Source organism: Drosophila elegans, unplaced genomic scaffold (genome assembly GCF_018152505.1).
Source record: "Drosophila elegans isolate 14027-0461.03 unplaced genomic scaffold, ASM1815250v1 contig_149, whole genome shotgun sequence".
NCBI classification, from domain to species: Eukaryota; Metazoa; Arthropoda; class Insecta; order Diptera; family Drosophilidae; genus Drosophila; species Drosophila elegans.
Window position 1 is genome coordinate 23,932,485 of NW_024545513.1, and position 281,401 is coordinate 24,213,885.

General features: G+C 40.5%; 23 protein-coding genes across 32 annotated transcripts; 10 read left to right on the top strand and 13 right to left on the bottom strand.

The window, feature by feature from the left end:
• The first annotated feature begins 4,734 nt into the window (after positions 1-4,734).
• On the top strand, positions 4,735-118,463 carry LOC108134829. Of its 2 annotated transcripts, XM_041707148.1 has the most exons (6): positions 4,735-4,980; positions 11,964-12,099; positions 83,790-83,938; positions 91,409-91,431; positions 109,404-111,401; positions 114,952-118,463. In XM_041707148.1, exons 5-6 carry the CDS (start codon positions 109,865-109,867, stop codon positions 116,226-116,228), a joined length of 2,814 nt encoding a protein of 937 aa, XP_041563082.1. In that variant the 5' UTR covers positions 4,735-4,980; positions 11,964-12,099; positions 83,790-83,938; positions 91,409-91,431; positions 109,404-109,864; the 3' UTR covers positions 116,229-118,463. The 2 variants fall into 2 exon arrangements, with proteins under 2 accessions (XP_041563082.1, XP_041563083.1); XM_041707149.1 differs by lacking the exon at positions 91,409-91,431.
• A 2,208-nt stretch (positions 118,464-120,671) lies between these two features.
• LOC108134870 (probable ATP-dependent RNA helicase DHX34) lies at positions 120,672-125,877 on the bottom strand. Its single transcript, XM_017255360.2, has 7 exons — positions 125,317-125,877; positions 124,722-125,258; positions 124,287-124,657; positions 124,027-124,224; positions 122,999-123,939; positions 122,704-122,936; positions 120,672-121,734 (listed from the first exon to the last, which is right to left on the bottom strand). The coding sequence occupies exons 1-7, from the start codon at positions 125,867-125,869 to the stop codon at positions 121,133-121,135; spliced, it is 3,435 nt and encodes a 1,144-aa protein (XP_017110849.1). The 5' UTR covers positions 125,870-125,877; the 3' UTR covers positions 120,672-121,132.
• A 103-nt stretch (positions 125,878-125,980) lies between these two features.
• On the bottom strand, positions 125,981-126,535 carry LOC108134872 (28S ribosomal protein S14, mitochondrial). The gene is made up of 2 exons (XM_017255363.1): positions 126,415-126,535; positions 125,981-126,354 (listed from the first exon to the last, which is right to left on the bottom strand). Exons 1-2 carry the CDS (start codon positions 126,475-126,477, stop codon positions 126,031-126,033), a joined length of 387 nt encoding a protein of 128 aa, XP_017110852.1. The 5' UTR covers positions 126,478-126,535; the 3' UTR covers positions 125,981-126,030.
• A 340-nt stretch (positions 126,536-126,875) lies between these two features.
• On the top strand, positions 126,876-130,832 carry LOC108134871 (N-alpha-acetyltransferase 16, NatA auxiliary subunit). 2 transcript variants are annotated; one of them, XM_017255362.2, is made up of 7 exons: positions 126,879-126,973; positions 127,040-127,229; positions 127,624-128,112; positions 128,205-128,992; positions 129,067-129,494; positions 129,566-130,218; positions 130,324-130,832. In XM_017255362.2, the coding sequence occupies exons 2-7, from the start codon at positions 127,173-127,175 to the stop codon at positions 130,579-130,581; spliced, it is 2,673 nt and encodes an 890-aa protein (XP_017110851.1). In that variant the 5' UTR covers positions 126,879-126,973; positions 127,040-127,172; the 3' UTR covers positions 130,582-130,832. The 2 variants fall into 2 exon arrangements, with proteins under 2 accessions (XP_017110850.1, XP_017110851.1); XM_017255361.2 differs by having other exon boundaries at positions 126,876-127,229.
• Positions 130,833-132,982: 2,150 nt separating this feature from the next.
• LOC108134877 (5'-3' exoribonuclease 1) lies at positions 132,983-142,922 on the bottom strand. Its single transcript, XM_017255373.2, has 11 exons — positions 142,746-142,922; positions 141,587-142,681; positions 141,222-141,533; positions 139,161-139,625; positions 138,829-139,097; positions 138,417-138,736; positions 137,454-138,347; positions 133,758-134,947; positions 133,571-133,672; positions 133,425-133,502; positions 132,983-133,272 (listed from the first exon to the last, which is right to left on the bottom strand). Exons 1-11 carry the CDS (start codon positions 142,818-142,820, stop codon positions 133,201-133,203), a joined length of 4,872 nt encoding a protein of 1,623 aa, XP_017110862.1. The 5' UTR covers positions 142,821-142,922; the 3' UTR covers positions 132,983-133,200.
• Positions 142,923-143,793: 871 nt separating this feature from the next.
• On the top strand, positions 143,794-144,746 carry LOC108134927 (NADH dehydrogenase [ubiquinone] iron-sulfur protein 4, mitochondrial). The gene is made up of 3 exons (XM_017255447.2): positions 143,794-143,965; positions 144,040-144,369; positions 144,447-144,746. Exons 1-3 carry the CDS (start codon positions 143,916-143,918, stop codon positions 144,625-144,627), a joined length of 561 nt encoding a protein of 186 aa, XP_017110936.1. The 5' UTR covers positions 143,794-143,915; the 3' UTR covers positions 144,628-144,746.
• Positions 144,674-145,703, bottom strand: LOC108134926 (splicing factor U2af large subunit A). Its single transcript, XM_017255446.2, has 2 exons — positions 145,508-145,703; positions 144,674-145,441 (listed from the first exon to the last, which is right to left on the bottom strand). The coding sequence occupies exons 1-2, from the start codon at positions 145,619-145,621 to the stop codon at positions 144,743-144,745; spliced, it is 813 nt and encodes a 270-aa protein (XP_017110935.1). The 5' UTR covers positions 145,622-145,703; the 3' UTR covers positions 144,674-144,742.
• On the bottom strand, positions 145,668-146,270 carry LOC108134928 (protein kish). The gene is made up of 3 exons (XM_017255448.1): positions 146,142-146,270; positions 145,961-146,070; positions 145,668-145,893 (listed from the first exon to the last, which is right to left on the bottom strand). Exons 1-3 carry the CDS (start codon positions 146,142-146,144, stop codon positions 145,788-145,790), a joined length of 219 nt encoding a protein of 72 aa, XP_017110937.1. The 5' UTR covers positions 146,145-146,270; the 3' UTR covers positions 145,668-145,787.
• A 488-nt stretch (positions 146,271-146,758) lies between these two features.
• Positions 146,759-171,327, top strand: LOC108134853 (AF4/FMR2 family member lilli). Of its 2 annotated transcripts, XM_017255329.2 has the most exons (6): positions 146,760-147,391; positions 162,419-162,769; positions 162,852-162,928; positions 163,607-163,902; positions 163,963-168,057; positions 169,228-171,327. In XM_017255329.2, the coding sequence occupies exons 2-6, from the start codon at positions 162,585-162,587 to the stop codon at positions 170,581-170,583; spliced, it is 6,009 nt and encodes a 2,002-aa protein (XP_017110818.1). In that variant the 5' UTR covers positions 146,760-147,391; positions 162,419-162,584; the 3' UTR covers positions 170,584-171,327. The 2 variants fall into 2 exon arrangements, with proteins under 2 accessions (XP_017110817.1, XP_017110818.1); XM_017255328.2 differs by having other exon boundaries at positions 146,759-147,391; positions 163,607-168,057.
• Positions 149,978-161,221, top strand: LOC108134854 (6-phosphofructo-2-kinase/fructose-2,6-bisphosphatase 1). Of its 3 annotated transcripts, none has more exons than XM_017255330.2 (2): positions 149,978-150,484; positions 158,702-161,221. In XM_017255330.2, the coding sequence occupies exons 1-2, from the start codon at positions 150,352-150,354 to the stop codon at positions 160,834-160,836; spliced, it is 2,268 nt and encodes a 755-aa protein (XP_017110819.1). In that variant the 5' UTR covers positions 149,978-150,351; the 3' UTR covers positions 160,837-161,221. The 3 variants fall into 3 exon arrangements, with proteins under 3 accessions (XP_017110819.1, XP_017110820.1, XP_017110821.1); XM_017255331.2 differs by having other exon boundaries at positions 158,705-161,221; XM_017255332.2 differs by lacking the exon at positions 149,978-150,484 and adding an exon at positions 158,272-158,429.
• Positions 171,328-172,632: 1,305 nt separating the features above from the next.
• On the bottom strand, positions 172,633-176,467 carry LOC108134912 (probable isocitrate dehydrogenase [NAD] subunit alpha, mitochondrial). The gene is made up of 4 exons (XM_017255425.2): positions 176,340-176,467; positions 175,248-175,415; positions 173,992-174,386; positions 172,633-173,930 (listed from the first exon to the last, which is right to left on the bottom strand). The coding sequence occupies exons 1-4, from the start codon at positions 176,364-176,366 to the stop codon at positions 173,456-173,458; spliced, it is 1,065 nt and encodes a 354-aa protein (XP_017110914.1). The 5' UTR covers positions 176,367-176,467; the 3' UTR covers positions 172,633-173,455.
• Positions 176,468-176,763: 296 nt separating this feature from the next.
• On the top strand, positions 176,764-185,353 carry LOC108134876 (REST corepressor). 3 transcript variants are annotated; one of them, XM_017255369.2, is made up of 11 exons: positions 176,764-177,326; positions 177,654-177,969; positions 178,052-178,099; positions 178,170-178,304; positions 178,377-178,591; positions 178,662-178,835; positions 181,219-181,745; positions 181,961-182,174; positions 183,087-183,275; positions 183,341-184,174; positions 184,245-185,353. In XM_017255369.2, the coding sequence occupies exons 2-11, from the start codon at positions 177,741-177,743 to the stop codon at positions 184,323-184,325; spliced, it is 2,646 nt and encodes an 881-aa protein (XP_017110858.1). In that variant the 5' UTR covers positions 176,764-177,326; positions 177,654-177,740; the 3' UTR covers positions 184,326-185,353. The 3 variants fall into 3 exon arrangements, with proteins under 3 accessions (XP_017110858.1, XP_017110859.1, XP_017110860.1); XM_017255370.2 differs by lacking the exons at positions 181,219-181,745; positions 181,961-182,174 and having other exon boundaries at positions 176,766-177,326; XM_017255371.2 differs by lacking the exons at positions 181,219-181,745; positions 181,961-182,174; positions 183,087-183,275; positions 183,341-184,174; positions 184,245-185,353 and adding an exon at positions 179,568-179,870 and having other exon boundaries at positions 176,768-177,326.
• A 536-nt stretch (positions 185,354-185,889) lies between these two features.
• Positions 185,890-191,678, bottom strand: LOC108134839 (deubiquitinase DESI2). The gene is made up of 2 exons (XM_017255301.2): positions 191,567-191,678; positions 185,890-186,523 (listed from the first exon to the last, which is right to left on the bottom strand). The coding sequence occupies exons 1-2, from the start codon at positions 191,596-191,598 to the stop codon at positions 186,031-186,033; spliced, it is 525 nt and encodes a 174-aa protein (XP_017110790.1). The 5' UTR covers positions 191,599-191,678; the 3' UTR covers positions 185,890-186,030.
• Positions 191,679-194,972: 3,294 nt separating this feature from the next.
• LOC108134813 (ecdysone-induced protein 74EF) lies at positions 194,973-211,868 on the bottom strand (the record flags this gene model as incomplete). The annotated part of the gene is made up of 6 exons (XM_041709347.1): positions 194,973-196,118; positions 197,357-197,462; positions 197,533-197,709; positions 203,371-203,478; positions 205,329-205,507; positions 210,413-211,868. Coding segments are annotated over 6 exons (2,133 nt in total), but the record flags the coding sequence as incomplete, so codon positions are not given.
• Positions 211,869-233,427: 21,559 nt separating this feature from the next.
• Positions 233,428-238,234, bottom strand: LOC108134901 (gamma-tubulin complex component 2 homolog). 2 transcript variants are annotated; one of them, XM_017255407.2, is made up of 8 exons: positions 237,884-238,234; positions 237,598-237,753; positions 237,143-237,533; positions 236,552-237,073; positions 235,439-236,484; positions 235,024-235,345; positions 234,722-234,832; positions 233,428-233,900 (listed from the first exon to the last, which is right to left on the bottom strand). In XM_017255407.2, exons 1-8 carry the CDS (start codon positions 237,937-237,939, stop codon positions 233,682-233,684), a joined length of 2,823 nt encoding a protein of 940 aa, XP_017110896.1. In that variant the 5' UTR covers positions 237,940-238,234; the 3' UTR covers positions 233,428-233,681. The 2 variants fall into 2 exon arrangements, with proteins under 2 accessions (XP_017110896.1, XP_017110897.1); XM_017255408.2 differs by lacking the exon at positions 234,722-234,832 and having other exon boundaries at positions 237,884-238,231.
• An 891-nt stretch (positions 238,235-239,125) lies between these two features.
• LOC108134920 (vacuolar protein sorting-associated protein 33A) lies at positions 239,126-242,630 on the top strand. The gene is made up of 2 exons (XM_017255435.2): positions 239,126-240,796; positions 241,622-242,630. Exons 1-2 carry the CDS (start codon positions 239,336-239,338, stop codon positions 242,030-242,032), a joined length of 1,872 nt encoding a protein of 623 aa, XP_017110924.1. The 5' UTR covers positions 239,126-239,335; the 3' UTR covers positions 242,033-242,630.
• Positions 242,631-245,284: 2,654 nt separating this feature from the next.
• On the bottom strand, positions 245,285-253,979 carry LOC108134883 (serine/threonine-protein kinase Tao). 2 transcript variants are annotated; one of them, XM_017255378.2, is made up of 13 exons: positions 253,636-253,979; positions 251,631-251,952; positions 251,051-251,555; positions 250,254-250,610; positions 249,666-250,181; positions 247,265-247,438; positions 246,837-247,199; positions 246,643-246,765; positions 246,456-246,572; positions 246,205-246,378; positions 245,813-246,034; positions 245,618-245,736; positions 245,285-245,561 (listed from the first exon to the last, which is right to left on the bottom strand). In XM_017255378.2, the coding sequence occupies exons 2-13, from the start codon at positions 251,858-251,860 to the stop codon at positions 245,438-245,440; spliced, it is 3,024 nt and encodes a 1,007-aa protein (XP_017110867.1). In that variant the 5' UTR covers positions 251,861-251,952; positions 253,636-253,979; the 3' UTR covers positions 245,285-245,437. The 2 variants fall into 2 exon arrangements, with proteins under 2 accessions (XP_017110867.1, XP_017110868.1); XM_017255379.2 differs by lacking the exons at positions 249,666-250,181; positions 250,254-250,610; positions 251,051-251,555; positions 251,631-251,952; positions 253,636-253,979 and adding an exon at positions 247,601-247,837.
• A 1,053-nt stretch (positions 253,980-255,032) lies between these two features.
• Positions 255,033-256,416, bottom strand: LOC108134840 (leucine-rich repeat extensin-like protein 3). The gene is made up of 2 exons (XM_017255302.2): positions 255,598-256,416; positions 255,033-255,536 (listed from the first exon to the last, which is right to left on the bottom strand). Exons 1-2 carry the CDS (start codon positions 256,334-256,336, stop codon positions 255,202-255,204), a joined length of 1,074 nt encoding a protein of 357 aa, XP_017110791.1. The 5' UTR covers positions 256,337-256,416; the 3' UTR covers positions 255,033-255,201.
• A 4,765-nt stretch (positions 256,417-261,181) lies between these two features.
• Positions 261,182-263,899, bottom strand: LOC108134821 (nose resistant to fluoxetine protein 6). The gene is made up of 9 exons (XM_017255275.2): positions 263,572-263,899; positions 263,156-263,510; positions 263,015-263,088; positions 262,756-262,958; positions 262,588-262,700; positions 262,298-262,514; positions 262,065-262,237; positions 261,556-262,009; positions 261,182-261,500 (listed from the first exon to the last, which is right to left on the bottom strand). Exons 1-9 carry the CDS (start codon positions 263,891-263,893, stop codon positions 261,231-261,233), a joined length of 2,181 nt encoding a protein of 726 aa, XP_017110764.1. The 5' UTR covers positions 263,894-263,899; the 3' UTR covers positions 261,182-261,230.
• A 2,670-nt stretch (positions 263,900-266,569) lies between these two features.
• Positions 266,570-270,497, top strand: LOC108134933 (nose resistant to fluoxetine protein 6). The gene is made up of 9 exons (XM_017255453.1): positions 266,570-266,912; positions 267,474-267,828; positions 267,881-267,954; positions 268,022-268,224; positions 268,289-268,401; positions 268,702-268,918; positions 268,985-269,157; positions 269,656-270,121; positions 270,179-270,497. Exons 1-9 carry the CDS (start codon positions 266,597-266,599, stop codon positions 270,410-270,412), a joined length of 2,151 nt encoding a protein of 716 aa, XP_017110942.1. The 5' UTR covers positions 266,570-266,596; the 3' UTR covers positions 270,413-270,497.
• A 361-nt stretch (positions 270,498-270,858) lies between these two features.
• LOC108134893 lies at positions 270,859-272,303 on the top strand. The gene is made up of 3 exons (XM_017255396.2): positions 270,859-271,584; positions 271,641-271,794; positions 271,865-272,303. Exons 1-3 carry the CDS (start codon positions 271,135-271,137, stop codon positions 272,050-272,052), a joined length of 792 nt encoding a protein of 263 aa, XP_017110885.1. The 5' UTR covers positions 270,859-271,134; the 3' UTR covers positions 272,053-272,303.
• Positions 272,304-273,000: 697 nt separating this feature from the next.
• Positions 273,001-274,034, top strand: LOC108134895 (40S ribosomal protein S10b). The gene is made up of 3 exons (XM_017255397.2): positions 273,001-273,020; positions 273,096-273,152; positions 273,397-274,034. The coding sequence occupies exon 3, from the start codon at positions 273,398-273,400 to the stop codon at positions 273,878-273,880; it is 483 nt and encodes a 160-aa protein (XP_017110886.1). The 5' UTR covers positions 273,001-273,020; positions 273,096-273,152; position 273,397; the 3' UTR covers positions 273,881-274,034.
• Positions 274,035-275,201: 1,167 nt separating this feature from the next.
• On the bottom strand, positions 275,202-277,508 carry LOC108134892 (sin3 histone deacetylase corepressor complex component SDS3). The gene is made up of 4 exons (XM_017255395.2): positions 277,301-277,508; positions 277,102-277,216; positions 276,329-277,046; positions 275,202-276,263 (listed from the first exon to the last, which is right to left on the bottom strand). The coding sequence occupies exons 1-4, from the start codon at positions 277,374-277,376 to the stop codon at positions 276,177-276,179; spliced, it is 996 nt and encodes a 331-aa protein (XP_017110884.1). The 5' UTR covers positions 277,377-277,508; the 3' UTR covers positions 275,202-276,176.
• Positions 277,509-281,401: the final 3,893 nt, after the last annotated feature.

Sequence of the window (281,401 nt, forward strand, 5' to 3'; positions counted from 1 at the left end):
GGTACATACCAAAAAAAACTAGAATCATAGAAACCAAAAAAAAATAACATGCACAGTTATGCCGATTTGTAAAAGTCATCCTATTTTTATAAACTTAAAAAAGTATTTTTGAAATCGTAAAATGTATCTATATCTTGGTTATAAGCAGATGTATATGATTAACAACAAGAAAGTGAGTTCCTTTTTCTATTACTTTTTGTACTTCTCATTAAAATAATTACATATTTTTAAAATATATAAGAAAATAATAAATTCGTCTCGGAATAATGATACAAAACAGCTGATTTGCAATGTAAAATAACGTTTCAGTAATACTAAAATAGTTAAAATAAAAACACTTTTGACGCTTACTGCCTATATTAGGAACATTAAATTGATTTATAAGTAAAACTAATACTGCAGTTAAATTATAAAAAAATTTTATTATAATTTTATAAAAATTATTTTTCTCTGTGTGTGCACAAAGAATAACCCCTGAAAGCTGTTATACTCGCTTTTTATTGTTTGCTGGAATCCACAACACAGGTTCCACAAAGAATATTTTCCCCTGAAAGCTTTTATATTTTATTGCGCGCAGGAAATCACAACGAAATGAAAGTTGCTAACAAAGGTACCATAATTATGTACTTCGAGTTATTCACCACTTTTTATTGCTAACTTATAAGTTATAAAATACAATTTGTCCTGATTCTCAGTCTGATTTTTCTATAACGAAAGCTTTTTATAGGATATTAAATAAGTTGTCCCAAAAATATCCTCTTTAGCTTTAAGCTTTTACACTAACACTTTTTTCGCCTTGCTATTTCTAGCATTACATTGTTATTTTTGACTTGTAATAGCTTTATTTTGGAAATGGGAAAAGCTAACTTTATTTTAAATAGACGGTACTTAATAAGTTAGCTTTATATCTAAATCTAAAGCTGGCTAGATTTTAAAATGGTTGTAAACGTTGTCGAGTTAATTTAGAAGTGTACGAATCTGAAGCTTATAGTAAGTTTGCAAAACCCGAAATTTAAACATATATTTATTTAACTTAAGCTTCATTAGCTTTGATTCTGAAACATTCCCCTTAAAGCGCCGGACTTTGTATCTGTACATTTTGTTCCATTTTAGGGTTCGTTTTCTAGTGCTTATGGTAAGCAAAAATATCTGAAAATTTACATACGTTTTATTTTTGTTTAAAATACATGTTTGACATTTGACAAGGAAAATACTTGAAATTTACAGCGTTTGACATACATGCAAATAAATTTGGACATGTAAGGGGATTATATACATTACGTATACGTAACGTACATTCTTGTGCCTGCTTTCTTGCTTTTAAAAACCAATGTTAATTTATCTTAAATGTCTGCTTTGACAGCGTAAAAGTTGTAAAACACCAAAGGAGGCAAGAAGGTAGTAGTCAACGACGAAAGGTGAATCTTGCCGACTAAGTGCATTTAAAAATGTAAAACTAAGGAATTTTTTTAATGTTTTTTATTAGTATTTAACTGGTCCAATAACTGTTCCGTAGTTTTAGTTTACACAAATATTGTCTTATTTTCTTTAGGATAGATCTATGATTAAAATCGCTTCATTTTAAACCATATATATATCCGAGTGTAAGCTTTTTGACTTTCAAAGCCTGGTTCAAAACTAAACATTTTTGAGTCATTACAAAAGTCCTACTTAAATATTTTCTACAAAAAAGTCTAGGTCAGTTTAAATAAATATTTTCCCGCCCTAACTTTCCAGCTTTTGTTGATAATCGAGAATATCGATGTGACCAGAGACATCGAATAAAGCACCTAAAGGCTCTTATAGAACCACTTGTAGGATTTACAGAGAAGTAAGCAATTAACACTTGCAATTTGCGGACGACGTTATTTCTTAATTTGAAAATAGCTATAAATAAACAAAACGTAAAGTGGCTGCTTTCTGTTTATATAGAAATTGTGCACTGCATCTGAAATACATCGGTAAAATAGTAGTTTAAATTTACTTACAAAATGTTGACTTGCCAAAATGTTTCTTCAGTACCACTGCCACTAATTGATAGCTTTATATTTGCATAACTATTTCTTACAAAGGCTTTTGGATTTATTTTATTTGTTGATGCATCATTTAATTTTTTTTCAAGGTTAATTATATTTGTTCATTGTTGCACTTGGTCTAACTGTAGTGCTCGATGGGGTCACTACGGTTGGATACAACTTGGTTCGAAGCGACTTGGCTTAGTTTAAACGGTTTGAGTGGCTTTCATCGAGCCGCTTGATAGTGATGTGCGTTAAAGTATTATTGTTAAAAGTGGCTTAACAGTTGCAAAAATGTGTTCTGCTAGAAATTTCCCCATTAAATAGGAAAGAAAATAGTAACCCCTAGATATATATATATTTTTTGTAGAATATCTTGAAAACTAGGTAAGGTAAGGTACGGCAAATATATAATGTCTGAAAAGATATGTCGATTGTACGTCTTTAATCCCATATGATGAACTACTATATATTTAAAAATTTCCGTTTTGTTAATAATAAATAATAAATAGACAATGAAAAGTTCGAACGGCTTAATAGAGGTGGAGAATCACAGATTCCCACATCGATGTCATCGAAGTTTTCAAAACATCGGTTACGTCGATGTTTGGCGGGGCAATATCGAAGTTTTTAAATATCCAAATGCGGGCAAGAGAGACATGTGAATTGTAATTATGGAAATAATTTTCATTTTATCCGTATAAATATTATATTATATTAAAACTGAATGTTTCTTCGGCTGACGTCTGAAAACTAAGTTGTATTAATATAAGCGTTTATTATTTATGTTCGCTTGAACTTTTGTGCATTTGCGTACATTTGCAGTTTTACAAGAAATCGCAATTTTAAATATAATTTTTTATATAAACATTAAATTCAGAGGAAATTTAAAGGAGCCGGGACCCAAAAAGGAAGCAAGAAGTTTCGATTGTTTAAAAAGAACTGTTGGAAAAAAGCATGGAACATGCAACTACTGTGGGAGATCTATATAGACGACTGGCAATACATCAAACAATTTCGACCATATAAGGCACGTACATCCAGATCGCAGTAAATATGTAAAAGGCCAAAGCTCAACATTCAACAAATTCAAAATGCAATAGATATGTATATTAGTCGGCGTTGCATTGCAGCAATGGCTCTGCTCGCAAAGGTTTGACCTTTGACCCAAAGCTAATAAACAAGATAGCTGTCCGATGTCCAACATTTCAGTTGTATAGAGGATGAAGGGTTTATAAAACTTATTTTGCATCCCTGCACCTTCGTGCGAGTCGGAAAGGCTATTCAGTCAGGCTGACCAAGACTATGTTCGACTTTTGTGGACAATCTCGCGTGCTGCAAATAAGACTCATAATTAAATAATACCCCAATTTAAAATTTCAAATTAGGCCCTTATACAAAAAAGGATGCTGTTTTTTATTTTTGAAATTTAGAAAGTAAATAACATCCCAAGATCGAATTTTTATCTTTTATTTTTTATTTATATTGCACTTTTTAGAAATGTACGAAGTTCCTAATTTATTTTAAATTAAACAATGGCTTTTCAGTTATCAGTTACTACATTTTAATGTATAAAAAAATAGAGTTTTTGCAATATATTAAAAACAAGAAAAGAAGCAATCTTCAGCAAGCCGAAATTTTTATACCTTTGCAGTTATTGCAAAATGCAATATACATGAAATCAATTAAATTTTGATTTATTTGCGTATATTTTAAACTTAATTATTCGATCGTTCCTATGGAAATTAAAAGTGTAATTCTAAACGGGTTCTTATTTTATTTCTCCTTTTTGGTGTGTTGTTCTATTATGAAAATGCTCCCTAATTTTTAATAACATGTTTCGTTTATTGGGACTTATTGATTTGGGGACTTTTTTCGCTGAGCCGATAATCTCCTCTTTTAAGCAAGAACATGCATATAAATAAACATAAATAAAAGTTTTGTAAAAATAAAAGTATATTTTAAACATTGAGAAAACATCGATATTTTTCCGCAATATGCATAAATATGAATAAAAGTTTTGTTAAAACAAAATTATATTTCAAACATCGATGAAACATCGATGTTTTTCCGCCAAAAACATCGAAAACATCAATGTCTGCAAATATCAAGATTTTCATAAAATTCCCATGTTAGTTCAGCATTTATGTTAAAAAACAACGAATTTTGGGCAGCGCTGCGGCAGCGGGAAAGCAGAGTAGAGATGGGAAAACATCGATGACGCCCCGCCAAACATCGACGTGACCGATGTTTGAAAACATCGATGCACATCCATCTCTACAGAGAAACGCAGTGTTGCCAGATGAGGGGTTTTCCGCCAAGATTTAGGGGTTTTTTTGACGGTGTAGGCGGAATTTCAGGAGGTAATATTTTGTAGGGGGGAAGTTTAGTGTTTTTTTTCTAATATGACTATTTTACACTGTCTTCTTCATTAAAAAGTAAATAACCAAACGCAGAAGTTACCTGAGTTGAAAACAAGACCACAAAATATCGAACAGCAACTTTAATTTTTGGTAAATGTCTTATATGTTTCCGTCTCTTACTACAATATATTTCTCGAAAAAATAAAATTTTTTAATATTAACATGTGATAAATTTACTGGGAAAACTGGTTTGCTGATTTGAAATCGGTGTTCTGCGAGATTTTTTAGGGGGAAAGCTGATTTTCCATCTGGCAACACTGAGGCAAACGCCGGTCCAAACGGAGCGAAAGAGCCAAACACAAACCAAACACAAACGAATCGTACGAGAGAGCGTCGCGTCGCGGGTTAACGAAAATTCGAGTGCCGCCGCGAAAAACGCGCGGGTGTTTAACAGCTGGTTTCGAGTGCATTATCCATTCTTTTTTTTCGGTTACTTGCAAGTGAGCGTGTTTCGTGATTCCCCGACTCTAAAAGTCGCCAAAGGCGATCATATTTTGGAGTAAATAAAGGAGATCGGAGAGAGCTGATCAACACAAAGCGCGGTAAAGAGAGGGGCAAATAAGAGTGCATGGAGTGAGTGAGAGGGAACGAGAGAGAGATAGCGAGTGCAATTGTGTGTGTGCATGTGTGTTTATTTGTGCTTGTGTTTGTGTACCCGTTCAACCGGTTCGACACTCATCTTCGACTTACCTGCAACAAAAACAACAACGTGCTTGGAAAAAAAAACATGAAAACTGAAGCAAAATGCAGCATCGCCAACAATAATAACAACAATGTGCAGCTGCAGCAATTGTAATGTCAAATGAATCAAACGGACTGCATCATTTGCATTCGCTTCCGAAAGAAAGAAAAAAAGAAAGAAAAAGAGGCAACAAACAGCGAAAATAAAATAATATGTGAAGTGTATGAAGTGCAGACCGAAGCCATTAACCCCAAAAAGGCATCTGCTTTATTCGTTCGATCCGTAAAGAAATTCAAAAATTCACGATCCAGTTGGAATGTTGTTCACCCCTTACTCATTTGAATTCAAAGCATCCATGTTGAAATATATCATTAAAAGGAACTGCAAAGTAATTTATCATCATAATTGAAGATGAAATACATTGAACCCTAAAAAGTTAAAGCATCGAACTACACGATAGTTCAGTGTTTAATGGATTTTTCGATTGGTGACTAATGCAATAAAGACCGTGAAGTCAAGATAATGAGTGCATTGTTTGAAAAAAAGCTTTGACTGTGTAAAGTTGTAACCCTTAAGAGACGACAAGCAAACCAAGTCTAAAAGTTGTCTTGCAGTTCAGAAAATACAATTTAATGATCGCTTTAATGAATTTCCGTAAAAATTTTGGAAACAGATACGGGTGCATATATGGTAAAACGAAAATTTAAAAAAAAAACATATGATATATTATGAAAAGTATTATACGTATATTTTTGTTGTCATTCACTGATAAAAAAAGATACAAAGTAAACGTATTTTTCTCTAAATTGAGATTATTTGTACCTGTGTAGAGAGTTAACCCTCGCTACCTGCGCCTGCCAAGGGTTAAACGCTAGCGTGTAATTGACGTTGCCAAAAATTAAGAAAGAAAAAACAAACAAACAACAGAGGACAAAGCACGAACAACAGAAATTAGAAGACAGAAAACAAGGGAAAAACTTACCAGAGAGCAGAAAAGCCCTTGTCTTTTTTTTTACTTTTTTTTTGGCCATGCGTTGTGCAGTACAGTTAGTCGCCAGCGGAATCGTCAAAGTGTGCGTGTGCCTGCGGTGCGGGTGCCTTGGTATTGGTGTGTGTGTGTGTGTGCGTGGGGCGTGTGTGTGTTAGTTGGTGTTTTTGGCGCGGCACTTTTTTGTTTTCATGAATTTATCTTTGGGCGAAAGAAAGAAAGAAAGAAAGAGAACTGCAGGAAAAAGGAGAGCAGGAGTCAAGGAAAACTAAAAACAAAGCGATTAGCAGCACTCACGCACTTAGAAAACACCAGGAGATGGGCAACCTGCGGTCTTGGAAACGAGAGATATAAAAAAGCGGTTCCAATAGGTGCACTAAACAATTGTATACCCTTGCAGTGTGGGAACTATTATTATAGGTTTAGTGAAATATGTCAGGCATGGACTTTTTCATACAACACTTTTCTATTTTAAGATGGAATGCAATTTACCCCACAACAAATTTTCATTCTATTTCGGAATATAATTTTGAAGTTAAATTAAAATTCCATTCCCGCATTTTCCATTCGACCTATAAACGGCTCAGATTAGGAGAAACTTTTATAATTTTATTGTATTGAAAAAAAAATTGATTTATGTTGCATTTAATTAAAATTTTACGACTTGGATTATTTCGTTTAATACGGTGTTAGTTTCAATAAATATTTGAAAAGTAAAATCTACAAACTTAGATATCTAAATAAAAATATATTTTTTTGATTTTTGTTGTTGTCTTAAATGAGTGTAATTTCATGAATATTATGTTTAAATCTGTCTAGTTCCCATAGGAACAATCGGGAAAATACATAAATGATTTCATGATAAATGATAATGATAATGATGTCTGCTGTTTTTTGATTTTTTTTTAGTTAGAATTCCGATTTAAATTTCTTCAAAATCGGACGACTATAACATAAAATAAGAACAAAAAAAAATATTTAAAACAATATTGAGCCGCAAATCATCATAGCTTCAATACGCAAGTAAATCATAATTTTAATGTTTTTAAGAATATTTAATTTTTGCAATAGCTTCAATAGTTTGCAGTAGTTGTTTTTTATTTTATATTGATTTCGGATGATCCCTTAACGAGTGATGATGGGCACACCGCAGTTAAATTTTTCATGGTCATTAAACGTGCATTGTGTTTAAGAATAAATATCAAATGTTTCGTCAAAAACAAAAAAAATAACGTTTTTACACGAATCAACTCCTTCCCCCTTAATCTTTAATTTCTAAAGGTTATATAATACTAATAGATGATGTATTTATTTAAATACATAGAAGCTTTCAGTTCCATAATAAGAAACCAGATCTTTCCTCGAATAGTTTTCCACAAAGGGATATGTCTTGCCAGGAATCTTTTCCCGAGAGTTGGCTCATGATCGAGTCACGAGTTTTTATACCATTTACTTGAAGAGCAGGAGGGTATATTGTTTTTGTGGCCCTCTAAGATTTACAATTTGCCAAGTTGTGAAAACCATATTGATAAATGATTTTTCGTAACTGGAAAAAGTAGTGGGTATACGATGGTCGGGACACTTAATAATGGCGTTATTTCTTGTTTTTTACATGCTCGAGTTCGTTGAGTTAGATTTTGGAGCTTGGGTTAGCTGTAGTTAAGTCTAACCGCAGAAACAGCAACGGTCACTTCGTCAGCAACAACAACAAAAATAGCAGCAACAGCAGCAACAGCAGCAGCAGCAACAACAACAACAATAGCAAACAACAACAACCAGAGCAACCACTTCATCGAAAACTCGTTTTGACAACAATTATGGCCCAAGCGGAAAGGCAGAGATGGAGTTTCAAATAAAGTTGGGGCCAAGCGCACAAAGAGACGCTGAGAAAACTGAAGTTTCAACTGAGGCTGCTGTGTTGCAGATGAAGGATTGCTTGTGGTTTCTGTGTTACTGTTTGGTTTTGGCGTTAAGGCAGTACAGCTTGACCATCTTTTCGGCTTCCTGATCGAAACCACGCGATAATAATAGCCCGAAACCAGCTTCTCCCCGAAATATGTACTTGCAAATACTTTGCGCCAGCAAAAAAGATATAAGGTGGTGGTACACAAAGATGGCATTTGAAACTACAAAATGTAGTTACATACACAAATTTATTTATTGAACAGGGTGCGTCATCTTAAATCTTCCAGACACTTATCGACCATTTGACAAGTTTTCGAAAATTCATTTAAGTACCGTTTTAACCATGAATCACATCACATCAAAATAATGCGAAAAACGTGCACATCGTCGAAAAAAATTGTTCCCGCATTATGTCAAACAAAAAATGTGTGAAAAAGATGTTTCGGAAAACGGTGAGCCATGCTACACCGCACGTAAAAAATGAACTTTTTGCCATGAAAATTCGCTGAACGTGGTATATTATTTAAGACTTATTTTTGTCGGGTTAATTGAAAAAAAGTGTACGGCAGCAAACTACAGGCCATTCAAGAAACCCTCGAAAAAGCGATGGAAATCAAAACAAATTGTCAATTTTGTCTTGGCCTGGCCAATAAATCTTAATTGATGTTGCAGTTGAAAGTAAAACAAAACGATGCAATCCTAATGTAAATTAATTTTGTTTTATATTCTCTCACGGACGTAATTTTAAAAGTTTGTTGATTTAGTTTCAATCACTAGAACACACGTAAATACCACGTTTAGCTAACCTGCTGGGCTAAAATTAATTAATTATTTAATAAGTTCGCTAGTTAAAAAACAAAAATTAAAAATAGATTTTGAGTTTCATCTAAAGTGTTAAGAGGTGTTTTGATTTATTAGAATTTCAAATACACATTCCCAAATAGTTTTTTAAATGCCAATAAGAATAACCATTCCACTTTTTTACACCTTAATTAAAAAAAAAAATGTAATAAATACAAACGAAATAACTGTTGCATAAACTTTTTATTACCCAAGGCAGGTCTTTTTTATAAGGTAATATTAATTATGCAGATCGATGCATTCCCTTAATACTTTAATTCTGTTATTTTTCTTCGTTATGAAATTACATGTTTGTATAAAAAGTAACCCTTAAATTCCGAGAAGCTCAGAAGTAAAGTAGGTTCATAAATCTAAAGTAAATACTCACTCAATGAAGGGCGATAAAGACGGAAAAATAAATTGAATTGATAAGGAAATGCGGGAAAATGGGCGTTTTATGACAGCTTTCCATTCACGTTGCTTATTGCTGATGATATTGAGCATTGGAAGGGAGGTTCCCCACTATTTATTTACCTTGAAATGGCATGATTTGTTCTTGTATTCACGCTACCCTTTTGTGTGGTTTTAGCATTATTTCGGCTTCATTATTGGTTTTTTGTACTCGTTTTGCGGTTTGTTTTTCTTTTGCGCCCACGCCATTTACTTCTCAGTGTTCATAAATTTCAGTTTCTTCTTTGTGGCGCTCTTTATTATTGTTTACTCCTTTTATGCCCTCTATTCGCTCTCGACACAACAAATAATTGCTCTCTCTTTTTCTCTCTTCACAACTTCAGTGCTTTTTCATGATCGGTCATACCCGGTTGAAGTTCGATCGGAGTTCGATGGGGAGGTGGAGCTTAGTATGAGGTTCGAGTTCGAGTTCGAATTGGATCTAGCTGATGCGTTTTAAAAGAAGAAGTTAAAAAACGATTTCCCCTGTTTTACAAATGTTCTAACACACTGCGAATTTGTTGACGTTGAATCAACAGGAACATTTATCCACGTATCTGCAGAGCTCACTTGCACTACTCTGGGCTCAGTGCTGTTGCTCCGCACACGTTCGCTATGTTGGAAAATGCCATTTAGCATCAAACATAGCAAACAAACATGAGGTTCGAACACAGTTCAAATCTCATTGCATGTACACTTAAACAAATGTTTGAAATGTCGAAAGTCAAATCGGTAAATTTGTAATCCGCTGCAGAATTTATTATAATTTCTAAGATGCAATCGTTTTTAAAACGACTGAATATATCATATAAAAAGTATTAACATATAAACTTTATATATGATATGAAAATGTTTTTAATCACAAATTGGAGGTTTTTAAAAAGTTGCAAAAATGTTAACAGTTTCAAAGTTTAAATAATATTAATTATTAATTTCGACATTTTATTTTACACTTAATACTTATACTTACATATAGTATTTGTGAAACGTCCAAACCAAAAGGATGAAACTATATTCAAAACCCTTGAAGTTATAAAAATTCGAACATATCATTCTATTGCACCATTTATTTTATGAGACGACTAATCCAAACTATTCCTATTTATAAACACGCAACAATAAAATAAGAACTTTTTTGTTTCTTATAATAAAGTTAGACTTGTAGCTGAAATTAGAACACCCGTTGAACATGGGGTTGAACAATTAAACTAATTTTGAATTTCCTAACCCATATATAAAACACTTGTATCTATAAAAAAAAATTGGCTTAACAACTAAGTTTTCTCACACTTGGCTCGTGGGTATATTTATTATTAATTACCGACAACAGGTAAGCGCGAACATCCTTATTCCCACCCACGCACACATACGCACTGGCGGACACGCATCCACAATATGTGCATGTGTGCATGAATATACGGAAAATCAATTAAAACTTTTAATTGAAAGAAAGATTTAAGTGAAATTAAATTTTTTTGCCCCTGTTCGTCAGCCAATTTAACTCAACTCTCTGCCCATCTCAGCCAAATCTCATCGTTGCAGGTTTAACTCAACTCAACGAAGTTAAAGTCTACAGAAGCGGTTTTTATAGGTGTGGTGTTTGCCAGAGACGTGTATATGAGTTAACTTATAAGTTCACAATGACGGTGGCAAGATAAAAATACTCGTTACGATAAATAGAAAAAAGTTTGTTCTATAATTAGGAAATTATGAAGATCATGCTTTAAATAAAATACAATTTTAAGCAATGTATTTTAGTTTGTGAGAATAATAAACCTTTACATATTTTTTCTTTTCGGGACAAAAATTGGTGTTGCGCTGCTTAAAAATACGGTTGCATTAACCAACACTTTTAAAAAAGATTACGAACACAATTAAAGAATTTAGTGTAGAGCTGAGGAAAGACAAAAACAAATTTAATATGACTTTGCCATTTAATTGTTGTTGCCTTGCCTTGTTCTTATCAGTAACGAATTTGACCGCAAAGAAGAAACGAAAAATTGTTAGTGTAACCTAATGTGCCGGCCCCCACATCTCCATAAGCATGTGAATTTACAAAAACCATTGTGCTCCATGTGCAAAGGCGTGAGCAGTACCCCTTCTTAAAAGCAGTGTATTAAAATTTAATCAATTAAAACCGAAATCGTTATTCTTAAGTGATTAAATCTAGTGAAAATACATTTTTAAAAATAATAATAATAAAATTTTTCTTTACAAATTTAAATAACACGCTGTGTTTGACGAATAACCCAGAGCAACACCTATATAACTTTCTGATATCGTTCCTAACTTGAAACTAATTGAACTCGCAAGTATGTACAAAAAAAATGCACAAAATTACCTTGTGCTCTCTAATTAGGGCTTAGCATCCGGTACATTACCACAAGAAGTGTACCTAACAACTACAAGTGCTCTCATGAGCACTCTCTCTCCGTGAAATGAGGATACGGCTTTTGGAGTTCGAAAGCGTGCTAGAAAAGGGCTTTTTTTCACAGGTTACTCTACTCGTTGACTAAAAATGGTTTATTTGGGCAATGTTGGGGAGAACGTTTTTATACAAAGAAGTGGAAGCTTCAAATTGTGTGTGTAACATTTTTTTAAGTATTATTAAAAACTCATAAAGTACAAAATAAATAAAATTCTCCACGATTTGTTTACAGACTACTGCCAATGTATTGGCATGTGCCCACTCCAAAAACCGTTCACTCGCAGGCAAAAACTAAGTCTTCTTGATGATTGGTGATTTTTGAAACAACTTCCACGATTTTGGAAATGCTGATCTGCTTCATCACTCAGGTAAGTTGAATTTGTATAAGTATTATGTTATAAATCTAAAATATTGAAGATATTTCATTGTGGGAATAGTTTTTCCGGTAAACACACACTTTCCAAATTCCGCATTATGGTGAACTTTCCATGTGTTTGCAGGTGATAAACGGCGCTAATCCAAAGAGCTTATACATATACATATACATAGGCAGAAATACATATGCGACATAGCCTTATCAAACGCATGATACCGGCTGCCAAGCAAGACTTGTAATTTTTAAATTAGAATTACGTGCCTTGCCTGCTAAATCGGCAATACTGAATGGGCGGAGAACTAGGCAAGTGGCTACGAAAATGTTCTTTAATACAAGGCCGTGGAGAGGGGGAGAGGCGGGGAGGCGGGGCGACTTAAAAGCAAGAGCAACAAGCTCTTTGTATTCGGAAAGATTTTGGACTTTCCGTGAGATGGAGGGCTGGGATCAGGTCGTGCGACGACTTCAGCTTCTTAAAAGCAAAAACGTTCCTAAACCCCACGTTTCCTTGGCCGCTGGCTGTGGCCTTGCTGGAAAACTAAAAAGGAAATGCCTGAGGAAAGGGTGCTGGGTCGGTCCCCTGGTGTAAGAGGAAAAGGACACCCGAAATTAAACAAAGACGAAAAATTACAATACGTATTTCTTAAAGTCTGGAACTGAAACACACATTCTTCGAGGGGAAAATCCATGGGTGACAAAAACAATCAACTGTGGTGAACAGATGTCAAATTGGGGGACAGATGGCAGGGCTTAACTCCTAAACACCTTTTATCACACACTCAAACACACTTTCTCACATTAAATGTAACTGGGTTGGTAATCTATATATGCGAAATATTCAAATAAATAAATATACTGCCTAATAGTGGGTTAAAAGATTACGAGTCTGTTAAAAAAAGTGGCCTTTATATACAAATTATTATAGTTCCCCTAAAAATGTGATTATTTGAAGAGACATTATATTTATATTATTATTGTTGAGGTATTTATTTAATAAAAACTAATACAAATGTACTAGTGGTTTGTCTTTAACAACAGTTTCCGAGTTCCCTTCTTTTGGTTTACGAGTACTGTCCACTAAAAAAAACTAACAAAAATACATCGTCAAGATGTCCCCGTAAGGGTGAGTGCCCGATTGGGGTGGATGTTGTTGCACATTCCACAATATTGTTGTATATAAATATATATATATATATATATTATATATATACATATGAAACGATATCGAGAGGGTGGCTCTCGTCTCTCCGAGTTCATAATGCAAACCGCGTCTGGCGATTGGAAATTAATGAAATTTTATATAAGAGTCCAATCCAAATTGGTGTATGAATGAGCGGAATTGATGTGTAAATGAACGTCTGCCTGCTTTTACAGCCACATCCTGCTGGCGCCCAGGGGTTACCCAATATATATATATATATATATATATATATATGTGTGGGCCATTACAAAAAAGGAGCAAAAGGAGATGAAAGCCGAACTCCATTACCCCCGGAGCAGGAGAAATTGTTGCCGGGGCTAATGCGAAATTTGTATGCAGTCCAAACAACGGCAGTCATTTCTTTTGTTTTGCTCCGCTACGCAGAGCACTGCTTTTTGTTTCTCGTTTTCAGTTTTGAATTTCTTCGTCCTTGTTGTGTGGGCCTACTTCGGATTTGGTGTTGAGAAAAAATAACAATCAAATGTAATGTTTGTTTGAAGAGACGGGGTCCAGGAAATTAGAAATGCCCTCGTCCCGCATGTGACCATTAGAACTGCTCTTAAAAAAAGTTACACTTTCAGTGCGTAAATTTAGTTAACATTTAATTGACACGATTCAGACAAAACATAATTAGCTCTAGGGGCGAACACTTCAAAAAAACTGTTAAGCAAAAGTATGTCGGGAGGACTGTGAACTGTGAACTAGAGCGACAAGATTTGGTACTTTCCAGAATACTACGGAGAAAACTTTACACTTTTTTTTAGTAGAGAGGAAAACATATTGTTTTACAAGCTTATTGAGTTGTACAATTTTTTCTTGGTTCGGACTTTTAAATATAGCGTTTTTACTGACGTTTCTCTTTAAAATAAAACCAATCGCCGCTTTGGTGGCCTGTATACATAGCAGTTATTTTACAATATTTTCTCCGGGTATATTAAATTCTTGCAGTTCAGTTCTATTTGACCCTCTGATTCGGTGGCGGCATCAAAAAATCGTTTATACACACATATATTTTTAATTTTGTACCTTTTTCACTGGTGGCGGAAGATTGAGTAAAACAAATGGGCCTGGTGGCAAAACAGAAAAATTTGAGTTTTATGCGCACAAAATTATAATAGGCAGATGCTATGCTAACCCAACTCCCTACAATCTCTTTGTTTTTTTTTTTTTTTTCGCATCCCCTTCTGGGCAAATGTTTGTATGTTCTCGTTGCTGACGATGTGTGTTTGTATGAGCATTTGTATGAGCCTGTTTATATAGTTAGGGGCTCATACAGGGACCATATAGGTGGGTTCAAGGCGTTGCAAGATGGGCAGCTGAAGAATCCAAATATATATCTCATTATTATGGCTTCCGTTTATTTTTGAACACAAAACGTATATAAACGAACTCCGCGCAACAGCATCACCAGCATTAGCATCAGTTTTTCGCCCTCCTGGTTTCACTACACCCAAGCGCCATCAACTTCCACCGGTTTGGGATACCCATCTCCGGCGACAAGTTGCCAGATTCCGGTACGGAATCCAACGACTCATTCTGTCACAAAAGAACCAAGAAAGAGGACTATAGTTGAGCATCCCGACTAAAAAATACCTTCTACTCATTGCCTTTATTAATAAAAAATGTATTTTGCCTCGGTTTAGCTTTAATAGTTATAATAAAAGCGGATATTTGTTATGGTTGCTATCATTTAATGCGATGGGATAAAAAATCGGTTCGATTGTGTGCTTTGAACCATCCATGGTGGACTAATGGATTATAAAAAATGAACTGGCCAAGGCTTAACAAACAAATAGCTTTAAAACTATGATATCAGTTTGCGTTGATGTGTCTGTATATACCACCAAAAATACAGACACTTGTATACTGGTTTTGATACCACGAAAAACAGGGTCCAAATAGTTAAATTGGCTATAATGTGGTTAAGGATTCAACTAAAATAATAATTAAAATAGATTATTAACATGGGTACGAATAACACCTTACTAAATATTTTACCTGAGAAAAGTTTTAAAACCAAGATATGTTACCATCCTAGCTCTGACCGAAATAATCTACAATCTACAATATTTGAATAGTAAAAATTAAAATAAAGCTAAATAATTATTTTGCTTTCGCTCCAAAATTTCAACTTTTATATATTTTGCATTTTGATTTTTGATGTCCATCGAAACCAATGTGCATAGGTAAATCAGCTTTGCTGTTGAATCTGATTAAATTATGTATGGTTTTATGGCGCCAAATGACAAACCATACATATTTATTAGCTTAGTTAAATACAAATCCTTTCTGAAATTTCGCTGACCACAAACGGTTGTACGGTTATAGGGAAACCCTTTCCCAAACGGATTACTAACCATATCAAATCAGGGGACGCGTTCGATGACCTTTTGTGCGGAGGCTGTGGACTTGGTTGTGTTTGGTTACCGCAGAAATTGTGTCGCCAGCAAGAAATTCCATGTCCCGGCACTGGGTGCAAATTTCCATGAATTTAGGATTCCATCATCCTTTTATCGGTTCGGTGACGGTGGCGGTGGCGGTGGCAGAGGCGATGGCGAACATTTGACATTTTTTTTTTTCCAGCTTCTTCTGGGTGCAGACCTACCAACCCACTTACACACCACACCCACTTCTCAAATCAGGGAATACGTTTTTGACATTCACATTTCCATTTACTATTTCCTGTCAATTTTTCTTAGGCACTGGATGGGTCTTGAGCTTGAGCTCTCTTGCACACTACATACGTCCGCATCCCTGCTTTCTCCGAAATATTGTGACAGTTTGCAATAAACGCCCAAGACCCAATCCCTTCCAGCACCAGCACCTGCCCTGCCCCCCCCGCCTACTCGTCCCTCATTTTTATGACCATAAAAAGAAAGCGAATGCATCGAAGAGGATAAATTTATACAGCACATTTCATGCGATCAACACATAAATATTATTATATTTTATGCGAATCTCTCTATATATATAAACCAGAGAATGGTTGGAATTGTTTGAGGAATGTATAAATACCGATGTGTGTGTGTGTGTTGATGGAGAACGAGAACGAGAGACTCTTCCTTTTGCTTTTGCCTTCGCTGCTTGCTTGCTGGTCAAATCAAACAGTTTATTTAAGGTGCAAAAGTAGAGCCTTTGGTCATAAAAATTCTCGACTGTCAGTCGACACCTCGTCACTCCACTCCACTCCACTTCACTCCTCTGCTTTCATTTTTTTTTTCTCTTCGTTTTTTTTTTGTTATTTCGTTGCTTTGTGTCTAATAGTTATAACATTTTTCGCAGCCTGTGATGCTTATCCTAAGTCGCCCTGGGCCATAATCAACGCTGACATGCCGGCTGCCTTTAGGTGTTCAGGGCTTTTTCAGGGGTGGCGAGTGGCATATTGAAGGGCTTTTGGAATTTGGACCACAAAGCACCAAATGCGTATTGCATACATAAATTTGAGTCGAGTACGTTTTGCTCACGTTTGCTGCACAAAATAAATCTTTGACAGACAACCGAGAGGTACTGGTACTGGTACTGGCACTGGCACTGGTTCTGGTACCGAGTGAGTGGGTGAGGAGGTGAGTGGTTGGAGGTGGTGAGGAGATTGAAGTGTTCAAGTAGAAACGGCTGGGTGGCCTTTTGGAGAAACGTACGAAAACGGGAACGTTTGGAGGATGACGAGATTGAGGAGTAGCAGCAACCCAGTTCGTCCGACTTTCAAGCATGTGGTAAACAAAATCTGTACAGAATATCCCATGTACCAGGGATTCCATCCCCAATTCCGCAGGAGGTCATCGAGAGATTCAAGCCACGAATCGTTCGCTCTGAGCTATACAGAATTCTGTTCAACACAACAATGCTTAGAGACCGGTTTTCACATCTTCATGTTACGTTCACGTAACCAGCTTGTAAACTGCTAAATTTCACAAGACTTTGCAGATTGAAAGCTACTTGTGGCTTGTCTTGAAGAGGACAAGACGCTTTTTGGGGTGCAACAATGGTGAAACAATGGTAATTTTTAATTAAATAAGTGTCAATCTATGTCCATGTAAAAAGTCGGCTCAAATGTATCATTTTACTTTGGGATGACGCCCATATTTTGGCATATCAGTCACCACAAGTGCCCATCAAATGTCGTCAAGATCACAAATTATTATTGAGAAATCAAAGTTAAGCCAAATCGATATTTATAATTCATGTGTTGATGACAGCGTTATGCATTCGCCGTCGACTCTTGGAAAATCGGAATGGGTTTGCGAATCAGACAGAATATTGCCAGAAAATGACGGGAGGGTGGAAGGAAAGCGATTAAGATAAGTATTTGACGCTACTGAAAGAACACAGTCAGCGCAGTGCGTCTCAAATGAGCCAAGCAATGTGTCGCGACCTGCTTTCCGAATCGATAAGCGAAAAAAAAAAATGCCATAAAATGTAGCTGAGCCAGAAGAAATACGATAGCATATATAAATTTATTTAAATGAGCGCTACGTGTAATGACAGGCAGCTGGAGGGTCGGTTCGGTTGCCTGGTAGCTGCTAATTTACCAATCGATGTCATTGATACTAACGCCCCGGAATTCAGTCGGAAACTCCGAAAAGCCCAAGAGAAGAGCCATGAATTTCCATCTACCAACTACCATTGCATTGCTTTAATTAAATTTCACATTGATATTTGTTTCCTTGTTTGGCTAGTGGACAGACCCAGTGTCGATGTTTCGGTTCGTTTCGGTTCGGTCCGACTTTTTACCTTTGTTTCCCCCCTTCCCCCCCCGTGCATTTTGGCTTTCGACCGCGGTCCGTGGAGCACGACGGCGTGCAAGACGGCAATGAAGGAGGGAATGGCCGACAGCACGTGCTTAAAATTGCACCAGAGGAGAATTCTTAATTCTACACTGACAAAAAAAAAAAAAGTAGATTGGGACATATTTTATTTCGTTTATTTTTAATATATGAAAAAAACATACAAATAAATTTGCACTTTGTATGCTTGCTTTTAAAACATAGTTTAATTGGAAAATCTTTATTAGCCCTGCGATTATATTATATTAATATTTGTTATTTATAAATTCAGTTTTTTTTATTATATTTTCTGACATTAAGTGCTAGGTTCAAACTCAGTTTTCGTTTCCACATCGAAAAATCAAATTTAAAATGTTGTCTTGAAGGACTAGGTATAAACCCACCTTCAATTGTATACAATTTGTTATACATAGTGCTCTTGAAAAATACTGAATATTATCACAATAAATAAATAATATAAATATTTCAATTTTTTATAAGAAAGGACTAAGTTCAAACCCTGCTTATGTTGTATACATTTTTTTTTACAAACTGTTATTCATTTTGACAGATTAATAATTATATTTTGATATTTAAAAATATGAAATTTTTAATAGGTACCATAAGAAGTATGTTTTGAGAAATACCACAACACATAAATTGTTTTCTGTGCCCCTGGGTAGCTGCTCATGTGGCCGAGTGTGGAGTGTGAAGCGTCTGCAGCGTACATGTTCACACTTACGGGGTGCTTAATTCTTTGCAGTTATTCAACTGTACAGGGAACGGGTTTATTCGTTTCCCTGATTCGTTCATTCATTCACGCCTCACTTTTTGCCTCCTTCGTTGGTGACGCCAGTGATGTAATTAATGATGCTTGCCGCACAATTTTTAAATTGAATTGCACTAGGAGCAGTAGTAGTAGTAGGCGCAATTTTGCCGCCCTTAAAGCTGTTTGAAGTCTGCCTGGCGGCCAAAAGCCTTGAAATTTTACTGTATCTAGGTACTACAATCATAAAGATTCATGGTTTCTTTCTTGCTTTAAACTAATCTATCTTTTATTGTTCTTTTCCTTTGCAGGTAATTAATCTGTCGACTTATTTAAAGCTTATTTCGTTTCAAAAGAGACCGCCACCGAAATTTGTAAACTCTTCCGCATTCTGGATGAGCAGTGTTGTGGTTAACAGTGGTAAATATAAATAGACTATGGTACTCCATAAGTATATCATGCAATGTGTACCGCCTGATCTTTGCTCTTATTTAATTCTTAATTCCAATGTGCCCGGCATTTTCTCCTCTGTTTGCTTACGATTGGAGCCTAATTAAAATTCAAAAATGCTGTTGCCCGGAATCTTACACCATCACCCCACCAACATCGCTTGCGATCTCCGAGTTTTCTCACAGCAGAAAGGAATAATTTATGCATTTCATATATACTTTCCCTGCTCTTGCTTTATTACCGCTCTGATTGTTATTTTTCGTTGGCTGCGCAACGCGCCACTTACTATAAAAAAAAAAATTGGACTTTTGCTTGTGTTCTGACTCAACGTTGCATTGTTTACGGCGTGTTCCGCTTCTTCGCGGCACCACTCGACTCCACTCCACTCCAATCCACTTGATGGTGGGTCAATTGAAGTGAACGGGTGCCGCTGCACTGAAAGAAAATACGGGAGGAGGGGGGTCTAACGGAGGGAATCGGGAACGGAGACTCCGGCACAATTGTGCTCATAATTGTTTATCTAAATTGACTGCAGACCTCACTTTAAGATGTACGAGTACGAGTACGGTTCTATATGTATACATTTCCATGCACAAGTAAGGCAACTCGATACATGTAAATAACAAACACACCCATGTTGACGTTGGGCGGGTATATCGATGCCCCACTGTGACCTATAAGAGTCATCGCCCCGAGGAGTGTAAACAAAGGAATTCCAAAGGTTGCATTTGGGAACTATTCATTAATTGTATTTAGTTTTGAATAAATGATAGGAAATGTGGAAAGTACAGCTCAATTAATTCAGTAACGAATATTATTTGTACGTTATGTATAAAAATTCGGTTTAGCAGGACCAACGCTTTTTAATCTGCATATCATATACGGAATGTGCATTTTTTAATAGAAAAATAAACAAAAAACAATGGTTGTTTTTCAATAATCCTGGGCATTATTAATTGAGTTTGATTTTGGTCAGCCATTTGCCTTGGGTAGATACAAATTTTGCAGTACCTTTTATGTTAGAGAAGTACAAAAATAAATTACTACTTCTTTTTGTTTGCCATGTTAAGTAAGCTAAGTACTTAATTAACTAAGTACATAACTATTTAAAAAAAAAATATATATATGCATTCCTATTATTTATGAATGGCTGAAAAACATTTGTTGTGAAATAGCTGCGTGTTTCTTTATATTATTTATTGATATTTTCAAAGATATCCGTTTTATAGTAAAATAGGAAGTATTTCGATTTCGGAATGTTGACCCCAGAACTCGTTGCTAAACAAAACCACAATCAGTAACTCTTCAATCGATTAGCTAAAGTTTTTAAATTCTATTTTAAAATACAATTTCAATAATTTTACGTTTAGTTTATAATTTTGTCTAAATCGGAAAATTGTGTACATATTATCTCACCTAGGTATTTATTTCTAGGTAAGAGCCTAGGTACAAAAACTAGTACCTTTCACAACACTATACATTTGTAGCCCCAGGAATGCGACTGTAATAACCAGCAATATTTATAAAATATTTAACGTTTGCGTAAGTTGTAATCTTTGCTATAAATGACCAAAGTAAGAGTCGACTCCTTGACCGCAGCTCGTTTGTTTATGTTTCCGCCATCTCAAGTTTTGATAGCCAGAGGCGTGGGCAAAGGGGGTGCGGACGTTTGGGAGGTTGAACCCTCCCGCAGGAAGTGGTAACTCAGCAATTTGTAAACGGAATAGTCGCATGATAAGAGCTTAGATGATTTACAAACCCAAGGCCTTAAATTAAATAAAAGTAGCAATACATAATTTAAAATATGTAGATAAATAATCAAACTTCCCATTTAAAATGAAGACAATCGAAATCAAGATATTTTTTTTTGTTTTTGCATCCCTTTGGATAATTAATAAACAGCCTTATACAAATTTTGTATGATTTTCTTTTAATGAAGTCGCCTGTTTGTTGCGCTTGAACTGCAGAGGCCTATTTAAAAATTCGTGAAATTTATACCATAAGCACTGTACTTCTGGATCGGAGGAATGCACACAAACACCAGCCAAGGGTGCTGAAAATGTTGAACATTGCTTCCTTTGTCGCTGGCCAATGTATTTTCATTTTCATTTGCATTTGGCTCTCTTGTTTTTAGCTTTTTGCTGCTGCGCCCCTTGCTTTTGGGCTGCTGCTGCTGCTGCTGGTGTTACTGGTGTTGCTGCTATTTCTGCTGCTGCTGCTGCTGCTCCTGCTGCTGATGCTGTTGTTGTCATCCGTCGCTCGTTTGGTGCGAGTGAAATGCAAAGCAAACAACAATTTGTAATTTCCGTTGTTTCCCAGCCAGCAGCCAGCTCGACCAGATGAGTCTGGTGGTCTGGAGGTCTGCAGGTCTGGAGGTCTCGAGGAGGGTATAGGTCCCCTCTGATGGAGGGAATCGGTGGCCAGATGAGGAGGGTGGTGGGCGAGTTTGGTAAAACTATTCTACGCTCTTTTAGGTGCAATTTTCTGCTTAAACGGGATGAAAAAAATCTGTGCTGTGCTGTGCTGTGTTGTGCCGCCATCCAGCCCAACGCGTACCAACTTTCCTGGCAAGTCTTGCCATTCCATCCCATCGCCGTGGTCGTAACACGTCCGAGGCATATCGGTCCATCGGTCCAAGTTTTAGCCAAAGTTATTTGGAATGCATTTTCGGTGATTGGAGAAGCATTGCCTTGCCTGCCGACTTTTTGGATATTTGACCCGCTTTTCCCACCGCATCATCATCTCGAAGGACTTTGCTAAAAGCAGTCCCTTTTTGTGCGTAGCAATATCCCTTCACATTTTGAATAGTAAATTTACGTATTATTAATGGTTCACAATGATGGCAGCAATTTAAGTTTAATTTCGAACGCAATTTAAGAACTTTTGATTTGAGAAAAGATTTTGTTATATATTATAAACCATAATAGTGTCGGGTGATTTAACCAACCTTTCTTTAAAAATATAAAATTATTATTGTTTTGCATCGGACCACCAGTTGGCAGAAATTTATGTACATTCCGATACACAAATATATATATGTGGAACAAAATGAACTGCATGGCAATTTTAAACGAACATTATTTACCCTATTATTTCTCAATGAGTAAAGAGCTGAAATAACACGAATGCCATATCAGAATATCAACTAGCGTATTTCTCATTAAACTGGGTTAGTTGGCCCCCAGGTAAGCTTAATGAAATTAAAAATGCCTACGAAAGTCGGAATGCATATTAAAGCCCGGAATGGAATGCATCAAAATTGCAATTAGCAAACGGATCCTGGCACTTAAGTCAAATTAGTAAGACAAACAAAGACCCAGTTCTTGCGGAAGTTTCGACTTTGGGCCGGAGCATTATTCCCAAGACAAACAAGATTCAGTTGCAGATGTAGATAAATTAATATATAGATCATTAAGAGGAGGGGCTGAGAGAGAATAACATGTTTGTTTGCAAATGCTTTTAAGCTGTGTACAATTGGAAATTGGCGCAGAAGGAGCTTTGAACTGCAATGATACTTGGCCTTACTTTAATAATAATAAGTAAAATACATACTTCTTGAAATGAGATCAAAATAATAACTATTAAGATCTATTATGGTGCAATCGTCTTAATGAATTTATTTTTAGTGGTTTTTGAGTAACTTTCATAAATGGTAAAAAGTAAATACCAAATTGGAATTATAAAAATTTAAAGGATCGATCGCAACCTTTTTAATATTATCTAAAGGCTGTAAAATATTGTTTTTTTTTTTTGTTCATTCATTTTCATTTTAAAAATTCATAATTTCTGTCTATCCTTACATAAAAAGGTTTATATTTGTGTTTTTTTTTTTTTGTCAAAAAGAGAAGTGTGATAGTTTCGTTTATTTTGGAACATCTTCGAGGTATAAAGTCCGGATATCTGTATATTTTCTGTTTGTGGTTGTGGTTGTGTTTGTGTTAATGTTTAAGCTTGTGTTTGTATTCGTAAATCGTCTACGTACGTGTGGCGAATGTGTGCGTGGCAGGGAACAACTGAGCCGGCACTAAAAGCCAAACAAAACATGAAAACTGTTCAAAGATACCGACTATTTGTAGTTGCATTTGTATCGGAATCTATATTGGGAGCTCCAGATATGTGCAGTTCTTGGTATCCATCCGACCACTTTCCCGTTCTCCGCCGGCCACGCAACTTCCCCACCGCTTTGCTTTGCTCACTTGGCCGTCGTTGTCGTTATCGCTGTCTGAGCACAGTGAGCACACAATGTAAAACGCAAATATTAACACGGCTAACCGATATGCCATATATACAGATACAGATACAGACCCACTGGCGGAGGTAGAGGCAATGGCAACGGCAAAGGCAAAGGCAAAGGCAAAAGCACGCACTACACTCACAGATATGCTCAGAAAAATAATAAATATCGTTTTCACCTTTCCCAATTTAAGTATTTTTGATCAATAGTACTTAAAACCAACTTAAACACGATATATATTATAAATACAATATAGAAAACGTGCAACTTTCAAAGCGAAGAACAGCTTACTTGTGGCGGAGTCAGATATGTTAGTCACCTTGTGGGTCGAACTCGGACCTTCCGCACTACAGTTAAATGGTCCCTATTGAATCTTGACTTTTCCTAATTTAAAAACAACAAAGACAGTATTCGAAGTACAATGTAATGGAATTATAACTTGATTGGGAATTCAAATCATGGATTTAAGTCAAATTGTGGATGGAGCTTGGTCCTGTCGCGCTTAAGTTACTTAATCTTAACTTTTCTTTATTAAACAACAATAAAAAAAACTTGAGCCACGTTGTGGATTGAACACGTATTCTCTGTTAAAGTCTTTTTTTTTTTAATAAAACTTCCTTTTTGACCTGCAATTTAATTAATTTACAACTTTTTTTAAAACAAACAAAATCAAGAACAGTTGGGCAAAAACTTGTAAATTGGGCTGACAATTTTTCCGTGTGTAGGCTGAAATGCTGTCGTTGCCTGGGAACGGCTAGTTGCATGTTTGATAGCCACACAATTTGATTTAGTGCTACTCGAGCGGACACAACGGGTCGGCCTTCTTCCATTTCTCCGCCTTTGGCCCCTCTTACCCCTCTTGCCCCTTTTGGCCCCTTCGAGTCGAGGTGGTCCGGTAGCCTAGCCCAGTTGAGCAATGAGAGGAAGAGCCTGCAGCAGACATGTGCATAAATAATTATTAAAGGCAAAATGCTGGCACGAGAATGCGAAATGAAACCGCAAAAAAATCCGCAGAGCAAGCAATTGCACTTGGAGATGGCTTGAGTTGAGGTTCGTTGGGTTGGCTTAAATTTGTGCCTTAAGCACCATTATTGAAACTCTTGATGGTTGATTGTTTTAAATGTTATTTCGAATAGCTAGAATAATTCCTTTTTTGTTTCGAGTTTATAGCAATTAATTCCCAGCTGTTTGCATTGGTATTTAGAAATTCTAACAACGTCTGTTTCATTTACTTCTGCTGCCTGTTAATTAGGGAATTTATTTCATCAACATTTGGTAAGCTTATCAATGGGGGCGGGGGTGTAGTGCAAAATTTGAGGTTTGGAAAATGTGCTGAGAGATTTTATAAGAGGGATTAAGAGATTGTGCTTGAAGGATGTCGAAAAGCCAAGATTTGGGAATTAGTCAAATGCATAAGTTAATTAAGATAGAAATTTAGCAGGTGAATTTGGACCCGAACACATTCTGTCGCTCTGCACTTGTTCATGAGCCGCTTTAAGTCAAGTCCCGGACCACGACCCCGCCCATTAATAGGCTTTAAGTGCCATTGAAGACCTTTGTGTCACTTTTGCAAGCAACACGGCCATTGAGCCAATTAAATTTTGCACTCTCGCATGCGAATAAGCATAGCCGCAAGGGACGACAAATAACCGCACTGGAGATCTAGGATAATTGGTGAAGTAAAGGCGAACCGTTTGGTCGATATCCTTGCAAAAGCTAGGCTCTGCCCATAAAGCTACACACACACAAAATTGGTTTGTCTTAAAAAAGACTATAGAATATAGGGATATCAGATGATACAAAAAAATCGTATATATCGCGTTAAAACCAACATTTTAAAGTCACAAATCTTCCAATAAAAATGTATTTGGTCCAGTGTATGTACACATGTGCCTATAAAGCTCTCTCTCATATGCAACGCCGCCCAGACATTAGTTAGTTGTTTATTTGCTTGTCGGGGCCGCTTGGCCACAACTTAAAAGAAAACTTGAATATCCGATGCACACGACTTAACATTCGTCCCGTTAGCATGGCAATTATAAACAAAGGCCTTAACCGACCACCCATCCACACTTTCGCCAAATTAATGATGGCGAATTGAAAGCTTTCCCAACCTCAATTAGCAACAGATGAATGACAATGGGTTAAGACTTAGCAATACTTCTTCTTATTGTTTCTATATACAAAAAGGTATATTGTATTTGGAATTGACTTTAACGTTAATTACCTTCTTTGAGGGTATATTTCGTAAGAGTTTTAAAATGTACGTTAGCTGGGATTTTAATCAACAACAATTTTTAATTGGCACTTCTTCATGGACTCTCATCTGACCTAATTTTTTAAATTCTGGGGTAGGAAAAATAAAAGATTTCGCATTCAGAAGTGAATTTGCTTCAATATGCAATTCGTTGACAGTTTGAAATATGTTATTTAAAAACCCGTCTAATATTGTTTTAGTTTTATCAAGGAAATTGAAAATTATTTTTAATTCCTTTTTTTTTTTTAATTTAAGAAAATAACCAAAAATTGCTGCTTATCTTAACTTTCTATTGGAATACAATTTTTTTTAATATCTGACCTATTTTTTTAATTAAAATTTTTTGTTTTATAAATCTTTTCTAGAAATATTTAAAAATATTATACCTATTATAAGTGAGGATTTTTATATGTGACCCAATTAGTTTATAGTATTAACTCCAAAAACCTAAAACAAAATATATATATAGGTGGCTTGCAAACTACGTTTGATTGATATTTCCATAAACTAAATAACTATTATTATATTGAGCGAAACTTTAAGTAAGTAACGGGTATCTAATAGTCGGGCACTCCACTTTGGCGTGCCTTCTTGTTCTTTTTTGTTGTTTATTTTAAGCCGAACATGTGGTTTTTTCTGAGTGCAGAACTGCAGTTGTGCCAGTGTCAGAGGCTTAAGTAAAGGTTAAACACTCGACATCGGCGTGCTCATCCATATCGACCGCCACAGCGACAATGGAACAGCTGTGACAGGGTGAGAGCATGTACAAGAATCTCGTTAACGAGTTCTGGGATGTGAGCCGCCGTACGCAAGTATTTGCTACGTGCCGGGTCCTCAGATTGGGCAGCGAATTAAGGTGTCGCCGGCTTGTGTCATCCGAGCCCGAAAACTTGAGCTGCGGCCTACGGCCAGTGGCTCAATCAATTGAATTAAAACTATGGTCCGCTGATCCTAATGAAAACGTCTTGCTGGCGTCTTCTCTGTTTTCGTTGGATTGGCTTACGTACCGATGGGGTTTGGTTCTGGCTGTGTCTATCTTTAAGGTTTAGGTTATTAAATGTCCCAGACCAGGGCCAAATGGGTTAACGGCTATAAAATGTCAGTTTTAAAAGGATCTAGTTTAAGTAATTTAAGCATAAAAATCGGCTTTTATTTAATCATAAAATTATGGCTTAGTTAAAACATTAAACTTAGCACTTTTTCGTTATTGGGTTAATTGTTGCCCCAGATTGTATGCTACTAAATTAAATTCATAAACATGTTATAATATACATCCACATATTAAGGCGATAGCCAGTCATAAGAAAATGAAGATAAGTATTTCAGTTACGTAATAAAATCAGTGGCTAAACATTTATTATATCGTAGCAATTTACCTGCGAATTGTGTCCGGTTTTGTAGCTCCCTCCTCGTATATTTGCATTTACACGTACTCGTTGATTGAGATATGCAGTTGAACAAGCAATGCAGAGGTAGTTGCTCCGTGCTCAAGAATTGAGCACCGAGTATCTCATTGTCGAGGCCTTTAACTATTGCGTTCTTACTTGTTATTTGTTCGAGCGTGAAGACCCGACTTCATCGCAAGGAGCTTGCGGCTTTTGCTGGCTTGGTTGAGTGCGTATCTGTGAGCTACGCAGCTCCTGAGTGTGTGTTTTTGCATAAACACAGACCGACATAAACACAGACCAACCGACCGACCGACCGACCGACCGACCGACCGACCGACCGACCGACAAACCTTATGCATATTTAAAATGCTAAGCACAACATTCAATTCGAAAATGATTTCGCCAAGGTTTCAAACAATTTAATTTCCACTCAGGCATCAGATTTTTACTGAGGATATGGAGTAGCTCTGAAAATGGCGTCAATCTCTGACTTTGGCTTAATGTTTGTGTTAATTTATTTTACCTGCTTTTTGGATACGGAATGTTTTTGTTGAAGTAGTGCCTCGAGCCTCTTGATATATTCCCTCTTAACTTCTTTGTACGACAATTAGCCATTCCCCGTAGACAAAAAGATTTACGTTTAGCCTAGTAATTCATGCCCCTCCCCCTGGCATCATTAATATCACATGTATGTGGCTAAGAATTTTTTGGGTAGAATCTTTGAAATAACTAAGAGCAAGACACGTTGTGCTTCCACTTGACGCAAACGAAAATGTACCCTTAATATTGTTATCGTTAGACTATGCCGCTCTCAATCTAAAAATGTGAAACAGAAAACACTTTGCTTTTAGGTGAGCTGACAGCTTGGAAAAAATTGGTTGACAATATTTTTGGAGCTCTTAAACTGAGTAGCGGTGGTGGCACTCAACTGGAGGAGTACTACACTCATGTTTCTTCTTATCTTGTTGCGTTTTCTCGTTTTTGTCGTTCGTTTTTTCTATGCTGTTCAACGACTAATACAGAATTATTATTTCACATCGCTCTGTGTGCTGTGCGCTCGGAATGCATCAATTCTCATTGTTTTTGGTCGATGTTGTGGGCAGAACCGCTGGCCATTGGCAACTAGTGACAGAGATTAAGATGACGAACGGTAGGTCACACAAATGGAGTAACTTTCTCTTGGCCAAAAGCAGCGAAAAAAAAAAGTGGACATCAAAGAAGAAGGAATTTCTCATATACTAACCTCTTGCCCACACTTTTTGTTTCGTGTTTTCTTGGCTTCTGATTCATTATCATCCGCTCTCCAACCTCATCCTCATCTGGGCCGCGTTTTTCTTCTTAGTCAGGCCAACATGCGTCATCATCATCGTCATCATCGTCATCATCGTCATCATCATCATCATACAACGAAACGATGACGGCGACAATTTCGTTGGCGAATGCTGTCAACGGGTTATTAGAAACACACAAAAATAAAAAAGTTAAGTACATGAGTGCACCCTCAATGTTTCCTGTGGCCAAAGTGTTTTATTATTAAGCTTTGTCCAAGTTTCGCCCCCCCGGTCTCTTCATCATTTCTTTTTGTTATTTGTCGTCCCTGTTCCGTCCCCTGATATTTTGGACAAATGACCATAAAGAAACGCCAGTCGGAATGAGTTTATAAGGAGCACCTGATTACAAGATACTTTTCGGGGAAATGTTATGCTTAGAGGTCTCCTATTTTTCTATACCTTCAAGTAATAAGTTGTGAAAATATAAAAATATAATTGGTCCCTGCTGGTACTTGAACAACTCGGGCTTACAGTGAAAAAGTTGTATTATTCTTTGCTGCTATTTAGTGTACAAACTTGACGGTATCGCCAATTCGCTAATTGGTAATTCTATACAATACACCCGCAGTTTCAATTGTTAATGGTTAATGGCAAATAATGAAGGAGGTGGTCGTCGTGGTTGTTAAATCTTCTTCTTATATTGTAATAAAAGTTGACAAATAATAAAATTAAATTGGGAGGAGCAAACAGGGAGTGTAGGCAACAACAACAACATCAACAACAACAACAACAACATCAGCATCGGCAGCATCAGCAGGAGCCAAATTTTATTTTGGCTGGTTTTATGTGACAACTTGACTTTATATAGAGCCACACAATTGGGAAATATATGTACTGGCAGGCGGTGCGTAGTGCTTCCTGTTTTGGCCAGTAGGTCGGATGGTGAAATGGCAAATGTAAATGGCTTTGAAAGCCTATAAATTATAGAAATTCCGGAGCCATTTGTATGTCTACTATTGATGGCGACGGAGAGCTTCCTCTTCGTCATCTAGAAGGGAATTCAAAGTTTCCGCGAAGATGTCGGAGCCGATGACGATGACGATGATGAGCTAGACAGTCGGCTTAGTTTCCTCCCAGTTTTCCAGTTTTACTCCCCCCCACTTTCCCGCTTTCCCGGTTTTCCGCCTTCTCGCTGTCCCTCACTCCTCTTCGTATTGTTTTTCGCATTTCCTATGAAAATCAAGTAGAGTAACAACAAACTGTATCGGAAAGAAGACAAGCACCAATCAACTTGAAATGACATTTGCCAAAATGTTAATGACAAGATTAATCAATATGGGTCTCAGGTCCTGTGTCTTCCGATATCCACCCATCCAGACACCCTCTTTTGTTTTTTGTTTTTTTTCTGCTGACAAACCGAGAAATAGGCACCCGCATAAAAAAGGCTTGGGGGTGAATAAAAATAGAAAAGAAAGCAAACAGGAATGTGAAACACGCATGCATACAAAATATTCCAGCCAGCGAACAGAGGTCGTTTTTAGCAATCACTGTGGACGGCCGTCGTCGTTGAAGGAAGAAGGCCATTATGTGTATAGACTCGCAAAATTGAACGATACTCCGATCGTAAAAGGTGGAATTTTTGAGCGACTTGGATTGGCTTGGAAGAAATGACATTGAGCAGTGAAAAGGGTAAACGGTGGAAGATTTTGAAGTTTGGATCTAAATGCTCTGCAAATATAAACGTCACCTTTGAAGGGTTGTAACTCAGAGAAGATTTACTTCATGTTCAACAGCTACTCATTGGCATTTTAAGCAAATTAAATAGTTATATTGTAATTTTTCTCAAATATTCCTGTTTAAATGTTTTTTGTATTATAATCGATTGTCTACACTAAAAAACTTAAAAAAAAATGAGTGAAGGCATGCTACAACGTCTATGGGCAAAATCTCATCCAAAATATTGAGTAAGCACATACAGGCTTAAATGAACTAATTTAATTTGACACAATTTTCCAAGGCCATCTAGATTGAGTCAAAGGGCATTAGACTCACCTTTGTATTAAGCGTCAACGCTCTTTTTTGGGAGTGAGTTAACGCCTACCAGTAATTACATTGCCTAAAGTATGAGCCTAGATTAAAATGACCCAAATACATGGATCTGGGCATTATACCTAAAATGTAGGTACATTTTTGTAACTTTGTTTCTTTGCGTTTCTCTAAGTGTATCATTTTGGTTGCCTGCGGTTTCTGTCAGCTTCGGCTCTTTCGCAAAATAAGGCAATTAACGTATTTAATACATTTAATACGGTTTTAATGCGTGAAAATATGCGCGCGGCGTACATCCCAATAAATTAAGGAACACATACATGGTTTAAAAGAGCATTTTAAGGGATCTGATGGACTCTAGGAACGCTATAAAAGATATTATAATTGTTAAATTGTTAGGTATTTTAAATTGGCAGTTAGGCATAAAACACTTTACAAGCCAATCGTCAAATGCCTTCAAGTCAAGTAAGTTATCCGACTTGGATCGATGGAACAACGATTGCGATGCCACTCGATCGCACTTCGTCTGAGGTGCGAATCGGATTGCCACCTAAACATAATAAATAACCTAATACATATACGTACATATGTGGTTTGGGCAAGGAAAGGTTGCGGGAAGGGCGTCCTTAATGGCAATGCTCACCTGTAAAAATCCAATAAAAATGCTGGCAACAATAACATATTACAGCATGCCCTTCCATAACAATGAACCCTCCACAAGTCGGTCGCAAAGGGCTTGCGCAAGGTCTGGGAAGGGGGATGAAATGGGATAGGATGGGATGGTCGGTCGCTCGGTCGGTCGCTCGTTCCGCGTCCGCGTCCGTGTCCGTGTCCTTCAGGACATGTAAAAATGTCAATGAAGGTCGCCCAACTCCGGCGGCGGAGACCAGAAAGTGGGAGGTTTGGGAAAAGTTACGCACTCTGCGCCAAAGTTCCAGGCTGGGAGCTACTAGAGGTTTCACCTGTCCTACGTCCTACGTTCTGTGTCCTGCGACACTCCTGCGCTTCTCGCTCCCTGATTGCCTCTTGGAGTGACAACAAGGTTTGAGCCCACGGGCCAGCCGGGAATGGCTTCCTCCTGTTGGAGGTTGGCTGGTTGGCTGGTTGGCTTATTTATTACATTCACCCACTAATTGACAGCAATTTACCGGCTTAAGAAGCGTTGGCAGGACCAGAACCACCAGCACGGCGCAATAGGTCAAATAAAATAGACGTAATGGACACCTAAGTCATTGCGTGCCCGTCCGTTTCCGTCCGCTTTCCCGGAATTCCTCTGCGGTCAGCGACTTACTTCATAATTGACAGCTAATTTCGGTTATAAATATATATAAAAGGGCCTTTGCGGAACAAGCAAAAGCCAATAGACAATGCCCGATGGCTTGTTTATTTATCCAGGGCGAAACAAACAAAATGCTCTCGTTTTTACCCACATTAAGTTTAAGAGGTATAATTTTTGGATTAAGGAAAAAGCTTCCCCTAAAAACAAAAGAAATGACAATTGTACAATTTTTGAGTGCACCAAAGCGACCATTTAAGTACCTTACACATATGTTTTTGACAAGTAATGCAATAACCTTTCTATCTATATAAACATATATAGATAAAAAATCTAAAAAAAAAATTGTTAACATTTTAAAATATTCTTTTATTCAATGGTTAAATTGTATCATTTATTTTTTACTATAAGAAACATCATAATATCTATGTAGGAAAACATTGATCCTTTTTATTCACGCAACTGGAATAAATTTGGTAACATTCTGCTCGATATTCAATATTATTTTTTGGATTTAAGAAGAGCCAAAAATAAAAAAAATGGTTTTTCTTTGTGACCAAAAAGTTATGTTCATATGAGGGAATCAGCAAGCGAGAGATCGTAAGAACTGCAAATAGTTTTCAACGCTGTTCCCGGATTATATTTTTTGGCGTAATGGGTATGTGGTGTGCAATTATGTGTGCTTGAGATGTCCTATCTCCACCAACTATCTCATCCTTGGACTGGTACCAGCTTCTGCACATACTAATGATTACGTAGAAGTATTTTTACGAGCATAATAACAACATCGTGAAACATCAAAGCGTCTCGCCCAGCATACAAAACTGAGACCAAAAAGCTTTTGGAAAGTAGGGGGTGATGTGGGATTAGCGAAGCAGAGGGGAAGTCGTCACGGTATTTTATACACTCAAAAAAGTCCAAAAGTCGCCATCAAAAATAAATAAAAAAATAAAACGACACAACCCGTTTCCTAAACTAAAAAAAAAAAATTATTTTACCTTCAATAAAATCAGAAAAAATTAAGGCAATTATGTTTTAAGCCTTATAACCAACAGCCCTAGGAAGCCCTTCAGAATAATAAACAAATTATGAATTTATGTATATATATGTGTATGCTTTTGTACGAATTTACTTTATTATATGTACAATGCACATGGACAAGCTTCTAGCAGTTTAGTGAATTATTAATATTATTATTGTTGATCCGGTCAGCATATTCAAGGAAATGATATGATGAAATAGAAATGGTACAAGCGCAGTGACCGTATAAAATCATTTTCTCTGATTTCTTTACTTCCACAAAATGTTCGTTGAATACAAAGAAGAATTTTCTTCATTCCGTAGGATAAATAAGTATCCGTGGGGTAAAGGGGTATTCTGAATTCCTGAAAATGTATGTAAACGGAAAGTGTTCATCCATGAGGACCTCGCGTTGTTGAAACTACAAACGGAAGAGTGCCACGCCCTGCCCCAAAAATTGCTGAAAACTCAGCAGGCATAGTCTTAAAGGTTTCTTCAACTATAACATTTTCGCTTTATGTATTTTTTTTTTTTTTACTTTTTTGTTTACCGCCTTTTGTGCCACACTTAACCGCACACACAACAACACAGAAACGCATTTAAGTTTAATATCGAATTGGTTAATTTATATTATCAATTTATCAATTTATGCTTTTGAAATTCGTTTTTATGGCTTCAGAAAAAAAAAAACACTTTTCCTTCGTTGAAACCAGATACACGATATAAATGGGTGGTGTTGAGAGTGCTGGAGCAAAACAAAAAAAAAAAAAATAAATAAATAAATACTTTGCAGGGCTGGAAAATTATTGTCAGTCGAGCCTTGGCACGCTAACGGTTCGGATGTTTAATGTATTCCAGCGCTGTTGGTTGGTGTGCCCACATAAATGCACACAAACATCTACACTCAAAAAATACACCTAACCATTTTAGAACTTTAGACATAGAAAATGATAACATTCCATTAGAATGAACATTGCCTAAAAACAATGCCTATCATTTGTCTTAAATAAAGGTAGATATTCCTAACCCTGGAAAATTGGCTTTATAAATATTTATTAAAAACAAAAAAATACTTTATGACGCAGACTTCATTTACAATCACTTACTAAATAAACACCTCATTATAAAATATATGTGCATATGGTTGGCAATGCAACTTTTAAACCTTTTTTCCCTGATTTTCCCTTAATTTGCTTAAGAACTTTATAACAAAGAACGGAACTGCCGTTAAATAAAACCAATATTAAAATAAGGGCCAATTTTTCGTTTCTTTAACAAAAAACATACGCAAAACTACTAGAAAATTTCGAATAAAAAAAATGTTTAATTTCAAAATAAAAATTTCACATTATAAATATGCAGATGGTGTCAAATATATGTCATTGAATCAATAAGCGCAATCTTTTTTTTTCTTTCTTTTGCAATTAAGATAAGAAAAAGGCGTGGTACCTCAGCCTTTCCACAAAACGGAAATAGCTTCCGCTTTTGCGTAAGCCGAAGCACCCACTTTGCGTTTTGAAAAGCAAACAGAAAATTTACTTGGGAGAGTGGGAACCGTACTCTGTCTGTCCATGTATATGTTTTCTTTTTCACGCCTCGCTTTCCCTGTGAACAAGTACCCAAACCAATTCAAGTCCTTTCAGTATTCTACCCCCCTCCTTTCTCTCAGTGTGCCTGTGAATTTCGTCTGTTGAGTTTCGCCTTTAAAAAAAAAGTACACGCCTCCTGTGGGGGTAGCATGCGTGTCATGTTCGGTGCGATGACGATGGGTATGAGCATGGGGGAAAAATAGGGGGTGACGGTGGGGCCCAAGTGGAGTGCAATGAGTCGGCGGAGGGGGATTTTGAGAAATCACAAATAATGAGACACAACATAGACAGCAGCTGTCCCCTCCACAAATGGAGGAAAAGGGGAGGGGGGGGACGCACAGTAGTGCGGACTTGTATGGGAAAAAAGGCGACAAAAATACCTTTACTTTTAGCTAGAGCATTTTTACCACGACCTTAAAAAAAAATATTAGAATGATATTGCGTATCATGTTCACATGCTTCGTTTTTATATTTATATATATTGCACTGCGTCAAAACTCAATGCATGCTGGTAATGGATATAAATACGAGTTACGAGCATACAAGTTCTAAAAAACCAATTCTTGTTTTTAATACCTTTGCTTATTTATGAGATAATCTTCATACACAAATATTTTGAGTACGATTGTATATATCTTTTTTTTTACCACTGTTGGTCGGTGGCAAAGAAAGGCCTCATCGTCAGTTTGAATCCATGTCCACAGCCACACCCACCATCCTTGGCCCCCTCTCAAAACCTCCATTTCCATTTCCATTCACCCAACCCACCATGCGGGCACAGGGACCTTGGATGGAAGAGCCGTGGATTGGGGTCATGCAATTAAAAAATGTTTTCTAAATGAAATCACAATTTTAAACATTGGATATCAGACAGATGCTTTTGAGTTTCGACCACATTGTAGAAATATGAGAAACCCTTTAAACATAAGAACGAATTGATAATAATAAGCATGGAATAATGCTATAAGCTTTCGGTTGACATACGGAAAAAATTAAGAACGGGAACTAAATCACCAACATATTATTGCATAGTTTCGTTTTATTCTTTAGCTGTTATATTTTTTTAAATTCTGGGAAATCTGGAAACGAAAATAAAGTAAGAAACCACCACAACAGAACCATTTTAAAGGGAGTACTAAAATGTTGCACACAGCTATATGAATTTATTCAATGTCACTAGGAAACAAATAATTGTATGCCATTTTTAATATTCATGTATTCCTCATATGTAATCTCTTTATTTCCAGGTACGTTCTCAACAGACTCATATGTGTGGATGGGGGTTTACATAACGCCTGGCATGTAGGCGTCAAATCATGCAGTTCAACATTTCAACATTTCAACACTCCCACTCGTTTGCTTTTCGCAAGGCCAGCCGCATAAATTGGTGCGATATTTTTGAAACGTAGTAGCACTTTTGCACATCGTATATTACATTTCCAATATTTATCCTAATGTGTGAGAACGAGAAGATAACTAGTTGAACCAATATTAAAACAACGAAGAGTGTCAAATTTCTGGACACTCGAGCGCTAGATCTTCTCTAGTTTTCAAAAGGAAAACGAAACACAAACCAAACACTTTGGAATAAGCCGAAACACATTGGAGGCACCGAAATCTTTCTCAACTGGTGAGTTATGTTCGACACTCGAAATAAATGCGCCCGAAGAGACATAAATTGCTTTCCCTCGTCTTTGCCACATTGCCATGGATAAGTGAACCATGAATAAGCCAAAATATGCACCTTGTAATTGAGTAACAGTACACTTGAGTACACATATGTGTGTCGAGAACTGAAGTTAAGAACCGAGAGTGGTCGGTATTAGAAAGCACTCTCCCCAGCGGCCCATTTGACAGACAATTCGGTCTATTTTTTTTTCGGGTATCCTGGCGATAAAAGAGCTTCCGTGTTTTGCCAATATTGCCGATTGGATTGCGTCCTTCTGGGTCTGAAATAATCAGCTCTTTTCGTGAAAAAAAAACGTTCTCTTCTCACACCTAAAACCTAAAGTTTGACAAATAAAAAAACACAGAACACGTAAATCTTTTGCCACACATGACACCACATTATCCAGCCGTGGTCTAATCAAGAAAACCACTTACAAGTCTGTTTCCCAATTTTCGGTTTTTCGATATACTCGTCCTGCTTTCACACTCCCAGTGCCCTTGTAAAAAAAAACTTAAAATATTGTGGCGCAAATTTTCATTTATGAAAATTCGAAAAAAACGATGTGCCATCCCATTGGGTGGTTTGAAAAAGAAGGGAAAGAAAGGTACAGGAAGAGAAAGGAAAGGAAAGGCAGACGTGTTTGGGTGTGTGTGTGGGTGTGGGTGTGTTGATAAAGTATTGTCTCATGTGCATAAAACTGACGGCAAAAAGCAGAAGTCATATGACCGGCATTAAAGCTCCACCGCAACCAACCGAGTTACCAAGTCACCAAGTCACCACCACCGGCGGGTAAAACAAAGTGTGCTGTGGAGTAGAAAAATGACAAACAGCTGCGACAACAGTGCGACGTCTTCGCCATATCTCTAAAAAGCTAATTTTTCCACCGTAAAATATGGGCGTGGCACACAGTCCACTGAAGCAGGGGGCAGCCAACGTTTTTTTTTCTCTGCTTTTTTTTTTTTTATAAGGGAGAAGCACTGTCGTGATAAAATATAATGCCCACTAATTATGAGTGTCACGCGTTATAACTAATAAGGAAATGTAAACACTCGAACAAATTTAGCTCAACGCAAATGTCGAATATAAAGAGTTTTATGGGGCTACTGGGATTTAAAAAGGCCGATTTGTCAAAAAAAAACTTTGTCGCATTTCATTTGCATTTTCATTTTTAGTAAAATTTTATGTCACACTTTCTTGCCGTGGAATTCTTTTAGGACATTACCTTACACGTTGTTGTTTGCTTTAAAATGTATTACAATTAATACTTTTTTTTCGATCTGTTTACTCTTTGTTGAACTTTGATGGCGTTTGTTTCCATTCCCTGCAGTTCTTTTTAACACATCGCTGACAATTTTCATGCGGAAAGTAATTTTGCGTCGATGTCAGCAAAACTGAATTTTGTTGAAAAAACTCTGTTGATGTCGACAGTAGAAATTCGAATTCGGTCAGCGTCGAATGAGGGCGCCGAAAACTGACGGTTAAAAACAAAAAAAAAAGTAAAAAAGATCTTGGATGCCGATTAACGTTATGCGACAGAGTTTGAGTTGTTCGAGTGCTACGGATATAAACCTATAAAACCGGAATAAAGGAGTTTAAGACACGGAAATAAAGAATGGCCTCATAAAAAGTAACTTTGTTCTTGTACTTTACTGAGACGAAGCGACAATGAGAAGTTTAATGTTGAAATTGTTTATACTGGTTAAATCGGAAAAGGAGACAAATTCGTATCGCTGTAAGTTTTTGTATGGGAAAATAGTTATTTTTATTGTGATCCAAGAAGCGATTTTAGCCCCTAAAATTTGCATCAGAATTGCCTAGATTGTGTTGCACGACAGCAAAAGTTAGCAACTTTCTGTATAATTCGTTAAAACTTTCTTTAGAAATATTGCATTGAGTTCGAATTAGATTCGTTGAAATTGGGAGTTTTGTGTGCAGATGCACTGCTGCGCATGTTATAAAAAGCTTTTAAATCTACTTGCTGGATTATTTATAATTCTTATCAGTTATAAACGTCCTCAAATAAATCCAATGAAGCAAACGTGAATAATTTTATGCGAATTATAAAACAGAAATACACCAATTAATTTTAATTTGATTATAATAACGAACAAAATGTACTCAATTATTAATTTTACAAAAGCAATCATTGCAGAATGAAATCCAGAAAATTTGGTTATGTTTCAAGATGAAAGCGTTCTTTAAAGAAAATATTATCTTAACTGAGAGGTGTTTTGACATTAAGGCGATTTTGTAAAGCGCAGGGTAAATGTTATTCTTCGAAGAAAAATACATCCGGATTGACGGATGCTGCACAACGGGGGATAATCCCCTACTTACTATCAACTGCGACCAGGATACAGGCTGTCACACTCTCCGAAAGGATGGGGCTTCACATACTTAGTATGTATGAACGAGGCCACTCAATCTGTAAGAAATTAGCAAATTTAAATAAAAGCGTGTGAAATAAACATTTGTGGACGAAGCGCTTTGCATGACGGCCGGCGATTCCATCCCATCAGCGTTAAAGGGCGGTTAGGAGGATATGGAAGATGGAACGTGATAGTGGTTCACCGATGTCATTTTAGCATTCATGACAACCAGAGGGCAATAATAAACAGCGGACGCAAAAATTGACACCAATTTGCGGACATAATTGTTTTTTTTTTTTTTTTTTTTCGTCCCAGATCTGCCAGAGTGTGCGGGATGGCTTCGTTGTGTTGTGTGCCCGGCTGCATTAACGATTAAAACGAAAGTGTGCGAATAAATAACCTATTAAAAGGGACGGAGGGCAGAGGAAGTAGTCCCACTTGGGAGAAACGTTTTTTGCATGATAATGAAATCCCCGGGGACCTCTGGCAGAGTTATCGCATATGCACCACAGATCCCTGCCCCTCCCTCTTTTTCCACACACTTAAGCCAGCCCCCCTAACATACTTATATCGCATGTTTTCGCATACGATGACAAATTTCCATAATTTGGGTTTGACTACGTCAACAGTCGTGTCGGCCATTTGCTGAGCCAGGGCAAGTAATGCGCGTGTCTCCACGGTCCACGGTCCACATCCACATCCACTTCCACATCCACTTCCACATCCTTGTACACATCCACGGCCACAAGTCCACACAGAACTTTCCGATTCAACAGTATCGTTCTCAAGGCTAACGCCGTGTCACGTGACTTATTCAAATTAGCAATTTTATGTTTGCGCTTTTTTCCTTCAACAGCTCGCCAGTTTTAGTGCCTCGTTATGTATGGGGCGCCCTGTTGGCCCCAAAAGCCAGCTGAGTGGGATATTTGCGACCCAGACTCTGTTTAATATTACCCTATGTCAGCGGGTCCGTATTCCAATTGTGCATCTTTGGGTCAAAAAACCTCCGCAGTAATTGTTTTTATTGCTCAATTATTGAACTTCAGATACATACATATGTATATGCGCTGCAAGAAATAAGCCTGAATAAATTAAGAAATACTTCGTTTTTGATCTAGTATGAAGGCTAACAAATATATATTTTTGTTAGCTTGAGAACTGGGCCTGTTTTAGTGGAAATTAGTATTTAGTTATTTTTGTAAGTAAATTATCTTATAACCTATGCTTTTTATGTAAGTAATTTCTCCTTTAATAAATAAGCCAGACATATCTTTACAGTCGCTTATTCCCAAATTTGTATAACAATTTTTGTAGGTCACTTTGTTTTTTGGGTGTAAATTGGTACTCTTTTTAATTGTTCACTTTTCATTTCGTTCGTGTTCTGTGTTACTCTGTAACTCATTAATCTTGATCTGACTTAATAGCGTTTCAAACCAATTGTTTTTTTTGCTTTGTTTTTGTATTTTTACCACTGCAAAGCCTTTTAACTGTCAGAACGTGTGGTTTGTTTTTCCTTGAATTCGTTGGATCACCTCCTCTGATTCAGTTGTTCTTGTTGTATATTGCTGAATATACACAAAATGCAATTCGTGCTGACTCAAATGTGAGTCAGTAAAACTGTAATACAAAAACCGCTGTGTTTCAAGTGCACTCACACACAGTCAGACTGGTTTGGTACACAACAATGCAATTCCCAAAACTGATTTCAGTCTATGCTAAATGGGAAAGGGCCTGGACATTACTGTACGTAATGAATCCATCTCCATCAAGCCATCGACCAAGTGACCGCTTGTCACACCCGAGCTAAATATTTGGACGCACCTGTTTCTTAATGTGACACAAAATATTACAAACACCATACATCATGACTGTCACTGTTTCCGTCCGTTTTGTGGACACTGGGCGATGGACATGGGACGTTGGACATTGGACGTTGGACAGTGGACATTGGACAGTGGACAGTAGACATTGGCAGATGGAGGAGTGCCCTGGAGCGACATGTCCAGCAGATTTCAGTCACAGGCCAAAGTGCCGTAACGACGACAAGCGGCATATGCCGTGGGTGCGGGCGAAACCGACCGACCGACTGACCGACCGACCTACCGACCGGTGGGGTTAATCCGATTATATGGCACAGGCTCAACGTTTTCTTAAATAATTTTCAGATCGTGGAGATCAAATCAGAGCAGTTGCACACTTAATCGAAATCCCTGGCAAATGAAATAGCCACTTTGTCTGCAGATATCCTTTTAGGCTCTTGCCTATGTTTCGGGATATTTTTGTGTAAGGATATCAGCATCCCCCTGACTGTCACTAACCACTCCCGAGCGGGTAAGCTGTGACAAAAGCCATCCGATAAAAAGGGTCCAGCGGTCGGGAAGGGGAGGGGGGATGAGAAGAGACTGCAAAAGCTACAGGAAAGAGGCACACAGGATACATGGCCACATCGCATGGACTGGCTCATGGGACCGACGACTATCTGGTCCTTTATTGGCCATCCTTGGTCTGTAAAAGGAGAAAGAGGGAGAGCACTGAGATTTACGAGGCTTGCAATTAGCATTTCTGGGCCTCGTTTGAAAACGCTCTTAATGCTTTCCAAAATATTCTCCATGATAATTAACACACTGGCGTTCTTTTGAACTAAGTGCACAATTGTCCAGAGTCCGATTGAGGCAATTTTGAAAAAGGATTTTAAATGCATTAACTGCTTATACAGTCATGGAAAACCAACCGTTGACTATTTAGCTTTTCCTGATGTGAGCAAGACACTCATTTGTTTGCCAAATCAGGATTGCACGATGGATCCTTTTGTGAGTGCCGGAGTGCTATTATTATCTCGGTCTGATGAATTTGAGCAAACACTTTTGCCAAAGCAAATAATTTTATGCCTACACGGCTATTAATACCAAAATTCCGGTCATTTGCTTCGTCACCGAATGGCTTTTGTTGGATTTGGCTATTCCTGGATCGTTTCGGTTGATTTTATTTTATTTACATTCGGGCTCGTGGGCGTGAATTCCTGCTTTGTCACCTGTCTGTAAATGTAGAAGTTTATTTTTGGAAGGGCTTTAATAATTTCTCCTACGATATTTAAGTCGACCCTCGCAGAATTCTTACTTATTGGACGCATTCTTGATAAACAAAAACAATATTTGTAAAATGTCTTAAATACCGCATACCATTTGCTTGAATCGCCATATTTTAAATATGCTATTAAAGCAGGAAAATTCAGTGGAATTTAAAGCAAACAGAGGTTGAGAGTCCCCCATGCTTTTACACTGGCCACTGGGGCAGATTTCCGATAGGACTCTTTGCATTAGCCAAGTGCAAGCAACGGGACAAAAACTGACAGCGGCCAAGGGTAAGGGCAAAAAATGTGAAATGCGGGGGAAAATATTTCGCTGCCAAATGGCAACGCAGCTAGAAACTGAGACCCGGGGACTGCTGGTCTGCTGGTCTGCAAAGTCTGGACTCCATTATTAGAATATCTGTGCGAATGCGCTGCTATGCGAAAGCACGGCACTCGGCTGTTGGATGGCCCTTTTATTATTCCATCATATTTTAAAAATTTTATATTGTTTAAACTTTTGATTAAGGGTTTCGGCTAAAAGTCATATTTTCTTCTTTTCATTCCCCACCCCTCCTCTTGCTACGTATTCTCTTCCTTCCTCCACATTTATTTATTATGCAAATTTTGGGGCCAGTATTGGGGCTGAATGAAGCTGAGGAGAACGAGAACGATAGAGAAAACAAGAACAAGCGCGAAAACGAGACTGAGAAACAAAAACAAAAAAACACTAGAAGAAAAGCTATAGCTGAGTGCCACGACTTTTAAATACCCTTCACTCAATTCTCCAATTTAAAAATATATATACTTAAAAAGAGAATTTAGGCTGTAAAATGTGTTATCTGCCGAACTGCAGGGTAAACACTAGAAACTTAGAGCGAGCAGCACCCCCGCCCCCGCTCTCTAAAATATATGAACTTCGTATATTAAACATGCAGTGACGTCATAATTAAAACATTGCTAATAACATATAAAATAATGCTTCGATTGGGAAAATTGTTACTGTGTCGATAGATATTGACCGAATAAACATATTTGACAGGGTTTCTCGATTATTGGGAGTTAGAGTCGGTGTGGCCAATCAAGCGCTAGTGGGCCTGCATGCCAAGTAGAACATATCTAGCTCGTATAGCTCACCGTTCATGCAGACGGACATGGCTAGATGGATTCGACTATTGAATCTGATAAAGAATATTTATACACTTTATAGGTTTGGAAACGCTTTCCTCTACCTCTTACATACTTTTTAATAAATACAATATACCCTTGCAATCTACGAGTAATGGGTATAAAAACATTGGAGCAAACAGACCGAAAAAGCAACACACAAACGGCAAAGCTTACAAACAAACAGATAAATGGCAAACATGTCATAAAAGGACTTCATACGCAATGGTCATGAAGGAAAGGGGTACACCCACATCGTGGGTGGTATTTGGCGTGTATATGGGGGGTCTTAGGTTATTATAATTTCCATAATAACCAAAAAAAAAGGGCACACACACACGACGCTCCCCAAGCCATTTTTGGGCTTTTAATTACAACCTTGCTTTTTTTTATTTTAAATAGAAATAAAATATTGTCCTTGTCTCATTGGTGGGTATGAAGGGTATGAAATGTTGATATATTCCGAATCAGAAACTGCTTATGGCTTGCACATTTGGTTCGTTATGAAAAAAGGCAGCAAATAGGGCATAAAAGCTTGATAGAAGCGAGTGTAATGAAATCTGCTGCTTGGTCACGTTTAGCTTTGTTCTGTGTATCAGGATCTGGGTCAGTGTTAGAAAGTACAATGAATGCAATGCTCAAGGTAATCACATTTACTAAAGGTATTTCGCCCCTTGACTAAGGTAAAATAATGTGGGAGGCATTCACAAAATGCGAGGCTAGAAATATGAATTGTAAAGAACTTTTTGACTATGAGATTTCCCTGTTTGCAATTTTTTCGCACTCATTTGTCTTTAACTCTTTCTAAATCCTTGATGTTTGTTGTTACCAAGGAAGTTTTCTTTATTTTGATTATCCCAGTGATTCTTCTTTGTGCTTTGCTTTAATATAGAGTTTCGATTTACATATAGAAAGACAAAATTAAATACATCAAATTACCTTATCTAGTTAACAAAAACTTGATACGTTTCCCATCACACCGCGTCACAATCAGCCAAAAAAAAGTTTGCCCTGGTTTTATTTTCTTTTGATAAATCCGTACTATTTGAAAAATATGTATTTTGGCTGGCTGCTCACTGCTCATGCATTCCCACCTTCATTTTTACCTTTTTAATCTAACCGCAGCGATTACATGAGCGCCAGACAATTGCGCTTGGCCGAATTAAACTGCAAGTCAGGGACGGTTGTAGGTCTATTACATGCCATTATATGCGCCTTATCCATTCCATTCCGAGCCAAACCGAACTGAACCGAACCGAACCTACCCGCAGACCTTCTACCCCGCATTTAAAGAAGGCAATTGCATGGCCAGACATCGCGCCAATAGAGTTTATAATTGCGTTTGATTGATTGGCATTATAAATGCATTTGGACAAGCACACGTCCGACACATTGGACAAACGCTGCCGTCAGAGGAGACGGATCGCGGATCACGGATGAATTGAGAATTGAGAATAGAGAGATAGACGGGATGTCGGTCCGGGGGCGTCAGTTGTGCACAAAGTGGGTTAAAGCTACTGGCCGCCGCGTGATACCCGATGCCATTAGACAGATTAATTAATTGCGATAAACATAAAAAACAAAAAGGAGGTGTGCGCGGAACAGAAACTGATACACGCTCGAATGGGAGCGGATGGATGGCTAGCAAAAGGCCGATACAATTAGCACTCCATTTCAGAGGCAATAAAGTTCGATTCACGGAACCATTCTCGGTTCCTGGCACATTTTTTTTTCCTTTTTTTTTCCCCCCCTCCCCCGCTTGTGCATTAGCTAGCTAAAAGCTTTTTCTAATTCCAAGCTGCTTCAAGCGTCACACGAAGTTATGATAATTGACAGTTGGCACACAACTAATAACATTACTTTATACGAAAAGTATATCTCTTTGAAAGTTGGTTTTTAGTCTAAATTATGGAGGAGAGAATAAATTGAAATATGGTTTTAGTTTCAGTACTCTGTATTATAGCGATTTAAGAATGCATTCTTAAATTTATATGGTTTTATTTAAAGTACTATAAATTTTTTTTTATGGTTTACAGCTCCTATAGGGGCCACACTGCGAACGTTTGAGGTTCTGCTGATAGTCAACCATACGGCATACATATGCACTTTCCACTTTCACAAATGCATAATACCCTTTGTGTTAGTTGGAATGCATTTTTGGTTGGATTTATATTTCGATTCTGGCTTTCTGCGACGTGAACCGACATTGGGTGGGCGTGAGCGAATGACAGTGGGCGGCGACGGAGTGCGTTTTTCAAGCCACAATCAATCTTCTTTGCCGTTCATCGGCAAAGTGAGGGTGCACCGCAAAGTTCGCTTAAATCGGTCGCAACACATTAAAAAAAAATTAATTGTTTCATAAATATAACATTTTTTTTTTGTTTTAAAAATTTTTTTAACTTAACATAAAATTATTGTTTTTTTTTTATTTATAGCTTAAGAGGTACATGTATTTATGAATTTTTAAACAATGATAGTCCTTGTATTTGTGTATTATAAGGTATATTCTAAAGATTCCAAAAACTGCGGTTAGTTGGTGCACCATTAACGTAAGGTCTTTATTCGCTTTACCAATTTAGGAATTTTATTTTAATAAATACAATAAATACAAAAAAAAAACTTGCAAGACTATTAATAGCCTTTAGCTTGTCTTTTATTTTTCTCAGAGTGTGTTGGGTAATTTAAATCAACACAAGTCCCCTCGCCCACAAAACTGAGAAGCGCACGTGTGTGACTAGACTGGGGCCAAAACCAGGGGGCAATCCGAAGCTTTGATTATCCCGGTCAAAGACGGAGGCGTTCTGCGACCGCCTCTTCGAAGCCAAAGTGGGCGGTGTTACTTTCCCCCAACAACGCCATTTGTTTCGGCTCCTTTGTGATTTTTCCTCCATCTCAGTGGCAGCAGTCAAGTTGCTCTATTAGGTATGGCATGAATAAATTTATTTGCCTGGTCGAACAGGAGACCACAGTGCAGAGTCCGCTTTATAGACGCATGCTAAATATTTACCCACATCGAAGCAAAGTGTTAATTATGTGGGCGTATGCTAGTGCTGTGTGAGTGTCCGTTGATGTTTGCCACGCTGAGCTCATCAATTTACCGGGGTGAAGCGACCGGCAACATGAGAACCGGCAGATGTTCGGGTTTCCCCCAGCACCACAATGGTTTGAAACGCCAATTTAACACGGTGTAATTAATAAAACTGGTCATATTAAATATTTGTCTGTGAAATTTCGTACATAAAACTGACAGACAGTAGGTCATGTCATTTTCCCAAAAAATTAACTTTTCAGATTGCCGCCTGATATAAGTATCAGTAATGCAAATTTGCTAGCTTTACATGGGTGTATTTATTCTATTTCGAGTATATTGCTAAAATAAAAAAACAGCTTCAATCGCACATAGTTAATTTAAATCATTAGACTGCAATTTTTTATAACTCAATTCTTCAGTTTCCTTGTTATTTAAAGTATACTTTCGTTCGAATTATCGAAACTTTATAGACGGTAAAGTTAACATTTTAAAAATCTATCCCCTGAAAGGTATGATTCCTATTGACCGGGTAACATGTTCTCAGTAGCAACTGGTTTTGATGGTCACGAATGGTAGGTCGTTAAAAAAAAAAGCAGTTTATTCCTGTGTTATTAGCTGGTCATTTTGTCAGTCTATATTTTCCCTTTATTAATTCTGTATACTTTTTATTGCATAATTGACAGTTGTGATAAAGGTCAGGGGTCGTGGTAGAGCACGAACGTGGCTCTAGTAGCAACCAGCCTACAGATAAACAAGCTAACACTTGTCGAAAACAGTGCGCGACTTTTGAAGTCAATCAAAAGGGGAAAACAAAAATGAAAAAATGACTGAATGTGAAGGGGGCAGAGCAGAGGCTAACCCGTTGAAGGCCCAGGCTTTTGGCTTCGTTAAGGCTCCAGATCCCCGAGTGACAGACTGACGGACGGACCCATAGACGTCAATATGTTGTGGCATGGTGAGTCGACTCCGCGTGAACTTTCCGACACACAGTCATAAGGATACGTTCATCATAGTTGACCTACATTTGAACATGCAATGGCCTCCGCTCGGACGCTTGTCTTTTGATTAAAAATCCAATAAAAAGTGAGTTACAAACAAAAACAAAAAAAAAAAAAATGTAATATAAAAGTTATAAGACAAGGCAGTAGCTTTCAGATTAAATTATATCCAATTAACCCCTTTCCAATTACGATACATTCTAGCATTTACCCCACACATTTGCCCAATTTGTACCTTCCGGAAATATATATACTTGTATGTATGCTGAATATTTTTTACCTCTTTCTCACTTCAGGTAAGCTGACTGCCAGAATCATACTTACAAGAGCGGTTTGGTAAACTCAGCTGTGTTCTGGCTTAGTCCCCGCCCCAGAACATCCCGAATGTGGCTAGCCTTCACCTGAAATGGACGAAAAACGTGTTTAAATAATTGAAATGACTAATGAATGCCGTTCGATGATTCAACGGCACCAGCTGCATGAACACTCGGATTTGATTGAGCGCCCCCCTCTGGCTATCAATTTCTCTATAAGTCGAGAGCCAATAGACGGCGACAATTGATTTCGCCTGGGGATCGGGATCGGTTTGGTGGCCATTTCACGCCCCACTGGACAAGTGCCAACGTGTAAAAACTTTAATTGAAAATTCAACTTGCAATCCCCATTAGGTAAAGATTCCATTCTTTGTGCTAGACTTTAAACGGTCAAAAAATGGCATCGATTTGCTTCGAGAGAAATTTGGTACAGCTTTATAAAAAGGAACCTTTCTCCTAAATTTATTTTTTGATAGAACAGGGTATTTCACTGTCATTTTGAGAGCTGAATTAATAGTGGAAAAATCAAAAAAAAAAATGTGCTTCGTAGGAAAGGGATTTGATGTTAGCTTAGTTTTATTTAATTGTTGTTTGATTTTTGGCACACCAAAAGTTATTTACAATGTATTACCCTAAATGCCTACAAAAAAGGTTATCCTTAATCAATTGCGTTCAATATCAGTTCGTCGACTTTAGTCATGATTAGATCATGATTGTTTCCCGCAATGAAGCCAATAATTGTCCCTCTACTCAATGAGCCTAGTTAAGAGTGTATTTTTTATCCGTTCTTGTTTTGGATTTATTGCTGCACGATTTGGACCCAAACTGCATGATTTTGATTTCAGTCCAGTCCACAAACAATGACACAACAGGCCCGCCCAACACGTGTTTATCGCCGTCGTTAGCTGTTTGCCCTTCGCTGTTTGCTCCACTTCACAGCCGACTGGGGACCGCCACCAAATATATGTAGTTACGTCAATCATTTGCTGCCAGTCTGGTTTACGGGAACAATCAGACGCTACTGTACATCGGGGGTCAAATGTAATCTATGCCATGTGCCGCCGACTTCGCTTTCCGTTCCGATTAACGGCTTCATTCACTACAAATTGGGGAATTTAAACATTTCAATTCGGATTTCGAGTCGTTACGCAGTGAGGCTGTAAACTATTAAGCTGAGAATATTTCGTTTTTATGTTTGTTTGCTGCTAACAACTAAAACAAGTACAATATAATTACACCGCCCCCGTTTTACCAATCACAAATCGCTGCAGGGCTACATTTGCGAACATGGCCCTTAAAAATATTTTAAAAATATTGTGTTAGGAACAAAACAAAAACAAATTTAATTAAACTAATCATATAAATGTAATGAGATAGACAATTTATGCGAGTACATTTTAATGTGCATTTTATATATGTTCATTTGCCAATTACACTGAGAAACAGTGATTTTTTTTTTTGATTATGTAGTTCACTCTAATTGCAATTTTTTCACGCTGATGCGAATTAGTCATTTGTTATGACTTTTATTGTAGTTAAAAATAAATTCAAGGCAATTATACAAATTTGGCTTCTAAGTTTAAATAATACCGACTCTTGAAAATAATTTAAACAAATCGCTTTACCGTAGTGATCTACTTTCACACGCGATATCAATATATTGCACTTTAATGCGAAAACTAAGAGTGCGGTTGTGCTGTGTATAGCCTACATTATCATAATTTTTAACGTGTATGAACATTTTCTCCAACATTTTTGTTGTGTGTATTAGAGCATTTGTGTGTATGGATCAAGGGGTGGTTATTGAGAAGTGGTTGTTCGCTTGGTTGAGGCGTGACTGCATCCAATATTGGTTGCACAGATAGCGCCGGTATCACGACGAACATTTTACGACAGGCGCAGACTACCAAGATTGCCACCAGCCAGGTCGTCGCCAGACGGAGGGAAGTGTGGGAAAAGGTCGTTGGGGATGCTCCGGCCACCATCGCCATTGGGGCCCGAATCAATAAATTGACAGCGGCAGCATCAGCAGGGCAAGATTGGAAAGGATATTTCCAGGGAGTCAACTAAGAGATGGCAATATTAATTCATTTTTATATTGCTGCATCGTTGAAAAATACTGGTCAGTGTAGTTATTTTTCATGAAGGATTCTTGTCAATCTCAATGTCTGTTATGTCGTCGTTTATAAGGACAGACAGGGATGTCTACAAGACGCGCCAATTGCACGATAAAAAATTAGTTGTTATCATGCGTAATCCTTATTCTAAAGAATTCGCGTAGTTTTAAAGAACAAACAAAGTTTTTTTTCAACAAAGCCAACAAATATATTAGTATGATAAATGTTGATCTCATTTGTTCTGAAGAATTCGCGCTCTTGTTTTCTTCATAAATATAGTGTATAGTAATATAGTCATCTTTTGTTGATATAGGCTTTACATAATTAACAGATATGTTATTGTGGACTTTAATAATTCCTTTTTGTTATAAAGGATACACAATCTATTTTGTTGTCAAACATAAAACGATTAAAAATGATTAAAACAATACAAAGCCAACAATTCCAAGGTGCACCTCGCTGTTGATCCTGAACAATAATATGCATTCATACGTCAAATGGTCGGAAACGGAACTTTTGTTCGATAAAAAATATTCCTCTTTTCTCCTCGAGTGCCAGGAATATAAAATATGAATTAAATTACGTTACATTACACCTTGGCTTGTTCGCTCAAAAAAAAAAAAAAATGAAATGGGGGTGGGTTGTGGGTGGTTGAATAGTAGAGTGGTGGGATGGCATAGAAAAATAGAATGGCATCGCCATAGCAACCGCAAGAAAACAAAACGTACCAAGCATAAAGAAATGCAAAGAAAATATCGAATGAAACTCTTCAAGAAACGACCATCACTGGGAGGGCAGCAGCCACAATTGAAGTGCTGGTTACTTGGGGTGGATGCAGGAAGCAACTGTTCAACAAAAAGAAATGAAATATGCGCATAAATTTCATATCGTTTTTATGATTTTCTCCTCTCTCGTCGTCTTTGCTTAGTTTTTCCCGTATAAATTTTTTTTATCTTCATGACGCTTTCGACTTTGTTTTTCTCAACCTTTGTCTCATTTCGTTGCTGCCATATTCGATACTAGCTTTCCCATTTAACTGGTTAAACCCCAATGGGTCTTAACATTTTTTTTAACTCCACATTCACATCTCAAGTTCTCAAAAGTCATCCTGGCGGCTCCTTTCTAAAAGAAAATCGAGGTGCTAATAAAGCTGTAGATACGAGTGTTGTTTTGATGCCCACGCACATCATAAATGCGCACACTACCCACTCAAATCGTAAAAGAAAAAAACAGGGTATCGCCCACAAGTTTAGGGTTAGAGTTTCCCAGCTTGAATATTAAATTTGTTTTCGTATTTGGGATTTAAATGAAAGTTAAATGGATTGCACTGCCATAGTCGGGACTGGACTATATTCCTTCTGTTCTCGTAAAAAGTAATGACAAATTTTCTCAATTACCATACACCATACCTGCTGTTTTGTAATCATGTTGAATATTGTGTGCATTTGCAATATCTAAAAACACGACGGACTTGATATAAGCAAGCTTTTAAATGAATATTACGACATTAATATGTCTTATTTTTCCAGTTTACAGGTGAACTCCAATAATTGAAATAAGCTTAGACCCATTGAGCAAAAGGCCTTTTCATATTCCTACATTATTGATAGCTGATTGTGGCACACTTACTGTCAACTTATGGCAATTCATCAGTTTTGGATGCTCCGCAACCTGACCCTAATGGATTTTGCGGGCATCCAAACATCCGAACATCCAAACCTCTGGAGCTTTGCGGCCTCCTCGACACAAAACAGAGTCGAGCACACAGAAGATGGGAGTTGGGTGAGCAGATGGACAGATGGACAGGAGTGGTGCTTGCAGTTTGTTTTGGTATTTCTATTCATTATGAGAATTGAAAAGGAATATACCTGGCTGTGTACGGCCATGGATTCGGGTTCCGTATTCTGTGTGGCGCATTCGTTACGGCATTATGTAAAAGGAATTTTTCATTTACGCACATTTCAATGATGGCCAAGAATGTGATTTTTGGCCATAGAAACATCTTTCTGCTGCTGCAGGCACAGCAACACAGCAAAAAAAACATATGGAAAATCGACATGGGCGAATATATATATATCAGAGACACTAATTAGAGGACTGCTCGATGGTCCATGGTCCGACACGAAATCGAAATGTGTCCAGAGCACTCAAATGACTCAAATCAATCAAAAGGAAAACTTTTATCCTCATTTATCCTGCTGCTACTGCTGCTGCCGCTGTTGCTGTTGCTGCTGCTGCTGCTGTTGCTCTTTCTACTTTCTCCTTTCACTTCAGCGTGTCCTTTCCAACTCTCGGCAGAACTTCCGGCCAGCATGGGGGAACGCGTGCTAGTCATTTTTGAGTGACAGCTGATGTGGGTACGAGTGTGTGCGGTGTGTGTGGTGTGTGTATGGTGTGTGTGCACGCCACCACGTCTGCAATTTGGAAATAAGTTATTTATGACCTTTCAATTTCTGGTGCTCTTTGGCCAGAGCCGTCACATTCGTTTAGCACGAGTTTATATGACTCGAGGTTTGCACAATGTTTCATGTGTACAAATTGGAATCCAAACTGTATGGGAAAACTGTTCCAAGAACTTACTAATCACACCAAATGACCCCTTAGTTGGGTAAAAACCGGAAGCAAAAACTCAAATAAAAGGACGTCATCTGACTCAAACAAAAATAATTAATATTTCTGGCAAAGATAAATGTTTAATAGGCTGCCTCTGGTAGACTTGACAAAATAAGTGTGCTCCAATTGAGACTTTAATTTTAATGGCTTATTTTAAAAGCCTGTGCAAAGGTATGAGTTGAAAATGGTTACTTATATATATGTTATATTTTAACAACATACACTTGTTTGCAAGTGCTAACATTTATAAACCTTTCTTTATTCTTTGATGTGCGGTCAAACATTAAAATATATTGAAAAATCAGTGTTTGCTTTGTTTAAGGAGAACAATAATGTTACGGATAACAGAAAAAGCTACGATGACTATTATAAGATCGAATTAAATTCATTTCATGGGCGATAAATGTTTATTTGGTTTATATCTATGGACAAATTAAAATCAATTATTAAGAAAATTTAAACCTTTGACTCTATGGTTTTTTTTGAAATCGGTCAACAGACTATGATATATTAATTTATATATATTTTTTTGTTTTTTAATTTGTATTTAAAATTTTCGAAAAATCCACTATGCATTGTGGCAACCTTTAGATTATAAACAAAATTCTTGTCATACAAATTATTTGCTACAGAATTAAAAATCCTAGATATTCAAAAACCTCCATATTAGACAGGCTCCCCAGAAATCTAACGATAAATAAGAGGTTTTTCATAAATAACACACCTGCGTACAGGTAACACTTTTTGTAGCAGGGCAGTGCAGTGAGTGGCGGGTATATGAAAGTCGAGGGAACTCTACTATAGCCTTCTTTCTTATTTTATAACTGCAGTGGGCAACTGCAGCACACCAAAGTTAAGTAAAGACAAAGAGACAAAAGCCAGCACAATTTTCACTTCAAGTGCTTTGTTTGACGCTGCGGCTGATGGCTGATGGCCGGATGGGTAGGTGGGTAGGTGGGTGTATGGGTGTATGGGTGTATGGGTGGAAGGCTGTACTGAACTGGGTTGGGGGTAAAAACTTTGGGCACGCACGGGCAATACTTTTCACTTTGTTCGTACTTAACGCTTACTTTCATCGCAGAGACAGCTCTGTGCTGCGACGCTGCCACCTTCATAAAGGAGCGCTCTTGGCCGGCAATAAAAAAATAATTTAACAGTTTTGGGCCCGAGGCCACATCCACAGGGATGGGCCTTCGACGACCCACAACCCACCATAGGCACTGCTTCCGGAGAACCCATATATGAGGGACAATACACCCAAAAAACTAATAATTAATATCTATATTTTTTAAAAAACCTACAAATTTTACGCAAGTTTTGACCTCAAAGAAAAAAAAAATAGGCAACAACAATTCAAATGGTATGGTACTTTAAAAATAATGCTGAATTTGAATTTCAAAATGAACTGCGGAACAAGATATTTTATAAAAGATGAGATTTATATGAATTCTTCTACGTGTTTTTAAAGTAGACTGAACTTAAGAAAGCAATGACCTTAAAATTTAGCACCATTACAAGTGCTCTTAAAAAACAACCAAAAACCAAAATGGCCTAAAAAGTATTCAAATTACCTATATTTCTGGAATGATGACATAAATTCTGTAAATAAATGGACTTTATTTTAGGTAAATTTCAATTTATCCTTAATTTTACTTTGACACTTACTAGGTCCTTATTTCCAAATTGTAGGCCATTTTGGTACTGTTAAGGTCATTTTGGTTTTTGTTTGTTTTCTGAGTGTAGGTATTATGTGGTTCACATTCTGATGTTTTTGGGCTATCCGTTATAAAAATTATAAAAACAAAAAATGTGTGTCCATTTTGGCTCTGTCGGTCACGGCTATCCTAGGATATATGGGCGTTTCTCTAAGTGTACAGGGTGAGCCTGGGGCATCATTGTCTAGGCACGCGTTCGGCTGTCCGCAAAACAGTTTCTGGACATTTCCGAAATGTGAGCGAGATTTGCTCGCCAGATGCGATATCAGCGATGTAGCCTGCGAAAGTTTTAAGCTAGCTGCTAGCTGGGTTGGGTAAATGTTTTCTGCTCTTTCGCCCGTCCGTGGCCGGTGTACTCTTTGTGTATATCTGTATATCTGCCTTCTTTATCTGCCATCGCTGCGGGTTGTTGCGCCGTAAAAGCCGAAGTTATGGCCACCAGGCCGTAGGCCCAAAAGTTTTCATTTTTATTTGAAGCCCCAACCAACCGGCGCTGCCAAAGTCAAGGCTTGGAGCCATACAACTGAGTCATTTGCTGATTATATAATAAATTAATTAACGCGAGGTTGCGTAAAAATGCCAAGTTAGCATCATGATTTTCTAGATTATCATGGGCAAACCTTAAGCACCATTTACCACATTTAGCTATTCATATTTAAATGAATGAGAACGTTCTTTACCAATTCTATCGAATATTTTTTTGAAATTTAAAAAACAGACATACGAACATTTATGTATGAATGTAAATAGCGCAATAATTATAAATTTGAACATGAAATCAAATTTAAAGTAGAAATTGAAATTCTAAAAATTTCACCATTTTCTTTTTTCTATTTTATTTTGATATATCTATCAGTATCTTGTTTGATATACATCCAATTGCACTACTAGTTTAACTAACTGAAACATTTACAAGTCACAATTTTAAAAGCTTTTAAACAGAGGGAATATCTATTTTTCCCAAAATAGGGTAAAGGAGTGTGAAACAATTGCCTTTTAACTTAACTTTATGCAAATCCGGCCCGATTGTTCCCAATTCAAAATGGCCTTTCGCAAATCGTATATAAGGGGTAGAATGGAATGGGAAAGAACTCTGCCGGCAATTGTAGTTGCTGTGGTACTTACTCAACTTTTTGAAGCGACCGCAAAATCTGTTATTAGTGTCAAGTGGACTTGTGAGACACTTTGCACTCTGACCACCGTTTCCTCCCTTCACCTCCATCTCCATCTCCACCACCACATCCACCCCAGTGGCACTGTCAATCTTCTCTTAGATTCGCCACGTCCATTCCCATGCTGCTGCTCCGGCAACCTCGAACCCATAGTTGGATTAATACGAATTTGCGGCTATGTGGCTGCCACTGCTGGAAAACTTTTGTTAGATGTTGCAAAATATTAAATTGCGGTAATGTGGCGAAGGGATGGAAAGGGTGAAGGCAGGCGGGCTGGTAGTTTTAAAGCAGCACTCTTGTTAAAAGTATATTCGATAGTTCGATTTAGAAGTTTACTAACAGCCACCGAAGCAACATAGTTGTTCAAGTTTTCATCTCACGAAATGGCAGACACAGAGGCGCCCTGCTGCGAAGCTCAGAAGTTTGGCACACATATTGGCGACAAGTGGCGGACAACTCGCTGCGAGGTCAATCAAAATCAATTTGGCTTTCTGCCTTTTTTTACCCACTGGTAGGGGTTTTTTTATGGGCATACAGGACAAAAAAATGTATATGGGCATTTCCGTCAAAAGTTCAACTAGGCCAAAAAACTTGAAAGTAAGTTAACCCAATTTATATTTGATTTTGGCCCTGTTATTTTCTAAAAACATGGAAACTCTAACAGTCTAAGCGATTGATCTGTTATCTTAAAAATTTGTGTAAGCAAACTTGTTTATAAAAGCAGTAAACAGTAAGGTATACTTATGTTTATTTTTGTATTTTAAACATTTTTTTTTTAATTTATGAGAACATTTTCTTAGAACATAATTAAGTTCATTTTTTTTAGAGAGAAATTTTTAATATCAGAATTGGATGTATTTTGAATTTTTGTCGGTATTTTTCATTTCTTTGTTAATTTTTTATTTGGACCTATGAGAACGACACAATATGTTTAAAATTTATGATGAAACACATATTTTGCGTTCAACTAAAATGCTATCAAACTACATGTAAAACGTTGAAATTTTTTTTTATATATATATATTTTTTTTTTTGTTATTTTTTATTTATTTTTTATTACGAACCTATTTTTGTGACCCCTGGAAAATCCCATACATAATGAAGTTTTTTTTTTAAACTTTCCGTATCATGTTTAACCTGAAATAATAGCAAACACATAGTAAGAGATGCGAACAATATGAATATGTTTTATTGAAATTCGAATATCAAATACTGGGTTTCTTATTTTTTTTTTTTATCTGTGCACCTTAAACGGGGATTCTCCCATTAAAAGTCTACGTTCAGAGTAAAGTGCAATTGGGGGCTTTGGCATTCAGCATTTCTCCATTTGATCAATATTTTCACTTCGCACCGGCACTTGAGGAAAGAAAGGGCAATCCGTCGTATCCTTTCAAGGCCACTCAATCAATCAATAAGCCGCGCAACGTCTGAGCAGCAGCGACATTAACAACAACAGAACACTTGATTTCGAGCTGAAAAGGGTTTCTTCAACCGGCAGTTCCCTTCGAAATAAGCTGCATTCATGGGCACAATGCGGAGAGGAGGAGGTCTGGCTGGAGGAGGAGTGGGCCAAGGTAAATCGGGCTTAAGATGCATTGTCGCATTGTCGCATTGGGGCGCACAAACAGAAAACATAACCTGAACTGAACTGAACTGAACTGAACAGAATTGAACTGACACAAGCAGCTCGCCGCGAGTCGTGAGTTGTGAATTGTGAGTTGTGAGTCTTGAAACTCGAACCTCCAACCTCTTGGCAGCTTTAGTCAAAAACAGAAACTGAAACTCTCTGACATTTCTGTGGCTTCAATGACAAAACAGCCAAGGGGAAGGGACAAATAGGCTGGCAGCGAAGACGATGACTCTGCGACGAGGCTTTTGAATTTATGAGCGTATTTAATTAGCCAAGATGGAGGAAAAGAACCTAAACTTAAGTCTACGAATCAGCTCAAGCGGCAGCTGTTGGCTTTGATTGATTGATTGAGGCATCGCCTGAGTGGCAGCTGAAGTGTGGTATATTTAATTTGGCATGGGGAAGTGGCAGGAAGCGCCCATCTACCATCTCAAACCTCCCACCGCCCACCGCCCCCAATCTACACCCACTGTTGGCCACTGTCAAAGTCAAAGTCAATGCCCATGATGCCGAAATGGCCATTCAAAATGTGGCTGATTTATTATGTGTTAAGACAACAGATTTACTTGGATTTGTTGTTGTTGGATGTTTTAAGTAAGAGGTGAGTGTATGCAAGCCAAGCCAAGCCAGGCCATCCATCCATCCATCCATCCGTCAGTCCGTCCGTCTGTCGTTCCATCGTCCCGCTAGACATCTCCAGGATGCGTCGCAGGCTGGCAGATTGAGTGAAAAAAAAGGCCTTGGGCTTTGCCTTTGCTTCCTTGCTGGGTGACTGGATGGCTGGGTGGCTAATGGACGGTGGAAAGGAGCAACTGTCGACAGAAGGATTTGGCAATTGATGCGAGTTCAGAGTGGGGAGCGGAGGGCGGAGGGTGGAGAGTTTCGAGTGGAGAGTGGTGAGAATAGTCCACTCCCCTGAATAAATACGTAAGGAAATGGACATCCAGAGGCGGCACAAATCGGAGGAGCCCAAGGTGAAATTGGAAATAACAGGGAAATAAGCGAGAAAGACGACGACGACGACGACGACGTCGACGACTGGAGTGAAGGAATAAACCCAAATTAAATAAATTATTGCGTCTTCGGCTTAGAATTCAGTTCCCAGTTCCTTTTTATTTCGGCAGTCTACTTATGCGGAATATATCATTGAAGCCAGTTCTTTCCCGGCAGATTTCCCATATTATTGTCTTATTTAAGTTGCATTAGTGTCTTATTTATGGCCACTCGATGTCTGGGTAGTGTGAATTCGTTTTGGCCCGGCTCGAAAAAACTTCTTTGCCACGTACACATGTACACACGAATGTATAAATATTTTTTTTTTGGCAGGCGCCTGCATAAACCATTACTAACTGCTGCTTCTGACCCAGCTCTCGCGCATCTTTTCGAGGGTCGTGGCCCCAATCGCAGATTTCTGGGAGTGGTTGATGGCAGTGGTTGATGGTAGTGGTTGCTTTCGTGGTTGGCTGCGTGGTGTGGAGACAAAAGATGGGTCACGTGTTCGTGACCCGACATGGTCATGTTGAAAACGAACGAGCAAGCAAGTTAACTTTGGCAGGCCGAGATTTATATACCCTTGAAGCCATCAATTTACAACACAAACAATTAGACGAAACAGCAAAGAGGTCATCAAGCCACCACCCACTTTATTTCTCGCTTTTAAACTTTAATATTATATTGGATCTTAATTGAATACATGCATTATGTTCAACACTTTTTGGCAAATCATACATGTAGAACCCAACTGCCAATCAAACAACCTATGTTAAGTGCATTCGGTTTTGTTTTGGCTTTAAAATCGATATTTAACGTTTATTGTTTCCTGTTTGCCTTTTGTTCATGACTTTGTTAAGTGAACTGTGATTAATATAATTGCGTAATTGAATATCTGCCTGAGTATAGAGTGTTTACAAATCAAACAGCACCAAACATGCAAACTCCGTGAAATTCGCATACACTTGAAGTGTTTCACATATTTTGGATTAAGCCATTAGCCATTAAAAAAACAGTACTCAGCCAAAAAAGTATACCTAAGATCAATTTTGTTTGGTAATTTAAATCACTTTGAAACACGGAACCCTAAGCTTACAAATTTAAAGGAATATTTCTCAAATCACCATTTGAATAACATTTTAAATACTTTCATAATTGGATTTCTATTATGTTTATTTATGATTATTGATCAATGGTTGTCCTTTTATTTACAGGTAAGGGCAAGCCACGAATATAATATGCGATAATCAGGTAATTAAAAATAAACTGTACTTTTACCATTAAATACAGTAGATTTTGGTTCACAAAAAAAGTATTCAAAAAACAAAACATTTTATTTTAAGTTTTAGGCGTTGCACAACGGTCTTATAGTTTCCATAAAATTACTCATTCGACACGTAAGCCAGTCCGAATTTTGTACAAACAAATCTCTTTACCATTTCCAACCTCGTCCACTTATTATTCTCGCTTAAATTGAAGTCCAAATTTGGGGAGCAATATAACATATTTTTGTTTTGAGAACTGTACTTAGAATTTTATAGCAAAAATGTTTGATCAAAAGCAACAGGACGTATGAGTGATAAACTTTAAAAGCAATGCGCAGACCCGCTTCAAGGAGGACCTTAAAATTTGCATTAAAATTTCTATCACCATAACGTATATGCCCATAAAAAATCGAAAAATAGACGAAACTCTTTCAAATGAATTTCATTTATAGTCATTGCAATAATGAACAGTAAAAAAATCGATTTCAACAAGCATAAAATGTCAATTTATTTTTAAAAATTAATAATGGAACAATTCAGAAAAGGAATATATTCCTTTATTTTAAATCCGTTTGATTTGTAAAGAAATTAACCCACGTGTACTTTTTCGGTGTGAATTTCCAGCCTGCAGTTATAAAAATTAAACTTAAAAAACATATCGTGCGCTTAATGCGTTCAATGAAACAATCGCGAATAAAATCGAAAACCACACCTACAGAGCCATATAAATTTGCATTGTTTATGGTGCAGATATTCACCCAACTAAACTCGCCCGCACAATAAACACATGAGAAATTTGAAAAGGATTTATTCTGAATATCGGGGTGCCGAACAAAACTCAAACCGTATAAATAATAAGCAGTATACGTTAACAGCATTTAATAACATTGATTTATTTGTGGCAATTGCTCCTCCATGAAATGATAACGACAACTATAGCTGCATAAGCAGCATTGAAGCCAAAACATTGTTGACATATTGATGAAATATTGTAATGATAACAAATAAATCTTATGTGAAGGTACACGAGTATGTAGGGTAATTCAAAAAAAAAATATATATCAATCGCGAATACAGAAATAAAATGCGCTTTAATATTTCATTTGCCCTTTTGCAAGGTAAATTGTAAAAGTGGTATATAAAAAAACAACCCTTAACTATGAGTTCATGAAACTTAAATTTTTGATCGGCTTTTTTAACTTATCATTATCTATAAAAGGATTTCTATTTATAGGATTTAGAATTTTGAGTTACAATAAAAAACCTAAATTGTGAGATATTATCCTTTATATTATCCTTTAATATATTTATTTAATGAATATATTTTTTTTAAGTCTTATTACAAATCAGAACATCCTTAACTAATATCTTAGAGCTGTCATAGTAGCAAGGTTATTCGTAGCACCGAACTTAACCACTTACCTTTTCCTCCAAAAGAGAAAAGTACTTACTTGCGAAAGTTTTTATGCGTATTTATCAACTTTGTGGCGTTATGCTTAGAATTAGACAAAGGTTATGGTGTTAAGGAGCGCCATTGTGTGTGTGTGTGTGTGTGTGGTGTGCTTTCAAACTTCATCTGCACTTGGAGCGGCTTTTAGTGGCTTACCCCCGCACATTTGGTTACTTGCTGGAGCTTTAATTAAATACATTTAACAATGTATATTCATTAATTTCAAGAGTTTTTTTTCTTTCTTTCTTTTTTTTTTTTTTTTGCCCTGCAGCTAGTTGTGGTTACTTATTGTCTGCCAACTTTTCCCGACCCGGCCCGACCCGACCATTTATATTATATACCATTTATATTACCTCCTACGTCGTTCTGTTGTTCGCTGCTCCACACATCGCCAATGCTTACTTCTGCACTAATTTGCACACCCACATCAACCATTACCCCCACCCTCGCAACATGCGTTGTGTTTTTAATTAATATTTTCTGCGCTGCATTATCCGCTTCTGCGGCATGCAAAACAACAATTTATGACCAGTCCCGACGAACTAGAGCTGCTGAAGTTGAACATTTTAATGCGACTGACAAATGATCAGCGCAAATATAGGGCAAACTTCCATAACTGCGATTATTCATTCGCGGAAATTAAACTTTTTCAACTACTAACAGCGCTTAATATGACTGATCTATCAAATTTGATTCGAGATGTAACATAATGTCCAAGAAATTAATTTGAATGCCCATTAAATACATACATTTATTATCACAATTTTATTATTTCTAAACTCGGTTTACTCTGAACTCGGCGACCACAAGGGCATAGTAAGTAGAATCGTTTCAAAGTATTACTTAAGGACAAAATAACTTTGTGAGTCAATTTAAAATGCTAGAGTTCTTTTGTTTATTCGCAGTCTTATTATTTAATCATATGAAACAAATGTTTTCAGATGAAAGCATGTTTGTCAAACGGGATGAAATTGTAAACTCAATACAACAGCAAAGAAGGAAAAAAAGAACATAATTTGTATATTTTATTTTTGTGTTGGCTACAAATCATTTTAAAGTACAATACACGGATAGCTAACAATTATTGTTGATCACTATCATCGTTTTGTTCACATGGCTGTATTTTTTTTGATGGCCTTCAAATATTTGAAATTCTTCTTCAAATTACAAACCAAGTCATGTCCGAATTCGTAAATTGTTGTTTTATTTTGTTTGTCTCTCTCGAAGAAGGATATGCAAGTGCCAGCTGTCGAATGAGTCCCCAACTAGCTTGATCTTTTGTCGGCCTCTCCATCGACGCAGTACCAGCACGGAATGGTCTATATTTTTTTGGTTATGGCTACCGTGGAGCGTAAAATATGACCGGTAATGTGAATGGGGCTCACTGAAGAAGGAGCTCGGTGGGGTGCTGGAGTAGAGAGTAGAGTTTGGCAGAGCAGATCCTTCGAATTTGCGGTGCTGTGCGGTGCGGAGCGGCAGCGACTGTCACGTTTGCAACAAATGGCGCATGGCACGCAAAGGGCTAATGTAATTCGTGTATTTTACTTGATTTCATGTTACGTGCACAATCGGCCAAATTGCAAGGCATCGGAGCAAGCCAAATAGAGCCTTGAGTTTGAGGCTTCACAGGCCCAACCGAAAGCAAAACCAAAAGCAAAACCGAATACTAAAACCGAAACCAAAACCGAACCCAAAACCAAATCCAAAACCAAAACCCCCCCGAGGCACCACTATTTGGGGTGACACTGTCACGGCCAAGGATTGCAATTGGTGCCTTGCTGCAAGTGGCAAGTGGCAAGTGGCAGGTGGAAGGCTGAAAGTGGCAACAGGAATAGGAACAGGAACAGCAAAGTGAGTGGCGAATGCAAGTGGCAACCACCTGGAGTTCCTGATTTTCAGCCTGGCTGCCAGGCAGAGCACAGCGCATCCGCATCCGCATCCACATCCGCATCCCATCGCACCGCATCGCATTTATTAGCATTTTTATGTGAACACTTTTTCGAGTTTCGACAATTTCAGGCGCAGCGAGGCGAGGGTTTTAATTAAGTTTGAGAATAGAGAGTGGCGGAGGTGTGAGTGGTAAGTTGTGAGTTGTGAGTGGTGGGATGAGCTCTTTTTCTCGAATGAAATTGGGTCTGAGCTTTTGGGAGCAAGAGTTTGCCTGGGAAAAACTTGTTCAAATTTTTCTCGGCTCACTCTTTGTGGCCTGACCGAGCGGCTGTCCGTCTGTCCGTCTGTCTGTTTGTTGAGTTGCCACTAGTGCTCTCCTCGTTGTTCACAAAAAGTTGCATTCAAAATTGCAATTTTATATGCACAACGACGGATTTGTGCCGGTCGCATTGCTCACTATCAACTTTGCAAACAATTTGTGACAGCTCTGGGGAATAATCGAGAGTGGCCCAAATAGAGGAAGGAATCAATTTGATTGTCAGAAAAATATTCAGCGAACTGCATTAAGTAATGTCCGCCCCACTTCCACACACCCACTAGATTAATAATTTAGCAAAACAAAAAGTCTACATTGAATGAAATTGTATAATTTTTTAACTAAAGTTTCAAACACCATTTTCATTGTTTTATAATTAATAAGTTTCCTCCCCGCAGTGAAAAAAAAGAGAACATCAACAGAAACATGACACCTTCTCAATGTAAATCCCTCCTATTCAAACTCAACAAATTGCTGCTACCAAATGTAAATGTATTTATTCTTTTTCAAAATGTTGTGTTAAACTGGAATTGTTCATAATAACATATAAATTCTTTTTTATATATTAATAGGCGACACACACTTGCACTCATTTTACTAACAGTAAAAAAAAAAGTACCCGCAATTAGTGTCGAAAGTTATGCAATTTAGGTGAAACGACCTGTTATGCTCGAACCTAGCATGAATATCATATTTCGAGGAGCCAACTTAATCAAGAGAAATGAAATAATTTGATGAAGCAACTATTCTCAGATACACGCATGTTTGTCAAACAGCCAAATGCTCAAAACTCAAGGGAAGAGCATTAGGAGAAAGAACATAATTGTATTCTATACATTTTATGGTTGCTTGGCTAAAAATTAATTTTATTTTGATGGTGTTGATGGCGTCACTGGAATTTTGAAATTAAGCCATGCCAGTAAGGAGCGTGCCCCGCCTCCTTTTCCGTCTCTAATTGTTTTTTAAATACGTCTCAAATGCTCTTTATTTCAAGTCGAGCCATGAACAAAGCGCAGTGCCAGCGAACAACAAATGCAAAGCTCAACTTCAACGCGTAAGCCGAAGCCGAATTGAAAGCGCCCCAGTCTTTGCCTCGAAAATGGGGCGTGACAGAAATGAGCACACAAGTGTCATAATCACACATACAGCAAAAGCTACAGCTATAGCTACAGATACAGATACAGTTATATATACACATGCATTTGCTTACTTGAGCTAGAGATTTACCTTCTAGTGAGCAGCTTTTTAACACTTTTACTTTCAGCAATACTCGGCAGCAGCAACTCATTTAATTTCGACGCCCCATCCCCCCCCCTGTCGACAGTCGACAGTCGTGCCCCAATAGCCCCCACTGCTGTTGCTGTTGTTGTTGCTGTTGCTGTTGCTGCTGTTTGCTGCCTCAGCGCAAAATGTTGCTGCTCTAATTAGAATGAAACAATTTTCATTTCATTCTACATTTTCATGTTGTCGTCGTCGTTGTCGTAGTCGTCGCAGTCGTCGTAGTCGTCGTTTCCATTGCTCTCGTAGTCGTCGCTTGCTCGGCCCAAAATAAATAATTTACGCCAGGGCTGCTACTTTCGCTGAGCCAAGCGAATTTCATAGAAATTATGCCAGGCAAGGAGAATGTTTCTCCTTTCCATTTTAATTCCAATGTACTCTCGCAGCTACACAGTAAAGAATTGCACTGATTTGAATCCTTTGCCATTCGCGAATATGTAACTTGTTGACATGTAACTTTTTATATTCTCTCAACTCAAACTTTTAATTATTATTTTCAATTTAGCTTCGTTTTTTATCTTGTCCCCTTTCCTTCAAATTCACAAATTGTTCAATGTGACTGATGACAGGGTTGGTAAAACTATTTAGAAAACACCGATATTTTGTTCTCGCCATCGTTACTATCGGTATATAGAAAAGAAACTTTTATTGTTGCATATTTAAAGAATTCAGTTGGCCTGCACAACATGGCCAAGCGTTATATGACAATTCCATTTCTAAAGATAATGGTTGTATTCAGCACAACAACATGATCATTGATCACTAATGGATTTCTTACGATAGTTCTGCTGAACGAGTATGACCACTGATCAAGTTGCAAAAATTCTTCCATCATGATCAGCAAAAAAGGAATTGAAATTAATTTTTATTGATATACCTATCATACTTTATTTCTGTGTGAACACCATCGATAACCAAAACTATCGATAGAGCAGTCTAGTGAGAGTAATGTATTATGCGTATATCCAAGTGATTTCGAACTGTTTCGTTTTTTTGTTGGTGTACGGGTATATATGACTCTATCCGTAACCACAATGTATATCAAAGATGTGGTGTCCTGATGCAATTTCGCCTGCGCGCAGTCAACGCTGCTGCAGCATATTGCAGCAGCAACAACCGCATAAAGACATTAAGCGCATTTAATTTGAAGTGGCGAGATGAATGGAAATTTGCTGAGGCAACCCACTGAGCACATGACCTGCATTATATGTACATCGCCGTTAAGGGTAAGTGGGGGGATCAGTGGTTCGGATCCATCCAGGCAATGTCCTCGTGTTGTGGCATTATCTTCACTAATGACTCAAAATGGTTGCTAGTCGAAAGTAACTAGCAGCTGCTGACAGTTTTCGATAATTTCAGAGCTGCTGGGATTGATAGTGATGGTGATGCTGATGCTGATGGTGATGAGGCTGCCTAATTATATCTTGATTGCAAAATGTACAGAATTTGTTGGCAGAGTGTGGGATTATATTAAACTGCGGTCCGGGGCTCAAGTGGGGCGGGACTCTAATGGAAATGAGATGCTTCATGAGTCAGACTCTTGACAGTTTTATGGTCTATTAAGCATTTCGGCGTAGCTAATAAACCTACTGAAGGGTTATAAGCGGTTAAAAACCATGTTAATGCAAAAATCTCCTACACGATTAGCCCAAGTTAAAAAAAAACTGGGTCATTTTGAAACCACAACCTCATGATCAAAAATTAATTAATTTTTTTTCGGCCTCCGTTTACCGCATCAAAATGCCTACCTAAGCTTTTATGCTAAATTCTTTCGTACTTAGTGATCATATTTATACCCTTGCAGAGGGTATTATAATTTCAGTCAGAAGTTTGCAACGCAGTGAAGGAGACGTTTCCGACCCTATAAAGTATATATATTCTTGATCAGCATCACTAGTAGAGTCGATCTAGCCATGTCCGTCTGTCCGTCCGTCTGTCCGTCCGTCTGTCCGTCCGTTTATATGCAAACTAGTCTCTCAGTTTTAAAGCTATCTGCATGAAACTTTCCCAAAAGTTGTCTTTCTATTGCAGGTAGTATATAAGTCGGAACGAGCCGGATCGGACGACTATAGCATATAGCTCCCATAGGAACAATCGGAAAAATAATTGAAAAAAAATTATAACTTTGCTGTTTTTTAATTTTTTGTTTAGTTCTTCGGCATATAGCAATGGTTAAATAATTCAGAATTATGGTTAAAATTTCATCAAAATCGGAAGACTATAGCATATAGCTCCCATAGGAACAATCGGAAAATTAATTGAAAAAAATTATAACTTTGCTGTTTTTTAATTTTTTTGTTTAGTTCTTCGACATATAGCAATGGTTAAATATTTCAGAATTATGGTTAAAATTTCATCAAAATCGGACGACTATAGCATATAGCTCCCATTGGAACAATCGGAAAAATAATTGAAAAAAATTATAACTTTGCTGTTTTTTAATTTTTTTGTTTAGTTCTTCGACATATAGCAATGGTTAAATATTTCAGAATTATGGTTAAAATTTCATCAAAATCGGACGACTATAGCATATAGCTCCCATTGGAACAATCGGAAAAATAATTGAAAAAAATTATAACTTTGCTGTTTTTTAATTTTTTTTTTTAGTTCTTCGACATATAGCAATGGTTAAATATTTCAGAATTATGGTTTAAATACGCAAGTAAATCATAATTTTAATGTTTTCAAAAATATTTAATTCTTGCGATAGCTGCAAGGGTATATGAACTTCGGCTTGCCGAAGTTTGCTTTCTTTCTTGTTTACCTTTAATTTCGACTTGGCTAAGTCAGATATATACAACACTGAGTCAGAATTCATATAGTAATGGGAAAAATTTGTATAAACATTAATTAAAATATTAAAGCAAATTAAAATAAAGTTATTCTTGTTTGAGAATTTCCTACTTTTGTACTTTCCAAAATAGAGACGTTTAGTGAGTATTTCAAAAAAGTTTTGTACTCGTTGTTATAATTATTTCATGGGAAACTTTCTTTTTCGAAAGAATTTCTTAACTCGATTGCTGACTTTTTTTAAGCAATACACTTTTAACACCCTGCAAATGTTGAAATGCGAATTGGGGAAAATATTTTTTTTGAGTGTGGACCTCAATACTCACATTGTTCACTTTTCCGGCTTGTAGGTAGTCACCCTGCCATGGTTTACCAATCAAGCTGATTTATGAATCAAGATAAAGCACGAAAGAATGCTATAGTCAATGAGACACGCGGTGCTCAATTTAGCTGTGTATATATAAGTACGTACGTATGGCTATGTAGGCTATAGGCTTTCTGTTGCTGTAATTGCTGCGATCGGTTGCCGACAGCAATGTCTATATGGCACTGACCGCCCACTTGACCTTTCCTTTGAAAACAGTTTAATATGCAGCAGCAGGCACTGCATCCACTGCATCCTCGGGCCGATTTACACTCGTTGTGGAATGCCAAGAGCACTGCAAAGTCGATTGTTGATTTAGCCCGTGGCAGAGTTTACTTAACTGAGGAGGAGCAGCTACAAGTACAGTTCCCCGATACATTATTAGCAACTCAACTCATCTCAACTCAACTCAACTCGTAGGGTGACGCATGAAATGCATAAAAGTTCAATTGAATGCAATTAGTTGCAATAAACGGATTTCACTTTATTTCGTCGTTATTTATTGACGAATATATCTTGTTTATTCATTCAACTGTGCTGTTCCGTTTGGGTATATCTGTTCCGAGATGGCCTGCAGCAGTTGATTTAGCTGTTCAGCTCTGCTGTTGTTGCAGCCGTTAAATAATCGCAAATAAATTGATTTTGCCTTTGTGTGCCTGTTCAATCATCCAAAGGTTGCTAAAACCCCCAACCCTACCATACTCTACCCTACCCTACCCCATCCCACCCCCTCTGCCCCAGCAATCGCTTTAGAAATCAAGTGAAACTGCAACATCAGCAGCAACAACTGCCAAGGCGAAACGACAGCGCTGCGTTGGTGCATTTCATTTTTCAGGTCAGAGCTCTGAATGTTCATTAATTTTATCAGGCATCAGAGGAGCGCAAAGTCGTTGCCAAAATCGATGAAATTACAAAGAAATCGCTGCAATTGTCAGCGCCAGCAGCACATTTTCACCAACCAGCAGCGACTTTAAAAGCCGTCTGGTGTCCTGTGTCCCTCCAATGCGAAACGCTCGCGGCAAGCTCGTTTATATTTATGTTTGTGTATTCTGCAAGAAAACATAGAAATTGCATTCCGAACAAACACCCCCGCCGCCCCGTTCTGTACCCAGCTGGAAATGCAAATGCGCCACCAACTGCACTGGATCAATATTTTGGCCACCCACCTTCGACGAAATATTTAAATTATAATCCAAAGACGATTTGCCATTTGTAGCAGAAGCAAATCCTTAGGAATTTAGAAATTGATTGGATAAAATATATTGAATATACAAATAACCTTTTTTTGTTTTAACATAGGTCTACAATATTTTAAATTCCAAATTTTAATTTTAACATATACCCAAAAGTATGCACAAAAAAAATGTCCAAACAAATCTAACGGAAGTTTTTATTTTAAATATATTGCTGCATACTTTTATACACCTTTATAATTAGTTTCAAAAACCCTAGTGATTTCTGTTGCACCCCAAATATTTTTAATTTCCAAGCTAAAACCACTAACGCATACTGCTGTCATAGGTCGAATTAGATATTAACTTAGTTTATATTAAAAAAAAGAGGTCCAGCAGCTATAGCTCTAGGCAAATTTCGAACTTTTTCGGGAAATGGCAGCTTTCAGATGACCGGAACAGCTGCTAGTTAAGAGCTGAAGCTGGGGCGCAAATGAGACCCTTCGTTAACGAAGGAGCACCCTTAAAGTTAAATTACTTCTGATAATGAGCCTCAGTCACGGGGCCTCTTCTCTGAACAACATCCGCCGAGTGCCGAGTTTCGAGATCCGAGTTTCTTGGGGGGAAGGAAAGGAATCACCGGTGACATCACTATCCGCTATCTGCTCCAAGATGGGCAAAAATAAATAAACGGTCGAGTCGGGCAATCGATGCGCGCGCGGAACTGACAAAGTTCAAATGACGAACGAAATCAGAAATTGGCCACACCCCCTTCCGCCCCGGTAAACCATAAAATTCTATAGCACCCACACTGTTTTTTTTTTCATTTTTGTAAATTAATGTTTCTGAGAGAAATAAGTTTGCATAGGTATACACAGGTATAAGTAAATTGGCATATACAAAAACTTTTGAAATTATTTGTAAAAAAGTTATGTTGGCTGTTTGTGACATACAAAAATAAAAGAACTTTGAATTCCTGGAACAGTCTACAGCCTTTAGAATCTTAAAGCCATAGAAAGCACCATAAGGAAATGCAATAATTTAAATATGTTTGTGTTAACAACATGGATATGGCCTATAATCGGACCCAATTTAAATATTAAATACAAATTTCTGAAAGTAAGGCTACAAATATGGTAACATAAAACTGGGCAGCAGGGTATCTCCAAGTTGAAACACTCAACTTAATCGTTATTTCTTTATTCGCACTGTTAACGAGAATGTCAGCAAGTCAAGCAAATAATAAGTACGGTTGGGCCAGACGAAATATGAAAAATAGGGCTATTTTTCCATGAGCCAGTGTGGCCAGTTACCAACAATGGACCCAACATCGGCCTATTTCTTTTCCGCTCTGCGACCCCTTTGTTTTGGGCTCCGACTGCCTTTTGTGTTAATAAACAAATAATCTACTTAAGTCCAACAATAAAACGGGCATGGCAAACGAGACGAACGACAAATTCATAAAAAGGCAAAACACAGAGAAATGGCTGCCAGATAATGGCAGAGAGAACATAAAAAAATTATTTCCACTCAATTTATTTCCACGCACAAGACGACGACGGGGAATACTATACTAGCAGTGAAATGATGGGGGTAAAAAAAGGAAACACAGGGCGAAAATATGCTAAGCAATGGTTAAGGGGAAGAGGGAAGCCGGGAAGCCTTTGGTACGACAATCACCTTACCATTGTGCCTTGATTGATCGGATCGCTTTGGGTCCCACTTGGCCGTCGAGCTGCGTTAATGCCACTTTAATTGACGCTCATTAGGCAACAGCAGCAGCAACATGAGCCGAAACGTCAGCAACAGCAACAGTAACAGTAACGGTAGCGGTAACGGCCTAGCCCCTCAAGGCCGCAAAAACCATCTACCAATCCACCCAATCCACCCAACCACCACCCACCACCCCATGACTCAACCATTCGCCGCTACTAATTAGACGGGCCCCAAACGTTGTCCTACATTCACGATTTTTGCTCTTGGCCAACTCGAAATGGCTCCCGAGAGGTCAGCATTTACAAACAATTACCAGCTGGGGTGTCACAACTGTCTCTTTCAACCAGAAATCAAATGTGGCTCCCTTGTGATTGATAAGAGATTTGAGCACGAGCCGAGAAAAACATTTTGGGGGTATTCAGAAGGCCTCGCAAATGGGCGAAAATGTGCCGAGCCAAACAAAAGTGGGCAAGAAATCACCCCTCGGGCCAAAATTTTGGCAGACGTGGCATCCTCTGATAAACTTTAAAAAAAAATATAAAAAAATTCAAAATGCCTGGAGCCAACATCCATAGCTCATCTGCTGGAATGCCTGACTACGGATGAACGACAAGCGGGACGAAATAAATTATTTTACTTGGCACTTATTTAATTAACGAAATGTTCAAGGCATCCATTCATCTGCTTTTATATTTTGTCCACCTTAGGTTCTTAAGAATTAGTATGTAATGATGTACATATTTTGTAAACAATATTAGATCTCACTGTAACATAAGATGCTTATTCTAGTAACAGTAGGTTATAGAAAAACAAACATATATAAACTTCTAATTTTTCTACTCCTTTAATATTGCTTATATTTAAAAAAAAAATCGTCTATATAAAAACAAATCAAGAGCTTCGCCCATCAAAAAAGTGCAGCATGCTTTTCATTAACAATCTCCATATTTTTTTTGTGTTTTATTTCAATTAGTTAAAAATAAAACAAATATTTTGTATGAACTTTAAAAAAGTTTATTAGTACATATGTAACAGCTTGAGAAGGTTGTTATATTACATTATATATATATATATATATATATATGTTAACGGATAGGTAGAATTTGAAATTTCAGAAATAAATAAAGCAAAATGTGTACTTGACTAAAAAAATTCCCTTTGTTTCCCACCATATTTGAAAGCGCAACAGAAACTAATAAAACAAATGTCATTCATTAGCCATATAGTATTTTACACTCAGTAAAAAGTTTAAATAAACTTGATCAGCATGGGGTCCATACAAGTTTATGTGGAGTATACAACTTTTATGGCTATTTATTATGCACAAAATGTGCACACTTTTTAGTGTATGTCATTACATTTATTTGCCTTTGCATTGGGTGTTTTGGGAGAACTTCTACGCAAAATTTGACTAAAAAACTTTTTGTCTATTTTAATTCTGTGTGTTTTTGGTAATGGTGCGTTTGCTATTAATTTTTAATTCCAACTTAAATTAAGCACAAACTAAATATTCCCTGTGTTGAATACTAAAAAGTTTCAAATCATTATACTAGTTTACGGAATGAGTTTTTGGTGAGCACAGTAAATGTTGCATTTTGTTTTATATGCCATGCGCTTGTCGCTTTTGTTTAACGTTCACTTTTGATTTATGCCGTCGAGCGTCATCGACGCAAGCTTCCTACTTATCGAAAGTGTGTGTGCGATAAGCGGCTTTGTCCATTATCAGGCGAATTCAATATTATCAGGGCGGACATGAGAGGCGAAGCGTTCAAAATATGACACCCCCAATTCCTCTGATTTTATTTTTAGACTTGTGACTCCAAGATAAGTTATCTGAGTGAGGGGGAAATGTAGCATTTGTAGCATTTTATGGACTCTGATTTATAGCCCGCGATTGCCTTGCATTGGAGATGCTTAAATGGTTAATGTATCCCAAACAACACATCACATCCCAGTGCTGTTTATCCGCTGTTATAAGCCACATCAACGGCAAATGGCAGGGGGGAACTAAAGTCTAGTTTTGAACTAACTTCTAAACTTGGCGAAATTCGAGTTAAATGGGGGTAAACTAGCATAAAAGTACGCTCTTCTATATCGTGAATACTCTAATGAGAGTCTGCTGGCCTCCCAGTTTTGACGTTCCCATTCGCCTTAAGGTACATTTTCGATTATCTCAACTGACTAATGCTAATGCGCTTGCTCTAAATACAACAAACCAATTTTAAACATGAGCAATCAAACTGGGGTCTGCCAGAGAAAATTAAACATCATGAGCACAAAAGTCACATTATTTATACCCCAGCTATAAATATACCCCCCCTATATGAATATTAATTTAACTTTTTTTCAAGCCATTTTTTTTTGTCTGTTTAAAAAATAACAAATGGATAATAAAGGGTTATATTAAAAATGTCTAAAATTGGTTCTTAAAAAATAATTTTTTTTTCAATATACAACCTACTTCAGTTTTTATATATATGTATCTATATACATTATATTAATATTTATTGGTGTATGTTTTCTTTTGTTTTAGAAAAAGGATAGTAGCATTTTTTATATTTAAGATATTATTGTAGATTTAATTTATTAACAATTGATTTAAAGGTGTATTCCCCTTTTCACTATTTTTCTTGAAGTGTATTTATGGTTCAGGTAGCTTTCGGTGCCCCGGTGAATCTAGCAGATAATGAGTTCCGGGCAAACTCGCATTAGCCCAGGAAGAGTGTGAGAGATGCTTTTAAAACTTTTCCAAAGTCTTGCTCTGGCGGTGCGCTCTATGTGTGCTGTGTGTGTGCACTGTGTGTGGGCTGTGTGTGGGCTGTGTGTGTGCTGTGCGTATTCGTCTTGTTGCTCTAGTCATTTGCTTATTGTCAGTCTGTGCTCCCCTGGCAGCGGGATACAGGGGGATTCCCCCACATTGCCATGTGAGCAATATTGTGCACTTAGAAGCATTTTGTCAGTCAACACAGCAGAAGCATAAGGAGCACTCAAATGGGCGGACGAGCGTCTGGGGGGCGGGGCTTTCGAAAGGCGTGGCTGGGAGGTCGGGCAAGTGCGCTTGACATTTTTGTAGCGGAGAGGGCTAAAATATGAAAGCGAAGAGAGGAAAAAAATATGAAACAAGAAAGACAGCAAACTTCGGCAAGCCGAAGTTCATATACCCTTGCAGCTATCGCAAGAATTAAATATTTTTGAAAACATTAAAATTATGATTTACTTGCGTATATGTTTAAAAACATTGAAGCTATGACGATTTGCAGCTTAATTATTTGATTGTTCTTTTATATATTTTTATTATTTGTATGGGAGCTATATGATATAGTCGTCCGATTTTGATGAAATTTTAACCATAATTTTGAAATATTTAACCATTGCTATATGTCGAAGAACTAAACAAAAAATTAAAAAACAGCAAAGTTATAATTTTTTTCAATTATTTTTCCGATTGTTCCTATGGGAGCTATATGCTATAGTCGTCCGATTTTGATGAAATTTTAACCATAATTCTGAAATATTTAACCATTGCTATATGTCGAAGAACTAAACAAAAAATTAAAAAACAGCAAAGTTATAATTTTTTTCAATTATTTTTCCGATTGTTCCTATGGGAGCTAAATGCTATAGTCGTCCGATTTTGATGAAATTTTAACCATAATTCTGAAATATTTAACCATTGCTTTATGTCGAAGGACAAAACAAAAAATTAAAAAACAGCAAAGTTATAATTTTTTTCAATTGTTTTTCCGATTGTTCCTATGGGAGCTATATGCTATAGTCGTCCGATTTTGATGAAATTTAAACCATAATTCTGAATTATTTAACCATTGCTATATGTCGAAGAACTAAACAAAAAATTAAAAAACAGCAAAGTTATAATTTTTTTTCAATTATTTTTCCGATTGTTCCTATGGGAGCTATATGCTATAGTCGTCCGATTTTGATGTAATTTAAACCATAATTCTGAAATATTAAACCATTGCTATATGTCGAAGAACTAAACAAAAAATTAAAAAACAGCAAAGTTATAATTTTTTTTCAATTATTTTTCCGATTGTTCCTATGGGAGCTATATGCTATAGTCGTCCGATCCGGCTCGTTCCGACTTATATACTACCTGCAATAGAAAGACAACTTTTGGGAAAGTTTCATGCAGATAGCTTTAAAACTGAGAGACTAGTTTGCATATAAACGGACGGACAGACGGACAGACTGACAGACGGACAGACGGACGGACAGACGGACGGACAGACGGACATGGCTAGATCGACTCTACTAGTGATGCTGATCAAGAATATATATACTTTATAGGGTCGGAAACGTCTCCTTCACTGCGTTGCAAACTTCTGACTGAAATTATAATACCCTCTGCAAGGGTATAAAAATACTTAACAAAACAAGGGGGGGAAGTGGAAAGAACATACAAAAACTGAATTTTGTGCTTGGATTCAAGGCAGCAGCAGCAGCAACTGAAATAGCTACAGAAACAGAAACAGAACATAAACATTCGACAACAACAACAATAACAATAGCAATAACAAGTGCAGCGACAAATATACCAACTGCAGCAACAACAACAGTAACAACAACAGCAACAACAACAGCAACAACAACAGCAACAACAACAGCAACAACAACAACAACAACAACAACAACAGCAGCAACAACAACAGCAACAACAAGAACAGGGCAACGAAAAAGAAATACAACAAAAAAAAAGAAAAATACTGACAAGTGTCAACAAAGTTGATTTATTTTCCCTTACATTTATATATATATGATATGCAACATTTTCCAAAATGCAATTTATATGTTGCCCACGACAACGACAACAGCGACAACGACAACGGCAACGACGTTTTCATAATGTCCTGCCCCCTTTGGCTGCTCACCAATTTCCCATCAAAACCACCAACTCACGTAGTCCGTTAACCCTTTCACTTGTCTCCTACTGCCATTTCGGAAAGCTCCTTACAACTTATTTAGGTTTAACTAGCTAAACAATGTTCTCACAATGTATGATATTGATATAGACAATGAAATCGATATTGAGCCATTTTGTTAGTCATCTTATCGTGCAAAGGGTATAAAGTATTCTTGATAAGTATCACCATATAATACAGTATTAGATGGATCGAGATCCGGGATCGGAGATGTCTTCGTTGTTTTTAAAGAAAATATTTTTTTTTATTGAAATAGAACGACAATATTTCTAAATTTTCCAAGTACGAGCTGCTAAATAGGTTATTCACTGATTTATACTTAAAGTGGAGTGGTATTATATAGTATCATAGCTATCATGGTGCTGCAAAACTATCGATGATGGTCGTATCGATTGTATCTGTAAATTTTGGGTGCGTTTATTGATAATATCGACGATTAAGGTTATTAAAATACTAGGAGCAAAAGAAGAATTTATAAGAATTTAACGAAACCTTTTTTCTTAATGAGATCCATCTAAGATCAGTAAATTTTCCTTTAACATTGCATTAGGAATAAACAGAGCAGTCGATAATAAGCAACCTATTCTCATTATCGATATTATTGATAGTTACATCGATGGCTTTGCAACACAAGAACATAAGTATGAGTCGTCCGATCCGACTGTATATATGTCCTGCATAAGAGAGAAGACTGCTGTGTTTCAAGCCGATGACCAAAATTGTAATGCGCTTGGCAAGGGTATAAATAGTGGATTATGTCCTCGGAAAGACCGAACCCATTGTTGTGCCAGTTTCCCTGATTCAGTTTACTGTGGAATGCTGCATGCTATCACAGCTACAGTTCAGCTATCATGTCGGTTTGTGTCGGTCTGCGTCCTGGCGAAAGTTTAGCATAGCCTAATGCGCCATGTTGCAATTGAGTCGGCCAGCAATGTGTATACAGCACCCACACCCAATTATTACCACGCCCTTATATCGGGCATATCGCCTTGACATAGAAACATGTGTTTGTACTGTTTTTTTTTGGTTTTCTTTTTTTTTGTTTTGTTTTGGTTTTTTTTTTCTGTTTTGTAAAGCATTTTGGCAAAATGCCATTATAATTATACATTGGGCTATATATACATATTTGTGGAGTCAGTCTGGCTCGGGTATGTTTCGTGTAACGAGTGCTGGCTGACAAAAACAGAGTCGGGCCAAATCAGCAGCAGCAGCAGCAGGAACCACAGCAACAACCACGACAACAACACGAACAACAACATGAACAACACGAGCAACAACCAACGAATGGCATTGTTCTTGTCGCTGTTTGGCGTTTGCATGGCAAATAAATCAAATTGCTTTTTAAATGGAATGGTGTGTGGTGTATGGTGTATGGTAAATGGTGAGTGGTGAAACGGTATGAAGGAAAAATGGGAAAACGGGAAAAGCCAAAAATAAAACGAAAACGTTACCCAGATTTGTCTGTTTATCCCACCTGATCCAACCACTCTCGCCGTAATCAAAATTTCGTCCAGTGTCCAAACACCGGATGTCTTTGAAATCGCTTCAATCAATTTAAGACCGCACTTGAAGTAGAAGAGTGAGTGGAAGTGGAGGATGCTAGCCAAAGTTAATGACCTATTCATTCCATGGCCTCTGTGGCATCTGCCATGCATTTTTAGAGCATCAGCCATGCGAGACGCTGCACCATCCTGTGTGTTCAACCCATTGCCTTCCGTTCGTGTCGCCTGTTTCTGTTGCCAACTGCAGTGGAAAGTGACAAGTGCTTGTCCGATATTTTGGCCCATAAAGGAGGAGATGGGGGAGGTGGCTAGATGGGCAACTGGAGGAGTGGCGAATGAAGAACGGAGAATGGAGAACGGAGAATGTGTCCCAGCTCCGGCGACGGCCAACAATCCTTCTTGCCCCCTGACGGGAATATGAATACCGATTCAGACAATGGAATGGGAGCACCGGGAGTGAAACAAAGATCTTCAGCATTAGCCAAGGACACAGAGGACTACTCTAGGAGACTACTGGCATTGTGAGGCAACAGACTGGGGATGACTTGGCTGGCCTAGCGACGTGATAAGTCGGAAAAAAAAGTGTCCAACGAGACAACTCACAAAAGAGGGCCCTTCACAACGGATGATGACGCCAAAAAGTCAACTTCGTGTAACTTGGGCAAACATTGTTGGGGAATTTGACAAAGGAATAAAACATATTGGCTATTCTAAGCCAGTCTTCTGTTACCCAAAATTCCGTTGTAATGAAAACGAAAATGAAAATGAGAAAATTAAACTCCATTAAACCCTTGTTTTTCAATTCACCTTGCCATTACAGCTCTATGAGTTATTTCCCCGATCATTTCTCCCCCATCAACTGCTTCCCTTCCCCGTTGAGCTTCCTCAACTCAACTCAACTCAACTCAACGCAACGCAACTCAACTCCTAAACTCAGCTCCTTCGACACCTCTGGTTTTCTCCGCCTGCCGAGACGAAATGTTTAATTGCACGCAAAACCGCAGTAGCTATTAAAATTGTAGTATACGTAAACGGGAAAGTATGGGTACGACGCGATTTACATTAATTTGATTTCGTTTATTATTTGGAACGTTATGTGGCTACCCACCCGAGCACCCGAGCCGCCAAACACTCCACCTCCTGCACCGTTTTTAGATCCTAAGGTTTGCTGTGCTGTGCTGTTCGTTCGTGAGGTTTGCACGTTACTTAAATGGGCGGTTTTCGGCCTGACTCGCTTGATTAAATCGCCCAAATGAAATTTGTGGGCAAAAAAATCCACAGCTGGACGATGGCGCCACTAAAAGTTATATAAAGCACCGAGCTGCTCCATTAAGCTCAAGTCAGATTTTAATCTATCCAAGTATACACATACTGCCAGTAAACACACCCTGAGACTAAGTAATACGCACTAGTTCCTCTGAGATTAATGGAAAAAAACTCCCACTAAGTTTCAATTTGTCTAAGCAAAAGTATTTTTCTTCGTCACTATTCTTCTGTTCGCATACAAATTCTTTGTTTTCTTACCCAAAGTAAAGAAGAGAATACCTTAAGCATGAAGGAATGTTACGACATTTGACTTAAAAGTGACGGCGATTTTTAATGCTACTTTGTCCAACTGCATCGACAGTTTAATATTACTGGCAGTTCGTTTTATCACCCAAAATGCAGCATTTTACTGTCAATTCGAGCATTTTAATGAGGTCCTTGGGAAGGAAATTGTACTCGGAAGATAAGCTTAAGGTGCTGGGAACGCAAATTAATCTGCAAGGGTGTACAAGAAAAAAATAGAGCTTTTTTTAATTTTGTTACGAAAGTAATAATGAATGTTTGAGGAATACTTACTATATTAACAAATTTATTTCGCAATAGTTTTCAATTTAACAAGTCTATCTGATTACTTTTTCCTCTTGAAAGAGTTTTGCATCAGCTTAAGCCATAAAATAGTGGGCAAGGCTTAGACAAAAGGTCCGGCAAAGATTCAATAGCGAAATCCGCTTGGTTTTAACGACTTACGCCGTTTGGCTCAAATAAGATAAGTCGGGTGAAAAGCTCATGGGGATTTCACATCTTGCATCCCCTTCGTTCATCTTCTTTTTTTATAGTTGTAGTCTGAGACTGCAACGCTAGATTTTTAATGTCCCGCACTAACGGAAAGAGGGAGCAAAAGTTAAATTTTATGTTCGAAATTTTTATTGCTTTTTATTTTTGTCATGCTTTTGGCAATCGCAGTTGTCTGACAACTAAAACAAGTTGCCGTTACTGTTACAGCGAAGAATAAGGTTCGCCCCCTTTTTCCACCATTGATTCCTTTACTTATCAGCACTCTTCGTTTTTGGATGACGCTTTACACTAAAAGTAAACGTGTCGAAGGCACTGGTAAAATGTCCATAAAAATGAACCGAGTTAGCACGTGACCTTCTATAAACCCACATACACCAGACGAGTAAGATGTCAATTTACAACATCTACGAAGTTAGCCCATTTCCAATGCTTGTCCACAGAAGTCATCCGATGAACACTAGTAAAAAGCCAAAGTCTGTTGTACCATTTTGTACTCATTTTAATTGGGGTTCTCAACTACTCATTTGTTTAGTCAATTTTAAAAATACATTAGTGCACATTGTTCGTCTTAGGTTTCTCAGCGTAATTCTTGAGAAAATATCGTTAAACTTAAAATTCAAGCATAAAATAAACATTACCATATTAAAACTGACTAAACATTCTTCAGAATAAAAATTATATATCTTAAAATTATTATAAATAAAATGAAATCCTTAATTTGCTATGTATGTTCTGTTTATAACAGTGTTCTGATCTTTAAGTGTAAAATGTGCAGTTTTCTTTACCAACAACGTTTTATTAAATATATCCTTTTATTTTATCAAATATATATGTGTTTTTTTTTCAAAACTAAAAAACAATTATTTGACTACAAAATATCTCTTGGCGATTTGCGTTGCTAGTAAATCCCAACAAAAAAATGCAATTCCCTAAGTTTTCAGATTTTGTTTAGAGTGTAAGAAGTAAATCAGTTGACATCTCCTCCTCTTAAGAAGCATTCATTTAAATTCCGTGGCTGCCCTCACGAAATCAATTTATGCCAGACCAAAGAAATCCTATACAAACCAAAGCAAAACCTCAAAAACCGACCCAGTGTCGAAAAGTCTCCAATGAATACGTTCTTAAATGGCATCATAATTAATAGCACTTAATATCAATAAATAATTTGCAATGCGTGACAGGTGAGCGACCGACCGACAAACCGACCGACCGTCCGATTATTTGCTGGGTTGCCTGGAGGAGGGAGGTCGAATACGAAAACTGGGCATCGACAGCTGGCCCTTCCGCGTAATAAAGCAGGCACCACGCCCCCAGGATGGGCTGACATCCAGCCCTGCCAAGCAGAACACCCTTTAGCGGCACCAGCATAAAAGTGTAATAACAACATCAGACGGGGGCCATTCGAAATTCGCCATCAACAAGGCCGCCAGCTAGGATTGAGGAGGTTTTGACACCAGAAACCAGACGCCAGACGCCAGAAGCCAGAAACCAGACGGCCCACTCGTCGAGTGGCGGCCGAGAGGCACGGACGATAGAAGAGGCCATCAAGTGTTTTAATTAGCCCACCCAGACCCACGACCAGATGCCTTTGTGCCTCCTCCCGTGGCCGTGCCTGTGCCTGTGCCTGAGCCTCTACCTCCTGAGCCTCTAGCTCCTGCCATGGCCAGCAGAGACCAACAACCGCCTGTCGGTAATTTATGTTTTATTTATGCAAAGATATTGCGGCCTCTCCTCGAGTCTGGCAAATGTGGAAGTGGAAGTGGAAAATGGGAAATGGGAAATGGGAAACGGTATATGGGGAGTGGAAAGTGGAAAATGGAAAATGGTGTGGGGGAGGAGTAGGTATTTCGCTGGGTTACGCGTTAATATGCAACATTGTTTAACTGATTGCAGTGGTCGACGTCTAACGAACCCGTTAGCGGTCTGGCCGGTCGTATCTGAATGAGGCATACATTTTGATGGAGAGGGCTAAGACCGACCGGGTGGTGGTAGTTTTGACCACACTGTTTCCTAGGGCTCCGCCCGAGTAATGCAGATATTATGAACTGTCTTCCGCAAACCTGGAAAACTATTTTACTGGCCATAAATATACAGTGGCGAGATTGGTTGATATTAAATCGAAAATTCACAGGTCGCCATATATATACATATGTACTTTTTGTAACACATTAAGACCAATTCACATCAGATGGAAAGTTTCTAAAACAAGTGTATTTGACAAAAAATGTATAAAAAAATATATATAAAACAATGTGAATTAAATATAACACAACAAAAATAAAATTAAATACTTTAACTAACTAACTAACTAACTTAATTATCAGTGTATGTTCTATTTTTTTATCTGTGTATGTTCTAAACTTTAAGTGTAAGATCTGCAGTTTTTTAGTAAATTGAACTTATTTTTTTTTTCATTGTACCATATTAAGCATTTACCATATAATAGCCAAGCTACTTCCCAACTACATTTCTACACACAAAACCGTTTCCCATATATTTTTTAGCTTTAAAAATAGATTTTGCAAGCTTAAAAAATGTACCTTTAAAGAAAAAATACTTTTTATGGGGTTGAAGAAACTTCAATGTGTCGCAAGCTTTAGGAAAAAAATAATAAAACTGTCTGAAGGGGTGAACAAATGCCACGTGGAGGAGCATAGTATTATGCAAAATTGATTGATTGAGATAGCGTCGATGCATTGAATGCAGCTCGGAAACATTGCGCAAGCCATAAATCAAGCTGACTAGCGAAAGGACAAGGGCGTGGCGGCAAATGCTGCTGAATTTCGCTACCTTTGAAGGCTTGCAACAAATAAAATGGCCACTTATAGTAGAGTTTAACGAACAACTTGGAAGAGGAGTTCAGCGTCTTGAAGTTGCAACTTTAATTGTCTGCAACTCCTTCGAAATGGACTCACAAATAAATGTTGTTAGCAGCCGTGAAATTTGCACAGCTCTCAAACTGTCTGTCGATTTCCTCAAAGTTCAGTTAAGGAAGAAGTCCTACAGTATTTTTCCCCCTTTTTTTCGCCGAGCTGCAGTTTATGGTATGAATTTTATGTAGCGCATCTCCCCGGGTTTCACAGCATATTCCCCCCTATGCAAACATTGCAATTTAAGACATTATTTTTAGTGCAACCGCTCAGAGCTCTTATTAGATATGCTTATTAAGTGATAAAATTTCTATATATTTTTTGTCGCATATTTTGTTACTAGATCTTAATAATGGAATCATTATCGGTTGATAGCCTCGTTTTATTTATTTTATTTGCCTTGCTAAACTTGAGAGCTGGATATAATATTTTTACAACACAACCTTATTATCTTTGCAAAACTATTTTATATCAATCTTAAATTTAAAGCTCAGAACAATCGAAGGATCAGAAACGTGAATTTAAAATGACATTAGCAACAACTGAATGCCTGCTCATTAAGAGGGTTCTTTGATCATATTGAAATCCCGACAAGAGGGATCCATAATAAGGCGTACTTGGAATCACTCATTCCGTTTGCTCCTGGCCCAGTAATCGTCCCTGTAACCTCAACTTTCTCCACCTCAGCACACCTTGCGATGCTTAAGTGCAATGTTGCATTTTTGCCGACACTTGTTATTTCTGTTTTGATGCATTACAAATTTCGTGGCAGGCTCTTGGCGACGACTCTCGACGATGTCGTCACCCAAGCCAATTCCAATCTCCATCTCCATCCACCGATTCCCTTCCCATTCTCATTTCCTAGTCAGAATGCCGAGCAGCGACCTGGCGGTAAAATAGACGAATAGACGGATAGACGGATATAGACGACTACGAAACGGCGAACGACGAACGACAATATTTGTGCTGCACTCCCCCTGAATCGCTCAAAAAGCGCCCGTAATTGCTTATGCAAATTTTTGCTGCAGTTTTGAGCGCGCAGCCAAAGCAGACTCCATCATGAAACCTTTAATTCGAATTCCTAACCAGCTAGAAGGCGAAAACTCAATGTGCCCTTCTCGTTCATTTCGTCCTCTTCGTCCTTTTCATGCTGGGCCAACCAGATGAAGTTCTTCTTGCCGGATTTTCTGGCTGCAGAATGATTCTTTGACTCTTGCCAGACGGCACTTTAACGCGGTTTGCAAATTGTGTGGCAGGCAACCACCAACCACCATTTAGAGCACAGATAGAGCAATCTTCATCCCGAGATTGCAACACGCAAACATGATGGTTTTAAAATTAGGCAAGCAGTTTCATATCAATATAAACAATATAAACTTTCGTAAGATTTCTGACTTAAGGATACTTGCTTGGTACTCATTAATTTAAGAGAAGTTATATATGTTTTGGTCTTTGTTAATCTAAACTCAAAGTCTTTTATTTGCCAAGCTTGCTTTGAAATTCATATAATTTTGTATTTTTCCTTATAATGGTTAGATGAAATTCGCTCCAGGGTTGACAAATGTCAATAAGATTAAGAAACTATAACACTCACTTTCGTCTGATTTATGACTTTGGATACTCGCATACCCATTTAAATAAAGGTTTTTGTGACTTTTGTTTTTGTGTCTTTGTAAACTTAAAATTTCTCAATTTTAACAGCTGATATTTGTCTAGTTTCGTTAATAATGAAAAATTTCAAATTTGTCAACAGTGCTAAAAAAAAGAAAAAAAATCAACTAACCTTAAAGAAATTCGAACTGCGACCTTTTGCTAAAAATTCTTTCCAGAAAAACAATGTTAAGCCTGCCTGTCCTTCGGCTTTACCAAACCGATAAAGTATCCAATGCAACCCGCCTTACAATGAACCAAATGTTTATTCGATAACAGAGCGAGCTCCCTATTGAATTAATATCATATCTGAAAATCAAATACTTTATAGTCAGGGTAGGGGATGCAATAAGAAGGGGGTTGGTTTGGCGATTTCATCCGCACTTACCGCAATTCTATTGCTGTTCTTTCTGCTTTCTGTTGTTGTTGTTGTTGTTGGTGTTGTTGCTGTTGATGTTGATGTTGCTGTTGCCAGGGCAGCTGTCGTCGTGACAATGCAGTGGCTGTTGCATTCGCAATTGCAGCTGCAGCTGTCGCAGCACCCTCACATTCACACACACACTCACCGTCACCCTCAGTGGTTCTGTTTCTCCTTTGTGCTCCTATGTTTCCTGTTTGCCATTTTTGTGCTGAAATAAATCCATCGTCAGTCAGTCAGTCCAGCGGCAGATACACTCACATACACACATCGGCAACCGGAAACTGGTAGCTGGTAGTTGGTGGCAACTAGAACATCAGGTAAGGGTATATATACCACCTAATCCGCCTGGAGCCCGATTCCCGACTCCCGATTCGAGATACCTAGTGAGTCCTGGGTTTGCCGGGAACACCACTTAATTGGCTGCGCCTGTCAATCATCGCAACGCTCGTCTACTCACGTGTTTGCGTGCCATGAGACTTGTATGCACCGGATTGGATGTTTGGGCGGATATACGGGATGGGGCATTTGGTATGCGGGATATGATGGGACATGGGGTACGGAGTACGGAATACGGAATACGGAATACGGAATACTGGAGGAGGCACGGTCGATTAGGTGCCTAATAAGCAACCGCTAACAGTTGATCGACGCCAACACATCGCACTGGCAGGCATGAGTTTGCCTTTTTGCAGCGACTCACTACTCACTTTGTGCTCAATTTAGCTGGCGCTGATGCCGTTTGGTTGTTTCCACGTGCAAGTGACAAGTGGTAGCAGTTGCTGGGCTGTGTGTCGTGTGTGCACCAAAAGCCAATCAATATGTTAATCAATTTGCCATCATTACATCGCCAACTGACTTAACCTCTTTTCGTTCCTCTGATCTTGCAGGGTGTCACCGTCAGCCAACCGTCATCGCCATGGTCCTCCAAACCAAACATAAACACTGATAATCCCAACACCGCGCACACGTAAAAAGCACAGAAGGAAGGACGAAGCAAAGTTACGGCGTCCTCGGAACTTATTTTCCAACGAACCTGGTGAGTTTTGAGTGCATTCATCATGCCAGCCATAAAGTTGGCTCAACTAATTGCTCAACTTTGAATTGTTTCAACAACAAAATGCAGATGTTATACTTTTTGATAAGCGAGAAACGGAATAATTATGATTATGATGTGAACTTTTTTACGTTTGGCTGGCTTCCGCACTGACACACATATATGTATCAAATTGTATATATTTAATTTAAACTTTAAATATATAATTATATTTCATTTTAAATATATGGAATTCGAAAGACAAATTAATTGAAAGATGAAATTATTTATTGCATATTACATTTTACCAATCCCTTGAAAAAGAATATCTCATTACTTAATGTTTTTGTAAAAGCCAGGAATCGAAAACCATTATTATTTGATACTTTCAATTTAAAACAAGAAAGAAAGCAAACTTCGGCAAGCCGAAGTTCATATACCCTTGCAGCTATTGCAAGAATTAAACATTTTTGAAGACATTAAAATTATGATTTACTTTCGTATATGTTTAAAAACATTGAAGCTATGATGATTTGCAGCTTAATTATTTGATAGTTATTTTATATATTTTTATTATTTCTAAGGGAGCTATATGATATAGACGTCCGATTTTGATAAAATTTAAACCATAATTCTGAAATATTTAACCATTGCTATATGTCGAAGAACTCAACAAAAAATTAAAAAACAGAAAAGTTATAATTTTTTTCATTTATTTTTCCGATTGTTCCTATGAGAGCTATATGATATAGTCGTCCGACTTTGATGAAATTTAAACCGTAAATCGGAAATATTTAACCATTACTAAATGTCGAAGAACTAAACAAAAAATTAAAAAACAGAAAAGTTATAATTTTTTTTCATTTATTTTTCCGATTGTTCCTATGGGAGCTATATGATATAGTCGTCCGACTTTGATGAAATTTAAACCGTAAATCGGAAATATGTAACCATTACTAAATGTCGAAGAACTAAACAAAAAATTGAAAAACAGCAAAGTTATAATTTTTTTCATTTATTTTTCCGATTGTTCCTATGGGAGCTATATGCTATAGTCGTCCGATTTTGATGAAATTTAAACCGTAAATCGGAAATATTTAACCATTACTAAATGTCGAAGAACTAAATAAAAAATTAAAAAACAGCAAAGTTATAATTTTTTTTTCATTTATTTTTCCGATTGTTCCTATGGGAGCTATATGCTATAGTCGTCCGATCCGGCTCGTTCCGACTTATATACTACCTGCAATAGAAAGACAACTTTTGGGAAAGTTTCATGCAGATAGCTTTAAAACTGAGAGACTAGTTTGCATATAAACGGACGGACAGACGGACAGACGGACAGACGGACAGACGGACGGACAGACGGACAGACGGACATGGCTAGATCGACTCGCCTAGTGATGCTGATCAAGAATATATATACTTTATAGGGTCGGAGATGTCTCCTTCACTGCGTTGCAAACTTCTGACTGAAATTATAATACCCTCTGCAAGGGTATAAAAAAGACTGCTGTGATAATTACTTTGTTATTGAGCTTCTTTATTAAAGTGAGCAAAACTAAACTGAACATTCCAAAATACTTACATCTATGTGCCCCAAATATATAAACAAATTTACAATACCCAAATATATTGCTCAATTTAAATCAAGAATTTCTACGAGATTCAGAAGGAGCAAAGGTTGAGATAATTTTTTTAAACAATTTTCAATTAATTTAATTACAATTTGAGAGTGAACCTTCATGTTGGCCCCATTCACACTGTCGTCAAAGATTTCTCAAATTTATAATACTGGATATTATGGCATATAATTAGAATATTAATTCCACACACTTCCACAAACATCTTGCTTCGGAGAACTCTGGGCACTCGGTTTCGGTTTTGATGTCGTGGTAATCCGCAGCAGAAGAGCCAAAGCAAATAGACACAACAAACGAAAGCTGAACCGTAATTGGAAGGAGTCCTTTGAATGTCCTTTTAATTAACAATTATTCATCTCAGTTATGTCTCAGATACATATATGATATGTTGGGAACTCATATAAATCGCTCTCTATGGATGCAGAATAACAACAATTCAGATGGGAAATCAGGTTGTGCAAAGAGACCTTGGTGGGATAAGACCTAATATTTATTTATTTCGAAAGTATCTTGGCGAGTTTGCAGTGGCCCGCATAAAGTTTCCTCTACCGATTTTCCGATTTTCGCTCTCATTTGGCTTATCACACACAATCGAAAATTTGAACTAGAGCTCATGATAAATTGTTTGGCGATAGTAAATTCATAATTTATTTGATGCCTGCATGTTTAGCTGGGAGCACGTGTGGCACACATATTGGAAAGCGCGGTGGTGTCTGCTGTAATTGAGCATTTTTATGGTCGCTCGACAGATAATTGTGGCCCAAAGGGGCGGACTTTGGGATTGCTTGTTAATTTACTTGTCACGCACGTGCCGCTCCCATTGTCCGAGGGACTTTACTTATCTTAATGGCTACGAATGCATCACGTGTGTGTAAATGCCCCTCGGCCTTGCTGCGTCCAACGAATAAATCTCCATCCCATTTGTTGGATACAAATCCTATGTCTCCTTCAGTTTTCCGCATTTTGTAGTGGTGGTGATGTTAATGGCCAGTGCAACACATGCGCCTTTAAAACTAGAAAAAGAGGATCTGAATTTTAAAGAATGACATTTTAAATGTTGCAAATGCAAACTCTTGCAGGCAAAAAATGTATACAACAAAAAAATATGAAATTCAATTTAATAAGTTATTTTTCTTAAAAATAAACCCTTGATTAAGACACAATAATTCTACTATAACAAAACTATAAAATTTAATAAAACTAAGGAGGTACTGCCATTATTTGACTATTATTATAATTTCGAGAAATGCAAAAAATTAAAAATGTTTAACGAACATACTATTTATAATATACTATAGTATAAAATTATTATGATTATATTATAGATTATATTATAGATTTCCCTTTAAACCTAACGACCACAAAACAAGTCAATTTCAAGAAATTACTTAACTTTGCAACGAAGTGAAAAAGGCAAAATTAAAAAGTATTTTTTACTGCCTTACCAACTTCTGACTAAAAGCTCTGAAAACTTAAAGTCAGAACTGTATTTAAAATTATTTGACAGACCAATTTGTTTCTTCTGTCTGACATAAGCCGACGTCTTATAACCTTATAACATTGTTTCCAAGGCCAAGTACAGATAATGAATACATGCGCAACGAAAAATAAACGAAAAGCTACTGCACGACCTTGGCCATAGTACTCATAATTGGGACCAGAACTGAATAATGAGAGGCAACAACAGGTCCAGCTGGGAAAGCACCAGCCAGATCATCTTTAGCCACTTACTCGCCCCGAAACAAATGCCAAAACAGGTGTAAAAATGTTGCTGAAGAGTAAAAACAAATGGGGAAAATATGTTTTGACAAGGGACGACTGGGTCGGGCCCCAGTGACCCAGGCCAAGCCCAGCGACCTGAAATTATTAAATTCCGAAACGACGATTAAAAACAATGACGAAGGGGTACAAGTAGTCCAGTCCTTATCCACCGCGCTCCTTCTGTGTCCTTCTGCTGCAGGGGCTGGCACATGCAGCCCAGATGAGGCACAGCCGAGGGGTTTCGAGGCAACAGCTCGCCACAAAAATAAAATGGCCTGGGGCATCCAAAATAACAAAAGCTTGAAAAGCCATTGAAAAACGGTTTCCCAGGCCGGTCTTGACCGTTCACAGCCACATCCCCGTCCGTACACCCAAACAAAAAGGAGACTTTTTCCTAGGTTATGCATAAAAAAAAATAAAAAAAATTGCCTACCTTTTTTTTTTTTTTTTTTTATTACTGTTTTTTAAGGCCACTGTGTTAGTCCATTGGAGAAATATCAGTTTTATAGACATTATTTCTACTTCTAAGGTAATGTCTAGACTAAAGTTTAGAGCCATTGTTTCTTTATGTTTGATTCATTATAGAATACTAAAAATAAATAATTTAGAGAAAAATCAAATATTATATCATCAAAATTTACTTATAAGAACTAAATTCAATCATGTAGCGAAGCGAATATACTCCAATTCCAGGAGTTTTATAAGTATTATTCACTTTTTTTAAACCTTAGGTCATAAATGGACTAAAATGTGTAGGTCATATATTCCTAATCTTATAGCGATTAATGGTCTTAGCGCCCTTTTTAGGTAGTTTTTTTTCTGGGTGTAGCCACATACAACGCCACATTCCCATGGGCATGTCCCCAGAGCTCATGTCAGCGTGGGCCTCTTTTTTGCCCGGGTCGCTCTCTCGGGTTGAAGCGATAAGCCTAGAAATGTTACAACTGATTGGGACAGAAGCGGACAGCAGGACGAGATTCGGAGGAAGCGGATGTGGATGTGGAAGTAGATGTAGATGTGGAAATGTGGATGTGGATGTGGATGTGGATGTGGAAGAAAACCAAACCAAACCGGCCAAATGCTTCATTTATACCCAAATCTCTAGAGTCTAGAGTCATAAAGACTCGGCTTTGCTCGACTTTTTAAAGTATTTCTTTATTGACTGGCCATGAGCCCAAAGATCTGCGCGATACAAAGGAGTCAAATTGGTTCTGACATCGCATTGGGCATTCAACAGATATTCCCATTTTGTACACAGAGTGACATAAAGGTTTCGCAAGTCAAATGTCGATTCGCATTACTGTCCCCTCGTTTTGTGCTCCTTATTTTCTTTTTTTTTTTTCAAGCTTGTTCATTGTTTGCAGTTTTTTTGATATTTTTTTTTGGGTGGTTGGGGACTCTGGCAGGAGCCAGAAATATTTTCAATAAAATATTTAATCTAACGGTTTAATGCTTCTTTATAATCATTGAGTAACATAAAACATATCACTACTTTTATTCATTTTTCAGAATAGAATACTTGTTGATCCTACTTATTTGTTTAATGCTCATTTTTGGTGGCCTAAAATATATTAAAAAATATTACAAATTATTGCTCTATTAAAATCAGTAGGGGTTATTTATTAGTTGTTGTTTATAGTTGTTGATGCATTGCATTGTTGGCACAACACTTTTATCAGAATAAAAAAAAGGAAATGGTCCCTCAGCTTGTGCACTAGCAGCCAGCTTAATACCCCTATCGAGGGAAACAAAGTGAATTAAATCGAGTGCATCTTGTTGACGGAACATGCACTTGTACTTACTATATATATATATAGACGTATATATAGAACAAGTCTCGCATTTATCCATGTGGCAGAAAGGCGCAGAACTGGAGACAGGTGCCGTGGTTGAGTGCGCACTCGCTGACGTTGACTTTGCTGCGTGGACGAGAAAAGCGTGCTTCCTGTGGCGCGGAGATGGCAATTGTTGTGCTGTCAGCTAGAAAACTACTTTCAAGCTCGACTCGAGAAACTTTTGTTTTGCTCCTTTGTTCTGGCTGCTAAATTTTCGTGGGTAAACATCCAATCGGATCTGCTCCTCAATCTGGCTTGTCTGGCAAACAAATTTTAGTAAGAGAAACTAAATAGCAATAAAACCATTTCCGACTCTGTACAACCAAAAGTTAATAGATTTTCAACATAATGTTGTGACATAATCATATTTACAAACCAATCAATTTGGCTTAAAACTTTATTAACTTTGTTCAAGCATCGTAATTAAATTATTGTTATTTAATAATGTTTGTACTTAAAATGTTTGAAACCATATTATTTTCTCAAACCACTTAATATTCACTTGGCATTTAACTTTACCAACCATGTTCAAAAATCATATTCACAGCAGCTTTTAAAAATATTTATATTTTTAACCTCTGTAACAATTTAAATCCAGAGTGTTATTGATCAGCATAACCAGGCGAGTTGACATAACCAAATCAATCTGTTCGTTTATTTTCTCCTAACGACTCACTTTACATTTTAAGGACGAAATGAAACTTCTGCCATTGTCCTTTTCTATTTGCCACCAGATCAGGTTCGTTAATAAAATAACAACAATGAAAGCAGTATACGATTACACTCTGACTGCTTTGATACAAATTATGTTGCAGCGGTAAAATTCAAATAAAACATTTATGGTTATTTTCTAGAAAAGTTATATTGATATTGACAATGCAAACTTGGTCCGCCGCGAAAACATTTTTCTACCTTTCAAAAAAAGTGGTGGCGATAGAATTTCACGATTTTCGTGAACGACACTCGGTGGTGGGGGGGGATACTGCCAAAAATTTTTCAACGTTGGCAAATCTAATATCTGGGTACTCGATGTGTACCGACCGCCTAAAAAGTGGGCTTGAAGGTGGGGTTTAGGGGGCGTGGCAAAGCAAAATGCGTAAGCAGAAAAGTTTTGCAGCACACACACACACCGGCACACACACACAAATGGATTTCCCAAAACAGTTTTGGGGTACATAAATCTAAATGAGCTTAGCGTGTGTAACGTCGCTGGAAAAAGAGATTTATTGTTTGATTCTGCAGTTTCCACGCCCCCGAACATTCACGCTTTCACCTCCGCCCAATCATTTTTGCACCTTTACTCGTATTCATTTCTGTCGGACCTCGAGGCATTGGGTGAACCGAATGTTTATGGATTTCGCTATTTAGCTTGGTTGACATCCCCGATTCCGGAGATACAAGTATTGAAGCCCTTCCTCCCTTGCACTGTAAAGAATTCTTACTTTTCACAGTGTAAAAGCAAATTGCTTTATTACTATGAATCCATGATAAGACTTATTGCATGGAGATTTAGTTTTGAACAATTTAATTTTTTAACGTTTTCAATCAAATTAAAAAGTACACTTGATTAACTAACCATATATTTAAAAATCAATGGATGTATGTCACTAAGTCGTGTGGATAATATAGACACCTTACCAATCGGTGAAAAACATTTATACATGGACATATTTACATATTTACTTAAAAAAAAACTTCAAACTGAGGAAAGATTTTTAGGGAGTTTGGCTTTTGCCCCAACCCAACCTTCCCTATTCTATATTTAGATTTCCGTTTAGCCCAAACCAGCAGTTTTTTACGCTCCCTTGGGTGCGGCAGATTTATAAAAAGATATAGAATTTCACTGCAGGCAGTTCCACGTGTATGTGAAAGTCAATGAAGGTTTTTTTTTCTAGGTTCTTTTTGCTAATTTTGTTTTGAAAAGAGTTGTATTTTCTTGAACGAGGGCCCCACGGGAATTTTCACTGCTCGGCTGGCTGCCGGAGGTCCCCTAAAGCCTGTCGAATTTATGAATTTTATTATGGTCTCGAAAGCATAAAACATTTAAATAAGCACCGCGATGCCATCAATATTGATATTTATTGCCGTGCTGTGCAGGTATTGTTTTTTTGAGAGCCTGTGAAATGGACTTTAATCACAATACCCGGAATCCAATTTTATATTTGTTATTGTCAACCTACGCTTCTCACACGTTCAAACTGATTAAATCATACCCTTCTTTGTTTATTTTGCAGATCACCGGGTTCTTGTTAAATGGGTAAGTTATCCAACAAACACAAATTCTGGAGATATTTAAACTTATTTAGACATTGTCAGTCAAGAAGGCCCATAGAAAAAGTTATGCTAATTTATGACAACTTTCCTTAAATCTAACTTGACTTTAACTTAAACTTGCATTTGAAACTTAACTTCAAAGTTAAAATGTTACGTAACTTAAAAAAACTAAGAACTTTACTTGGAATTTTACTTAAAAGTATAAAAAGAACTAATTTTTATGAAATCAAAAGTGTCGTGATGAAATCGCATCAATCAACCACAATTACAGTCATTTGCAATTATCTTCAAAAACAACAAAGTTATAAAACTTTTGCGCATCGTTAGACGCCACTTTACCCATTCGATTTTGTTAATGTTTCTGGGCCAATTTTCTATGGCATTCTGCACTTCTTTTGCTAACCCTTTTGCACTCGCAATTGCCCCACATTGGCACCAACTTTTTTCTTCGTCTTCGCTTTTTTTTTTTTTTTTTTTTTTGTGTTATACACTCATTACCGCCCACTTCCTTTGGCCCCATACATTGCAAGCGTATTATTCGTCTTTGGAGTTCCACGGAAAATAATTAACATGTCAGTTCGGTTTGCTCGTAAAACTTTTGCACACACAAACGCACACACACAAACGCATACACATACAATGGCACGCAAACTTCCGCCCACACACAGGCAAAAACAAAAAAAAAATAAATAAAATAAAAAAAAAATAGAAGTGTTTTGTCGCGTTGTGTTCCGCTTGCCAGAGTTAAAGAACAGAAACGAGAGAAATTCCGGTAAAAATTTCTTTTTCAAGAAAATTTTCTGCATTTTAATGGCTAAAATGTGTAAGAAATCAAAACATGCAATATAAGAAAGCAGGCCGAGCAAAGTAATTTGACCAAAACAACAAGAACAGCAAAAAATATGCTCTGAAACCATTCTTGCATCCACAACAACAAGAAGTGGCTACAAATAGCCATCAAAAGTTGAAAAAAAAAGTACAACCACAAAGTGGGAAAAGAGTGAAACTAATTGCAAAATTAGCTAGCTTTAAGAAAATTTATGCTTTAAAAAGAAAGGTAACAGAGAGGAAAAAGCTTTGTTCAAAGGAACTATTTTTTCACTATGTTAGTGAAAAGATCAATTTAATCGTGGACATCTATTTGCATTGCCTTTTCTTATTTATGATTTGTTTTTGTTTTTTTTTTAAATGAAAATATGTTGATTTGTTTAAAATAACTAAAATAAAACACATACAAATTGTATAAATTTAAACTGATTGTTTTTAAATTTTTAAAACAAGTCTAAGCATTAACCGATTTTTTTATAGCATACTTTTTTTTGCTGCAAAATGTGATTTAACTTTTAAATTGAGTGGGAAGGGGGCTACTTGTTGTGTTTAAGAATTTATATACTTTTTAGGATTGAAAACGCTTCCTGTTACGTATATATATATATTATGCAAATTTGACCAGATTGTTGCTATCGATGGTGGGTTATTTTGTCCTCATGCGGTCGAAACTAGAATTTGTGGCGATAGTATACGACTATTGAGGCACATTCTCCTCTGGTGTATGTAAATATATGTTTATTTTACATGACCCCTTCCAACAATGGCTTTGGAAAGTGTGCGAAAAACAACTTAGAACTTTGTGTGGCCGCGAAGGTTTTCAATCACGGCTTGAATTTCACGTTATGAACATCCCCAACTCACCGGTCTTACCTCCTTTGCCCTTCTTGGCCCTCCTTTTGGCGTGGCTAATAAGATTCACTCGACTTTTGCCGGGGCGCACTCTCTCGCACACTCGCACACTCGCACACCCGCAAACTCACACACTCGCACTCTGTCGCTCTCTTGATGGCACTTTGCATGCAAATTGCGTTCTATTTGCATACTTTTTGCAGCACTGGGATGCATATGCATGTGCGCGTGCAGACGTACGTACACAGATAAAAAACTCAGTTTAATATCAATTTAATATTCGCAAATCAAATAGATATTTACATGTCCCCTAACTTTTTTGATGAGTGAATCGTATCGTTGAGGATACGTGCCTCCGCTCAAGATATCTCGTTCCTTATCCGTCGAAATGTGATCACAGACAAATATCTGACGTAAGAAACACAGTAGGTGGGTCAAAGGACCAAGTTTGATCCCCACTGCTGCCAGATAAGTTTTATTTTTACTTAACTGCTGGATCATATTTTCTGTGCTGGGATCTTTTAATACATTTAAAAGATTATTAGAATTTTTTTAAGAGCAGCACAAAAGCAATTGTTAAGTTAATGAAACATGTTTTTGTTTCATTAATTGTTATTAATTATGTATTTTAAAAGTGACTAAAATAAAAATTCAAAAAAAATAAAAATTACTCTGCGCTTGCCTTCAAGTTTATGTCAAAACCACAGTTTTTTAAGCTGCGATTTTTTAATCGGTTGCTTTTAATCGTTTCTTTTTAACAAATATATTCGGTTATTCTAAAAAAAAAAAAAATTTTTTTTAATTTATGACTAGGCATTTACTAATCAAGTAAAAATTTCAAGAAACTCGACAATTATTTTTGGGCTAATTTTCAATTCTTGTAGATTTTAGCGACCCCTCTGTATATTATATACTTTTGTTTTGTGTGTATGTATGTGGCATATTATGTGTAGCCAGGCACTTATACTGCATTGTCTGAGTGCGACTGGATGAGTGTGACTGTGAGTGTCCCCGATCCCCCGATTTTTTTTGTTGTCATAATGAAGCGCAAGCGTAAAAATCACCATCACCTCAGATGAGCGGTTCAGTTAAATTAAATCCAGTGAGAGTTTTAAAGTTGACATTGGCAGTCAAATTTGTGGGTGCTAATACTGACAAGCGTAAAAAACTTGGCTTATAAAGTTTTTGATCTGCTACAGAGGTTCATAGAAAATGGCACGGATGTCTGACATTAATCCCTGTTCCGAACTTTTTAAGGGTCTGAGGTTCTGAAAGATCAAAAACAGCTTCCTGCTGCTCAAAATAAACCTGTTTCTGAGTACGATTAAGCCCATTTGGTTGCTCCATGAATAACACTTATATAAATAGGCTTTTCGCCCTTCATGCGATGCGTTAAAGGCAGAAAAGCTGAAAAGTTACGCTATGCTGTATGAGTATTCTATGATTCGCACAATACATCAGCCCTCGCGAGTGCCTTCAAACTTTCCATCCTGACGAGGACAACAAACTGCAGTCACTTTGTTTGCCCTGGCCACACTACTGAGTGGAGTAGAAGTACAAGTAGAAGTAGAAGTGCCAGTGCTAGTGAACTTTTGCAAACTGCTCCCATTCAAAACTGGGTGGTGGTGTGGTGGTGTGGTAGTGTGGTGCTTCCTTGACTGGCCTCGCGCTGCTAAGTTTACCCCAAGTTGTTTCCAACATTTGCTCTGCTCCGAGAAATTGAGAAACTGAGAAATGGTCTACCGGAGAAATGGAGAAAGCTGAGAAACTGAAAACTTTTGGCGCCAGCTTAGCGGCGCTCAACTTTTAGCATTTTCCCCATTTTGGCAGGACTCTCAAGCGCTCATTTGTTAAGTTTACTGGCAGCCCGAGTCTAAAATGCGGTGGTGGAATCGTATATAGTAGTGGCCTAAATGTATGCAGGGGAGCAAAGTAGGCGGGAAGACGGAAGGCGGAAGAATGGGGCATGGCAGACAAAGGCTCTGTTCTTCGTTGGGCTTCCTGCCTACAATATGGCATATGGCATATGCCACATGCCACATGCCATATGCCATATGCATATGCACATAAATTTTGTTGCATTTCAAGTATTGCACAGTGGCGGAGCCCAGAACTCGGGGACGACGACGACGATGACGATGATGACGACGACGACTGGCTCAGCTCGAAAGGACTCTCAACCACTCAAAGGATGGCAAACAGAGCCGGCATACACATCACTTGACTGCATGTGCCCTGGAAAGTGAGTTGCATTGGGCTGCTCTCTGCTCAGTTTAGTTCAGTTTTAGTGGGTTTGTCTAGCTTGTCTGCTTGTTCGCCATGTCGCCATGTCTCCCTGACTCCCTGTCTTCCAGTCTCCCAATCTGTTTGTCTACTTGTCGTGCACGTACGTAAGCCAACCGAATTTGTCCATTACAATTGCATCCGAGCCCAATTTCGCATTCCCGCTGCGCGGCAATATGAATCGAACCCGGAGCCGAGGAAAGATAACATTTTCCGCAACTAGAGACTAGAGTTAGTTCAAGAGTTGGCAGATAAAGTTGCTCCAGAAATGATGGGTTCGGCTCTCAGTTTTGGGGGAGGCTCTTGTTGGCACAGTGGGAAATAGCATAATTGAGGCTTCCATGGCACAATCTTTATTGTGTTGTGTCAAGGCTTTGAAACGTGGCCTTTATAAAATATTCAGTCTATTGAGTTGGAAAGAGATAAGTTATCTGTATCATCATTTATTTAAGTAACAACTCTTTGGAACTCTAAAGCTTACGGATAACTCAGATCCTTTATGTCTACACTCTGAGATAGAAATTACAGAAAGGGAAGGCTCACCTCTAAAAGCTTAAAATTGTATTTCCATGGTCTATACAATCGAAAAATCCTATAAAATAAATTTAAAATTCGATAAAGCGACAGGAATTGTTCAGTCAAGTGTGTGAACAAAAAGAGCAGACCGGAATAAATCGCAATCAAACAAGAAAATAATCTATAATTCAGTTTCCCGACTATAAAATACCTGCAACCCACTGGCCTGTTACAAAAAGTGTTGCCTGCACGCAGGCGCAAAATGGTAACTTTGGGGTGGTCAACACCCACAAAATGGATACAAGTTATTCAATTGATTTAGATTTATTTCAAATAAACGCTAAGCTTCAATCTTTAATTTTGTTGGATATTTTCAACGTCTACTCCGCTGCGCTACAAAGCACTAAGCTGAATTATAAAACCCCCTGCGCTAGGGTATAATTATAATACACAGAAGCAGACAACAATGAGCCTGCGACGGCAGCACCTGATACAATCAAACTTTGTTTGGATGAAAATAGATTAAAACTGCAGGAAGCGTCAAAGCGCATGAGAACAAGGACTTCAAAGGAGGCGAGTCGCCGGGATTCTGCAGTTTCCAGGGATGTAAGAGGATGCAGGGGGGGAATGCATGTCCATTCACGTTACTTTGCAACAGGATGTTGCATCGATTGAATGGTCTAGTTGTAGGTTGGCTAGCTTCACTTCTGCTCTTGTTTTTGTAATTGCTCTCGGAATAGGATTGTGCATCTAGTTTCAATTCAAAGAGAGCTCCCCCGAGGAGCATGTGGCCCTATTGCTATCCGTTGCTTTTTGCCACTAATAGCAACACTTTTGCACATGTGCTTTGGTGTTTTCTGTTCAATAAGCAAGTTTTTGGGCACCCCTGGTCTGGTTTTACACTGGAGACCGGATGTGGGTGGTTTGGTTGCTAGCCATCGAACTTGCCCCCGGACGGAAAATGCACGAGATGTTGCTGCGAAGATTAGAAAAAACAGAGATGTCGGCCAGTGTTCTGACATCCCCTTCTGATTTGAACTTGTAGCAAAAAAAAAAACTGTCAGTTTTTCTGACTGTCCATAAATGACGTAAACATCAAGTGGGGAGGGGAACTCAGTGAAAAGATAACTCATGTGGCCCAAATTAATTTTTTTTTTTTGTTTGTAAAATTGATAACTTGATGTTGGGAGCAAATCACCAGGATTAGAATGCTTTCATATAATATTAGTGTTGGGGATGTTGTTTGATATTAAAAACGTTGAAACTGTAATAGTTTTTATCGATATATTGATCGTCAAAATTATATTGATGTTCTGTCGTCAGAAATGATATTTAAAATTTGATAGTTGTAAGGATATTTTTCGATACAAAGTAATTTAGCTCGATTTATCATAACGTGCTTTTCATTTCGTTATGCATCCCTAGACAGCCCCTAAGATATTTAAGCTATTACCCAACACTGTGTCACTTTCCATGGCTCCCTGGACGAACTGGAACATTTCCTGTCCTGTTGCCTTCCGCTTTACGGCGCGCATCTTTGACCGAACGTCTTAATTTTCTTGAAAGTCGTTTTATAGTTGTTAAGTCCGACCCCCCCATCCATTTGTTCCACTTCGCTCTGCGGAACGTGAAAGGCGGAGCGGCAAACCCTTTTGGTCGCTCGACTCCTTCGCCACTTCCTCCACCTTTTGTGTGCTCAAATCTCGAGACAATAATTTTTATGGCATAAAATTTTAGTTCTGCTCTTACTTTTTCCTTCGCTGTGTGTATGTGTGTATGTCTGTATGGCGATGTGGCGGAGATGACGGCAAATGGATGATGAGGGGATATGAGAAGGAAGGGACAATCGTGCCTTGTCGCCATGTAAAACCAAAGTAAATTGCCATTTTTTCTGAGCACTTATTTTTTACTGCTCGGTGAGGCTGGGAAGGCAGGAAAGTGACACAAGTGGCTTGCGTCAGGGGCTTAGAGCTTAGCTTCACAGTTTCGGTCTGTCTAACTGACAAGTACACTGAAAGGAAAGCGATTTACCAAATTAAGAACATGCGCACACTCACCTTGTCGAAAATCAGACATGAAGACTATGGCAGACAGAAAAAAAAATTGTATGATATGATGAGTTTCTTTTATACTTTACATATCATTTTGGACCAGAACTTGGTATCTTTGTTATTTTAGAAATGTAATAAAGATATTTTCAAAATTAGTACTTTTATAATAATAACAAAATTCTTGAGTATTATTTTAATATAAAAATATACATATTTTATGAAAAATATAAAAATATACATATTATATGAAAAATATGTGTAAGTAGTATTATTAGAATCAGCTAAACAAAAAATGTTATAAGAAAGCAGTGGGAATCGAACGTGACCCATTTTTACGGCAGCTTGTTATTTAGTAGCAACATTTCGTATGTAAGATGTGAGAGAGGAAACGCTATTTATTTTAATATTATTAATGTTTCGAAAAGTATGAATATGTAAAATATTATTATCTATCATTTTTTTTCGCAAAATATTTTAAGAAACGTTCTTAAAACAAAGTGAAGATAAATGAGTGATCTATTAGAAAATTTTATTTCAGTTTTTATTTTTCTCTATGTTGGTGTTTGTTTTTTTTGTTAGTGTTGGCAAATAGAAAGAAGTTTCTCAGACCCACAGTTGCTGCCACAGAACTTTGAAGTTCAGAGAGCTTCGAGAGCTGCGACAGCCATTTGTCGCGTCTAGACGGCGCTCCTTTGATATTCGCAATAGAAAAAACTGAAAAAAAACGGAGAAAACTAAAAGAACTTGGAGTGGGCCGAGGAATCGTCGGTGTTACCGCGCTAAGACAAACAACAATGGTCAGAAGCGGCAGGCCAGACACTAAGTAATAAGCCGTGCGTAGTTGGGCTTCTTATTCAGCTTTGTCGACAAAGGCAAAATGGATGCCACGCCCACGCCCACAAGTCCATAAGGACCAACACCTCCACCCTCCTCCCACCGCCAACCGCCTGCAACGGAGCGTTAAATGTTCTCCTAATTTTGCGCAAAAGACTGTAAGAGGGTGGCTCAATTGAATTGAATGGCTCAGTGCTGCGAGCTTTATAAGAAAAAGCCATCATCGTCTGGGTGTAATGGGGACGACACTCTCGTTTAAAAGTGCCACACCTCAAGTTTTAGCCGCAAATCTGTTTTCCGTAGAGTCAACTTGGGTGACTATCTCTTTCCTTGGTCCACTTAACCATCGTTTTGCTAAATTGTCCTTCTTTTATTCGTTTATTTATTATATTTATTTGCCGGAATCAATACCTTTATCAATAATCAATAATAATTTCCGCTTAATATTTTTGAAGCTTAAAAAAAGGTACTTAAAGCGGTTAATATATGACCTATTAGAATATGTATTTTCCTTTTTCAATTAATTTTTTTTTAACGAAATTAATTTTGATTAATATTTTAAAAGCTAAAAAAATGACTTAAAACAATATTATCTAGAAAGATATTTTAAAAGTATTTCTGTTCGTTCTACTTTTTACACACCAGATTCATAGAAGCTATGTATTTAGTATGTGTAAAAAAGTAATAAGTGTAGACTGTTAAATTCATAGATTCTACATTTTAAAAAGTATTAAATGGACTCAATAATACATATACTTTAAAGCGTGTGAACGAAGAAAGTTGATTTGATCAATACAGCCGGTATTTTTGGATCCTTACTTTCAATCTTAAGAGTTAAGTAAAGTGTCTAGCAGATATGTATTTATTTCGAGAGCCATACCATTTTTAAAAGAACCAACGATCCATTCTCATGCATTTTTATCTCTTACCTTTGGTCTTTTTAATTGCAAAATTTGTTGGAAATTATTTTATTATCAGTTGTAATGGAGACTTTCTACGGGACAGCTCTGTGGGCCGGCATTCACCTTCAAATGCCAGCTGCCGCTGGGTTGCCTAATGAATATAAAGGGAGCTTTTTTTTGGGGATTGCAATTGGACTTGGAAGCCGTCTTGCCGTGGCAGACAAACTAAGCCGTTGGGCGGAAATTAGCAGATACACAGATAAATGCTGCAGCTCCTCCTGGCTTGGCCTATTACCAACTGGCCAGAAGCCTGGCCAAAACTGAAACTGCAGCTGCAGCTGCAGCTGCAGAGCACCATTATTTCTATTTGTTGAAAGTAAGATAACTGCCTCTGCAAGTGGCCGAAAAAATGCAAGAGTTTTCGAGGAAGGAACTTTGTTTTCATCGAAATTGAATTGCTTCAAGGTTTTAACATAGGCATCATGGATTATCCAACGACCTGCTTTCATTTACTCGGCCAATCGAACTTTATCCATATTTGTGCGTGTCATTGTCATAATGGATTAACACGTGTCCATCGATTACGATCGCTTCAAATGAAAATTGCGCTGGTAATGAGGCGATTCGACACATTTGTAAGGTAAATGTTCAACAAATGTGGACAGCATAATAAGTTTTGGGTTTGGTCTAGGAGGAGGCGTTGGTAAATGCACTTTTTACACACCCCGCAGCTGTCGACAAAATGAAAATGTATTTTCACGAGTCCACATAATGCCAAGGACTTATCATCGGCCAGACAAGTGGACATCTCAGCGGTTGGTTGGTAATTTGGTGTGGCAGGGGGAGGTTACTAGGAGTGCTGGAGTGCTGGATCTACTGGAATTATCCATTAATAGGCGTTGTGTGCTCCTGACGATGAATTCATAAATAAAGAATATATGTGTCTGCCCCGTCCGGCCTAATGGGCCAAGCTGTGAGAGGGGACGTGGCGGCTTTGTGGAAATTACACTGTCCATATCCAATACGTTATGATTGATGCAAAGTTCGGTTTGGCTCCGTTCAGTTCAGTTCAGTTCAGTTCAGTTCCCGCTCATATATGTATGTCCACGTTTGCATGTACGTGTTTTATCATTATGCACACTGAGCACATGGTATAATGCGTGCTGTTAAGCGCGTGGGTCGGTTATCGGGTGGTTTTTGATGGGGGGCACAGAGCTCATAGCTCGGAGCTCATAGCTCGAAACTCGGAGCTCGCTTCATAGGTCGGAGGTCAAAGTGTGAGGCATCACAGAGAGCTCTCTGTGGTCAGGTCACATGACGTAAGCACCACACTACACAGAGTATATGCCGGGCCAAAACAAATTAAATTGTATTACAAAAATGGCGCACGGTGAATGGAGAATGGCGAATGGAGAATGGCGAATGGAGAATGGCGTTCCCCGTTCGCTATTCGCAAAATGGCAACGCAGTTGCGTGTAATATCTCGTGCGAATGTGGGACCGGTGTTGGCTGACGTGTGAGTGAGTAAGTGCATCGTAAATGAGTGGCACAATATTGAGCACCACGCCCGCCCGTTAACGATTTAAGCATAGAAATTCATAACGTCAGGGCCATTTGCTTACCAAGGCAGGACGAAAGGACGGCAGGATGGCAGGATGGCAGGATATCAGAGTGGCAGAATGGCAGGACCCTCCATCAGTTATTCAATGCGACAATCTGTGGGGGGGATGGGCTGCAGAGCTCACTCGTTGGCTCGGCAGGTAAATTATGCTGATATTATTTAAAATGAACTATAAACCGCTGAAATAATGCGGAAAGTACCCTGCCAATGTGGCTGAAATGCGGAGGAAATTATGCAATCAGTAAACTCTTAAAAAAAAATATATTATCCAAAGGAAGAGAATCGAAAGATAACCCACGGATCACCACACAATTTTTCAGCTTTGGGACTGAATCATAATAATCGCAGCAATCAAGTCCTGCACTTTTCCAGCCTTCGTGTCTGGGCGTCATTCCAATCAAGTTGTACATGGTACACTCATAAAAATATTACTTTAGAACTGCGCACAACATACATATTTTAGGCCACAGCTTTTAAAAAAAGTGAAAAGAGGAGAATTATGAAAACTAAACAATACATAATAATTTTCTAATTTTATTTCCTAAATTTTGTTTTTAGAAAATTCAGTTTTGGACTGCTTTAGGTTTTTGCCAACCATTTCTATTCCTAAAAAACGTTTCTAATTTATAAAATTGGAATTTTGTTTTATAGTTTGAAAATATGAAATAATTACGATGAATATCCAAAATGTATGGTTTATTCTTTTGTTAGTGTATTGTTAGGACATGAGCAAAATCCATAGGGCAATATGCGTCTAGACTAAAATCAACTTAAAGTTAAACTTTCACAACCGAAGGCGGCGTAAAAGTTTAGCCACCTCTAACATTTGCTCTTAGACCCTTCTTCGTCGCCATCTTCTGAGCAGACACTTTAATCAATAAAGTTAAATTTTTTTTTTTTTTTTTTTTGCCGCCTCTTGGCGTTTTCGATAGCGAAAGTTTTGTCGCCTGTTGCCCACAATGCATGTTGTTCGAGAGTGTTGATGAAGGGGAGTATGCCCTCCGTACCAAAGTGGGGCAAATTGAAAAGGGGCGTGGTGGTGTCAAGTAGTGGGACGTAAAAGCAAAAGTCGCCACTGAAATTGAAAAACAAACTGCATCGGCGGGGCAAGCTTTGGGGCCAAGCTAAAGGAACTGGAACCCGGAGCCTGGAGCCTGGAGCCTGCAGCCTGGCAAGAAATTGAATATTTGATTAGACAAGCAACCAGAGGCGGTCGAGTCCATCCTCCATTCTCTCTTCTATCCTACGGCCAATGTCAGCTGGCAAGTTGCCGGCAATACGCGCTGGACTTGAACTCGGACCCGTCCGCCTTCATCGTTCCCCGGATGAAACCGTAAAATGTCGCTGTCCGTGGCAACAGGCGAACGATGATGGTGCAACATGCCCAATGTAATATGGCAATGATTGCACCTGCGAGGGGAAAGTGCCATCAGCTGAGCTCCTCCGGGCCTCGTCCTCGTTTTTCCCAACAGCATGGAATGGAATGGTTGGGCATGGAATGAGATTCCTCTTGTTGTACATTGCCGGTGATTGGCACGCGACATGTTGACAGCCTCGACTCACCGCGACTTATCAAGCCGTCGCGCGCAGCTTGCCAATTTTCGATATGGAAATGCAGTCAAACACCTGCCAGTGTCGCCACTCTGGTAATTGCCCAGCATTATGTCCACAAAATACCTTCCTCCTGTTACTTTGTTTGTTTTTGTCAAAATGTTGTACACTTATGTGGTAAACAGTCGTTTGTTATGCAGTTCAGAAGGGATCCCTATGCCATTGAGTACATAATGTTGTTTAGCATCACAGAAGCGAGCTTATTTAGTCATTTCCCCGTGCTTGATATTTTCTTTTTTTCCTACAATTGGTTTTTGCCTGACCCACGATAATGGTGAATATTTTAATTGGATCTCACAGACGGGACTCGCAAAACCCATCATAAAATTCTTCGTTTTTATTTATATATAAAAAGCAGACATTATAATCCGACCCCATCTTGTAAATATTTCCCGTTTTCTATTCCTTTTATACACTTTTCAGCAAAGCATCCGCATCCAGCTGAAAGGGGGGAACGGGAAGAACCAATTTTTTGTTCGTACCCACTATTTCCATTCAGTTAAATGATTGCAATGACCATTGAAGCGCGGGTAACCGAGCAACACTTGGGGCGCAAATTCGACACAGAGTAATTTGCAAATAGGCTTTAAGTGCACCGTGGGCTAGCGGATGTGAATTTATAGAAAAAGAACAACAAATCATCATTTTTATTTTAAAGGATTAAGTTGGCTTGCTCGGGTAGATAGGTCAGTAATTCGATCAACAAAAAAATTGTAAAGAAGATTAATTCAACTTTTTAAAATGTTTCGACTGACAAAGCTTAAAGATAACTTACCATAATATCTTAAAACCATGGTATTGCGCTATTGACCCTCTTATATATTTTTACATAGGAGAGGGTGGTTAAATTTAATTTCGTATTTGAGGTACTTTTGCATAACTATTAAATCTTTTTCCTACATTTGTCATCTGTCCTACCAAATTCAATAAACTAGTTTTATTCCTCATACTCTTTAGATAAAATTGCTATTAAAATTTTAATTTAATTCAAATGGATTGTCTTTATAACATTTTGGCAACAAAATGTTTATTTAACTATTCAATATTTTTCTCACATTTGTCATCTCTTCTACCAAATTTAATAAATTAGTTTAATTCCTCATACTCTTTAGATAAAATTGCTATTAAAATTTTAATTTAATTCAAATGGATTGTCTTTATAACATTTTGGCAACAAAATGTTTACTTGGGCCCACTGTGAGCAGAATGCGAGCGCGTTTATAAGGGGACAAATAACCATATAGACCAGCGGTTCCCAACTAAGGAAAACAAAAACACATGTGTTCTTGCTTCGTTTATCGTCATCAGTGGCAAAAAAACAACGAAAAGTTAATACATGAAATGTTTTTTTTTTCCGGAAAAGAACCACATGCTCTTATGGGTGGCTCTTTGAATAGGAGCGCTAGATTAACAATCATGTACCGAGAGCAATTACAAAACAAGAGGGCAAAAGCCAACTGCTGCGACCCTTCGAAGTTTATATACTCTTGCAGTTGAGGGCACTTTGTTAATTTGCCAATGTGGAATGAATATTCCCATGACACCTTAACAAGAAATTAAAATATTGTCCTACAGTTTATCATATGTAATTATTCGGTTAATATACAGTTATATAAATAATGAAAGCTGCCCAAAAAAATTGTGTAATATTAAACATAAAATTAAATAAAAATATGAGTCAGTTGTGAAAGAAAATAACAACAGAAAGAACTTATAAAAATAAGCTTTAACTTCATTTAAGCTTTTTTAACCTGATTGACCTTTCGTCGGAAATGTCCATATACTTGTAAAAACGCAAACGAAATCGTCTGCTTAAATGCGTTACAAATTTGTGACCAATATTATTGCAACCTTGATACAAAAGTAAACAAAAGGCCAATGGTTGGGTTGGGTTGGCTGCTATTACTATTTGCTACTGTAACGCAAAACGATCGGAAAAACACAAAAAAAAAAATAATAATGAAAGAAAAAGAAATTCGCTTCATTTAGCAACAAATTGTTGTGACGACAACATACAAACACAAATACAAATAAAAATAAAAACAAAAATGAATTCTTGTCCGCTTTCGACGGTTCAACAACTTTTGCTTCATAGACACACTTAATATGCCATTGCCAATTGGCATACGACAAAAAGAGAACCCCAAAAACGCAGAGCGGAAAACAAAAAACAAAAAACAAGAAAACAGAAAACGTAGAAAAGTGAAGTGGGCGCCATAAAATGAATGAAAACCCGAAACCAAAGCAATTAAATTTGTTTAAATCGATTTAAGCTGACAATAGACAATGCCAGTCCATGGATTTTGCGGACAGGCGCTGGACTGGACTCTTGTTGGAGGGTTCAAGTTGGGTTCATTTCATTTCGAATCGTTTGAAAATGGGGCGTGTGCCGCCGAATAGCAATTACAACCGCAATTGCCAATAGAATGACAGCGCTTAATTCCATGGTAGTTTGCAGCTCAAAACCAAACGCCGTAGCCAACGAATGCGGAAGGCTTTATTATTTATAAAATATTCAATTTGAATGTCTAAGTCATGGAATTGATGAAAAGATGAGTTTAAAATCATATTTATACCCTTGCTGAGGGTACTATAATTTCAGTCAGAAGTTTGTTTTATACAAATTCTAGAGAGAAATCAATGAATTCGATAGAATGGTGTTGAATAGGATTTCACATTTTACACAATAGCCCATTTTTATCTGGAACACGTTTACAAATATTTCTCAAAGCTATATTATCCCTGTAAATTAACAAAAAAAATTGTTTACAATATTTGTGAATACATACAACATATTTATTGATTCGTAAGCCATGGAATAATTTGGTACTTGTCCATAAATAAATTCTATTTCTGAGAGATGTTCAATATCTCAACTCGTTTTCTATTATACATCTAAAACTTTCTGTCCCTACGGTTTGTTCTACTTGTTAAATACTTTTGCACAAACACAATATACCCCTTTTAAACCATAAATAATGGGGTGACAGCAAACTAAAAATGTTAATGTGCGGACAGGGTCTTAGCAATTCATATACATATTACACAAAGCGTAACTCAAAAGTTTTGTGGGTCGTTGTAAATGGTTACGATTTCACAATCAAAAGTTTGAGGTATTAATCCAAGTTTGGCGGTTTTTCGACTGGAACTCACCGCACGAATTTCCATCCTTACAAACTGAGAACACACACCACCCACCCACCCACCCCCGTTCCAAAGAATAAAACAACAGAAAACGAATACGAAAACGAAAACGTCCAACAACGAACGCCATACCCATTGAGAAAATATTTAACAAAGCGAAAAATTGCACCGCTTTTCTTTTATTTGCATATTTAATTTGTTTTGAGGTTTTTTCTATCCAAGCAAAAAACCGCTGACACACAGGCAGCAACAGAAAACAAAAAAAAAAAGCAAAACAAAAAAATTACAAAAATTGTGCACAAACAAAAGGAAAACAAACAACACACACGGGCATACTCAAAGTATAACCATCCAAAGTGGATATATATGTATGTAAGTACGAATGGAACGGCCCTTAAGCCCCCCATTTATCACCACCTCCTGCCATTCGAATGACGGTATGAAATTGAACTTGAAATTAGTGCACAATAAAACCCAAACAGAAAACCAATAGATAATTGTTTTTCTATTGCTTTTTAAATATTCAAGGTGAAAGCTATTAAAATAGATCGACAAAAAGATTAAAAAGATTAATCATAAATGGATTCCCATTTATATTATTACAAAGTATTTATGATTATTTTGATAATTGATTTAATTACTTACATAATAAGTTTGTTGTACTATGTTATTCAAACCAAAAATGATACCTAAATGAGATAAATAAATGTTTTTCTTTTATTTGTTTTATGTTTGTAACAATAACTTACTACGAAAGCAATTAAAGTTAGGTTGCCATATACCTAAAGTCGATTTTTAATATTCCTGGCGAAAGCAATTAAATATGGGTGGGAAAAAAGATTTGAATGATGGATGACATCTGGATTCCTATTAATATGATATTTATAGTACTTCCTATTATTTTGATAATTTATTTAATTACTTTGATAATCAGCTTGTTGCGCTATCTAAATTAAAATTAAATCCAATTAAGATTAATAATTGTATTTCTTTTTATGGTATTGATATTTGTAGTAATAATTCAGGGTGAAAGCAATTGGGCAAAGGTTGCCATATACACATACTGGTGTCTTGTTATTATCATTAGCTTTGTTGATGATAGTGCCTCCGTTTCTTGATAAAAACTTCGGTAATTAGTTGGTTTTACTGTTTAATTACGTTCAAGGTGAATGCAGCTGAAAAAAGCTTGCAATATAATGGATCAAAACTGGAATCCCATTTCTGCTATTACGACAAAAATGAAATAAAATATTGTTTATCTATTTGTCTTGAATATTTATTATAAAAATAAAAAGATAATGCTAATGCAATGGAAAATAGGCTGCAATTGACTAAGAAGATGGATCACAATTGGAATCCTATAATTATTGTTATTGGTTTTTTTGATTACTTTGGTAATTAGGTCGTTTCACTATTTAATTAAGTTCAAGGAGAAAGCAAACTAGAAATTGGTGTCAGTAGACTTAGAATAATCTATCTAACTGGAATCCTCTTATTGTTATAATTATTATTCGCCTTTTTAATGATAGTGCACTTCCTATTGATTTGATTTAAGTTCGCTCCAAAAAACAATTATGGTAATTAACTTGTATCACTATTTAATAATGTTGTCGTCTGTGAAAATGGAGTTTCTTTTTGTGCTTTTAGAAGTGCTGACGTCACGAACAGCGCTTAATTAAAGCGGAACCCAGCTCAATGCTAAAAAGGCGGTCCTTCATCCGCAGAATTTTTGTCTTGTTTGCATTCGCTTAAAAGTGGGTCCGTGTCGTCCACCCATTTCCGAAACCCCATTGCTCCATTACCACCACTACACATCCCATCCGATATGATGGCCTTAACCGGCGCAAAAGTGTGGGCGGGCCAGCTCAGCTTGGCAGCGGTGCCGCAAGTCAGTTAGGAGCCACAAACTGTCACAGTTTAACAACATTTTCATTAATCAAGCCGCTGCGACTCGACTCGACTCGACAACCACCTGAAGAGTGAAGAGCCGAGTCGAGCCAAACCAAGCCAAACCAAGCCAAACCGAGCCAAAGAGGACGAAATGGATTAAGGGGACTCCAGATTCTTGTTTCCTTCTGCCTTTGTCGTCCCGTTGTCAATCTCTTTTTTTTTTTTTTTTTTTTTGGTGGAGAGCCAGCAGATTCCGATTCATGTTGCTCGGGATCTTCCTTTGTGGTTCCGCGTGACGTCCCCAGGATTCTTTTTTATTTGATTTATTAATTTAAAATGTTGAGTACAATACACTGGCATTGACACAAAGGATTAAATATGAATAGCAGAGTATCAAAGCTGTCATGTAAGACCTTCGAATATTAAGGGTATATAAAGGGTATGTTTGAATATTCAGATCTTAAAACCTATAAAATAAATCTATGAGATCATAAAGGAACAAATTGAAATTGGAATATTTCTGGCATCAACTTAGTGTTTAATAAGAGTATATTCTAATATCTAGATCGTAAAACCTATACAATAAGTAAATTTGATCATAAAGGAACAAATTGAAATTGGAATTTTTCTGGCCTTAGCTTGGGGTTAAATAAAGGGAATATTGAAGTAAATATAATGGATCATAAAGAAACAAATTGAAATATCTTTTGTGTGACAAATATAATCCTCTTATACATACATTCAGCAATCCAATTTTTGTTTTATCAATTTAATTTGATTTTTTATTTTAAAAGTTTGGAATATCATGTCACATATATAGGAATATAATGTTAAAGAAAACTGTCATTTAAGATATATAAGTATTTGGGATTTAGTTTAGGTCTTTATGAAGATAAGCGCAAAGGGGTTAATTTTCAAATATACAGATCCTTAAAACATCCATAAAATATATCGCTTGATCAGAATATCATTCGGCTTAAGCATAGTTTTTTTTTTATAAAGGTTATAATGCACCCTTTTGAAAATCCCGAAACTATATTTGTTGATTAGAAGCGATCGATGAAATTGGAATATAATTTGGGTGCCATGACAAACATAATCCTCTGATATATGCAGCAAACCCATATGTGCGAGCACATGATCCGAATTCCGCGCTAATTACCCAATCCCATTGATGACACACAACAAACTTTGGCCAATAAGGCAAATCCCTTTGGCCTTGCGCTAAGGTCTCACCTTTCGCCTCGTTAGCAACCCTTAGGTGTCCCTGAGTCCCTGTGTCCCTGTCTCCCTGTGTCCATGGTCAGGAGCAACCTGTCCAACCAAAACCCAACCCAACACACCACACACTTTGCGGAACACTTTATTAATTGACAAACTCTCTCTCTCTCTCTCGCTCTGCATTTCTGCGCATTTCTTTCAGGTGGAAACGGAGCACGGCTATTTGCGAGCTTAGAGCCCACCGTCGTCCGCCGGGACATTAATTAATCACGGCCTTGTCATTTGCACGGATCAAGGAGTGGCAAAACAAGCTGGCAAGCAGAAAAGGACGAGGGACGAAGGGCGAAGGAATCAAATTAACAGTGCGTCAAAAGGATTAGACCAAGCAGAAGGACAGGAGGAGTTTTTAGAGCACGTCGTAGCACGCGGCGAGGCGAGTAAAGACGGCCCCAGGGAATCGGCCTGAGCGCTTGGATTCAGGGTCGGGGGTCAGAGTTCACAGCCACTTGGTGGACCGTGTCGGCACGTGCTCGTCGGCTCGTCGTCGCGTCTTAGTTGGCAATACCAAAACAGCCAAACAGCCAAACAGCCACCGATACCAGCAACCGCAAAGGCAAACGGAAACGCAACCAGAACCAGCGCCCACAAATAAGGTAAATTGAGATGGCCAGACAAGCGGTGCTCCTGGTGACCCTGGCAGTGGCGGTCCTGTTGCCCCTGGCCACCGGCACCTCCGATTGGATGCAGAGCTGCGGCAGCTGCCACTGCCATTGGAACTCGGGCAAGAAGAGTGCCGACTGCAAGAACAAGGCCCTGACAAAGATCCCGCTGGACATGAGCAACGAGATGCAGGTGCTGGACTTTGCCCACAACCAGATACCCGAGCTGCGACGCGAGGAGTTTCTGCTGGCCGGGCTGCCCAATGTGCACAAGGTGTATCTGCGCAACTGCACCATACAGGAGGTGCATCGCGAGGCCTTCAAGGGGCTGCACATCCTCATCGAGCTGGACATGTCCGGCAATCGGATAAGGGAGCTGCATCCGGGCACATTCGCCGGCCTGGAGAAGCTGCGCAATGTGATCATCAACAACAACGAGATCGAAGTGCTGCCCAATCACCTGTTCGTCAACCTGAGCTACCTGTCGCGCATCGAGTTCCGGAACAATCGTCTGCGCCAGGTGCAGCTCCATGTCTTTGCCGGCACAGTGGCGCTGAGCGCCATCTCGCTGGAGCAGAATCGTCTGTCCCATTTGCACAAGGAGACGTTCAAGGATCTGCAGAAGCTGATGCATCTGTCGCTGCAGGGCAATGCGTGGAACTGCAGCTGCGAGCTGCAGGATTTCCGTGACTTTGCCATCAATAAGCGACTGTACACGCCGCCCACCGACTGCCAGGAGCCGCCCCAGCTGCGCGGCAAGCTGTGGAGCGAGGTGCCCTCGGAGAACTTCGCCTGCCGTCCGCGCATCCTTGGCTCCGTGCGATCCTTTGTGGAGGCCAATCACGACAACATTTCGCTGCCCTGCCGCATTGTCGGCAGTCCGCGTCCGAACGTGACCTGGGTGTACAATAAGCGACCGCTGCAGACGTACGATCCGCGGGTGCGCGTCCTCAACTCCATTGAGCAGCTGCCGCCGTCGCAGCAGCCCGCCCAAGTGCTCACCTCCGAGCTGCGCATCGTGGGCGTACGGCCCTCGGACAAGGGCGCCTACACCTGTGTGGCGGACAACCGCGGCGGTCGGGCAGAGGCCGAGTTCCAGCTGATCGTGAGCGGCGACTATGCCGGCGCCGTCTCCACCTCCAATGGCATGGGTGGCCTGGGCGGCCTGGGCATGGGCGCCATCGGAGCGCCGGCCATCGATCCGCAGACGAATGTGTTTTTGATCATTTGCCTGATCACCACCACGCTCCTGCTGCTGCTCATCGTGGTGGTGCTGACGCTGTTCTGGTACTGTCGACGCATTAAGACCTACCAGAAGGACACCACCATGATGAGCGGCGACGGGCTGATCTCCTCCAAGATGGACAAGACGCACAACGGCTCCATGCTCGAGGGCTCCGTCATCATGGAGATGCAGAAGAGCCTGCTCAACGAGGTCAATCCCGTGGAGAAGCCGCCGCGACGCACGGACATCGAGAGTGTGGATGGTGGCGACGACGTGCTCGAGATCAAGAAGACGCTGCTCGATGATACGGTTTATGGTGAGTACTGCATCCCTTTGATTTGGATCCATTGCGGTTTTTAGTTATTTTAAATATAAAAATATTCAACAAAAGTTTAATTTTTCATTTGACTATGTTCGAATTTGATTTAAATATCTACAAATTTTTATTAATCAGATATTTATTTTTACTATTCCATTTTTTTGTCAGTGTAGTTTCTTTTTCCATTTTGAGTTCGTTCAGGGGCGCAGAAATAGTTCTGCAAACAAATTTGATTCCAACTATCGAAAACTATTGTTTAAGGGGTTATATACAGTTAGAAGGTCGAAAAAAGCGAAGTTTTGAAATTTTTTTCTAATATTTTGTACACATATTAGGTTATATTTTATCTGTTTTTTAAGACTAACTATTGGGAAAAATATTAATTTGGAAAGAAGCTAAAGTTATTCTCCGGGAGCTTTTCTCAAAAAAGTCGTTTTGCAATGACCACTAGGTATATTTTTGGACTGGAGCCTCCGAAATTAAAAAAAACCAAAGATATGTCGTTAAAGAATTGTCAAATCTAGTAATTAAACGAAGGAATAAAAGAAATAAAGGTTTTTGACAAAATGGCGGTTTCTCAAACCAAAAAAATTTCGGTCTTAAATTGCTTATATAAAAAAAATATCAGAAAAATTAATTAAAATTAAATTTGCTTATATAAAAAAAATATCAGAACAAAAAATCGATTATTTACTCAAAAATATATTTAAGCAGCTAGTGTTAAAATTTGAGACTAATCGGCTTAGCCGTTTTCGAGTAATGTTGGTCACCGACTTTAAAAACACCGTTTTGAATAAAACGCGTTTAGAGTTTGAAGTTTGAAGTACTTGCAAGCACTCTGGAACGCCTCTGAAAATCCAATCTTGGGAAAAACATAGAAGTATTCGGAATATTCATTTGAAATGTTTCTAAGCGTAATTATTTAATTGGAATAAGAGATAGTTTTCTAATGCAGCTAGAACTTAAACATTCTGCTCTGATAAAATACTGTGATTTCTGGTCCGAATGAAAATAAGTTCATGGGAATCAGTTTTGTTTAATTATAAATTAATGTATTTGCAAAGCTTTAAATGCTCTCCTTGCAAACAAAAAGTTTAACAACCCATTTTAGCAATTGCTGCATATTTTATCTTGTCATTAACGATTATTATTTGAGATAAAATTACGTTTTAAATAGTCGGAAATTCAATGATGGGCTTGAATTATTTTGTCTGCTTGTAATGTGTTTTGTAAGAGTGTCGAGAACCGACAGCATTTTTTTTTAAAGCACAAAATGGGCAATAAATTCTAGGATAAATTTAGTTTGCCAGTAGTGCTAATCAACAATAATGATTATTGCCTTGCATTTTGTAATAGAAATAAAATATAATCAGTATTTGATTAAAAATAACGAAAATAAATAATACTGATTGCCGTGCGATTTCTATAAGTAAAAATCAAAACATAAAATTTAATGTGAATATCTTTATGGCTTTTTAGTCGACAGCCATAAAGATAGTGACATTAAATAATTGTTCTAATTTATACAAATATTCCCTAAACAAAACATTCTCCTCTCTCGCTAACGTACTTTTGCAAAATATCTTTATTTGTTTACGGTTGTCGAGTATCTTATCGTTGTTAACCGAAAGAGGTCTGTATATTGAGTAAACACACAAACTGAAATTTAAACGAAAAGCCATATTGCAAACCAATCAATGCTTTTATTGGCGTGTCTGAAAGACGCGGTGAATGTTTTGGCATTTAATAACGAGGAACTCGACTTACTTTATGTGACATCATGGCGGTTGGGCACCAAATGATGCGAGGCGAGGCACTGTCTGTCAACACAGGCTCTACTCGACTCGACTCGACTCGATTCTGTTTACCCAATGTTTCCATCCGAATGATGTGCCCCGGACCCTATGTCAATGCCAATTCTAACGCCAATGTCAACACACTTGTTATTTCCGCGGAGCAGCCTTTACCCAGGGATCCTAACTGGTCATCCTCAATTCGATCTCATCAGGAAATGTTTGTTTAAAATATCCAATAGCCAGCCAATCAACTTTTATCGAGAGCACACTCAATATCAAACGCTTCACAAATCAATTGAAGTTCGACACAAACAAACACTTATGTATATATGAAAAGCGACAAACTTTTTGCGATTACCATTGAAAAATAATATTGTATGCTGCCAAAAATTAAAATGTAATTAAATTAAATTGCCAAATTTGAGTCTAATAGGGTACAAATGAAATCGCAAAATTTTTGAAATCACTTTTAAAGGATAAACATAACATAGAATATATTTTTAATTTGGAAGTCCGACGTATCTACTTTTCATTGCATACTTTTTGAGCAGCTTTATAATTAATTAAAAAAAGTGATGCCTTGAGTCACAATTTCCCTAATCTTAGAGTGTTTATTTATTTTTAGTTAAACTAAAATTCTTTTTATATTAAAACAAAATTAAATCTGGGCATCCTCTTAAAAACAAACAATTTTATTGCAACATTTCAAGTTATAAAATTCGTCTTGTAGCGACAGGATATATAAATAAATAACTAGCCAATTGGTTTTGTCAATTGAATTGCACTGACAATTGAAAAGACAATTGCACTCGTGTCATCTATTGAGTGATTGGGAAAACAAGCGTTGACATGTGCCAAAGCGATGCTGCCTCGTACAGGGATTAACCAAGAATTATTATTTTTTGAAAAGAAATGACAGTTAAAACTGTTTTCCCCAGTTTCCGATGAAACAACAGAGGGCTCAACGATGCTCGCAAGTACCTTAAAAAAAGTTATGAGAATAAAGTCCTTAAACAGCGGAAACTTTTAGTCTCTGATTTATTTTAATTTGTTAAAAAATCTTAATTTTGAAATAATAAAATACAAATTAAGGGGTATATACAGTTAGAAGAATTTTTGAATATTTTTTTAAGAAAACTATTAAATTTAATTATCTGATATTTTGTACACATATTAGGTTATATTTTACCTGTAATACTAAGTATTGGGAAAAATATTAATTTGGAAAAAAGCTAAAGTTTATCTCCGGGACCACTATATTTTTGGACTGGATCCTCCGAAATTTAATAATCAAAGAGATGTAGTTTATGTATTGTCTAATCTAGTAATTAATCGAAGGAATATGCAAAAGAAAGTTTTTTGATAAAATGGAGGTTTCTAAACGAGTTTAAAGTTTGAAGTTGTACTTGCAAGCACTCTGTAACGCCTCTGAAAATTTGTAACTTCGAATATATTCACCGGAAAGATATGAAATTTTCAGTGTGTATTCCCAAATATATGTACATTAACAAAATAAAATAAAAAAAATAAATGTTTTAAAAATTGTAACCGTATATACCCGTAACTTTTTTAAAAGTATCAACTGCTGTAGTAAATTACTTAATTAAATTTGTTTGTTTATTCGTAAATTACTTGTTATTAATAAAATTTATGGATTACCACTTATGTTTACAAATTAAATAAGATATATTTTACAATTTATTTTTTTACAATTATTAAAAGCTGGTAAACTCACCTCCATTTTCTTGCAGTGCCCAACCACTCGCGCGATGAAGAGGCCCACTCGGTGGCTCTGTCAGACACGACAACCACGCCCCGCTCGCGCCACACGTACGTGGACGACGCCTACGCCAACAGCTTGCCACCGGACCTGCTGGCCTTCCCCGCCCGCGTGCCGCCCACCTCGCCATCGATGCAGTCCTCGCAGTCGAACATCCCCGACCAGGTGATCTACGGCATCCGTTCGCCGCCGTCGCTGACGAGTCCGGTGTACACGCACATGACGCCCCACGGCATCTACGGCACCAAGACGCTGGCCGCTCCCCACAACGGCTTCATGACGCTGCAGCACCCGAAGTCGCGCAACCTGGCCCTGATCGCCACGGCCAACAGCAGTCGGCAGCACCAGCACCAGCACCATCATCTCCAGCAGCAGCAGCAGCAGCAGCACCACCAACAGCAGCATCCGCTGGGCGCCACTTCGCCGTTTCTGCCCGCCCCCGTTGTCTACTCACCGGCCACGGCCGTGGTCATGAAACAGGGCTACATGACCATTCCGCGCAAGCCGCGCACCCCCAGCTGGGCGCCCAGCACGTCGGGCGGAGCGTCCGGCGGCGGTGGCCACGGAGCCATCCAGTTGAGCGAATTCCAGAGCCCCACCTCGCCGAATCCCAGCGAGACGGGCACCGCCACCACCGCCGAGATGCAGGCGGAGCCGGTCTACGATAACTTGGGTCTGCGCACCACAGCCGGTGGCAATTCCACCCTCAATCTGACCAAGATCGCCGGCGGAGCCTCCCAAAGCGGCGGTCAGCAGCAACAGTACTCGATGCGGGACAGGCCGCTTCCGGCCACGCCCAGTCTCACATCGGTGTCGTCGGCGACGAATGCCAGCAAGATCTACGAGCCCATACACGAGTTGATCCAGCAGCAGCAGCAGCAGCAACAGCAGCAGCAACTACAACAGCAGCAACTACAACAGCAGCAACAGCAACAGCAACGACTGGGCTCCATGGACACGGAGCCGCTGTACGGCGTGAGGCACCAGGGGATCACGATACTGCCCGGATCCAGCATCAGTGGTGCCGGATTGGGCCATGCCGCCTATATCTCCCCAGTGCCATCGACCGTTTCGCCCAGCCATGCCCATGCCGGCAGCGGCAGCGGCGAATCACCCAAGACCGCCAAGATCCCACCGCGGCCACCGCCGAAGCCCAAGAAGAAGATGTCGGTGACGACGACGCGCAGTGGCCAGGGCAGCACCAGCCAGCTGTTCGACGACGAGGGCGAGGATGGCACCGAGGTCTAGTTTGGCACCCTGGCGAACGATGCAGAAGCCCAAAGCAGCAGCCAATGAAGATGGATGCGGATCCCTGGTTAAGTTCTATGGCTCGATCAGATGGCAATGGATATGGTAATGGAGATGGAGATGGAGATGGCCAGAGGACAACTACATCAACATCCGCTGTTGCGGCTTGTAAAAATAGCCGCCAGAAGGATTCACGGCACTGCGTGCGTGACTTGTGTGCCAAACGACTGATGTAGGTTTTAGTAATTAAATCGATGAACACATGCAACAAACAACAAACAAAAAAAAACAACAATATACAAAAGCGAGTAAATATTATATATACTCTTCTCTTCAATGAGTATGAAAAACAAAAAACCGATAGACAGATAGACAGATCGACAGATAGACAGAGAAAACTCCACTCCGTTAGGGCGATTCATCGCTTTTAGAACCATCTTATAATCCCAAAATTCGTATATGCGGAAATACGTAAATACGTAAATACCCAATTTTAATACCACCTTTTTTTTGTGTAGACTAGTTAGTTTGGTACAAAACGCGCATTATTCGTATATAAAGAGACATATATATACACACAATTTTAAAATTATATATACCTTAACAACAACAAAAAGATCCTATAATGAAAACAAATATATTATACAAAAGGGGAAACTTTCAAATCAACGACAGTTTATTTAAACGCAAAAAAATAATAAACAAAAAAGAAGAAAAAAAAAAAAAACAAAACACACACTTAAAATTTTCAAAATTTTGCAAATTTTATAAAATTGTAAATGTAAAATGCATACAGTTAATCATATTAAGCTATAAATTAATGAATACATATACTTAGTGTAAGCAAAGAATTCGCATCCTTAACTCTTTTTTTTTTTTTTTGTTTTACGGAAGCCACCACGAATCGGGAATTAAACTACATAAAAGTATATTGATAGCGGGTAAGTTTGTTAAGTGCATTAGCGGTAGGATAAAGGGTTTGCAGTCGCAATTAAAACAATGAATTGAAACTTCTATGTATACATATAGTCTAGAAAGAAGGCGCGTCGGCATAAGGTCAGCTATAGTAACGATTGTACTAGCTATACAAATATATATAAAATAAATTTCTATGTACATGGACCTATGTGTGTAATTCTAGGCATTAAACAAACAACCAATTACGACAGCAACACAGAAGAACAGAAAAGTTATAAGCATGTATGTATATCTATGTCTGACCGTACACCTTGGAAATTAAATTCACGCGACGCATTTAATATCCAAACTATTCACGAACTAAATGAAAACATATACAAGGCATTTAGCAGCAATCGTTATACATACATGAATACGAATATAGACAGTAACAGATGAAAACAACAAGATATCGTTCAAGTCGAATGAGAAACTTGGATGATTTAGCGAGCTAGCTGCCCTTTAGTAGTTATAGAGGTACAGTTGAGACCAGATCCCGCAAGCATACCTTATCATACCATACCTTACCATACTGTACGATATTTCCCAATCGAACTAAATTTTTTTTTTATTATTTATATTAAATATACTTTTAATTTCGTGCACCATATAGGCGATATGCATCTAGATGCATTTTTATTTAATAAAAATGTTATCTTAGGCACTGCCAAACTACTTTATTTTGTACGTGTGAAACTAAATACGGAAAATAGGCATTTTAAGCAGGGCCTAGAAATGATCTGGAAACTTAAGGCCAGTGCTTTAAGGTTACAGTGTGTGTAAACTAAAGCCCCATACTTGCCCCTAGAAAAAGGGTTATTTGGTTATTTGACTTAGGGAGCACTGATTACATAGGAAAATCGACAAAGTTAAATTACCCAACCCAATTACTTGGTTTAAGCAAAAGTATTACATATACAATAAGTTACCTTACGTTTTTTATCGTGCTCGTTTTTTTGTCTCTAGATTTATTTACAGAATAATTATTTGTAGAATTATCTATAAACTTTGGACAAGCGCAACATAAGTGAACAAAATATCTCGGAAATGCAAAATACTTTACACACATTTGCAAAACTTATAAAAACAAAAAAAAAAAAAAAAAAAAAAAAAAGTTGCGATGAATTTGTTCAAATTAGCTCAAAATCAAAACAATTATAATTATAAATTGTAATCTAACTGTAATTGATAGAAGGGTTCTTATATATACGTTTTTTTATAATTTTGCATAATTTACCTAACATATAAAATATTGAAATAAAATATAAATAAAAGGAATCCAACGAATCATGCGTTTTACTTACCAAAAATAGTGTAAAGCATATCTCGAATATTTAATTGCAAAAATCTCATGAGGCAAAACAATTGCAATTGATGTTAAAATTTCCAAATTGTAGTTAACTATTTATAGAAGTGTATACTGACAGCTATCCGCTTAATCGATGTGCTTAATAATGATGGAAAATTTTAAAGTTAATGCCCGTCAGGGCATGTCGCCCTTTCAATATAACGCAACATAAAACTTATATTGAAATCAACTTTCGAACAAGTCAACGTATACGTGTGTGTGTGTGTTTGTGTGTGTGTACATGCCCAGAAGCAGGCAACACTTTGTTGCCGAAAGTTTTTATTATACCCATTATTTGTAGCGGAAAAGTATATCATTTATCTGCATTAACAGCAAACTCGATGTAAGCCACGTCATATTAAAAATCTGGACCTGCGGTACTATAAAAGCTACTTTCACTTTATTTGCTAAAGATGTTTTACGATGTCCATAAGAAAAACTTATTTAAATTGTTGCCCCCGCTGCTGTCATTAATGTCGCCAGATCGGAAACCTCAATGGGCCCCCCACACATTTTAGGAATATTACTCGCCTGTTTTTCATAAATCACATCTTTTTCAACTAGGCAGTGAGTAGCGGGTATCCTTTAGTCGGAATATCCGACCATAACGTTCTATCTTAAGGAAAATGGAGCAATGGAAACCAAGAAGAGCAAAGTACAAAACTCGACAGTAACAACAGCGCTGGGTTGAGGAAGCAAACATAAAGGAAGAGGGGGGATGCCGAGCGTACAACTATATCTAAAAATTGGACAACTTGACAGCCAAAGACTTTCTCATAAGCTTGTGTAACTTTTGGCAGTGGGTTGTGTCCTGAGATTAAAGCAAAAACCACAATGAGAGCGAAAGGAGCACAACAAAATCCGGAACAAATCTCTAAGGCCCGTTTTCTATTCTTAATGTAACGCCTTAGACCAGACCAGTTTGTAAATTGAAAAATTTGAAAACTTGTGCCCGACTTTTTGTTACGACAAATTTATGCGATTTATTGTTATCATAACAGTTTAAAAGATGACAATGAAAAAGCAAGTATAAGTGTTTAAATAATATTAAATGATTGTTGGAAATACTTGTTATTATTTTAGGCTCGGCTTAAGTCTTAGTTATTTTTTCATTTTTTTGTGCTGCTGATGCTTTTAATTTCTGTCAATCGAAATCGTAATCTATAGGTAGCCAGACTTTTGACATTTATTAATTTAAAATAAGTCATCCAGCTTAATAAATTACTCTCCCTTAACATTTTTTTCTCCAATTTTCTATTTTCTAAGCAAATATGGGCCGAAAATAAAAATTACCCGCTTTTGATGTCAGTTGGTTGGGAACTTTATTACGGAAAAAATCTAGGCGCTAGACGCTGCAATAAATACTCACTCTCATGGCTATAAGTTTTATTTTGGCCAAGTAACAACAATAAAACTTTTTAGAAATGTTTTTTTGTTTCGCAAAACCCCAAAACCTAAAAAATCTTTTTATGTACATATCAAAACTGTGGGCAGAAATGGTCAAAGGTTTGAAGGCCATACAACGTTGAGTTCGTCATTAAATTTCCAATCAAATGCCATTCACAGTTAAAAATGTTGAAATTCAAACAATTTTCGCAAAAAATGATGATGTAACCCCTTACAAAAATTTAGAAAATTGGACATAAAATTAATTTTTCAATAAATTTCAAAATTCGGTTTTTGCATCTAAACAAAATTAATTGTTTTCAATCGACTAGGTGTGGATGGTATAGGTAGCCAGCTTCTTAAAACAGCAACTCTTATGATTATGGGTCTTATTTTGCCAAAGTTACAACAAGAAAACTTTTAGAATTATTTTTGTTTAATTCTCCAAAAACCCAAAAAAACAAATTAAAAACTTGGTTTTTGTGTCAAGGCCCTGGGAAATAATAGAAAGAGTTGGAATGACTTAGTGACTAACGCACTAACTTATAAGTTCCTAACTTAGAATGAAATTTTATAATAAAATACAAATACATATACAGATACAAATACAAGAATGTCATACACCGTTGAATTCGTTATAAAATTTACAATCGAATGGCATTCACAGTTAAACATTTTTAAATTTTTCAAATTTTCGAAAACAAAAATAATTGATGCTTCCCCTTTTACAAAAAACGGGACGTAAATAAAAATTACCCGGTTTGCATGGCATTTATTCATGACTTAATACTTTATTATGAGTAAAACAAGGTTACACATTTCATTATCTGACCTTTATTTACATTGCTATGGTAAATATACAAATTTTTTGGATGGGTTTTTATAAAAGTTTAGAATCACGCTTTTTTTTTGGAAATATGGGAAAAAATAAAGATGTCCCGGCTTGATTGCCAATTGATTGGGAACTTAATGACGAGTAAAACGAGTCTTGGATTTTGCAATTGCGTGCCACAATACTGAGTTTTGGCTAAAAAAAATCAATAAGTTTGGGTGGAGAATCAAGAAAATTCTAATGTCACGTACAATTAGTGCAATAACAGAGACATTAAAAACATATAAAGGCGTTGTAATCATGTCAGATTACGAGTTTTCAAAGTGTTGGCAACTTTTACTTTTAACAACCCATTTCGGCGCTTTATTTTATTACGGCGCTTTACTTATTATTTCGGCACTGCTGCTGGTGGCGCAGCATGTCGATCTTTGTCAACCGCAACTTGCGCTTGCAGGTGTCACAGTAATAGCCGTCGGATGAGTGGGAGCTTGAGCTTCTGGATGCACTGGAAGTTTCAGCATCCGCTGTGTTCGCCGGGCTATCCGGTCTAGGTTTACGACCGTGCGCCTTGCGACCCGGGCACTGGGGTCGGTGCACCAGCTGTTCCAGCACATCGAACTCATGCAACTCGAAATCGCAGTGCGGGCAGTGCCATGGCTCTGTGCGGAGGGCCGCGTCCATGGCCAATGTCCACGGCTGCTCCGCCAAGCAGTTGTACACCACGTGCTCGGATACATTGAGCCCGCCCTTCTCTTCGTTGGCGGTCATGGCATAGTCGACGGCAAATGGATTCTGCTTGAGCTCCATAAGGCGCGCCGAAGGGGCCTGGTGTGAGTAGAGACGCTTGATATCTGCGGGAAGCAATCGCCGAATCGCGTACGCCACATCCAGCGCCATGAAGTCAACCAGCTCGTGCCAAAGCGTGCTGCTCACATTGCTCACATTGCTCACACCTGAGGATACTTCCAGCTTGCTGTTCAGATCTGCAAATAAGATAGTTAGAGTAAGGAATTAAATCAATTTACTAAAAATGCCAATTACCGGCAGCATAATGTGCCACTGGGCAGTCTTATAAATACAATTCCTATGTTTGATACGTTGCTTCAAATACAAATAAAAATACAGAATTTTATACATTTTTTTTTAATACAAAGCTTTGGCGAAATGCTAACTTTAAGGCATAGAAGGTTAGCTAAAAGTAGGTTTTAGGCTGCAAATTTGCAGGGTTTTCTTCAGAAACTGGCCTTAACTGTTCAAATTAGCGAAGTAACAAACAAATGAATAACATTTTTTAAATAAATGAATATTAAATAATGGAAAACAAACTTTATCTGGTTAAATTTAGCATGAAGACGTGAAACGCCGCAAAGTCCTGTTTTTTTTTTTTAAATTTAGTTTAAAATTTAGCCTACCATTAAAGCAAGTAAACTGGATAAAATAGCCAAGTAATCACAGATATTGCAAGAATTTAAATTAAAAAATATATGAAATTATTGAAATAAACGAATGAAAAATTGCCTTATTTCTGTCAGTTATTTTAGCTTTCCATGAATAAGTGAGAACGGGCCTAAGTCCTGTTTTTTTAATTTAAGCCTACTTCTAGCCGATTCAAATAGCCAAGCAATAACAGAGATTTAAAATAACTTAAATTAATAAATATTAAGCTATTGAAAACTAACCGAATAAAAAATGACTATTTTAAGTTTACCAAATAACGTTAAATCGGGCCTAAGTCCAGTTTTTCAAATATAATTTTTACTTTAGCCTACCATGAAGCCGAGCAAATTAGCTGATTAAATTAGCCAAGTAAAAACATAGATTTATAAGAATTTAAATAAATTAAATTTAATATTAAATGATTGGAAATAAAATGAATAAAAACATTGTCCCAAAATTTAATTTTAAACCTACTTTTTGCCTCACAAGAAGTATGGCTGAAACTAAACACTAACCTTCTAGTTTGGCATAAAGCAGACTACTCCACCGTCGGCGCAGCGCGACGGCGCGGCTAAGGAGCTCCATGCCGCTGCCGGGCATGGGTAGATCCAAGCCCAGCCAGCCGTCGCAGACGATCTGGGTGATGCCGGCGTTCGTGTCGATGGAGAAGCCGAAGAGCAGCAGAGTCTGGGCTGCCGGCAGGCGGATACAGTTGATCAAGTAGGGCTTGGCGGTTTCCAGCAGCGACCTGCGGATCGGTGGGATTAGCACTGGTAGCACCATTGGATTGGATATTGATTTGATACTCACTGGTAGCACAGCAACTGGTGGCGCTCGCTGAGCGGGTGCTTGGGCGTGTAAAAGTCCGGCTTGGGCAGCAGATCGCTGTCGGCCAGCTTGAGCAGCTCGTAGTGCTTGGCGAAGTGGGAGTTGGGGTGTTGCAGCAGGAAGGGCTTGAGCCGCGTGTGGAAGAACTGCTGACCGCCGCCCTTGCAGTAGTTGAACTCGTCGGCGACGGCCAGTTGCGGGTAAAAGCCGCTTCCGAGCAGCAGCTTCAGCAGCACCACGTCGCGATGGCGATCGAGACGCGCCGAGCGCTCCAGCAGTGCTAGCTGCCGGTGGTCGTAGCGCAGCCGGAAGTCCACGTCCCGCATGTCGTCGCCCTGCTTCTCACTCCGCTCCTCCTCCTCCTCCTCCTGCTCCTCATGCGGCGCGCCCTGCTGCTGCTTGAGCAACTTGCGCTGACGAGGCTGCTCGAAGCGTTGGCGGCGCTTGAGAGCCTTCAGCTGACGCAGCTCGCCGTGTCGCGTGGCCCGCTCGGCGCCTGTCAGCTGGGAACCGGAGCTGCTGGGCACCACCATGCCGCAGCTCTCGAGGATGCGCTGGAACTGCTGGCGCAGCTTGGTCACCTCGTAGAAACGCTGCTCCTCGATGCCCAGGCGTCGGCACCACTGGCGAGTGCTGTCGCGCCGGATCTTCAGCTGCAGCCACTCGCGGTAGAGGCGGACCAGGGTGAAGAGATCGCCCTGGTCGGACTCCAACGACTCGCGCTCCCGCACGCAACGCTGATCCGTGTGGGCACGATTCGTCAGCGGGTTCTGCACGCTGAGCATGGCGGCCAGGGTCAGCAGCTGCTCCACCTCCGGGAAGACACAGCCCATGAGCAGCATCTTGCCGATGGACAGCTCCACGGGCAGGTTGGCCAGCGAGCTGCCCAGCGGTGTGATCTTCTCCTCCACGCTAAGGGCGCACTACCATCGAGGATTAGGATTTGGGTTTGGGTTTGGGCTTGGGATTAGGATCACCTTTTGGTCACATATTTTGGTCAAAATTCTTACGTGCTGCTTGAGGGCCAGAATGGTCTGCTCGATGCGCTCCGTTTCCGGGGCCTCGATGAAGGGAAAGGCTCTGACATCGGGCAATCCCATGGACACCATCTGGAGCAGCATCGTGTCGAGCGGGACGCGGTAGATTTCCGGTGTGGGATAGGCCTCGAAGGCGTTGAACTGATCCGCGGTGTACAGGCGAAAGCAAACCTGTCGATGGCAAAGTGGGATTGAGTTGAGAAGAGAGTCCCCAAAATGACGACAAGGCTTACGCCTGGTCCTGTGCGTCCAGCGCGACCCTTGCGCTGCTCCGCCGATGACTTGGACACCCAGAACTCCTTCAGGCGCTGGCCCTTGCAGGTGGCGTCGTAGCTCATTTCCTTGACCTTGCCGGAGTCGACCACGAACCGCACTCCGTCCACGGTTAGCGATGTTTCGGCGATGTTGGTGGACACGATGCACTTGCGCCAGCCCTCGGGCGCATAGTCGAACACCTTGGCCTGCTCGGCGATTGCCTGGCCACTGTGCAGTGGCAGCACGAGCCAGTGCGTCTGCTCGGTGGCATATTCCTGGACGGCCTCCACCACCGATTCGATTTCATTTACGCCGCTCACGAATATCAGTACATCGCCGCGTTCGCTGGCTGGGGATTATATGGTTATGGTTATCGTTGTAGTGTTTCGAACACCCAAGATGGCCGGACTCACTCGGATACTGCTGGTCGATCAGGCTCAGGACCTGGACGAACGGTGCTGGGTCGAGGCGGTTGCCGTGGGAACGCTTGGACGAGGCGGTCGCCTGGCCCGCCTTCAGCTCCAGAGCCGGCGGCGGCAGGTAGCGCAGCTTGATGGGGAACAGGCGTCCCGGCACCTGCACCAGACGCGCCCCCTCCTCGCGGAAGTAGCCGTGGAAGAGCTCCACGTTGATGGTGGCCGACATGAGGATGAGCTTCAGCTGCGGCCGTGCTCGCAGCAGGCACTTGGTCACGCCCAGCAGAAAGTCACCGAACAGGTTGCGCTCGTGAATCTCGTCCAGGATGAGTGCATCGTACTGGTCGAGATTGGCGGCCACGGCCAGCTGGCGCAGCAGCAGGCCCTCCGTGATGAACAGGATGTTGGTGCTCTGCGTCCGGCTGCGCTCGAAGCGGATCTGGAAGGCCACCCGGCTGCCGTAGTCGTCCAGGAGCTCGTGGGCCACGCGCTTGCACAGGGACACACAGGCCAAGCGGCGTGGCTGGGTGCAGGCTAGGGCACGAAAGGATGGATTAGGCCAGATTGGAGCACACTCAATGGCACCACTCACCTATGCTGCGGTAGCCGAACTCGTAAAGGAACTGGGGCACCTGCGTGGACTTGCCACAGCCCGTGTCGCCGGCCACGATGACCACACGGGACGTGTCCAGGGCCTCGCGCAAATCCTGGCGGAAGCGGGCAATCGGTAGGTTGCGCTGCGCCTGCCGCAGCTTCCGTATGCGCTGGAACTTCTCCGCCTGGCGAAAGTCCAGGTAGACCAGCAGGAGCTGGCGGAACTGCAAGTGCATCTCGGCGTGTGCCTCCTCCAGCAGGGCATCCCCGTCCAGCCGCAAAGCGAGATGCTTGCTGCGGTGATACGGCTGCGTGGTGACCAGTTCCTCCTCGGAGAGCAGCGATGGCAGTACGGGCTGGCCCGTGGAGCGCATCATGGCCTCGTATTTGCCCACGAACTTCCAGAAGTCCGCTTCGTTCTCCACCAGACTTCTGCCCACTTGGCGGCTCTTGGCCTGCAGGAGCCCAGATAGCTCCGCCTTGCGGTCTAGGAAACTAAAGTCGACCAGGTTGAGCCTGGTCCCGTCGCCTTTCTTCGCTTTTCGGGACATTCTCGCTCAAAATGTTTATTTATTTATACCGGCAGCGCCCGATAGCACGCCTATCGATAGACGACGGGTCAGCTGTGAGGGCACCAAAACCGATAACAAAGATCTGGCAAGTTGACAACTAAAATGGTTTATTTTCCTAGTTTGCTAACAGAAAGGAGCCGCTACCACATGGCGCGCTGCACCCCGGACAACTTGTTGTAGTCGGCCAAGTGCCGCCAGACGATGCGACTCAGCCGGTACTTGTGGACAACTCCCCGCGGGCGTGACGTAAGCGCACAGCGTTCCCGTACTCGGACCAAAGATGAGTCGCGCGGAAAGGCTGCGATCTCGGCGTCGGCCACCTCTCTCAGCTCCACGGGCAGGATGTCGTTCTTGCGCAGCGAGTTGACCCGCAGCCGCTCCACGGCGTGCTCCTTGACGCACTTTCGCCGCTTTACGTCGCGGATCATCTTCCAATCGGCGTACTTGGTGCGCACTTGCTGCAGCTGGAATTGTCAATAGGTTTAGTTTCCACGCTAACTTGTTTGGATTACTCCTCCACTTACTCCGCAGCCGGCTATCTGCACCGATTGACAAACGAAGCCCCCGATCCTGGCCAGAGAATTCATGTTGCTGCTCCTGCCGGTGCTCTTCCTCTTGCCTCCAATGTATGGAGCCCGAACTATCGAGTTGACTTATCGATAGGTCTGATTGCCAGGCAGCTGATTCCCTTTGCAGGTGACTGGCACTTTTCGGGGAAAATTTTTTAAATGCAGTTGTATGGTAATTAGCAGTCATGTGCGAGAGCGTAGCATGCCGTGTGGAATTTGTTGTGGAAATACGTAGACCGTCTGCATGGCTACGAAGACCCCAAAAACAGTTTTAATTAAAGACCAGCCGCCCTTTACATAACCACCACCACCGCAACGCGCGATTCAAATCGAGCGCGTTCACTGTCATTCGCCATTCAGACCATTCACCGCGAAACGCGGTCACGTGTGCCTGTGTGGGTATGTGCGCGAATGCGTGCATGTGTATAGTTGTGGTTCCTGGTGTGCGTGTGGCTGTCTCACGTCGAGTTAGAAATTTGCTCGTGCCCGCAGTTCGCTGTTTTCGCCTTGTGCGGTGTGTGTCTTCAACTCAACCAACTGAATTCAGCTCCCCAAACAGCCGAAGCATCCGTTTCCGCAGATTCCGCAGATCCCGCAGTCCGGTGCAATTCACGGCGATCCAGGCGATACCCAGTCAGCAGAGCAGCTGAGGAAGAACAAGAGCCGAACCGACCCGACGTCGAGAAGAGGAAGAGAGGAGCAGCCTTGCAGAGATGCCTTCCAGCGATCCCCTGCCGCCCAAGGAGGGTGCGCTCTTCCGCAAGCTACTTGTAAGCGACGAGGGCTCTGCCTTCTGTTCTGCCCACTGCCCACTTTCGGCAGTTGCTCCTCCAACACTTCAACACTCCAACAAAACACCCCCACCCTCAGCGGCCGGCTTCGGCATCCATGTGCTTTTTCGGCAAAGTGCAGTGGAGTGGCTATTTTTGGCAGGCGGCGGCGGCAGCAGCAGCCGAGCAGAACGCTGGCCAGGATGCGGGGCTCCGGCACGGTGCTCCCGCTGCTACCGCTGCTGCCTACGCTGTGAGCCGCCCGAGAGTGGCATAACCTCAAAATGTGTCGCTGGGCGGGACGATGCGTATTGGAACCACTGACCTAATCCCAATCCTTTCGTTTCCCTCTCTCTCTCTCTCTCTCTCTCTCTCTCTCTCTATCGCCCACCAGAAAAGCTACGAACTGAAGCAGTACAAAAATGGCCTCAAGCTGGCCAAGCAGATCCTCTCGAACTCCAAGTACACGGAGCACGGCGAGACGCTGGCCATGAAGGGGCTCACCCTGAACGGACTGGGTCGCCGCGAGGAGGCCTACAAGTACGTCCGGCTGGGGCTGCGCAACGACCTGCGCTCCCATGTCTGCTGGCACGTCTACGGACTGCTGCAGCGCAGCGACAAAAAGTACGACGAGGCCATCAAGTGCTATCGCAATGCGCTCAAGTGGGAGAAGGACAACCTGCAGATCCTCAAGGACCTGTCGTTGCTGCAGATCCAGATGCGCGATCTGGAGGGCTACAAGGAGACGCGCCACCACCTGTTCACGCTGCGACCCTCGCAGCAAGCCTCCTGGATCGGGTACGCCATGAGTTACCATCTGTTGCGGGACTACGACATGGCCAACAACATCCTGGAGACGTTCAGCGCGTCGCAGACCTCGATTGTATGTATTGTATGCCGGGGGCTACCCGCCGCCCCATTGCCACATTGCCCCATTGTATCCGTCGCCTAATTATTTATCCCTCTACTCCGCAGGAGGCGCACGACTACCGCCATTCGGAGCTGCTGCTCTACCAGAACCAGATACTCATCGAGTCGGAGCGCCTGCAGCAGGCCGTGGATCATCTGATCGAGTACCAGGCCCAGATCGTTGACAAGCTGGCCGTGCGCGAGACCATGGGCGACCTGTACATCAAGCTGCAGCAGCAGGAGAAGGCGGTGCCCATCTTCGAGTCGCTGATCCGCCGCAACCCGGAGAACGTGCTCTACTACGAGCAGTACATTGCCGCCCGCCAGGTGACCGAGCCCAGTGCCGTGGTCTCCATCTATCGCGTGTTCCAGGAGCAGTATCCGCGTGCCCTCTGTCCCCGCCGCCTGCCTCTGAACATCGCCATCGGCGCCGAGTTCCGTGTCGTGGCCGACGAGTACCTGCGGCGCGGCCTGCGCAAGGGCATTCCGCCGCTCTTTGTCAACGTGCGCACCCTGCACCAGATTCCGGAGAAGGCGGCCATCATCGAGGAGCTGACGCTGCAGTATTTCGAGAATCTAACTCGCTCCGGTCACTTCTCTCGCGAGGACGCCGACGCCGGGGTGCCCGTCGAGCCGGCCTCGGCGCTGGTGTGGACGGCTCTGTTTCTGGCGCAGCACTACGACTACATGCGCGACACGGACCGTGCCCTCGAGTACATTAACGTGGCGATCGACCATACGCCCACACTGATCGAGTTGCTCATCACCAAGGGTCGCATCTTCAAGCATGCCGGCGATCCCGTGGAGGCGTACGTCTGGCTGGAGGAAGCGCAGAGCATGGACACGGCGGATCGGTGAGCATCGCCTACTATTGACTGGGCCTGGGCTTTCTAAGTAGCATAACCCTTTGGTGTTCCTCTACCCGTAGTTACATCAACTCCAAGTGCGCCAAGTACATGCTGCGCGGCAACATGGTGCAGGAGGCCGAGGAGATCTGCGCGAAGTTCACCCGCGAGGGCGTCTCCGCCATGGACAACTTGAACGAGATGCAGTGCATGTGGTTCCAGACGGAATGTGCGCTGGCCTATCAGCGCATGGGTCGCTGGGGCGAGTCGCTGAAGAAGTGCCACGAGGTGGAGCGCCACTTTGCCGAGATTGTCGAGGACCAGTTCGATTTCCATACCTATTGCATGCGTAAAATGACGCTGCGCGCCTACGTGGGCCTGCTGCGGCTGGAGGACGTGCTGCGCCAGCATCCCTTCTACTTCAAGGCGGCCAAGTGCGCCATCGAGGTGTATCTGCGTCTGTACGACAAGCCGCTCAAGTCGGAGACGACCATTGAGGAGATTGACATTGGTATGTAAACTTGTGACTAGTTTCGCCCATGCCTGCCCACTGCTACAATTCCATTCTTCGTTTCGCCACAGAGAACCTGCCCCCGTCGGAGCTGAAGAAGCTGCGCAGCAAACAGCGCAAGGCCAAGAAGAAAGCCGAGCTGGAGAGTGCGCAGGCCGCACAGGCGCAGGTGAAGCGCGAACAGCATCAGAAGTCGAAGCAGCAGGCGAACCAGGAGACCGATCCCGATGCTCCACAGCTGGACGAGCTGGTGGCCGAGAAGTTGGAGCGCACGGACGATCCGCTGGAGAAGGCCATCGACTTCCTTAAGCCGCTGCAGCAGCTGGCCAAGGAGCGGATCGAAACGCATCTGCTGGCCTTCGAGGTGTACTATCGCAAGAACAAGCTGCTCCTCATGCTGCAGTCCATCCTGCGCGCTCGCGCCGTCAATCCCGCGCACCCCGAACTCCACAGCTGCATTATTCGATTCATGAAGTCGCTGGCCAGCACCGCCAAGCAGCAGCCGTTCAATGATCACGTACAGCAGGTGCTGGACAAGGCCACCAAAGAACTGATAGGCAGCAAGACGCCCCAGCAGCTGAACGACGAGTTCATTGCCAAACACAACGCTTCCATACTGCATTTATACGAGGGCGCCCGCAGTCTGTACGAGCTGGACAATAGTAAAAAGGCCGCCGCCATCAAGCTGGTCACTAGCTTCAATCTGACCAAGATCCGTTTAGAGGTGAGCACCCGTTACCCCAATGTCTACCCTTGTCCAATCCTTGTCCACCCTTGTTTACCCTTTTCTATCGTTGTTTACCCTTGCAATTGAATTTCTGCTCTGCAGGAGGCCACCAAAATCTACACAGCGTTGCGGGACGGCGATGTGTTTGGGGAGTGCGAGGCCGAGGCCGCTCTCTATCAGCAGGCGTGCCATGAACGCTTCCAGTTCGCCCGCATCTTTCGCAATGTCGAGGAGCTGGAGGCCCAGCTGCAGGAGAAGGAGGCCGCCAAGCTGCGCGCCGAGGAGGAGCAGCAGCAGTTGATTCATGTTGAGTCTAGTGAAGCGGTGTCGGTTTTGGCCACCGCAGCGGCAGCGTCTTAGGACCAATCCAACACTGCTACACAATACACACGGCCGCAAAAAACATAACACCCAATGGCAAGAACGGCAAGAGCAGTAAGAACGGCGAGAACAGCAACCACAGATCTGCGGCAACAATAATGAGATGAAGCGAACCTAACAAACAACAACAACAGCGACAGCAACAAACAACAACAACAATATGAACAGGAATAAGCTTAGCTCTATAAACAACGGCAACCACAATAAAATTCACTATTAACAACAACAAACGAATTGACGATGCTATGATGAAGAGGCTGAGCTGATCGCTGATCTGAGCAAAGCAGAGTTTAACTGATCAATAGTGATCCATAGTTGTTTCGCCAGAAGACAAGTCGATGTAGAAACATGGGCATGGGAGTCGCATGTCGTTTCCGACTCCGCAAAAATATATGAACGCAAGTTGACACTGTTGTAGGATTTTAAAAGTTGAAAATTGAATCGAATGGAGAGAACAACCTATGTCTATGACAACACTTGCTGGCTTTTTTTCAATAACCTTTTATTTTTTATTATTTTTAACGAATGCATTGTATGTACATATAAAGTCGTAACTAATTATACGCAAATCAAAATCTTAATTCGTAAAAGAAGACAAGTCTTATAATTCTAGATAGCAATTTTTGCACGATTACAACTTTAAACGAAGCACAGCGAGCACTTGATGATAATGATCAAAACTGGATAAATTGAGTACCCATGTGCTTGGTGTCTTGTCTCCTAGCTATTTGAAGTCGATGTTTTTGATTCGTCTTATAATTTGCATTGATTAAGTAACCAAATTATACCACAAGTCGCAATACAATTAATGCTAAACATTCAAATATGTTGTACGACAATCTTATGTTTTTAGCAACAATCAATACATTTTTTTATTAAAAATATTCATGTCGTTGTAGAGGATAGTACACAAATCCCAGGGGCGAAGGACAAAGGAATATAAATATACAGTTTTTATTGAATCATTTGAGACACAAATATTTTTAATAACATTTTGGTCAGAAGTTTATGCAACAGTCCTACTCACCCTGCATCGTTGCTCATTTATGAAAATTGTCGCTTTATACGATTTATGAGGACATGACTAAAATCTGACGACTATATGCTGCATTTGACTTGGGCACAATCACGACAAAAATAGATTTTAGAATCCATTTTGAGTTTTAACAAAATCGAAAGACTATGTCGTGTAGCTGCAAAAGAAACTGTTGAATACATTTGCATATAATTTGGGGGATTCTAAGAGTTTTTATAAATCCGATACAATAAAATCAGAATCGATTTTGATTATAAACTTTGGCTTGTGGAAGTTGGTTTTTTCTTTTTTATAATTATTATACCCTTGCAGAGGGTATTATAAGTTCAGTCAGAAGTTTTCAACGCAGTAAAGGAGACATCTCCGACCCTATAACGTATATATATTCTTGATCAGCATCACTAGCAGAGTCGATCTAGCCATGTCCGTCTGTCCGTCCGTCTGTCCGTCCGTTTATATGCAAACTAGTCTCTCAGTTTTAAAGCTATCTGCATGAAACTTTCCCAAAAGTTGTCTTTCTATTGCAGGTAGTATATAAGTCGGAACGAGCCGGATCGGACAACTATATAGTATAGCTCCCATAGGAACAATTATAAAAATAAATTTTAAAAAATTATAACTTTGGTGTTTTTTAATTTTTTTTTAGTTTTTCGAGATATAGTAATGGTTAAATATTTCAGAATTATGTTTTAAGTTTCATCAAAATCGGACGACTATAGCATATAGCTCCCATAGGAACAATCGTATAGCTGCCATAGGAACTATCGAATAATTAAGCTGCAAATCATCATAGCTTCAATGTTTCTAAACATACACGCAAGTAAATCATAATTTTAACGTTTTAAAGAGTATTTAGTTTTTGAAATATCTGCAAGGGTATATGAACTTCGGCTTGCCGATGTTTGCTTCCTTTCTTGTTTTTTATATAATCTTCGGCTTTCTGAAGTTAGCTTCCTTTCTTGTTATTGTATAAAAATGACATAATTAACAGAAATGTCAAAATTTATTAACACATTCTAAAAGTTTTCTCAAGTAAAGCAAAGATTAGGTCAAAATTTGAAGTACGAGATTAAATGGCTGAAGTAAAGTCTCCAAAACATTGAAAGCTTTTTATAACACAGGAAACAGTTTAACGAACATTTGCAAAACAGGGTGTAAAATAGTGCTACACAGCTTGCTAGTATGTAGTATATTTTCATAAATGTCCACTGGTAAATGTTATAATACTTGTGTCCCAGTACATCCAGTAAAAAACTCATATAGAAGGGTGTTCATTGTCAGACCTTGGGACTCAGGATCTTTTGTAGTAAATAGGATATCGTTGAATTAAACGCACGAAGTGTATAAGGGAAAAATTGAGTTTATTACAAGGAAATAAGAAGATGAGTCAGTCTCATTTCAGGATTCAGACTAGGTAAGGAAATCAAAAAGTTTATATTTAAATCAATTTTAGCGTAATATCTAGGTGGGTTTAAACTTAATCTCTAAATTTCATGTGTTTGGGCTGTAGAATAGATCATACTTAGATTCATTCGGAACATCATTTGTGTGGCATTATCGTCTCAATGCATTATATAATCCAAATCAAACTTGGCCCCAATTCGAGGGGTTCGCTGTTTCCTTGGCTTGTTTACCTGCCAATGATACAAATACTTTAACATATAATAGTTTTTTACAGGATTGACGAATTTATGCACCTGTGTGCAAAAAAAAAAAAGAGAATATCGGAAACGGCATCCTTTCATTTTATTTCAATACAATTGCATTTAAATCAAGATAGATTCACCTGGCTTGAAGATGATCCTACGGATACATCCGTGGTGGCTATTGTGTCGAATCCAGTTTCGGACTGTGAAGTGGATGGCTGCTTGTGTTCAGAAAATATATATTATTTCGATGTCGACTACACAGACAGGCGTCCGTATTGCTCACCTGAATCTTAAGCGTTTGGATCAGCTCAGCAGTCTGTTCAATGGTCGATTTCTCCGGCTGACTAGAACGCGACTTTGTCCCAATGGTTTCCGTCAATGATTTCTGCATTGGAAAAAAAGGGGGAGAGGAAACGAATGGCATTCAAATTCAAAGCTCTGACCCCTGAAGTGTAAAGACATTCCCTCACCGGTTCGGAATCCTGGCGACCCGTGCGCTTTGTATTCTTCGGCCGATACGCCTGTATGGGTACAAAATCCTGTATGGACGAGTAACGCGGTGCCACATTGTTGATCTCCTTCAGCTGCTGGCCAGGCGGTTGATATTGTTGTTGATGGTACTGTTGGTATTGCTGTTGCTGCTGTTGCTGTTGCTGCTGCTGTTTCATGCGCACGTTGTTGTTGAAGGCACTTTGTGCAGCTATGTTGTTGCTGGGACGTGACTGATTTCCATTGTTAAACGGAGTGGAGTGGGGTTGATTCGAGAGCTGCACATGCACCTGGAACTTAGGCTGGCGCTGGAACTGCGGCTGTTGCTGCCTCATTTGGGGACCTTTTAGGGATCGCTGGTCCATCTCCGCTCCCGGATGGACATTTCTGTACCACTGCTGACTCTTGATGCGATCAGCATCATGCTGTTTTTTCTGCTGCTGCTGCTGCTGTTGCTGTTGCTGCTGCTTCTGGGCCTGCTGTTCCTTTTGGGCCTCTTGCTGCCAGAAAAGCGGTGGCTTCGGAAGATTCTCCAGTGAGAAATGGGCAGAAGTCACGGGCAATTGTCCGCTAGCTGGAGCTTGATGCAGCGGTGCGGCTAGAGGTGGCGGAGAGTCCTGATCCTGGACCTGGTTTGGGTCCTTCTTCAAGCCCAGCAACGACATGAGTGCCAGGGTCTGAGCCTGTGGCGTAGCTGTTGGTGCCAATGGCGCTGCCGTGGGAGCAGCTTGAGCCGGAGCAACGGACGAACTGCCGCCTTGCTGCCGCGATGACGATGACGATGACGATGTGTTTCGCCAATTTTCTGGCGGGGGCTGCTGCGACTTGGTCGGTGGAGCAGTAGCACGTTGCTGGCGCCAGTTGGCAGTTGGTTCCGGTGTGGCCTGCACCTGCGATTGCGACTGCGATTGCGACTGCGATTGCGGCTGTGTGTGTGCCGACTTGAAGCGGTCCGATTTGGCCTTTGGGGAATCAGCACGCGTCTTGAGAAAGTCGTCGGCTATCTGTGTCTTCATCGTGATCGGCATCCAGTCGGAGCCAGCGGCGGTCATGTAGCGACTGCTGGTCGCCTGTTGGGACTCCCGCAAGTTCGCACGCTCATTTTCGGCCTGGTTCCTGATCTGCTGAGGAGCCTGCGACGGCTGTGCAGCTCTGTCCTTCTGTCCTTGCTCTGAAATAGAAATTTGCTCCATTATTTGTAGTCGAACGATGTATCTGGGCTGAGGCCGGGAAGTCAACTGAGACTTTGTGAGATTTAAGTTTGCAGGTTAGACCCCCGCCTACTAAGAATACGTTTTAAAACCCTTGCAGTGTCAAGGAACTGATCCGATAAAACCATCATATCAGGCAAAAAAAAAAGCAGAGAGATATTAACATTATTCTTAGAAAACAATACAATTTGTGGGAGCTAACGAACGGGACGATTTTTAGCCCGATCAGTTTATACATAAAACAACACAGGTGACAAACTTCGGCAAGCCAAAATAGTTGTAGTTATAAACGAAAGTGGTTAAATACACAAGACTCCTGTTTCTTAATTTGTCCGATAAACAAAATCATGTTTAAAAAAACCTTTGACATTTTTATAGCTTTTCAAAGGAAATAATAATTTATAATTACTTAAAATGCGCTTTTCAATTTACTGCAATTAATATCAATATTTTACAATTAAAGAAAATAAATTCAATAGAAATCAAAGCAGTTAATGAATATTTTACAATTATTATAAGTCAAAGTAGTAAATAAATATTTTACAATTATTATTATTTATTTTACAAAATTAAATTCAATCAAAATCAAATACTTTTACAATGTCAATATTTAGTGAACTTTATCAATTGATTTTTTTAATTAATCGGGAATATTTCCATTAATGTAAAAGTATTGAACTTGTATCGTCATGATAAAAAACAAAAATAAATAACCATAAAACCGCGTTTATCTACACTTTGTATTGGAATACTAATGTTTTACTATTTTGTTTTTTAAATTAAAAGTTAAAAGTAAAAAATATTGTTTTTTTCCAAAATATTTCAAATTTTTCTAGGTATAAACTATGATAAATGTGCTTTTTTAGATTTGCCACATTTAGTTTGTAATAACCCATTTGTAGCTTTACAAAAATATGAAAATATGTTTTAAATGTGGCTTTCAAAGTATTTTTGATTTCCATTTACACAAGCTGAAGACTACAATTATTTTAATTATTTACCCTTGCAGCTAATATTCTATAAAACGACAATTTTTGGATTTGTATGCGTAACATAATTGCTTGAAAACAATAAAGCTGTGACGATTTTCGGATGCAATTTTGGATCGTTTCTATGGCAACTATACGTTATTATCCGATTTATATAAAAGTAACAAAGCTATTCTAAAACGATAATGGAGTATATTCGTATAAATTTAAAAATATCGAAGCTATATTTTTATACCCTTGCAGAGGGTATTATAATTTCAGTCAGAAGTTTGCAACGCAGTGAAGGAGACATCTCCGACACTATAAAGTATATATATTCTTGATCAGCATCACTAGGCGAGTCGATCTAGCCATGTCCGTCTGTCCGTCCGTCTGTCCGTCCGTTTATATGCAAACTAGTCTCTCAGTTTTAAAGCTATCTGCATGAAACTTTCCCAAAAGTTGTCTTTCTATTGCAGGTAGTATATAAGTCGGAACGAGCCGGATCGGACGACTATAGCATATAGCTCCCATAGGAACAATCGGAAAAATAATTGAAAAAAATTATAACTTTGCTGTTTTTTAATTTTTTGTTTAGTTCTTAGACATATAGCAATGGTTAAATAATTCAGAATTATGGTTTAAATTTCATCAAAATCGGACGACTATAGCATATAGCTCCCATAGGAACAATCGGAAAAATAATTGAAAAAAATTATAACTTTGCTGTTTTTTAATTTTTTGTTTTGTTCTTCGACATAAAGCAATGGTTAAATAATTCAGAATTATGGTTTAAATTTCATCAAAATCGGACGACTATAGCATATAGCTCCCATAGGAACAATCGGAAAAATAATTGAAAAAAATTATAACTTTGCTGTTTTTTAATTTTTTGTTTAGTTCTTCGACATATAGCAATGGTTAAATATTTCAGAATTATGGTTTAAATACGCAAGTAAATCATAATTTTAATGTTTTCAAAAATATTTAATTCTTGCGATAGCTGCATGGGTATATGAACTTCGGCTTGCCGAAGTTTGCTTTCTTTCTTGTTTTCATTTATATATAGACTCGGTTGTAGTCTTGGGATCCGCCCCTTTGAAATTGCAATCGACCTGCAACAGAAAGATGACTTTTAAGAAGAGTCTGGCTAGATCGACTCTTGTAGCAATGCTGATCGAAAATATATACTCTACGTTGCTTTGCAAACTTGTGACTAAAATATAATACACTCTAAAAGAGTATAAGAGCTCTGAGATTAAACATTTTTGACATTGTCGTTCCGATCAAACTTAATCTGCGTACATATAAAAAAGGACGATTGCGTTTAATCTGGACTCGGTTATGGCTATATCAACTCGTATAGTTATGCTGATCATTACTATAAACACTTTACACACACAACACTCTGCAGGGGTATTAAACAGTACAATACAAGTTCCAATGAAAATATGGTAATGCTCCCTTCGCAAATGCGAATTCCGAGTAAAGCACCCACCGTTCGTAAAGATGACCACCAGGGCGTTCTCGGGCACCTTGTACACCCGGTCCGGGGCGATGCCGTGGATGTCGTTGCAGTTGGGCACGGCCCGGTCGAACAGCACCTCACAGAAGGTGTCGACGGCGTGCACGCACTCCAATCTGACCGGATTGGGATCGGTGACCGGGTGGATGCCGATCACGGTGCCCTTGATGCCCACGGGCACCATGTAAATGGTGCGCACGATGATGACGCGGTCGAAGAGACGCACTGGACGACGGGATCGGTAGGCCTCGGGCAGCGTGACATTTGGCTTGATGAGCAGGTGCGGCTTCACCTGCAGCTTGACATCCTTCACGGGCAGTGAGCGCAGCTCGTCGACGGCGGCCATCAGAAGCTCGACAGTCTCGCGGCAGACAGTCTTGGAGCCGCACGAGATGCGCTCCACCTTCATGTGTGGCTGCTGGCGCACCCAATTGGACAGATCCTCGACCTTGTGCTGGCCCACTGAGTGCGGGAAGACGTCCTGCTCGAAGACATACTCGCCGCGGTCGCTGCTGACGCCGAAGAAGGCCACCACGTCTGGGAAACGCTGGCAGTAGTCGCGCATCAGTTCCAGGGCCAAGCTGGAGTAGAACCACTGGTTGCCCGAGCGGCAGCAGTAGCCGGCTCGCTCCTCGTTCTGCCGCGGGTATTTCAGCTGCAGCCCAATGTTGTGCTTGGCCACGTTCTCCATTTTCTCGCGCCGCGGACCGAGCACCACCCAAACGGTGCCGGTGAGCCTTCCCAGCGCCCGCCCGTTGATGTTCAGGATGTGGCAGACCTCGTACGTGTTCAGCAGATCCTTGTCGCGCTCCTCCTGGAACATGCGTGCTGCCTTCACGTCCGGTTCCGGACGCACCCGTATGTTGACTGCAAGCAAACGGATGAGGATTACACACGTGGTCCGGATGAGACAATGGGACTACTCAGCGGTCTTACCCTGTATACGACCGCAGGTGTAGGCGAGCATTGGGTCCTGGACAGTGCCCTCGCTGCCGAAATACGGATTGCCGATGAAGAAGACCGGACTGCCGACGGGAAAGAAGTCCTCCACCTTGCGGAACTGCTTGCGCATGTTCTCCTGGACGGCCAGTTCGGCCACCACGCCCTGGGCGGGATAGCCGGTGACGGCGCTGCTCCACGCATCTCGCATTTTCAGCGACCCCTTGGCGCCGAACTCCATGGAGCTGCCGGCAAAGGTGCGCACGTAGACGAGCACGTCGTAGTTGGCGAACTTGATGCCCATGCGCGTGGTGAAGCTAAAGAGAGAGGCGGATGGAAAGACGGACGGAGAAGTGGGGCGAATTAGGAGCATTAGGCGCCAGGCGCTGGCAGCGGTTTCACACTCAACTGTTCCTGCAGCGACTTGCACTCCGAGTCGAAGCGACGCGGATCGTTCGGTGAGATGCCCTCCTCGTCCACGCGCTGCTCCCGCGTGGCCACGCGCACCACCTTCGCCTTGATGAGATGCGGCCAACCGATGTGCACCACCTGCTCCAGATACTGCCCGGCCACCGCCTCCAGGGTGTCCTCCAGCTGGCGTCTGCGCGGCATCAGCACCATGTTCTGATTGCGGCTCACCTGTTCGAACACCTTGACGCGATCGTGGCGCAGCTCGAACTGCAAGCGGTATCAAGTGGCATTAGGAGCTGCTGACTGATGACTGGGGCAGCGTCTACTCACGTCGAAGGGCAGGTGCTGCATGGTGGGGAAGCCCGGAAAGAAGACATGCCTGGCCGCATGGGGCAGCTCAACGCACACGCTGTGCGGCAGGTTGAGTGCGATTTCGTGCGACCACTTGGCCACCTCCGTGCAGTAGAGATGTGGCAGCGACCGCAGCGGCGGATGCCCGGCCATTGGGCCCTGCGACTCGGCACTGTGGTTGTACACGTACATCGGTCCGTGGCGGTTGCGCTCCCGCTCCGAGTTGGTCAGCAGCGCCTCGCACGGCACCATGGCGCTGAGGAGACGCCGCTCGTCGATGAACGGTATCAGCACCACCGCCTCCCAGTCGTGCTTCTTGCCGTTGAGGTCGCTCTCGAACTCCAGCGGATAGAACTCGGCCAGCGGGCTGCTCGGCAGCAGCATGAGGTCGTGGTAGGCGGACGGCAGCAGTTTGCAACTGGCCGCCGGTAGAACGGCCAAGAGCTGCGCAAAGAATCGAGAGGCGGGTACTTCAAATATATATCTTGTAAGTTTTTTATGTTATATTGCAAATTACCACTGCGCATATTGAATCAGCGAACCAGCGAAACTAACATACAATAATTATCTCATTTCGCAAATATGACTGCCATATTTAATTAAGGATAACAGATAACAAATCTTAATAGTTTCAGATTTAAAATTCATATAAGAAGCAAGGAAATAGAAAACTAACATACGATATTGTGATATCCCAGGCGAGCTTAAAGCCTCCAGCTACTTGAGCTCCTTGAAAACTCACTGTAAGCAAATAATTATAATTAATTTGATTGACAAAAAAATAATCACAATTTAATGATTATTATTCAAGTATTATTTGATCACTCATTAAATAATTGTTATTGTTTTGGGCAAAAATATATTACTCTAAAAATAATCATTCTTTTTTAGCAATCATTTTTCGATCCAAAATTTCGCTGAAAGTCGAATAACATTTTTTGTGTAGCATTCTTGAAATATATTGATTCTTAAGCTTATTAGGTGAATTTTTTTTTATCAAGGAAATAACAAGTTTAGAAAAACGGTCGAAAAAATGCAGCTGAAAATCGCAACAGCCTCATTGTTTTTATACATAACGCATAAAAATGAAATTTTAGTCGCTGTAAAAATATTTAGTTTTTGTAAAAACTTGCAGGATATTTCAACTTATTTTATTCTTTAAGCTTAAAAATAACCATAATAATACATCTTGAAGAAGACTTTCTTGGGCTACCGAATCTTTAAAATTAGTGGTCTGATTTGCAGCACTATTTTAAACATAACCTTTGACACCTGGTTTAGAGCGAGATAGGTATATAATCTTTAGTATTTTCAGTGCTATACTGTAGATTAAAACCTCATTGCTAAAACTTAAAATTTTAACTAAAAACATCAATCGTTTCAGTTCATAAGGCCAAAGTTCTTTTCAAAATTCGTTCGATTTTATTAACATGAAAATTGTAAATCACAAAATCTCTCAACATTTTCGGTTTTGAAAACCGATAATGGTAAAACTTTTATAAGTCCAAACTTTTTAATTTGAGCTTAATTAACTCGAACCAATATCGTTTAGCAACTAGATTTTGTACTATATTTTCTAGATATTTTGAATTTACCTTAAACGTGGCCCAAATATTTATTCCGTGCGAACATTCACTCCAGCTAAAGTCGAATTTTCCGAACAAAACTTAAATTGCATTTCTTTAAAGTCAATGCTCAAAATTTTTCACTTAATACGTTGAACAAATTCTTGATAATCTGCCAGTTTGTGGAATGCATTCTAAAGACGATTTATGTTTAATTCGGTGAGTTTTAAATATGTTACTTTTTATTGAGAAAGAGGCAATGGTCCTGTGCTAAATTAAGCACAGAAACAAGTTTAAAAGCTTAAAAGTATCAATTATATTAAAGCATAACATGAAGATCTCTAACTTCAAGTTGCTTTAATTGTGTTGTTTTCAGACCTAGTATTTGAATTGAACTATTCGAAAACCAATTTATAAATGAGAAGGGGAGTCAAGCTATGAGACTGCCCTCGGAGAGTAGAAAAGAGCAACTCACCTGCTGGAATGGTAGAAAGGGCGTCCCCAGCTGGAAGTTGATCTGCACCTGCTCGATGTTCTTGAGGTCACTGATGAAGGGGGCATAGTGGAAGGGGTAGTACCAGTCCCAGGACTGGACGCCGCGGTAATAGTAGTCGAGGACCCACTGCAGCGCGTTCACGTAGTGGTGGCCCAGCTCCTCGATCAGTTGGCTCTGCTGCATGTCGCTCTTGAACTTGTTGCGATAGAAGTTGCGTTTGTAGTTCTGGAACTCGTGCATCAGGCCCGCCGCCTCGTCGCTCCAGTCCTCCTCGCTGTCGTCCTCGTAGAGCTGTAAAAAGAAGGGGTTGGCAATGAGTGGAATCGAGGGATATGTAGGCCCACCTTCGTGCTTTGGTCAATGAGCGCGGCTAGGTCCGAGTCGTGGCTCTCGTTGGCGGTGATCTCGGCCACGTCGATGTCGAAGGCCTCCGTCTTGGCGTTCATGTACTTGAGGTCGTCGGCATGCTCCTTAAACTGGTCGAGCTCCACCTCTGTGAGGGCCGACATGAAGATCTGCAGGCGCCGCAGGTTGAGCTTGCCGTTCTCGTTGATGTTGCCGCCGAGGGTGGGGTAAATGCGAATGTAGGTGCGGTAGAGCAGGGGCAGGGCGTTGGAGGAGATGTGGAGGCAGGGCAGATGGGGCACAAAGTCGTTGCCGACCATGAAGCCCATCAGCACCCAGTCATCGATGAGCTGCGCCACATCCAGCCTCCGCTCCGGAGTGCTGAGGGCGTCGAACTCCAACTCCAGGTACTCCCGCAGCAGGCCCAAATGCAGCAGAAAGAAGCGCGTCTCCTCCACGGAGGCACGCTTCACGTTCCGCCCGAACTTGACCTCCTCGCGCAGCACCACGAAGTGCAGTTCGTGGGTGCACAGGCCCAGGATGATCAGGTCGGCGTCCAGGCCGTACAGGCAGTGTCGCGTGTTGGGATCGAAGTCCGGCTGCGCCTTCATATAGCGTATGTAGTCCATGATCTTGTGCTCGCCCTCGCCGGGCGTCTCCTGGCCACTGAGGATCACGGTGCAGCGCTGCCACAGCGGGTCCGTGGAGATCTTGGTCTTGAGGAAGGCGCGCAGCCCGTCCTGCAGCCGCACCATGAACTCGGTGCCCGGCGTGATGCAGTTGCTGTCGAAGCGCTCGTGCTCCCGCCGCTCGCCGCGCTGCGCCGCCTTCACCTCCAGCTGCTCGGCCTCGCGCGCCGACCGGAAGCGCCGGCTGCGCTGCTGGTTCATCTTGGCCCGCGGGGCCACACCGTCGACGGCCAGAAAGAAAAGGCGCTGCGGCTTGATCAGGTAGAACAGCTTGTCCACGTAGTTGAAGATCTCCTGGAATATCTGGTGCTCCTCGAGGTGGAAGTGGATGTTGTTGTCGTCCGGATGCGAGCAGTTGTGCACGATGCCGTTCATGTCCAGATACAGGTTGTCGAACTCGGGAATCTGCAAACAAAGGTAGCTTGTCGGTGCTTCACATGGCCTCCGCGTCGTCTCCACTTGCACTTACGCTATGCTCCCGCGCCAACTCGCTGAGGCACGGATACCGCTCGCTGATGTAGCGAAAGAACTTAGGAACACCCATCTTGCTGCTGTGGGATCTGCTGTGGGATGTGCTGTGGGATGGCTCCTCGCAACGCGTCCTTGGTCAACGAAAATTTTGGTTTTACTTGCGAATTTGATCTGTCGTGCTAGCGACGGCACTATCGTACGGTCAGTTCGTGTCGGTGGTGTCCTTCACTATCGCCAAAGTATCGAATTGTCTTTGTACCTAGGCTAGGTACAAAGTGGTTTGAAAAACAGGTAAACAGATTGCATATGAGTAACGTTACCATTAGTAACTTAAAAAACGATATGCGCCATCAATTCGAGAACTTGGAATTAAAACTTTTTTATTGATTCTGTAAAAAAAAAAAGAAAATAAAATTTAAGGAAAGAGCGACACGTAAGATATACATTTAGATTCAACTATTTGAGAGCTTCGTTTCAATTAGAGCCCTGCATAAGATGTGTCATAGATCCCTCATATTCTAAAAAATAGGTCCGAATAAATCAGGTCGAAAATTGATTTTTGATTTGAATACTTTATCTGATCTCATCGCTCGAAAACAGATCAGCATTACAAAAATACCGAAGGGCAATGGACACGATTCTCCCAGAAGTAACACTGTTAGTGTCCAATATGTCCGGTTAGGATTAATGTACTCTCCGTCTACTAAGCCAAAAAAAAGAAGCAAATTGATTGTTTTTGAAAACCCGAGATTTGCCGACTGGTAATTGAGCACAAAATCTTAAAACTTTTTTAAGTGTCCTATTTATTTAAAAAAAAAATGCATTTTAAAGGAACGGGCAAAAATTATAAAAAATGTAAATTCAATTGTTTTAAAGCTCCGTATCAATGTACAAATTAAAACCAAATTAATGTTCATCAAGTATACCATAACCAAGTAAATTAAAAATCTAACTGATCGTTTTTTGTACCTACGTCAACTTTAGCACGGACTCAACCCCAAGCCAATATGACCTGGCCACACGTTGACGTTCCCAAATCAAAACAAATCACACATCTGGTCACACTGACGAACAGCTGTTTTCTCAACTGCCAAACGCTTGTGTTCCAAATTTTACGTAATTCGTATTTGGAAGCCGATATTGTGATCACTCCAGACCGCTTAGCGAAATGTCGGCCCTCCGCCAAGTGATGTGCAGAGGCACCGCCTCCCTGCAGCTGTAAGTGGCTTCTGTTTCCCCTAAAACGACTTGCTAATCCATCTACATTTCCTCCGACCTTCGGCTTGCGGCAGGTATCAGGCCAATAAGTTGGCCGCCGCCCGCTGGGCATCTGCATCCTCAGCCCCGCAGGACAGCGGTCCACTGGACCCCAAAACGGCCCTGGCTAGGCCCGAGGAGCTGGACCAGCGCAACAAGCTGAGCGGCAAGATCACCGTGCCCACGGCCGTCAATCTGGGCCCCATTTCTGGCGTGCCCGAGGAGCATCTGAAGGAGCGGCGCGTACGCATCCATATTCCGCCCAAGAACGCCATGCAGAGCGGCACGGACAACATTAACACCTGGCAGATCGAGTTCGACAACCGCGAGCGCTGGGAGAACCCGCTCATGGGCTGGGCCTCCAGGTGAGTTATCAATGAGACAATGAGTTATCATCCATACAGAGCACTAACCACCAACCACCACCCACTACTGCCTACAGCGGCGATCCACTGTCCAACATGAACGTGCAGTTCGGATCCCCGGAGGAGGCCATCACCTACTGCGAGCGCAACGGCTGGCGCTGGTACGTCGACGGCGCCGAGAAGCCCAAAAAGGAGCGCGTCAAGAACTACGGCATCAACTTTGCCTGGAATAAGCGCACGCGCGTCTCCACCAAGTAGGAGGCTCCATTCGAGAGCTAGCCAGGATCATAGACAACAATTCAACTATTTTTTTTTTTTGCTTTGTTCATTATCTGAATACCTAAATAAACAGTCGGCTGGACTAGGAATTACTCTAATGGTCAGAAGTGTGGTATTTATGTTTCCCGTAGTGCTGCCTGCGGTGCTCTTGCTGCTCCCGATGTCTGTGTCCATGGCGGTGCCTATCTGGGCTGCGACTTCTGCTCCGGCTTCGTTTCCGGCTGCGGTGTTGCTCCCTGTGCCGCTCCATGTGCTCCTGATGATGCTCCCTAAGCTGCTGGTGCCTTTCCCTATGCTCCTTGTGCTTCTGATGGCTCTCCTTATGCTTCTGATGGTGCTCCTTGTGCCGCTCCCTATGATCCTTGTGCTCCCGATGCCTATCCCTGTGATCCTGCTCGCGTTGCCTTTGTCTCTGCAGCGCCTGCATCTGCAGATCGACCAACTGCTGCAGCTCCTCGTTGAGCGTGGGTTTGCTCTTGCGGTGGCGACGCTGCTTCTTCCGCTCCCTCCTAGTTTCGCCCACAAGCTCGGCAAAGGCGGCATTGTCCTGGAACTCTGGGTGCTTGGCGGTGTGCTGCAGGACGTGCTCATAGATCAGGAGTCTTTGGCTGGCATTGAGCCCTGCCTGCAGATCATCGAAGGAGGAGGGATGGACTGGACTGCCCTTTCCCACAATGCGCTGGATATCCGTGCTATCTAGCTGGAGGCTAAAAGCGGAATTGGTGCAGCAGGAGGCGGGCAGTTGCTCCAAAGTCTCAGATGCGAGTCCCTCATCGGTTGGCGACTGGTGTTCCTGCGGAAGCCCAAAGGACACTATTAGACCAGCTTCCGCCTGCCAACTTCGGCTGTTGTGACTTGCCCCGAGCACCCCCTCCTCGCTCCAGTGCAGGCGTTTCAGGAGGTCATGCAGACGCCTTCTGCTGGCGGCCACAAAGAGACGCAGCTGCTCTCGATCCCGATCTCCGCCAGACATAACTATTAATAGCCACAACAAAAAGAGCACAGACAACTGGGCAGTGTTGGGAAAGCCGAAAATGCCTGGCCAGTGCTGCAGAACGCAGTGTGTATTTACAAGACTTCAAAAGTCTGGAATCAGGATGATTTAATTATAAATAAATAGTGCAGCACGCAGTGGACACTCAGCTCCAAAAGAGGACGGTGAAGGCCATGATCAGGCAGGCGGCTCCCACCCAGGGCGACTTGCGCTCCCCTATCCTCGCCAGCTTCCAGAAAGTGCCCAGGAACCTGCGGTCAGAGATTGGAGGTTTGAGTGGGCAAACAGGATGGGGGATTCGGATGGAGAACTACTCACCCGGTTTTGTTGCGGTCGATGATGCTGGGGAAGAGGGAGCGCAGGTAGGCACAGGTGCAGATCAGCAGCAGGATGACCGAGAGCAGGCTCTGGAAGTTGAACAGGGCACTCTGTGGAATGGGCGGAAAGACGAAGGATTAGTCAACGGCACTGAGTCTTGGCCATGAGGTGCGTTTCATACCATGATTTTGCAAATCGGCTGGGGATTTCGGCGCTTGCAATAAAAACAAACTTCAAACTAGTGACGTGCCATCTGTTCGGCGACAGCGAACTGGTTCTAAGATCCGATGAACGACTGGTTCGATAGCATGTCAATAACATACCGCTGACCGTTTTTGAAATAACTGGACGGTTTATTGTGAATTTAATATTGTACAAATTACAACAAAAGTCCTTTGAACTACATATATATTTTTTGTTTTATAAATTTTTTAATATCGTTGCCAGTAAAATCCGACTTTTAAATTTCGAGCTGTTTCCATAAAGTCTTTTCTGAGATTATTTAGTGTCATGTTTCCAGCTACTCCCGAATATCAAATTTTAATTTTTCTTTGACAATTGGATAGTCCAAAAATGTTTTAAATATTTTCAATTCTATAAAAGTATTAATTTTTCTCTTTGCAGACTTTTAAATTATTTGACAAACAAAGTTTTAATTCATTGGTGCTTTTTCTACTGTTTCGATACCTTTCAAGTGAGATTTATCGATGGTTGCAGGAACAAAATCGGTGCCTGCTAGCATCGATAGTATCGGATAGTCATCGATTTTTGTTCCAGCTCTACAATTTGTCTGCAACTTCTAATTCGCTGCGGGTATTTTTTTATTGTGTTTGTTGTTACATATAATCTGATCAATTTCGATCGTCCGTTGACAAAGCAGTGTGTTTTTGCTCTGTTCGTTAGAGCTTTGTTTTGGCCAAGTTCCGTGAAACTGCGCCAATTAAACGTTTCGTTTGCGCCACTCTGTGCTTTCGGTTTTCGGCCCATTTTCTTCCGTTTTCGTTTCGTTTTTGCTTCCACTTGGAATTGCGTTCGCGAGGGGATGAAGGAAAAGGGGAGGAGAGGAGACTCCCGACAAAGTGCATCCCTCGTCCCGTGCGTGTTTGTGCGTGTGTGCTGGTACTAGTGCTAGTACTAGTGCCAATGCAATTGTAGCTGAGCGCGCTCATAAAAATCAAAAGTATATTTAGATATACATGTATATATAATAATCGGATAAGTTTTCTCGTTTCGCTCGCCCGTGCTCATGTGTGTGAGTATTTAAATCAGTAATATCACAACAGAGGGGGCCTGTTTGCCTGTGTGTGCGGAGCGCGCTGCGTTTTGTTGTTGAGTGCGAGCGGGAGGGACAGCGTACGGAGAGAGAGAAACAGAGCTGCAACAACAGCATTAGCAGCAGCGATGACTACCAGTCGCTGCACTGGCATAGCGGTAAGTTTTAGCGAATGCGATTTCAAATAAAAATACTAAGCTTAGTTCCGCGATTCCTTGAATGTGTATTTATGTAAGTACACACACACACACTTGTATGTATAGCTGACGTCGACGCTTACAGCGCTGTTAGCTGCTAACAGCACAGTAACGACCATTCGCTTAGGTTCGGATCCAAGTTATCGGGAAGCTTAGTGCAAGTGAAACGTGTGTGAAAAGTGTGAGATACAGACAAGTGCCCACCATTAATCGAGTCCCTACCCCCGAACCCCCGAAACGGATCCGATTAATTGTGCAAAGGCACCAGGACACATCGCACTGAAACGAAGGTGAGTTGCATTTTTATTGGTTCTTTCAGTGCTTTTCATGACACATTCACCCACGGACGTACATCCGCAGAAACCCAGGCACATGCGCAGAGAGGAATACTAACACTAGTAACTAGTACCAGTGAGTCGCTCTAGTGTGCGCTCTTTATTTTTGTTTTTAGTTTTGCTCCACTCCGCCTTCTGTATTCATCGGGTGCATTTATTGTTATCGGTTTCTCTTGTACCCGAGTTGGAAGTCGCAGCGTGTGCTTTGATTTTGTATAAACGGTAAACTATGTGGTTATAGTGGCATGTTATTGATTTCGGTGTTTCTGAATGGAGGAGCATTTACGCAATTGTTTTGTGATTTTTCTGGTGTACACGGAAAGATTCTCTTTGTGGTTTTGCCACTACTCTCTCTCCCTCTCGCACACGCTGGCCGGTGGCACACATGCACAGACAAACGCACACTTCGAAAGAGGCCGCCATTTCTTTTCTGCGCAGCTTTTACAGTGTTGCATTCTGCCGCGCAATGTTGCTACTGCCGGGGGAGCTTTTTTGGCCCTTGTTTTGTGCACCTCATTCTTTCAGATGTTTCTGTTATTCCGTTATTGCTTATGTTTCATGCGATACTTAGAAGCTATCGGTTTTAGGGTTTCGTGTTAAATAGTCGTCTGCAGATTCCAACGAATTTATTACTTGTCCAGAAAAAAAATCTACGCTTTATAAACAGATAAACGGGACTTGACATCTTGGAAGCTTTATTTTGGGTTTAACATTCATGTTTATATTTTTGTTAAATTATGAAAAAAACATATGAATCCAGGGAGGGGATATTCATATCTAAATAAATAAGCATGTGTAACAATTTTGTAGTTTACTAGCTGGTTTTTAAATTAGATGAAGATAAAACAAGACAGAAAAGATTCTTCGGCAGACAAAAGTTTATGGACTGATAAGAAGCGAAATTACAGTCTTAACGGCTTAGAATTTTTTAAGCCTTTGAAACGCCGTTTAAACAAGTCTTGCCTATTGAAGTAGCATTGTACATATTTTTTTAACCAGCTAATTTTGTCATATCGCATAAACCTATGTCAGGTTTCCATATGTTCAGCAGAGGTTATAATTAATAATCCTTAGTGATTTCCATTTTAATGCATTAAAAATAAAACCAAGAAAAATAATAAAAAAAAATACATTTGTGTGCCTCTGAAAAAATAACTTGTAGTTGGCTTATTGACAAAGTTTGACACGAACCCATCTCTATTAGAAATTATTGTCAAGAGTTTCCAAAGGTGGTGTAAGGGACGAAAATGCAATAAAAGTTTATCGTGTAATGACACGCAAATTGAGATTAAGACAATATTACAAATCGTTTTACATATGTATTTATCAAGCGAGCTATGCCGTTGAAGTCTTGGTATTTGAACAAATTATAAATAAATACGTAGATTTTAAAGTAAACTGCGTATTTAATATTACCAAATTTTTATCGTTATACTTTTTTAAAACAAAAATCTTTGGGTTTTAAGTTAAAAGTTAATTCTTTAAACGTATTCTTATTGAACAGCTTTAGAGAACCTCTATAAATATGTATGTACATATATTGAAGTTATTATTTTGAGCATTAATAAATTTAACGAAACAAAGGTACAATTATATTGGCCAAAACAGGAATTTACTTTCGTTTTCATGAATGTACAAAAAATATGTTAAAAATTTATGTATAATATATTGTCTAAAACCAGCAATTTTAATATTATCCATTTTTTTTATTTACGCCTTGAACCTTAACATTTTCGTTTTTTAGTTTAGACTGAATTTTTTTTATTTCTTTGTAAAACCGCCTAAATTACCCATCCGCTATTCACGTATGCAAAAAAAAGAACATTGTTAGGAAATATATTAAAAAAAAATAGTTGCTTAAAAACATTTATTTAGGCACTCGCTATTTTATTTAACTGTGCAACTTATTTGAATCTTCGGATAAATCCAGTGATGGAAATAATTATATATTGTGTTGTGTTTAGGTGGTTTTGAGGTGCTGTTGTTTTGGCCGCAGCTGTTGCGCTATTTACCGCTGCCTTTCGTAATCCCTGCATAGACAAACGATTCGGATTCGGATTCCGATTGTGATTACCGCCGACAATCGGCGACGTCGGTCGCATCGGTACCAGCTTTTTGCTTTTTTCTTTTTGCTTGTTGCTCTTCGCTCGGCGATCGCTCGCGTGCCGTTTTCGCAAGTCTGGGGGCTCCGCACTTGACTCGCTCTGCTTTTTGCTTTTTGCTCATTCCGATTTTGTCAAGCGACGTGTGCGGAACTGAAGTGAAAGAGGCGGTTCGGCGAAATCGCATTGTACTTTCGTTTCTTGTGGTGTTGTTTGTGCCGTGTGCCCCGAGTCAAATCGAATCAAAATAAAAAATTCGTGTTCTTCCTTTTTTGTGTACCAAGAAATTAGCGGCGTTCTACCAACGAACAACCACCCGTTCTTTTTTTTTTTTTTATTTTTTAATTTGTTTTTTTTTGTTTTGTAACACAACAAATCGCGTGATCTTGTCGAGTGTCGGCAGAAATCGAGTTTTCCAGGAGATCAGGCGCGCGCACTGCTTGCCTTTTGTGCGCACCACAACTACTGCTTGCATTCCGGGGCGATGGCTCAGTCGACTGCGACTTCGCCGCGCTACACCGGCTTTAACCCCCTGAGCCAGACCCAGACTCAGACCCAGACCCAGACCCAGAACCTCAGCAACCCGGCCACGGATCCGGATTTGGTGGCCCCCTTGTGTACGTATAGTGCAGATACACCCCTGCCCCCCAGCCCCCCCAGTCCCCTTGCCCACCATTTCACCACCATTTGTGCTGACTACTCGATTGTCTGGACGCCCTCCCGTGCAAACGCTTGACCAGCAGTTATGTGGTTTAATGACACTCGTTGGCTTATTAACACAGTTATGAAGAACGCGGGTTAGGGTTCTCCCACACCTCGTCTTTTGATAATCCGCCACTCTCTTTCGCACTTGTTTCGAGTGTGTAACACAGCATTGCCATTTACGTCGTTTGTTTATGCATCGCTGTCGCTTCTCTCCGCGTACCATCCCGTCATCTCATCATCCCGACATATCATCATCGTCTCAACTCAACTCAACTCAACATCGCATCGCATAGCATCGGCAAACCCAACAAGTCTCTGACTAAAACGCTTTGTTTTCATTTTCAAATGCCCCAACAAATATTCTGCTTGCTATTTTGGTATTTTTGTGAATTTCTTTCCGCCTTCGGCGCATTGTTGTTACGACGACGACTGGCTTGCTAGTTTTCTAATTTTGCTTTAATGTGTACAATATAGTCTAGTCGCCTTCATTTTCTATAATTTTTCTTGTCGGAACCGGAAAAATAGCTGAAAACACAACGCAGAGGAAGTGAAAATGGCAAAAGATTTGGTCATTTTTTCATTGGTATCCGTATCACCTGACTATTTTTCACAATCCACCCCAATTCACCCCTTGGCATGGCCTTGAGGGTCCGTTATTTATAATTCCATTTGCTTGGGCCTAGCGAATAGCACTTCGTAGATCGGAACTGCATGCGTCTGAAGCCGTCTACAGTTTCAGTCGCTTGTCGAAGATTTTTGGCCACCTTAGCTTTGGATTTCGGGTACCGCTTGCACGACAAGTACTGTGGGCACTTCCGTAAAATCAAAAATCTGATTTTCAACTATAGCTCCCGTTTAGTTGGCAGGGCATAAAGCAAAAGCCTGGGGGCTTAAAGCTTAATCCCTTTTAAGCACAGCACAGCACATGGCATTGAAACCGAAAGTTGGCTTATCTGCACCACCGACGATGAAAGGTCTACCTACCCTATAGGGTGTATACACTAACAACACCAAATCAGTGTGTCTCACTTTAACAGGGGCTTATCGTATTCAAGTATTAAGAAATTCAAGAAATTCTTATTATTCTACATATTTCATATTCTACATATTTTATATTCTACATATTTCTGACTCCAGATTATATCCTTTTTTCTAACCCAAACGATTTAATGCAAAATTTTAGGTGCAAACAAAACTGATAAGACTAGAGTTTATGCCAGGAACTGCGAATGTATGTTATAATATTAAGCATAAAAGGGGTCTTGAATTATTTATTATTGAGGTTTATTATTATTGACTAATTTAATTATTGAGGTTTCGATTATTTACATTTTTTAAAATTAAAGATTTTTTAATAAAACAAACCTCAGCTATGCGTATCTCTGATTATAAGTTGTCGAAGCACTTTGTTTGTTAATAATAGTAATATCTATGAACTACAGGAAAATATTTGCATATAATTGGCCTAACGTTTAAAATAAAAAAGATTTAAAGGGTGTTTGCTAAAACTTTCATAAGATTTCACCTGATGTTTCTTGTTTACTCTGACAAGCAATGGAAACGAATGCAAGGTGGTCACGAGCGTCATGGGAGCGATTTGCGAGTCGCAATTAGAATGAGCGGGGCTCCGCCCCCAGGTCAGGTGGTCTGGTAGGGCATTAAGGGGTGGCGCCCATTATGCCCTTTCGCGATCAAGTCATAAAAAGCTCCAACAAGTGCCGTTTTGCGATGCACTGCTTGCAGGCTGTACAGTATGAGTCATCAAAGTTACTCTTCTAGCATTTCCGCCTAGCAATCAATGTCAATTAGTGCCAAATAAAAGTATTTAAAGACAAAATATTGCGTTAACCTTTTCTTACTTTGTAAATTACACAGTGTGAAGGAGCGTTTTTGCAATTCACTGAAATGTAAATGTTCCTTATCAGCAGAAGAGTCGATCTTGCTATGGGAGAGTATTTGTAATAACAATGCGCACTCAAGCACTATGATTCTTATACAAACATTTAGAAAATATTTCAATTGTTCAGCACATTTTGCAACTTAGCAGATTATGGTATGCAGTTAAACAGAGCACATTTTGCAACTTAGCAGATTATGGTATGCAGTTAAACAGAGATGATTTAAGGTTTTTATCTCGGACTTGTTTGTTTTAAAAATGTTAACACTCAAATACGAAAAAGAGAAACACGTACGGTTTTTTAGGTAAATTGATTAATGGCTACTTTAATAATAATAGCAAATATTTTTGTTGAAAACCCTATTTGTAAAAATACAAAATTGCAACTACTAGAAAATATTTAAACGAAAAATATTCAAATATAATTGATATTTTGTTGTGCATCCAAACGAATATTGACTGTTAAGCTCTGCCAAAAGAGAGATAATGTTAAAAATTGTTTGCAGGTATTTACATTAAAGCCTCATAATAAAACGCCACAAATGAAAATGAAACGAGTCAGACAGACACTCTGGCAAAACCAAAATAATGAGCTGTTAAACAACTTGGATGCCACAAATAATGAAATTGTGCCATAAAAGGGTCTGGAATGACTCAATATGACTCACTGCTAGAAACTGAGTGGCAACAGTGATTTCCTTTTGCCTCCAACCCCAACCGAATACCAGTGAGGTGGAAAGTTTTGCAGTTCCCGTTTAGCGCACCAAATTTAGCATCCACCCACGCAGCATCATATCACTCGCACCTCACATGAACACATGAACACACACCATGCACCGTATATTATCACCTGAAGTAACAATAAATAGTTGAGGTTGAGGTTGAGGTTGAGTGGTGTTTATTGGCTCTGCTGTTTGGATACTGGCTGTGATCTACGGCTGCAGTAGTGATATAAGTGATAAGGCGCAGCAATAATCGCCAATAACATTGCCATTATTGGCTAGCCGATGGACTATGCGCTCTTCTATTTTACTTAGTCGCTGCTTTCTGCAGCTGTTGTTGTTCTGTTTATTTATTTTGTATTTATTTTTTTTTGCAATGTGCCATTGTCTTATCAGTTTCTGTCCGGCCGGACTTTCATGTCACAACGATAATTACACTCGTTGCTTTTGTAGCCACTGCCGCAAACAATGTTTCTTATTGGTATTATTTTCGGTTATTCTGATAGTACGACAGCTGAATATTATCAGCAAGTCGGCGTGAGATTGTACCACATGCGTCCGCATGGTGGGCATTTGCCAACTTTTGCAGCGCTCAATTACGTCGTCGATTATAGCGATGAGTCAAGCTCGTGACGATCCAACTTATTTGACAGACTGAGGATCTGGAAACCTATCTTATTAAACATCCATCTCCCAGAGATAAAAACAACACCTAAAAAATGAGTTTTACATAATTTGTATATCTTTATAAAATTATCATTTGTTTTGCAATTTATAACACATCTTGTCCATTTTTGTTCTGTGATTCTTTTTCTTTTCAAACGTTTCATTTTACATCAATTTTTCCCAAAGATAAAAATTATAACACCTCAACATGAATTTAATATTTTAACGTTTAACGTTTTACATACTTTTAAATACCATTTTTTTTTGCCATTTTTGACATGTGTGGTCAAATATTAACAATGCAGTAGAGTTACTAATTTCGATTGAGATTAGATGTGTTTAAAAATACGTAAATAATATAGATTAATCGACTCTTAGCTTTCACGGTACTTCACATACTTTATTCTCTATGAATAAACTTATCTCAAAAAAAAAATGATTTTTCCCCGCGAGTAAGTTATTGATTTCATTCTGCCGAAGTTAGCTTGTTTGTTTGGTAAACTGTAGAATTGAACTAAACAAATTGTACCTTTATTAACTGGAATCAGTAAGGGTATCCGTTTTATAATTATTTTTTATTTATCATCAACACCAGGCAACTCGATATAGACGTGACGGGTCTGCCTGCTGACAAGCTAACTTTTTCTAGTATTAAAATTGTAATACATTGTAATCGGCATTAGAAAAAAGTTTGAAAAACCTTATAATACATATGAACATATTTATATGTAAACACATGTCTACATTGCCGAAATAACTGAAAATGCAACACATTTAGAAAGGAGCAACCTAGTTAAAAAATAGCACCTCAATTATTCGATAACTTCTATGGCAGCTATATGATATCGTTTTCCGATTTAAATAAAATTAAAATCGTAATTCTGAACTTTTAAATTATTAATAAATCAAAAAGAATTAAAAAAAATTACAAAATAGAAAAGTTACATTTAAAAAATATTTTTTTTAATATGTTTATTGTTTTCATGGCAGCTTTATGTTATAGTCGTTCAAGTTTGATGAAATTTAAACCGGAACGGACGGACAGACAGACGGACATGGCTAGATCGACTCTCCCAGTAATGCTGATAAAGAATATACATATATACCTTATAGGGTTGGAAATATCTCCTTCACTGCGTTGCAAATTTCTGACTGAAATTACAATACCCTTTGCAAGGGTATATAAACTTCTGTTTGGCTAAAGTTTTGCCAATGATGAACACTTTTTCACCAGAGGAACAAAACATTTAAAACAAAATTGGTCTAGCTCATCTAAAAATAAAGACAAAGCTAATATCGTTGAAGAAAATCTTCTTTAAATTCCCTTCCAAATTATTCACTTTTTTCATTCGAGTTTTTAAATATCAACCAAAATGCATCAGAATTATAAACGGGAACAGGTCTTGAGTTTCGGTTTTCCGGCGCTGATAAGAAAGTGCAGTTCAGATGGCAGATTACCGATCCCCGATCGAATTGCACCTAGCGAGATGCACGTCCCAAATGCGTGATCAATTAACCCAACCGTATTTGTTTATGCCGCTCTTGACCTTGGTCAGTCCATATGGACCAGTTTTAGGAAGCGGCTAGCTCTCCGATGAGTTCTCGGTGCTGTCCGATCGATTGCCTCCATAAGCTAATGACGCACATCTGAGCGATCGGTACATCTTACCCAATCGGAGGACCGGGAGTCTACAGAGTATAGAACAAGCACAATTGCACTTGGAAGCCTTGTGCGGGTAAACAAAACACGTGAGGTTCGAATTAAGTGGTAAGACTTATGAGGTGAACTTTGAATTCACAAGCCCGGCAATGACAATTCCGTCAGGAACCGCAACAACTGTGTGCAAATAATTTAACGTTCGTCTTTTGTTGTTGCAGCTGCAGCAGCGCATATTCACTGTCAATTCTCAGATACAGTCAAGCATCCCTAACACACGACACAAAACCAATTTGATTTTGAGAAGTCTTGACTTTAATAATAAAGTGTGTTTAAGTTTTCCAAATTTGCATAGCCACTTGTCTTTATAGTTTTAAGAGTTGTCTAGTTTTATCGAATTTTTTATGCAATTTTGGTTTACCTTTCTTACATTCTTACATGGTATGTAATTAATAAGGTTGACAAAAACTGGTTCGACTTAGGAGGATGTCGAGCTGGAGAAGTTTGACTGTAGTTGCGCAGTTAGGCAAATCATCGACTCACTTCTTTTTTCTGAATTGAAAACCAAGTCGTCGTCGGCGTTACAGTTACATTTCGTATTTCGTGCCCATTAGCGCCGGCGTCGACGACGCTTGGTTCTGCCCGCCGCCGACGCTCGGTGCTCGTTCTCAGAAAGCGGCACTAGTTTTTCAGATTTTCAGTGTTTGAGCGTTCAGCGCAGTGTCTGCTTCACCTTTTTAACTCGCTCTGTTCTGTTCCGTGGTAGCTGCTCCTCGACGGCTTCAGGTTTCCTCCGTCGCTTGGCTATCCAGGTAACAATTCCCACCAATGCCCGGTCGAACGCAACTCATAGACTCACTAATTATTGCTGTGACCATAAAGGCTTATCATTCCCTCTTGGATCTGTCCCGCTCGCACTCACAAACCATAACATCCATTGCCCGTGGGGTTCCAGTGGAACTCGTTTATTTGTTTATGTCCCCTCGGTTTGGGCCAATTCCGCGCTATCAAACATTGAACCAGCACCGTCTTTCGTCCATTGGTCAAATAAAATTGGTGAGGTGTGAAAACAAACATGGAATGTTGGCATGCCAAAATAGATTAACGCTCTTTCTAAAAACAAATGCTTTTAAAAAAGAAACCACCAACATCCTATAGCAATATTTAAAAGCTCAACCATAAAATCCCTAAAAAAAAAAACATTTCAAAACATATTTTAATATGATTTTTTCTGGATAATGTCTTTAAAATCATTTTAACAAAACTAATCTAAACAACTTGCGTATATTTTTATTAATTATTTTTAAAAACCCTAAAGCTAACGTTTTCGATTTTGTAAGCACCATTGTTAATATGTTTTCCTCCGCTATTAGTTTATATAGGATAAATCTGACTATTTTTAAATACCAAAATTTAATGTCAATACCTTTTAAAAAAAGGCTGCAATTAGAGAACTTTAAGGAAATATTTTTTAAAATCAATTATTGTATAGTTTCTCAAATTTTCGATTATTTTTATTTTAGAGTTTTCGAACATATTTGAATATAGATAAAATGGTTTGACTTTATTTTTCTTAATTATTCGCGCTTAACACTTTAAAGCCTTGTATTAACTAACTTTTAAGTATGTGATGAATATTTAAATTCGATTAAATTTAAGTGTTTTTATAAGTCATATTCCGGACTCTTTAGTAACCGTGTAACCGAAAGTATTTGAGGCTTTTAGTGTTTTTTCCTCCTAGCTGAAATAGTTGATAGCCACCACAAAGGCTTGTAATTTGTTTACACCTACAGAAATGTAAAATATTTTGTTTCAGTCGAATTTACAGTAACATGCTTTTAGGACAGTCGTTGAAAAAGCCTTTAAGAATTAACAAGTCATTGCTAATATTTTGTCCATAAGTGTGGGAATTGGGAATGTTTGCGTGTTGTCTTGTCGAGAGTGTTTAAAGACTGCCGGCTGTGAGATTGTTGGGCGATATAGACGCAGATCATCCTCTTTTTGTTTTCCTTTCCATACAGTGATTGTCTGTGGGGTTTCGAGACGGGATTGTCTGGTTTTCTGGAAAGGCGATAAAGACGGTGGCTGGCGCTTGTAATTTTTGCACTGTCTTTATCAATTTCACTGGTGTGGTGGTAATTTTCCATCGTTGATCCCTTGGTACTCGAATCGTTTTGGCTTGAAAGTTCCGACCTTAAGGCCCTAGTGTTTGGGGTTTAGTATAGTTGATAGTCTGGGGCAATAATCAGCAGCGGATCCCATATATAAATACTCGATACGACAAGTAGAGCCATAAATATTCCACTCGCTAATGAACATTTGAATTCCTTGTGCATGTGTGCCTGTGTATCTGTGTGTTTGTCTTATTCAAGAGACTTCTGTTTTGCTTTGTTTTCTGTTCCCCTTTTTTTTTTTTTGCAGATCATCAGATCGCAGATACTAAGTAACCGGGAATTTCGACAATTCCAGGTTGTGCCGCCACATCCACATTCAGCTGAGCTGACAACCCTGGTCATCAGCAAAAAAAAACTATCGATAACACAGAGAGTGTGGAGAAGTCGGTTTGATTCGTCAGCTGTTTTCACTAGTTTCATTTTGTTCCGTTTCGTTTCGTTTTGTTTTTAGTGTGTGCTTCGTTTTCGTTTATTATTTGTGCTAATTCCGCTCTCCATTTGCTCTCTCTCTGCTCTCTTTCGTTTCGCCCACGCAGCACGCACGTTTTGTGTCTCTGTTTTAGTCTCAGTCTCAGTCTCAGTTTCACTTTCATTTGTCGTTCGATCGCCAAGTGCAAAGAAGTCAAATATTAGCCATCCCCAGTTCGCATACATACGTATATACAAAACACATATTTGTATCTACCCACATATGTACCACATATATTTGCGCGTATAGAGATGATTGGCGTTATTTCGTAGGTAATTCTCGATATCTCCTTGGCCTTGACTTGGTTCTACTACCCCCATCCCCCCATCACCCCATCCCCCTCATCAGTCCACACAAATATACAATATCAAGTTGATTAACAGATTGTTGGATTGCATCCCCCGGCAGCGACACATATTTCATCCGCATCTCCATAATCATCCCATTTGACAATTAAACCCAGTACAACAGCACATTTATGTTAAAAATACTCGACTAATTTCATGTCTCGCGACGCCACAACAACAACTACAACAACAAACAGCAGCAGCATCATCATCAGCAGCTACAGCTACAGCAGCAACAGCTACAGCTACAGCTACAACAACAGCAGCAGCAGCACCGACAACAGCAGATCAACCCGAAAAACCTGAGGAAGAAGGAAAAGGAGCTCATCCACATCCAGAACTGACGGAAACAAACTCCAACCAAAAGATACTTTTAGCTAGCAAAAGTAGTAGTTCAAACGACCAGAATCACAACCAAATCGACGACGACGAGGATAAAGTAGGAACATTGCCATTACCACCCCTGCCCTCCATCAACAAAAGGACACCCAACGCCCAACTGCTCCACCCTCGTCCAATAATCCGCTCCATCCCGTCCTACACAGACGACCTGTGCACCTGCTGCAATTGTGCATACTCCAGTAACTCCAGTAACAGTTCCTCATCCGACTCGTCCACATCCTCATCCTCATCAGCGACTGCACTTGCAGCCGCAGCCGCAGTCGCATCCGCATCCGCCGTTGCCAAGCAGCTCGCCCGCTCCGTGACCGCCACCAGCATCATGGACATGCCGTACAACACCTCGCCGTCACTGCGGGTGCGCACCACCTCGCTGAATCAGCTGAAGAAGACCGCCGACCTGGCCATTGAGAACGAGTTGCACGTGTGCCCGTCGGTGATGTCCGAGGAGCTGCGCAAGCTGCTGCCCCCCACCTCGGAGACGGTGATGACCAAGCCGTTCCCCATCCGCGGCGAACGGACCATTGCCGACTGCACCACGCCCCATGTGATAGCCATGGTGGGTCTGCCGGCTCGCGGCAAGACCTTCATTTCCAAGAAGCTGGCGCGCTATCTCAATTGGATTGGGATCTCCACACGAGTATTCAATCTGGGCGAGTACCGGCGACATGCGACCACCGCCTACAAGTCGCACGAGTTCTTTCGCGCCGACAATGAGGAGGCGATGGCCATCCGCAATCGGTGTGCCAACCAGGCGCTGCACGACTCCTGCGACTGGCTGCTGAGCGGCCAGGGGAGCATCGCCGTTTTCGATGCCACCAACTCGACGCGCGATCGTCGCCAGCTGATCCATGACATTGTGGTGAAGCAGCACGGCTTTCGGCTGTTCTTCGTGGAGTCGATCTGCGATGATCCGCAGATCATTGAGCAGAACATCCTGGAGGTCAAGGTCAGCTCACCCGATTACCTCAACATGAACACGGAGCTGGTGGTGCGGGATTTCTTGCAGCGCATCGAGCACTACGAGGAGCGCTACCAGCCCATCGACGAGGTCACCGAGGCCCACCTCAGCTTCATGAAGGTCTACAATGCCGGCAAGAAGGTGGTCGTCTACAACAACGAGGGCCACGTGGAGTCGCGCATCGTCTACTACCTGATGAACATTCACATAACGCCGCGCACCATCTACCTGACGCGTCACGGCGAGAGCGAGTACAACCTGACCGGGCTGATCGGTGGCGACTCGAATTTGAGTGCCCGCGGTCATCAGTACGCCAACGCCCTGTCCACGTTCATTGCCCATCAGCAGATCGACGGACTGCGGGTGTGGACGTCGTGGATGAAGCGCGCCATTCAGACGGTGGCCGATGTCAAGGCGCCGCAGGAGCGCTGGAAGGCTCTCAACGAGATCGATGCCGGCCACTGCGAGGAGATGACCTACGAGCAGATCAAGGAGCGCTTCCCCGAGGAGTTCAAGGCGCGCGACGTGAACAAGTTCGCCTATCGCTATCCGCGCGGCGAGAGCTACGAGGATCTGGTGGCCAGACTGGAGCCGGTCATCATGGAGCTGGAGCGACAGGGCAACGTGCTGGTCGTGTCGCACCAGGCGGTGCTGCGCTGCCTCTTTGCCTACTTCCTGGACAAGTCCGCCGACGAGCTGCCCTACCTGTATGTGCCGCTGCACACGGTCATCAAGCTGACGCCGGTGGCCTACGGCTGCAAGGTGGAGCACATCAAGCTGGCCATCGATGCGGTGGACACGCACCGGCCCAAGCCCAAGATCCCCGGCGACGTCAGCCAGCCGGGAATGGATGGCCTCAGCGGCGAGCTGGTGGCACCCGATGGCGTCGGCAAGGTGCTCATTGTGGGCGACGATGTGGCGACGGCCACGAACGGCAATGGCGGTCGCGTCGATATCAAGGCGCATCAATGACGGCGTCGCCTGAACCACCACCACCAACACCACCACCTCCACCACCCCGCCCATCCACAACCTCCTTCGATATCAAAATCAAAATCCAAGACAATCTAAGCACGGCTGCTGGATCGGCTGCCCCCAAAAAATACAACACAATCCAACCCAACCCAACCCAATCCAACCCCAGCTCCAGCACCAATTCTTTCCCCTGTCGCATCCCGAACAGCCCAACGGATACGGACAAAGATACGGACTTGCGTCGAGGATGTGGTGGCGCTCCTACTTAATGTGGCAATCGGAGGCCTGCGAGTTCCACTTTGGACTGCGTATGAAATTGTGATTGATCCATTGTGCTGTTTTATTATGTACTTTAACGAACAATTAAATATTTTAAAATTTTTCTAGAACATCTATATTGATACAAAACAAAAACAAAAATCGAAACAAAAAAAAAAAACAAAATACGGACTTAAACACCTAGAATTACATATTAAATGTATGCTTCAGCAAAGGGAGAGTACTTACTTAGTTGGGTCTGACAACTTACTTGTTGAGTGTTTCCGGCCACTACCAGGAGAATAATGCTATCATTGTATACCCAAACGTGTTTTTATCCGCATCGTTGTCTATTTTTATACCAGTTTTGCGCAAATTATGTTTTAAAACGAAGGATAAACCCACGGATTCCATTTGTCGACTTTGTTTATTAGAAACCGCTGGCCCGATACACTTTTTAAAAGCCTATCTGTTTTCTCGTAAATGTATGTGTGGAACAAAACATTGTAATTACATGAATACTTTAAATACTTAATCAACAATAAATAAATAACATATAATTGAAATAACCCATCCAAAAACACAAATTGTTTCATTTTCGTTCAGATTGATATTATACTTAAATGAACGAAAGTAATGCGAAGGTACTTAAATTTACATACACATATCGTGGGACAATTGTCTTGCTCAAAAATCTCTTGAGTTGGTCCTTAACGATGCATCAATAGCCTAGGATAATGTATACAGATATCAAAAGAATTTTAGGAGAACGTTTTAGATTCTTTTTTTTCACATCTTTACAACTATACCATAAAGATACATTAAGACTTGCATTCCTTTTTTGTTTTTGAATACAAGATATAACATATTTTATTTTGAAGCTATTAAGCAAACAGTCCAATTTCTCAAGGTCATGTTATACAGTTCTAGTTTGTAAGAAAAAGATAACCATTATCGTTTTGTAGAATGACATATTTTAACCAGTACACTTTCTCTAATTTTCACTGAAGCAGCAATTTAACATAATGTCATAAACTTAACATGGCATTGAGATTGTATTGTTAATATATTTAAACCAAGTTTGAAGATTGATATAAACTAAAAATTGAATTTTGAAATTTTTGTATTAGGTGGCAATAAATTTTGAATTGGACGCTGTCAAAATATAGGAGGAGTATTGACTGTAATAGATTCATTAATGATGCATCGGTGACGAAGATAATTGTGCACTAGCTTAAATAAAATAAGATTGGAGATGAGATTGCGCCAAGCAAACAATTTTCTCGATAAATTATTCATTTTGTTTTCGATTGGCTTTCAGCTGCCGGGAAGTGTTTTGGGATGCGTCCTCGTCCATGTCTGCTAGGACCACACTTGTCACCGAGCGGCCGAACAAAAGGTGCTCCACGGCCAAAGGGTCACGCGAGTGACCACAAAGAACCATCCAAGAGACATCGAAGGTCCGGGACGCCTCCAATATAGTCATAATGCTGCGTCTTCGCAACCAGGAGCCTAGCCCGTCGCATTACAGTGATGGCGACGTGGTCTGGGTGAAATTACACAACACAGAGATCTGGTGGCCCGGCGAGGTGACCTTGTCACAGGACTTCCGGTTCGTCGACTGCAGCCGTCCACCGTTCGCAGTTGTGGCGTTTTTCAACGAGAAAACCTTGTAAGTATCTATACTCCTAAATTGCAATTGAAAGCAGAATTCGTGTTTGTAACATAATTTAACGACATTTGTTCATTCACAGCGAGCAAGTCAAATCACCGAAACAGATTTACCCCTTTCAATGTGCTCAAAAAGAGGAGTTAATCAAACGCGGCACCAGTAAGTACAGGCTGCATAATATACCTACAGATGCGGTCAAAATAATAGTAGTTTTTTTTTCTAGCTTATAGAAATATTAATTATAAACAGTACAACATTATTATATTTTCGTGAAGCTTATAAACTAATGGGGAAAATATAAACATCTATATTTATTCAAAATAAATATTAAAACATTTTTTTCCAATACTAAGTGCAGATAAACGACGATTTTGGTTATAAAATCATTCAATACAGTATACCGAAAATTGAAATTAAAACTAAAACATCGAAGATTTTACATTTTCCCATTACTATTATTTTGACCGCAGCCAATATCATATAAAAGCGATATTTTAGCACAAGTTTACATTTAATAGTTGATTGGGGTATACAAATTTAAAAAACAAAAAAAGAAAGGTTTACTTTTTTATAAATTCCATGGTTTAAAACCAGTTTATATTGTTTAACTAAATCTATTTAAATTGTTTGATTTAATGATAAAGCTAACAATGTTGGTTACATTTACTTTTTTAACATAATTATTTTTTTTTTTTTTTTGACATTTCTGCTATCATACCATGTTGTGTTTCAACCTATTATAACGAAATATAAGCACCTTGGAATGGGTATTTTAAGTACATCATTACGTATTGATCAAGAATGCCATCCATCATCCATCCACTTCTTCCATTCCAGAAAAGGCTGATGGAATGCACATGGGCGACAAGTTCAGAGATGATGTGGCGATCGCCGAGTCGCGCTACCACCGGCAGCAGCTCTCCTCCGGATTGCACGCGACGCCTTTGTCCATGCTGGAGGGCAGCAGTAACTGCAACATCATCAGCAACAGCATCAGCAACAGCATCAGCAACAGTAACAACAATAGCAACCGGCCGGATAGCCTCATCAAGGCCCTCCTCTCGAGCGGCAGCAGCAGCAGTCTGCACAACAGCAGTGCGTCAAGCAGTGCAGTGCCTTCGCCGGCGGGTCGAGTAAGTAGCTCGTCGATGGCATCGCCCCAAGCCGTTGATGATAATGCCGTATTCCGACAGAAGGAGCCCACGATTCGCATCATGGACATTGGAGGCGGTGGCGCAGCGATCGCACCGCGTGGCCGTGGCCTCAACGAGGCCAGCTACGAGTGCAACATGTGCAGCTTTCGCACCAACAGCATGAGTGTGCTGCTCATCCACCGCCGCGCCCACTTGGAGCCCAGCAGCAGCTTCAGCAGCTTTAGCAGCAACAGCAACAGTACCATCGACACCAACACCAACACCAATATTGTTCGAAAGACGCGGGCAGCGCGACGAGCTCACACCACCAACATGCTGGATCTGCGGCATCTGGCGGGTCGCCGGAGTCGCGACAGCACGCACTTCGACAAGAACTCGGTGCGCTGTCACTCGCGTCACGTGTCCATCGTGGTGGACGCCTCGCTGACGGACGAGGAGCAGCAGAGGGTGGCTAGCATTGCCAAGCTGACGATGGAGACCATTGAGCGCGTGGTGCATCCCGGTGACACCAGTCCCTCCTCCGCCTCCGCCTCTGCCTCTGCCTCGGCGTCCTCGTCGCCGGAGATCATCGCCGTGTCGGAGAGTTCACGACGCAGCCTTGTACATCCACGGGATCCGCGCAGCCAGCGCTCCAATCAACTGCGAGCCACCATGCCCGCCCCAGAGTCGCCGCCGGCCAAACAGCGCCGCCTAACGCGCTCCATGAGTCGCCGTCAGAGGGGCGCCTCGCCTGAAGGCAGCTCGCCGGAGCTGCTGCCGCCCCCGACTCCACGCCGCCGTGCAGCTAGACGGTGCACACTGGCTGCCGCCACCGCCACCACCAGCAGCGAGCAGGTCACACCGCCAAGGCGTGGCAATCCCTTAAGGAAAACGCTGACGACACCGCCCACCAGTGTGGAGAAATCATCTCGAAGCGCAGGATGGCGAAAGCGAGCGCTCTCTAGGAACAGGGCGCCGATCGCTGGTGGTGATCTGCATCCTTCGCTGCCTTCGCCTTCGCCATCGCCACCGCCACCGCCTTCGCCGCCAGTGCGGCCACTTCCACCCAAAGTGATTGCCGAGCCAGAGCTACCAGCCAGAGCTGGATCCGGTCCATCGCACGAGCCGCTGCCACCGCCGCCTGCTGTCGACCCACAATCGAAAGTGAATCTCCCGCATCCGCAGAACAGTTCGGCCGCCTCCTTGCAGCTGCATCTCAGTCTGCTGGCCGAGTGGTGCGACGACGAGATGGACGAATCGCTGGATGAGCCACCACAGTCGCAGCCACAGTCGCAGTCACAGTCGCAGTCACAGACACAGACGGTGGATAAAGCTGGCAAGGCAGTGGTCGAACAGCCAGCGACGACAGCAACACCAGGGCAGCAAGTGGAGGTGGAGGAGGAGGAGAATCGCGAACGGGAACAGGAACAGGAGAAGACTGACGGCGTGGCTGCCAAGAAGCGCATACGCAACATACCAAAGAAGGATCGGCGCGACGTGGTTCTGCAGGAGTTCGACGTGGACAGCCAGCTGGAGGAGGTTGACGAGCCGATTGTCATCCAGGACAGCGATGCCAGCTCGAACGAGAGCGTTGTGTTCGTGGAGGACGAGCCAAGGCAGCGTGCAAAAGGTGCCACCACTCATTCGCAGCCCAATGGCAATGGTAAAGGTAATGGCAATGGCAATGGCAATGAGAAGGCCAAAACCGCGGCCAAGGTGGCCATACCTTCTTGCTTTGATTTCGAAGAGGACGAGGATCTGCAGCAACAGCAGCAGCTGGAGGGCCAAAATGGACTAAGCTATAGGCGTCGCACCAATACCAATCGCACCGATGCCAATGATGCCAATGGCAAGGGCCATTCGGAGGAGGAGGAGGAGGAGGTGCAGCAGCAAGAAGAGGAGACGGAAGAGGAGGCGGAAGAGGAGACGGAAGAGGAGACGGAAGACGAGACGGAGGAGGAGACGGAAGAGGAGACGGAAGAGGAAGAGCCTGCGCAGGGCAACATTTCCTTCGACGAACTGTTCTTTGGCTTCGAAGACGTCCCGGAGTCGTCGCCAAATGCGGTCGTGGCGGTGGAAACGGAGCCCCAAGCAGAGGCAGAGCCTCAGCCACCTGTAGACCAGGTGGAGCACGAGATGGTGGATGCCGTAGAGCCCGCAGCAGCAACAGCAACAGCAGCAGCAACAACAGCAGCAGCAACAACAGCAGCAGCAGAGACCGAAGCCGAGCCGGGTGATCATTTGAGTCTGCCCATCAAAGAGCGACAAAAGCGCATATTTAAGTCGCGGAACAAGTCGACGATGGCAGCAGGTGGACAGGAAGAGGACATAATGCCAGCCGTGTTGACCAGCGACGACGAGGTGGTGGAGGTGCCGGAGGCTGCGGCCACAGCTCCTCTCCAGCAGGACACTGTAAACTGTGCCAGCCTGCATCTTATCAATGGGCAGAAGAGCGCGATGAACAGCCATACGAACAGCAGCGAGGGCGTCATGGAAAGCAAGGAGAGCAGCCGGAGCAGCAAGCGGCGCACCACATCAAAGACTGAATCCTCCCGTCGACCGCAGCGACGCTCGATGGCGCGTCCACCGAGTCACTCGCCTGCCCACGATGAGCTGAGCGACAACAGCAGCAACAGCAGCGGCAGCGGCAGCAGTAACAGCAACACCAGCAGCCAAAGCAATGGCAACCACATGTCCAGCGGCAGCTCTAGCTCGGATTCGCACGGCATTGGAACGCTGTCACCGGAGCCCAGCTCCAGCAACAGCTGCTCCATAGCCTCCAACATTGCGGTGATCTCGGCAGAGGAGGCGCGCGAGCTGCAGCGATCCGCCTCGGGCGCCGGCCTCATCCACGCGGCCATCGTGGATGCCACCCAGCCGGTGCAGCGTGGAGGTGTGCTCATTCTGGAGGACATTCGGCTGCCCAACTTGTACGAGCCCTTCGGCGGCAGCCTGCACTCGTCGGACAGCAATGGCAGTCGCAGTCGCAGTCGCCAGCCGAACTCCTCGCGGCCGCACGACGAGGACGACGAACAGTCGCAGGATACGGAGCAGGATACGGAGCAGCAGGCAACGAATCAAGTTCAGGTGGCGCAGGAGGAGGAGGAGGAGGAGATGGAGGAGGCAGAAGCTGGAGCGGAATGTCGGGATGAAGAGAAGCATCTGCTCGATGATAAGCAAGTAGCTGAGCAGTTACAGGAACAACAGAAGGAACAGGAGCAACCGGAGCAACCGGAAAAGGAAGAGGAACAGAATCAGGACAAGAAGACGGAGCCCACCGCATATATGGACTTGACCAACTGTTCCCCGGCTCGGCACTCGCCGGAGGCGGTTCGCTCCCTGCCGCAGCCCCGTGAGGTGCTCCTCAAGAAGCGCGAGCAGGAGCTGCTGCGCCAGTACGAAGCCGACCTGGTCAGCGGGCGGACTGCGGAGAAGTGTCGCCTGGTCCGAGCGCGCTGGAGCCGGCCAATGCCATCCGTCGAGGAAGAGGACCATCCAGAGGAGCTCGGCCAGGGCGAGAAGACGACTGCGGCAAACGACGACGAGGATCTCCAGCTGGATATCCAACCAATGGAGACCGATTCCCCGGTGGACCAGGAGCTGGCAGCCGTTGAGTTGGCCCTACCAGGTGCCACGTTGGCTCCGTCAGCGCGCCGCGCCAACAGCTACCCGCCGCTCAGTTCCATGGTCATGAGCACGAACACGTACAAGCCCAGGCACTTCAGCTGCGCACCCGCTCTCAACTATGTGGACGTGGCCAAGGCCCACCGGCAGCTGGTGGATCTGCGCGGGCACCAGCGTCTGCGCTGCACCCCAATCCCAGTCCCAAACCCAGTCTCAAACCCAGCACCAAACACAATCCCAAGTGCCACAACGCCACCCACATCCACAGTCAGCAATCCGCCGACCACGCTGCTGCAGGCCGCCAACGTTGGTGGCCAACGGAGACAGCGTCGCCGCTCGAGGAACGCCGCCAGTGGAAGTGACCATTTGGACAGAGAACGGGAAAGGGAAAGGGACAGAGAGAGGGATAGGGACAGGGAGAGGGAGAGGGAGAAAGAGAGGGAGATGGAGATGGAGTGCGGCTCCCGCAGCGACGTCGCCGAGGAATCGTCGTGCGAGACCACCAAGGATGGCCAGGAGAGCCCCGATAACGTAAGTTGACCAAGAAAGGAAAAGGCAGATGTGTTTAATATACCTATGTACAGCTGAGGTCAAAATAATAGTAGTGGGACAAGGTGAAATGCCCAAAAAATAGAACAATTTCTTTTTTGTCAATAAACAAAGTTTTGATGGTTTAGTTTTTAAAGGAAATAAAATAATTCCTTTAAATGCACATTTAAATATACTATAGCAAATGATTTTATTATTATTATTTTTGAACTAATATATCTTATATATCTTTTTTATATCTTAGATACTTTTTAAATTAAAAATGTGCAAACATTAATTTTATTATACAAAATTTTAAAAATATCTAATTTTTTTTATTAGTTTCATGTGGTATTAACTTCACGACAAGATAAAAAAAGACAATCTTTTTTAAAAGCTATGTCCATTAGCTAAAAAAATAATATTATTTTTACGGCTACTGCATGTTCTTTATTTAATTAAGTGTTTACTTTTTCTATAAACTCAATTTCAATTTCATTATCAACTGAATATAATTGGTTGCGCCTTCCCAGCCCCATTTTCTTTTCTTAATGCCAATTTAACCCTTTGGGTATGTTTTTAAATACTGATTTGATATTTCTGTATACCACATAATTATTAGAACAGGCTTTTGCCTGTTTGGCAGCATAACAAATCATATACAGCTGCGGTCAAAATAATATTATTTTTTAGCTTATGGAAAGGGAAAATGGAAATAGTTTTTTTTTTTTTTCAAGAGGTTAATACTATTAATATAACCGCATTTCATATATTAATCTTTATTTTATTTATTTATTTATTTTATTATTATTAAACAATAATACATTTTGTTTTATGTTGTCATTTGCTATGAATTAAATGAAATGTTGTTCCACTTCTATTATGTTGACCAGAACTGTATGTATTTTTTATAAAAGTCTAAATCGTGAATAACAATACAAATTCGTTTGAAAACTCACAGCAGTAAAATTTTCTGCAACCAAAATATTCAAAATTTTATTTCGATATGATAGTTTTTACTTTTTAATTATATGAACATTGCAATATTGCTTTTAATGTAAAAGTCAACAAAACTTGAGAACTTAATTTGTATTAGCTGTTTACTTTTAATTATAATGCACAAAACCCTTTTAACGTTAAACACCATTTCCACTGCCCGCTCTTGTGTTTCAGCCGCCTCAACTGTGCGCTGGCCGCATCTGCGCCGTGACGACTCGCCCGATCCCGGGCTACAGCCACACGTTCATGCTCTGTTCGCTGAACAACAACAACTTCACGCCGCTGAACAACGTGGCCCTGTACCTGGACAACGAGAAGAACCACCTGGTGCCGGTGCCGCGGGAGGCACTGCTGGAGCCGCCGCGCCTGGCCGACGGCCATCCACTGTCGGCCGTCTTCGCGGACATTGACTTTCTGGGCGGAGAGGCGGTTGCCCAGGTGATGGAGCCATCGGAAACGGATATGGAGGTGGATGGCGATGGCGTTGGGGAGGATCTCAACCAGGATCCGGATCAGGATCAGGATCATGATCAGGTCGGGCGGCATTTGTCTCCCCAAATTCCGCTTAGCGAGGCAGAGAACGACGACGGCGACGCGGTGCCAATGGACACGATGGACACGATGGGCATTATGACGCCACTCAGCCAGGTGGCCGAGGGAAGCGCCCTGGCTGCCGGCAGCTATGTGAACGAGGAGGAGGAACTGTCCCTGCACGAGGAGCAGCTGCAGGCCAATGTGCTGCAGCTGAACGTGAACGGGCACCGCTTGGAGCTGGATCCCTCGGTGCTGTTCAGCATTGCCGAGCAGCCGGACTCGTGCATCGAACTGAATGTCACCGACGCGGGCGGAGGATCCAGTGGCTCCGGTCTCGCCGGCAGCATGCGGGCCGTGCTCCACGCTCGCGACATTCTGCAGGCGGCGCAGGTTTACTTGCAGGAGCGCGACCTGCAGCTGGTCAACGTGGAGGATATGACGCTCGACGATGAGGACACGGATGCGCCGGCTGGCTCTCACGTTCACGGCCACGCCACTGATCTGCTCTCGCAGGCGCTGGCCGGTGCTGCCGACTCCGACGACTATGTGACCGCAGCAGCCAACGCTGGCGTTGGTCTGCTCCACATCGACACCCGCACGGGTGCCAGCCTGCTGCATGTCGGCGACGATGACGATGACGATGACGACGTCGACGGACCCGGCAGTGTGGTGTTCATCTCGAACTCACTGCCACCACCGCCGCAGACCGTCCACCTTACGCCTCCGATCACGGCGCGCACCAACGAGACGAACGCGCTGCTCGACCAGACGCCCATCATGTCGACGCTGGAGAATCCGAGCGGCATGCTGTTCCGCCGCGTTTCACCGGACGTCGATGGCAACCTGGAGGACAGCCTGGCCTCCGTCATTGGCGTGACGAACGGCAGCGGCGTGCCCACCTCGCTGGAGCTGCCCATCACGGTCACCAATCCGGCGATCGCCTCGCGGATGGCGGCCCCTGTCGCCGACATCCTGCAGTTCGCTCCCTTCCAGTAGATGTGTGGGTGTGGATGTCGGTTTGGGTGTGCGTAGAGGGACACAAGGCACAGTCCATCCAGGCGAACGTTTTTGATTTGCCTTTGTAGATGCAGATGCAGATGCAGATGCATTTGAAATTTCACATTTGTGTGTATTTTTTTTTTTTTTGTGCGCCGAAGAGAGTGTACCTCTTGTTAGTTAAATTAACACGAAATTAGAATTTAGAAGAGACGACGACATTGCGCCAATGAATGCCAATGCAGATATGTAGTTGCCTAATCGACTAGCACCTAAGTGTGGGATTCACATTGACTTACATTGCAAATGTAGGATCGGGAAAGGAAAGGAGTCCCATTAGCACGTAAGAGATTTAAACAACTATTGGATAGATATAGAACAGATCAGACCACACCAGACAAAGCTGAACAAAAAGTCAACGACGAGGATGTAGCGTGTGATCGTGTGATCGATGCCCGGCACCCGGCACCAAAGCAAAAACATACGACACGTAACAGAACATAGAAAACAGAACATGCAACACTGCATATAGGACTATATAGGAGTAGGACTTAAAGTACACGCATGTGAACAGGATGCACATTTATATTTAACGACACTAAATGACTATACCAATGTGTGTAAGATATGTCAGTCTCTAAGCTAACAAACAACTTCTGTAAAGTGTGCCCTGAATAAAGGGCAGATCGAAGCTGCCCAGCTTGGGCAACTATTAAAATAAAGGCAACCCCACGTGCTACAAAAGTCTGTTTTTTTATTGCGACATGGATCAAGCGAACAGAATGAAAAATTTGTGCCTTAATCTATTAAAGGGACTTAAGGATCTTCTGGTTTAGAAGCCTGAATTTTGGGGCATTTTTCAAATGAGATTAAAAAAATGAAAAACATTTTTAATATACCATTTTGAATGTTTTTTATTGACATTTTGAGAATATAAAAAAAGAAACTAGAAAAAAAAACAAAATTCGACGATACAGGCCGGTGGAGTGGGGTGTTCAAAAAAACTCTGCGTCCTGTTTGGCATGATTTAACACTTGTAAAGATCGGAAAAAAAATTTAAAAAAATCGTCACTAGTAAAGATGCCGCTATCGCGTTGACCACCTTCCAAAAAAAAAATAAAAAAAAGTGGCGTCGACTTGAAAACAGAAAATGTTTTTCAGCTAATTTTGTCGAGCTTTCCGAATAACACTAATGTCAAAAATTTTTAAATCCAAGACAAACGCAAACAAGATATATACAAAATTATTTACCATGTTTACCATGTTCCAATGTTGAGTTGCGAATTTTAATAGGTGTTCAAATGTGTTCTGGTTTTCCACTTAAAAAGAGGAATTTAATATATGTACTATAAAAAGACTATAGTTTTGGAGCTTACTTCATATTGACCATAGGTTTGTAACACATCTGTTTCTCCACAGGCAGCAAGTGCCACGCTATACATATAAGTCGGAACAAGCCGGATCGGACTACCATAACATATTGCTCCCATAGGAACAATCGAACAAAAATATAAATTTGCTGTTTTTTAATTTTTTTTGTGTTCTTCGAGACGGTAATGGTTTATTATTTCAAAATTACGGTTTAAATTTGGTTTAAATTGTGCAACTATATCATATAGCTCCCATGGGATTAATCGGAATATTACAAAAAATAGATGTAAACAAAATTTTGTAAGATCTTTTTCACTTATTGCTTTATTCGATAATTCAGAATTACGCCATAAGAACGATCGAAACATTTAACTGAAAATCATTTAAACACTTACGCATATAAATCGAAATTTATATGCTTTACGGAAAATTTAATTTTTGCAAAAATTTTCTTGTTAAAAATGAGAAAGATGAGAGCTGGAGTAGTTTTGATATTAAAATGGAAAAATTGTTTCTACTTTTCGTTTTACGATTTCAAAAATTGTTTACTTATTAGCACATTACGATTGTTATCAGAGATATTCCACAAGTGAACAAAAACATTAAAATTATTTTAATTTTGTGGTTAGCTAACAAACTAAATTGGAATCCCAGTAAAGTAAATAATTGGTATCGGCGTTTAGTTTGGTTTCCTTTATTGAGTTTTAACAATTGCATGATGATTTTGCATTACATTTCGCTTAATTATTAATAACAATTGCTTTTAATTTCATAGCATTTGTGTATTTCTCTCTTGGTTTGAATAAGTTTACTTTATGTTTTGTTTAGAATAAAATTATTGTAACCGTTTACACTCAACTTTCAACTAGTCTGGCTTCTATTTCACACGTTTTGCCTCCAATTTGACAAAATGTTTGCCTTTTATAAGTGGGTCGTCGGCTGCACGCTGCACACGGAGCTCACTTAACTCAAAAGACTAAACAAATTAGAAAATTAATAATCAATAAATAATTAAGATTATCTCTTTGCATACGAATTATATAAACAATAATAACTCAAGGGTTTTGGCTGGATGGCGACAAAAATACTCTACTACCGCAAGTAAAATTGGCAATTTAACAAATTTTAACGCTTGCAAGAGTGTCCTAAGCAAATTAAATAATATACCTAGGTATTCGAACATAAAAATACTTTAGGTAGTGCTCTCTTTATAACATTTTTGTTTTTCTTTCGGGCGGGTTAAAATTTTAAATGGTTAAACGTAAGAAACTTTCGGCAAAGTTTAGTGAGTGTGTGGTGTGGTTGTTTTGCTGCTATATATTTTTTGGTTTGGGGCGAGTGTTTAATTGCTGTCCTTCATACTGCATCTGCATCATCTTCGCTCTGCACAATATTCCTGGCTGTTTTCTCTGCTCTCTGTGTTTATCGGTTCTTGGTTGTTGTTGTTGCTGGCGTTCCTTGCCACAGCTTGATCTTGATGCGGTTGATTCGTGAAAGTCGTCTACAGCTTGGCGCAGATCTCGTTTGTGAACTCGGAGCACTTGGCACGGCCGCCGAGATCGCCGGTGAGGTACTTGCTCTCCTTGATGGTTTCGAAGGCGGCCCGCTCGATTTTGTCGGCGTGAGTGTTAAGCTTCATGTGGCGCAGCATCATGACTGCCGACAGCAGCAGGGCAGTGGGATTGGCCAGGTCCTTGCCGGCAATGTCGGGTGCGGTTCCGTGCACGGACTCGAACAGGGCACCGTTCAAACCCATGTTGCCGGAGGGCGTCAGACCCAAGCCGCCCACCAGACCGGCACACATGTCGGACAGAATATCACCGTACAGATTGGGCATGACCAGCACATCGTACTTGCCGGGGTTCTGCACCATGTTCAGGCACACCGTGTCCAGGTACTTCTCCTCAAACTGGATTTCCGGGAACTTCTGGGCCATGTCGCGTACGCAGCGCAGGAAGAGACCGTCGGACATGCGCCTGAAAAGCGGGTAAGTAAGTGGGTTGAAGGTGAGTGACCAGTGACCATTGACCAACTTACATAATGTTCGCCTTGTGGACCACGGTAACCTTCTTGCGGTTGTTGTTCTTCGCATACTGGAAGGCGTACTCGGCCACACGCTTGGAGGCCTCCTCGGTGATCAGCTTGATGCTCTGGACGACGCCATCGACGATCTCGTGCTCGATGCCGGAGTACTCACCCTCGGTGTTCTCGCGGATGGTGACCACGTCGACGTCGTCGTACAGCGTCTTGTAGCCCTCGAGGCTGCGGCAGGGACGCACGTTGGCGTACAGGTTGAACTCCTTGCGCAGGGCCAAGTTCAGCGAGCGATGGCCCTTGCCCACGGGCGTCATCAGGGGTCCCTTCAAGCCGATCTTATTCGTGTTCACCGAGTCGATGGCGGCCTGCGGGATGCCGAACTTTCCATCGGCTCCCTGATTTTGATTTCGTACCACACAAATGGGAAAGATAGGTACAATTAATGAGGGATTATAATCAGGTGTGGTATCGAAAACTTCCAATTATGATTAATTTTCCCTATTTTTTTATTTTACATAAATCTTGGTGTTGTTTTCCATATCCTATCCTATCCTCTATATTAATGTACCTTAATTTTAAAATTAATTTTAAAATTCTATATCCTAGCCTTTCCTACATTCATTTACAGAAATATTAGGCCAGTGAATAACCTATGCTTTGTATTTTCTTTGTTCATAAGGAAGTAGTCGCATTAGTCGGTTTAAAATGTTTCATTGTATTATTTTTAATTAATAAAAAAATATATTTTAAGTACGACGAGATTTTGAAGTCTTTAACATAGCAAAAGGTATAAACAAATAATAATAATAATATCTTAACGATATCATTAACGGATCATTTTCAATACACCTATTGTAGGAACTAACAAAAATACAAATATACATTTTTAAAAATGCTGAGATGCAAGCTTGTGGCATTTCAAATTTTAATCTCTATATGTATTATATACAATACACAGGTAAAATGGAATGTTAGTCATTGTTATCGCAAAAAGAATAAACAAACAAAAAGTTGTGTGACCTGGTTTCGAGATAAGTGTTTCAAAAAAACAATTTAGAACTAGTAATATAAATTATACACTTATTGTGCTCGCGTTGCACAAATTTAAAAATGATTGAATGCAAGACATTTCAAATTTTGCGCCCTTGAGCAGTAGCAGTTGCCACCTGTTGCCAAAAGGCCATTCACATGGAAACTTCTTTGGACGTTTCGATTTGAACTTTGCGGGACTCCCGAGGTTACGACACCACACTCACCCGAACGGGGGTCACATCCACGGCCTCCCACTCGATGGGCACGTTGGCAGCGGTGAAGATCTTCTGGACGGCAGCGGAGATCTCGGGTCCGATGCCATCGCCGGGGATCAGGGTGACCTTCTGGATTCCGGAGGAGTAGGATCGGCTGGCGGCGGGAGCCGCGTTGACCTGCAAGCAGTGCAAAACAGAGAGCGATGTCAGTAGGTCAGGTCATGTGGGTGGTGAGGGTGCGATTCCGCCAATCGGGATGGAAATGAAACACAAACTAACAGTAGCAGGCCCACACAGATAGGCAGCATCTAGATGGGTTACATAAGTGGCCATGCCAAAACAACAATCTCAGCGGTCGCTGCAGCCCCCCCGCGCCAAACATCTTGTCATGTTGAGGTTAGAGTGCATAAATAATTCCCACGGCGTTCATAAGTTGATAAGGCCAAGAACAGAAATCTGAATTCAATCTCGGTAACTGCCATTTTCCAAGGGGGTGGGGTGTTCCGTTACACCCCGCTCCCATCACCAGCGTTTATCGATAACGGCCACGCAACGAGGAAGCGAGAGGGAGAGTGTTATGTAAAGGGAATGCTGCGCTGTGCTGTGCCATTCTGTTATGTCCTCGTTTTCGCCGGACCGGACGGACAGCTGATGTGCTGGACGGACGGAGGCTGCTCCTTCACCAGGAGCCCAACATCGGGATGAGTCCGCTGAGCTGCCAATGGGGGAACCAATCTGGACAGCCGCCGCTGCTGGCGTCGCAGTCGCCGACGGAGCATCACGCGCAGCAATCAAACCCAGTTGATTAAGCTGCAAGTGTTTTGCGTAATGTGTTGTTGTCGGTGGATTGTAGATTTGTAGATTGGTTGATTGATTATCGATGGAGCAGGAGCAGGGTAGAGTAGGGTGTCGTTGCAAAGGACCGAGTTCGGACGAGAAACAAAATCGCAATGTTAGTTGTAGTTGGCCAGTACTTTTCAGCCAGCACGTAATCAATTGCTGTCCTGCGGATTGGGGATTCGAACGTGGGCGAAAAGGGTTGACGCGGCGCGGGGGAAGACGGATTCGGGTTAGAGGCGCTTAAGTCTACACGGGTCTTACAATTTTCTGTATGAATCTAGCAGCCATTGTGTTGCCTGGGTCTTTTGCACTGGTTTCCTGGCGTATATAGAAAAAAGTCTTTTTAGTCTGCGCCCGCCGTAGTCGCCACCTTGCGGAAAACTGGCGAATCTGCGGTTTATCGGTCGATAGGCGGCGGGGGCAGCAGGATTGCCACCCCGCCGGCGCATTTGTGGGGGTGGAATTGCAAAAAACTACTCCACTTTGCAGTCGAGCACATCTGGGCGTTCACACTGGCCGCAGTTGGGCCCAGACACTTGGAAAAGTGTGAAAATCGCATTAAAATCAGCTCCTAGCGACTGTTATCGATGGGCGATAGCGGCGAGAGGTCCGATTCCAGTACAGCCTGCGGGCTGGCATCACTGGCGTCGGGCAATCGATATATCGAAGCGGCACAATCGATAGCTTCAGTTGTATCCCTTGCAACCGTGGCTGCTACAGCCAGTTTAAATTAACTTTGAGCATTCGCTCAATTTTCAGTAGTATCTTTTCGTAAAACTACTTCTGTTGTGCATTTATTAGGGGCCAACGGAGTGTTTTCGGTCGCGAATTGAGGGGTTAAACGCGGTAATTAAAAGGATCGGCGCCGAGACGCCAGGGACACATAGAAAAATCTGATCAACCGACAGACAAAGCTGCACTGCGGTCGTCGGCGACAAAGTGCGCTGTGCTCGGACGACCAGAGAATCGGTACGCGAGCGAGTTTTTTTTTCGCGTTTCATTTTGGGTTTCAGTTACCTGCGCGCAACAACCCCGTGTTTCTGCCCTTCGGCGCGGTCCTTGGTTAGAGTTTCGGGCTAATATATCCAACGACTACTGGCGCGCTGCCCACCGTTTGGTTTCCAGTTTACCGTGTCCCCTGTCCCCTGTCCGGCAGGCCAAACTACGTAAGCGGGCGAAAGCAGCCCAGTGGTGAACTCCGTGTGGCAGCGTTTTCGGTTGTGTCCTTCTGGGGCACCGGAGTACCAGGTGAGCAGCGTCCTTTTCCCTCCGATTCCATTGGAGATTCCAAATCCTGGAGTCCATTTCCAAACTCAGCTGGCTTGGCCCTTACCTACACACGCGTCGCACACACAGACTCACGCACACGCCCACACAATGTCTGTAGGCATATGTGTATGTGTATCTGTTTGACAGCGCACGGCTGCGGTCGTTATGGGAAAAGTGGCACTCGCCAGGCGCACACTCTCGTCGAACGCGCTAAAGAGTTTCTATTTGCTGGATTTTTCAGCCGAAGATTGAAAGAAATCCAGATCAGATTCAGATAAGTCGTAACCTACCGATATCTCATTTTAGCTCGGCAGTGCTCGCGTTCGCAACTGTTTGGCCACAGCTAGCACCCTGGAGAAGCAAAACAAGCGCGCCCAGCTCATCCGGGACAAGATGGTGTTGGCGGAGCGCAACACCACGGACGTGGTGCGGAACGGGCGTCGGTCTCGCGGTCCCAGTCCCAACACCCACACCCACACCCCCGGCGGCTTGGGCACCAACAGCACCAGCCTGGTGGGCAGTGGCGGCGGCGGCAACTCCGGCAACTCTGGAAACGCTAACGAGAAGACCACCACAGCTGTCCCGGGTGCGGGCACGCCGGAGAGCTCTGATGACGACAACTGTAAGTGGCCCTATCACTTTGATGCCCAAGCCAAACCAAGCCAAGCCCTTTTACAATTATCCACCCCCTCCTTTTTTTGCAGCCACCAAGCGGAACGGCAAGAGCAAGGCCAAACAGTCTGAGTACGAAGGTGAGTTCCGGGATTGGGATTGCCCTTCCAATTGCATCAAGAATCTCTATAACGAACGTCAATCCTACAGAGAAAATCCGCGTGGGACGCGACTACCAGGCGGTGTGCCCCCCACTCGTGCCGGAGGTGGAGCGACGCCCGGAACAGATGAACGAACGCGCCCTTCTTGTCTGGTCGCCCACCAAGGAGATCCCGGATCTGAAACGTATGTTTCCCCTCCATGGGTCAGGCCAATCCAGGTGCAGCTACCACTAACGCCCTTCTTGTGTCCTTGCAGTCGAGGAGTACATCTCGGTGGCCAAGGAGAAGTACGGCTACAACGGTGAGCAGGCCTTGGGCATGCTCTTCTGGCACAAACACGACCTGGAGCGGGCCGTAATGGACCTGGCCAACTTCACGCCCTTCCCGGACGAGTGGACCATCGAGGACAAGGTGCTGTTCGAGCAGGCCTTCCAGTTTCACGGGAAGAGCTTCCACCGGATACGCCAGATGGTGAGTGGTCAAACACACCCGAACTCTCCTCGGCACCAACTAACTCTGTCTCTGCTCTGTCCACTCACAGCTGCCAGACAAATCCATTGCCAGTTTGGTCAAGTATTACTACTCGTGGAAGAAGACACGCCATCGCAGCAGCGCCATGGATCGGCAGGAAAAGACAATCAAGGCGGTGGTCAAGGATGGATCCGAGAACGGCAGCGAGGTGGGCAGCAATGAGGAGTCTGATAACGATGACAAGGTAATTATCAGTTAGAACTAGCTAAGCGAAAAGCCAACAGATCCTTCCCTGTTCCCCGCACACATACACTCACACACAAAACACTTCACTCATCAACATACAATCGCTTCGAAAACATGAACCATAAACCCTACATCCAAATGGTGGTCTAGGTGCCTCCAGGCACCGACTAAGTAGAGTAGAAGCATCATGTGTGCCAGGCAGTTTTTAGCTCATAGAATTGCTTTACAAAGAAATTGTTCACCGCTGAAAAGCTAGTTTGTTAAGAGGCAGGTCTAGAATACGGATGTAAATCTAGGCCAAAACAACTTAACTTTGTTTTTTTTTTTTGTTGTCGCAAGCTAATAGCATTTTTGTAAAATATTTCAATTAAAACATATTTTCATTTGAATTTTCATTAACTGTTAACTTTTAGTTTTTGAGTGTTTCCAAGCGCGGAAAATTGAAATCAGTGCAAAGTGCAACTGATAATCCTTACTGCAAGCAGCCTTTCCATGATATTCAAATGTTTCGAACTTAGATAAATATCTTAATTAGTGACCGTGCGCTTTTATATCCAATACGCCTAAAGAAAGCCGATCTATAAGAACGCAGGTCCAGCTCTCAATTTTGTATCCTTTCCCCCCGACTTGCCAACAAGTTTGTTGCTTGGACTGACTGTACCCTTAGGGATCCTATCCATTTTCAGCCAGCGATGTATGTCGTTTCAAAGTCTGGTTCGTTATTTTTCAGATAATCGCCGTGCCTGCATACATCTCATAAAATTTTAAATCAATACCCACACAAAAACGAATACCAAAAACAATAATTGACCAGCATCTATAAGACTTACACACTGTAATGATACATTTTCGTTCGTACCCAGAGATTGCACCACACACACTTGAGATTTTGTATTCCGCGAAGTTAACGTGATTTGATTGATTTGCTTAAGATGTTTTTTTTACCGCGCCAAATCAGCAAATCAGGTTGACACTAGACTAAGGCAAAGCAACAAAACGATTTGTTCTTTGTTCATATACTTTACAGTTTACACCTATATAAATAGTATATACATCTAAATATATTTTTTTTAAATAATTATAAATATAGCATGGTAAATTATTATACGTAAAATAGTAATTTATATAAAGAGATTGATTTAAATATTAAAGTAAACAAAGCGAAAAGCAAAAAATGATGTAGAATTATTGATGTTTGTATACAGTGAGCGAATAAGAGAAAAGAAGAAATTCGTTTCTTTTCCCAACTCACCCAACCACTGACGATAATCCTGATGGATCACCACACCTAATGCTAATCCCAATAAATGCATATCTTGTTTGCCAAAAGATTAAACAAAAAAAAAAAAAAAAAAACAATTTACATGTGTTTCTTATTCATTAGAGATTCGTTTCGCTTCTCCGTTTTCAACTGAGTTTTTATTCGACAAATCCCCAATCGCTATCGATATCCATATGCAAGCACATACACAGTTCCACACAATCATGCCCCGCATCCTCATCCAAAAACACGAACCCACACAATTCCCAACTCCTATCTCTCACACAATACGTCTCTATATCTATCATAATATATACACATGTATGGCACCTCTTTATCAGATCTCTGATCTCTTTGCACGCCGTACTCCCTACTCGAACTTAGCTACAAGATCCACTTATCCACTTCGGTCGTCTTTCGATAATGAATTTAATCGTATTTGTCCAGTGTGGATTATTTATGTTACTATTAAGTATCAAATAGCTCTCAACCAAAAATAAAACATCCATAAGTGAAGGAGAGTTTTATATGCTGATGCTTGTTTAGGAGCAAGAGCCTTGGTCGCACTTCCAAACAATTTTTTTTTTTATATTGGCATTTCGGGAAGGATCGGGTTTGGTTGGGCAGGGATTGAGATTTGGGACTTGGGTCCGGGTGTTGGGAGAGTGGCAATATCGTAACGTACTAGCGAAAACATCGTTTTTAAAATTCAGTTGACAAGAAAGCAACCAGGAGAGCAACAACCAACAAACAACCCAAATACAATCTTGTACTTGTTAAGTGTTACCAACTGAACTAAAGCAACAACCAAATACGTTTTTTCTCTTCTCTTTGCATTTACTGTACAAAAATCCAATCCAACAATCAAAAAACACACCATTAAACAAATAACCAACCCGACCTGAAACTGTCCGAATACAAAACCAAACGAAACCAAACCAATAATAACCAATCAAACCCAAACAAAATGTAAAAAAAAACCTGAACCGAATTGAATCGAATCGAAAAAATCAAATACGTTGGTCGGTGCTCATTCGCAAAAATTGAATTGAATTCGTTACGATTGTTGCTGCAACTTGCCACTTCGAATCCATTTGCGGATGATATCCTGGCTTGGCAGAAGGGGCATAGCAACAATAGCACCACATCTATTACCGACGCCACCACCACAACCTCGACAACCAACAACACCACCTCTTCCGTAAACACAGCAACTGCCAACACCATCAACAGCAACAACAACAACAACAACAATCATAGTAGCAACATCAACAACAACAACAACAACCATAGTATCAACAACAACAACAACAACAACGGGGATGAAAACAACCAAGGGAGCAACCAAGGCGGAAGCAACAGCAGCAACACCAGCAACAACGATCTGGATCCCGAGCAATTAGGCATCTTTGCGGCAAATAATAATGGCCAGGGTGACGAGGTGCTAGGATTTGGCCTCTCGTCTTCTGATGGTGCCACCAATGGTGGCAGCAACAACAACAACAACAACGGCGAGATCGGTGGCGATCCCAGCCTGCTGCGACGAGTGGTTGTGGGCGGTTTTTGCAAGATTTGCAACGTGGTGTGCCACGTGCTGCACGACTCACCGCTCGGGCGCATGTGCAAGAGTTGTCACACTCACTGGAGGTACTACTACTATTACTACTTGCTTCCGGAAATTCTCCAAGACATCAAGCTAATGCCAAGTTTTCTATCTCTCTTTCCTACCTCCCTCCCTCCCTCTCTCGCCTTGCCCCCCGAAAAATACTCGAAAATGTTGCATTCAATTGACTTTTGTCGTTCCGATCCGTTCCGATCCGTACCGTCCCCGTTTCCAATCACACACACGCAAAAAAAAAAAGGCGCACGGGCAATCGGCGACCCATTTCCGGGCCGGAGAGCAATGCTCCCCGACGATCCACCCATAACTGCGCCGCGAATGCCGATCGCTCCAAACGCAAACCGCCCAAGGGCATGTACATCAACCATGACGATCTGACAGCCCTCGCGAGCTGCAAGAATCCCAGTGTCTATCTGGCGGAACGGGATCGGAAGATAACAGCACTCATGGCCGAAGTAAGACACACGTTACCGGTCCGGAATCCCTTGAATCTCTTGCCCTTGTGCGATAATTGGTGCCTTAGGTTGTTAGTTGTTTGGGTAGTTGCTTTCCAACCCAGGGAGCTTAATCGACTTCTTAGGGACAATAGTTCAATGCAATGCTAGCGTTCTAGTCAAAAAGTCAAAGTCACAAAGACAGTTTTTATGCAAAAACGTCTACTCTCCTTGGGAAACAGCATATAAACACAGCATAGTATCATTATAATCGTTAATGTGGCTAAAACTTGATAATCCGGTTTGTTCGATTTAGGAAAGTTTGATCAGTTCTTAAAGAAATATTAAAATTGTTGAAAATCATGTAGGTCTATTGTCGATTCAAAAAATCATTAAAATGTTCAAGTATTCATACGATGAAAGATCCTTCTGAGTTCTTGAATAGCGAAACTCTGGGGCACCCACATGTTTATGTGTGTTTGAAGTGCTATGATGGTACTTTCCAGACTTGTTCTTTACTGTTACGGACCCTGGAAATCTGATTATTGCAATCAGATATTGCTTTGGATTAGGACCACAGTTAGCCAAAATTAAAGATCTGATAAAATCCTAATTTATTCAAATAATACGTTAAAAATGCCTTGAACCCTTTAGAAACTATTCTGACCTTTTGAGTTGTGGAAGTTTAACTGAGTAGAAACAAGACCAAACGAAATAATTTAGTTTAGGGCCCATTCAATAACGATAGTTTAGTGTTGAACTTCAATTCTGGCGAGCAAGGGCATCACAGAACTCATTCCCTGCACGATATCACCCACCACACGCACACGCACACACTCACTCACACCCACAACACATAAGACCCGATGGTACGAGCTGGAACCCACTGACAACTTTCAATTGAATGCCCCCCTGCACCCTGACCCATTTCAGATACAGAAGAATAGGCAGATGATGGAGCAGCTGGACAAGGAGTGCGACTCCATCAACTTGGAGGAAGTGGTAACCAAACCGGCGACAGCCAACACCGAAACTGCCCAGCCACGCATTTCCGCCCGATGGTCACCGGACGAGATTCAAGTGGCCCTTCTGGCGCTTCGCGAATACGGAAAGAACTTTCCTGTAAGTATTGCCATTTGCCCCAAAATCACACGCAGAATACATACTAATTTCCACTCTGTTCGCAGATGATTGCCAAGCTGGTGACCACCAAGACGGAGGCGCATGTGCGTACCTTCTACTTGAACAATCGGCGACGCTACAATCTCGACCAGATCGTAAAGGAGTACGAGGCTGGCAAGTCCGAGGAGTCGGGAGCGGAGGACCAAAACGAGCCAGTCGTTGATGCAGCAGCATCAGCATCGGCAGCATCCGCAGCAACAGCAGTAGCAGCAACAGCATCAGCAACAACAGCAGCAACCGCAGCAACGGCAGCTCCATCAGCAGCACCCGGTGCTGTCGATTCGGCATCCGCGACGATTGCGACGGCAGCCAGGAAGCAGTCCACCGAGACCAGCAACAACGGCGTAGAGCCCAACCAGGAGTCGCCGTCCAAAAAGGAGGACTCGTCCAACCCCAAAAAGCCAGAGCTGGCGGCGGCTGGTGCTGGCGAGGCAACAGATGTCACGCCCGTCGTGCCATCCAGCGTGAGCTCCAGCACAGGCACAGGTACAGCACCCAGCAATGTGTCTCTTGGCACCGCTGGCAGCAACAAGCCCACCGGTGGCAGTGCTACAATCACCATTACCGACGAGTCCGACACAGCCACTAACTCCAGCAGCGATGTGGTCACCAGTGGACCGGCCGGAGCCACCGGCTCATCCGCACTGTCCAGCGCAAGTTCTGCTTCTGCTTCTGCTTCGGCTTCGGCTGCGGCTACTGCGCCCGCACCCAAATCTCAAGCCAGCAGCGAAGAGCTTAAGTCCAATCCGGCGATCAGCGGGGTCGTCGCATCCGGAACTGTGGCTGCGGGTGCCGGCACGGCTGTCAATCCCACAAGAAAGCGGGACAGCTCCGTATTGGTGGGTGCACTCTACCTTCTATCTTATAGTCCCATTAACTCCATTAACTTCCATTACGCACCATTTACAGGCCATCGCCGAGCAGCCAGCAGCCAAGAAAGTCGCAGTGAGCGGCACCGGCGGCGTCGGCGTAGAGTTCCTGGGCAAGTGAGGAGACCTTGCCGCGCTGGGGGACGTGTTCACTCGCGATATATATACACGCATAAATATATATACCACCATACCATACCTACCGGTACATAACATAGCTTGATGTAGGGCGGCGATCAGGAGATGTGTACGCCACGTCCAGAGGTTTTGCAACCTGCCGCCAGGTTGTTAGCCGTATTCCTTTTTTTTTATTTGTCTATAAAATTTGGGACGCATTTAACTATTAAAAAAGCATCACGGCTTTACCTAGGCTTGTAGTAATTAGTTTGTTTGTATTTTGAGTAACACTAAATCGATTTGACATGCGAGGATCGTACATGCATAGTTTCTTCAACGCATGCACGTAATCTTTGAGTATGATGCTCGGTAAATGAGAAGGAGAGGAAAGAAATATGTATCTTTTACAACAAAATGTATATGTATCAGAGATGATTTTAAATGGGTTTAACGGGTAAGATACTTTCCTAAGACCACACAAAACTAATGAGTAGTGCACACAGCAGTAGAAAAAGAAGAGCGTTGGTGCAGATCATCTATGTAATATTACGTTAATTTTAAGAAAAATGAGTTATACGCGTGTAAATTATTAACTTAAATGTCTTTTTTTTTCATCGTGAAATAATTTAGCATTTAAAACAAAGTACTTGGGCTAGGCTTGTAGGCAAAGTCGTCGTCGTAAATTTGATCGGAGCTGATGCACAGGAAAAGTTGGTGGAACGCAACAGAAAGTTCATATTTTGTTAGGCTAATGTTTATGTAACTGAGTACACTTGGCAACAATTGTATACAAGCAGTGCTATTCGTTTAAGTGAAACCATTAAATATATAATACTACGAAAAATGTGTCAGGTTACGTCTATCTTACTAAATCCTAGGATCTTAAGTATCTACTGGCCTACGAAACTCGATTTCCCTGTTCTTAGTAAAAGTGGTCTGAATAAGAAGTTTGAACATCTCGGATCGGATTCAGCTTGGCAAAAGCCTGTTTCTAATGAGTTGTTAACAATAAACATAAATATAATTCACAAATCACTAGTTTTCATTCAGTCTTGGGTGATTATCTTTGTTTTCGGATAATATGTATCATATTTTTTGGGGCGTTTGGTAAATCAATTTATTAAATAAAAAAATAATAACGATAAGACTTGTCTTGATATTCTTTTACCCTTGAAATCTACTAGTCTCCAATCCAGGCTTATAAAACTATTGACAACTAATTAGCAACAACAGTGTAATGATTATTCTAAAAATTAAAAACAAATGTATTTTATTTTTTCACAGAGTTATCTCTTCTTATTTTGCTATTTAAAGATGTCATCGAGACGCAAATTGATAAAACCTTTTGTACGAAATTTAAGTGGGAACCAGTTAACAAAAAACCTTTGTAATTATTGCTCTCAATTGAAATAGTCTAGTCTTAAGACTTTGTTCTGCCGTAATCGTAAAGTTCAGTATTTCAGTGCAAGTTCTTTTCGATTTAGGCTTGTTTTCTCGACCTCTCGCCAAGTTAAAAGTAGGTTTAACTCGGAAAATTGATGGAAATTTGCAGATTAAAACACATTTAATTGAAAACGATTTGTTCTTGAGTTTTTCGTCTCAAAGAAAGCAAAATATGAAATACTAACAAAATAAAATGCTGCCAACAGGTATAATATATTAGATTATTGCTGCTGCTGCGATTGTTGGTGGTGATGAGGGCGATGCTGCTACTGCCTGGGAAACAGGCAGCGCTCGAGGAACGGCACACAGGTGACCAAGTGGGCCAGTCGATTCACCCAGCCGGGTATTTTCCTGCCGCAGACGATGTGCACCAGGCTGTTGGAGAAGTGGTTGCAGTTCCTGCTGGTCAGGTGGTAGCTGTCCCCTGGGAACTGGACGCCCAGCTGGTCGACGATGCGCTCCACATCCCGGCGACTGAAGTGGGTGTAGCCCAGCAGAATGCTCTCGCGGAAGCGGAACTGCTCGCCCAGCTCCGCCTGGCCGTTGCGGGGCTCGATCTCGAAGATGCCGGTCATCGGGAACTCGTGGCCGCCGAATGCGTACTCCCTGCCGTAGATCTGGACGCCCGAGTGGAAGAAGCCCAGACCCAGGGTCATGGTGTAGGCGTTGATGTGGAAGAGGTCATAGACATTGAGCACCACCGGCTCGCAGGGCAGCACCATCTCGTCGCAGCGGCTCTCCCTGGCGCCTCCGCACAGCCACGAGAAACTCCTCAGTCGTTTGAAGGACATCCTTATATCACTGGAATGGAGTGATCACTTCACCCCATCAACTAAACAGAAATTTATTTACTGTAACTGTAGACACTCAAAATGTTGGCATGTCACCAGGTAAGAGGATACTTGTTTTTTCCAAAAATTACTGTTTTTGAATTAGTTAAATGGGAATACTACTTTGGAAGTTCCTCCACGAATTGCGTTTATTTAAGGTGTTATATACAGTTAAAATTAAAAAAAAAAGATTTTTTTTTTATTTTATTTTCTTAATGTACATATATTTAAAAATACACACTAAAAATTTCATATCGTTCCGGTGAATATTTTCCAAGTTACACACAAATTTTAAAAGGCGTTTTAGAGTTCTTGCAAGTACAAGTACAAACTTTAAAGGCGATTACTCAAAATTGTGTTTTCAAAGTCGGTGACCAACAATACTCGAAAACGGCTAAGTCGATTAGTCTACAATTTTAACACGAGCTTCTAAGATCTATTCTTTAGTAATTAATCGAAAATTTTTTTATTATGATAAATAGTTTTTTTATAAGCAATTTAAAGCCTGAAATGTTGCTCAAAAATCAATTTTTTTAATTTGAGAAATCGCCATTCCTTCGATTAATTACTGGATATGACAATACTTTCACCACAACTCTTTGATTTTTTAATTTCAGAGGATCCAGTCCAAGATATAGTGGTCACTGCAAAACGCCAAATAAATATTTTTTCCAATAGTTAATCTTAAAATACAGTTAAAAAATAATATAATATGTGCACAAAATATCAGATAATTAAATTTAATAGTTTTCTCAGAACAAATTGTCAATAAATCGCTTTTTCGGCCTTCTAACTGTATATAACGCCTTAAGCTTTTTATCTAACTGTTAATGGAACAAAACATTTTAAAAATTGAAAAACAATAAAAATGTGTTTCAATTTTAAGTTCCGCCAAAACCTATATATAATTTTATAGCCTTGCAGAGGGTATTATAATTTTAGTCAGATGTATGCAACGCAGTGAAGGAGACATTTCCGACCCTATAAAGTATATATATTCTTGAACAACATCACTAGGCGAGTCGATCTAGCGATGTCCGTCTGTCCGTCCGTTTTCACACAAACTAGTCTTTCAGTTTTAAAGCTATCTGCATGAATCTTTCCCAAAAGTTGTCTTTCTATTACAGGAAGTAGATAAGTCGGAACGAGCCGGCTATAGCATATAGCTCACATAGGAACAATCGAAAAAAAAAATAAAAAAAAAAATAATACTTTGCTGTTTTTTAATTTTTTTTTTTAGTTCTTCGACATATAGTAATGGTTAAATATTTCAGAATTACGGTTTACGTTTCATCAAAATCGGACGACTATATCATATAGGTCCCATAGGAGCAATCGAAAAAAAATACAAAAAAAATTATATCTTTGCTGTTTTTTAATTTTTTTTTAGTTCTTCGACATATAGTAATGGTTAAATATTTTAGAATTACGGTTTAAATTTTATCAAAATCGGACGACTATATCATATAGCTTCCATAGAAATAATAAAAATATATAAAAAACTATTTAATAATTGAGTTGCGAATCATCATAGCTTCAATGTTTTTAAACACATAAACAAGTAAATCATAATTTTAATGTTTTAAAAAATATATAGTTCTTGCAATAGCTGCAAGGGTATTTAAGCTTCGGCTTGCCGAAGTTTACTTTCTTTCTTGTTTAAATATTTATTTGTTTTATGATGTCCACCGGATGCGTTTCATTTTTTTGGGACCTAAATTGTCCTAGTTCAAGAGTTTTCAAAAATTATTGAAGAAGAAACTTTAAATTAAATTTTTTAATGCAATCATGTACTTAGACATAACAAAACACCAAAATAATATTTTTTACACAACACAAAAAGGCTATATGAACCCTTAACATAGATTATCGATAATAGATTAGAGATAAATAGTTATCTAAAAACAAAATATCCATTACACATTGGGCCAGAAATCTAATTTTTAGGCCAAAAGTCTGACACTTTTTCCCTGTACAGCTAGAAAGCTAAACTAAAGCAGATTATCTTCTTAAAAGATTGTACTTTTCAACAAACTAAAAATAAAACGTTAAGGATTCTTAGAAGATATAGTTATTCCAAACCAAAGTCGGAAAATTTTTATAATTTTAGTATATTTAATTTTTAGAAGAAAAAAGTAGGAAACGGCTTCAATTCGTTTTGACACACATTTAACAACAAATCAAAAATTTCTCAAACCACTAAAAAGTATTAAGTGGCTAAAGGCTTATCAAATTTAAAAACTGCCATTTTTTGGTGTCTATTAGTAAAGAAATCGATCCCAATAAAATGTATATATTTTTTGTTTCATCTGAGCGTCTGCATCATGTTTAAAAAAAAGTATCTATTTTTTAAATATTTCAAATGATTTATGATGTCGTCATAAGTGCCCTTCAGTGTATGGATCAATGTTTTAAGAAGATATAAGAAATGCAGCATACTTTTGGGCTGCAGTGAGTTGCACTAGACTTCTCAAACTTCTCAATGCTTCTAAAACTTCTTAAAACTAAAGCAAAACCGCGCAATATCTGCGGGTGATTTTCGTAGGTAATCTTAGAATTTATTTTTCAAGGAATCTTTTCAATTCCAAAAGGTTCCCGAAACTAATTCTAAAGCAAAGTATCCCATAACGAATAAATGCATGATTCTTTAAAGATTTTGTCGATGTTTTATAAACAAGTAAGAAAGCAGGCTTAATTATATTTTTTGCTTGATATTTTAATCATTTTGGTCATTGAAATGACTTCACTTGATTTTTTTACTTTTTATTTAATTTTGCATGCAATTTTATCTTTAAGAATATGCAAAAAAAGATCAAGCAATGAAATTCTTTGAAATTTTGGCATACATTAGCTATATGTTTATTAAAAAGGGCCCCAAAATTATTTTATTAATTTTCTCAACTAATTAAACAGACTTTTGGGCAAAGCTCGGGCCCGTTGGCCAAGTGTGTCATTGTAAGCATGATGACACATAAATATTTTTATTTGATTTGAGGAGAAAATTTGGTAGTTTATTAAGTTCGGACGACTCTATGTATTGAGATTTCAAAAATATAAGAATTTTTTTTGCTTTCCACTTAGAGAACACACAAAAAGCTGAAGAGCCCTTGTTATTTTTCAATAATAAAATGCTTGTCAACCTTGTTTTTAATATTTTTATTATTTCCATTCTTGCTGTGTCTGGCATAATTTGTTAAACATGCGTCTTGTAGTTTTCATTTGGCTTGTTGTTTTTTTTTTCGTATTTAAATATATATAGGTGATGTATTTTATTGGTTTCAGTTTGGTTTTTTTGTTTTTGTTTTTTTTTTTTGTTTTGTTTTGTTTTGTTTTGTTTAGTATTATTATTAAATATAACTCGTTAATGCATTGCTTAGCTAAAAAAAATCATCTTATAATTAGTTCGACACACCTTGAATTAGTTAGAAAGTTTTGTAGTTTTAGTCGTTTGGGTTTGGCTTGCGGATGATGCTTGCTCTGGATTTCTGTGCATTCCGATTTTTTATGAACGGTCAGATGGGTGGAGGAGTTTATGTACTTCGTATGTTTGAGTAAGCTATATTTAATGAGTAGTGAGCAGGCAATGAAAAGTCGGTCAAAGCAACCAAAGAGTTGCATTGGGTCGGGATTTTGGAATTAGGAGCTGGGAGCTAGGGGCTAGAAGAATATCTGATCGGATCAGATTGGGGGCGGGTCTAAGCAACCTGACTTATGCTATTGCTAGTACATACTTTAGTATATATGTATTTATTTAGATTTATATATATATATATATATATATATATATATGCACGATTTATGCTCTTTTATTTTACTTTTTATAATGCCACGATAAAATCTCAATACACAATTTGCTTAGATACTATGACTAGTTGCCTATTACAATATTTTTCTCCTCTATTTGTTTACCTCTGACTCTTGCCCCTCTTATTCGATTTGGATCTTGTTTGTCCAAAAAAAATATATATATTGAAAAAAACCACATAATAATATCAACAAGTCTTATGAGTAAATCCCGCCCAGAGCTGAAAGCGACCATGAACGATTTCAAACTCGGTTCCGCAACTCAAAACGAATCGGACAAGTCCGAATCATCACGGGATGATGATACCACCCGCGTCCTGGGGCTGACGACTGGCGACTGGAGACTGGAGACCGGAGACTAATGACTGACTGACACACACTCGTATATATACTATGTACATATATACAGCGATATATGCATAGATATAGACAGAGAAGCTTGTGGATGTTACAGGATAAGGTTTGACTTTGACGCACTCTCCCTTAAAACAGCGCACATCAACGGCCCGCGATTAAGGCGGTTGAGGTGCGATCTTTTAAAAGAAGTCGTCAAAGGTTTTTGATTATGTCTGGTATTGCAGCATTGGGGCTGACAGGTTGGGATGATGCGACGAGTTCATCCGCAGGGCGGACAAACTCTTGTTGTACCACTCGTCCTCCGGCGACATGCCTGCAAAGAAAAAAAAAACAAGAAACAACGGTATAGTCGAATGCCTCGTTAATGAAATATAATAATTATGATTTTCCAATTAAGGTGTTTAGTTTTCAAGCCATTAAAGAGTACCCTTTACCCAGCTCATCAATTTTAAAATAAATATGTTCCTAGAAAAGAATCGTGTGGCGCCATCTGCCGAACTGCATGCACAACACTAACAGATATTTCGCTCTCTCAAATGTTTATTTTATGTGCTCCGTTTTCAAATATGCAGTGACGTCATAATTGAAACTTTCCTAATAAATTTCTAAATAATAGTTCGAATTGGAAGATTTTTGAAGTGTGGGTAGATTTTGGCCAAATACACATATACCGCCTTATAAATTGACAAATTATGTGTATGTATATTTTCTAGAGTTCTGCAGACTTATCAAACAAAAAAAACCCAACTTACTCTTCGAGTAACGGACTTAATAAAAAATATGTATATTTCATTTAAGCAATTACCATTACCACGAGAAACTCCTCAGTCGTTTGAAGGACATCCTTATATCACTGGAATGGAGTGATCACTTCACCCCATCAACTAAACAGAAATTTATTTACTGTAACTGTAGACACTCAAAATGTTGGCATGTCACCAGGTAAGAGGATACTTGTTTTTTCCAAAAATTACTGTTTTTGATTTAGTTAAATGGGAATACTACTTTGGAAGTTCCTCCACGAATTGCGTTTATTTAAGGTGTTATATACAGTTAAAATTAAAAAAAAAAGATTTTTTTTTTTATTTTATTTTCTTAATGTACATATATTTAAAAATACACACTAAAAATTTCATATCGTTCCGGTGAATATTTTCCAAGTTACACACAAATTTTAAAAGGCGTTTTAGAGTTCTTGCAAGTACAAGTACAAACTTTAAAGGCGATTACTCAAAATTGTGTTTTCAAAGTCGGTGACCAACAATACTCGAAAACGGCTAAGTCGATTAGTCTACAATTTTAACACGAGCTTCTAAGATCTATTCTTTAGTAATTAATCGAAAATTTTTTTATTATGATAAATAGTTTTTTTATAAGCAATTTAAAGCCTGAAATGTTGCTCAAAAATCAATTTTTTTAATTTGAGAAATCGCCATTCCTTCGATTAATTACTGGATATGACAATACTTTCACCACAACTCTTTGATTTTTTAATTTCAGAGGATCCAGTCCAAGATATAGTGGTCACTGCAAAACGCCAAATAAATATTTTTTCCAATAGTTAATCTTAAAATACAGTTAAAAAATAATATAATATGTGCACAAAATATCAGATAATTAAATTTAATAGTTTTCTCAGAACAAATTGTCAATAAATCGCTTTTTCGGCCTTCTAACTGTATATAACGCCTTAAGCTTTTTATCTAACTGTTAATGGAACAAAACATTTTAAAAATTGAAAAACAATAAAAATGTGTTTCAATTTTAAGTTCCGCCAAAACCTATATATAATTTTATAGCCTTGCAGAGGGTATTATAATTTTAGTCAGATGTATGCAACGCAGTGAAGGAGACATTTCCGACCCTATAAAGTATATATATTCTTGAACAACATCACTAGGCGAGTCGATCTAGCGATGTCCGTCTGTCCGTCCGTTTTCACACAAACTAGTCTTTCAGTTTTAAAGCTATCTGCATGAATCTTTCCCAAAAGTTGTCTTTCTATTACAGGAAGTAGATAAGTCGGAACGAGCCGGCTATAGCATATAGCTCACATAGGAACAATCGAAAAAAAAAATAAAAAAAAAAATAATACTTTGCTGTTTTTTAATTTTTTTTTTAGTTCTTCGACATATAGTAATGGTTAAATATTTCAGAATTACGGTTTACGTTTCATCAAAATCGGACGACTATATCATATAGGTCCCATAGGAGCAATCGGAAAAAAAATACAAAAAAAATTATATCTTTGCTGTTTTTTAATTTTTTTTTAGTTCTTCGACATATAGTAATGGTTAAATATTTTAGAATTACGGTTTAAATTTTATCAAAATCGGACGACTATATCATATAGCTTCCATAGAAATAATAAAAATATATAAAAAACTATTTAATAATTGAGTTGCGAATCATCATAGCTTCAATGTTTTTAAACACATAAACAAGTAAATCATAATTTTAATGTTTTAAAAAATATATAGTTCTTGCAATAGCTGCAAGGGTATTTAAGCTTCGGCTTGCCGAAGTTTACTTTCTTTCTTGTTTAAATATTTATTTGTTTTATGATGTCCACCGGATGCGTTTCATTTTTTTGGGACCTAAATTGTCCTAGTTCAAGAGTTTTCAAAAATTATTGAAGAAGAAACTTTAAATTAAATTTTTTAATGCAATCATGTACTTAGACATAACAAAACACCAAAATAATATTTTTTACACAACACAAAAAGGCTATATGAACCCTTAACATAGATTATCGATAATAGATTAGAGATAAATAGTTATCTAAAAACAAAATATCCATTACACATTGGGCCAGAAATCTAATTTTTAGGCCAAAAGTCTGACACTTTTTCCCTGTACAGCTAGAAAGCTAAACTAAAGCAGATTATCTTCTTAAAAGATTGTACTTTTCAACAAACTAAAAATAAAACGTTAAGGATTCTTAGAAGATATAGTTATTCCAAACCAAAGTCGGAAAATTTTTATAATTTTAGTATATTTAATTTTTAGAAGAAAAAAGTAGGAAACGGCTTCAATTCGTTTTGACACACATTTAACAACAAATCAAAAATTTCTCAAACCACTAAAAAGTATTAAGTGGCTAAAGGCTTATCAAATTTAAAAACTGCCATTTTTTGGTGTCTATTAGTAAAGAAATCGATCCCAATAAAATGTATATATATTTTTTGTTTCATCTGAGCGTCTGCATCATGTTTAAAAAAAAGTATCTATTTTTTAAATATTTCAAATGATTTATGATGTCGTCATAAGTGCCCTTCAGTGTATGGATCAATGTTTTAAGAAGATATAAGAAATGCAGCATACTTTTGGGCTGCAGTGAGTTGCACTAGACTTCTCAAACTTCTCAATGCTTCTAAAACTTCTTAAAACTAAAGCAAAACCGCGCAATATCTGCGGGTGATTTTCGTAGGTAATCTTAGAATTTATTTTTCAAGGAATCTTTTCAATTCCAAAAGGTTCCCGAAACTAATTCTAAAGCAAAGTATCCCATAACGAATAAATGCATGATTCTTTAAAGATTTTGTCGATATTTTATAAACAAGTAAGAAAGCAGGCTTAATTATATTTTTTGCTTGATATTTTAATCATTTTGGTCATTGAAATGACTTCACTTGATTTTTTTACTTTTTATTTAATTTTGCATGCAATTTTATCTTTAAGAATATGCAAAAAAAAGATCAAGCAATGAAATTCTTTGAAATTTTGGCATACATTAGCTATATGTTTATTAAAAAGGGCCCCAAAATTATTTTATTAATTTTCTCAACTAATTAAACAGACTTTTGGGCAAAGCTCGGGCCCGTTGGCCAAGTGTGTCATTGTAAGCATGATGACACATAAATATTTTTATTTGATTTGAGGAGAAAATTTGGCAGTTTATTAAGTTCGGACGACTCTATGTATTGAGATTTCAAAAATATAAGAATTTTTTTTGCTTTCCACTTAGAGAACACACAAAAAGCTGAAGAGCCCTTGTTATTTTTCAATAATAAAATGCTTGTCAACCTTGTTTTTAATATTTTTATTATTTCCATTCTTGCTGTGTCTGGCATAATTTGTTAAACATGCGTCTTGTAGTTTTCATTTGGCTTGTTGTTTTTTTTTTCGTATTTAAATATATATAGGTGATGTATTTTATTGGTTTCAGTTTGGTTTTTTTGTTTTTGTTTTTTTTTTTTTTGTTTTGTTTTGTTTTGTTTTGTTTAGTATTATTATTAAATATAACTCGTTAATGCATTGCTTAGCTAAAAAAAATCATCTTATAATTAGTTCGACACACCTTGAATTAGTTAGAAAGTTTTGTAGTTTTAGTCGTTTGGGTTTGGCTTGCGGATGATGCTTGCTCTGGATTTCTGTGCATTCCGATTTTTTATGAACGGTCAGATGGGTGGAGGAGTTTATGTACTTCGTATGTTTGAGTAAGCTATATTTAATGAGTAGTGAGCAGGCAATGAAAAGTCGGTCAAAGCAACCAAAGAGTTGCATTGGGTCGGGATTTTGGAATTAGGAGCTGGGAGCTAGGGGCTAGAAGTATATCTGATCGGATCAGATTGGGGGCGGGTCTAAGCAACCTGACTTATGCTATTGCTAGTACATACTTTAGTATATATGTATTTATTTAGATTTATATATATATATATATATATATATATATATGCACGATTTATGCTCTTTTATTTTACTTTTTATAATGCCACGATAAAATCTCAATACACAATTTGCTTAGATACTATGACTAGTTGCCTATTACAATATTTTTCTCCTCTATTTGTTTACCTCTGACTCTTGCCCCTCTTATTCGATTTGGATCTTGTTTGTCCAAAAAAAAATATATATATTGAAAAAAACCACATAATAATATCAACAAGTCTTATGAGTAAATCCCGCCCAGAGCTGAAAGCGACCATGAACGATTTCAAACTCGGTTCCGCAACTCAAAACGAATCGGACAAGTCCGAATCATCACGGGATGATGATACCACCCGCGTCCTGGGGCTGACGACTGGCGACTGGAGACTGGAGACCGGAGACTAATGACTGACTGACACACACTCGTATATATACTATGTACATATATACAGCGATATATGCATAGATATAGACAGAGAAGCTTGTGGATGTTACAGGATAAGGTTTGACTTTGACGCACTCTCCCTTAAAACAGCGCACATCAACGGCCCGCGATTAAGGCGGTTGAGGTGCGATCTTTTAAAAGAAGTCGTCAAAGGTTTTTGATTATGTCTGGTATTGCAGCATTGGGGCTGACAGGTTGGGATGATGCGACGAGTTCATCCGCAGGGCGGACAAACTCTTGTTGTACCACTCGTCCTCCGGCGACATGCCTGCAAAGAAAAAAAAAAACAAGAAACAACGGTATAGTCGAATGCCTCGTTAATGAAATATAATAATTATGATTTTCCAATTAAGGTGTTTAGTTTTCAAGCCATTAAAGAGTACCCTTTACCCAGCTCATCAATTTTAAAATAAATATGTTCCTAGAAAAGAATCGTGTGGCGCCATCTGCCGAACTGCATGCACAACACTAACAGATATTTCGCTCTCTCAAATGTTTATTTTATGTGCTCCGTTTTCAAATATGCAGTGACGTCATAATTGAAACTTTCCTAATAAATTTCTAAATAATAGTTCGAATTGGAAGATTTTTGAAGTGTGGGTAGATTTTGGCCAAATACACATATACCGCCTTATAAATTGACAAATTATGTGTATGTATATTTTCTAGAGTTCTGCAGACTTATCAAACAAAAAAAACCCAACTTACTCTTCGAGTAACGGACTTAATAAAAAATATGTATATTTCATTTAAGCAATTACCATTTATAAACTTAGCCCAGTTCTTCTAGACACCTTGCATTTCCCGTCTGCGGAAATTCCGTCCCACTTGAAGAGCACACACATGACAACGAATTGGTGAGGAATGTTTTCTTGGACTTGGCCGGAAATTCATTTCACTGCCGCATCTTTGCCTTTTGATGGCCGGCTGCTCCTTCACATCCGGCAGGTCACCTCTAAGGGTCCCACCCTCTCGATTTGTTTACGCCTGATTACGAGAATCACTTGGCTCTTCCCGCTTAGTAACCCAATATGGGCGTCGAAGCTCCTGCCCAGGCGCCAGGCTTTGGCGACCGATGATAAACAACCTCGAATTTTTGCACCCGAGTTGACACTTAAGTCGGAAATTTACTTAGGGACCAGGGACTGGGGATTGGGGATTGGGTATTGGACTTGGGGATTAGGGCTTGGAGATTGGGGGGTGACACTGCCCATACCCATACCCATACATATACGCGTACCCATACTCTTAGGGTTAACGATCGGAAAAAGCTCGTGTGGCGCCTTCGGCCGAGCTCGGAAAATCAGAAGCTCTGGCCACGATCGCCAAGTGTTCGATCTGCAGACCACGCTGCCATTCGAAGTCGAGAAGTGGCCGTGATGTGGTCAAGTTTTCAGTAAGAGTGCAATTGCGAGTGCGAGTGAGAGTTGAAAATACGCGGGTGCTGGACTGGACTGGACACCAGTCCTTTGAGGAGGGTAAGTGAATCTCTAAAGTATAACTCACCCATCGAGTCCTGGCGCACTCCAACGGAGCCCATGTTCGTGCTGTGCGCCATGGAGAACGGTTGCGTCATGCCCGGATACGAGGAGGCGCCCATTTGGAACAGGTCCTGTTGCCAAGAAAAGTTCTATATGGTTAGATGGAATGTTATGTGAAGAAGTGGATGCGAGGAGTCTTACCTGGGGATAGCGGTTCATGGTGTTATGGTGCGGATACGGTTGATAGCCGCGCGATACGCTGTAGCCCTGGATGTTCCGCATCATCCCGTTGCAGGATGGGATCACAGACGGTGCCAGCGCCTTCTGCAGCTGCTTCTCCTGCTTTCGGTACTTGGCGCGTCGGTTCTGAAACCAAACCTGCACAACGGGGGGGGTGAAACGGGAAGAAAAGGAAAAACGGATTGCATGAATTTATGTGTGGGGAAAGAACTTACTTACGGGGACCCACTTTAAGTTTCCCCGTTAAGATTCGCTTTGAAAAAAAAAAGAAAAAAAAATAAAACACTCGACGACGGGCGGAGACGCTTAATGAAGAAATAAGAAGGCAAAGCTAAATGGAAAAACCCCCATCCTTCCAGTACCCTTCGCTCTATCCATCCCTGTCCTTGCCTCTGGCCTGTGGGCTCTGAGCTCCGGGCTCCGGGCTCCGGCTCCGGACGATGCCAACGTCTTATGAGTGAAAAAATCTACTAAATTGAAATTGAAAATAAGTTGACGACGCTGTTTGCTGCGAGGGTCTGGCTGGTCTGTCCTGCCCTTTTCCCCACTCTAAGTGACTGGGAGTATGGGTGGGTGGTCGTTGCCTGCTCTGTTTAGATATTATTAAAGGCAGTCCTCCTCGTCCTGCTGCTGCTGATGCTGATGATGATGATGGAGCTCCTTGGCTCTTGGCTCTTGGGCCCCCTCCTGCCCCCGTTGGCCAACGATGGCGAAAAGAAATTGCCAAGATGAAAGCAGCTCACAGCACTAGACAACAGGCCAGGATGAAAAGGAAGATTGTGCGAGGAGGATTGATGGCAAGATGGCAGGATGGCAGGCTGGCAGGATGGCAGGATGGCAGGATGGGTGTGTAGAAATTTCCGACATTTTGGAAAGCTGCTCAGCTTGCTTTGAGTTCTGAGGGAATGGCAGAGCAGGGGTGGAGCAGCGGGTGGAAAATGGGGCAGACTGAGGATGCTGAGGGTGCTGTTGCAGCTGTAATGGCGGCCTGGCACCCAGACTTTGGGACCCCTCGTCTTTCGATTTTTTCTCCTTTCATTTTCTTATTTATTTTATCATTATTATTATCTTTGTCCATGACTATGTACACGTTCATACATACATATATCTGTTGGGTTCGCCAGAGTGGGTGTTGTTGTTGCTTTTTTTTTGTTGGAACTGGGCACAGGAATGGGGGCGGGGCGGGGGGAGGGGGGCTGGGCCGCCTTTAAACGAAAAGTTCTGCCATTCGAGGGTTGTTTTCAGAGCCCACTTTATGGCTCGTTCGGTTTCGTTTGGTTGGCTGCCGCTGCCGCTGCCACAGCCACTGCCACTGCCAGCATAAAAATGCCAGCAAGGACACCCCCACACAAACACACACACACACACCCACACCCACACAGACACTCACACGCTTACACTGCTAAATAATGCTCTTAACCATCAGCCATATATGTATGTATGTATGGATGGCCGGGCAGGATCCAACTCCAGTTTGAGGGTGGAAAATGAAAATGCGTTGTCTGAATGATTCGATAGACGATAGAGCTCTGTCTATCTGTCGTTCAATTTCCAGCTGAATGTGTGTGTGTGTGTGTGTGTGTGTGCGGAATGGGCGGAGAAACTCAATTAAGGATACATTTGATGGCACACTCTCATACGTACATACATACATACGTACATACGTACTATGCACGAGAATAGTACGTTTCCATGGGCCAAACAAGAACAAACCAAATCGAGGGGAAATTCGATTTTAGCCAACATTCTCGCTAACCCCCTCCGAATCTCCGAGGTCGCAATCCCAAAATCCGCCTTTAAGTTTGTAATATTTAATTAATATTTGATACGGCTAGACCTATGCCTAAACAGCCTCTAAACTTTAATGATATGAAAGCGAATTATAAACACAAATAACCATGGTCGCTCACACACAAAGCACACACACACATGGCCACTCGGCCACGACGGAAATATGAAAATTAAACGTATTCAAATTGAATTTACTTTCAGCATTTAATCAAATTTAGCCGCTGCCAACGTTTGTTTTTGCTCGGTTTTGGTTTTTTCACTTCACAGCGCTTAGAGTTTTTGTCACGATTTCCCATTTTTTTTTTTACACGTCCCCCCCTCCCCCTCCCCATTTTCTCGGCCTTTTTGGCCTTTGTTTCATTCACATCTGAGTTTTTCCGCCGAGCGGTGTGGCGAGTGTGTGGGCGGATAAGTTAGATGAACTTTCAGCGGGGAAAGCTGGAGATTGGAGGTGGCAGGTGGGAGGTGGCAGGTGGGAGGTGGCAGGACTGCAGGTGGATTCCCATGCCAGGCCAACCCATGACCTATAAATGCGAAAGGTGACTAATTGCCAACTGGCCTCCTTATTACACACTTTCAAGCGCACTTGACTTCGGTGTTTTTCATCCATCGAGCTCATTTCGATGTCATAAGATATCATCTCATATTCTCAATATCGAATGTTGTCTGCACCAAATGTTTACAAAAACGTTCACATAACAAGTGCCGCCGTTAAGTAAACAGGATTGGCGCCCCATCCGCCTTGGCACCTTCAATTGCAAATAAACAAACACACAGAAATAATCAATAGAGTCGCAGGAAAATTGCGAGCTTTCAACTTGTCTCTCACGACCCTTTGTTTACGCGTCCAGAATTATCGGTCTCAGCAAATTAATTCGATTATCATATTCGTTCTTCCTTTAAACAAGTTACGATTATATGCAGTCATCTAAATATGATATAGTCATATTCTCGCCATCAGTATTATGCGTGTGTGTTCTGTTTTCTTTGGAAACTAAATAAAGGGGGCCAGTTTTAAGCCTATACTGCCTCGCTTTCAGTGTTTTTTTGTTTTGCTAAATTAGTTAAAAGTCATTTAACTCGTAAATATTGGGAAAGCGGAAGCTATTAATTTGTCAATATACTTTTTTTTTCTGATTTGTTCGCTTACAGCTTTGGGATTTTCAAAAACCTTTCTGAATTACATCAAGATGAGTTTGCATTGGGTAAAAGTCAAAAATATTAAAAAAAAAACTGAATATAAAAACAACAATTTGGGCAAATTTCCAAAGACTAGTTCTAATTACATTTTAAAATTCAATTTATTTCGACTTAAGTATATATAAACTTCAAAGTTATGCTTTATCACATCTTTCCTCTGGCAGTTATGGGATAAAGTACCCGATTCACTTATAATCTCAATGTTATTTAATAGATATATTAACTTTTTCAACTTTCCGGGCCATATTTTATTTTTTTTTCTTCCAAGACTTGGCCCTCAAAATCGTAAACAAAAATTGGTGTCCAAATTTTGTATAAAAAAGTTCTAATGTTCTTAATCTAAAAAGCTTTAATTTTCTAAAAAGGTTTTTATTTAAGTATAAAAGTTAACTTTTTATCAAAAAGCCATATTTTTTATTATATATATGATATATATACATATATAGTTTTTTGGTTTGTCAAAGCATGGCGCCCCAAACTGCAAAAATTAAATTAATTTAATTATAAGTCTCTAGTTTGTATTGGAAATATTAAGGCAGACTGCAAATCGGATAACTTTTCAGCACTTTATTTGCATATATTTCAAGTTTTTTCGCTAGAATACAGGCTAGTTGTATCAATCCAAATCTCGCTTAGTGAAAAAACGAGATATTGAATAGTTAAGCAAGACAAGTTGAATTCTAACGTGGCTGTGCTCCCTCTGCCGCAGCCGAAAATTTGCACATGAGACATTTACTTTGCTGATGGATTTTCCAACCAGATGTGCCCAGAAACGCCCACGCCCACCTCATCATCATCATCATCATCATCCTCATCATCATCATCATCATCATCATAATAACCATCTCGAATACGGGCGTCAATTTTCCCGTAAAATGTATACACGACAAATTTGTCAACACCAACACGATACTCTGGATGCTTTCGAGTGGCAGAGTCAAGTTGCGACGAGCAATCGTCGGATTACCAGGGGGTAATGCTATGGCTATGGCTATGGCTATGGCTATGGATGGAAATGGAAATGGAAAACTGGGTAGGGGAGGTGGTGGACGATTCCCCGGAAGGGGGTTGCACTGGCCATAGTAAATATTTGAACATTTGCACAAAAATATGGTTTATGCGGCGATAATAGACCGACCGACAAGGCTTTCTGTTCTTCTGTTCTGCTCTCTAGTTCGCAGTGTCTAATTTGACCGAGAACAGTTGTTCCAAACAAATGGCAGGGGAGCAAATGAATACCAAATTATACCCTTGCAATGATTCTAAATAATTTGTAATCATTTTGATCAGAAGTTTGCAGTGCTGTGAGCATTATTGGGCTATTAGATAATATCTAGTCGATATGTCCTTCTGTTCTAATTCCATTTAAAATCTATAAACGTGAAACTTTCTCCATCGCATTAAAGAAAAACAAAAACTTTATGGTCTAAACACTTAAATTTTATTCATTCAGATTTTGCAGTTCTTTAATAATCATTTGATTGATTGGATTACGAAAATCTTTTCTAAATTAAGATACTAAAGATTACTACATCTCTCTCCCAAATATTTCGTCTTCTATTTATTTAGTTAACATGGTTATACTTTTTAAAATACTTAAAACTTTATATTTTCGGCATTGTAAATTAATAATATTCTATTTAATAAAACAAACAAATATTTCTTAACAGAAACACTTATTGGCTCAAAGTTAAAACTTTAACTTTATGATTTTTCAATAACACAAAGTAATTAACTGGCTTACAGGTGGAAAATCATTAATAGTTATGAGGAATCCTTGAAAGTCATATTTTTATAAGTGCATTTCTGACACTAGCTGAAAGAGTTTTCTTCATGTTTTTCGTGTCTGTATTGACTTTTAGTTAACACTGCTAATAACCAGTCGTTCATACATTTTTAAAAATATTTAAGTAAAATCTTGGTTTTAGCTTAAAATAATTAAGATGGTAAATGAAAAATGCAATATTTTTAGTAAAAAAGCCTGTTAATAAAAAACATGTTGGCTTATAGTGAAAAAAATTGCTGTTTTACCAACTATTTATTTAAAAATCTTGAATACCCATGAGAAATTGTATAATCGCATTTCAAAATGTCACTTTAAGTGAATCCCTGGCACTTGCCGAAAAAGCCGTCTTAAAGGGCCAAAAAGTGTCTGTGTAATTCGACACCACGTTTTTGGTGTTGGACGAGGAACGGTATGCGTTGCACCAAAGTTGAGAATCCTCCCCTTTTTTGGCCCTCCCCCTGTTGAGGCAACCTAATGCCAATGCCAATACCAATACCAATACCAATACCAAATCCAACCAACGAACCAACCAACCAACCACCCGCCGCACCCACTTGTCTAGCAGTCATGATAAAACTATAAATTAATTATTACCGCGGCGCACTTGAAAGCGCAACAGCGGAGTGCCATCGAACGAATGATTCCGACCAGGGGGCTTGTGCTTGGGTTTGGGTTTGGGTTTGGGATTGGGCTTACTTTTCCCTTGCCGGATTTCCAGCCAGCACTTGAGTGCAACACCACTGTGGGCCAGTCAGCCGGAATAATCGCAGGCTAATGCTAATCGGTGACCAAGATCACCACCAAATCATCAGCGGGATATGGCCAAACCAATGCCCAATCGATTCTGTTCAGATTGTGACTCTGCCACGAACAACTGTTGAAATTGCACTAATTGGCTACGTTCGAGCCACATTTGGAATAGAAACAGAAATAGCAATAGGAATTGGAATTGGTGTTGGAGTTGGAGATGCAGTGGGTCATCGTGGAGCTGAAAGCTTGGTGGCTAAAATGGCAGTACTCACTTGAATCCGCGCCTCATTCAGCTTTGTTGTTCGCGCCAGCTCCTCGCGGCAGTAAATATCCGGATAATGCGATTTGGCGAACGCTGCTTCCAGTTCCGCTAATTGTTCCTGAAATTAAGCGGATTTTAATTAGGCGAATTCGGTGTGTGGTGTTTTTTTCTCTCCTAGCTTTTCCTTATTAAATGCCAGATTTTTAGTGGATTTCCACGAGCATCCTCTTTAGTTTCGTTCAGAAGGCTAGCTAAGTCTTAACTGCGAACTATTTTTAATAACTTTTCGTTACCTTTAATGGTAATTAAAGGACTAATTAGGATTATTCCGGAAAACCTATATTTGAGTGTTTAATGATCGGACAACAATATCCCAAAGCTCACAATAAGATAAATTCATTAAGCTTTAAGTATGTTGCTCAGTCTCTGATGTTAGTTTTAGTTTAATTTATATTGTAAATCTGTGTTCATACGAATATTTTCCTGCCAAATACCTTTCTTGTCATCTTAATTTTGTATTTTAATTAGAAAGTTATTAAAACTTTGACCATGGCTCATTCAAAGTCGGTTCAGCATCTTTAGTTTTGCACCTATGGCATATTAACACTGAGTGTAAAATTAATATAAAATGAGTTGGGTTAATCCTTTGTAATTTAAAAACAATTTTATGCATATAAATCTAGTATGCTAGGCAGAGATAGACAACACAAAGATAGTTTGTATTTAAACAAAAGCAAACGAAAGCTTTAAAAAGACTAAATAGAATTGTTTCCCTTATGCTTTGCAAATTTTTTACCAAAACTATAATATTAAGGGTATAATGATTCGATTAGATATCAGATTATGTGCAAGACCGCATTTTAAGCTTTATTGAAATGACCATTTTTTCCAGAAACTCATAATTAGCTTAGGCTTAAATATAGTAAAATTTGTGTTTTATCAAAGATTGCTTGGAATAAGATATCTAATGAACATCATACATTCAGAAAACGCTTGCTAAAAAGTCTTTAGGTTGTGAAGCCTCGCTTTTGCGATATAAAATTTTCAGAATGTTTTTACAAAAAACAAAATGTTTAAAAAAATAAATATTGAAGCTGCTTCCTTATATATATAAAACTAAAACTTTATAAATTTAAAACTGAAATTTAAAATAAATTATCTGATCTCGCTCCCAAAAAATTTTGTAAAAGAGAAGAAATAAAAACCTAATTTCGATTTTGCTCACAGAGTATTTTTTTCAAAGTTGGTTTAACTTTAAATATAGTACAACTAAAAGCTTAAAGTGCTTTTTCATAAATAAAAAAAAAATACATTTAATAAAATAAGTAGAAATTTGTAGACTGGTAAGATTAAGACTTTGGTCGCAGAGTATTTGCTATGAAACTTTAAATTAAGTTTTTACATAAAAGTAACAAACAAGTGCTTCGTTAAAAATATAAAACATTAAATAATTCAATAAAAAGAGACATCCTAAATTTAAATCCTTTGGTCACCGAGTATTTGCTCCGGAGTTGGCTTAACTTAAAGTACATTTTTTACAAAAAAGTAACAAAATGCTGAAGAAATAAAAGTTTGGGAAAGTTTTTTAAGAAAAGTATAAAAACTACATTAAAGCAAAAAATTTGGAGTTTGGACACAGGCTATCGTTGGCTTAACTTTGCTCCTTCTCAGTCCTCAACAATCCTGGCTGCAACCTTCTTTCGCATTCTTTTTTTTTTTTTGTTTTCTCTCCAAGTCTGGACATGATTGAAGAGCTTGAACAAGGAGCACTTGGTTGCCGTTGCCCCTTTGTTGTTGTCCCTGGTGCTCTTGTGGCAGCAAAGTTTTTAATTACGAGTAACCTTCACGAAATCCAATTAAGATTTCGCCAGCCCCAACCCTCCCCTGTGGACTCCCCTCCCCTGTGGACTAATGTGGAGAGGGTGGAGGATGGGGCAGTAGCCTAGAGCTGGGAGCCTCGCAACTGACCTGTGTGAATGTGGTCCGATGTCTCCGCCTGGCGGGCGTCGGACAGGACGCTGTGGTTGGGGTGTGGCCGGCGTGTTGACTCAGCGATGATAGTCCACTTCCGGGCGAGGTGATGCCGGCGGAAACCGTCGACAAGCCGCTGTTGGGTTCCGGCTTCAACTTCTTGAATGCACCTTCCGCTGCAAAGATTCGTACATGTTATGCTATGGCATGTGCTGGTTGGCTGGCTGTATTCAAAGTAATTCGCTCTAAGAACAGCCGGCCGGTTGGCCCCAAAAACACTGTTTAATATGCGTGGGCCGTTTAAACGCATAGTGGCCTGACCCCGCAAAATGGTGCATAATTGCCAGGACAACAGGACATGGGGGACTACAGGATACGGGGATTACAGGACACGGGGACTACAGGACACCAGGACACCATTATACTCCAGTCACCGCACTGCGGCCACAAGACGTTGCCAGCCATTGTAAAAAGGTGCAAAGTTAGGACTTGCGACAGACTGTAGCGTAGCGGCACGTTGCCGACGATGGCGGTCGCATGAATATGCAATATGGGATAATTTATGCAAATTTCTGGCACATTAATCGAGGTAGCCTGGCCAGAACGAAGAGTCGGCCAGAACCAGGATGTCACTTACCTGACGCGTGCCACAAAAGCAAGCGCAAGAGCGCAAAAGCGCAAAAGGCGGCAAATAACGGGCAAAGGTCAAAGTAGGCCACTCTGGGATATGGTACTTTTGGAATTTTGAATTTTGAATTTGGAATTTTGAACTTCGGCTTTTTGAGGCGCTTAATTGAGGCGCTTAGCTCGTTAACAAAATGCAAACTATGTTGAAAATTGCTGAATGCCGTCGCACTAATTGAATCGCCAACGCAAAGGCAAACACAAACAAAATTAGGTGAATGCGAATGCGAAAGCGAATGGGAATGCGAATGCGAATGGGAATGGGAATATCGTTATTTATGTTAAATAAGGACCTTCCATCGCCCAGTCCTTCGAAAGCCGCCCGCCGTCTAATGGTCTAATGCAATTGACCTTGCTGGGTGTGGCTTTGTGCGGCTTTGTGCGGCTTTGTGCGGCCTTGTGCGGAGCAAGCTGCTCAATTCTCGCCTCCTGGCGGATGTTCTGTTGCATAAGCAAATCAGGTCAAGCAATCTGGCACGCGTCCGGCTGCACGGAAAATAAAAAGAGGGTGGTGAGGATGCTCAAGTGCAAGGGAAAAAAACATTTTAAGAGATCATTTGATATCACAGAAAGAAATTTTTGAGTTAATAAATTCTTCAGAAGTCATTTTAAAAAATATATGTTTCCAACGTGCAACGCTTTGTCTTGACAATATGAAATAATGCGATTGCTCAGGATATTATAATTTTGAATGCAAGTTTATCTTGATCAGCGACATGAACTTGTCTTTCTGCTTGCGTATTATTTATTCGCTCAGCCTTCAAGCCAAAAGTGTGGAAATAACAAATAGCAATAGATAAAGTATTTAAATCTGGTGAGATCGGCTTTACTTTGATGTACTTAAATCAGGGAAAATAAAGTGGTGTAGATGCTTTCGAGCAAGACAAGTAACAGCTAATACCACAGTAAAACCATTTTTTATTTTAAGTGATCAATCGATCATCAAAGTCAGAGAGTGAATGACTCATGTGGGGATTAGGGAGAATTGCATTTATTCTGAATATTACACATTTCTAAGGCACTGTTAAATAAAAGTTTATTCCAGATCAGTTACATAGACGTTTTTTTGTGTCGTTTCCGTTCTATATTATTTATACGCTCAGCCTTAAAGCCTACAATAAGGATATAAAAAATGGCCAATAGATCAAGTTTTAAAACTTGAGGGACAATCTAGGGAAATCGGCTTTACGTCAATGTATTTAAATAAGCAACCGAAGAAGAATATTATTAAAAAAATTTATTCCAAAAATATATCTGTGATTTTCCTTTATAAACACTACACATAAATCCTTTTTATTATTGTCCACATAGTTGATTAGCTTGATCAGACAAATATGAAAACAAATAGAACTTTTTTCTCTCTTGCCAGTAAAATTCCAAGGAACTATAATAGATAAATAGGAACACTCTAGTCAAATTTGTATTATCTCTTTAGTTTCGAATCAAATTATATTTGATTCCATTGGGATATTCGTAAATTTGTTGTTTTACTATCAACTATAACTTTCAAGTTGCATAAGTGGTTTTTGAATATAACATAATTGAATCAAATCGATAAGTTCTCATTTTTACGGTAAACGATATAGACAACTATTTATATATGTTTGATCTATGTCTGATGTATAGTACATATAGCATCCACAAAAAGGGTTTTTGAATTAACATTGTTTTTTTGTTTAAATTGATTTTATTTTATTTTATAATCCCTTTAGATACGACCTTTATTTATATTTTTTTCGTACCTACACTCATAAATTAAGTTTACAAAAAAATTGCAAGTATTTTTCAACTTAAAAACAAAATTTCCCCTTCCTGAATAAGCCGGGGAAATTAACGAATCCAAAATATCCAGTTGGCAAAATTTGAGTCAATAATGAATTTGATTTAGAAATTTAGAAACCGATTTATAATGCACCTGATATAAACTAAACACCTCTAAACTAGGTCAGCTTACACTTATTTGTACTTCTTGCCCAGTTATAATGTTTAATTTGTCTCATACAAGACATAAATATTGTTCAAAAGTTTATGTAAGTTTTTCAACTTCAATTTTAGGGAAATAAAGCATATATACAAAGTTTACTGTGAAAACAAAAAAAATTTTAAATTGATCGGCAGAAGATTAAGAAACGAAAAACAAATCAAGTAAGAAAACTAGCTTTGGCAAATTAATGTTTCAATGCCAGCAATTTGATATTGCCGTCTGATTTTGTTACAAATGAAAGTCTGCTAAAACCGTTTAGAACAAATACAAGCCGACATATGCATATATGCGAACGTGGAACTATTGATCAAGTTGTTTAAAAACGCATTACATGACGTATACCCTTTAAATATGTTCAGATCGTTAGTACCACAATTTCAATACAATTTATAACGTATTGCTTTAAGGGGTTAGATACAGTTAGAAGGTCGAAAAAGCGAATTTTTTGTTGATAAAATGGCGGTTTCTCGAACAAAAAAATTGATTTTTAAAATGCTTAAATGTTAAAAAACAAAATAAAATTGTCGCTGCTGAAAAAGCCTTCGAATAATAACTACCAAATACATTTAAGAAGCTCGTGTTAAAATTTGACACTATCGGCATAGCCGTTTTCGAGAAAAATTGAGAAAAACGCGTTTCAAGTTTGTACTTTTACTTTTAAGCACTCCGAATATTGTTTCTACTTTCATATGTTTTGTAAGAAAGGTAATTACAAAATCATACCAAAGTATTTAATTTACTTTTCCGGCCATGCAACAAAATGCACGAGAATTTCCAGGTTCTGATATATGGATCCTTGCATTCGATTTTTGAAACATAATTATATATTGCCAGTACATTCCAATTAAATCAGTATTAAGAGAATTGGTCTTACTTTATTTTCAAATACAAAGTTTACATTTCACAAAAAGAAAGAATTGAAATTTTGAACAGTTCTTTTTAGGTTAAATATATTTGCTCAAACTGAACCTAAAATGTCCTTAGCCAAACCTATTCTCTGCTGATATTATGGCATATTGAAACTTGAGTTTCTTCATAAAATTCTACTACATATCAAATGAATTCTTTAAAAGCGATAAAGAAGGTATCAAAGCTTATATATTTCGAGCTATGGAGCGAGGCTTAAAAAAGTATTACTTCGTTAACTATCAGTTAAAAAACTATTGGCCGATCGAAAATCTTTGGGGAAAAGTACACATTAAGATTTTTGTACAAGTATATTGTTACTTAATATTGTTATTTAGTTGTTACATTGATTTCTCTCAAGAGTGAAAATATGGAAAGTAATCTTTAATTTTTTAAAAAAATCTTTTGAAAGTTTTCACTTGGCACTTAAAACGATGCAAATTCTTAGTACAAACATTAGTACTTTTGATTAAATCTAGCCAAATTTATTTGAATGGCTTACTTAAAAACAGAGCAAAGGAATTAAAGAAAGACCTTTTATTTTTGTTGTTTAATTTGGAGATCTAGTTTTTTTTAATACAATTAGTTCATTTTATCAAAATGTATTTTTGCATATATGTTTGATTTAATCTAAATAAAGAAAAAATGTTGAACTACGAAGATATAGAAGTACTAATTCGTACAATGCTGCATAAGCTTCAAACCACCAAAAATAATTTTTATTGCTATTTTGTTTTACTTTGCTAATTGGGACCTTTTCATTTAACTGGATAAACAAATGATGGTGTTTCAGGCTATGATAAACAAAATGTTGTAATCTTTAAAACAAAGCCAAAGCTCTTTTAAAATTCCTTAATTAAAGCACTGCAAAAGTGCTTAAAAGAACAAAAGAGCTGTTTTTGAAAATGAGATGACTTGCCTCCTTTAAAACAAATAATTTTTGTATCTGAGAAAATGCTGAGAAAATCATTTAAAATTTTCGCCTAGCTGTGATTGAATACCAATAGAAATGGTACCATCATAAAGAACACATAGATTAACGCTAAGCCATCCACATTTGCCGAGACATTCGCTTTCTTACAGCTCATTAATTTGATTGAGACTTAAGTGGGCTGTGTTCAATGGAAAATCTCCGGGATTTGGCATGCACTGGGGCCTCCAGCTGTCGTCAAATCTGTAATCTGCACTGGATTGGCCGCAAGTGGCTGCCGCAGGAAGACAGGACATGGGACATGGGACACAGGACCCAGGACACAGGACACTGGCGATAAGCCGGTGACAAAGGGACATCGTGGTAATAGGAAGCTACAAACGAGCATCAACAAACAGACGGCTGACAAAGGAAAAGGACAAAGGACAAAGGGCAGAAGGCAGAAGGCAGAAGGCAACGAAGGCAAAAAAGGGGTGATGGGGTGCCAAAGGATAATTTCCTGCTAATGGCTAGGGCTATTGGCCATTGTGGCCGGATTAGGGGCAGGATCAGCCGGATCCCGGGCAGGACACTCACCCGAGATGGTGTGATCGGAGAGGCGCGACGGCGGCGTGTGGGCCGGCGTGTGGTGGTGCGAGGATGAGTCCATGCCCGGCGTGGGCAGGCCGGAGTAGAGGGCACTGAAGTCCTCCGGCGTGCTGCTGCACTTGCGCTGGTGGTTCAGCGAGGAGGAGGACGACTTCTCCAGCGTGGTGATCGGGGAGCGCGTGTCCTGCACGGAGCTGGCCAGGCTGAGCAGACGGTTCTCGTGCGAGCCGCCGATGCCCATCAGCCGCTGGTCCTGGAAGGACATGAACTTGGTGTCCTGCGCCACGCCGCCGTGCTGCATGCTGGCATGGTCCTCCAGCAGGCCCTGCTGCAGTCCCAGCAGACCGCCGACCAGATTCGGACGCAGCTCGTCCATGCTCAGCTTGCCCGCCTGTCCGCCGGCCGAGAAGTTCAGCTGCCGACTGAAGATCGCCGGGAATATGTTGAACTGCTGCGAATCGGCGCTGGACTGCGGACTGAGGCCCAGACTGTGCCCGGGCGCCACGTGCGGAATGGAGGAGGAGATTGACGAGATGGAGGAGGAGGAGGCGGCGGCGGCTGCTGCTGCTGCTGCTGCTGCCGCTGCTGCGGCGGACACCGATCCTGATCCCGCTCCCGCGGAGCTGGGTCCGTTGCCGATGAGCAGCGTGGGTGTGCCGGCGGAGACGCCTCCGTTGTTGATCAGCTGCTGTTGCTGCTGCTGTTGCTGCTGTTGCTGTTGCTGTTGCTGCTGTTGCTGCTGCTGTTGCTGCTGCTGCTGTTGCAGCGGACTGGCAATTCCCACGCCCGGCGGCAACTGTTGCGCCTGTTGCTGCTGTTGCTGCTGCTGCTGCTGCTGTTGCTGCGACACCGACGGCAGCAATCCGTGATGGCCGTGTGATACCGCTAGGGCGTGGACGTGACTGCTGTGGGCGTGGCTGCTGAGGGCGTGACTGCTGTGGGCGTGCGGATGGGCTAGGGACAAGGCCGCCGAGGTGGATGTGCCGCCGCCGTTGCTGGCGGATTGCTGCTGTTGTTGCTGCTGCTGCTGTTGCTGTTGCTGTTGCTGTTGTTGCTGCTGTGTCGAGCTGTTGTTGTTGGGATTGCTGTTGCTGTTGTTGTTGTTGGTGCCGCCGACGACGACTCCTCCGGAGGCGCCGCCAACTCCACTGACACCACCACCGGAACCAGGGCCGCCGGCACAACTCTGATGTTTGAAATCCAACTTGTGGCCGGCGTAGAAACGCTGCGTATCGATATACGTCTTGAAGAAGTCGATTGAGTAATCCAACTGGAAGCTGTCTCGCGGCGAACGCGCTCCCGTTTCGATTGAATGGAGTGGGAACTGGAGCAGCCTGCTCCTGTTTGGCGAAGGATGTGTTTTGACAGGATATGTGTTCAACCCAATAGGTTCGCAGGTTGTTTTCCCTTTTTTTTTTTTTCTGCGAAGACCGATTTCGAGATTTCACTTTTTAGTTTAGCACTTAACTTTTAACTCGCTTTGGACTGCCCGTCGGCCTTTGATTTTATTTCTTAAGTGGGCACTGGCAAAAAAATGTGATGTTGCTGCATGAACTTTGACACGACACAACCAAAAAAAAAAGCAAAATGAGCAGAGTTATATGGGTTTTGGGTTGTTATTCAGTTGTTGTACACTCTATATATTTATCTATGTATATGCATATGTATAATTTTATGTCTGTGGACGAGCACGTGAACCGCGGATGTTTGTACCGCGAACCATGGAGATCGTGGTGACCGTTGTGCCAGGAGCCGCTGCAGCAACTATATCCTGCTGACTGTTTGTTTTTTCGTCCTTTGCTCCTTCGAGGAGGAGGAAGAACAAGAGCAAGGCGAAGTCGATGTGTGTCCGTGTATTTTCGGTATTTTCGTATTTTCGTATTTTCGTACTTTCGTATTTTGGTATTTGTGTGCGTGTCCGTTTTCGTCCTTTTTTATTTATGTCCTTTGTTATGGTGTTTGTTGTTGCTGTTGCTGGATGGTTAACGCAGGCACGGCGATACGTATTCTCGGCCGATCAAACTTAAAATGATATACAATTTCAGGCAACATACAAAATTATAACGAAATTAAGGATCATGTGCTCGACAACAGAGACGCCGCCGTCGCCGTCGCTGCTTCGTCCTTTTGATGCTCGTCCTTTTGCTTCGTCCTCCTTTGCTTTTAGCTAGTAGAATCCTGGCGGTGGTGGATGTGGATGTGGATGTGGATGTTGCTCTTGCTGTTGCTCTGGCTGTAAATGTGAATGTGAATGTGGATGTGCATGTCCTGCTGCGGGGACATTTGCGGGCTGCGCGCGAACGATTGGTGGTTAGCGGCGGCTCTCAGTTGCCTCGGTGTGCGTGAGACCACGAATCGTTAGTCGTACTAATAATTTTCAAAAAATAATGAAGCTCGTCTGCCAAAACGAGAGACAGCATGTTGGGCAGTCGCCATCCCGCTCGCACGGCGCGCCACAGCCGTGCCGTCTCGCTTTAACTTGCTTGGTTAATTTCGTTAGTTGTGTGCCGTCCCGTCGCCATTGCTCAAAACGCATCTGTAGTGGTGGTGGGTGTCCTGCGGCCAGTCCGAATCTGAATCCGAATCTGAATTCGAATCTGAATTCGAATCTGAATCCGAATTCGTATTCGAATCCGTATCGAAATCGGACCAAGGAGTCGCATTCCGTTATCCTTGCGAGGACTACTTGCATGGATCCTTAGCGACGGCATGTCAAGACGCGAATTTCCAAAAGGAACCAACATAGAAAAAGGGGAAAGGGGAAAGGGGAAGAAAGAGAGAGGTGGGAATCCTTCTGCCGTCGCACGGACATCCTGTGATCGGGCCGGTCCTGGCCGATGCTCCTGGTCGAGCATCCGAGAGGCTGCTCCAGCTGGCGACTCGACTCGATTCGAATGCGCCGCCGGAATTGTCTAGGAGTTGCTCATCACCGGAGAGAGGGACGGCACCAGCGCTGGCGACAGAGATGGCAACAGAGACACGGCGACGCCGGCAGCAGCAGTGGTGTCCTTTGCCGCCGGCACACACTAGTTGTCTCGCTCAAACGCACAAACGACTTACCAAACAAGGACATTCCGCCAATCAGCGGGCAGCAAAATGGAGTTCGAACCCCCACCGCCCCCGTTTATGTTGCTGTTGCTGTTGTTGTTGCTGTTGTTGCTGTTGTTGCCGCTGCTGCGCAATGAATTAATCCTTGTTAAATGTGTCGATGACACAGGACGACCAGGACGAACAGGACGAACAGGACGACGACTGCTGCTGCAGCAGCGACGGCAGCAGCAAAAGCTAGGCACTGTTGCCGCTTTTCTTGCCACTTTCTTTCGGCGCCGAATTGCGATTCCGACTCGCCTGCAGTTGCGCAGCGCCAGAACCTCGTCGTCCTGTAATCGTCCTGTATCTCAGCGACTCCTTAAAACAATACATTCAGCTGAAAGTCCCCAAATGCCTGTCTGCTGCTCCGTAGCTCCTTTTTGCCTTCGTTTCGTTTCGTTTCGTTTTGTTTCGTTTCGTTTCGTTTGGTGGCACTAAGCTCCTCGTATTTGCTCATTTTCAGCGGGGGTGTCCTTCGTCGAATGGGACAGAATACAAAATGAAAATGGGAACGGAAAAGGAAAAGGAAAATGAAGAGCTCGACTTTAAGGCGGCCTGCTAGGGCTCCTAATGGGCCACTCATCGGATCCGTTGTCGCTGCCTCCTCCTCGATTTTGGCTTTTTTTTCGGCCTGGGTCGAAATGATTAAAACTTTATCTTGAGGAGAACGAAAATAAGTTTGAAAAATGCCTAACTGGCTGCCAACACACATATGTATCCGCCCAACTTCGCAGTAGTCGAGTGATTTGTGTTTTAAAGAGCGAAAATACACGCTGAAAGGGGGGCCAAAATTACCGATGGAGCTGTAGCATTCAGAAGAACGATATTAAGGACTAAAAAAATAGTCAATATAAGATGGACAAAAATTATATCAAAAATTAAAATTTATGGCCCATAGAACAATATTGCCACATACAAGAAATTTTTCTAAAAAGTACCACCAAATTAACTTTAAGAAATTGTATTATATTGTCTTAAACTAATGGTTTAGCTTTGCAAATATATTTCAACTTAAAGATTACTTAATCTGCTACCAAATTATATATATTTTTTTTTTCTTATTTTTTTAACGAAAAAATTTGGTTTTACTTTGTGTCATCTTAAAAAGTTTAATTTATTTGCCAATTAAAAAACATTCATATAATTTCGATGAGTTTGCAGATTGTATTTATTGAATTTATTGTTTATATTGAATAATTCTTAAGTAATTCTCATAATTAAAATAATTTCCATACGTTTTTTTACGCCAGTCATGCGTTACTTGATTTTGTTTTGCAGTTTCAAAAAATATTCACTAAATAAAAAATATGTAAATGGTCGCCTTGCTTCGTTACCATATTTAATTGATTTTGATGGAATTGTAGCAAACGTGGTTTTTACCAGGGTTGTAAACCACTCCGGAGTGGGATTACCTCAAACCGGAGTGGTTCAGATTTTTGAAACTTTATTTCTTTGTCAAAGCGGAACGAAAGACAACATTTTAAAAGGTCTTTTTACTCTTTTCGTATCCATGTTTGATTTCGTAACCATGAGTTTAAAAAACCTCTTATCTCACTTGACTTATTAACGCATTATTATTTAATTAAACAATAAATGTTTTTGTAACCCTGCGTCGAACCTGAACCCTGTTTCAGCATATCGTTTAGGTTCGAACCCTGAACCGAACCAAGACCAAATTGAAATGTGTTCACAGCCCTGGTTTTTACCGCATTTGATAAAGAATAACTTTAAGGCTGCGCTTAAATGCACTACGTCAGGTCAAAGGGCACCCGTACCCAGTACAAACACAACTAAGTGTTCTCTGTGTGCGAGTGTACGTGGGCAAGTACTTTCCCAAAGTTACACACAGGCACACACAGCTGCAGACAAGCGTACGAGGAGTGGGGGAACGAGGCTGTGAAGCAGGCTATTAAGCATCCATTTAGGATACTAATTTGTGTATCATTACAAATTGTATCTGCACGCACACACACAGGCAAACTGTTGGCCACAGCCACTGCACACCAGGCATCCATTCAGCTCCAGAGCCACCCATTGCCACCCATTGCCACCCATTGCAACCCAACAACACCCAAAGCAACCCACTGGCCGCAGGCAAGCTTGCCTTTGCTCTGCTCGCATGTTACTCATACGCAGCGTTGGCCACAAAGAACATATCACTGTGAACACAGGGAATGCAATGGCAAACCATCATGCGGGGATAGGGGGTAGGGGGGGTGGTTTGGATGTTGATGGTGATCATCATAACATCAATTAAGGCTCCTATCCATCTATTCCATTTCATTTAACCAACAAAGCCAGCAAAAAGCCAAGCAAAAACCCCAAAAAACAAGAAACCAAAGCAATAACAACAGAGCCCCAAAGTTTTCTAGTTTGTTTTTCCCTTATTTATTGATGTTGTTGTTTTTGTTGTTGTCTGGGTCGACATCTTTCAATTTTTGCGAAACGAAAAACCAAAGAAAAAGAGCTCTCTTTTCTCTTTCCCGAAAAAAAGTGATTGCTGCTGTTGTTTTCACTGATGATGGCTTACACACAGGACATCCAGGACTCTTTTCCGCACACACACACACTTTTGGAGCAGGCATATGGGGTAGAAAAAAAAAACCACCTCGCCATCACTTTGCCAGTAAAGTAAGAAAAATGTATCTCATTGATGTGGCTTTTTAACTTTTCATTATTTACCGCTAAAAGCATCTTTTAAAAATTTTCAAATAGCTGCCGCAACAGAAAAAAGCGCCCGACAACAACAGCAACGAGAAAAACGAAAAAAAGGGAAAAGTTTAAGGAACAGAAAAGAGCAGCAGAGGGCTAAAAAATGCGAAAGACAAAAAAATAGAAATAAAACGAAAATTAATGGCATTTTTGAGTGTCGCGACTACGTTAATACCCATTATACATAACCCGCTTAAAAATATCAATGTTGCATGCATAAAAAAAATGTTTCCTTTATTTATAATCTGGTAATGGGTTAATTTGCTCATTTTTAGTTTACATTTATACAATATTTAAATCAGTTTGAATAAATTAATCGCTCTTGGTAAATTCATAAGACTGATTTTAAAATCTTAAGGTATCGAAGGTATCTTAAGTATCTTAAGGTATCTTAAGGTAAATATCGATAGTTCGATTAGCTATAATTCATTATGTTTTGCTATTCCGCAAAAAAAAAAATATTTTTTAATCATTACAAAAATATATTTCATAGCTCTATCTTTTGTAGAGATCCTCCCGAGTTACTTTATCAAGAGTATATATATATTTTCGTTAAAACTTCCGCCTGCCAAAAACCAAATATACCCTCTTGTTTCTATGCGACTAATGGGTATGAAAAGGAAAGCAAAATGAAAATGGTTTGGTGCTCGGAAAGTGCTTGTCCCCTCCCCCCCACAAACCGGCATTCCCCCCACGCCCTCAACCTGCTGACGCCATTTTGCCAGGACTTTGATATCACCCCCATTCGCCTGTTTCGTCCTTCAACTCATTTAGCTGATGCTGCTGTCATTTTTTGCTCGTTCCTTGCGGCTGCACCACGCCCACTACTTGGAGCACTAGCTGCCGCCCCCTCTTTGCCATCCGCCCCCTTTTATATTTTTCTTTTGTGATGTCTGTGTGCGCTGTTAAACATTTCTGAAATACCAAGCCCCCTCCCGCCCCTTTCCAACCTACCCACCCTTTCCTGTTTTTTCGACGTTTTTACTTTGATTGCAGAACGCATTTTTATTCCTTGTCGCGCTTAAACGCGCTTAATTTAGCCTATTAGTTTCTTGAATGCCCCCCATACACAAGCGCATGCACACAGGAGGAGGAAGTTCAATTACGCTTGTCAAGCTGAAACTCGAGCTTTGCTAATAGTGCGAGCCTTTAACAACCAAATAAAACAAAAACCGCCTTTGAACTAAACTCTTGTTACAAGAATTTTAAACTATTGAGTATTGAGTATTAAACTAACACCACGAAACTATCAAAATTAAACTTATGTGGCTTAAAAATAAGGCTTTAGACTACAGTGTTGCTCTCTTCGGTATATAAATAAAACTAAAAAGTATAATGATTATAATATTTAGTATTGAATTAATACTCGGTGTCTTCAAGACATACTTATTAAAACAAAACTTTCGGTTTTTTCGGGTACTTAGTAACTTTCCACTGAACGAGAAAGGAAGCAAACTTAAAAATTCTAAGACTTTTGGAAGGGTTTCTTCCAAAAAAATGTAAAAAAGTCAGGAATGTCTGCTTTATGGCGTTGCAAACATTTAACTGAAACTAAATTACTCCCTGGAAGTACCTTAAAAATAGGTCATAAAACATTTCTGGTAAATTTATAACATAAAATTCGGAAATATTGCGATTGCGCCCGAAACAACACAGAAACAAGGTAGGAGGAAGTAATCCATTACTTAATTCAATTGCTTTCATGGAATAAGGAATTAACATTTACAAATTTGTTAAAAGATGCTGATGAGAAATTACACTGCGTTACAAATTAATTAAACCTCACACCGAGAAACGGCTCATAAAACATTTATGTTTCATTTTAGAGTAAAGTAACAAGATAGGAAACTCATGAAACCTTGAAGTTGTGACAAAAATTTTTCCTGTTCTAAAGCATTTCAAATTTATTTAAAATGCTTACTAAAGAATATAATTTATAAATAATATAAAACTAACATAATAAAAGAGACAAAATCCATTTTTACAGAAAAGGCCTTTTTTAAGGTTACCTAATAAAGCTTATACATTTGGATTTGGATTTTATTGAAAAGTGTTGTGCAGTTCGGTGTTTTCCAAACTAACTGCCAGTTTGCCTCTATCATCTTAAAACGGTTATACAACTTAGAATTATTTAATAGTATGACATCGACTTTTTGTGTTTGGCGGATGAACTTAGATTTTTCTTATTTGTAAAAACAAATCTGTTCATTCCTCGACGCAAAAAGTTGATTGTTAAAAACCAGCACACTCAAATGGAGCAAAAAAAAATACGGGCTGACTCGGAAAAGGTCATTTCCTCCAAGCGAGCAAAGAAGTAGTATTTGTTTGTTCTGAAAAGTCAAATATAACTTTTTTGAAAGCTACGAGGATTTGTCCCAAATCACGTGCATTGTTTTTGAGCGAAAGACCAGGACGGATGGAAAATCAGGAGCAAAACCGTGAGAAACAAGTTAGTTTTTTAATTGATTTTATACCCTTGCAGAGGGTATTATAATTTCAGTCAGAAGTTTGCAACGCAGTGAAGGAGACTTCTCCGAGCCTATAAATGGTATATATTCTTGATAAATATCACTAGAAGAGTCGATTTAGCCATGCCCGTCTGTCAGTCTGTCAGTCTGTCCGTCCGTTTCTACGCAAACTAGTCTCTCAGTTTTAAAGCTATGTGCATAAAACTTTCCCAAAAGTTGTCTTTCTATTGCAGGTAGTATATAAGTCGGAACAAGCTTACGGTTTACATTTTATTAAGATCGGACGTCTATATTATAACCCACATGGGAACAATCGGATTATTAAAAAAAATGATTGTTAAAAAGTAAATGTAAAATATTTCTGTATTAGTTTGACATTTAAGACTTACGCATTTAATTTTATTCTAATCGGAAAACAATCACATATAGCAGCCATGGGAAAGATCTTTCTGTTTTTTTTTTAACAATCTGCATTACTCTTTGAAATATTAATTTTTGTCCATTTTTCGATAAAAGAAACGAAAATAAAAATGTCCAGGTTTGAATGCCAATTGATGGAATATCTAATTTTATTATTGGACCTTTAGTTTCATTGCTATGCTTAGAATACTGTTTTTTGAAAGCGTTTTTTTGCTGTCACTCCGTCAAAACTAGGCGCACAGATAAAAGAATAGTTGTTTTGTGCTGTTAATGACCCAATCTAACGATTCCCATTATCTTTTGAAAATTAAATTAAATAATTTTCGCATTTCCACCATTTATTTGGGAAAAAGGGACGAAAATAAATATGTTTAGGTTTGAATGTCAATCGATTGAAAACATTGTTATACCCTTGCAGAGGGTATTATAAATTTCATCAAAATCGGACGACTATAACGTTAAGCTGCCATAGGAACAATACAAATATTAAAAAAATTTTGTTTGAAAAAATTTAACTTTTTTTTTGTAATTTTTTGTAAAAATACTTTTTGACTAACTAATAATTTCACAGTTCAGAATTACGATTTTGATATTATTAAAATCGGAAAACGATATCATATAGCTGCTATAGGAACTATCAAATAATTGAGCTACAAATCATCATACCTTCAATGTTTTTAGACATATACGCAAGTCAATCATAATTTTAATGTTTTCAAGAATATTAAATTTTTTTGCAGTAGCTGCAAGAGTATATGAACTTCGGTTTGCCGATGTTTGCTTCCTTTCTTGTTACGAGTACAATAAGGCAATGAATTGCATATTTGGGACTTTATCTGCCTTCTTATGGCTTAATTACTAATTTTTTGTGAAAAAAGACACACGTGAAAAGTTTATTTATTTATTCGAATGTTTATTCATTTATCGTCATAATATTGATATCAGATATTTTGTATTTTAAAGGTGCGATCGTCACGACTTTTTTACCTCGTTAAGAGGTGTTTTTGTTTGATATCTTTCCAGCCTTAAAAATTCCACACAAACAGCCTACAACCGAAGTGTAAATCGATCAAATTAACGTTGCCCAACTTCAATAGCTAAAGTCTACAAATAAAACATTTACATGATTTGAATCTTTCGATTTAATTGGAATCATTTTAAGAAATTCAATTTTACTTTGCATTTTCCTGTATTTATTATGAAAACACTCGTACACACGGACTTTGTCCGTTTGACTCTGTATCTGCGATAATAAAAAGGATGGAATGTAAATGGGTGGGTGGGTGTTGGGAGGTATATATTCTATACATAGCTGGGGCGACTAGTTTGTGTGGCTCCGCCTTCCCAGGACATCAATTTTTAAGTCATACAATTTTCGGGGCCAACGAGATGAGATACATCAAAAAACTACAAGGCCAACAACAACGCGATTATCATGGACTCTCAACTGAAATCAAGTGAATGTCCCTTGATGCTCAAGATATACTCCAAAACTCATTGCAAATATAAAAAAAATAAAACTGAAAATAAAAGTACAAGTACAAAATAAAGATACACATATAGAAGGAAGGGAGTAGGAAGGTAGAAATGGAAAAAATGTCGCCCTGCTGTTTCCGGAAAAGTGCTCGGGGCGCACATATGTCAACTTTTTGGCATTGCCATTGCCATTGCCTTTGCAGTTCCGCGCCCGCACTCGCATCCGCACTCCGCACTCCGCACTCCGCATCCGCATCTGGATCCGCATCTTGCTGTGCTGTGCTGTGCTGTGTTGTGATGTGTTCTTTCATCCTGCTCCTGCACACGCACACAGTTTGTGACAAGTTAAGCGGGAACTTTTTGACGGGGAAAAGGACGAAACAGGACGAAACGAAGGGCAATGCGGCGCACTTGAAGAGCGGCACAACTTGAAATTGGAAACTTTTGAATGTCCCTCTTATCAAAATCGTATAATTTGAATGTAATTTGCAACTGTAAAGGGGCGAAAGCATGCGGCCGCTCCGCATTTCCGGCTCATGATCCCGTTCCCGTTCCTGCTCCTGCTCCTGCTGCTGTTCCTGTTACCGTTCCCGTCCCGTTTTCGTCCAGTTCCTGCGATGACACCCATCTAATCCCCCTTCCAAAGGCTGACCATGCGTGAACGCAGGCGAGGCAGGACGAATAGACAAGGATTCAAGGATTCAACGATAGAAGGACTCAAGGAGAGCCCTCATTCCCAGTTTGTGCTGTTTGCAGCATTGCGGTGAAGTCAATGAAACGACAGGTTGCTAAATCTTTAATGGCCATCGGATGCGGAGACAAAAGCTTTTTAGAAGCATGATAAGCCCCTTCCAAAATGACAAATTTAAAGTTGCTATTTATTTCGATACAACTCCTAAACTTGACAACTTGTTTCGGTTTTCATAAAAAGTAAAATATTATCAGTAGGTTAAATTGATATCAATTTGTTAAGGAAAACCGTCTTTTCAAACCTCTCTGTAATATACCAATATAAAATAATATAATTCGTTTATGAGAAGTCGATTTTTATACCCTTGCAGAAAGTATTATAATTTCGGTTAGATGTTTACAACGCCGTGAAGGAGACATTTCCGACCCTTTAAATTATATATATTCTTGATCAGCATCACTGGGAGAGTCTATCTAGCCATGTCCGTCTGTCTGTCCATCCGTCTGTCCATCCGTCTGTCCATCCGTCTGTCCGTCCGTTTCTAAGCAAACTTTTCTCTCAGTTTTAAATCTATCTGCATGAAACTTTTTTAAAAGTTGTCTTTATATTGCAGGTAGTATTTAAGTCGGAACGAGCCGAATCGGACAACTATAGCATATAGCTCCAATAGAAACAATCGGGGAAAAAATGAAATCTTAACGTTGCTGGTTTTTTAATTTTTTTGTAGTTCTTCAAGTTTCATTAAAATCGGACGACGGTTATCATATAGCTAAAAAAAAAAAAAACAATTTAAAAAAAATGTAAACTTCTCTATTTTTGAAATATTTTTCAAAAATTATTTTGTATTTATATAATTTATTTATATTTCATAGTTCAGATTTACTATTTTAATTTAATTCAAATCGGCAAACAATATCATATAGCTGCCAGACGAACAATCGAATAATTGAGCTGAAAATCATCAAAGCTTTAATGTTTTTAAACATATACTCATTTAAATCGAAATTTAAATGTTTTCAAGAATATTTAATTTTTGCAATAGCTTTAGGGAAATATAAACTTCGACTTGCCGCAGTTTGCTTCCTTTCTTGTTTTAAATAAATTTAATTTCAGTTTCAAAACTAACTAAATACTCTCAACAAAAAACTTGTCATATAGCCAAAACCATTGTTACATGAATTTTAAACCTTATATCCTATAGGATATACAAAATTTCTCAATAAGATGAGTATTTAATTAATAACCCGAAAGCATCAAAATAAAACATATGTGTCTTAAAAAAAAGCCTTCGACTACAGTTTTGGAATCTTCGGAATGGAAATAAAAACAAATAGTATAGGAGTTATATTATTTAGTATTGAATTAATACTTATTCTTTAACACTGTCTGTAGTTTATTTTCAAGACACACTTATTAAAACTAAACTCTTAATTTTGCAAATAATTTATAATGCATTTGTCGTTTCAAAACAATAATAACATAATAAACTTTAATTCTCAAAACATTAACTTTGAATACATCTTTTAATGTTTACTAATTACAAACAATTTTCGTTATGCCTGCCACTTTTATTTTTTAACTAACTTTTATTATTTGAGAAGTTGTTCAATATGTGCCCTTGAACAAATATTATTATTTACCCTTATGACCATTTTTTGTTAAGTGCATTTCTCAGATGTTAACTGAGAAAAGAGAATATTAATATACAATACAATAAGCCTTTTTTAAGCCTTTTATTAAAATAATAATTTGTACAAACTAACTGGTCGGCAGATAATTCTTTGTTTAATTATTTACTAACTTAATCCAATCCCGTCTTACAGATAAGTTTGTGTTTATTCAATTGCATTGTTATTATGAAATAGTTGACTTCATTCAGAGTATTTTTACTCAGATGGGATCACTTTTAAAATTTCACACTGTTTTCTTACGTAATTGTAAATATATACGAATTTATAGAGTATATGATATCTTAATGTTTTTACGGTTTTAAAAAAAATCTGAATTAAATTCGCACGATTATATCTCTTAGCTGCCATAGAACAAACCGAAAAACTATTTGGAAAATTATATAAGCTACGATTTTATAACTTAAGACGCAAATATATTATTGGGATAAAATAAAAGTTCCCATTTCTATAAAATTTAAGTGATAATCAAAAATCAAGCATAAGAAAACGACGTATAGTCGGTTTGTAGAGGGCTTTTTTTATAGCTGCTAGTTAGTTAACTTTCTTGTTTTTATCACATTTGTCTATTGATGTCCCCGAATTCTTGACACATTTGACGTGGCTTGACTTTATTTGAGTGGAGAGGAATGATTAGCCCGCTCGGAACAGTAATCGCCCGATGAGCAATCGACAATGGACAGAGATAAAGCTGCGGATAAGACGCTTTGAGCGTGAAAAGCCTGACCCAGACAAAGAAATGCATCCGTATCCGCTTAGCAGGGCCTGCGACCGCAATCCTACTACCAGGATTCAGGATTAGCCCAGCCAGGCAGGATGCCTTTTACCCACCCGATCGAGTCCCAGTTCCCTTCTCGTCCTCATCCTCGTCCCCTGTGACTGCTCACCCCTCGAGCACCAGCAGCACCAGCATCAGCACCAGCCTCAAACAAATAGCGATGATGACAACAATTTAAAATCCATCAAGAGCACAAAAAGGCCTCATTAAGTCAAGAGGGTGACGACGGCAATGGGTTGGGCGTAAAGCCCACTGCAAATGGGCGTGGAGGGGGTGGACCACCACATCTGCCCCCCTCCCTTTTGAGCAGGCTCAAAATGTAAGCATAAGACACAATAGTAATTATTGCCTAAATAATTTCAAATGAAGCAGAGCACACGGGCAGTTGAACCTCAGCATCAATGTTGCAACATAAGCTAGATTCTGGATAAAAATAAGCTAAATAGGCTAATACCTAAAAGTAAATTATGAAAAACAAGCTGCATCCAAATGGACGAAAACATACAAAAAAAAGATTTTTCAAGTATGTTCCCAATATAATGAACATTTTAAGCAAAAACATAATTCTGCTTGCAGACAATGCATATATAATTGTTGGTTTTTAACAAATTTAATTAAGTACTACAAGGTATATAAAATATAAAATATACAAATCCTTCAAAAAAAAAAACGAGTAGATACGTATGTACTACATAAAGAAACGTATACAAGTGCGGTTCATTAATATCAAGCATAAGAGCCAAGACGTGGTAGAACTTACAGGGCTGTCGTTGCTTTTATTAATGTACTTATTTATATAAATGGACTATAAGGGCTTAAAAATATGTTCAATTTATAGGCTATTTACAATTTGCATTAGCTGTTCCATATTAATATTCTAGCCTGAAAAAGGCTAAGCTGGCAACACTGATCAGCATACCCATCTCAATGGGGTGGCAAATTTCGAAGGGTGGCAGCACCGACACTCACGGTGGTCCTGCACAAGTGCACTACACGTCCGATTTCAATTGAGACATTCCCATCCAGCTTTTCAAGTCGCTTGTCATCACAAGCGACCCGAGGACTTTACTGATGGCAAATATTTTACTCACCATCGGTTGGTCGAGCCCTGGGAAATTCGAACTATAATTATGTCATTGGGCTAAAGGTTTTTTTGTGGTATGGCAAAATAAAAAGAAAACCCGGTATAGTTTTAGCCCTTTTACTAAGTAAAACTAGATCACAATATTATCACAACCAAAAAAGTATTAAAAGTTTGAGATCATAGCTAGACAGATACTTTTGTACACTCGAAAAAAATTCCAAAATTGAATATATATATATATATATATGTATGTAATTTCGGGTTTTTTTTTTAACACAAAGTTTTCTTTTGAAAGTATGTGCGGTAAATATTTGAAAATGGAAACTTTTAATAGACGAATTGAATTTGATTATTTTCTGGATTGGATTTCATGATTTATTCATGAGTATTATTTAATAGCTCTTAGAATATGTTTTGAGCCAAAAAAATATCAAAATAAATATTGTTGTTGTGAGCCAAGAATTATCGCCCAAAATATAATGTTTATTTTTTGTTTTAATTCGAGATTACATTTTTTTGTTCGTCTTGATGTGCCTTATAAGCTAACAAAACAATCTCTGGCATGAATGTTGTATAGCTTGTAGCTTTGTAGCTTCAAAGCTGAGAGGCTAGCTTGCGTACACCCAGAGAAAAACCCCATAGTAAAATTAGATATTAAAATATTTGAATGTGACATTGTTTTTCAAAATATAAAATTACTTAAAATCAACTTAAAACATGATAATGGTATTGTTAACATTGGTTTATCCAATGGAAAAATTGTAGTTTCATTTTTTTTTAATTTAAAATTAAATTATTCCATACTAAAATATAAAAAAGAAAGTGTAACGCACTTTGATTTAAACAAAGCACCATTTGGGGCTAAAACCGTTCCGAAAATATTTAATTCAAGGTGAAAACATTTGGATTTACAATGACTTTTCTCTGGGTGTAGATTGGAGCAGACGGACGGACATGGCTAGATTGACTATCCTAGATGCTGATCAAAGATATATACTTTATACTTTTCTGCATTGTAAAGTTTTGACTAAAAGTTTACCCTAGGATAATAATTATATTAATTAATAAATATTTTAATGTAGGGTACAACCATGATTTTAGATAGAAAAAAAAATACAGTGTATAAATATCAGGGACCGTAATCATTTAAGTGATGTAATACAAATTACAATTAAATGATTATTTTTTTAGCGAAAAATTTTCGCTCAACGTCGGATAACTTTTTTGTGCAGCATTCATGCCAGAGATTGTTTTGTTAGCTTACAAAGCACATCAAGACGAACAAAAATATGTAATTTCGAATTAAAACAAAAAATAAACATTATATGTTGGGCGATAATACTTGGCTCACAACAACAATAGTTATTTTGATATTTTTTTGGCTCAAAACATATTCTAAGAGCTATTAAATAATACTCATGAATAATCATTAAAATGCGATAAACAGTAAACAAATTACAGGATTTGATTTATTTATTTTGTAAACTTGGGCTGTTAAGGACAAGTCTTTGGTTGAGAAGCTCTGCCCTGAAATTAAACGTGTTTATAAGTCACTAATTCGTGTTCTCTTAAATGGGAGCTCAAGATCATTTGCAACTGGACACGTCAAATCCCGAAATAGGCACTCATTCCGGCCTAATCCAAGTGCGCATATGCTCGATTTGCCAGGAAGGAAGGAAGGAAGGCGTAATTCGGATGGGGATGGGAATGGGAATGGGAATGGGGATGGGGATGGAACGCATGGACAGGACCTGCCAGGAGTCGTCCTCTCAAGTGACTGCGATAGCCAACACCTCGGGGTGTCGCTCTAAAGCGCTCATTTGCCGCTCACAACAGAAGGGAAGTATGCCGCGAATGAATGGATGGTTGGATGGATGGCCAGCAGGACGACTGATGGACAACTGCGTGAATCAGAGCCAGCGACTGAAATCTCCAATGCCTCGCTCAGCTTTTTGTTTCACTGGTTCACCGGGGGTGGTACGTCCTTCGTCCCTCATCCCTCATCCTTCATCCTTCGTTCTCTATACTCCCTGTCCTGTATCCCTCCCTTCAATTGCGAATGCACTTGCCCTAATGTGTCGATGTCAATGTGCTGGTAATTCGAGTAGGCAAAAGGACTCGTCGTCGTCCTGGGATGTGCCTCTTTAGCGTCGAATGGCAATGGCAATGGCATGGGCAATGGCAAACAATTGTGAAACTGTAACAACAGCAGCGCTGGCGACAGAGGAACAACAAAGAGTCACTGCGATAACAGCCAAATGAAGATCAAATGAATTGTGGAATTATGCCACAAAAATTCGAAATCAATTTGCACATGTGTTCCTCTTCCTCCGCCCGTCAACTGCCATGGTTTTTGTTATTGTACCCTTGCAGAGGGTATTCTAATTTCACTCAGAAGTTGGCAGCGCAGTGAAGGAGACATTTCCGACCCTCTAAAGTATATATATTCTTGATCAGCATCGCGAGGAGAGTCGATCTAGCCCCGTCTGTTTCTTCGCAAGCTATTCTCTCATTTTAAAAGCTATCTGCATGAAACTTTCTCACAGCTTGTCTTCCTGTTGCAGGTATTACATAAGTCAGAACGAGCCGAATCGGACGACTATATCATAAAGCTCCGATAATATCAATCGGAATATTAAAATAATAAGCTTTTAAAAAATATAACTTCTCTATTTTTGAAATTTAAAAAATATATGTTTTGGAAATAGTAACAACTTGATATTTAATTTAAATCGGGAACTATTTCATATAATAAAATATAACATAAAAACGTTTCAACGTTTTTATATGTTTTCAAGAAAATTTAAATTTTGCAAAGGCTGCAAGGGTATATAAAATTTAAAAAATGTAACTTTTCTATTTTGTCTATTTTTTTAAAATTCTTTTTGACTTGTTAATAATTTTAAAGCTCGGAAAACGATATCATATAGCTGTCATAGGAACTATCGAATAATTGAGCTGCAAATCATCATAGCTTCAATGTTTTTGAACAAAAACGCAAGTAAATCATAATTTTAATGTTTTCAAGAATATTTAGTTTTTGCAATAGCTGCAAGGGTATATGAGCTTCGGCTTGCCGAAGATTGCTTCTTACTTGTTGAGAATAGGTTTAAATTCAATAATTGCAGTTTAGTTTTTATAAACAGTAAATTATATTTTTGGGTATTACCAATTAAAATTAAACTATTGATCTATATTACTAAAACAAAACTATTCATAAATATTTTTTTCGTAATTCATCTATTTAAGTTTAGTTTGGTGTTTTTGGTTATGGCATCCCAGCATCCAAATCAAGATTACGAAGAATGGTGAGATGGCTGTCCCGATGCCATTGAAAAGCTTGTTTTGGAGACATTGTTTGGCCGCTCATGGTTGGACTAGCACCCAGAGGATTGGTCGATTGGGTGCCTCCTGCAATCTGGAGGTCCTTCACGCCGGATTTTTGTGTGTGTGATGGGGTTGGAGTCAGCGCAATGCCATTGTTTGCCGTCATGCGGCTGGCTCGCAGATAGACATCCACATCCACATCCGCATCCGCATTACAAGTGCAGCAAACTTCGCCACCCCTGACCCCTGACCCCTCCCCTGCCTGCGGCCTTGCCCCCGGCCATGCCCATTTCCATGCCCGTTCCCATTCACAGTTGCCACCTCCGCCACATCTACCAAATTGGTGAGACACGTGCCTCCACTTGGCAGTCCTCCACAGACAACAACAGCAACAGCAACAGGAGCAGTCAAAGGATGGCGGCGGGAGTCAAGGAGTCAAAAGAAGTCAAAAACCGTGTCACGTGTGTGCGGCTGGGTGTGTTTATGTCGTCACCTCCTGTTTCCAGGAGCTTCCTAATTTCGCACAGAATGACAATGCCATCTGCCTGCCTGCTGGCCACCCCACCTAGCACCGCTGTACTGTGCCAATGCCACGCCCACAACAGGCGAATAAAGTTCGCCAATTTTCATTGCGATTGTTCCGTGTTCTGGGTACCGAGCGTGCGTCTGTCTGATTCGCTCTGTTCATATGTATATGGGTCACGCTTTGAGTGCCAAAATCTATTAAACTTATTGAATGCAATCATTCCATTTGTTTCCGATTCCCATTTTAGAGAAATTCGTGCTAATAAATACTTTAGGGTTCCCAAGGACTATGACAGTCAAAAAAGCAGAACTGTATTTTTTAAAATTTCAATGTAAATATTCAAATCAATTTATCAATTAGCTACAGGGATATAACATCAAAGATTCCTTTTTCGCTTTGAGTTTTTACGCTTGCACCATTTAAGAAATTGCCAAATAAACAGACCTCGATATATAACATAAACATTTGTATAAATTTCGGGGTAAATATATAAACAAATTTAAATTGTTTACATTACAGGGATGTTAAAAATAAGCTTCATTCTTGTTTTGATTTTTTCCATTTAAAAAACAAAAATTAGCATAGAAACAAGAAAAGAGTTCTTAAAAGACTTTTAATATATTTTTTTATCACACAACAATTGAGATATACATGTTTATGGTAGTATAATACTGAAATATACATTACAAACTTGGATAGAATACTAGCGTTTTTTTACAGCCTACAATGATTTTTACCCATATTTATATTATGTTAATTAATTTATCTATAATATTATAAATTACGTTTTACTTCTTCTATTTTTTTATTTTAAAGACAAAATTTATTTTTTAGACAACTAGCGACGATTTCCAATGCTGTTTTATGTATTATTATGCCTAATTAAGTGTTATTTCGAGATTTTTCTGTTCTTAAAGTGAGATATGTTTTGGTTTAACACTAAAATAGCTGTCGAGAATCGAGCTAGACTATAAACTGTATTTTAGAGACTTGTATCCCAGAATTTGAACTCTATTTAATATTGCTGTATTGCCCAATTAAGTGTTACCTGGCGGGCGTTTCGGGGCGGATTTCCTTCTAAGTGGGCCGCTTGTAGTGCGGTCCATTGTCCAAGGACACGTGCCATGTGGAAGCTGCTGAAATGGCGAATGGGCGATGTCCTGGTGTCCTGATGTCCTGAAGTCCCGTGTCCGTCGTGCTGTATGGCCTTCTAATTGAATAAATTCAAGCCATCCCGTCCGTTCCTTTCGCTTCAAATTTAGACCATTGCGCTGCCATTGTGTGGCTATAGAAATACTATTTCCGAATGTATCGTATATAGTGCTCGAACACAACAACTCCTTGGTATTATCGCAGCAAGTTTCCGGGATTTCGTACTGTATGACAAATTCTATATACAATACGAAACCTTAGAAATTTTCTGAAGTTAGCTACCATACACTACCAATAAACCATGACTACAAGCATTTGGCAGTTGAATTCTTGATTTTAAGCACTGCCTACACCCAGTATGTGATCTAGTTGCGATACGGATGTGGTGGTGGCTTACACTCAGAGATTCCGGAGCCTCCAAATTGCATCACCATCACCTCACCATCACCATCAATACCTGCACAAAGCATCGCCTCGCCATTGGTGAGGGCACCTCCAATGGCGAGCCGGCTGCATTGGATTAGTTTTCATCAATGGCGGAGCCCTGCACTGACCAGCAGACCGACAGATCGTGATCCATCCATTCCCCTCCAAGGTATGGACTCGATCACGCGAGTATCGCACCTTCCTGCAATCGATAATCGGTGAGATATTCACGTCGTCGAATCCATGTCTTGGGCAAATCATCATTTCATTTAAAAGTGCGCGTAATATGTATAATCAATAATTTGCATCATTATTATAAACACGTTCATATAACGAAGATAACATATACCAGTAAAAAGTGTTCAATTGTACAATTAGTGAATCAGAACTAAACAATAATAAAAGTTTACAGATCCTTTTTGAATAGCCATAGACTATTTGTCGATCCATTTTTAATTAATTTAAACGACGTATCTCTTGAGTTTTAAGCAGTTTATTGTGCGTCGGCTTTGATCTTTTTCAATTTTCGTTAAAAAGTTATTTCTAATTTTTTTTTACTCTTGCCTTACACCAAAAACCCAATGCAAATTTCGATGCAGTAAAATATTGGACGTTTGAATTAGAAATCTGTTTACAACCCCCACGAATTTAAAGCGAAATAATTTCCTTACGCTAAGGAAAGATGAATGCTTGAGAATTTAATGCCTTCATTTATTTTTTTTTTAACAAATTTTGACATGATTTTCTTTAAATTGGTTTACAGATATTAAAAATGTCATAGGATTTTGAATTATTTATTATTTTCATTACTAAAGTGTGTTCTAGGTTTAATAAATCGTTAAAACAAAATGTATTATTTGAAACAATACAAAGATTATAGAAAACCTCTTGCACAAATTATTTTTTTATTTTAAAATTCCTTCGGAAAAGAAAAAATTTCGAAATTCTTAAATGAAGAAGAAACAGATTGCAGTTACTGCTAAGCTTATTTTCCAATTTATTAACCCACAATTAAAAAAAATTCATCCAGCAACAATAAAGGTTGGTCAAGAGTATAGTATAGTAAACACTTGAAGATCTTCTCAATTATTATAATGGGGTAAAGTAATGTGGTGCTCTTGCGAATCCAAGGAGCCTTTTGGTATGACCATTTCTGTGAGTTAAAACGAATGGGAAAACGTAATTGAAGTGAAATCTCAGTTTTTAAAGCGATATGTATGTTGTTTTCTTTTGATATCGGATGTCGCTATAGTTGTTGCTATCAGCGCATTTGTTATTGGCGCTTTTCTGCGCGCATTAATGAGCTGCTTGTACGCTTTTAATTTGCATATGTCTGTAAATGCCGAATCGATAGATAGATGGGCTTTTGATTAATTAACATATACAGGCGCGCACAGTCGCACACTGGCACTCCCCGGTTGTCCAGCTGTCCAGCTGTCCGGTTGTCCAGCTGTCCGTTTGTCCGGTTGTCCGACTGTTCGAGACCAGAACACAGGATGGAGGATGGAGGTTGGAGACTGGAGAATGAAGCCCGGAGAGCGACATGGCCAAAAACCATAATTGATTGTCGATAATTCATGCGAGCTTAAATTGCCAATTGCTTGTGGAGCGGAGGGTTGGATACCGGAGGGGGGGGCAGGTGGCAACTGCCGGGTGGGGAGATGCGGGAGATGTTATAGAGATGACGGTTGGACATTGATGACGGCTAATGGCGAACATACAGACGCACCCATGTGCCCCAGCGACTGCATATTTATATACTCCAATATCTGCAGCACATATATGTATGTATGCACATTCAAACATACATATGGATATGTATATGTATTTGTATATGTATATGTATGTGGCCAACAGACTTTGCACTACATATGCAACTTGCCTGGAAATTGGCTTTTGTGGGTGTGTATCGGGGCGTATGTGCGATGTGTGTGCCTCTCAGCCTGTCCGTCCACTCGGACAGTCTGTCCCTCAAAAGCGGAGAAAACATTGAGTACCGGACACAAATAATACATGAAATTTAAATTGGCATATTTTTTATCGAGAATTGGAACCGTATCAAAGCGTACAACTTCCTGCTCAATATATAATTATACTTACATATATATGTCTCATTCAATATATTCAACTACCCACTAAGATGAAATTTTAATTGACTTCCTTTTACCCACAAAGCAAGGAATTGTTTCTTAACCCAATAAATTTGTATACCCGTAAAAGCAAACTCTATGGAATAGACTATATATTATATATATCTGTATTATAGATTTTTTGGTAAAAGGGAATGTTGTATTCGTGGAAAAATAGTAGCAGGTAGAAAGAAGCGATTTTAACCCTATAACCCTATATATATATTCTTGATCAGGAGCTAGCCATGTCCGTCTGTATGAACGTCGAGATCTCGGAAACTATAAGAGCTATTTATTTAAAAACGGAACCACGCCCACAAATCGTGAAAGTATGTACTGCCACTCTAAGACATGTTAGTTTGGACTCTGTGTGTGTGTTTCGATCTTATCTATGGGTAGACTCCAACATTTTCAAAATAGAGTTATTATTTTAGAAATTATAGAGCTATTAAGTTCACTGCCCTCGGCCGCTGCTCTGCCGGCGATCGCCATCGAACTGTTAGCGGGGGGTGGGGGTGCTGCACGCTCTTAGCTTCTAGTGTTCGCCATGCAGTGCGGCAGACGGCGCCACCTAAACTTCGATTGATTTGTGGGGGAATATTTAGTTTTAAGTTTGTTGGCTGAGTAATGGGTATCTAATATTCGGGACACTTGACCAAAGCGTCTTTTTTTTAATGTTTTTTTTTTTAATTTTGTTTTTTTTAATATTTATAAGTGAGTTCAATTTCAGTTTGGTGATTTCTATGGCACCCCCGTATGTATATATATTTACTGCAGGAGCAAAGGTATCCCGGGAGATGCAACCACCTGACCCCAGGAGAAGAAGCAGGCCACCAGGATACCACAACACTAGGATAAACAAATTGTTGCAGCTCTCAAACACATGCGATAGGTATGACAGTGTGAATGGGGTCGAGTCGATCGCGACAAAAAGAATGGAACGGAAGTGAATCCCCAAAGTCGGCGGCACAGCCAGCATTCTACGCCTCTGGCTTACGTTGCCCTTGGAACCCGTGTCCAGTGACGTTGAATGCAATTGTGTAGACGCAAACGGCAGCGAGTCCAATTTCGATTGGGTTTATTTAAATATAAATATTCGAGTTTTTTTTTTGTTACAACTAAACGAAAAACAATTTATGTGGTTAGTTGGATGGCAAATTAGAAGACATGCGGGAATGATGGCTAAACATTCTAGGTAAATGTGTAATTTATGATTGTTATATTCATTTATCTAATACTTTTTTTTGTCTTTTCTGCTTTCCACATCCATGTTTTGTTCGAAGACTTGGCTTAGCCCATGGCATCCTTCACACAAAGCTTATCCATTTGATCGGAGTAGAAAGCATTGAAGTTGATGCGGTGCACGAGATTCATGAATCGATCGGCGGTGTTCTTTCTTGCCATATGTGTGATTTGCTTAAGGAACGATATAAGCAGGCCGGTGAACTCCAGATCAAAACGCCTCACCCGCTCGGAAAACGTATCCGCCGGATCCAAAGAGCTTTCCAACTGTCAGAGTACACCAAAAACACAAGTTATTTATTTTGACAAAATAGGTTGCATAGGTTAATGAATAAAAAATTGTATACATAATTAGAATCCGCTTAACCGGGTACAAAAGATATGAAACGAATCTAATAAACTTATAATATATAATCTATATAAAATACGACACATATTAAGGTATATATGGTAAAGGCGCTCTGAACTATTAACACTACCTAAAAATATATAGTTAAAAAATATTCAAACTATAGGATATGTTACCAACTTCGAGTATATTTTTAATTTTATTTGGTTTCAGATCAATAAAGCTGAACAAATAATTGCCTCCTAAGCATATTTACCCTGACATTTATGACAAAATGTAATTATTAAATTTGATTAACTGATGATGCCATGTTGGTTTAAACTTAAAACGATAGGATATGATGTTTCTTACGGAGAAATCTTCGTAATAAGAACTGCAGGATTGAGGGCATAAATCAAACGACAATCTAATGTTGTTGTACTTGGTGTGGGTGAAACTACGAAATAAATTGCTTCTATTTGTAAAAAGAAACTTATTACGATTTGATTTAATTTCATGCACTTATGAACGGGAGTAACCAATTATAAATGTTAAGAAATCAAATATCACTAAACAAAATAGAAGGACATGCAATCATGGAAATAAGAAGGTTATTTTGAATAGGGGTCAGGCTGACATGCGATCCATCTAGACTCCCCTGGGAGCAAAGTGGAACCGGGGGCCACCGCCAACAGAAGTACAACCAAAAACAAATCGCAGAAACTGAAACGAATAAGGTGAGCACAAGCCTACACAATACCTGGGGCCGGTGCGAGCTCTCCGGTTCGGAATCGGAGCTGTCCGCGCTGTCGTAGGTGCTATCACATACCATCGACTTGAGCTCGGCGTCCAGGAAGAAACGCTGCGAGCGCTGAGAAGGCGGATTCGGATTTGGATTCGGCATTGGAATGGGAATTGGGGCATTGGTAGACGGAAAAGACAGAGTGTTTAAAAGCAGAGCAAAGAACAAGACAAGAAAGTTGTACAGGAGAAGCAGCGGGATAACGCCGGGTACGGCGGGATAACTTAGCCATTTGGATAGCGCCTCGATGGCGGACTCACCTGGATAAACTCGCAGAACTTGAGACAGATCTTGCACAGCTTGAAAATGCCGCGATTAAGGTGCGAGGACTCCGTCAGCATGCAGTTCTTGAGGCACGAGTCGAGGAAGTCCTGGTGCAAGCGCAGCACGTTGTCCACATTCTCCACGTTCTTCATCTTCTCGATGAAGATGTGCCAGTTGGGCTCGATAATCTCGATCATCATGTAGTACTCCAGGTTCTGGATGGCGTTCATCATGCGCTGGCGCAGCGTGAAAGCCGACCGATAAAGCTCAGCCGCTTGCGGCGAGAACTTTTTGGCAATAGCGTTTTCCTTCCAAATCCTGCAGACAAAAGAAGAGCGGAAATGCATATAATCAGCGGGTACTTGGGATGATCGGATGAAGGGGGAACAAGAACAAGAACAAGAAACCCACTTGCAAAGCTGACGCTCCACGTGCTTGCAGTAGAAGAGCTGGCGAAAGAGCATCTGGTACTTGGAGATGGCGATGTGGTTGAGCACCAGCGAGACGGGCCACTTAACCTCGTAGTTGAAGGCGAAGCACTCCAGGCCGCTGAGGTCGAGACGTTGCTGTGCCTGCCAGTACTCCTCCTTCTGGTTCATGATCTTGGACATCTGCGTGACCAGGTCGTAGGGCAGCAGCTCGCAGTGCAGGTCGTCCTTGTAGGGATCGTTGCGGGCGGAGGAGAGGCGTAGGGTGAGCCCCAGCAGGTTCTCCAGCGTCATGGGCAGCACCTGATCGACGTTCTTGGACAGCTCGTCCTCGCAGGCGTCCATGAACTGCATGGAAAAGTCGCCCTGGTTGAGCAGAAGGTAGCGCTTCACCGACTGCAGGTGGCCCATCAGGTCGTTCTCCGTCAGCAGCACGTCGAGCAGCATTCGCGCGGCAAAGTAGTAGGCATCATTGATCACGGTTACGTGGCGCTCGCTGGTCGGATCGAACTCAAGGTGCATCTGCTGTGTGGGCATCACCCGCTTGCCGCACTGCCGGATCACATTGAGGTACTTGCCGGTGCGCAGGATCTTGTCCGAGTACTTTTCCAGGAACGCTGGTATCTGGTCGCGGCGAACGGTGTAGCGCTTCTCCCAGTAGTCGTCCGAATAGTGCTCGGGCAGCTCATCGCGGTGGATCACCTCGTTGTCCTCCACGAGGAACTCCTGGTTGCGGTCCACGATTACGCCCTTCTGAATCCAGAGTTTTAGCATTTGCATATACGGCTCGGCCGCCTTGCGCATCAAACCGATGATCAGTTTCTGGGCTGACCGGTCGCCTTCCAGCCGCTTGATCCGCTCGTGCAGGAGTGTCAGCACTGCGGCACCCCGATGCCCGTTTAGCTGGATGTCCACCAACGTCTTCCAGATCTCCTCCATTACCCAGAGCGTCGGCTGCATGTAGTAGAGCAGCTTCTGTATGGTCAGCTGCTGTTGGCGCAGCTCCTGTTCGGCCTGAACCATCAACAACTAGATTCGGGACGAGAGTGATCAGTTAGTTGGGCACTTGCTGGAGACAGGGATGCAGAACTCTTACGTAGAAGTCGTAGGTAAGCTCCTGCAGTGCCTCATTCAGCGAATCGATGACCTGACCCTGGCCGTCGGTGGCTGTGACGATCTTCTGGATGCCCATGAAGTGGGAGGCCAGTGGCAGGACTTCCTGCACCAGCTCCGCCAGCGAGCGGTCCAGATGCGCGTGTACGGTGAAGACCGTCTCGTATCTGGCCAGGCCCACGCGATTAGGATCGGGCACAGCGGGCACCACAAAGTTCTCGCGCACGCCGGTGAGGCAGTGCAGCAGCTCATCGAGAATCACCTGCTGTTGGCTGACCAACGGCATGGCTGCAAGCTCTGGCTTGGGGAGCTGGTTCGCGTCCACCTTGTAGTAGTCCCACAGCAAATTGGTGCGGTACTCGTCGGGCACGCCTGTTGGCGTTACTACAGGAATCGCCGCTGTGTTGAGAGTGCTGGCCGTTTTGCAGCTGGCTGCTTCACTGGTCAGCGAACGGTAGGTGCTCAGCGATGGGCTGGACACGGCATTCAGCACTCGCTCCTTGATCTGATTGTGATTGGATTGGTAGAGGTTGGATTGGTTGACTGACAAGCTCTTATGATCTCAAGATCTTACCAAACTCAAATCGTCGCGCTCCTCCTTGCTTGACCCCTGGTGCCGTGGCGGCTGCAAGGTGCGCCGCCTGGCGAAGACTCCGCCGCTGGAGCTGGTCTCGGTGTCGCCGGACCTTCTGCTGTTCACCGGTGTCGAAGTGGGAATGCCCTGAGACTCTGTATCGGCCAGATTTCCTCGGGAAGTGCAGGCAGTGGAAACGGAGACCACGGAGGCCAAGGAGGCCATGGAGGCCATGGAGGTCATAGAAGCGTGCACATCCGGCAAGGCCTTGCCCCGAAGCGGCGAGTTGGTCACTGACGTCATATCGTTGCTCTGCGTACTGGAACGGAAGCTTAGACCGTCCTCACTGTATCGTTCGGCGAAGACGAGCAGTGCGTACATGGGGTCCCTCCTGGAGGGGATGCGCGGATGGAGGAGATACAGATTGCAACAGCCAGGAGCCCCACCAGACTCACCTCTTCAGAATCTGCCTTATCTCGGCGGTCACCTCCTCGAAGTTGGGCCTCTTCACGCTGATGGTTATCAGCAGCTTGAGCAGCTCGTTCACGGACAGACGCTTATCGTGGATGGCCAGGAACTCTCGAAGGATGCCGTCCGGCGTATATGGCGCCCTGCCGATGTCGTTCCCAAAATGGAGGATGCAAAAAAAGGAAATTGAAGAAGAAGAAGAAGAAGAAGAAGAGGGGAGAAGCGATTTAGCGCCGTCTAACAAACTGGCCACCTGTGCAGACAATCACTCACTCCGTCTCGAGAATCAAATTGGCGAGCACTTGGCGCACCGGATCGGTTTTACTCATCGCTGCAGTTGCGATTTACAGTTTTGGGCTATTCCTTCGCTGTTTACAGTTAATTGCCAGCCGAATCGCCAAAAATCGAGTGAAATTTTGAGTGGCTCTCCTTTTTTGTTTCGGTTGAGTGCGAGAACAGGGTTGTCAGCTGCCGGTTGTCTCCTTCCTAATTTGATCCTTTGTAGCAGTGCAAACACTCATTTTAGTTGGTCGCCATGTCGGGGCAAGCAAATAAAATCAAATAAAAGCGGCGTAAACAACTGGCAGCAAATTTGCATCACAACACGGCAGTTGATATTTAATTTTTTAGGATGTGGTAACACTGGTCACGGTAGAAAAGTGGGCGCGTTCAGCAGAGTTCGTTTGTTAGACATGAATGTCCTTCTGACGGAATATTGACACCAAAAAGTAAATTATTTATTTAAGCAATTAATGATATAAACCTCATTATTTGACAAAGCTTTTTTTAAATTCAAAAAGAAAAACTAACTAGACTGTAAGAGCATCAGCACCTATATTCTTCCGCTCAACTAGGATAAGTATTGTTATATTATTGAAATATTTATTATATTATTGTAATCTACAACTGTTTAAAACATTTCTAAGAACAATTATATTAATGTGTATATTTACTAAGTAATATTCACTTACTTTTGTGAACAAGTTCAGTTGCTCCCTTTTTATTGAGTGAACAGACGACGCTGTCTTATTTGGCCTATGCTATTGTAAGCATTCTATCGAAGATTATAAAATCAGTACAGTATCAATTGGGGCATTATTTGAGATCATGGATATATTTATATAAGTACTAGTAGGAATATTAAAAAAAAATGTAAAGTCTTGATCAGCATTGCTAGCCATGTTCGTCTGTCCAATAGGAACAGTAAGACAAATAAATGCTGTTATTCCGGGATATACATACAATGGATTTTTATAAATCGGACAACAGTATACGTAGGAACTGCTTTGAAACATAAACGCATAAAAATCGAAATATAGTGGTTTTTAAAAAAAATCCATTTTTGCCATAACTGCAAGGGGTACACATGTATTCTTCGACTTACCGAAGTTTGCTTCCCTGTTGGTTTTGATTTGAATAGCGGACGTGCGTCAGTGGAAATGCTGCATAAAACTGGAGCAGAGTGTGGTCGTAAAAAAGGGATTTTCGTGTCCGATGGCTACGGTCCCACTGATGGGCGCAGGCGCAGCCCGCAATCAGCTGCTATTGAACGCCCGCCCACACTCGCGGTCCTGATCGTCAGCAGCCGAAATTCGTGGGCGTTGCAGCAGCAGCAGCCCGCCAACGCACCGAGTCGAGTCACCAAGGATTAGGATACGGGCATCGCCGCCAACCGGTAGCCACCAGTGAAGTAAAGTGAAGCACTCGTTTTGCAAGGCCAGGAGCATGTTCCCCCACTTAAAGGGTCACGGACAGCGGGTCAACCTGCAGCTGCTGCAGGAGGCCGCCTGCCGCGAACTGGTGCAGCTGTTGGAGCGCATCGAGGGCTCCAAGGTCATTGTGCTGGACGAGGAAATGATCGGTCCGCTGGACCTCGTCACTCGGCCGAAACTCTTTGCCGATCGGGGCATCCGACTGCTGGCCCTCAAGCCGGAGCTCCACCTGCCGCGGGAGGTGGCCAACGTGGTGTATGTGGTGCGCCCTCGAGTGGCGCTCATGGAGCAGCTGGCCGCCCACGTGAAGGCCGGCGGACGCTCGGCGACCGGACGCCAGTACCACATTCTGTTCGCGCCCCGTCGCTCCTGCCTGTGCATTAGCCAACTGGAGGTAAGCGGCGTGCTGGGCAGCTTCGGGCGCATCGAGGAGCTGGCCTGGAACTACCTGCCGCTCGATGCCGACGTGGTGTCCATGGAGCTGCCCAACGCATTCCGCGACGTCAGCGTGGACGGCGACACCAGTTCGCTGTACCAGGCAGCTGTGGGTCTGGTGCAGCTGCAGCGGCTCTACGGACGCATTCCCAAGATCTACGGCAAGGGCGAGTTCGCGCACAGGGTCTGGGAGCATGCCAAGCAGCTGGGCCGGGACGAACGGACGCTGTACAATGGCGACAAGGGCGTCGTCGACCAGTTGATCCTGCTCGACAGGGGCATCGACCTGCTCAGCCCGCTGGCCACACAGCTCACATACGAGGGGCTCGTCGATGAATTCTACGGCATCCGGCAGAACAAGCTGAAGCTGTCTGCCGAGAACTTTCCCTCCGACGGCTCCATTGGCGGAGTCGGAGTTGGAGGGGGAGGCAATGGCAGTGGCCCGAGGATCGAGGAATCGCAATCCCTGCTGGGCGACTCTGAGAAGAAGACCATACTCCTTCACTCCGGGGAACAGTTGTACGCGGAGCTGCGAAACAAGCACTTCAACGAGGTCACCAAGCTGCTCGCCCGCAAGGCACGCGAAATCCACAACCAGATGCACGCCACCTCGCAGGACAAGAGTGTGCAGGAGATCAAGAGCTTCGTGGAGAACCTGCTGCCGCAGTTGATGGTCCAGAAGAAGGCCACCTCGGAGCACACAGCCATCGCCGGACTGCTGCACGAGCAGGTGAACGCGGTGAGCTTCGCCGACGACTTGGCCGCCGAGCAGGAGTTCATGGTCTGCGCGGACCTTGACAAGCCAAGCGCCTACATTGAGGACCTGATCGCCAGCAAGGTGGAGCTGCGTCGTGTGCTGCGGCTCATCTGCCTCCAGTGCACCGCCGCCTCCGGGTTCAAGGAGAAGCTGCTCAACCACTACAAGCGCGAGTTGGTCCATGTCTACGGCCTCGAAGTGCTGCTCACCATCAGCAACTTGGAAAAGTCCGGCCTCCTCCATCTGCAGACGGAGTCACGGGCCTACAGCGTGCTGCGAAAGGTAAGCCGTCGCATCCAGAACTCTATTAAACATCCCGTAATCTTATGACATTTTTTGTTTTAAGAAAACCGTCTATACAAAGTTAACTACGCAAGTAGCTTGTCAAAAAGTTTTAGTATACGTCTTTACCAAAAACCATATATTGGAGAAACCATTTTCGCTTAATCTTAATTTTGTATAACCTTAATGATTTCAACTCCAAACATTTCTTATAATTTAAACATTTTCATATTTTAATAGTGTCGAAATCAAAAACAAAATAACTAAACGTTTCATTAAACCTATATAAACCAATTCTTCGTCGTTCGATGCTTAAAACCAGAACAGGAGTTTATGTGATGGTGATAAAGAAGAAATGGTTGAAACGAAATTTATAAAACGAAAGGGCTATAACCAAACGAATCAGGGTGTATTAAAAATTATTATTACTTTGTTAGTGTTTTCAAAAAAGTACATTTTAAATCAAAATAATGCAAAGTTGTGATCAAGTGATTTTTGTTGAAAACCTTTCTTCCACTTTTGAGTTATTGCACTCTGATAATTGTTTATAATCTTCTAATTAAAGCTATTATTATATTATTAAAGCCGAATCGAAATAAAAAACAATAAAAGTAAAGGCTTCATCAAACTTTCCGTAAACAAAAGCCTAAAGAAAAATAGGGGATTATGTATTCAGAATCAGGAAGAATTTGTTTAACAGCTCGGTATAGTTATTCCCGATTCAGGATTATTCTGTTAATGCGTACATTTGAAATTGAAATCCGATAGGGTTGTCAAAGGGAGTCTTCTTTGCTGATTTACTAAAGAACCCTTTCTCTCTCACAGACCCTGCATCTCACCGTGGACGACAATGTGGAGGTGGAGCCGAAGGACATCAGCTACGTGCACAGTTTCTACGCTCCGCTGACCGCTCGCCTCGTGGAGCACTCGCTCAAGCCATTGGGCTGGCAGTCGCTTAAGAGCCAGATCACCAACCTGCCCGGTCCGACGTTCGAGGACTTCCAGGCGCAGCTGGTGGGGATCGGCGGACGCCACACGGGCACCACGGTCACGGAGGGATCGCTGCTAAACGTGCCACGTGTGGTGCTGGTCTGCTTCGTGGGCGGATGCACCTTCGCCGAGATCGCCGCACTGCGCTTTCTGGCCGCCCAGGAGGACAACAACGTGGAGTTCCTCATTGCCACCACGAAGGTCGTGAACAAGCACTCCTTCCTGGACAGCCTGATGAGCTCGTGAGGGCGGCGGCTGAGCCGATTGGAGGCCCATCGCCTGTCCAACGACCACGGGCTGGCACGTGGATGAAACGCGTCGATACCGCTGAAGCCAAGGCTCAAAAGGAAGGGCAAGCGGCGCAGCGCGGCGATTTGGAATGCGGATTAACGTCCAGTGTGCAAGGACATGGCCATTGCGAATACCCTGGCACATGCGAAACCATAATACATATATTTTTCGATTGCGGCATTTATTTCGTATTCTATATGTACCGTATATAAAATGTGTATATATTCCTAAATTGTAGTCTTAAGTGAAAATGATTCCAAATTAACTTAATTCAAGTTTGTGCAAGGAAAATATTGTCAAAATAAAGTATTTAGTCAATGTTATATTGTATTATCTAACCAGTTACAAAAATTACAAAGTTATTTAACCGCATAATCGATATATAAGTCGGTGGTCCCATATTCCAAGCGATGCGTGTGTTTTTGGATGTTCATCTATTCCATTGATTGTAAGATGTCTATGTTTGGGCAACATATTAATTAAATAATTCGGTGTACTCAAGTTTATTGTAATTAAAAGCAAAGACATTGAAGATTTCCTCAATGACAAGTAACTTAATATTATTTTTGTATTTTAAATTTACTCACCTTTGCAATGGACTGGCTGAATTGGATGGCTCTTACACAATATTCATTCACAAAACAACATTTTTGAACTGAAACTAGACTGGCAGGGGTGTTAAAAATAATAAATAAAATTAATTTAAAGGAATTAAAAATCTTAGCTAAAGAAGTTTATTTTCTTTTCAGACACCAAAGTAAATAGAGATTATTTTCGTTGAATATTCTCATCTAGATGTATAATCAATCAAAAAGGAAAGGGTATTTATTTATAAGGCGACTATAATTGTAGTGGGTAATGACATTATGACGGCTTGAAATATAATTCTTAGAAGTAATTCAACACGATATAAAATGTAATCATTGATTCAAATTTGAAATAAATGAAAAAACATTGCAATTTGCTAGTTATATATTTCAAATCCCATAAAATCAAGAAGTTCTTCGTGATCGAAACCAATGGTTTTTCCTACCTGTTGTTTAATATGTTCCTACCAGTCTGTGTAATAGTAGCAAATCTTATATGAATCATAAATACTTAAAACTTTGATTGGATTCACAAATTTCTCATGGGGACTATAATCTTGGGTATTTGAAAAACAATTCCTTCTCAATTGAAAACCTGGAACATAACCACATTTGCGCTAAAACTAAGCAGCTCATTTGGGCTACAGATAGGAAGTCTTTTAAATAACAAAACGAAATTAGTCATTATATACATATAATGAATAAATTCATCAATCCAGATTGAATTTTAATAAAAAAGGACTTCTTTCCTAAAGGGATTTTAATAAAAAATGTATTTGTCATTTCTCGACGAGTGGAACAAAGATGGTTTATTAAATACAATAAAAATAGATCAGAGTTATACATAAACATGCTGCAGAAACGTTTGTATTCATTGTCCTTAATGAATACGTGATCCTACCCAAAACTTCAGTTGGCAAGTGTATGTCCCACAAAGCAGAACACGAACTAAGGGATGGTGTATTTTGAAATAAGTTTTATTTTTATTTTATTGACATTGACGTGCATCAATTTAATTGTTATTCGTTTTCCATCTTCATTTACCATAATTGCAAAAATACAATTTATATTCATATAATTATAATAATAAAAAAAAAACAATTTTATAAACATAAAAATTATTACATATATTGTGTTCCCCGTGCTTCTGTTTAGCTATCTCTATCTCTCTCGTTATCGTGTTTACCTTCATTTCGCTCATGTTTTCTATATAGGTTAATATATATACCAAAATAATACGCCTCCATAATAGTAATAATGATCATCGTGGTTATCGCATACATCATTGGTACCTCGAACTTCCAATATATCAACCAAATTACCGAAAATTTATTCCCATTCCTTCCATCTTTCCCTCCACTGTAATTATAGAAATTTTTATTAAATTTAATTTAATTAATGACTAACGGAAATATATGGTTGGTTTTTTTTTTCTTCATTCAATGTGGTTTAGTAAAATTTTTTTGCTACATTTCTTAGCATTTGCCGAGCATTTTATTTTTTTATGGATTTCCTTCATAAATGTAGATGTTTGTTTGTTTGTCTGTAGGTGTGTGTTGTGTGTTTCCGTTATTTTGAATCAACATGCGACTGAAGGAAAATAATATTTCCACGTAAACATAAATCATTAAATAATTAAACGTTTGTATACTTTAATTTTCTATACAATTTTTATTGTTTTGACTAAGCATTTTGCAATTTGCATTAATTAACTCTAAAATAGGCTTATTTTAGTTATATATATATATTATATCCTTTTTGTTATAACAAACAAAACTAAATTAATTGTAAACAAAGTTACTCTTTTTGCGTTTAAATATTTGCTGGGTTTATAATAATTTTGGCCATAAAACTTATTGTACAGCAAATAAAATAATAAATGTAATATTTTTTTCTTTTTAAAAAAATACTTTTTATTTGAATCGAGTCAAAATAAGAAAAACATAACGTAAATCGAAAATGTTGAACCTAACAACATGCAAAGATGGCAATCTATGTGTGCCTGGAACTGCGATCGCAGATCACGTCGACTATCAATTGAAAATAACATTTAAAAATCATACAAACTCGAATGCGATCTGAATGAACGATCTATTTTCCGCGAGTTTTAACAAATAATACACACCTAATTTTTTTAGTGACATTTTTGCATTGCGAGAGCGCAAATATAAATGGTTAACGAATCAAAATGGTGATTGATTGATTTAGTTATTCGGTAATAATATCAAGTAAGAATTTAAACGTAAATTTAAACACTTTGCATATCAAAGTTTGATGTTCTTTGTTTGCTTGTTTGTTTGTTTTGTTGTGTTATGGTTTGTGTATGACATTTTGCTTACATATATAATTATTTATTTATGTTTGTTTTTTCTTTGTTTTTGATTGATCTTGTATTAAATGATTTCAAATGTTAGTATCTTGTTGCCTTCTTCAATCGAATTTCCTTTAATACAAAACTATTGCAGCTTTTGCTTGTTGTAACTTTTAGAAAATACTTGGGGTTTCATTTTTCATGTTTCATGTTCTTTATGCAACCAATATGTTAATTGATTTCTGTTCATGATCCTACAAAAACATTGCTAGCCAGGACTGTCTGTTTCTGCTATTGTTGATGTTTAAGCTGCGATCTTTGTTGCTTTTGTCGAGTTCTAGTTGTTGTTGTTGTTGTTGATGTTGGTGTCGTACTATTGGCTTTATAATTTCCATTAAAATTGAAGTAGTTTATATTACTAAACACTTGTTGTTGTGGCTGGCCGTGTTGTTGTTGTCTATGCTATAGCGAGCCAGCCGGAAAACTTGTTGAACTATTGCTATGGGCTAAACTAATCATTGAACCAGATAGACTTCCCTCCTCATCTGCATAGGCTTCACGGGAGACCTCAACTAGTGATAAAGTGCTGCAAGGACACTGCAATTAGTTTGAAAACTCTTTTCGAAAGTCAGTGGCAATTACCTGAAACCTAAGGCAATTGATTCGTTATCAAATGCTTCCAATTCTTTAGTATGCTTCTCGCGTTTCATGTGCAAGCGCTCTAGCCGTTCCTGGTTGAATTGCTGCAACTCGGCGTCCATCTGTGAAGAGATCCCCATATCGATATCGATGTCAGTTTGGTCATGTGCAAGCAGTTTAATTCTGGCATTGGCTCACCTTGTTCTCGAGCAGACCTCGCCGCACGCTGACGCGGTTCTCCAGCTCCCGGCGCTCGCGATCGCGCTGCTCCTGCGCCTGCTTCTTGTTCTTGTTCTGGTAGGCAGTGAGCATCTCCAGCTCGTACTCCAGCTGCTCGTGGGTACGTTGGCACTCGATCACTTGGCTTTCGTCTAGTTTGTAGCTCTGACTTTGGAACATATCCGCAATGCTTTGCTCGTACTGCAATGAAATTGATTTGGTTAGGTTAAGCTAATTGCAATTCATAACTACGCCCTAGTTTTATTAGTTCCTAAGCCAAGTAACTTGAGCTGAGGAGTTGTAACCTTTATAATCGATTTGGCTGCTAATTAAACACAATTTGTTATACACCTGCAGTTGACTTAACGCACCTGTTCGCCCAACAGCGTCAGCTTGCGATGCTTTTCTTCTTTCAGCTGCTTGATGACCTCCTTTTGTTGATCCTTTGGTGTCGTCTGCAGCACTTGCGCCTTGTAGCGCTTGTATTGCTTCGTCTGCGTCTTGCAAGTTTCCCGGAACTGCTTGCGTATCTGGAGCTCCTTTTGCTGCTCAGGGCGAGGCAACAATTCAATTAGTAATTAAATTGCAATCTGCTCCTCTGCGCGGAGCACACAATACATACCTTCAAGCTCTTGGGCTGTTGCCTTAGCTCGACCGCATGCTTGCGCACCAGCTCCTTCTTGATGCGGTCCATGTAGTCTTTTTGATTGTGCAACTCTGTGTCGTGTTGCTTGTTTATCTGCGGTTGGAAAGGATGATGGATGATTCGCATTCTGGGATTCTCAAAGCTGTGGCCGCAGGAAACTCACCTGCTCCTCGCGCAGCTGGTGCACGCTCTTCTGCTGGCGGTACTCCAGCTCCTGTGTCTTTTCGTGGTGCCTAACGAGCATTTCGTGCGCCTGCTGCAGCTGCTGCTCCTTCTTTCCGAGCTCCTGCAAAAGGCAAAGCATTGGGTTAGAGGACTAGTTTTGGTGCCAACTGGTGTCATCATCCGGGTCCTTACATCGCGGAGCTGCTGGTCCTCGTGCTCGTGCTGCATGATCATGCGCTTGCGCTTGAACTTTCGCATCTCCAACTCGATGTACTGCTTCTGCGCCTGCAGCATCCGCTGCTCCTCCTGAGCTTCGTGCTGCTTCAGGTTGTCCTTCTGCGACTGCAGGGTCAGATCGCGCTGCCGCTTGGGCGTGGACTCGTCCATGGAGAGCTCCCGCTTCCAGCGCTCCTTGTTCGCCTTGTACTCCTTCTTGCGATTGAGGTCATACACCTTTCGGTCGCCCTCCTGCTTCAGCGTAATCTCTTTGTGTAGTTTCTTCTCGGCGGCGCTCGTCTGTTTCGATCGCCGTTCCACGTCCTGCTGGTGCTTGGTCTGCAATGGATCAAATGGTTGGTTAATGAACCCACGACCACTTCCAATCCCAAACCCAAACTCACCTCAAGCCGCTCGAGGTCCCTGGTGAAGTTATGCAGCAGTGTATCGTACTCTTTGTCCAGGGCCGTCTTGTGCGCCTCCATATCCACCTTGCACTTCTCCTCCAGTTTGACCAGGTGCGCCTGGTGCTCGCGCCGCATCCGCTTGTAGCCGGACATCTGCTCGTGCATCTCCTCCTGTATCGCGGATCGCGAGTGATGGTGCACAGGGGGGCAGAGAATGCACACATGGTTAGAGGCGTGGAAATGTGAAATGGAGCAGCATCTTCTTTTTTTCTTTTCTTGACCACTACTACGGCCACTTTAACACTACTTCTGCGACAACTAACTGTAACTTACAAAACCGCTGACGAACTGCATCTCAACCATAACCTCAACGGGCGCAAACCTCGGCCAAATCATGGCTCCTCCGGGCTTTGGGCTTCCGTTTACGGACTCTAAGCACACTAGCTACGTTTTGTTTCGTTTAGGCAAAAAGGCAAACGAGTTGCTGCAGCGGGAAATGCAATAGTTCTACTATTTTTCCAACAGGCAAGCCAAGCTTAAGCAACTCCCGTTTTTAATGTCGAATGTGGTTTGAAGCTTGGTTTAGTCTAGTGTGACCTTATCGGGGGCTGCGAGGATCGTGTGGATCGTGTGAGGATCGTGTGGATCGTCTCCTAACAGTGTTACCTCATAACAGTTGTAAACAATGTAAGACATTTCCAACTGGAATATCCGATGGTTAATTGGTATTGTAATGGAAAGTCGCTATTCGAATAGAATGAGTAAACACAATCAAAATTCATGTTCACGTAAAATACCTTATTTCCTAATTCAATGTTTATAATTATTCAATTTTACCAAAGAAAATAGTATTTTTCTCAATATAAAGGACATATGAATAAATAACAGTCTTAGGAGTTGTCAGATTCTGAAAAATCATATGGTAAGCATCCTTAAAACGACGTGCGTTTGGCAATCAAGTTGTTTCATCAAGGCAAGGCACAAGTCCATCAAAATAATGGCAAAACTATACACACTCTGATTATATAGCTATTTGCACGATCTACCATGATCTTTAGATTATTAAGTGAGGACTATTTTGCGAAAAATTTTAAATCGTGTTACAAAAATAGTATTGAAATGTTCAATTAAATTGATTTTTTTTTTTTCATATTAACATCTATAAAACAGGCAATCAATATGAATGTGTAGAGCGCTTTTTTTTTTGTTTTTAATAAAGCAGAGACAAAGTTCAAAGTTGAGTAAACATTTAGCTAAAACTTATTGCAGGCTAAAAAAAATGATTTCAATTTGAATAGTGAACAGTGAGGACCAACAAAAAGATAAACGGTAAGGAATTGATGATTCTCAGATATATCATATTTAAAAATTATTGATGTGACAAATACACGTTTTTGACGGAATAGATATTCTGCCAAGACAGCACCTGAATAAAAGCCCCCAAAAAGGCGTCAGCCAAGTGACAAAGCTACTAGAGTATGGCAAATGCATCTGACCTCCAATGGTGAAGTGTGCTCTATGGACTGGCCTAGATACCTTTCTTAAAATGAAACAATTAACGACAAATAGTATATGCTTACAGTCGAAAGACACGGAAAACAGATGCGTGTTATGCCATGAGGGTTGTGTGTCAATGGCCAGGATTTGTGGGGTGTTTGGGAACGAGAACAGGAGACGATTGGCGATTGGAATGTAATGGCGGAGGAGGATGCAATTGCAACAGATTAACGGCTAACTACAGTAAGAACAGCAAGTAGATGGTGAGGTAACGGCACCGACTGCTATTAAATCGTTTATTTCACAATTGATTGGCGCCTGATCCGAAGCACTTGCTAGGAAATTACACAAGGACAGTGGCGTTTCGGGTCTTTCTTGGTGGCTTGGCCGATCTTTTGCTTGCTCTCCCTCCGCCGGCTGCCGTCGCGGCATTCGCTGTTGATGTGGTCGCCACCACACAGCTGCGAACAGAAGTTATAGCGCGCCTGTTCGAGGATGCGGGAGGAAAACAATAAACACAACAAAGAGAGCTTGTAGTAGAGGGCAAAAGTTAGAAGACATGGGGGTAGCAGAAGCGTAGCAGCGAGCGAGGAGGGGGAATGGTTGTTTGGCTAGCCTAAGGATGATTCCCGACCATTGATGCGTTGTCTTTTGAGGACGGATTACACACACAGGCTGCGCAGGATGGGGGGATGGGGATGGAAATGGGAATGCAATCGGTGCCTATCGAATGTCCATATGGAGGTGGATTGTCTATGCTGCAGCCAGGCGACTCCCCTCCTGGACTCAACCCAACAAAAGAGCACGCACACAGAAATCTACGGCCAAGGCGGGAGTGGAGTATCAAGAAAACGAAACGAAACGAAACAAACGAAACAAACGAAACGAAGCGACAACGCACCTGCATGTGCTCCTTCTGCTGCTTGGTCACAATACTGGTGGTGCGTATGGTGGCGAAGTTGTTGGGCCCGTGATCGTTGACTGCATTGGAGATGGCCTGTTGCGAGGATGCCGAACTGGCCGCGTAAACGGCCGCCTGGGCTGCGGGCGTCGTCAGATAGCGCGGCTGGATGGGCTGTATGCGATCCACCAGCGGGGGCACCGGAGCAGGCGCTGGTGCCGGCACCACCGACGCCGAGTTGGTTGGCGTCACATTGTTGTTCATGCTGTGCATTATGTTGGGCAGCGGCGGCCGGTTACGATGGCGAGACGAGTTGCGGGACACGGCTCCGGGCGGAACCGGCTGCCCCTGCTGTTGGCCGCTGGGCCAGCTGGGCGGTGGCTGCTGCTGGTGTGGATGGTGATGGTGGTGCTGCATTGCTGCCGCCACAGCAGCGTTGGCCGCCTGTTGGTGGTGGTGCGCAGCGATATGGTGATGATTCTGGGCCGCAGCCGGTATGGAATTGGATGAGGAGCTCTGCAAAGGACGAAAATCGAAGAACGTAAGGCTCTGCACAAACAAAGGGAGAGAATTGATGTGGATCCTCACCTGACTACTGGCCGCCGATACACCCACCGAGTGTATGGAGTGTTCCGAAGTAATACTATTGCTCTTGCTGCTATCGCCGCCGGCATGGTCATCCTGTTGGTCGTCGGCATCGCCCACGGCGCTCTCCGTCTCGCAGGTGTCCACCATGAGTATCTTCTTCATCTTGCGGTAGTTGAGGTTGTCCAGCTCGCGCACGGCTGACTTGGTGCGTGCGATCAGCTCCAGCAGCACGGTGTCGGAGCGCGGTCGGGTCACGTAGGCGTGGGTCAGCAGCTTGGCCGACGAGGGTCGCTCCGCTGGCATCTTCTTGAGGCACAGTTCGACAAAGCTGCAGAACGCGTCCGACCAGTCGTTCTTCTGCAGGCGTTAAATAAAATAGTTGGGTTTAGATTTTGTACAGTTGTTGAAATTCATATAACCCCAGTAACTTCATAAAAATAAAAACTCATTTGTGAGCTGAAAAATGGATTGATAAGTAAAGACTCATTCCATTTCAGTCGATGAGTAATTAGTTAGACCGTGATACAATTTGAGAAAGTGAAATTTCATCAAGTTTTCGGATTAAAGCCTTGTTGACAATATAGCATATTAGATTTGGATACTAAATACTGAATTATTTGAATGTATAATGTATGTTATATTGAGTAGGGATTACATACTTTGCAGATAACTATAAGCTTTGAAAACTAATCTTTGTCATTTTTCCATCATCAAGTTAAGCTTAACAATTAATTTAAATAAAGGCAGTCCCCAAATAACACATTAATATATGGATATATATTGCGGTACCCACTCACCGGAAGGGTCGGCGATTCGTTCTGGGCAATGTGGTAGAGCGCCGACATGGCGTTCATGTTAAAGTACGGCGGCTTGCGCTCCGCCAGCTCGATGCAGGTGATGCCCAGCGACCACACGTCCACCTTGCCGTCGTACTGGCCCTCGTCCATGGCCAGAATCACCTCGGGGGCCATCCAGTAGGGCGTGCCGACGAAGCTGTTGGCCGGACACTTAATGGCGGCGCTGCCAAAGTCGGCCAGCTTGACGACGCCGTTGTCCGTGAGCAGAATGTTGCCCGCCTTGATGTCGCGATGGATGCGCCCCAGCGAGTGCAGATAGCTCAGGCCACTGAGCACGCCCAGGCAAATGGCGGCGATCTCGTCCTCGTGCAGCGGCTTCTTGTGCACCTCGATGATGTCCGATGCGGAGCCCACACAGTACTCCATCACCAGCCAGGCGGTCGACTCGCGCAGATAGCATCCCTTGTATTCGATGGTGTTTGGGTGATTCAATTGGCGAAGAAAGCTGTCAACGACAATGGTCGATTAGTTCGGCTTATATCTGTGTTTGCAGTTCAAGGATCCAAGTGTCAGCACTCACCGTATCTCTTTGAGAATGTCCTGCCACTTCTCCTGGCTCTGCTTGCCGGTGTAGGACATCTTCTTAATGGCCACGATCTCCTTGGTGAGGTTGCAGCGGGCATAATAGACCGCTCCGAACGACCCATGGCCGATTTCGCGCAGGTCCTCGAATATCTTCTCCGGGTCATGCTTGTTGAACAGGTCGGCTATTTCCGGATCCTTGAGACTACCAGGTCGTGCCGAAGGCATGGCTGTCTCTCATGCTCTAGCCCAGCTCACTCAGTGGTCCCGCCTGCTCTTCGTCTGCAGTTCCAGTGGTCGACTCGGCTGGGTTGGAAGGTCTGTGTGCAATCGAGGAGACGGGGCGAAAAGAAGGCAATTCCAGTTAGTCAGTCTCAGTCCCAGGCACAGTCTGCGCCAGTCACTTAGTCATTTTCAAAAAGGGCTCGAGATTTTGGGGATTTCGGTCTGAAGCACTGGTAACGGTAGTGGTAAGTGGGGGGTGCAAGCGGCCTGATCGGTGTGTTTTGGACAGCGACTGGACGGGAAAAGCCAAAAGCCGACTATCACCAAATCGATCAAGTGATTCACGCTCACACATACTGTACAAATCATTCACAATTCAGCATTCCACACGCAGCACGGGCCTTATCGCAAATATTTTACCTGCTGGCCTCTTTTATGGCTATTTTCCTTAGCTTGTTACCAACTTAAAGATGAGGTGGCTCTCGTCTGTCAGCTGTTTTTTTGACCGGCTTTGCTGGATATTCCAGACTATTATAGGGATTTGTAGGTAAGGGATTTGTAAAAGTCGCCATGGCTGGTCCCCGAAAAATGTGGGGGCTTTGTAGGTTGTTGGAGGGATGCGCAAGTGATGTGGGGGTGTTATCGGTTGCCAAGTTGACCATTATAGGGTATTCACACGTGCTGTAGGGTATGTATAGGCGCCATGGCCGAGCCCTTAGACGCACACACAGGCACACACGCTGACAAGGAGTAACGGCACTAAAGGGGTGCATTTGTCGCCGTTGCGAATCCACACACACACACACACACACATGTGCATGCGGAGGCGTTTTGCGGGCGTCTGCGGATATCCGCCGGCTTTCAACGCGGATCTCGGCGACTTTGCGCTCCGGCTTCTAACTCGCAGCTGTGCAAAATACTTGATAATTAGCCCGCCGTTGTGCGACTGCAATTATTTACTTGCGACGCGAAACAGAAACACGCCTATTTTTCATAGCCACACTATTGCACAAAGAGCAGCCATGTCGCTCTCACACACATTGTATCTGTATGTGCATGTGTATGTGTGTGCGGTTGGCTGCTTGTTGTTTTGCATTTGAGGCGACACAAATTCAATTGAATTCGTGCTTTTTCTGGGGCTTTGGCTTTTGTTTTGCCCTTTTTTATGGCGATTGTTGCCGAAAACGGGAGTTCTTCAATTTGGTTTTGATTTGTGTTGCCTTTTTTTTGGGTGCGGACGCAGCACACACAGAAAGGCGTAAAAAAAAAAGACCGACGATGCTGCTCTGCCTGGTTTTTATTCCTGCCCCAATAAGTTTATTGACTGATTTTCGTAGCCAATTTGTGCAGCACGATTGAAAAATTCGTATTTAACATTTTGCAACTGTTTTGAATCGCCTAATTTTGTTTTGCTTGCACACCGCACACTCACACACACTGACACTCGTCGGGGGAGCAGACAAATACACACACAAAATCCAAACGCATTCGTATGGGTCGACTCGTGCTTGCTCTTTCTCGCACATTGAGGGGGAGTGGAACATAAAATCTGCAAGATCCAATTGTTTATTTGACACTTTGGAAAAACTATAGTCCGATATTGTCTATTGGCGAAATAATCAATTTATCGGTCCAAACGCAAACGCGAAAAAGAACAGTATCCACACACACACACTTACACTCTATAACTCACACACACGCACACACAGGGATGGAGAGACAGTGGAAAATGCATAAATCTGGCGAAAAAATTAAACTTGCAGTGTTGGAGGGCTTACATTTGGCAATTAATTAGTGCTTGCTTGTTTATCAGCGCGACTGGCTCTTGGTTTTCGCATCTGTATGCATTTTTCCCTCATGCGTCGCTTTCTTCACGCCTGCTGCTGCTGTTATTTGCCTTGCTGCGATTTGCCCTGCACTGCACACGCGTTGCGTTTGCGTTCACTTTTCCGCACTTGCTACGCATCTCGAGGTGCCGAAAATTAGAGGAATGTCGATCCCATCTACGGAAACCCCACTCCGCAACGCTTTTCCAACTTTTCTTCACTCGTTTTCGTTTGCTTAATTAAATTCCGTAAAGTTGAGTTCAGTTCACACACACAGCAAGCGGTAGAGGTGGAGAAACATCGATTGCACCATCGATGCATCGATGAGTTTTGTTCGATCATCGATTGCTTAGAAAAACTATCGATGAGTCCTGGTATATTTTATAAAACGCTTGACCTTAATAACATATCTAGGCTCTCTTTTTAGTCGATTGTAGATAATACAAATACTTTATTGTATTCTCTCTTTTCAAGTGAAAGTTTTCCACTGGTGTTTACTTATTTTCAACCTCTGCCAATTGAAGTTTCAGTATTTAGTATATTTTAGTATAAGAACCATAGCGTATCGATATTTTATCAGATTTGAAGTACCTTTTTCTGAATTTTGGCGTTTCTTTTATTTTTTTTTTTTTTTAGATGGTATTATAATTTCAGTCAGAAGTTTGCAATACAGTAAAGCAGATATTTCCGACCCTGTAAAGTATATATATACTTGATCAGCATCACTAGAAGAGTCGATATAGCCATGTCCGTTTCTCTGTCCGTCTGTCTGTCCGTTACTACGCAAGCTAGTCTCTCAGTTTAAAATCTATTAACATGAAAATTTCCCAAAAGTTGTAGTAGTAGTAGTTAAAGGTCGGAACGAGAATTAGAGGCTGCATCGTATAGCTCCCATAGGAAAAATAGCGAAAAAAAATTAACCAAAACAATATAACTTTGCTGTTTTTCAATTGTTTTGTTAGTTCTTCGTAATGGTTTATTTTTTTTAGTATTACGGTTTAGTTCCCATGGGAACCATAGAAATTTGAATTCTAATTTTTTTAATTTTATCTAATTTTCAACTGTTTATAAATTCTTTTGGATGTAGTAATTTTATTCAAATCGGAAATCGATATCATATAGCTGCCATGTAAACGAACGAATAATTGAGCTAAAAATCATCATAACATTTACGCATATAATTCGAAATTTAAATGTTTTAAAGAATATTTCATTTTCGCCTTACATTTTTATTGGCTTGCCGCCAATAATAATAAGATTGTATTGGATCTGGAAAACAAATTAGTCAGACCTTTTAACATTACTTTATTTCAATTATAACTTACCGTCTATGTTACGTCGACAATGCAAACTGGGTATAAAAAAATTGTAAAAGTATGTTTACTTATATTTATTTAAAGTTAACGGCCAATGTTAAGCACACGCTGCAATGCAATTGCTAAAATATTTGGGAACTTTGACATTTCAACCGATTGCCACAAAGATAAAAGTAAAAGGTGTAATAAGAAACTATACCGCTTACTTAAAGTAGTACTGCTGCTGATTCTGGTGATTCGGGAAGCGATTCAGGCTGCCAAGGTCAAAGGATGAGAAGTAGTCGCCCGGATATGCAGGATTCCCAGGTGGAGCAGGAGCCGAAGGTGGTTGATCCTGTTGATCCTGTTGATCCAAATCGCCATCGCTCTCGTAGTTGACCAAAAATCGGGGAGGTGGTGCTGGTGCAGGGGGATCGGATGCGGCTTCATCAGCACCAAAAGCATCCGCATTCGTATCCGTATCCGTATCTGAATCTCCTTGGGAACCATTTGGGTCTCCCGCCACCTCCGCCTCAGCCTGCGACCTAGAGAAGGTATCTGCAAAGTGTCGGAGAGAACCCAATTGTACGGCAGTTAGTTAAAAGGTTTCGTATTTTACCAGTAGGTTGTGCGTACTGATAGATAAGGCGATCCCCCAGTTGCGCAGGACGCCGCTGTTGAGGATTGGGTTGCTGCTGCTCTGGTTGCTGCTGCGGACGAGGGCGTGGCCGTGGCCTTGGGCGTGGCGGAGCTGTGGGAGGCGGTGGTGCTTCAGTGGGGGCTGGAGGCGGAGCAGGGGCATCATAGTCGTAGTCGTAGTCATAGTTAGGCGGAGGTGGGGGCGGCGGACGTGCCACTGGCCGCTGGGCGTAGAAGGCGCTCAGGGGGCGTAACGGCGGTCGGACGCGTTTGGGCGCCTGTGGAGCGGGTGGCGCGGGTGGCGCGGGCGGAGGCGGCGGAGGGGGAGGCGCCGAAGGTCGAGGAGCCGGAGGATCGGCGTAGTCGTAATCAAAAGGCAAAAAGCCGGAACTGAAGAAGGAATGCCAAAGGGGTTTCCGGATGCGTGGTGGCGGCGGCGGTGGCGGTGGAGGGGGCGGGGCTGCCGTGGTTGTGGTCGTCGTCGCGGGACGTCGAGTGGTCTTCACAAAATTCGCCTTGGCCGAGGATAACTGGGCGCTTTTCAGCAGCACATTTCGCAGGAGCAGCCCAAAGTCCAGGGTGACAGTGCCACGTTTCTCCCGCAGCGCCGAGTCCTGGCCACCGGCCGTGTCCTGCGGAACAGGATCTGCCGACAGGGAGCCCAGGAACACGGCCAACAGCAAGGCCATTAACAACAAAAGGCGGGAATGGCTTGACATCCTGGCGCAGATCCCAGTCCGGAGTGTTGGCTATTGCTATTGCTATTGCTATTGGTGAGCGGGCCGTACCGCTCGTAAGGCCGTTCCAATCAGAACTGGCACTGGCCAGCGGGCGAGCCGCATGACTTTACCCGACCGGAGTGTCCGAGCCTGGGCGTCGTGGATTAAGTGCCCCAAAATCAACTAGTTAGACGGGTTAGCTGGCAGTATGGCAGTCTGGCAGTCTGGATCTCGTAATCGCAGACCCCGACTGCCGACGGTTGGTTATCAACGAGCTCGGTGCGTGGCAACAATTACTTTTGCACTACTTTTGCGGCAGTTTATAGATCGTAAGTGCAACACAAACTATGCATAATGCTTAGCGGCCAGTGCATTTTAAGAGCTGAGCTCACAGACGCACCGTGGTATAACCAAGATACATTTAATTTTCGAAAATGTACCTAAATCAGGATCCCCCTCCAGTTTATATCAACACAAAAAATCAAAATCATTGAAAGAATTTCAGAATTCAGATTATAAGTATGTTGCCTGTTAAATATTGTTGTTGTTATAACTTTCAACAAAATACACCCAGCACTTTAGATACAATACATTTTCGAAAATTTGAGCAGTTCTGGTTCTCCCAAAAAAATGTATTATCCAAAAATCATTTAACAATTTTAAGTATGTACGTCTGTAGCCTGCTCAAAATTGTATTTCAATAAAATGAAATGAAATATGCCCCTTAAACCACAAAACAACACATTTAAAAATTGAAACAATATGAGATGTGGAATCATATAGTTTTAAGAAGATACTTCATAATAATTAATACTTTAGAAGTATTAACGTTTTTATTTTTAGGTCATTATTTCAAAATTGTGGGCCATTTTGGCACTCTTAAGGTCATTTTGGTTTTGGGGGTACTTAGAGGGCATTCAATTATGGAAAAGTTTGTTTTTAAGTTTTCAAATACTGATTGAAAAACAAATTTTAGAAAGAACAGCGTGAATAAGCTTGATAAAAGCAGAGATTTTAATTTTTAGTTTTATTGAATCGACTGTTGGTAGGTAAAAAACGATGTATGATTGCCAAAACGATATAATCCCTACAAGGGTACACAACAATTATAACAAGAACAATTTGACGACCAAATTAATTAATTATGTTTTTCTTTGTACTCAATTTTAAGATTTTCCAGTCAATTCGCAAATTTTTAAGGACATTGCTTTTTAAATGAACTAATACCACTATGCCAACAAGGGGCTGTCACGATTTGCTCTCATAATAATATGAATTTTCCATTTCAGTCTGGCTGCGGCTGTTGAATTTGATTTTCAAGATATATAGTAGTATGTTTAATCATTTCCACAGTAATTAACAGCGTTGGCTTTTTTATAATTATTGGCGCAACTGAATTTTCTCTGTTAAATCTGACTGGGCTTGGGGGCCTGGACAATTGAAACCTCTCGCTTTCAATTCGCATTCGCATTGACTCGCGGAAACCAGTTTTGGGGCATGAGTTTCAAAAAGATTTGACGAAAATTTTGAAGGCTTTGGATTGTATAGTGGCAGTTCTGTATGCAGATAAGACATTGGCTTTACTGGTTGGTCAACATGTTTTGCTTTGGCCCAAGATTGCTCCGAACCCGCGTCTAAAATATGCGTTCTGTTATGTTCTGATTTCCAATTGAAAGTAAAAACTAACATAATTTTTTTTTGCGGGTAAATCTAATCTAATGGTAGATTTTTGCAGAGGACAGCATCTTTTAGTCAGGCAGTCTGAATGCACAAAATAGTCCTTAAATATTATGTTTAATTGATAGGTCTATAAGGTTCTAAAACATCGACAAGAGAGTGCCGGCTTTCTCATATACTTGCATAAGGTATTATCGAGGGTGACATAGAACTCTTATTCAAACAAAAAGGGTTGAAATACACCTAAGATGTACATTAGGGTGGTCCAAATTAAATGGAAATGTTAAGGCATTCCTCTTACCAGCGTGCGCTTTGATGCGTTTAAGGCATACCAGAACAAATTAGTTGGAAAAAAAGCGTTTTAGGATCCGCGATATTAAGGCCATTGCGTAAGGCCTAAAACTTTGGTTTTCGACTACATTTTTATACCCTTGCAGAGGGTATTATAATTTCAGTCAGAAGTTTGCAACGCAGTGAAGGAGACATCTCCGACCCTATAAAGTATATATATTCTTGATCAGCATCACTAGAAGAGTCGATCTGGCAAAGTCCGTCTGTCCGTCCGTCTGTCTGCCCGTCTGTCCGTCCGTTTCTACGCAAACTAGTCTCTCAGTTTTAAAGCTATCTGCATGAAACCTTCCCAAAAGTTGTCTTTCTATTGCAGGTAGTATATAAGTCGGATCGAGCCGGATGGAACGACTATTGCATATAGCTCCCATAGGAACAATCGGAAAAATAAATAACAAAAATTATAACTTTGGTGTTCTTTAATTTTCATTTTAGTTCTTCGACTTATAGTAATGGTTAATTATTTCAAAATTTCATGAAAATCGGACGACTATAACATAAAGCTCCCATGGGAACAATCGTATAGCTGCCATAGGAACTATCGAATATTTAAGCTGCAAATCATCATAGCTTCAATGTTTTTAAGCATACACGCAAGTAAATCATAAGTTTAACGTTTTCAAGAGTATTTAGTTGTTGAAATAGCTGTAAGGGTATATGAACTTCGGCTTGCCGAAGTTTGCTTCCTTTCTTGTTTTTTATGGATTACCCTAATGAACATGCTAAATGCAACCGAATTTCGGTTTGGAAAGATATCTGCGCTGGAAACTTGGAACTAAGTTATGGGATGGTGACACCGAAACCACTTAAACCTATTTTTTGTTACAATGTACCTAGGATGTATATACATACATGCAGTCGGTTGGCATCGAACTGGATAAAAGAGATTTTTGTGTATAAATTAGTGCCAATATTAAATTTGCTTCGACTGAATAAACGCAAGTAAGTATTGATAATTGTAGGGAATGTTACCTTATTTGGTTGGTTTAGGTAGGCCGCATAGTAGGTGCACTTGACTGTAGTATTACTTCTTGTTTTAACCTTGACGTACCGGAGCATTCGAAATAGTTGCATAACCCAGAAAAGTGAATAATGCGTCTTAAAAACCTGTCCATGGTCTGTACCACTCCCATCGAACATTGGCTGGGAACCTAGACGAAAGAGAAAACTCGTTTAAATTTCCATTTCCCACAAAACGTAACCAAGTCTGAAAAAAAACCAGGATGTCCAACAAAACCAATCCGATGCCCCAGACACTGGGAAAACTTTTCTCCAAAAGACTTTCGGTCTTCGTTTGTCGGAAACGCACAAAGAAACCGACAGACAACTGACAAACAATTTGCTAAAAACTTTTTGTTGTACACCACAAAAGTTGTATGGAAAACTATATCGATTATAAAAAAACAAGAAAAGCAGCTGCAGTTGCTGGAGGGGTTCGGCCTAGTTCAAATTATAGGGAAAATAAATGAAACAATAATTGGAAGTAGCCAGTAAATGAAAATTAAACGGGTTTCCACCAAAACTACATATACTATATATATATATATATATATCACAACACTACCAGGCTAAATTTCTTACAAATAAACAGTTGACACAGTTTTTAGGGTAAAATCTATCAACAAAAAATCCCACAAAAATGCACAATCAATAAATAACATTAAGTTGCACTCAAGTGATTAATGAGTGTTTGTGAAAGAATGCCGGAGTGCAAATCAGATAACACTATCACTATCACTATCACTATTCATAATTCCATGAAATCAAAAGTAATTAAACCTGCTTTCAAATATCCTTAAAGATAATTGCACTGATTTAAACAATTCAAAGTTAATTCAAAATTTATTTATACCAATGGATTAGAAACCTTCTAACCAAAGAGCTTATCTCGTCTTGTATTTCCTCAACTTAATATTGTCACCAAAGTTCACACCGATATTAGCCTTGTAACCGAGCCCTCTTTTACACACTGACCCGTACTGGTTGGCCATTAGCCCTCTGATGGGTGGTCTTGCCTGCATTCAGAACTACGGAGGTTTGGCCAACAGCTTCCTGTCCTCACCTTTGTGGCAGCCCCTCTCGAAGCTGTCCTACTCCGCGTACATCTGGCACATCTTCATCATGGAGGTGAGCTACAGACGCGTTCGATCGAACAAGTACTTCTCAGACTTGACCTACACATTACCCATTTCCCAAGATGCTCAACTTTGGACCTGCTTTGACTTCACCCTCCTCATGTCCTAGAATAATGTTACCCAATCGAAGAAGCTCGCCAGCACCAACGGCTGTTAAGGATCAGGCAAAACAGAGATTCCAACCTGAGATCGAGGATGAACCTCAGTTCGAGTCCAATCAGTCTAATCCGGAATGTGGATTCCGAAGTCCTAACTTTAGACTTGGTTGGAGAATACGCATCTTAACAGTACCTATTTAGTCTTTAATAAATAAAAGTCTACAGTTATCTAGACATAGTGAGATTACGATGTGTTTCCATGAGTAAGTTCTTGAGTCTAAAAGTCATCCAATCAATACGATTATAATCGTTCAACGACTCATTACGCTAATCGCCACAAAGTGCATGCTTCGGTGATTTATTATGAGTAATAGGGATGACTTCCTTACTGTATCAATAAGGTCATGCTAACCAATGTTTTTGTAGAATATTATTTTAAGTACCACGTTTAGTATTACTTTTTCGCACCGTATATAATATAATATATTTCGTTAAAGAACGAGAGAAGGAGGCTTGGTTTGGTTTTGGTATTGTACCTATTTGCAAATAACAATAAAAAGCTTCTGATTTTTGTATTTACTTGTTTTTATAGCTACAAAAACATTTTTGGTTTTCAAAAGAACTTAAGACTAATGTTTAAACTGAATTATTTTCGGGGAGAGTCTTAGTCACTTCCTCAGTTGTGGCTGGTTCCGTTTCCACAGACTTCTCCACTGGAGATTCGTCAGGTGATGTTTCAATTTCTGCAACCTTGGGCTCAATCTTGGACTCCATTGCTGGCGGAGGATTAGGTTTGTTTGTTGGCAACAGAAGACCCTCCAGACTGGCAAAAGGTGCTTCGATCAGAATGTGCATGAGGTAGGAAAAGAGCAGCGTAAAGCCAAAATCCGACCAGAATCGAAGCATCTGAGGATACAGAGGTTAGCAGAACCGTCAACCTGGTAATATCGTCCCAACTTACCATTTGATAGTCACTGAAGTAGGTGCTGGTGCGTGTCATCCCGCCGTTGAGGCTCTCGATGAACATGTGGAATATGTAGGCGGAGTAGGAGAGCTTGGACAGGGGCTGCCACAACGGCGAGGAAAGGAAGCCGTTGGCCAGACCACCATACCCGTGCATGCAGGCAAACACCACCCAGCAGAGACCCAGGGGCCAGGCAATCCGGGAAAAGGTCACATAGGAGGCCTCCTCCACAATGGGCAGCGAACTCTGGCCGTAGACCGCAAACAAGCAGGTGAAGAGCAGGGCCAGGCCAACCAGCCAGCCCACGAGGACTGTCAGACGGTTCAGCTTGAAGTCCTTGCCCCGGTTGACGTGCAGGAAGTATCCAAACAGGATGCCAATGAGGTATGGCGAGGCCCGAGTGTTTGTTGCATAGTAGAGTCTTCTCATCGATCCATTGCCGCCAGCACCACTGATAAAGAACCGATTTTAGCCACGATAGATCGACATTACGCCCAATCACTTACAGGGAAAGATTGTTAATGACCATTATGCTAAAGAGGCAGCTGGCCAGGAGCAGCATAAGGATAAAGATTCCGGCGGCCGCTTTCTTGCCCCACTTGTACAGGCAGATTAGGAGGAAAGGTGCGAAGATGAAGAATTGCATGTCGACGGCTAAGTACCATGAATGACTGATACACTGCAAGAACGAATTCATTAGTGTTATCAGTCAAAGAGATTAAAGGCCTCAAGTGCCCACCAGGTTATCAGTGGCATAGTTCTGCACATAGAGTAGCGTCCAGTACCAGGTTTCCTCGCACGATGCGTAATCGTCGAAGCTCACTGATCCCCGCAGCGGACCATTTCCCATGAGTGGCAGAATCTTCATGTAGATGAGAATGGCAAAAGCAAGAAGAGGGGTGAGCCGCAGGTAACGATGCAGGTACATCATTGGAATGTTTAGCCGCCCCTTGGTTCTGTAAAAAAAAAAACGTCCAAAAAACGTCCAAAGGAAATATTCAGAAGATTAAGAGAGAACATATATCTTACCTATCCATCAATCGTAGGGCAATCATAACGAGCAATAGACCGCTCAAAAAGAAAAATGTGTCTACGGCATAAATCCCATGCACCACAAACATACTGAAGAAGGAGTCTATCCACTAAACGACATTGGTATCTTATAAGAGGTCACGACCCCAAGTTGGATCAGCTTACCGTCAAAACATCGGCCATGTTAATACTGGGCGACCTGGCAAATGTGAGGTAGTCATGAGCGAAGACCACCCAGATGAACGAAAGACAGCGGATTCCGTGAAGACAGTCGATGACATGGGGGTTCGACCTGGTGTCCACAATTTTGAACAAAGCCCGCGAATTAGCACGGGCCGAGAAAGCTTTGACCACTGGATGAATGGTTTCTACCAGTGAAACTTGAATAAGTCGTTGTAACTTGGTACACCTGGCAAACACTTACTCTCATCCTGGCTCAAGAAGTAGTCATAAAGCGTGGAAAGGCCCACCAGAGCACCCAATAGTGATAGGACAACTCTGCCAGTACATATACAAGTAGGTATCGATAACAAACAGGGAAATCTTCAATGCTGGCTGTACTTACATGGTGAAAATGGTGAGGCCATCGTAGGGCTTCGTCTCTGAGGTCTGACACGTAGCCTCGTCCACTATCTGCACCTCTGTGCCGATCTCGATGTTGAGCAGCGTCTGGAGGAGTCTACGTAGCAAAGTGTCCATATTGGCGGCGGAACAGGAGGCGGGAAAGCAGACGGCCGTCTTGATGGCCACCCTGGTCGATACACTCGGAGTTGGCGTAAACTTGGCGAAGCAATACTTGCCCTTGACCCTGTGACTGGTGGTCACAGCGTGGTCTATGCCGATGCACTCGTCGAAGTTGCCCAGGTCCCACCAGTTTCCCACCAGCACTCCCGCAGGCAGCAAGCCCCACGAATCGATCACTGCAAAGGGATCAATGGAATAGGTTTAAGAATTTCTTGGCTCCCCCAGTCCGACACTTACTCTTCAACGTCCAGACTTTGAGAGACGACAGGTCATTGGTTAGCAGCGCCATGTCGGCTAGGCATTTCATGTCCTGAACTGAAGGCAGCCTCGAGCGCTGATCGCCGACATAGAGATCCGCCAGCGTTACATTGGAATAGTGGTCGAAGAACTCCACTGCCAAGCGTCTCAGCTTGGAGACAGCCAGGTAACTATCCACATTCACTTCCAACTCATGGGAGAGAAGTTGCTTATTGGTTAAGGCGAATATGTTGGTAATTTCGGCCTTAACGCTCGCCAATGCCAGGACACTCAGCCACAGAACTATTGCCAGCCTGACCATGTTGCTCGGACTACTGACCAAGTGTTATTGATTGGCTGGCGACCACTATATAGGTGTTAATATTTCGGAGGGATCCCGCTTCCATTGCGATAATAAAATGTCGATGCTATCATTACAAAACCTAATATTCTGCCATGTCACAACGCAAAATCGCCACATTTTACTGCTTATCTGTGGCGATTTGCTGCAATCACTAAAGCCAAGTCGAAAAATTTTAACTTGACAGGTACTAGACAAGTTTTCTTAATATTGATACGGGGATATTCCTAAGAATAGTCATTTAAGTTTACTTATCTTCTCTTTTATTCGCTTTAGGTGTGGAATTTGGTCAAGCCTCTCGGGAATCCTAATATTTTGTATATTTATGTATGCGTAAATGTGAATTCCAAAAAATTTGACGCTCAACTGACCTCTGAACTTTAATATCAACCTTTATCTTAATGGCTATAAATAATTTATAAAGAAGGGCATTAAGGCTTAAAGAGTGTTCTTTTTATTATAAATAAGTTGTTATATTTTTAAGGAGCCAGAGACAATTCAACGTGAGTTTTGCTCTTACAACTTATCAGTATATACTGCAGATCCTTTGAAGAGGAAAAAAACTGATGATACTTATGGCATGGACAGTAATCAACGTAATAACGGGGGTGAACGATTTTAGGTAGCACTATCGACACACTTTTTGATAACGGGGCACTTGAAGGCTCCAGCTGTATTCTGAGTAACATTGGTGTCACCCCAACGAATCTCTATACTATAGCGCTATTAGGTGACTCAAACCAATACTAAAAGATTACTTAAAGTAACTGTCTACTCCTATTCAATGACTAATTTCGAGGCAGGCTGCTTGACTTGTTTGGCATCGCTATAATAAATCGAATTGGTCTGTAATACTCTTATCAGCAACAAAACAATTCCGGTTAAGCAATTCAGGTTTGTTATTCGGGAAAGTGATTTCCTTGATTTGTAGAATAAAAATGCAAACGTATCAATAGCATTTTAATATCCAGATAATCAACATTGCACCTTAACTTTGCTATGCTTTTTGTTCTTAAGAAAAACAAACGGAATAAGTTAAGATTAGACGAGAGTATTAAGCCTTTGAAAAACCAGAAAAAATATGGCGAATTATATTGAAAGCCATCTAACATAACATCAAAAGTTATATAGTTTATGCGATTTTAACACGTCCTGGTGTTGTACTGCCGTTTATCAAATAAATATGCTACGATTTAGTGTATATTTACTTCTTAGAAAGGGATATTTTAAGATAATGTTTTTTTTTAAGATCTATGTCTTATTCTTTGACTTCATAAATAATACAGTAATGTGGTCTAAGGTTCCATTGATCCATATGTGCCATTCTCAGATCATTGGGTTTCCTGCCAAATCACACCCAGTGAAGAGATGGTGTCCTGTTCTTAATGTAAAGATCATATGATCATAATTTTAATCAGAAGTTTGTAGTGAAGGAGACATTTCCGACCCTATAAAGTATTTATATTCTTGATCAGCATCACTAGGAGAGTCGATCTAGCCCTGCCCGTCTGTCCGTCCGCTTCTACGCTAACTAGTCTCTTAGTTTTCAAGATGAAGTTTTCAAGCATGAAACTTTCCTAAAAATTGCAGGTAGTACATAAGTCGGAATGAGCCGAATCGGACGACTATAGCATATGACTCCTATAGGAAAAATCGGAAAAAAATGAAAAAATTATAACTTACTAACTCGGCAGTGATCTTGATCAAGAAAATATATTTCTACTTTATAGTACATATGCAAATTCTCTCCAACGGTTTTAAGTTTTATAAATTAGTTAGTTGTCACATTTCGCTTTAATCCTTTCTGAGTTACAAATATAGGTTTATAAAAAACGAATAAAATGTATTATAATATTTTAGTTTTAATCTGTTTAAGAAAATGAATGAAATTAGATTAATAATAAAAAAACCGGAACCGCAGAACATAAGAACGATTTCAAAGCGGTCCAAAACTCGGAACTCACAAGCTAGAAGCCTAGCTTTGTCATGATTGTGGGTGCTGATGGGAAAAATATATAAGTACTAGATGGTATATATATAATATATAAGATAACCTGTATTAAATCACTTAGATAAAATACCCAGGCATCAAAACATAAATCAAGAGCATAACTACTTTTCCCTTACTTTTCTATCGGCGTCTATAGAGTTTTAATCATCGCATCTAATGTTCTTTATAAAAATACCGTTAAACTAATCTTATCCGTTTGTAATCTAGGCAAATAGTCTACTAACCCTTTTCCAAATTTTCACTGTACCACAAAGACGAATAGGTGTCTTGTACAATTTTTGTACAAAACATTTCCACAAAGGGTCTCGTTTCGTCTAGACTAAATTTATGGTGTTATGGTATGTTGTTATGGTATCACTATTTGGAGATAATTTTCGGGGGGCAGACTTTGACCGTAGTAGAGAATATCCCAGTGCACAGTTGACCGTGACATTGATTGGAGCAATTGCTCAAAGACCACTTTAAGCCTGAACGTAAAAAGATTATCAACCGATAACTAAGATTCCCAGTATTCAATTGGCTAGGTCTACATACGGCGATGTGATAACACTTGTAAAAGCAAACCTTTCCTTATCGCAGTTACAGCCTTCGATATATAAGCTAGTCGGAACGACTACCCCGACCAATCTGTTCTTTACCATAGACCAATCGACATGGTCAACATTAGATTAACCACTCAGCTCCTACTGATGTCCTTGGCACTAGCTAGTGCTAGTTTCGGTCTGAAACCCCCAAAAGCTTCTTTACTGGAGCTCGTTAGCCCTCAAACCTTCCACACGATTTCGGGGCTAAGACGCCTACCGGTGGAGTTCTTCAACCACTACCAGAACCTAACTATTTTAAATCTGGCACAGGACCTGTATCGGGATCAGGACACGCGACTACCGTCTACGGATGATCTGCAATGCCTCGCAGATCTACAAACACTGGCGAAAGATGTGTCGACAGCAAAGGTCTGGGCCCTGAAAAGTAAGTCTTCACTCGTCCCAGGAACTGAAGTCTAGAGTTCTCCATTCAGAAAAAGAAACACTGAATTTGTGTATTACATTTTATATTTTTTAAGAAGTGTGGAACTATTTGCGTTTATTTAAAAGGTATATTATATAGATTGGTTAAAAAATACGTAGTGAAGCCAAGTATTTTATAGTTAATTTAAATATTATTCGCTTTGACTTTGGTCCATGGAAATAGTTAATATGGAAATTGTTTTTAATATTTTTTTTTAACTTAATATTTAACTGAAAATTTCATATTTGATTTGGATTTAAAAGCCAGACATTTATTTTCACTATTCCAAATTTTTAACCAATGTTTGAAAATAAGTTTTGTATAAATAGCAATTCATGCATTAACTAAGAAAATGTATAAATCGTGTTATACATTTTGCCTTTTTCTTTCTCCATTGAATTCAATGGAATTGACCAGTGAATTTAACAAATACCCACAGTTTCTTGTCTTTTATTATTTTATCATCAAAACTTAACTTAGACACCTCCCATAATGTTTTCATAAATCTTTCATTCGTTGCAGTGATCGACTCGTGGGGCACACTGCCTTCGGGAATCCTCTACGGCAACCTGATCGATCTGGGGAACTTTGACGAGTGCCTAGGCATAGAGCACTCTGTGACCACCAGTCACAGTGTCCAGGGCAAGTACTGCCTCGCGAGGATTGCCCTTGCCCCTAGCATTTCGCCCCTTTTGTCACTTAAGACGGCGGTCTGTTTTCCCGCCTCCTGTTCCGCCGCCCACATGGACACGATGCTACGGAAACTCTTCCAGAATCTTCTCAACTTAGAGCTCAACCCGGAGGTTCCTCTGGTAAGGGATGACACATGCAAGACTGCCGATCGTGAGCCCTACGATGGACTGACCATATTTACCATGTATGTAAGCCCAGAAGGTTTCAAAGAAAAGTCTTAACTGTGATACTTACAGAGTCGTATTGTCGATATTGGCTACCCTTATGGTCCTGGCCACTCTATATGACTACCTATTGTGCCAGGACAAGAGTAAGTAAATGCAAAGGTGAGTCCTACAACTCAAACCCATTGGCTAATGTGAAAATTCTTTTGGCAGAAAGCCTAAATGTGTGGATCAAGGCGTTCTCGGCAAGGGCCAACTGCCGAGTTCTCTTCCGACTGGTGGACACCAGGAGCAATCCCAATGTCATAGACTGCATCCATGGCATTCGGTGTCTGTCCTTCATCTGGGTGGTATATGGGCATGTGTATCTCGTTTATGTCTTCGGTCCCAATATGAACTATGTCGACCTGGACAAGGTAAGCTAGCACAAAAACTGAAATCGGTTAAATGTATTTTAAATTATATGTTTTCTTTGGAAAGTGGCGCAAATCGGCGTACAGCATGCTATTGCAACATGCTGCTTATTCGGTGGACACCTTCTTTTTCCTGAGCGGCCTCTTGATGGTAGTGATTGCCCTGCGTGCAATGGAGAGGTATGTTTGGTCTTATGTGGTGTACTCACAAAAAAACCTAATAAATCCAAATATATTACACTCAATTCCAATATGTTTATTTTAGTTCTTTTAAGTTCTGAAATATTTTCGAAAAAGATTTTAATATCTGAAATATTTAACTTAAATTGCAACCATATTTAACTAATGCAATTAAATAATATGCATTGTATCTTATATATTGATTTTATATTTATACAATTTTGAATAGATAGATAGATATCTATTTTTGTATTATTTTAATTATGCTGATGCTACCGATACTTATGACTGTACTTGCAGGACCAAGGGAAAGCTCAATGTGCCCCTGATGTATCTGCATCGCTATCTGCGTCTTACTCCCGTCCTGGCCTTGGCCATCATTGTGTACATGAAGATCCTGCCCCTGATGGGCGATGGCCCGCTCTTCGGAAAGGTCAACTTCGACGATTACTCAAAGTGCGAGCGCACCTGGTACTGGACGCTCCTATATGTCCAGAACTATGCCACCCATGAAATTGTAGGTTCCCTGGCTCTATTCTTGGAAAAATCGATCTAACTTCATGGCAATCCTAATTTTGTACAGTGCATAGGTCATTCCTGGTATCTGGCCGTCGACATGCAGCTGTATATCATTGCGCCCTTGCTCCTCATCGCCCTCTTCAAATGGAAAAGGAAGGCCGCCGCGGCGATCTTTGTCATCATGCTGATCCTGGCCGCCTGTCTCTTCAGCATGATGGTCATCAAGAACATTTCCTCGTGAGTAATATAGCCTTTACTGTTTAATTTAAGAAACGTTCATCGGGCTTTTAACTTCAGGTTAATGCAATATATAGGAAAATAAAATGTATTTGCTAGAAAAGTTGCTCCGGTTTTCACTTCCAAACGTTTCACACGAATTCGATTTAAGTTTGGATCAGTTTATTAAGCAATTTATAAAAAATAGTAAGTTTGAGTAAATCATTCAAAGGTGAAAAGTCTTTTCGCCACATAATTACTGAGCAACTATTTACTATGAACTTAATAGCTGTTATTGAATAATTATAACTTAAATAACTCGTGTGTGACACATCTTACACTTACTTTTATTGCTTAAATTCGTAATCCATTTATAAGTGAAAAAAGTCATTAATTGTTAAACCAGCAGCCTACATTTGCTTTCTATTCTATCTATGAAGCACAATTGTATAAACTTTTGCTCGATTCAAATTCGAACCCGAAATATGAGCTAATTACTTTAACTACATATTTCTGTAGTATTGCGCAGACCCACGATGCAATGAAGAAGATATATTTCTCCGCACACACACGGGCTTCTCCGTATCTAATTGGCATCCTGTTTGGATACTTCCTGCACGTCAACCGGGGCAAGTCCTTCAAGCTGAACCCCCTCGCAGTCCTGTTGGGCTGGCTGATTAGCCTGGCCCTGCTCTTCACCTGCTTGTTTTCGGTGTTCGGGTATGCGAAGACTTCGGACACACCACCAATTTTGGAGGAGGCATTCTACCTGACATTCACGCGGATTGCTTGGCCCCTGGCTCTCTGCTGGGTGGTGTTTGCCTGCATGCAAGGATACGGCGGGCTGGCCAACAGCTTCCTTTCCTCGCCGTTGTGGCAGCCTTTGTCCAAGCTCTCCTACTCCGCCTACATATTCCACATGTTCATCGAGAGCCTCACCGGTGGCTTGACGCGTACGAACACCTGGTTCAGTGACTACCAAGTGGTAAGATGAGAAATTAATGATAATGTACAACAGGGACTAACTTGGGAACCATTACAGATGCTTCGATTCTGGGGCGACTTTGGATTTACCCTGCTCCTTGCCTTCGTCGTGTACATCCTGGTTGAGGCGCCTCTCGGAAATTTGGAGAGCCTCTGGCTGCCCACCAAAAAGCCCCATCTCCCAGCTGCCGAGCAGTTAAAATCAAAATCAGTGGAACGTACACCGCCTGTACCACCGCTGAAAAATAAACTGCCCCTTCCGGAAGACGAATCTCGAAGCTCCTTTAAATAAGTACTTATGTACACTGAGAGAATAGTCTAAGATATTTATAATAGGATAAGATTCTTTTTTTTTCAAATAAATTTTAATAAGTCAAGTTTATTGTATTTTTATTTCATTTATTTACCAGCCAAAAATTGATAAATTTAAACTTTTTATTTGTCACCCATTTTATTATTTTTTGAAATTGTTCACATATGAAAGATTCTTAGCGAGACAGACCAACAGCTATGTGTTAACTTATTGGGCGCATCTCACTTGAAAAACCAGAACTGGTTGTAAAAAAGCCAAATTAGCAGCACTGCTGATGACGCTCTCTCGTTTTTTCGGAAAGCAGAATGTCAGCACACATGCAAACTTTGCATCCGGCAGAAGGCAAAAGGAACGCGGCATGCTGAAAGAGAGAGAAAAGAGAGAGCAAAAGGAAACACATGATAAAAACACATTTTTTTCTCGGGCATTTCATTTGTGTTTTGCAACTAGTATCCGTCGGTCGTGCGAGTACGAAGTGAATCCGAGTTCAAATAAAAGCTTTTGTATTTACATTTATGTGCATTTATTTCTTAATAACGAACAACACACCCCCGCTAATAAAAAAACACAGTAAAATTGGTAATTCTGTAATTCCTTTTCTTGTGCGCGAACAGCGACCAAAACATATGGGTGGACCTTAGTCGCAGTCTTTTGGGGTGCTCGTTTTCAAACAATATTCGCGAACCAAATTATAAATCATAATGAATGTTAAGTCGAGATCCAGCCTTTGGAGATTAGCTAAAGAAGATAAAGCGAATAGATCGTTAGCTTTGGATGATATAGAACATGAATCTGATTTCACAAATAAATCAAATATTTCTGCTCCAGAATTACCTGGTGACTCGAAGCAGAATGAGCCCAATAAATCGATAAGATCTAATCAAAATAATTGTCTGACTCAAAACCAATTTGATCAACTCGTTCAAGTTCTAAGCTCCGAAAATATAAATGTTACCCGACTAGAGCGGAGAATTGATAAAATTGAGTCCCAGCTTTCGATGCTGGCAGGCCAAAATATCAAAATTCTTGCAACATTAAAAAAAATTGCGGACAAATTTCAAACCTCTCTGCCGAAAGCAGAGTTTCCAATAAAAGCAATTGAAGAACTTGATGAAATAGAAGCTAAAGTAGCGGCAAACCCGGACAAATATGTGAGCAAGCAGATTGTAAACGCAAAAGTCGTTCCTAAACTATTTATACTTTATAGGCTGAACTGTTCCGAACCATCCTCTCCCCTGAGGGCGTGAGAAAGCACTTGAATAGAATTTTGGATCAATCAATTCTCATGAATATGAACTATTCAGGAACGTGTTCCAAAACTGGCCTGAATTCCTACGTAAACTTAAATATGGCTTTGTTTGGTAAGTTTATAATACAACCACCAGCAATCTTCTTAGTACTTATGACTATTGTGAACATTTTATCCCACAGAGTCACAAAAAAAGGAAGGATACACATTCGGAGACTATGGGAAGGATGTTCGAACGGCATTCGCGAAATTAAAAAATAGGGTATACAAAGCCGCAACATTATCCAAAAAAATGCGTAAAGCGACAGAAGATGAAGATCTTGATCTCGACTCTAGCTGCAAAATGGATTTCTCTCCTGACGTAAATTAGTTTTCTTTACTTTAAGTTCTTTTCATAGGTGTGAAAAAAAGATAAGTGTTTTTAGATTCGCATTATTGGTTTGACTTGCAGTCATCCAAAATGTTAATTATTCAAACATGTTAACCAAAAGCGTTTCACCTAAAAAAAAACTCAATTCCTTAGTTTCTCGTCCATAACGAACAATCGTTACATCAATATTCAAACGCTACAATTTATAAAATTCGTTTTGAATTAAAAATAATGATCAAACATCAAAAATAGTTAAAAAATCAAGTATGTAAGTAAAATAAAAAGAAAAATATAAAAAAAGCAAACTTAAGAAAATTTAAATTATTATTTTAAATCGCGGTTTTTACATAAGAAGTTGGGGTTCAAAAAGTTGGACTTATCTCAACGCAACGGTATTTATAATTTTTTTTTAGAATATTAAAATATTTTATATATATAAATCAAAAATAATTTAAGCCAAATTACATATTTCTGCTAATGTGAACAATTGTATTGCGTTATTGGGATTATTTCGATACCGAAAGCAAAATCGGCTTAGTGTGCCTGCCCTATTGATTGCTAAAAAGGTAAATATCTGCGAAATGTGGATAAGATTAACCTATCGATAAATGTTTATTTGCAAAAATGGGGTGGGTGTATAAATAAATGTCTATCGATACTCGGCTGTCTTGCAGCACTGACGCTCTCAAAATCGCTATTTGGCTCCAGTAGTGCTTTTAACGTACTTCAGAATTAGCATAACAGTATTTTCAGAAATTATGGGCTCAAATAATTCTCAGAAATCAGTTTGAAAACTCTACGTTTCGTTTTTACCGTGCTCTTCAACCATGGATTGCGTCCAGAAATGTATCGATGCATCGATGACGCAATCGATTGCTGGCATATTCTCGCCTTGAACGGTCACACCTGCCTCCGTCTTCTTCTTTTCATCCCTTCCGTTTCCCTTTCTTTTCGTCTTCACGTTTCCGGTGAGTGCGTGTGCTCCGCGATTTGTTTAACCGAAATTCACATTTTAAAACCTCTTAATTCTCTTCCATTTGCAGCGGGAGTATTACGATACGTTCGCGTTCGTGTAACTTTGTGTTTGCCAATCAATCCAGGTAATGGCCGCTGAATAAAACTGATACCCAAATGGACGCACCGGGAAAAATATGTGCCCAATGTTGTTCCCAAATATACATATACATTTATTTTTTTTTTGCTGTGCCGAGCTCAAGTTGCCAATTTGTCAGCACACTCGATAAACAATATGTGAAATGGAAACTAACTGTATTTGGATAAGAAGAACAGCACCTCGAAAATGCCATGCTAATTTTCCCTATTATTTTTTTTTTGTCTGTGCAGAATGTTTATGCCAAAGGCCCATCGTGTCGCGATCTACGAGTACCTCTTCAAGGAGGGCGTGATCGTGGCCAAGAAGGATTTCCATGCCCAGAAGCACCCAGAGCTGGAGTCGATCCCCAATCTGCATGTGATCAAGGCCCTGCAGTCGCTGCACTCGCGCGGATTGGTCAAGGAGCAGTTCGCCTGGCGCCACTACTACTGGTACCTCACCAACGAGGGCATCGAGGAGCTGCGCAGCTACCTGCACCTCCCGCCCGAGATCGTGCCCTCGACCCTGAAGCGTCCCGCCCGCTCGGAGACCGTGCGTCCGCGCCCAGCCGCCGGCGGTCCACGCGGACCCGGAGACGCCTCCAAGACCGGCGAGGACCGCTCCGCCTACCGACGTGCTCCCGGTGGCAGTGGAGTCGACAAGAAGGGCGATGTCGGACCCGGTGCCGGCGAGGTCGAGTTCCGCGGCGGATTCGGACGCGGATCGCGCAACTAAACACCCCCCATGCGCTTCAGTTTTTTTTTTAATGTATAAATCAAACTAAACTCAGTAAAATGTTGAACTGAAGATCCCCCCTCAACATCAAACAGAAAAAAATGTGTGTGTGTTTTATATGACGAGCAATTATAAAGCAAACGCAAGTGAAAAATCGTGCTTTTTTTTATGTTTTTGGTCCAGTGATTGTGGCATGAAACTCGGAGCAGGATTCCTCCGATGCCGTCTGTGTGTTGATCCGTCAAGCGATCTAAGAAAATGGTATTGGAAAACCGCAAATGTTAGGGAAGCTAAGCGGAAACTAATGACAGGCAGCGATTTATAGATTTTAATTGCTCAAGCTGCGATTCCTCTTGTTTTTCCTATTGCAATTGAGAGAGAATTCCTCATTTTGGTCAGGACGTTTCTAATGCATTAAAGCCAGCGTTTTTAATGCCCCACAAATAGTACATAGACTTGAAAAGCAATAAGCACATTGCAAATCTATATAAACATGTGCAATTTACTTCGTGCGATTGCTCGCACATTCCAGTAGCTTTTAATTTGATTCAAATCGGTTGACGATGGATTTAACCTTCCAAAACTTGGTTGGTTTTAAATAGTATTCCGTACAAAAAACAGACAAAATGGCAAAGCAATAAGCTGTTGCTCGAATGTTTTGTCAATAAATTTTATTAGCTTATGTAGTTACAACGAAGGAAATTAAATTTCTTTTATTTTTTCGTTTAAGGAAATAGTCGAAGAAGATTGTAGTAGGGAGACAGCTAAGCATGCACATGATTTGTAGAAGAAAATGACAGTGTACATGTCTATTCACTTTTAATATCTTAAAAATTACAATGTAGTTTACAAGGAATGCTAAGAAAGATTATTTTAATTTACCACAATATGGGGAAAATAATAACTAACTAAAACATATATACTGGCTGCGTTCATAATGATTTTGCAAACATCAACAAATCGGTTCCAATATTCGGACTTGTTTTTGATTAGACACGATTTTATTTCCACTAAATGAATAGTAAAAAGCTTACATTTTTATAGTTTGCAGACTTGAACTAGTTTCGTACTTAACACATTGACAATGTTAAAGGTACAATATTAACAAGCTAAGTTATAAAATGACTGAATTTGTGAGACTAAATAGTTTAAAATTACTTACTTTTATCTTTTCTTTTCTTTTAGAAAATGTTTTATCCTTAATGTACACATGTTTTTTTTTTATAAATATACCAGATATATTGGGTGGAATGCATGTTTAACAAGAAGTAGTTAAGTTATTGGGTTTTCAAGCTTGGAAAAAATAAACGAAGTATTAAAGTAAAAACATATTTTATTTTATTTTAAAAGAATTCTTCGTTTAATTAAATATATTAGTTAAATCCAAAGAGTTACATTTCTAATAATTAGAATTAGTGCACGCAAAGTCATCGCAAAACCGTAATTGCTCCCAACAAAATCTTTTGGGCCTTTTTGTTATGATTTTACAAATTAACTTGAGGGCATACGGGTATTAACGAACTATTAATTGCTACATTTTTCGTGTAACTAAAGCATTTCTTGCTTTACTTTTTAAACGACGATTTAAGAATACCTTTTAATATAAAAGCTGGACTCATAAGTCTACCTTTTCTGGCTGTTTTTTCGATAAACTAGCGGTTTAATGTATTTACGATATATTAGGAGCAGCAAATTAACTTATTTGTATTTGGGACATGAAGAAAAGAAGGTAACATTTTCAGAAATATGGCATGCTTCAGTCGAGTAAAAACATTTTTGAATTTGTTTACCTCGTACCAATACAGGTAAGAATTTCCTCTTGCAGCGCGTCAAATAAAAATGTTACAACATATTGTTTTTACAAGAAACAATAATCCATTTGCTGGTTGATGACAAAATTTAAATCGATAAGCGACTTTACTATTCTGTTTTAGTGTTTAAGTTTGCATGAGACAACTGTTCTTCGTTAATTAACTAAATAACCAGATTAAATCTGGGTTTTTTTACCTCTCATTATTTCTTTTCAGAGCAAATGAAGTCATTGGAAATGAAGCATGCTTTTGCCGATGGAGCTACTGCCGCAATATCCCAAACTTATTCGAGGGATTCAATAAAAATTACTTTTTTTTTACAAAATAAGTGTAGTTTCATTATTTACAGTTTGTAGTATTCGTTAAGTAAAATGTACACCTAGTCTAGGGTTTCGTCGGTACCAATAAGTTTATGAAAATAGGTCTCTCGACCGAGGAGGTAGCGGGACAGACGTGATGCGGAAGCGCCCGGCCCGACGGCGAAGCTATCGCCGCTTTATCGAGATCTTCCCCTTGGCCAAATGCGACATGTTGATCTTGACCTTGGTCTCGTTCGTGCGCTTCACCCAGACCTGAAAGAGCCAATCTGGATTAGAATCAAGGACAATCAAAGAAAAGGGGGAAGGGGAGTACGCACCACTTCGTTGCCAATGGCGGTGATGGTGGCCGCAAACTTGCTCATCTCCTTGCCCTCCACATAGACCTGCTGGCCGCGGCAGAACCAACGTCGCTCGTACAGCAGCTTGTTGTCCTCGATGCGGGTCTCCACGTAGCCGCTATTGACGGGCGGCTCGGCCAGCAGGCCGTGCATAGACGGCTGCTGCTGTTGGGCGCCACCGTAGGAGCCAATGCCGTTCTGCTGCAGCACATTGGGCCCCAGCGGCTTGCCGCGCTGGATGACCTTGAGGTCCGACTCGATCTCCTTGTCGTCCAACTGGTAGACGAGAAGCTGGCCGGTGGCCGGCTTGCGTCGCTTCTCGATCACCGGCAGCGGTTCGTTGGGACGGCGGCGCAGCTTACGCGTGACCGTCGTCTTGATCTCCATGGAATCGTTGGTCAGCTCCAGGCTGAAGCGCTCGTTCTCGATCTGACGCTTGCGGTCCTCGAAGTCCGAGATCAGGTTGTCCTTGAGGTCCATCATCTTCTCGTCGTACTCCTTCTGGGCGGCCTTCTTCTCCAGCACATAATCCCGCTCGACGCACTCGCGCATGTACTCCTTGTAGATCTCGTTCAGGCGGCGTCGCTCCTTCAGCTGGTTCTCCAGCTTCTTCACGCGCTTTATGTACTCCGGGTGCACCAGTTGGCCCAGTTCCTCCATCTGTTTCTGCAGGTTGAGCAGCTTGTGCTGGTACATCCTGCGGATGAATGGTATTAGAGGTATGAAATGGTGAAGGAGTAAGGACTACTCACTGCTCCTTCAGTTCGCTGTTGGTGCCCAGGCTATTGCTGTTGCTGTTGGAGGTGCCGTTGGTGCCGCCATAGCGGCTGGGACTGCGGAACTCGGTCTCGCTGGCGTCGTCCGTGTCTGCAAGGGATTGGGAGCGCGCAGGATGCGGGCCGTGGCCGTAAATGAAGCCAGGGGCAGGACAGCCGGGTGCTGCGTACTCACCTTCCTCGCTGCGCTCGTCTCCAATCGACTCGTCGTCGTAGTTGTCGCCCGTGTACAGGCTGTAGTAGGCGGACATGGTCGCAGTCTTGGTCTCGGAATCGGGATCAGATCACTTGGATACCCAGTTGTTCGTTGGCAATTGTTTATTTTCTTCGCTCCGATGCCAAATGAATACACACGCACACAACTCGCAAGATTTAGTGTGCCCGTTTTTTGGTCGTAAGACAGGGTTGTCGGACTATGAAAATTATCGATTAGTATCGTATGCTTGGTCAGCGCATATCGATGTTTTTATTTGACAGCCATCAGCTAGAGCGAGATGCCAGTAGTAACTGAAAATTCAAACGCTTTCTCAAATAATTTTAAACAAAAACAAATAGTATCAATATAATGCACTTTTACAGAAATTTGCTGCCTGATTTCATACTTGTAGATTTCATACTTGTAGATATAAGTTTAAAGAGTGCTGGACCATTTCATATTATATTATATTATATTTATTATATTTTATATTGCAGCCATTTTGCAAAAAGTAACTAATTTTGACCATACCCCATATTTTTTTAAACATTGAAGCATATTTTCAGGGAAAACATTTTTGGAAAAGGTCTAGTTTTATACATTCAAGGATACAAATTTTTGAACTTATGGTTTTTCCGATTTTTGGCTGCTTTAGTATTGGAACAAAAACGAAACAAAACTTAAAAAAATAAAATTATATTTTAAAACTTTAATTTCTTTTACCCGTTAAACGTAACAGATTCTTCATTATTTTTTCACTAAAATTGAAAACCATGAACCATATTGCATCAAATCATATTTATGTTTTGGGATATTTAAAATTGATTTTTGTATATCAACTTTGCACTATTAGTTATTGTAATGAAATCAAATCTAAATGACGCATGCTTTAAAGATCAATGATGCCCTATGATATCATCGGATATATTTCAATATCCATAAACGCCAAAAATATGCCGCAGTGCAAAAATGGAAATAAATTACAGCTAAGTGGGAGGAACTTTAATAAACTATTCACGGCTCCTTGAAAGTACATACTTTTTCCGCAACGACAAAAAAGTCAGTTAAACTTGCATGTTTGGATTATTCATCCACTTCTAGTGGCTCAGGTGCTAAACGAATGATTTAAGCTTTGGTTGACTTAATGATTCCAATGATTTAACATGTAATAACAAATTTCAGACAGACTGTCGTTTTTGCACAACAATAACGAGAATTCGAAAGTTTAGTTTGTGTATCTCTACGCCTATAATTAAATATTTACCCGCACACTGCACTCGCAAACATATACTATATATACGTATTTTCATGTACATATATGTGATGGCTTGCTTTTGTTTCAATATTAACAGCACTTGCTTTTCTGGCTGACACATATTTTAATGCTGTCGTCAAGCAGCAGCCAATGCCAATGGACGTGGATGTGGATGTGGATGTGGATGCCGCCCACACGGGACAAGATCGAGATCGCTATTTGCTGCCCGCTATTTGCCCAAGCTGAAAAATTAGTAAACTCTCATCATCAGCCAAAAATTCCATGCTAAATCATCGCAAGCAAATTTTGATTGATTTCTGACTGGGAGGGGAGAGGGTTTTGTTTTTTTTTTTTTTTTTTTTTCTTTTTTTTTTTTGACTTTTGGATAGACGGACTACAAAATGAAGTGGGATGACATACCGGCAAATGACTAGAGCACTCATACATATTCATATATACCCGTGCTCTGGGTTCTGTTTCGTTTCGAATATTCTGGTGACGTGGGGAAAATGTTGATTTCCCAACATCTCGGTGATCCTCAAGAGGTACATTCTTCAGTGGAAGAACACTAAGGCGGACTCTTTTTTTCTTGATGTTTCTTATTTGTTTTACTTACTTGTATCCAAAATATGATAGGGCCTAGGCCTTATATATATTACTTCTAAATTAAACTTAATTTATTTGTTTCAAATCTATGTTTATTATTCAATCTTTTGTAAGGCATTAAAAAATGATTGAGATTGAAAAGGAAATAGGATTGGTGATTGATACTCAAAGAGCTTTAATTATTTTTTTTCCAAGAAAAAATTAAAATAAAATTATACAGATGTTTTCTTTAATTTATATTGTAAGTTTTACAATTTGAAGCAATTGTGATGGGAAGTTATAGTATAGTATGTTCTCCTATTATGCAAAGAGTGTAGATGCAATATGTACAAACTGCACAGAAAGGCGTACTGATATATGTAGATGCGTTGTCTTCCCAATTTTTTTGCGGATTTGCCGACTTGCGGCTTAGTCGAGATTCTGTGGCCTTCAAGGTTGAAATTTTTGATGAAAATGAGTTTATTGTTTGGACAGGGGGCATTAGCAGCCACTACCGTGGCGTCCATGTGGGCGCCGTGAAAAATAAAAACGACAACACCTCATCCGCAGCGCCTGCGTTGATCACCGATGATTGTGATTTTATTTTCGTAATTCATGATTAAATCTAGAATTATTTGGATGGCTCTACTGCCGTTGCCCCCGATGGAATTTGCAACGAAAACGGGCACGATTTTAAAATACAGTTATGGCTGCCCTGACGGAAAACTCGCAATAAAAACTTTTACTGACTTAAACCACATTTTTTTTAATATTTTTTTTTTTGTGGTGAAAACAATTTACCACAGCAATAAATCTTTTTTGCCACAAAATGAACAAATTTGAAAAATATACACAATTTTAAACTCTATACATTTAATGTTAAGCATTTAAGTTGTCCTAAAACATATATCTGCCAGTTGTCCCTGTACTTGCCATTTAACGCCATTATTTATATCAACGGTCATTGTAACCAGGTCCCATTCATTTGCATTCCCGTGGCCGATGACGCTCCGTAAAAGGACTTCTCTACGCTCGGCTCGACTTGACTCCCAATTTCGATTCCGATTCCGATTCCGGTTCAGAATCTCGTTCCCGAGCGCCAATGTCACGCGCCTGAGTCATTTAGTTTTGCATTTGTTTACAAACAAACCGATGAGGAGTGGGTAGTTCGTGGATGTCGATGTACACCCAGAGAATTACTGCCTACAAACATTAAATACGTTTACGTCTTGGTATTAAATGCACAAATAGTGTCATAAATAAAATAAGGGATAGAAAATATTTTAAACTTTGCATTTTTTTATTTTGAAAAAAATTATATATTTTTGTATTAGGTATGTGGTAAAAAAAATGTATTTTCTGTGTGTATCTGCGACGCCAACGTGTCCGCCCACTGTGGCTAATATTTGGACCCATCAACTCTGCACATTGGGCGCCATTCCTTTTTTTTTTGGCATTGAGGTGATGATCCAGCGCCGTAGACAGGATTTGATCAAAATCAGAAAACGTGCATTGCACCTCATGTGAAATATTAGTAATGTACTAGTTCAAAAACAAGAAATATATGTATATAAACTAATTAAAGAATTAAATATTTTTAAAATATTTTTTTAAAAAAAGTAATCTTGATGAACACTTAATGTAATATACATATGTAAATAAACATGCAATAGTTAACCAAACCCGAATAACGTTGCCATATCGTCCAATGTGCACCTCTCTCTTTCAGGGTCCGTTTCCTAAAACGGTAGGAAGCGTTGATCTCGAACCGGTTAACACGCTCGCTTATTCTGCCACTTCCACACCTACTTCCACCGCCACTTTTGCCTCCACCCACCATTCCAATTCCCATTCCCACATCGTCAGTTAACTGTTTGCTCCCAGTTAGCCAAATAGTCTGGGAACATCTAGTTTGCACTTGGATATTGGTTGCAAGCTGCAGTTTACTGACTTTCAACTCATGATTGAGCGTCTCCCACGCCAGATACATATGTGCGAAGTTTTAATTGCCTGCCTTCCCTTGAAACATGAAAAATTAATCATCAATTAATTTGTATATACAGCTCTTAATAATTTTACAATTTTTATTTAGTATTTATAGTCACTTAATTTCAGTCAATTTAACGACTTTAGGGTATGCAACACATTTTGTTATTTACAACCGTTTTTGTTGTTTCCGTTATAAGATAAAAGAGTATGTAAAATATCCTTGTAAAAGTGTAAATGAGAAAGAAGGACAT

What these genes read in the sequence shown, in the direction of transcription:
- LOC108134829 (XM_041707148.1), top strand. Translation starts at nt 109,865, where the DNA reads ATGGCCAGACAAGCGGTGCTCCTGGTGACCCTGGCAGTGGCGGTCCTG. An exon ending in GCTCGATGATACGGTTTATG is followed by an intron (nt 111,402 to 114,951) that starts GTGAGTACTGCA and finishes ATTTTCTTGCAG; the next exon opens with TGCCCAACCACTCGCGCGAT.
- LOC108134870 (XM_017255360.2), bottom strand. Translation starts at nt 125,869, where the DNA reads ATGTCCCGAAAAGCGAAGAAAGGCGACGGGACCAGGCTCAACCTGGTC. An exon ending in GTTCGGCTACCGCAGCATAG is followed by an intron (nt 125,259 to 125,316) that starts GTGAGTGGTGCC and finishes TTCGTGCCCTAG; the next exon opens with CCTGCACCCAGCCACGCCGC. An exon ending in GCTTTATGCCAAACTAGAAG is followed by an intron (nt 121,735 to 122,703) that starts GTTAGTGTTTAG and finishes TCTTATTTGCAG; the next exon opens with ATCTGAACAGCAAGCTGGAA.
- LOC108134872 (XM_017255363.1), bottom strand. Translation starts at nt 126,477, where the DNA reads ATGAATTCTCTGGCCAGGATCGGGGGCTTCGTTTGTCAATCGGTGCAG. An exon ending in TGCAGATAGCCGGCTGCGGA is followed by an intron (nt 126,355 to 126,414) that starts GTAAGTGGAGGA and finishes TGACAATTCCAG; the next exon opens with CTGCAGCAAGTGCGCACCAA.
- LOC108134871 (XM_017255361.2), top strand. Translation starts at nt 127,173, where the DNA reads ATGCCTTCCAGCGATCCCCTGCCGCCCAAGGAGGGTGCGCTCTTCCGC. An exon ending in GCGCGTCGCAGACCTCGATT is followed by an intron (nt 128,113 to 128,204) that starts GTATGTATTGTA and finishes TCTACTCCGCAG; the next exon opens with GAGGCGCACGACTACCGCCA. An exon ending in CATTGAGGAGATTGACATTG is followed by an intron (nt 129,495 to 129,565) that starts GTATGTAAACTT and finishes GTTTCGCCACAG; the next exon opens with AGAACCTGCCCCCGTCGGAG.
- LOC108134877 (XM_017255373.2), bottom strand. Translation starts at nt 142,820, where the DNA reads ATGGGTGTTCCTAAGTTCTTTCGCTACATCAGCGAGCGGTATCCGTGC. An exon ending in AGTTGGCGCGGGAGCATAGC is followed by an intron (nt 142,682 to 142,745) that starts GTAAGTGCAAGT and finishes CTTTGTTTGCAG; the next exon opens with ATTCCCGAGTTCGACAACCT. An exon ending in TCATTGACCAAAGCACGAAG is followed by an intron (nt 141,534 to 141,586) that starts GTGGGCCTACAT and finishes TTCTTTTTACAG; the next exon opens with CTCTACGAGGACGACAGCGA.
- LOC108134927 (XM_017255447.2), top strand. Translation starts at nt 143,916, where the DNA reads ATGTCGGCCCTCCGCCAAGTGATGTGCAGAGGCACCGCCTCCCTGCAG. An exon ending in GGCACCGCCTCCCTGCAGCT is followed by an intron (nt 143,966 to 144,039) that starts GTAAGTGGCTTC and finishes GGCTTGCGGCAG; the next exon opens with GTATCAGGCCAATAAGTTGG. An exon ending in CTCATGGGCTGGGCCTCCAG is followed by an intron (nt 144,370 to 144,446) that starts GTGAGTTATCAA and finishes TACTGCCTACAG; the next exon opens with CGGCGATCCACTGTCCAACA.
- LOC108134926 (XM_017255446.2), bottom strand. Translation starts at nt 145,621, where the DNA reads ATGTCTGGCGGAGATCGGGATCGAGAGCAGCTGCGTCTCTTTGTGGCC. An exon ending in GCGAGGAGGGGGTGCTCGGG is followed by an intron (nt 145,442 to 145,507) that starts GCAAGTCACAAC and finishes GGGCTTCCGCAG; the next exon opens with GAACACCAGTCGCCAACCGA.
- LOC108134928 (XM_017255448.1), bottom strand. An exon ending in ATCGACCGCAACAAAACCGG is followed by an intron (nt 145,894 to 145,960) that starts GTGAGTAGTTCT and finishes CTCTGACCGCAG; the next exon opens with GTTCCTGGGCACTTTCTGGA.
- LOC108134854 (XM_017255330.2), top strand. Translation starts at nt 150,352, where the DNA reads ATGGCTCAGTCGACTGCGACTTCGCCGCGCTACACCGGCTTTAACCCC. An exon ending in GGATTTGGTGGCCCCCTTGT is followed by an intron (nt 150,485 to 158,701) that starts GTACGTATAGTG and finishes AACAACAAACAG; the next exon opens with CAGCAGCATCATCATCAGCA.
- LOC108134853 (XM_017255328.2), top strand. Translation starts at nt 162,585, where the DNA reads ATGCTGCGTCTTCGCAACCAGGAGCCTAGCCCGTCGCATTACAGTGAT. An exon ending in TTTTTCAACGAGAAAACCTT is followed by an intron (nt 162,770 to 162,851) that starts GTAAGTATCTAT and finishes GTTCATTCACAG; the next exon opens with CGAGCAAGTCAAATCACCGA. An exon ending in GTTAATCAAACGCGGCACCA is followed by an intron (nt 162,929 to 163,606) that starts GTAAGTACAGGC and finishes CTTCCATTCCAG; the next exon opens with AAAAGGCTGATGGAATGCAC.
- LOC108134912 (XM_017255425.2), bottom strand. Translation starts at nt 176,366, where the DNA reads ATGGCTGCTAGATTCATACAGAAAATT. An exon ending in CTAGATTCATACAGAAAATT is followed by an intron (nt 175,416 to 176,339) that starts GTAAGACCCGTG and finishes CACTGCTTGCAG; the next exon opens with GTCAACGCGGCTCCCGCCGC. An exon ending in GTCCACAAGGCGAACATTAT is followed by an intron (nt 173,931 to 173,991) that starts GTAAGTTGGTCA and finishes CCCGCTTTTCAG; the next exon opens with GCGCATGTCCGACGGTCTCT.
- LOC108134876 (XM_017255369.2), top strand. Translation starts at nt 177,741, where the DNA reads ATGGTGTTGGCGGAGCGCAACACCACGGACGTGGTGCGGAACGGGCGT. An exon ending in TCCACCGGATACGCCAGATG is followed by an intron (nt 178,592 to 178,661) that starts GTGAGTGGTCAA and finishes GTCCACTCACAG; the next exon opens with CTGCCAGACAAATCCATTGC. An exon ending in AATACGGAAAGAACTTTCCT is followed by an intron (nt 183,276 to 183,340) that starts GTAAGTATTGCC and finishes CTCTGTTCGCAG; the next exon opens with ATGATTGCCAAGCTGGTGAC.
- LOC108134839 (XM_017255301.2), bottom strand. Translation starts at nt 191,598, where the DNA reads ATGTCCTTCAAACGACTGAGGAGTTTCTCGTG. An exon ending in CGACTGAGGAGTTTCTCGTG is followed by an intron (nt 186,524 to 191,566) that starts GTAATGGTAATT and finishes GAGTTTCTCGTG; the next exon opens with GCTGTGCGGAGGCGCCAGGG.
- LOC108134901 (XM_017255407.2), bottom strand. Translation starts at nt 237,939, where the DNA reads ATGAGTAAAACCGATCCGGTGCGCCAAGTGCTCGCCAATTTGATTCTC. An exon ending in AGCGCGACGATTTGAGTTTG is followed by an intron (nt 237,074 to 237,142) that starts GTAAGATCTTGA and finishes AATCACAATCAG; the next exon opens with ATCAAGGAGCGAGTGCTGAA. An exon ending in AGAGCTCGCACCGGCCCCAG is followed by an intron (nt 233,901 to 234,721) that starts GTATTGTGTAGG and finishes GTACTCTGACAG; the next exon opens with TTGGAAAGCTCTTTGGATCC.
- LOC108134920 (XM_017255435.2), top strand. Translation starts at nt 239,336, where the DNA reads ATGTTCCCCCACTTAAAGGGTCACGGACAGCGGGTCAACCTGCAGCTG. An exon ending in CCTACAGCGTGCTGCGAAAG is followed by an intron (nt 240,797 to 241,621) that starts GTAAGCCGTCGC and finishes TCTCTCTCACAG; the next exon opens with ACCCTGCATCTCACCGTGGA.
- LOC108134883 (XM_017255378.2), bottom strand. Translation starts at nt 251,860, where the DNA reads ATGCCTTCGGCACGACCTGGTAGTCTCAAGGATCCGGAAATAGCCGAC. An exon ending in GACATTCTCAAAGAGATACG is followed by an intron (nt 251,556 to 251,630) that starts GTGAGTGCTGAC and finishes TGTCGTTGACAG; the next exon opens with CTTTCTTCGCCAATTGAATC. An exon ending in AACAGCCCAAGAGCTTGAAG is followed by an intron (nt 246,379 to 246,455) that starts GTATGTATTGTG and finishes CGCCCTGAGCAG; the next exon opens with CAAAAGGAGCTCCAGATACG.
- LOC108134840 (XM_017255302.2), bottom strand. Translation starts at nt 256,336, where the DNA reads ATGTCAAGCCATTCCCGCCTTTTGTTGTTAATGGCCTTGCTGTTGGCC. An exon ending in TCAGTACGCACAACCTACTG is followed by an intron (nt 255,537 to 255,597) that starts GTAAAATACGAA and finishes GACACTTTGCAG; the next exon opens with ATACCTTCTCTAGGTCGCAG.
- LOC108134821 (XM_017255275.2), bottom strand. Translation starts at nt 263,893, where the DNA reads ATGGTCAGGCTGGCAATAGTTCTGTGGCTGAGTGTCCTGGCATTGGCG. An exon ending in CTTCTTGAGCCAGGATGAGA is followed by an intron (nt 262,959 to 263,014) that starts GTAAGTGTTTGC and finishes TTTCACTGGTAG; the next exon opens with AAACCATTCATCCAGTGGTC. An exon ending in ACATGGCCGATGTTTTGACG is followed by an intron (nt 262,701 to 262,755) that starts GTAAGCTGATCC and finishes AATGTCGTTTAG; the next exon opens with TGGATAGACTCCTTCTTCAG.
- LOC108134933 (XM_017255453.1), top strand. Translation starts at nt 266,597, where the DNA reads ATGGTCAACATTAGATTAACCACTCAGCTCCTACTGATGTCCTTGGCA. An exon ending in CCTATTGTGCCAGGACAAGA is followed by an intron (nt 267,955 to 268,021) that starts GTAAGTAAATGC and finishes TTCTTTTGGCAG; the next exon opens with AAAGCCTAAATGTGTGGATC. An exon ending in ACTATGCCACCCATGAAATT is followed by an intron (nt 268,919 to 268,984) that starts GTAGGTTCCCTG and finishes AATTTTGTACAG; the next exon opens with TGCATAGGTCATTCCTGGTA.
- LOC108134893 (XM_017255396.2), top strand. Translation starts at nt 271,135, where the DNA reads ATGAATGTTAAGTCGAGATCCAGCCTTTGGAGATTAGCTAAAGAAGAT. An exon ending in CGGCAAACCCGGACAAATAT is followed by an intron (nt 271,585 to 271,640) that starts GTGAGCAAGCAG and finishes TATACTTTATAG; the next exon opens with GCTGAACTGTTCCGAACCAT. An exon ending in CTTAAATATGGCTTTGTTTG is followed by an intron (nt 271,795 to 271,864) that starts GTAAGTTTATAA and finishes TTTATCCCACAG; the next exon opens with AGTCACAAAAAAAGGAAGGA.
- LOC108134895 (XM_017255397.2), top strand. Translation starts at nt 273,398, where the DNA reads ATGTTTATGCCAAAGGCCCATCGTGTCGCGATCTACGAGTACCTCTTC.
- LOC108134892 (XM_017255395.2), bottom strand. Translation starts at nt 277,376, where the DNA reads ATGTCCGCCTACTACAGCCTGTACACGGGCGACAACTACGACGACGAG. An exon ending in AGACGAGCGCAGCGAGGAAG is followed by an intron (nt 277,217 to 277,300) that starts GTGAGTACGCAG and finishes AATCCCTTGCAG; the next exon opens with ACACGGACGACGCCAGCGAG. An exon ending in AACAGCGAACTGAAGGAGCA is followed by an intron (nt 277,047 to 277,101) that starts GTGAGTAGTCCT and finishes ATTCATCCGCAG; the next exon opens with GATGTACCAGCACAAGCTGC.